Genomic DNA, 269,995 nt, shown 5'->3' with positions numbered 1-269,995 from the left:
TTTGAGCTCAAAAAAGCCGGTTTGCTGCCTACAAAAGTTATGCCAAAAATTTTTAATAAATTAAGAAGCAGCTCAATTAATAAAATGGCACATATTTCGGGCAAAGCTCGAGATAAGGAAAACAATTCCCCAAGGAGCAAATTATTTTTCCAATGTTTGATTGCTAAAAATAAGTAAGTTCTGTAATGATTTATTATTAGGGCACAACAAATATTCTATTTTTGGAATGCAATGGGAAAAACTGATGTCGCTGATGTTACCATTTAAAGCAGGTTTTCCATATGGTTTTGGCGCAAATAAAGCAAATCACTTTTTTGATAAGCCCCCCACAGAACGAGAATCCACATTTGGCTCAAACGCACACAGCCACACACACAGAGCCATAAAACCTTATAGATTTCCTAAAACAGTCTGGCAAGGCCTAAACAGCTGATCCTAAACCGAAATCCGAATACACAACTTAATTTGGTAATACTTTTTGATCATTTTTGACCATGATTCATCGGTAGAGATGAAAAATAAAATAAAATCAAAATGAAACCAAACCGTAGGTAAATGAAAAAACAAACGAAACAAACAAAAGCAGCAAGTTTAGAGATAAAGAGCCAGCAATATGAAATGAAAGTGATATGGCAAGAGGTGTACGCGTGGAGAATAGCAACGAACGAAATGTGCGAGAGAGAGAGAGAGAGGAAGATAGAGAGAGGTTAATATGATTGTGTGGTCAAGATGATGACGTTGACACACACGCCGCGGGGAGTGAAAAAACTCAACGTAAAAGCGGCTTAAAAATGGAAATTGTTCGACTGACGACAGAAAGCCAACTCATTGCCAAAATATCATTTGCTATTGCAAATAATCGAATGCCAACTCATTGTGAAATTTGTGTCATTCCGACATCGATTCACATCTAATGCAATATAATAATCGAGTTTTCATACTCGAAACAAAGCAAAAAGGGAGTGTCCCTAGCCCCACCCGGTATACCCCTTCCTTCCCCAGAAACCAAACCCACAGAACGGGGCGCGCAACAGCCAGAGCAGAGCAGGATAAAAGCACATGGCAATGGGAATGGAGTTGGAGTGGAGTCAGCAGGAAGTTGCACACACACACATACACAGCACATCCACTCCAAAAACGCAAAAAAACGTGGCGCGCATACAAAAAAAAAGAATTCTTAAAACATTTGAAGAGTCGAGGCTGTTGATGACGCGGCATTTGTGGGTACGCTCTGGGGCTGCGCTTTTTGCCCTCAAGAAATTTTTCCTTCTTTTTGATAAAAAATTTTTTTTTTTTTTGCCGGCACAGAGGAAACGAACAAAAAACAGAGATAATAAAACCCACACTCAAATACACACACGCACGGGCATATCAAACTATTGAGTGAAGTTGATAAAAGGGTGCTCTCTCACGGTTGACGCTCTCTCCTCTCACGCTTCTGACAAAAAAAAGGGAGTGTGTGTCGCCGCTTGCATTATCACAAATCACAGTAGTGTTGGTAAATGCTATCCATATTCGTACCGGCTGCTGCTGCAGCTGATATCAGATTACTGAAAACACCTTTCAATGGAATGCATTTTGTATTATTGGATGATGAATCGAACGAATGAGCATCTGCAGCAGCACCACTACTAGTGGCAATGACGAATCATCCAGCTTAATGAATCATCGGAGCAAACACATCAATTTTGATAGTAAGGCGACTGAGAGGAGCAAACAAATTTGTTTGATTAGATGGGACTAATTGGGCTATTGGCGATTAAACATATGACTGACTGGCAGCGCTTATCGCAATTCTGACAAGCAGCAATCGTAAAAACTAACATCTGATTCAAGCCTGTGTGACACTATCTAAGTGCTGTGGCGCGACAGGTACCTTTCCAAGACGAAGCAAGCAGCAGTTCATTTTAAAAATAAAAATACCATTGGCTTCATCTGTTATTAGCAGCAATTGCATGCAAAAACTAGTTTCATCTTCCATTAACAGTTCGCATTACAACTGGTAGGCTGGTAACTCATAGGCTTAAGACCTAGAGAGAGCAGGAAAAGTATAATCCATCCATGTGGTGGTGAGATTTCTCACGATCACTCACAAAAATACACACGGACCCCGCTGCCTTGTGGGAGAGGGCCTGCGCAGAGAGAACAACAACTGCAGGGGGTGGACGACGACAAACACACTCAAACAGAACAGAGGGGGTGGCAGTGCTGCTGCTGCTGCTTCTCCCTGGCTCTTTTATCACACCGAATGAAAGTAATCATGGCGGACATGCATGTGCCTCCTTTGTGTCTGTCTCTCTGTCTGCCCCGACTGCTATGTGTGTGTGTGTGTGTGTGTGTGTGTGTGGGCCTGGTCACACCCTTGAACTTGCGCGAAAAATTCATTGTCAAACGCAATTGTACCGTTAGTTGTACTCACCTCAAAGCCTGCAGACTGCGCCCAGATGTTGCCATCGTGTCCGGCAATGCACGCCTTGGTCACACACTGCGAGGCGAGCAGTTGGTTGTCCACATAATCTTGCCAGCTCATGTTGATGCTTCGGATTTGTTGTTAACTTATTGCGTTGGCAATTAATTAATTTATCGAGTTGCACTTGACACTTTTTGTCGGCTTTCCGGAGGGGGAGTAGGGGGTCACACGCCACCGAATTTATTTGCGCAGTGTAGAAGTTGGGGGAAGAAGACAAAGCAAAAAACCGCAACGTTGACGATTATTTGCTTACAATTTGTTTTTGTTTCGAACTTGTGCAAACTGCAACGAGAGATGGTTGAAAAAAGAGATAGAGACGGTTATTAACAATTATTTCCAGTTAACTATACTTTTGTCGACTGTTCTTTTTTTTCTTTCGGGACTAGCCGGACGCTTTGAGAGCAACAACAACTGTAAATGACTGGAATCGAATAAGTTATGCTATAAGAAGGTGGTGTGGGGATGTAACTGTAAGCCCACCGACTGCTTTAATTTCAACAATTTTTTCGTTTGCAAAAACTCACTTATACACACACTAGAGCGAGCACAGCCACACAACACACGCACAGACACCGAAATAGCAATTTCCACGTAACACGTCCGCCTTGAACGACTTGGGAATTCGAAATGCAGAAAGGCTCCAAACGGCTCCACGAGTGAAAATAACTCAAAACGTGACTCACACTCACTCACCCCCGCTTCTGTTCATGGCTCTCACTCACACAGCTGCAATGCAGCTGGACCGTGCGACAGAGGGAGAAAGGCATAGATTGCGAGCCGTTATTAATCAGCCGGCAACGTATAATGCAAATGAGTGAGTGAGAGCAGACGATGACTCAACACAGTTCGCTCTCTCGCAGAGCTGAGTGTGTTGCCCGTATGCGAGTGTGAGTGTTATGAATCGGTTGGAGGAGCCGCTGCTTTCTTGGCCGGTACTGAGTAACTGTCATAAATTAAAAATAGACTTTAATTTTAATGCATATATGTACGACAGGAGTATATATAAATCTATACATATTGTCCACAAGAATTATATTTACATGGGCAATAATTTCCCAGTGGCTGACAAACTTCAGTGTTTTTTTTCAAAGCAAACGGACCGGCCGCCGCTGAACTTTTCCCACTTAATTTTTTGCACACACACACACATGTAATAGGACGACGCACAGCCAACGCCGTCGGCCAAAAAGCGCGTACATGTGTGTGGTTCTTTTGTCACTACATTTCAAGCGAATTATATGCATTAAAATTACACATTCACCCACACTTTACTCATTAAACTACCTAATCAACTCCCTGGGCAGCCAAGTTGCGTTAAGTATCAAATAAATTGCTGTTAATTTTGGATTTGGAAAAATTCTTCGTAGCCACTCACACTGTTCACGCTGCGCCGACAAAATGTAGGGATGATAAATATATATTGATACATAAAAATATCGATAAATATTTTCTGTTGGTTTGTTGGTGGATGATATATCAGACTGGCTGAAATATTAATATGTATGTTTTGGTGGAATAACAGGTTATCAACGGAACTGATTTCATAAATTCAAAACGCAGTCGGCCATATTTTGCTTTGGTTTCACATACCCGTGACTTTTGATTCTCTTTATCGGTATTTATATGCGATAGGCGGAACAAATTCGGCAGTAACGTACTTTTATTGACGTTCATTTAAAAAAATGATCGTTGATCATCAAATGATCATCAAATAGATTTATCCCACGGCAGAAAGAGTGTTAAGAGCGAAATCCACCATAATTATGAGAAAAAATTGAGTATAAGTAATAACTAAAGAAACTCATTCGGTATGGCAGCCACCTCAACCAAATAAATTCCTGTGAAACCAATTCCATAATAATGGCAGCGCCCACATCAAGACATATTAACAAAAACTTTATATTATAACAAAATAACCAAGTACTGGTATAAATTAATTTGATAACCATTAAACATAATTTCATAATGCTCGTAAGTTGCATTATGAAATTAAGCCGGAAACGACGCAATTCCTCTGACACCACTCGACATATCGCCCTTAACTATCGATATTTTCGACATCACTGAAAACTTTGCCTCCTTTGGGAAGGTAATTTTGGGTATATTTTAAAGGTCAGGCCGTATATTTTGTCGATAACTCCGCGGTCACACTGGAGGAGCCCTCTTTTACAAAAAATCAGTAGCACGTGTAAAAAAAGTGCCAAATAATTTTCTGAAAATGTTAGTATAAACCATAAATTAAGCGCAAAAATTGTGAAAAGCGATCAACCGATCCCGTTTCGCATCGTTTAGCAATGTGTAAAGGACAATTAAAATATTAATTTATATGGAAAAATGGATTTTAAAATGTGTGACGGCTAAAAGTGTGTGAAAAAGTTGTACACGACGGCTGTCGTCCGAATGTCAGCGCTCCCAAAGAGAGGAACAAAGAGCGAGAGAGCCGGAGAGAGCATAGTGGTTGTTCCACGAGTGTGTTGTTCGGCAGATATTTAATACTTTTTTTTAAAGCAAAGCAAATGCAAATAAAAATGCAAGGCAAACGATCAAGGAGAGGCCGATGACGTTGTTTAAATATTTGAGTCATTCTGGAGAGTGATTGAATATCCGCTCGCACACACACACATTGGCAGAGGCTTGCAGGCCTTTGACTCATGGCTGGACAATGACGGCAAACGTTTGTTCTCGGACACTTACATGCCAAAGCGGTTTGGTAACAATTCTATGAGCGAAAGACCCGAATTCAACAATTTGGTGGTGGCACTGCCACCGCTCTCTACGCACAATATGAGATGGAAAATTTAGCTTGTCGGCTTAATTTTCCCTCCCTACTAATATTTTCCCACTACCACTATTTGGCAAACCAAAAAAAATCGTTAGGCAACACTGCACCCACAGTTATGTTCGCTCAAAGCTGCTGCTCGACTGCTCTCACCAATGTCAGCAACCACTGACATTGACACACTCACCCCCTATGGTCATCTCGCTCTCACACATTAATGGGCGGACGCTACGCTCGCAAAAGGCCGCCTAGCTGTCGTCGAAACCTAGCAGTAGCATTTTATACGTGAAAATACCGCAGAGCAGAGAACACCACTCACACACACAACAAAAACAAGAAGAAAAAAGGGGATACGCGTTCGGTTGAAAAAAAGTCACCAAAAAAAAAAACAAATTCCATTTCTTTGTTACTCACTTTTCCAAAGTGAGAGAAAAACAGACGACAAATTGTTTGAGTGAACGGTTTGGCTGCCGTCGAAATTCAGGATAAAAACTTCTCTAGTCAATTCTTTATTGTTGATAATGTAAGTGATTGGCGGCGCCCCGTTGCCAAGCGCGATTCGACCTAACCAACAAATGTGTGCCAGTCAATGAGCGAGAGTGTGTCTGTGTGTGGGTGTTTGTGTATGGGAAAATGGGGAATCGTTTGCCTTGCATTTGTATTTGCATTTTCGTTAAAAAAAAAAAGTATTATATATCCGCTGAACCCCATATGCTTACAGAAAGAAAATGGCATGTTTAATTCTTGGTTTTCCTTTACATTTCCTCTTACAGGGATGATCGGAATAGTGAAGTAGCTCTGGATGGTCCCGCTGGCATGGACCCCGAGGGTGTCATCGAGTCGACCTGGCACGAGGTCTACGACAATTTCGATGACATGAATTTGCGCGAGGAGCTGCTGCGCGGCATCTATGGCTATGGTTTCGAGAAGCCGTCGGCCATCCAACAGCGCGCCATCATTCCGTGCGTCAAGGGTCGCGATGTCATTGCCCAGGCTCAGTCCGGTGAGTAATTGTCTCTATATATGTACATAACATATCCACATTCATCCAACAACAAAGACAAAATTTTGTTCGAGAAAGTGCAAAATTTGCAACAACAAAAAAGTAAAGCAAAAGCAAAGACAAAAGTAAAGTTTGGAGCAACGGCGTCGATGACTCAGCTGCACTGCGTCGGTAGTGCTCTCTCAAGCGAGTTCTGCTCACTCTCCGCTCAGCTGCCTCTCTCTCCCTCTCTCTGTTAGCGTCTTTGCGCTTGCGCGCCACTTTTCTGCTGACTGGCGCGCGTTTTTCTGTTTTCGTGCTGCAGAAGAAAGTTCCTGGAAAGAAGGTCGTGGCCACAAAATGGGAGTAAGACTTTCTACCTGCCAGAAAACGGCCAAAGATCGTCAGCTGTCTTGTACAAGAAAACGATCTAAGTTCAGGGGTTGGGGTTTTCCCTACCTGCAGATCTAGTCCAAAAGAAAATGGCCATAGCCACCCTTGTTTTCCACCCATCTATGCAAATTCCAGCTGGCTTGAGGCTTAGTTACCTTAAAGCAAATCGAATCCATTCTTCACCCTGCCTTTCGATTACCATGTTTCCAACATATTTCCCATCGTAGATTGCAAATAATTACACTCAAGGCCACACATTCAAGGGATTTCCCTTAAATAACCAAAGAAAACACATCTGCGAAGCAATTTTGAACCTTTTAGCAATTCTAACCACCACCACTATTTCCATCTGCAGGTACCGGCAAGACTGCCACCTTTTCGATTGCCATTCTTCAGCAAATCGACACGGCAGTGCGTGAGTGCCAGGCTTTGATCTTGGCCCCCACTCGTGAGTTGGCCACGCAGATCCAGCGCGTGGTGATGGCTCTGGGCGAGTACATGAAGGTGCATTCGCATGCCTGCATCGGTGGCACCAATGTGCGCGAGGATGCCCGCATTCTGGAGTCCGGCTGCCATGTGGTGGTGGGAACACCCGGTCGTGTGTACGACATGATCAACCGCAAGGTGCTGCGCACTCAGAACATCAAGCTGTTCGTGCTCGATGAGGCCGATGAGATGTTGTCTCGCGGTTTCAAGGACCAGATCCAGGACGTTTTCAAGATGCTGCCTCCAGATGTGCAGGTGATCTTGCTGTCTGCCACCATGCCGACAGATGTGCTCGAGGTGAGCCGTTGCTTTATGCGCGAGCCCGTCAGCATTCTGGTCAAGAAGGAGGAGCTGACCCTCGAGGGTATCAAGCAGTTCTACGTGAACGTCAAGCAGGAGAACTGGAAACTGGGCACACTGTGCGATCTGTACGATACGCTGTCCATCACCCAGTCGGTCATCTTCTGCAATACGCGTCGCAAGGTCGATCAGCTTACCCAGGAGATGTCCAACCACAACTTCACCGTGTCGGCCATGCACGGTGACATGGAGCAGCGTGACCGTGAGGTCATCATGAAACAATTCCGTTCGGGCTCGTCCCGTGTCCTGATCACCACTGATTTGTTGGCGCGTGGTATTGATGTGCAGCAGGTGTCGTTGGTCATCAACTATGACCTGCCCTCGAACCGCGAGAACTATATTCATAGGTGAGTTATACTATAGCCAGCCCCTCCATTTCCTCTAAGGAAACGCCTTTAAATCATATTTTGTTTTGTTTGTTTGCAGAATCGGTCGCGGTGGTCGTTTCGGTCGCAAGGGTGTTGCGATCAACTTCATTACGGATGATGATCGACGAATCCTTAAGGATATTGAACAGTTCTATCACACAACAATTGAGGAAATGCCTGCTAATATTGCCGATTTGATTTAAAATAGTTTCTGTTGAGCCACGAAACAACAAAACGCGAGAGATAGATCGAGAGAATCCTAAATAAAATAAAAACAAAAAGTGAGTGAGCAAAAACAGCGAGAATAAAATCGAAGATCCAAGCGCATAAAACTATTCAACTCAATATTCAAAGAGAACTTCAAGCTAAATATTTATCTAAAACATCAATCCGAAAAAAAGGGCAGCAAACAAACAACAGAAAGGGACGACACCGACAAGGGGCAGGAGTTCCAGGCAAGCAACAACAACCGCAGCAGCAGCAAACACCAACCAGGGGTCTACCACGGCAAAAACATCAACACCAACCAGCCGTGGATTGGACCTGGACCCAACGCAGCCGCCGTCTACTCCTACTCCTACTCGACCCATATCCAATTAGTTCTCTCAACCTGTGTAACATCAATTTTAAAACTGCGTCGTCAACAAGCAGCAACAAATATATACAAATACATATATATGAAACAAATCCCCATTTGCATCTATCTGAAGAAAGAGTAATATTTAAAAAAAAAAACCAATCGAAAGCGAACAATTGGCGAACCCAACATCTTTTTGCAAAAACACACACCTTTGTTTTAGCTTTTTCTAGAACTATTGATATAAATATATTAAAAACAATACAAAAAACGACACATACAATTTATGTTTAAATATAACAGCAACACGCCCACGAGCAACAGCAACAGAGTAGCAACAGCTGAGGAGCCATCCATAAAACAACCAGAAGCCACCCACACAGCACACCACCCAGCCCCAGAGCTATGCCAGCCATACTAAGGAGTGGCATATCAGCCAGTCGTGCCGATCGGAACATCTATATAAGCCTGCTGGTGGTGTCGTTTTCCCTTTTTACTCTAATCTTTACTCAATTATTTCAATTACTACGTTTTCCTAATGTACGTCTACTACTAAATTATACCAATTATAAGAAAATGTATAAAAATGGCAAAAAAAAAGCAGAGCATTTGGTGTTATTGTTGCATTTCATTGGTCTGAAATTTGCAAAAGAATTAAAAATAATTCAATTTAAATTTTTGGCCAGAGTTGAGCAGGCTTGCATTTTGGTTCTAGCTATCGATAGCCATGAAAGCGATAATTGAGAATGAACGAACATCGGACTCATTCATGTACGGTACAAAATATTAATTCAGAGCATTAATGCACGAGTATAAATCAAAGCTAATCACTAAATTCTCTGTACTTTCGCCCTCACAATCTCTGATTGAAGTCTAGTGGAGGGACTTGGCGATAGGTAGATTAACATATCGATGGACCTGCTGGGCCGCCCCCCACTTTTTCTTCCAACTCGCACCCATTTTAATATTATTAACGGAAAACACCCTCAGCCCACAGAAAATTGATTCATCAATCGGATAAATTTATTCTTTCAGGGTTGAGCGTCTTATTTTGCTAAGAATCCGAAAATTTTTCTTTCCACCCCACGACCATTTAAGGTATACATATAAATTTTAACTTAGAAAATGAGTTCGATGTATATTTAGGGAATGTCTGTATTTAATTTTTAAAGTATTTTCAAGTGTATAGGGTATCCAAAGTCCCATACGCATGTATGCTATCCTTGGGACAAAGGATATAATCGAATTCAGGAAATGTTGTAAGTCTAAGGCTCCACGCAATACAAATCAAGTCAATCTGTATTGAAGATCCATTTCAACGAAATTTTGCAGATTATACATAGATACAGTGAATGCATCTTGATAGATATACCTACAATATAAACATTTAAAACATATAAAAAGGTTAATAGCACGTCAGTCTAAGTAAAAGTCATTACTAATGTCTTAAGCATCACAAGGAACTTTAATATTTTTTTTTTTTTTTTTATATTTAATCGCTACAGCGAAATTGGTTGGTCGCAGAGATGAGTCCGCATTGACCAGGCACTTCAGTTTTGTGTTGAATATTATAGAAAGTTACTGAAAATTTTGAACTCAAAAAAGAGTTGTTTGCCGAACGAACACTAGAATTAGAATGGATCATCAAATTCGAGGAATCTGATTTAAGACTACGGTATATTTTACGGTATATTTTGAAAATGAATATTATTTTCGAGGCCCCGACGGTATATTTTTATCGATAATTCCGCTGCAGCTCTGCACCCCACCCCGCCCGTATCGTTCCACCAGCGGCTGTATAAAGATTATTAATCATTTGTTTTTCGTTTCAATTCGATCGATAATGTCAATGCAGTAACTTCGATTCCGGATCACAAATTGGAAACAGTAAAAACCCTACGAAAATGGGCCAAAAAGTGTCGCGCACCGACTTTGAATGGGTGTACACGGAGGAGCCGCATGCCTCGCGCCGTAAAATCATACTCGAAAAGTATCCGCAAATCAAGAAGCTATTCGGACACGACCCGAACTTCAAATGGATTGCCGGCGCTATGGTCTTGACACAGATACTGGCCCTGTTCGTTGTCAAGGATCTGTCGTGGTCATGGCTAATTGTGGCGGCCTACTGCTTTGGCGGCATCATTAACCACTCGCTGATGTTGGCCGTCCACGAGATATCGCACAATCTGGCCTTTGGACACAGCCGTCCCTTTCACAATCGCATGCTGGGATTCGTCTGCAATCTGCCCATTGGCCTACCCATGAGCATATCGTTCAAGAAATATCACCTCGAGCATCATCGGTATGTATTGGATGCTATGACGTTATTCTATATATCATATATGTATGTATACTCCTCTATGAGTAGGTCTTCTTCACACCCATACAGTGACATTCAATCGTTTACAGTTACGTGCCGGGTCTGCGGTGGCAGAGGTGCGGCCTGCGACAGTTGAGCTTTAAATTGTTGTTGCTGGGGCGTAGTCATAAAACATGAACAGTAAATGTGGGGGCCCCTACTCCATCCTCCCGGCCCTTTTGTACATTTGTTTGCATTTGCCTATAAAGCCGGTGCGGTGAACGTTATTCAACACTGGTGGCCGCCGGTGTCTGCCGCAATGATAATTCCATTTGAAATATACGCCCCATGATAAGCTACACGACCGTGAGTCAATTTCTTAGCTCCAATTAAATTTCTTGGAAAATGTCAAGTGTCTGAAAAAATGTACAACTCATTTATAGCTTAAGGCATATAGCCAGAAAGCTCTCAGTACTGTATATCTATGCATATCTAAATCCCTGCATTTCCTCAAATTGGTCATTTTCAAGCGCCTATCTGCTGCAAATGTTCCCCAATTGAATTACTAAACTCCTTGTACCAAATATTTATGATTACAGTCTCTCATTCACTAAAAGTGGACTTACCTGATAAAGGGGCATCAACTTTTTATCTAATCTCGTCTCAAGTGCCTTGTTAATAGTCGTACAACTAGCTGAAAAATACCTTGTTGAATCCTGAGACTAATTATAGGTTTTTTTTTCCCTTTCCACAGTTACCAGGGCGACGAGGCAATCGATACGGATATACCCACACTGCTGGAGGCACGACTCTTTGACACCACATTTGGAAAATTCCTTTGGGTCTGCCTGCAGCCGTTCTTCTATATATTCCGTCCGTTGATTATTAACCCGAAGCCACCGACACGCCTGGAGATCATCAATACCATTGTCCAGCTGACGTTCGACGCTTTGATTGTTTACTTTTTGGGTTGGAAGCCCTTGGCCTATCTGCTGATTGGTTCCATTCTGGCGATGGGTCTGCATCCGGTGGCGGGTCACTTTATATCAGAGCACTACATGTTTGCCAAGGGCTTCGAGACGTACTCGTACTATGGCCCTCTGAATTGGATTACTTTCAATGTGGGCTACCACAACGAGCATCATGATTTTCCCGCTGTACCCGGCTCTCGCCTGCCAGAGGTGAAGCGCATTGCCCCGGAATTCTACGACACAATGCCGCAGCACACCAGCTGGAGCCGTGTGCTGTACGACTTCATCATGGATCCCGCTGTGGGTCCCTATGCCCGGGTGAAGCGTCGTCAGCGTGGACTGGCCTCCTAAACTGTCGCTGTTTTGGGTTTACTCAAGGTTTCCTGTCGTTAAATGTAATCTCAGCGTTAGGCCCCAATTGTGGGGTTTTCTATATACTACATATTCCACACGATTGAACCTGAAACAGAAACGGAACGATAGGCGATAACGAAAACCGAAGCAAACTGATTAGATATGGGCCTGGTTTGAGCATATTGTATGTGTCTGTATATATATATAATATCTGGTATTAATGCTGGACTGTGAGCCTAGTGTGTCCCACAAAGGACTAGCTAGGGAGAGCACTTTCGAGCGCTTTAATTAATTGTTACCTCATAAGTTGGAAAGCCTGTTAAATCTAGTGTGTAAAACGTGTCCTATATATGTATATACTAATGTCTTTAGTATTTTCTATACATATTTATATATATTTCGCTTTCCTTAAACAACCAAATCTTTTTTAATATCCTTTACGCTCTGTGTGTCATGTATTTTTGATATCCACTTGAAAAACTGTTACCGAAGAATCAAATAGTCAAAGAACCAGTCCTAATATTTGAACAAAAATAAAAACGAAACGTAAACAAAGCTATTGTAAAAGTACTATACACAAAAAATGGCTGATTCTCTGTGTGGCTGTGTGGGGCACACGTTGCACGTGGAGCAGTTTGTCTACGGCGATTGCATGCCGCACGTCATGTGTGGGGAGTCATTGAGCAGCAAATTGTAGACTCATCAACTGATAATATTAGTAACTCCGATAAGCGGGTCGTCTATCAAAACGTAAACGCAGACATTCTGTTGTTCATATGTACGATTCGCTTGAGGCCTAATATACCTTGAAGGTGTCTGGGGAATTGTGTAATCATTAGATCATTGGTGTTTTTGCTTCTGGATATATAGGGAGATAAAGACAGGCAGACTACCCAAAGATTGATTGTTTTCACAGTTAGATATCAGAAAAATTCTTTCAAAGGTAAATGGCGAGCCAATTCAGATCGATTTGCATTTAGTAATCTTTAAATTGTGTTAAACGTTGATGGTAAAGTCCAACCACAAACCAGACAACTGTGAAATTCTATATAATTTGCAATGACACGAACTTAATACATAACAAATAATGTAGAGCAAGAATATGTCTAATAGAAAGTCAAATAGTTAAAAAGAATCAAATAAACGTCATAACGAGGAGGAACGTTGTGAGACGCGTCTTAAGCCGCGTCACAACTCTTATACCCGGTACTCAGTACTACATCTGCACCTTAGCGGTTATTTGTCAAATTTTACATTTTCTCTTCATCTGTCATCTACATCAACAACACTACTCACGCCAACACGCTCCTTTAGCTCGCCACCCTCCCCTAGAGACACACACTGCAGAGTCAGGGCAGAGGCAGCGGCAGAGTCGTGGCCGAGGATGAGTCAGAGACGTGTCAGGGGAAGAGGCCTCTGCCACTGCGCGAAGCAGAGTGTGAATGAGAGAATGTGTAAAAGCAACAAAAGCTGCTGGACAGGGTGGGTTTAGCCACTGCAACTTAATTTCTTCATTGTGGCCATAATAATGATCCAATCGGATCCCAATTTGGTGATCAGATAGATATGGTCATTCCCTACGGAATGGCGTTTTTAGTTTTCTTTTATCTTTAAAATTGTAGATTTGGGAGGTTTTCGCCCTTTTGCGGGGGCGGAAGAGGGCGTGGCTGATTTTTGAAATACACTTGTAACAGTGTGAGCATACAGAAGTCTGGATGCAAAATTTGGTGGCTCTAGCTTTTATGGTCTCTGAGATCCAGGCGCTCAACAAGACGGACGGACAGACGGACAGACGGACGGACAGACAGACATGGCTCAATCGACTCGGCTATTGATGCTGATCAAGAATATATATACTTTATGGGGTCGGAGACGTTTCCTTCTGTGCGTTACATACAACCGTTATGTGCACAAATACAATATACCCTATTTACTCTTCGAGTACCGGGTATAAAAAAAATGCATATTCAATTGGATCCATCAGTTCTAGATATCTAGATATCTTCAGCTCAGGGAACATTTTTAGTTGTGTGGGAAGACCAAGCAAAACCCCTTCCGGCACCCACCAAATTACGAGTTGGGTAGACAATAGGTCAGGGTATCGTATACACAAAAAACAAGTGTGATTTTTCTTATATCTCAAATTTTAGCAATGGTAAGCCCTAGCAAAAAAACAAATACCGCCGGTCTGTAAACAATATTCCCCCAGGCAATACAATGCCTCGTATGTGTATGGGGGCTTTGAGTTTTAAATCAGTTATCAGTTCGGAATATTTTTATGGCCAGTTGTTTACGCGTTAGACAAGCAGGGAGTACACGCTGACTCTTGTCCAAATGAGTAACCTGGCTGACTCCCAAGTGGTGCACGTGGCCGTTGTAGCGTAGAATTTCCCTGATAGATGTCATTATCGCGTGTATCGCGTGATTCCTAAATTTAAAATACGTAGAGATTTTTCTTTAAATACTATTTATATATAATTTATTTATATGATAGAATTACATACGTGTTCAGGGGGAGCGGTGTCGTGAGGGTAAAAGATATATTTTTTGAGTGTGGCTTTTCGTACATTTTGTTTTGTTTTTTGGGGTGTGGAGGAGGGGGATCTATTTAAACAATAGTTAATGATCGGCTTAACCAAGGAGAATGGTTTATCCCCTTAATGGTTTTAGGGATTTGATTTTTTTGTATATATTTTTGGGCTGCCTGCATGGGTAACCCTATCATTTTGAGTTGTTTTTATTTTATACACATTTAAAAAATGATTTTACAAAGTGTTTTTCTTTTTTTTTTTGTTTTTTTTTTTCTTTTTGCATAAATCCTAAGCATTGTATTTTTTGTTTTTGTTTGTTTTTTATTTGTTGTACGTTAAATGTTATCTAGAGCATTTTGCAATTTTTTTGTTGGGTTTTTGTTTTATTTTTTAATTTTCTGTGGAAAGTTGCTGTTGTTGTTGTTATCGCGAGTCAACCTTACATTTGTTTATTAATTATAAATTAAAAATTATACATTTTTTCATTGTATTTTTAAGTGTAAACTTATCTGCCTACTGCACTAAATATATGTGTATGATCGCTTTATTAACAACGTTTTCTGCTTGTTAGATTTTAAACTTTTTAGGGGGAGAGGGGGAGGTGGTTCTTTATTCTACAGTTTTTTGTTTTGTTTTTTTTTTTAATCAAAAATGTATTTTCTCTTGGGGCGGAAACAAAAACAAATACAAAGAAAGCATTTTTTCGGGCGCCACGCGTTCATATTGGAAGATTGTTGTTAAATATTAAAGTAATAATTAACTATTACTGATGCTTTTGTTTGCAAAACGAAAAATGTACAAAAGTAAAAGGGGTAAACGAGAATAAGCAGAGAAATTTCCAAATTTAAATCTTATGCTTGCGGTGATATTAAAAAATATATAATGAATATTTTTAAATTAAAATAAAACTCAACGGCGCGCGCATTGTACAAAAAACTCAAAGGCGAACACAAAAAAGTGAAATTAAATTAACAAAAACTAAGAATAGCAGGTAATGGTATATCGTACGTAATATTGTAATAATAATCAATAAAAGTAAAAGTAAAAGAACGTTTAACGAACGTGAAGAAAAATGGGTCTCAATTATACATAAACAAAATTGCTATTCTGCCTTTTACAAGAGTGTGTGTGTGTGTGTGTATTTTAGCTTATCGCTTAAATTTAAATTCTTGTAATTATAATTTTTTGTTTTCTTTCTTTTTTCTGGGGGTTTTCTGTGTGGTGTGTTTTACGTTTTCGGATGCGTAATAATAGCAATAATAATTATGTAAATTATGTACTACAAAAACTCTCTCATTTCAAGTGACTTTTACTAAACTTAGTAAATGTGTGTATGTGTGTGTGTGTCGTGTAGTAGTAGTAGTAGTAGTAGTACTAGTTCTTCCTTCTTATTAAATCATGCGTAAAACACAAAACGGCTGTTGCTTGCAAATCCAATATCTATCCTCCTATCCTTTCGTCCTCTACTAGATCATATCTCTCTCTCTCTCTCTCATTGTCTATCGCGCCGATTGCACTGCCCGCTGCTTGCCCGGCGTCGCCATCGTTGTCGTTGCCGTTGCCATGCCATGATTACTACTACTACTACTACTGCTTACCGCCACGGTGACGGTCTTCGTGCAGCGTATACAAATGTAATCGTCATCGGCCTTGATCTGGCTGCGATTGAGACCCACACAGTACATGTGAAACCACTCGTTGCAGCCGCCATCGCACTGCACCCAGTCCACTTCGCGTCCCGTCGGCTTATGGCAGTTCTCCGCCCTGCATTCCTCCTCGTCATCCTCCTGGGCTGCCTGTTGATTGCGCTGGGCGTGCTTCTTCTGACCGCCGCCACCCGTTGGTGGTGCTGCTGCTGCTGTCGGTGTCGCTGCCCCCTGCGTTCCACTAGGAGTGCTCGGACTGTTGTTGTTGTTACTGTTACTATTGGTGTTGTTGTTGGTGTTGGTGTTGCTGCTGTTGCTATTGTTGTTGTTGTTGCTGTTGCTGCTATTATTGTTGGTGGAAGTGCGCTTACGTTTCTTATGCGCCGAACCAGGCGTGGCCGTTGGCGTGGGTGTGTTCGAGGCGCTACCCACTCCCGCCGCCCCCGATGCTGCAGCCGGGGACATATTTGAGTTGGTATTGCCGCCATTCGCCTGCTTATTCTCTGCATCGGCATCTGCTCCAGGTGTCGTTGCTGCTGCTGCTGCCGCCGCAGCTGCTGCTGCCGTCGTTTTGCTCTCACTCTTCCGATTGGCAGCCGCTCCACCACCGCCAGCATTCTTCTTGCTGGGCGTCTGCTTGGGTGTGTTCTGTTTCTTGCGTGGAACAGCCGCATTGCCGCCGCTGGCATCGTTCGAGCGCCGCTTCTTGTTGCGCCCATTGTTGGGTGTATTCGTGGCCGGCGTGCTGCTGCTGTTGTTGCTGTTGCTATTCGGACTGTTCTGTACGAGGAGGCTGTCGTTGGAGTCCTCGGCGCCGGAGTGAATGCTGGAGGATGCGGGCGGCAGAGATGTCGGCTGCTGTCGCTGACGCTGCAAATGCTGGGCCACACGGTTGTTGGCCTCCGCTTGGAGCATTGTCGGCGGCATTGTCTCCAGGATGCGCCACAGCTCGAGCGTCTCGTCAAGTGAGACCTCGAGGAGATCCCCCTCCATCATTAGATCTAGTAGATTCTCAATTTCGCTATCGGACAGCAGCTTGAGGAGATCGGAATTTGATTCGGTGTTCGTTGCGGGGCGGGGCAGCTCATCCTCGTCGTTACTGAAGCCATCCTCGACGATCCGTAGCCGGCACTCGTCATCATCATCATCATCATCGACATCCGACTCTGTGGAGCCGCTGGCCTCCTTGGCCATGCTGCCACGACGCCGGGGTTTGCGGGGACTGTTGATGTTGCCCACAACACCACCGCCACTACCGATGCCACCGCCCTCGGAGCGGCGCTTCTGCTGCTGGGCGAGAATCGCCTCCTGGGCCGCACTCACATCCGGGCTGGTGAGCGCCTTGCGGGCCCTGTCCTGCCAGTTCATGGCACGCTCCGCCAAACAACGCAATGCCTCATCCTCGGGCAGACGGATGGGCAGCTGCTGCAGCTGGACGAGCAGTGGAAGGATCGTCTCCAGGCGCGGCCGCTTCGAGCGCACACAGCTGGGGCACAGCCACTTGGGCCGATTCGCGGGCGGCACCATACCGCCTCCGATTCCTGCTCCTCCCCCATTCAGCAAACCATTCTGACTCGATGCCGACGGTGGTGGTGGCACACAGTCCTCGTGGAACCAATCGCGGCACAACTGACAATTGTACATGAGGCCACGGAACTCGGCCTTGCACAGACAGAACATGTCCCGCAGTGGGTTCTTGGTCATGTTCTGGCGCCTGAGGTCGCGCATGTCGAGCAGCTCCTGCTCCTCGGCGTGCTTAAAACTGTCGACAATCTCCGCCGGATTCTTCTCCTTCAGAAAGTCATCCTGCAACAGGGATTTTTTAAAGCAATCTAAATCAAAGAATACTTTCGACGACTCTACCTGGAAGCGCGGCTTGAGATCCGAATCAATGTTGATGGCATCCGCCCGTGGCATCAGCACCTCGAGCAGCGTATAGAACGTGCCCTTCTTCAGGAAGGCGTTCGCCGTATTATCCTTCCACTGATTGGCGCTATACAAGTGCCCCTGCATGCGGCTGAGCTCCTCCAACTGGATGGGTATATTCAGCCCACGCTCTATCATATTCTCGAGCGTGTGACAGTAGGTGACATGATTGTTCTGCTGCAGCTGCTCCACGGCTCGCAGCCACTCCCGCGCCTTGCGCAGTGCATCCTTGAGCAGACTGTGCGATGGCACCTGTCCGCTTATCTCGCTCGCCGACTTTAAGAACTGCTCAATCTCCGCCAGTTCGTGCTGTTGCGTTAAGCGGCGGAAATACTTGGCCGCCTGCGATTCCCACGACTCTATGTCGGCGCCTATTTGCTGCAGCTTGCGCATCTCCTTGTCCACGTATGGGTCTGTGGGATCCAAGTCTGCCGCTGCCATATGCAGCAGGTTCTTGACATCCTGATACGTCAGCTTCGAGCTGGTCTCCCTCAAGCCCTGCGAGCGTTTGTACCACTTGCACTGCTTCAGACGCTTCTGTAGTTGATCCAGCTGCTGCAGTTCAATCCGCAGCGAGCTGCCCTCACTGATCAGCGTCTCCAGTTCGTTCTCCTCGAGAGCCTCCAACGTTAGCTGCAGCTGCGCCTCCGCACGGTCCACAAATTGTTTGCCCAAAACGAGCAGCTCCCGCACCGAGGTGCCCTCATCGATGATGCAGCAAAGATTATCAATTTCCTGGACAAACAGCTCGAGCTCCTCCATTGTCAGCTTGTATTGGGCCGCCTCCTGATTGTGATCCGAACGAGTGCGTACCTGTGGTATCAGAGGAGCAACACCTAAAGCTTGAGAGGATCCAACTACAGGAAATGGAGCTAGATTCCTTACCTTATTGATGCCCAATTGCTGGATGACTGTGACGCACTTCTCCGCTTCGATGGCCGCTGCATTGAGGCGATCAATCAGCAACGATGAGGGAAACTTCTTGGTCTCCGCCTCTTTGCACAGCTCCTGCAGCTCGGTGAGTGTCACCGAGGTGGGTGTTTGGGCATCCACAATGTCCCGGCAGCGTGAGAGCCAACGCTCAAAGCTGTGCGCCTTGACCTTCAGTTTCTGCAACATCAGGGGCATCTCATCGAGCGTGTAGCGATAGATGAGCGTATGCTTCTCTGGGGCACAGCCACAGAGGACGGTATAATGCCGCAGACAGACAATCAGCTTGTCGTTGCACTCGCAGGCCACTGCCGAAAGGAAACACGTGGTGTTGCACTCCTGACAGTGCCGCTCATCATCGTTTACCAACTCAAAGGCGCGGCGCTCCGCTCGGGTAACACCCCACTCCAGCAGGGACTTGCGCAGCTTCTTTTCAGTGTCCACCATTTCGGCCATGTCGATGTAACAGGCGGTGGCTATGCCGAACGTCAGTTTGGCCGGCTCCAAGGCCATTTTGCACACCAGCTCGTCGTGGGAGAAGACACAAAAGCGACGCAGCATGGAATAATGATTGACGCACTCACGGCCCATCTTCAGCCAATCGGCGGGCGCAAAGTTGACGGCCTCGGCAAAGTTATAGCCCTGATTGAAGCCCGCATGATAGGCGCGCGGAAAGGTGATGACAAACTCGCCGGCATGCTGATCGGTGCGAAACACAGGCACCCGATTGTTCATCAATATATTGGGGTTCATAATTGTCACCAGCTGATGCAGCAGATCGGGCTGCGAGGAGAACAGCTCGGGTGCGGCGCGCTTCATGGTCTCCTCAAATTGTTCGGCACACGAGCCGGGCACGCCGTACCAGGTCTTCGGTTCGCCCCAGTGCAAATAGTTGATGGAATAGCTCCAGTGGTCCTCGTTGTGCCAGCAGAAGGCGGCAAAGCACATGCCCACATACATCCAGGGGGCATTCATGCCGCTAATATCCGCATTGATGTGCCCCAAAATGGAGTCCTCGAGCAGCGGCAGATTGTTCAGATTCCAGCTGGACTCGGCATACTCCTGATCGCCCGGCAGCAGATACAGCGAGCTCTTGGTGGGGAAGCCCGAACCATGATCCATTGTATGCAAATCGGCGCCATACTCGACGGTCACATCCTCATCGATCGATGAGACAATGCGCCAGAACTCACGCTCCACCGACTCGGTAGGCACCAAATGCACCGGCTTGCGGAAATATTCCTGTTTAAATTGATCCGCCATCTGGCCAAACTGCTGCAGGGTGTACTCCCTTTCGGCCTGCTCAAAGCCAAACGCCTCCTGGGGCTTGCTCACCTCCTCAACGACGCAGCGCGGACAAAGCCATTCACCTGATAATGGAATGGAATGGAATTAGTTGTAGCTGCGATAAGTGGGGGCTGCTGGTTGCTCTTACCTTTGGGTATGCTGGTCAAGGGCGGCAGCAGGCAGAACGTGTGGTAACTGTCGTCGCAGCCATCGCACAGCAGCATCGATTCTTCGACATCGCCGCGATTGCAGATGTGGCAAATGTACTTCATCAGTGGATCAATTAGTGGCGGAGCAGCTGGCGTCGGTTCGTTGTTGGTCTTAGCCTTGTTGGGACCGCCGCGGCCAGCAGGTATGCCGCCAGCAGGCATGCCACCGCCTTGCACAGCATTGAAACTGCTCAGAAGATCGCGTTTAAAGTCCTCCTTTGTCTCCGTTTTGATGACCACACCACCCGCAGACCCATCCTTGCCACAGGATGCGCCGCCTGCCAGGCCGCAGCTGGCAGTGGAGTTGCCAAAGCGCTTGGAGCGACGTGTGTTCGTCTCATTGGGTGGTGCGATCTGCTGACGTGTGGCTATCTCGTGGGCCTTGTACTCGGTGCCCACATCTTCGAGCTTCACTGGCGTGGGCGTGCCGCTGGCCGTGGCTGCGGCAGCTGCTGCAGCTGGACCCAGAACCTTGCCCGAGGTGTACACCTCGAAGGGATGGAGAATGCGCTCGTAGTGACTCTTCAGGGTAGCGCCAACACTCTTGCTGGATGGATACTGCATACGATTGGCCACCTTCGCCCACTTGCGGTCCTTGGTGGTCTGCTCCATGCCGCCCTCCTCGTGCACAATGCGATGGAGGGTGTACAGATCGAGGGCCTTGCGCTCCACCATCGGGATCTTGAGGGAGGAGCCTTGCAGCTCCCAAAACTTGGCGATTTGATCCAGGAAATTGAGCTTCACCCTGGTCTTGGCCTCCAGCTCGTTGAGCCGCTGAACACGCGGCACAAAACGCAGCTTGTCCACATCCACGGCAAACGATGGCGACCATGTCGCCGGCGGCTGGATCTTGGCAATGCCATGCTTCTCGGCCACCGATCGAATCTTGCTGATGTAGGCCAGCGGATTCTTGAATTCCTCTATAGTTGGCCGAAACACGGGGCACTCGGGCGGCGTGTCAAAGTGAAACTCCTCATTCTTGCCCTGATCAAACTTATTGCTGCTGTGCGGCTGCGTGTGCACCGTCTTCTTGTGCACTGTGGGCGTGGGATGGGGACAACTGTTGTGGTACTTCCTGCTCGCCGACACACTGCTGCTGGCATGGTTCATGGGAACGCTTGGCATTGGACGCTCCGTTGAGGCAGCCGGCGAGGGGCCATGCCCACTGGCGGCCGAAGCAGCAGCTGGTGTTGAGGGTTCATCGTTTGGATTCGATTTCTTGCCGGATTCACTGCCGCTCGCCGGACCATTTCCCGTCGAGTTGCGTGTGCGAAGACGACGCGCCGGTGTGGCGGTTCCGTTCGAGGAGGATGTGTTTCCCGATCCCCCGCCGCCACTGCTGCTACTGTTGCCACCGCCGGAGCTGGCGGTCGTGGTATTGTCCGCCTCGGTTTTGGCGGACATCGCTTTAATCTGATTTCAGTTGAAAATTATTGCGTTCGGCTCTGAAAAAATCAAGTTCACGAATAAGCAATTGTTGTAGTTAAGGCTTGTTTGCTTTAAATGCTGAAACGATTTATGCTAGAGTCTAGTTTCGGCTGTTTTAGCTTTTTTTCTATATTTTATTCCTGGGGTTGAACATCCACTCTTTCCTCTCCCCGTAACGTTTTATTGATATGGCAACTCTGTGGCTGCGTCTTTTCTACTTTTTTTTTTTTTTTCATTTACAACTATAGTTGCAAATTTGTATATTTACACACACGCTTCTTTTGACAGAGATACACACAAACAGTGGTTTCAATTAGCATTAACTGTCAGTTTTTTTTAATATTAAACATACATTTTCCAATTACACCTTTGTCTTTGGTATTGATCGATTTTACAGTCACTGAAAATCTTCCATTATAACCTGTGACCCACTGTATGTACATAAAACTACTCACACACAGTCACGGTTATATAGACACCTCTATACATATATTTCGTGTACATAATAAATGTACTCAACCCTCGCCCTACAGCGGCAGAGGCAGGTAAACAAATATTTACGGACGACAGGGCAAGTGCATTTTCGTTGTAGCACCGTTATTACTCCCTCTAATGTTGGTCGTAAAATCCGAACCAGTGTTGTCAAATGTTAGCATGATCGAAGAATAGAATAGGTAAATTGAAGGGGTGAGACGCTCTGCTCTGATGTTCGATGACAGTCTTCATTTTGTTGTTAGCTATCTCCATCCCTCGTCCAACTCTGTTCGATTAGCAGGAAGGGGTGGAGAGGGGAGTATGCAACAGCGATTGAGCAGCAAAATACTGAATTTGTTGCATACAAAAGTGGAGCACCAGCACCCCCAACACAAACAAAACACCCCTCCCCTTCCACGACACGGGCACGGGGCGGCATGTGAGTATGTATAACATAGCGACCGATAAGCTTACAAATTCAATATGCCTTTACATGTAAATGTACATGGATGTAGATGAAATGTATTAAGGCAAAACAAGCATACACTCCGCGACAGGACATGCATAAATATATATTACATATGTATGTATGTACATATGCATTTCGCTAGGTGAAAGTAAATTTTTGCGAAATTTGAAATGGCTCTGACGAAATTCTAAATCGGAAATGAGCCATATTGAAAAACGTCAACTTGCTTGTCTTCTGAGTTCCGGTTAAGGTCTTCAGTTTTGTTTTTTATTTTAATAGCTAGACAAAAGGAAGCCGCAGCCAGTCGTCAACGAGCTTTGGCTTTGGCTGTGGTGGTTGTTGTAACACACAACACACAGAGGCACACACACAAATGTGGGGCGCACCGCACCACCCAGCAGCAGAGCATGCGAAAAAAGGGAGTAAAAGTGGGTGGAGGAGTAGAGTCGATCAGGAAGAGCCCGTCTGCCTCTCCCTCTCCTACGCTTGCTCTCCTAGAGAGATGAGCGGCGAGTACCGTTTTTTGTGTATCAAGTGAGCAAAGTACATTGGAAGCGACTGCGACGTAGACAGCGACGCCGCATGCTGCGTTTGATTTCGTTTCTGGGGGATAATGTTCCCCCTATTTGAAAATACTCTTGATTAATATCGAATATTATTAATTAGCGGACCTTTCGGGCCCAAACCTTTAGAATTTCACACAAACAACTGGCTGCGAGCCGAATCTTTTATTTTCTGGTTTATTGATCGTGTGGATTGGTTGGGATAGGCAAAAGTAAAGCCTAAGCCGAAAGCTTCTTTTATATAATTTCCATTTTCAGCCTCACAGCACACACTCACATGCACGCACTCAGCTTACACAGGCATAGACGACACACAGAAGTCCGTATGTGGATATATACAGGTATACAATTATATACACACACCGTTGTGTTTTCTCTATACATAAATATGTATGATTTTTTTATATTTTTTTTGTAGCGAAATTAGCTCTAAAAATCATGTTACTTTTTCCAATGCACACACACACACGCACACACGGGGCGCACTTATACACTCGCTCAATAATTAATTGCAGCTCAAGAGAGCGTGTTGCCAACACCAACACCAAAAACAGTAACAACAATCGTTGACGTTGTGATTTTACGCATTTGCTCTGCCATATTGCACATTAGAGGCAGAAGGAAAGAAGAGAGTTGAGTTGGTTCATTTCGTTTCGATTCGTTCAAAAGTAAATGCAGCACTGTACTTTTTACAAAAGTTTACTTTTCCCATTACATTTGTTACTCGACATATATGTGTATATATTCTCCGTACAATCAGCGGCATTATTTTGAGTTTTCAAGCGTGGGGGATCACAATATTTCATTTCCTTTTTTCGTCTTTTTTTTTTGCTATGATGGCGACCACGGCAGCGACGCAACGCACTTTACAGCGCTGTCGCGCTGCTGCTGCTAGCGTATGTACATATGTGTGTAATTCATGCGCCAGATACGCGATTCACATAATTTTGCTTGCTTGACTTTTACACTGTCCGCCACGCAGCTATTTTTTGTTCTCTGCAACCTGGCAGAATCGTACCATTGTTATTATTAGATGAATTTTCACTTTTTATTACAAATTTTTTCGGCAGTCAACTGCGCTGCCAGCACGGGAGAACACACACATACAAACATTTTTCTTTGATTTAATGCGGGGGGTTGTTCGCCCTAAGGGCCATTACAGGGCTTATAATAAAAACTTTTCTTACATTTTTCGCTGAATTTCCTTCATGTATGTCGGCTATTTCAAGTTAGTGTATTCATTTTCTTCGGTTTTCGTTGCTAATTAAACATTTTCAGCCATCAGTAAATCTTAAAAACTCACTCACGCACACACTCATACACTTGCACTGGCTAAGGAAAAACTCACTGTCGTCATAGGTAGCAAACCCCGCGCACGTTTGGCAAAACGAAACAAACTATATGTTCCACAAAACCACCGAGCACAGCACTTGCAAACTTGATTAAATATGTATTTATTTTGTTAATTCTTCCGTTTTGTCTGCGTTTTTTCCTCCATGTGTCGATTGGGTCTTTCTACATCGCGAAATTATCGGATATACCGCAATATACCAGAAATGTATTAAATATACCATAAATCATGTGTGCCGTGTGAGCGAACTTAACCCACTTAGACTCCCTCTCTTTGAATATGGTGATTATTTCTTCTAGTGGATCCATCCTCTTAACTTATCAAAAAAAACTGATCATGTTCCTTTATTTCACTCCCACTAAATGCTCTTCCTAAAATATTTAGATTGCAAAACTACCTGTCCAACCTGTCCAAGTCACGTTCAGTGGAATACGGCTATAAACAAATATTTTGCAAATCATTTAGACGGTTAATTTCGTGCCGACTACAAAAACATCGATACCTCTCATCGATGTTTTCTTAGCTTTCAGTAAAAAATAAGTGAAAATAGCGTTTTAGTTTATGTTTTAGTCATAGTCATTATAATTAGTGTACAAATCAAGTTTAAATCATTCCGGAGATGCCTGCAGTGCGCAAATATCGACGCGAGACAAGCGAAATCAGTTGCTGTCTGAAATATCTACTCTTCACAAGCAATGTGTTCATATTTGTGGCTGCTCTCATGGTGCTGTCCGTTGGCATCTGGGCTTGGAGCGAGAAAGACATGTTTCGCAACATTGCCAAGCTGAGTTTCATAGCCTTGGATCCGGCCTTTGTGTTGATTATACTGGGCGGCATCACCTTCCTTCTCGGCTTCATGGGCAGCGTGGGCGCACTGAGGGAAAATACTTGTCTCTTGGCTGCGGTGGGTACGCTAATTGTTTCCATCGAAACCCAACTAATAATCTTATTGTCTCTCTGTAGTATGCCATTTTTCTGAGTATATTGCTTATAGCTGAGATTGGCTTCTGTGCTTTGGCATTTGTACTCAAGGACAAGGGTTGGGTAAGTCTCTCCATAATCAAGATAAACTGATTTTAATGGTTTTCCCTACTCCAGATCAAAGACCAAGCTACTGAGGGGCTCAAAGCCTTCATACGGCATTATCGTGAGGATGCTGATCAGCAGAATCTCATCGATTGGATACAGGAGGACTGGCTGCAGTGCTGCGGCATCGACGGACCCAAGGACTGGGACAGCAACAACTATTTCAATTGCTCGTCCATTGCCATTGGCAGTCGTGAGGCCTGCGGGGTGCCCTTCTCCTGTTGCCGTCGCCGGCCGCAAGAACTCATCAAGAACAAGCAATGCGGCTATGATGTGCGCAAAGAGGGATATGTAAGTGGTTTTAGGTTTAGGTTTACACGTAATCATAATCCCATAATTAATCTGTGCAAGCAGCCTGTGGATAGGAATATACATGAGCGTGGCTGTTTGCGCGCTGGCGAGGATTGGCTGGAGGCACATCTAATAAGCGTGGCAGCGGCCTGCGTTGGCCTGCTGATGCTGCAGGTGCTCAAAGGACTGAATCTGCCTTCTTTTAGATTTAATTATTTATGTTCTATTTTATTGCGTATTTAATTTGACTTTCCTTTGATTTTTCGCTAGGCCATGGAGCTGTCCAAAATCATCTATGAAAAGGGCTGCGTTCAGGCTGGCGAAGAATGGATGGAACATAATTTGATTATCATTTCAACGGCTGTCATTGTGGTCATGTTTTTCCAGGTTTTTATTTAATTTTTTTACATTTTGTCTGTGAATTCGTTTTGTGATATAATTTGTTTGAATGTACATTTATTAATATTGTAATTTCCTTTGTAGATTTTGGGCATTTGTTTTGCACAGAATTTGCGTGCCGACATTTATACCCAAAAATCGAAATGGCACTGACAAATGGCCCTCGCTGCACCCACAGCACTCTAGAGACAACTGAAAGGAGGAGAAGTATAACACCTCATACAAGGCAGAAGAGAAACACTACAGATACTCATCTACGCTTCGGTTAGTTAACTATATCTACTATAAATACCTTATACTATCTGCCCATATGTGTCTGTGCTCGTCTACACGAGTATGCCTATAGCTAGCTGTGTATGTGTCTAAAACTCAAATGCAAACGCAAACGCATTCCGTCTTCGTGTGTGGGGACATTGAATAACTAACGAACAAAACATTAACTAGGTTGCCAAATTTTTTGCTGTTTTTACGTCGGCTTTCTCTTTGCCCAAAATCAACCGAAATGGTGAAAACAAAACAAGAAAACTAAAACCCAATGCAAAACATTTTGAATACATTTTCTATACATTTTTACAAATGAAAAGTAAACGAAAGAGGGAAGACATTTTTACTCGAAATGCAGCTGTGATATATTTTTAATGAATGTATAGAGAGAGACATAGAGAAAGAAAGAGAGATAGAGAAGAAAAAACAACAGAAATTATATGCAACAATTTTCCAAACAACAAAAAAGGCAAAACCGAAAAACCGATAGAAAACGAAACTCATTCCTAAACTGAAAACAAAAGCTAAAACCTAGCACAAAACAACAACAAATATCTAACATGAATGCAACGCTATAATAATTATTTTTATATACATAAAAAAAAGATGCACAGATAGAAATATTGTAAAAAAAAAACGCATACCATGTAGCTTGCTTTTCTCATTTCTAAAAAAGAGCTTAAAACTAACAGAAAAAAAAAAAAACAAGTAAGCTATGTGTATATTTTTGCAAGAAAACACGAACTGAAACTTGATGTGAAACTCGAAGAACACTCGTAATTTGTCTTGAGGATCAGTTTGTGGTTTATTTACGATAAAGCGCACACTTAACTTTTGTACTAAAAGTCTCCTATAAAGGAGCACAAAATGCATTCGTTCTTGTACCTTGAATGACGATTTATACTACACGAGTTGTGTTCTTAAATGATATTAATTACTGATCCTGATTCTGAACTATTTATCTACTATATATTTCCATTAATTATAAGCTCATTTATCCTACATAAGTATGCCCTGAACACTGCCCTTGAGGAACAACCGATTAAATATGTATTAATTGCCTACTGAAGATCCATTCCGTATATGTCCAAAACATTCCGAAAAGAAGTATTCAGCTATGGGTTGGTATCTTGCCAAATATTTGATTACAAATGCAAACCCTTCTTCAAATGACTGCCATGGAAACCATGATGTTCAAAAGAATCTCCTAATTTCGGAATGGATCTTCTTCCTTTTAAGAGTCTCCCGATTATCTGAAAAGTTCTCTCACCCAAAACATGAATTGATTTAATGCTCAATTTTTGCAAAGAGAACTAGGAATCTCCCCATTTGCCAATGATAATGCCCGTTACCAATTAGGAATCTATCAAAATTTAAGCACACGTATCAAGCATACATTAACAAACAAAAAATAGGAGAGAATTACAATTACAAATAGGACGATAATGGTAAAGGAAAAAGTCAATTGAAAAACGAGCTGAAACTAAAATGCAAGTCAGTCAAGCAACATTAACGAAAACAACTTATTTAAATATAGAATTTATCAATTATAAATTTATAACAATAAGAAATTAGCAAATATATACATAAAATAAAGCTTAACAAAGGTTATTGATGCAAAAGATCAATCACACAAAATATCTTCCAAATGCAATTAGTTTTGATTTTGTAATACTTTTAAGGGACATTTCACTTTATTATTTTATCTCATAAAAGGATCAATCTTTACAAATATCCAATTGGATTTGAGTGATTGAATATCATATTATATGTATGCACAAATAGAAGAATCTTCCATATAATTCATGCTAAAACAAGGAAAATAAAATGGACAACACATTTTTTAAGGCCCATAAAACCACTTATTTAAATGCTATAACTATATTTATCAGTAACATAATCAATTTAGGATCTCCCCTTATTGATTATGTCACTTAAGCGGCACATCTCCAGACTGTCCGTCCAGTTGTGCAATTGCATCGAACTGCACCGCGGGCAGATCCTCACCACTTGCTGTCTTGTTCGTCCGTTGATACTCCAGTATGACCAAAGTGTTATCCCCCAGCTTGAGGATCTCATTGGGCACATAGAGTGTGACCTGGGGACCGGCCACGGGCCAGTATCGGCCCAGATTGAAACCATTCACATAGGCCACACCCTTGCCCCAGCCAGCCATGTTTAAGTAGGTGTCTCCCACCTCCTCCACCTTGACGTTGCCCGTGTAGAGAACAGGTCCATTGCGCAGAATGCGTTGCCTGCCGAGGAATGCATCCAGTCTTTGCTCCCCGCTCTGTTTTCGCCAGTTCTCCACGACCTCGTCTTCGAGGGGGAATGCAGTGCTCTTCCAGTTCTCCAGCGGCAGGTAGCCGCCGTTGTGCAGTTGGAGACTCACCTCACCAAAGATGCCCTTCGTGTCGTTGGAGATGTAGAAATTGACGCGACCCTGATTCTCCACCAGCAGCTGGAGCGTGCTGCCCCATCCTTTGCTCAGTGGAAGGGAGTATATTTGGGCCTCCCTGGACAGTGTGCCCACCAGCTCCTGATCCACAAAGACATGGGCACGATCGTTGATCTGATTCACCCTGAGGAGAGCCGGATCAAGGTCCATGCTAGGCAGTTGCGTCTCGTACAGCACCAGGCCGGAGTACAAATCGAGTTCCTCGAACGATTTTGGCTTTGTCGACTCCACGGGTTCGCCCTTGGCCAGAGCAGCACGTCCCTCGGCAGAGAGTAGGGCCAGTGCTGGAGTCAGCTCCACTTTGCCATATGCCAGTCGCTTGGCGGGACTCAGCGTAATCTCGGGCAGGGGTAGAACTTCACCAATCACCTGCTTAACCAGAGTATATTTGTTGGTTACGCCGCCAGCCTCGTCCATCACTGCATCGTAGTCATAGCTGGTGATATCCGCCGCATAGCCAATGCCCCCATCCAGATTGTAGTTGGCTCCGGCCGTGAAACCAAAGTTGGTGCCGCCAAAGAACATGTACAGATTCACGCTAGCGTTGTAGCTCAGAATAGTTCTAAAAAGAGATCCCCAATTAGTTGGAATAATTTGGAATAGGTGCAACCAAATCCCACTTTAAGGCATCGGCCACCACTTGACCATCGCGTCGTTGGTTCATCTCCTGCCAGTGGGTCAGCCAGCCAGGGTAGAATTCCGAATTGACCAGCGGACCCGTGGGCTGCAGTTTGCGCAGCATTGCCCAGATGGCGTCAATCTCGTGAACTGTTGGGGAAGACGATTTGAGTGAGGATCAACCTAGGGGTCGAGGGATGACGCAACTCACTTCGATCAATGCCGAAGTCCGTGGTGGCAAACACATTGTCGATCTTGCCGCAGCTCATGCGTTCGTTGGGTATGTCCGTCGTGAAGAGCAGCGCATTCCCCTGCACATAGCTCTCCGTCTCATCGCGCAGCCAATTTAGATAGACTTTGTCGCATTCATAGTCCCCGTACTCATTCTCCACCTGCACCATGATGATCTTGCCACCATTGCCAATCAGCAAGTGCTGCAGGCGGGGCATCAACTCTGCATACCATTTGGCCACTTCGGCCATGTAATTTGCATCGCTCGTTCGCATTTTGATGTTGGGATATTTTCTGAACAGCCAGTGGGGCAGTCCACCCTGAAAGAGGCAGCATTAGGGTATTGATTTGTTTAAAAGTCCCTCCTGTGTAGACCTACATTGTCGCGTTCTGCACAGATATAGGGCCCTGGGCGCAGTATTATATAAAAGTCTTCCTCCTGGGCAATCTCTAGAAATTTCACCACATCCGCCATGCCTTCCCAGTTGTAGACACCATCGTGGGGATTGTGTAGCGACCATTCGACATAGCTAGGGGGGTGGAGCAAATGCAGAGATATAGTAGAAATGTAGCCCTACTTATCCATAACCACGTAGTGCCCAGTACTAACGTATCTAATGCATTAAGGCCCGCTGCTCGCATGGTTCGCATACGACTACGCCATGCGCCCTGAACAGCACGGAAATAATGAAATGATCCAGCGATATAGCGAAAGGGTTCATCATTCAGCAAGAATGTATTTCCCACATGATCTATAGTAAAACTACCACTCTTTTGGCTGATTTTGCGCAGGCTTCTCTGTGACCAAGACAAAGGCAAAACATTTCGAAATAATTTTGTATACATGACGTTAATGACAGATGTTGTGCCGCGTTTCAGCGCGGCTCACAACGTTCTTCCTCGCTAATGCCGAGAGTGTGCTTCAACTTTTGTAGCTACTAAAGCACTTGAGAGTAATGTTTGTGTTTTGTGTAAGTTAACGACTACTCACGTATCCACTGCATTCAGACCCGCTGCTCTCATTGTGCGCAGACGACTCCTCCAGGCCTCGGGCACCGCACGGAAGTAATGGAAAGATCCGGCGACATAGCGAAATGGTTCACCATTCAGCACAAAAGTGTTTGCCGCATGATCGATTGTGAATTTGGGCGGATCCTAAACAAGATATGCAAAGCTGTGTTTCACCCAGTTAATATTTTGTGTGTTTTGCTCACCTCGCGTACTCCCTCGCTCTCACTCTCGCCACCGCCCAGGCCCACACAAAGGCCGACGGTGAGGGCGATCACCAAAATAATCACACAGCCGCTCATGGCCATTGTCAGCTTTCGAGTGCAGCGACAGCTCATGGCACCTCAAAGGTAACTTTAAAGTTTAAATATACAAAAAAGCCTAGATCAGCGCCAAAGCTTAAAGCTCACTCAAAGCAAACTTTGCTCTCTTTTTGTTTTTTGGGCACTGTGAAACGATCGACTGGTCTCCAGCTCTGACCAGGGCACAATGTCAAGCGATGTTCGAGCAGAGCGAATGGGGTTTTGCATCCCCGTATGGCACTTTGTACAGCAGTCCACCCCGCACCGCACATCTATCCATATATATATTTGTTGATAAAGCCGGTTGTTGGTTCCCCACTTGAGGAGCTCTGATAATGCTGCACATTTTCAAGTAATCGTCATTTAAGTTTCCTCGTAATAATAACAACCTCTAACGTCCAAGTGGTTTGCTCTCTCAAGTTTTGTGGGGTCTACAAAAGTATCCTATCGAATCTGCTTAATGCTGAAACTTAATCTACAAATTGTGTTTGTTTTCGTTTGGAATCTGGCTAATGCTACAAGGTAATCTATATTGTTTTTATGGAAAATTTTAGTGATTGTTTGAAGTGGGTAAATTTTTTTGTTTGGTGGGGTATTACCTACTCATCGTTTGGGTAAGTGTTTTAGGGCTCAAGGAAATTATTTCTTGTCTTTGCTTTCTATGAATATTAGAACATATTAGTTTCCTTGTTAACTCATTATTTTTTGTGGTTGGTAGTGATTGCAGGCTCTAAGTAAAATTAAGGAAAGTTCAAACAGTCTAACCAAATTGGTTTTTGAATATTAAAACCACATTTTGGAGGTATACTCTTAAATTTCAACTATGTGGAAGTTGACTGTTTATCCCAGACTGCAACTTATTTTAACTTAAGTACATTCAAAAGTTTCCCATTTATTTCAATGTGTAATTTTCATAGTTGGTCGCTTGAGATTTTAATGTTTTGTTAATGAATAGCATTGGAAATGATTCTTAAACTATTCAAAACAATAGAACAAAAAATTCCATAAAATTATTATAAATTTAAGTTTTAATTCTCTAAGTATTAGAGTTACAAGTAGCATGATTGAATCCTTTTCAAACCAGATCCGAAAATTTAATGTCTTCATTCCATTGTTTCCTCAATCCCACTCTGTAAAGGCTGTAAGGCTCGAGGGATTCCGAAAGTGGATTCTTGAAAATGATCCTAAAACTGTCTAAAATGATTTAAAGTTTAGAGAACCATATTTCCGAATTGTTTTCATAGAGATCGTAGCTCCAAATCCATAAGAATTTGAGTTCAGAAGTCATAAACTATTCTTTTTCAAACTTTCTATAAATAAATTGTCCACATAATCCCACGCTGTATGTGAACATTTAAGTTCAAGGCACTCCGACCAACACCCGATAAGGATTATTATACGCTTGGGAATTTCATAATATTTTCTGTATTTGCATTTGCATTTTATTTACTGCACTATCACTTATCAAAATTGCAAAAGAATTATACATTCTTAGGGGGGGTAGTTAAATATGTGTGCACATACATATGTATATAAGATGTCTTTGATTAATGTATATTGTCCGCTCTATAGTTCAATAAGATTATTATTTGGTAGAATATAATTTAAGTACTAGACTTTGGTAGTGTGGGTGTTGTCAGAGTAGAAGATTTCTTGCCCTCTTGGAGAGAGTTGCTTGATAAATAACTCGTTTATAGTATAGGTTCCTATTTTGATTCCTCTCTTCCTTTTCGTCGTCGTATAGCTAGAGTTTCTTTTTGTTTTCGTTTTGTGGCTTAACTAAGGATTAATTAATAAATATTTGAACTGTAACATAAAGTGCTTCTTGGAGTGTGTTTCTGCTAAAATTATTATAAAATACAGATATACCCAGGCTGAGGTAGAGACAGCACGAAATTCAAATTTGCGGAGGGTCTGTAGACAATTGGAGATACATAGAGAGTAGATTGATTGATTGATTGATAGAGATTGATTGGTAGCTGGAAGTGTGTGGAATGACAATCGTTTTGATTATAGAATAAGTAATTATATTTTAGTTATTATCCACTAGAAACTAGAGTCCATATGATCGTTGCTTTGTTTTCAGTGACATTTCACTTGACTTCGCCGGCCATCATGCAGAACTTGTCGGCCATTAGTGTAAGCACCTTTTCCAGCTTGCCATGACGATCCTCGGGCTTGGCCGTGGCCCCACAACTGCCCCAAAGGAACTTCACGTGGAATTCAGTTCTATAAGAGCGAAAATTATTCGAAGAAACTCAAAGGTAAGAGTTGTGTAGAGCACCCACCGAAAAGCATCCGACAGCAATTCATCCAGTCGAATGCTGGCGTCTTCGAGCATCATTTTGGCATTCTTCCGATACAGATCGAGGCTCTTGAGGAAGCCGCGCGACGCATCCAAATGCTGGAAGTTAATGGACATGCCAAAGTCATCCGCCTTCGATTCCCACGGAGCAATGCACGTGTGATACAGCGCCGGACGATCGTCCATATTCGAATGGTTGATAATATCCATAACTGGACGATCGATGAGCAGCGCATAGAGCAGGACATGGGGCACTGTGGTGTTGGGCGCCTGCGGATTGGATGCCTCGTTCATGCTGCTCAAAGTGGGACGCAACTTGGCCTCGAATGTAAACGCGCTGTCCGTGTACTTTTGCCGCAGAATGTGCCAGGCCTGATCGAGTTTTTGGATCTACACAGGGGAGGGGAAAAAATCTATTAAGCATTTCCTTTAACATTGCCTAATCTTTAGAGTGACGCACCTGTGCCATGCACAGTCCCAACATAATGGCACAGAAGCCGAATAGATTCCCCAATGCCGTCTTTGTCTCGACTGCAATCTGTATCCACTTGCTGAGCAACTGTGCCCGATCCAGATCCGTCTGACAGGTGAGTATGGTGACGGCCACCATCAGCTTGATGCACTGCGTGCGCTCGATGATATCCTCGCGAAAGAGTTTGCCATGCGGCAGCGTCAACAGCTCCAGTCCCGAACAGCTCAGAAAGTAGTCCAACTCATCGTCGGGCTGCTCTAGAAACAGACCAATATCAATGCGTGTTATGTGCTCCGCCAGCAGCTTGGGCCCCGTCTCCAGCAGCATCATCTTGAAGGTGTTCAGCGCATCACCATCCAGCGGCTTGTTCTCCACCGAAGGCAGCAACAAAGTGCTAAAGTTTTCAAAATCAAATTTGCTGCCCTGCGAGGGGAGAAGAGGATTGCATGAGGATTAGTTCTTCCATGGGGACGTACAGCACTCACCACTCGCACCTCCTCAATGGCCAATGTGAAGAGATTCTCCTCCGCTGCCATGGCATCAAACTCGCTGAAACTCTTCAGTGTGCCATTGGACGCGGAGCTGCTCATGAATCTTGGATTCTTGATGATCACTCCACGCTGTATGCACACATCACTGCCATCGCCCAGTGCCGAGTCGCCCGAGCCATTGCCCGAATCGGAGCCACTTGCCTGATATGCCAACACGGCGGCCATTGGCTCCTTGCGCGGCTTCGGCGGCGGGCTGGGTGGCCGACTCGAGTCCGACCCTGTGTCCAGGCTGCAATTTCTGGCTAAACTCGACATCCTGGCTGCTGCCTGCTGGCGCAGCGCCTGCGCTGCTGAAGTACTCGGCCTGGGCAGCGAGTGGCTGGTAAACTTATTCTCCAAATGTTGCTGCTGCACATCGCTGGTGGGATTGCATCTGGCTATGGTCTGGAAGCGGGCCAGTCCATTGCCATTGGAAGTTCCATTGCTGTTGCCATTGGCTGCCTCTTGGAGCTGCAACTGCTGCTCCTGCAGCTTGTTAATGTTGCTCACGACCATGGCCTGTGCGGGAGTCAGGCTCTGGGATCGCTGCTGCTTCTTGCAGGGCAGCCGCGGCGGCGGAGGAACTTCGCGACGTGCTCGTGGCGGCGAGCAATGAGGACTACCAGGAGAGGCTACAGTCTGCTGTGGCACTGCCTGCTGCTGCTGCTGTTGCTGCTGCTGCTGCTGTTGCTCAAAGCGAAAGACTGCACTTCCAGCATTGCCCAATCCTGCGCCATTGCTGCCCAGTGGCGAGCTCAAAGGACTCAGGCCACGTAGCCCAGCCAACATTTGGCTGTGCAGCTGATTACCCACAATCTTGTGACCATAAAAGGACAGTGGATATCGCCTGTTGCACGGATACTGAATGAGAGCACCCGAGGCGGCAGAGATGGGTTTGCCAGAGCCCACGTAGAAGGTGATCAGATCAGGCACCGTGTCAAAGGCATCTTCCTCAAACTGATATTGGACGCGCTCGTACACAGTCTCTGGTTGTAGGACCAACTGGAAGAGAAAGAATATTGTGATTAGATAAACGCTCTCAAGGATCTCAAGGACATCACCCACCTTATTCAGCACAAAGTGCAGCACTGCCAACTTGCTGCGACAACTGAGCACATAGTTGTCCGGCTGTGAGGCGCAATCCCGCACCAGGAAGTCTCCTTCCCGCTGGACAATCTCCTCGGCCCGTTGTCGTGGCAGTGGTCCGTGGTACCAGGCATGGGAACGCAGCTCCCTGGCATCCAAACTCAACTCCCATTCGAGTGCCTTCTTCAGGGCTATGGCCTCCTGTTGCTCATTGGGATTCGGCGAATTCACGGCTATCGGTGTGGAGGCATTGCTGCCGCTAGTCTGCTCCATTTCGCTATCAATGTGGGCACCCCAATGGGGACTGTTGCACCTGGAGCGCGGTCTCAATTCTTCGTAGCTGCAACAGAGAGAAGTGGAGGAGAGGGAGAGAGTGGGTGAGTGGATGGATGAGTAAATTTCCCTTATTTTGGGTAATTTCTGACAAGCTAAAGGGCCATTCCCCCCAAAAGCGGCACTCAATTGCGGGGAAATTTCACTCCGGCAAGGATATTTTGGTCCTTGGTATATGTACCAACTTTTTGTCTGAAGTTCAAGTGCAAAAAAAATACAAATCGAATTGTAGTAAAATGTGTTGTAGCCGGTGGGGACTTTCTTACTCCTTTCTAAAAGAATTGCACACACTTTTTGTTTGGAATTTTCTTGTCCTTCTCCATATATCCTTTCACTTAATTTCTTATCACTCACCTGCTACGCCCATGTTGATTATGCCAAGCTTTCAATCAAATCAAATGTGGGAACGGGAAACGCCCCAAAAAACTATTTCAAACACAGCGAGGCACAGGGCAGACTCTTCTTCGAGTCTTAAACGACTTTTAAGCAGATTTTTGCATGCAAGAATTGCCTTGAATTTGCATCACTTATTTTCAACAGCAACTACAAAATAAAAATCCTATTTCTATATATTCGCGTATCTCTGAATCAAGTCTGAACTCTGCGCCGTTTGCAATTGCTCTGAAAACGTTACGGCCATGTCCCAGGGCCATGTCCTCCCCATTCTCTCGCACACGAGTCGTGCACTCGGGTTGTCCTTGCGAGGGTTGTTTCGGTTTGTTTTGGGTTTTGTTTTAAGACTCCTTTTGCCGCTTCAAGGAAGTTTTTGTGTTGTTTTTTACGTACGGGGAAATTCTTGGAGCATGCGCAGAGTTTTTGTTATTGAAAATATACGAAAGAGATTCGGAAAAGAAGGAGAAATGCGGGCAGGGTGGGATAACGCATAATTTGGTGGAAGATATTTGAAGTATGAAATTCAATGAAGATAAACTCAAATTAAAATGGATAAACCTACCAAATGTATATCTACTTTAAACCCATTGCCCCTCACTCACATGGTGTTTGTATCATCGAAAGTCAGTTGCTTGAGCACTTTGCCACTTTTGGTGATAATCAAGTCGCGACCACCGCTATCGCCACTGCCCGAGATATCGATGGAACTTTCCTCCAGATAAACCAATGGACAGGAATTCTTGCGTCGCGGCACAGCACGCGGCCTGCTGCTGCTAGCTGCAGGATGCAAAAGCAGTGAATACATTAAATGTACATATGTATATCGAATGATTCGGGGAACTTACCCTCTAAAATCATGGATTGCCGACGCTTTGCCCGCACACCCAACAGACTGTTGATCATCAGCTGGCGATGTGCGCTGCGTATGCCACAGCGTTTTAGCTCCTTGTCCGTAATGTCCACCACATCATCCACAGTGCTGTAGGCCTGCAGATTACCTGAAGAGCAGGGAAGAATGTACACGTAAGTGCTCGTTAGGGCAGGTCAGAGAGACAGCCAGCCAAACCTTCGTACTGCTGCAGCTCCAAGAGATCCAACCATTCGGCAATGCTCATCCGGGAGTTGTGCACAATCACAGCCAGATCCTCCCGCCGGCGTGCTGCATTCGAGTAGCGAAAGTTCCACAGGATACCTAAGAAAGAGTTGCAAGAAAGATCTTAAGCTGCAAAGTCTGTTTCTGATTGTGTCACTTACTGCTTCGCCGGTTTGCCACATTGCGCGGCTCCAGTGTACGCGGCTGCACATTGCCCATTTTGTCTCTCTGGCTTGTGTAATGCTCCCCCGTATGATATACAATTTCTATTATTATTATTCTTTAATTAAGCCGTCACATGGCCACCAGTCTCAAGACTCGATCTGAAATTCAACCGTTCGCTGTGCTCTGCGTCAGAGTACTGAACGTGACCGAAAGGCAGAGCCGCGAGCATGGGAGAAAAAAAAGAGCTGAGAGTACGATTTTTGTGTAGCTTAAACCGAGGAGGGAATGCTCTTTTAAAGCTTCTTTTTCATAGATTACTTCGAGCAGGAGTGGCGGACTTCCCCTAGAATGAAGAACAGCTTACAAATTCTTTTAATGCATTTACTTCTCTCAGGAATAAACACTTGGAATCCGCCAGCTGTTTTGCTATTGAGTTCTGGAAAAACTAAGACTTCTCAGGTATATTTTGGGTGTGAATAACTTGGAAAATCAGCTAAGTTTTAGTACTACTATGTCTAGGAATGTGTGGCCTACATTTGGAATAATTTATACCTTTATATATGTATATCCTTCCTTCATCTTCTACTGTATCTGTGTGCCTTATCTTCAGTACCCAACAAGATCTTCAAACACCCTCTCCGCGTCGGATAACTCTCTGGCAGCGTATGATAAAAACCATAAGCTAAGCATGAGTAATATTTCAATGTCGTGCATCCACACACAATTTACTCTCACTGTTTTTCGACAATTTGCTCTCACTGTTTGTCTAATTACTGCTCTCCGAGACACACACTGCTCTCTCCCCCAACTGGCACCCGCGCTTGACCAACCCAACTGCCTGCCGATCTCAAGGGGGGATTTTCATTCAGTTTTCGTATCGGTTTTATCGTTCATTTGATTAGCGGAGAAGGCCTCAGAAAGCCGTTTGTCGCCGCGTCTCATATTTTCTGCTGATCGCAGCGTTATTCCATTAATTAAATTTTCTGTAGCTGTTTCTTTGTTGGCTATTGTCTTGGCAGTTGGCAGTTGGCATTGCTCGTATTTTCATAGGAATTATGAGAGAAATTGTACTCTCCATTTGGTTGCTCTATTCAAACAAGTAAACAGATAGATGATCCCTCTCCTTATTTACCCAAGTAATGCCAGCTGTGACTCTGCACTTTAACATTTATTTTGTAGTTAAAAATTATATAAATATTTTAAATAAAATAAATTAGAGGGAGTATTCTACGTGGCTTAAGCTACTTGACATGGTACTTTACACGAGTAACAAGCATGCGACATGCATGTAGTTATACATGTACGAGCATGTATTAATGTAGAATTCGTTGCTCTACTCCACCACATCAATTTCTATATCATCGTCCGCCTGTTCGCTGAGCTCCACACTGGAGCAGCTATCGGAGCTGTAGTCCAGCTGCTCCTGTGGATGATGGCCAGCACCTGTTAGGGTCGTGACCTTTGTGGCAGCCACACTCGAGGGCTGTGCATGAGGCTGCTTCTCTTGACCACTTTTTAAATTCTCGCGTGTGTGCCGCCATTTCATACGACGATTTTGGAACCATACTTTGACCTGAAGAGCAGGGGAATAGCTATAAATATTTCTACACTCAAGTTTTCTCTTCCTTTAACCCACCTGCGCATCTGTCAGATTCAAGCGTGCCGCCAGCTTGCGTCTATCTGGCTTTGTGATGTATTTCTGTTGCTGGAACTGTATTTCCAGACCCTTTCGCTGCAGATTCGTAAAGACAGCCCGTGACCAGGAGCGTTTCCGTTTCCCGTTGCTGTTGCCACTGCCACTGCCACTGTTGCCGTTGCCGTTGCCGCCCCCATTTTGGCTGCCATTTTGCATTGTGGCGGCCGCCTGCGTTGTGGGAATGTTGTCCAGCAGCGGCTGCTGCGACTTGCCCAGAAACCGCTGCTGCTGCGTCAACTGCAGAGACTTGAGGCCATGAAGAGGCGCCAGCAGCGCTGTAGCTGTCGAAGCTGCATTCGTGGCAGGTTTCTGCTGATGAAAGTGCGACTGATGGTGCGACTGATGGTGCGGCTGATGATGCTGTGGGTGTGGGTGTGGGTGTGGCTGGTGGTGGTGCTGCTGATGGAAGCGTAGAAGAGCGTTGGTTGCCAGAGTGGGATATGAGGTTGCTAAAGGAAAATAGAGGGAACAAAAAGTATTATAAAGGTGCGAAAGGTTGTCGATAGGATCACTTTATCTCGTTTTAAGGATTAGAAGTAAAACATGATTATAGAAAGATATTTAAGGGGACAATGGGTATATCTCTAAGGTTTTTATGATCGTCTAAAGGAAAGACAGCCTCTCATAAATAACAAGAGCACAGCATCCTAGAATGAATCCCTGCAGTATTCCATTTCCCTTCATTTATTTGCCATAATTCTTTTCCGTCCTTTCTATGACGCTGTGGCTTGATCTCTTGGGGTAAACCTTTTAAACACAGTATTCTAGAGTTAACTCTTACTTCAATTCCTTAAAATCCCTTATTCAATGATGTTGATGATCTTCTAATGGTATAACCTCTCATAGATTATACCACCGGAGCATCCTAGCTAACTCTTACTCTACTCCATTTTCCTGCATGTCTTTGCTTCCATCTTTTATATGCCGATGTGGCTAGATATCTATTGACGATCTCTCTCTCCCCATCTAAATTATCTTCTAATAGATTATAGTCCACAGCATTCTAGAATGAATCCTCTCTTCAATCATTCCACTTCCTTTCACTAATTTGCCATAACTTTTCTTCCATCCCTGCCATATTTCACTCACTTTTATTTATTTTTACAAACAAATTACTAAATCGCCATATCCTCCCATATCATTAATTATTGCCCATTTCCGGTGGAAACAATACATATTAGTTGTTATATTTTTTGAGCTTAAAGCCAACCGAAAATTTACGCATTTCCGTAACCAGGAAAAAAACATAAGGAAAATATTATTCCGTTCCGTTCCGTTCCGTTCCACTTGCAAATATGAAATTCAGAAATTGTATGTTGTTCGAGTAAATTATTTTGTTCAATGAAAACGCACGTTGAAAATATTTAAATGAGTTTGTTTATAATAAAATTTTCCACTTAATTGGAAATAATCATTGAGGGAGGCACTGTCGGCGGGGCGGAACCATTTGTATTTGTTTATGCCACAAAAACGAAACGAGATTTCAGTAGAGCAACTATTAGCGTTTCTTTTCGGTGCAGAGCCAAGAATTATTTGGGGTAATCGAACACGACATGGGGCACACGAGAGAGATGTGTGTGTGGGTGTGTTGTATCTGTAGGTCGAGTGCCTTTTCATACGTTTAAATGTTTTTTAAATATCTCAAAGAGCTGCTTATTCTTTCGCTCCTTTGCCTAAACTAGTTTATTCATCTTTTTATTGGGTTTTGCTCATAGAGTTTATGCTTGATTTTTCGCTTTGTTTGTGTGTTCACGCGGCATGCGTCTAATTATTTTCATGGCAAGCCATTTTATTTACTCTAGAAAAAAACACTCGACGATGCGTGATTCTTGGATATTTACATTGCAGCGGAAATGCGCTGCTGCTCCTTGCTGCATTTGCATCTGTGTCTGGCCATCTGCATCTGCGTTAATTAGCCTGTTTGGCATTTGGTTTGTGTCACCCGTCGGCGGTTTGTTATAATGAGTTTCCATCAATTTTCAACACCTTATTCCTCGAGTGCACAGCTCTTGCCTTGGCACAGCGCGAGCTCTTTAATTGCCGACTTTTCAGATACATTTGTAAATATCGGGCGCCCCAATACCAATCCACAATCCCCCTGCACCCCAGGGTAAATATCTTAATGAGTTGTGATAATTCCGAGGCGTGATGCTAAATCACCCCAGAGATTCACCCACTCCCGCGATTCGCTGTTCCCTGCATGGCTGCGGATGCATTCGCAGCCGGAGGATCTGCTCGGCTCTGAGATGTTTGTGTTCTGTCTTGGATTTACGGGGAAATTTCCATTTCTACGGATTTATTTGACCTACCATTCCACGGGGTATGCCATATTTATGGCTTGCCGAATATTTTGTTTGTCAGTGCTCTGCGGTGCTCTCCTTTTTTTCTGGGTAAACTGCGAATGGACTTTTCGACACTGACCGAAACGCCACTGCGCTGGTGAGGCTGGTGGGCCATGTGCACGGGGATTTACAATATTTACGAGTGTTTCCCTGGTCCATCAATTGTGACGAGCAGGTTAAGTGATTAATTTATGAGTTTTTGCCCACGATGTAAATTAGGTTTAGGAATGCACTAAACAAGTGCAAGGTTAAAGGCGAGATAGGAATTAGCTTAAATAGTTGCTAAATACTTGGTAAATAGTTACTCAATTTTATTTAAATTATGGTTCCCTTACACATCAGCGATTCTTTCTCAATAATTTCACTTCAATTTAAATATAATATTTTTTATTCTTTGTGCCTCAGCGGTGAATATTAAATTGGAATTGATTTCTTCAACATTTTGACATTAATATGACAGTATTTTTTACCGTAAATTCTCATTTAAAATAAACATTTTCATATCTAAAATATATTTTTGTACATTTAAAATAATATATTTAAATGTATTAAAAAGAATATAAATATTTCATTTTTAAATTAAGGTTTTTAATATATTTCCTACAAATTGATTACTAAATACTTATTTTAAAGTGTTTTGTACACATTTAGATTAAATATGAGGCGCATAAAAAAACATTTTCACACATTTACATTTAAATCCATGTGAATACCATTTAATTTCTCCATGCTAAGTATTAAGCTATATTTGGCTGAGTGCATAAAGAGGCTTCGATTTAGAAGAGCTTTGAGCAAGAGTTCTGAAGTTTGTACACTATTTCCATGAATATTCTATTTACTCGGTAAAATTTCATAGATAACGAGTTTAAAAAGGTTTGAAAATGATCGTAAAACTGAAGAAATTAGTTATCTTTGATTAAATTCATCAAATCATAGTCATATGATGATCGAAAGACAGTATACATATACTTTGGCATGCAGATCTAAAACATCATGAATATACATTCTGGTGACGATAATAAGGAATTTATCACATTGTGATGACCAAAAAAAAAGTTATGGGAATCATTTAAAAATGGCATTAAAAAATAATTAATAGAGCAGAAGACACAGTCAAAATGCACATTACAAATCCATCACAAAATGCCAGATCACTCCATCATTCAATACCAACTTCAATACGTACACTAAAACAATCGAAATATAGTTAATCCCTCTCATTATATGTAAATAATCCTCCCCTGCTGCTGGGAACTCTTTGCCATAATCTCTTTGATTCCACAACTACGAAATCGACTCTCTCTCTCTCTGTGATGTTCATTGATGAACGCTGCTGTGATCGCTGGCAATTCCATGTAGCTCTAGCTGCAGCCAAACCAGCAAGCAATTGGATTAACATATAAATTGTAAATTAATTAGGCAAACGGCGCCAGATTATCGCTCAGACATCAGCATTCCCATATAGCAGACAAACGTTTTCAGCATTGATGCTGCTGGGGGGAATCGATCGATCGAGCGATGGATGAATCGATCGCCAGCACCCAAGTAAAAGCCCAAGTAAAAACAATCAAACAAACTACTCAACACCAGGCGAGGCAAGCAAACAGCAACAAATAGTCAAAGTATCAGTAGGGATGGGAACGGAAAGGAAGGAGAGAGAGAGAGAGAGAGAGAGAGAGAGAGAGAGAGAGAGAGAGATCTTCTCTCTGGCTTGGCCCCAAAGTTTTTTTATGATGTGCGATGCGATGCGATCAATCCATCAAGAAATGAATCCGCCAGAGAGGCAGAGAGTTGGCTGGAGCAGGTTGGTCGCTGCAGGTAGCCATCCTCTTCCTCCATCGCTCCACAGTGGGTGGCTGTGTAAATAGTTGCCCTCTGGCTTGGCCCCTAAAAATACCACAAACCATAGGCATAGGCATAGGCATAGCCATCGCATTGCATAGCTTCAGTTATTCCATCATTCAGTTAGTCATTTACTCATTCAATCAGTCAATCAGGGTCGGTCATGCGCCTGTCATTAGCCTAAACGGCAGCATCGCGTTGAGTCACAGTAGTTGGGCCCAATGGCGCCCCATCTATCAGGGATCGGGCCAAAGTTCTTCCAAGTTCTCTTACTGCGGCTTCAAGTTCTCTGCCAACCTGTCCTCTAGCCCCTGTTCTCTGTGGCAGCGGAACAATTCATTATCGTTGGCAATTAGATGGATAGCTATCTGTATCTGCCCATGAATGACGGGCCAATTGCTCAAGCAAATAAACAAATTGTTCACCCATTCCCAGCCAATCGCTTTTCACGTAGGTCGAAGTTTATTTTTAAAGTCTGATTCCTAATTTGTTCATAAATTGCTGTTAATTTTCGACCGTGTTCTTTCTGTTCTTTTGAATTTAATTTATTTAATGTTCCCACAAGGATTGATGAAACACTTTCAACGATCGTTTGTTTCGTACAGCCGCTGCTGATTGAGGAAATGTCGAATTTAATTCTCTTTACTAATTGCCCTTCCATTTGCACCTGCCCGCACGGAATGTGTTTGAAAATCGTTTAATATTGATGATAATTTTCATAAATGTTTTGCTCCATGGAAGTGCGCAGATTTCGATTTATTTCAATGTGCCGCTAATTTGTTGCCATTCAAAAGATTTCAAAGATTTCTTTTGAATGAGAAATTATACAAAATAAAATGATATCATGGCTAAATGTTGCTCGAGCTAAGGGTGGGGTAAAATGTAGTACAAGGAACACCGTAAGTAACATTTGATTATATTTGTCTGCACAATTATATTAGCTGAAACATGTGTAGCTGCTCTCTTCACAGCATAGGCCACATTTCAATAAAAATTTGAACACAAACAACTCATGGCATGGGCTGACTGGCTTCCCTTCCTTTCACAATCTTCGACAATATGTTGGCATGCTTCCTGCCCTTGCCCCTCGAACTTCCTTCGCAATCGATTGCAAGTCCTCTGCAGCTCTTTAGCACCCACTTGATAAGTATTGTATATAAAACAAAAGCCAACACCAACGAAATGTGTTAAATGGCTTGCAGCCTGCCTGTCCGTAACAATGAACAATTTCTATTTGAAATGCCTTTCCTATTTTTCATATAAACAAGATCAAAGTGCATGGGCCTGGCAGGCAGTCCATGAGCCATGGGCAAAGTCGTCGTCCCCAGAACAGTTCAGATAGTATTCATCGGTATACAAAAATCCCCAGCAGGAAGTAACGTAAATACACGGAATATATCGAGATATTCTGCGGTTCGGATTGGGTTCTTCTTCTCAACAAATGGATTGTTTTCGTCAAGAGTCTGTTCGAACAGTTGGCCCGGCACAATATTGCACAATGTGGCCGCAGATCAACTAATAATTCCAATAAAAACAAACGATTTATGGCCAAGCGCTGCGCTGCTCTTCCAGGAATTTACATTTTCTACGTTTTTCACTCTTTTGGATTTCCTTTGTAATGTGGATAAAATGGTGCGTAATTGCAGTACATACTCCGTGCTCTCCATGCTCTTTGCCTCGTAATGAGCTGAAGATCTTTTTGATTGGCAAATGGGGAAACTTCCTCAACAGATCTTTTGATCGTTTCTTTTCGTCTGATATCCTGAAGATGGCTGAGCATGGAATGCCGAGTGATTGGCATATCGGAAAATATGATTGGAGGTGTTTGAATGATTTTGCTTTGATCAAACGCGAAAAATCGTATTAATTGAGCTACAAATTTGGAAGTGAAGTGGTTTTCTAGGGATACATTTGATTGTACTTAAGTGGTAAGTATCGTTTTAAGTTTAAAACGGTTTTAAGCCAGCAGATAAAGGACATTGGCAAAGGGTTTGATGTATGGATTCATCAAGGAAATGCAGCAAGGGTTTATCTATCTATCCGATATCTATAGATAAAGCACTAAGCTATAGAAGGAAGAAGCATAAAATGAACTTGTGAACAATTTTGATCTTTATCGGCATATTCTCTGTCTTCAGATCTTTTACAACTGCTCCTGATTGCAGCTCCCTTTCCTTGGCCATGACTCCGACTATAACTTGTTAACAATCTGAGTGTTTTTGCACTTTTGATCCGATCATTCTCATACCATAATCCCCGTTTATACAGATAGATATTTTAGTTTCTAAGCCATGTCTTACCATGTTCATTAGCTCGAATGGGCGTTGGTCTCAGCACAGATTTGTAATCCATATAAAGGTTCGGGTATAGCTTATCCAATCCCGCCGCATAGGCATAATGATGACTTTGTGTCGTTTGTAGAGCAGACACATGGCCTAGCTTGGTAGCCTCTGCCTGCGATTGACTGAAACAGTGAGGAAATGTGCAGCAGGAGAAGACGCTGCCATCGCAGCAGGATCTCGTGGAGGAGGATGAAGAGTTTGTCAGGGATTCGCTGGGCTCAGAGCCCAGCAAACGATCGACACTGAAACTGAGTTTCACTTTGGTGGTGCTGGTGCTTGTGGGAGGCGTTGGACTGGATACACTCGTCTCGGGACTATGGGTGGACTCCTTGGGCGACAGATCGCGATCGCGATCACGATCACGATCAGTATCCATGGGATCGTGGTTGCCCGAGGGCGATGGCAGCTTCACTTCACATTCGCCGCCGTAAACATGAGTGCTGAGATTCTCTGGCATACTCTGTTCCATGCTGGCGGCACTTTCGTGTTGCAGTAACATTGCTTTGACTATGAATACCAACAGTTTGATTCGCAGAGATTGAAACACTTTGTATCGATCCTTTCAGATCACCAATCGATCGATCCAAACACCGTCGCTCGAACCGAACTCGAAAATTGTGGCTAAAAGGAGAGCCACTGCGCAGCAACCAACCGACCGCTTAAACCGTTTTGTACCAGAAGACAACCCACACAGAACTGAGTGGAACCGGCCCGGGAGCATACCCAACCAGCGATCGATTGCCGTTGGCGCACAGCACACCACTCGACATGGCATTGTCTGGCCTGGCCTGGCCTGGCCTGGCGTTTAGGTAAATCTCCATGAGATTGTGTGCTGCGGATGCTCGCAGTGTGTTTACAGTGGTATGATATCTGAGGGAAACACTGAAACAGTTTCGGAATGATTATTGTTATTAGCAGAAGAGGAATGGGTAAGTTTTGTAGAGTTCTGGGGTATGCAGTCTATGATCATGCATGTGGAACATTAATTCCATCAAATAAAGGCTACTAGAGATGTCTAGCAGTCCAATTAGGTGCGTTATCTTCTATTTTCATTTAAGCAAAGAAATATCAACATCTAAGCTGCAAACATTAGCTCTTTAGACACATAAACAATAAGAAATTTCTCCATAACTTACAACCCAGACACTTTGCAGTCAATTCAATACCTCTATCACAACATATTATCCTTTATCTGTGCAGAACTTGCCTAAAAACTTCTCCGCCACACATTTTTTGAACACTTTTGCACCACTGTGGCCGCACATGGCTGAGAGTCGCGGGTGCTGTTTACACACAAACACCGCCGCTGTGTCATTAGCTCAGTCGGAGATTGCTGCCCCGATCGCTGTACAGATTTGTTTACCGATTTATCCATATGTTGCCGTACTCCCCACACACACAGACACACACAGCGCCAGAGCGCACACATGTACATTCGGTTATCGATGTTCGGTTGATTCCGGTTCCCTTTGCGCGCCCACAACTCGTGGGGAGGCTGGGCTGCCATTTCTTGGCAGCAGCGGACCAATACGATCGATCGATCGCTGCCAGTGGGCGGAGCCAGTGCACTGCAGTGGCCAGATGTGCTGCCTGGCTGTGTCTGTGCCTTTGTCTGTGTGTCTCTGTTGCTCACACGCGGAATGCGGCGTGCCTAATTGCCCTGGGATTGAGCGATCTTTGTGAACTCTGCGAGCTCCAGGCTGTCTGGGGCCGCATGTTATGTTCCGTTGTTAATAAAGTGGGTAACGTGCAGGTCATAAATCCAACCGCATTCCCCAAAGGAAACCTCTGAAAAACATAAACAAATCCGCTCAGAATGCACAATGCACGCTCCATAAAAACTTTTGTGTGGTGTGCCATTAAATTATCGCAAGTAAACATTCGATTCGGGAACTCTGCTCACTGCGCGGCATACAAAAATAAAGCGAAAAGAAAATTGCAGAGCGGAAATCGTGTTATTAATGGAGAGTTTCCCGCCCTCTCTCTCTCTCTCTCCCTAGCATACTTTCCAGCGTTGAATCCACCTCCCCCACTGCAGTGGGTGGGAAAATGGTGCCCCATCACACCCTAGTACCAGCTCCTAGACAGCCCACAAATTGACCCCGAAAAAAAAGGATATGCAAATGCAATCCAAAGGTACACAAGAAGGGAGAAATGTAAATGAAAACGGGAGCTAAGCTGGAGGAATGGTGATGGAGACATTGGCAATGCTCTTTGCGGTCGAAACACTTAATAAAGATGACTCAATAGATAAATCCAACAAGGATTAATTGTAGTGTGAAAAGATAAAGGTTGGAAGATAGACACTCTGGAAGTGAAAGAGTGGGTCTCCATCAGAGAGACTGGAGAGAGCCTTTACCAATGCCAATTGGGAGAGGAAAATTGCAAGTAATGTTTCCATAAGTAGATCCTGGTTAAGTCCTCCTGGTGGCAGGAAAGATATCTAAAACATCTTTAAATTAAACTCAAAGTTCATTCCCATATTCAAATTCCTGAGTCAACTCATGCCCCACACCCATCGCTCATTCGGAACACCCTTCATGTGGCAGGGAATATTCACGTATAATAAATGCAGAAAGGAAACATACAAAACGCAACCAAAAAAGAGTAAACAGACACGAACCGAGTGCCACACTCCTCCTGCTCCGCGATGGGTAAACCGCAATCAAAACGATTCGGTCGGAGGCAACTCAATTTGGGTTAGACCAGGAACAGTACGTGCCATCCGCTTGGCTGGAGTCGTTGTCGTTGTCATCATTGTCCTCGATGTCGCTGCCATCGCCAATGGAGTGCCTGAACCTTTGCGACTCACCGCAGCATGAGCATGAGGATGAGGAGCAGGAGTTTAGCTTTCGCTACCCCAGCTACATGTTCCCCGATGTGGAATACAACAAGGACGATATACCACTGCCGTTTAAGGCCACGCCGGACTCGCTCTTTAATCTGTGTGCTGCTGTCGTGGATGCCCAGGGCCGCACGGAGGTGTTCAAGTGGAGTATCCTGGATGTGGCCGATTGGCTGCGCGACTTTGGCTATCCCGAGTACGAAGTGAGTGGATGAACTCCTGAATGCGACAGTGCCTGAAAGGACTTACATTTACTTCCAGCAAACCTTCAAGGAGAACCACATCGATGGGCACAAGTTGCTCAGCCTCGATGCCATCTCCCTGGTGGCCCTGAACATTCGTAACTTTGAGCACATTCGTCATCTGGGACGCGGCATCCGAGCTCTGTACCGCAAGGAGCTGCAAACAGCCACGGAGACCAAGCAGCACAGTGAGGTGTACAAAACCTTCAAGGCCCGCACTGGCCGCAGCTACGAGGGATTGCGCGAAACTGAGCTCCTGGGACGCATGCACATGATACGCTCCGTCTTTCGGGACGTCAACGATTGGGATATGATGGAACTGCACATGGCTCGAGCTCCCATCAGACGATATCGTGAGGTGCTGGCTAATTCCAGGCGCTACAATCTCTACGGACCATCGACGGCACGCAGGGAGCCCATAATCATGGACGATGTAGATGCCGCATCTTGGTTTGATTTTGGCGATTGTTATTAGGTTTTTTGTAGTTGGAAGAAAGCAATCAGAAAGATCGAACTAAGTCTAAAGATTCACTGGAAATGTTGAATTAAAACTTTATAGGAACGAGATAAATAACCTGAATACAATTGCTTTCTCCGGTTTTCGCCAATTTAAGAATGTTCCCACGAATTGAACTTAGATATTGTGAATCAGCTGAACTGTGAAGTAATTTGGATTATAGTCCCTCTGAAGAACACTTTCTTTTTCACTTTCAAAGCGTTTATCTTCCAACTGAGTTTTTACAGTACTTATTCAGATAATCATTGTTGGTATTATCTAGCAAGTCATCTATATATTAAGGCTACCTGAAAAATCTTCTGCACATTTTCGCCATCTTTCATCTTTGCTCTCAGACTTTCACCCTTAAGGCTCATATAATTTTCATAAAAACCTCCGACGACCTTGCATGGCTTGTTGAGAAAACCCACGTTAGCAGCAATCCAAGCACACATACATGTACGTAGTATTAGATCATTACTAAAACTTGTAAAACTGAACAAATCAAATCTTTAATTGCCTCTTTCTGTCCTCAAGTGGCCTGAAACAATGCCTTGCTGATATACGCTCATGTTCCACCCATTAGGAGTCTCTTTTACTGCCATATTTTAATGCTTTGTTTTGTATAATTTTGATTCAGCTCAGACCAAAAATCATTCACTTTCCCTTGCCCCATGCCCCACTAAACAAACGCTGGCCACACTCGAGCGAGGGGCGGGGGGTTTCTGTGATTCTGCCCAATCAGTCGACACGGGGCATTGATCACTTATCGCCCTGCTTTTGCTGTGTGGACTCCGCTTCGTTCTCCTGTTGTGTGCCCGTCCACATTCGCGTCCGCGTCCGCGTCCACGTCCGCTCACGTGTTCAAATTTATTGATTGTTCTGCTCACAAGACACGGCGTTTCTGATATTTTTTTCCTCATTTCTCGTTGGCCTGAGCCTGGAGTCCTGCTGTGCGGCATGGGAGACGTACGTGTGGTCGTTTTATGTTATATTTTTCGACATCTTGTGTGTCCGACGATCGGGTTGAACGCCGAACGCTGAACGCTCAACGCTGAACTCGGCCTATGGCCTGAGATTGCCTCCTAGATGCAACCTTAGACGACTCTGTAGAGCGAGAGCTCTGGGGCTGAGCTGAGGCTGCCCATGCAAATCGTCTTTGCCTTTATTAACTTATGCGCATTCAGATTACCTTAATAACTCGTTCCGTTAACACTTTATTATGTTCAAGGCTCATAAATCGTTCCATCACCCAGACATGGTCCCGAGTGTACGAGTGGCGGGAGGGGGGGTGTTCGTCGATGGGTTCCGTTCCCCAAGTCTCTGGCCAGACACTGACGATTATGATTTATCGCATTTTAATCAATTTAAAATGTTTAAAACGATACAAATCGGAAGAAATTATGAATGTGTTGCTGTCTTTAGGCTCCACAGTAGGCCAGCAATAACAACAGCAACAGCTACAGAGCGACAGAGCCACATAGCCACAGGCAACCGGACGACTCCAACGACGACTACAAGCCAGCGATGATCGTCAGCATGCGTTATCCGACGCGTACCTCGTTTGTATTTCACTCCCCAAGTCTCCACAGACTCACTCTCGGGTTACCTTTCGCTGGCGGCAGAGCCCCTCGAAATTTACGCGCGTCACCACAAGCACAGAGTCCAGGAGCGGACCAAGACCATACACATGTGTGGGAAAACGAGGTTATAGTCTGTATAGTCCGCTCCTGAGCGTGTCCCCAAAATGCATTCTTCGATCGCGTGCTGTGTGTGGGTATGTGTGTGTGGGGATGGGATTTCGGGGGCCTGGTTTCAATGTGCGTCCGCGAGTCGCGACGACGGCACAGCGACGATTATGATTATTAAAATTGATAAGCGAAATATTTTTATCATTTCTCAAATTAACATAAACCATATGCGATTATCACACAATAAGCTCAGCGGCCACAACAGGCATGGCACGGCACCACTCTGCCACAACGCCTCTTTTTTGTTGTTCGCTTTTTATAAGCTTTTATGGCCGCCTCTGACTGCGTTCGCTTATAAGTTATGGCATTGCTGCGAAATTATGGCAGTGGTCGGCAGGATTTTGGTCGCGGCAAAAAGTGTCAATGGCAAAACACGAAATTTATGAGGATTTGCCAGCCCCAGCGGTCATGTCAGTGGTGTTGCAGTTGCAGATGCAGTGTGTATGCCCCATGCTGGAGGCTGTTTTTATTCAACTCTTAACCTATGCGTGCGCGTACGAACTAAAACGGTTTGAAGCGTCGCGACTGCTTTAGCAGTTCAATTTTTCGCTTATCCTCTTCGAACTTTTTTCGCATCTCGACAATGTTTTGCATTTTGCTCTCGCGTATCTGGAAGGTGTAAAAGTTTTTCAGCTCCTTCGTTTTCGTGTCATTCTCCCGCTTCTTTTCGAGGCGTCCGATGACGGACTCCTTTTGCTCGAAGCCAGCGTTGCGACCCTCTTTGCCGACAGTGACCCAGCCATCGGCGTCGGCTTCGCTGTTCTTGGCTGCCAGTGCAGCCGCGCGTTCTCTTCTATCATAGTCGGCCATATATTCCGTGATCTGTGCCTTTGTCTGCTCCGCATCGAGGATGTAATGATTTTCGTACTCTTCGTGCCACAGCTCCATGCCCGTTTTGATGGTGGATGCGCCGCTGATGTCGAACAGGTCAATGCTCGGCACGGCCAGGGCCTTGGCCAGGCTGCTGCTCTTCTGGAACACCACGTAAGCCACTTTGAATATGAACGGCGGGCTCACTGTGGAGAAGGGCTCTTTTGTGCCCTCATACCATTTGATTGTCTCATCTTTTCCAGGCTTTGCTGCAAATTGTACGCTCTCCACGTTTCCAGCGCGCTTGAAGAACCCCTTCAGGCTCTCCTCGGTCACATAGGGTGGGACATTGAGCAGGAATAACGTGCGACCTTTCGGTTTATTTGGATCCATCAAGCGAATGAAGTGTTCCCGCATGTAAACGCTGTGGCAGTGCTGGGCATCGGGACTCATTCGCAGCGAAACAACTACAAATCAGGTATTTATGATTAGTAATAGTTGAGGTAAGGTTTATACATGTGCTTTTACCTGTATATCCCTCGATTTCTTCCATTATTGCTTAGTTTTTATTAGAATTAAAAATAAACACGTTTTGGGCCAATAGAGATGGGAAGCAGTGTGACCGCGAAATTATCGATATAATATACCGACCCTCTGAAATATACCGAAATATACCCTTTCATTTATATATACTGTAAATATACCATAAATCTAAAAATATTTTCCTCGACTTTGATATTCTGTTTAATATTACCAGCTAGTTAGGACTCCTCTCAGCTTTAAAAATGTAATTTTACTTGAATTATCATTTACTTTTCAACAAGATTGTCAGATTTTCATGACTTATCTATATTGGATTGATTGCAAAACAAGATTAAAACTTAAAAGGGTGGGAATGAAATGTATGTCATTTGACAATTTGTTGCTGGCCAACCAATACTATGGGCACTTGTTTACCCTATTTGCTATACCTAATATTCAAAATCCATTTACCAGCTGCTTCTAAATGTTAACAATGACTTTGTCTTAGACTAATATTTTCTTAACCTTTTCATATGTTTTCTATATTATACGTATGTAATATGTACCGATCATGCTACATACGCGCTATCCATAATCTGCAAAATTTCGTTGAGATGGCTCACCAACACAGATTGATTTGTTTTTGGATTAATTGGTATCAGAGATTTCCAAAACTTCCTCAATTCGAGGATACAAATTATGTTGCCAACGGTAAAATACGTAAGTGGAGATGGAATAAAGACTCATTGATGCGATGAAAATTCACATTATGCGAGAGAGAAGATTCCCTACGGAGAAGAGAAAAAACTCCTTAAAAGACCTTGAATGTACCCTAAAAAATGGAATTTAGGATGCGGATTAAATTTATTATATATACCGATATACCGTAAATATACGATGAACTTATTTTCGTAGATAAAATATCCCTTAAAATATTTATTATACCGTAAGGTCACCCTGATGGGAAGTTAAATGTAAATATAGCAATATATCGATATTGTAGATTTGAAAAGTATCGATGTTTTGGGTGAGATAAACATAACTCTTATCGCGTAGGTTGGCAGCTCTGATTATTGGGCATTTAAAATTCGCGCCAATTTAACTATTTGAAAAATGATTTGAATTTAGCTGATTTTTTATTCATTTCAAGAATTTTAACATTTAAAAAATCTAAAAACATATTTTCACCTAGAAGTTATTTTTTTTGTTGCTGCACACAGCAAAACTCTTAGTTAGATCACAAAAAACCATAGAAAATTGTGCAATCCAAGCATTTTCCACTTTCATTTGCGCCAAAATGTACCGCATGCATGTGTGTGCAGTACGAAAAATGGCAAATAATTAAACAACATGCAGTGTGGGCAGAGCAGGAGCTGAATCAGAAGCAGGATGCGGCATTAGTCGAGCCAAAACCAAATGTTTTTGTAAACTTTGCACGTATTTTAGTTTTCGGACGATTTTGTGCTGCTCCTTCTGGCTCCTTCTGGCTGTGCCCTACTGCAATCCGAGGACCAGTGTGTGTTTGTGTGTGCGGGGATGTGCCCGTCAAATGGTCCGAAAACAAAAACTACACCCCAGCCACATGACCGCAGCCTGCGTTTATTTAACGGCCGCCATTGCCTGCCCCGCATGCTGAAAGGAGGAAGTTTTCCTGCCACGTTTGTTGTCCGCTGTCCGCTGTCCACAGTCCTGTGTCCAGGCGCATAGATGCTAATTAATTGAAGGCTTCTGCATTTTTATTGTTTTAAGTTGAATTCACAATGTTTTGCACATTGATTTTGCTGCAAGGAACACAGCCCCAAAGAAGTGTAATTCGTTAATCAAAATATTCTAACAAAGTGGCCTTAATTGCAGCACAGATTGACATTGTTTTTGCAGAATTACGAGTACCACACTTGCAGCAGGACAGGCAGCAGATGGCAGCGAGTGCCACCCAACTGGGGACCCGGCTTCTTGCTGATTGAATAATGCAATTTGAATGCGGTTTGATTTTGTGCAGCAAGTCTCAAGTGTAATTAAATGTGCAAATGTGCAGAGCTAAAAGGCCAGTTAATTCGATCAACAACTCTGCACAAGAGCTTTAAGTGCATAAAGTCCACTTGCTTTGACAATTTGGACTTAAGAATCAGGTTGAGAATTGGTCAACTTGGGGAGGATAAATAATTGATTAGCTTCGAGCTTTTAGCAGGATGTTTTGTAGGAGAGACAGAAGCAACAATGGATCTTTGACCATACTTCAACATTGGCAATACTTGGTCGAATGGTTAAATTTATACAAAAATCCTCCCTTACTTCTGCCACGCTCCCGCATTAACTGAAAACCATAATCACAAATGCAAAGTTCTTTAACTTTTTGTTGTTGTTGTTGTTGCTGTACGTGAACATAATTTAAAAACGTTGTTCATACTTTATTAAGTCCTGCTCATGGAGGAAGATAAAAAAGGAGGAGTAACAAAAAAGTGTGGATGCAACATTTAGAAGCGCGGCACGTGCTCTATATTCTCTGCCATTGAGGGTCGAGAATTTGTTTCCTTCATGCCAAATCCTTGACTAATTAGTGCATGTTGTGGCAACAGCGTTGGGGCGTGGGGCGTGCCACAAACCCCTAAGCTGTACAAAAAGTACGAGTGCGAGTACGCGAGTGTGTTTATGAGGCTTCAGGCGCTAAAAAAGTGCCAGCATTTCTTTTCAGCAAGTGTGTCTGAGTGTTAAGGTGAGGTGTGTGAGAAGGGGGGGTGTAGGGTTCTGTGTTGATTTCTGTAAAAATGTTGCAAGTTGGGGGAAAATTCATTAAAAATGTTCGCTTAGTTGGCTGAGGCGTATTCTTAATGCAAATTATGGATTATATTCACTTTATGTAAAAGTCAACTGTTGCGGGCACGGCACCAGAATTTTCAGAGCTGCACTCTCCATCTTTATTTTCCTTGAATTTTAACTAAAGTGGGAACTCCAGTGCCCGATACCTGTGCTGTGATTTAGAGACTTCACTTGTCCAGCTCGAGCTTGCTGGATTTTGGCCTCCAATTGTGCGTGAAAACTTCCCAAGCGATTTTTGTCGCACGCATGATTTATGTGCGTCCATTTGTGGCACGCAATTTGTTCGGCAGCAGCCGCAGCCACAGCCAGAGCCACAGCAAAAGCCACACTCCGACCCCAAGCGAATCAACAAATGCTTGTGCAATTTTCATTCAGGTTCACAAAACGTAATTTCGTTTATTTTTCACATTATTTCACTTTTTTTTGTGGTCGAGGGAATCCCAGAAAACTCCATTTGGCTGTGCTGTGCGACCATTTAAGGCGTCACGTGCAACTAATTTATTTTGCCACAACAATTGCCATGTCCCTAAAAAGTGTGGAGCAAAAAAATGCAGCACATTGTAACTGATGATGACTGAGGTCCTGAATATCTCATTAGGTAATGCCACTTTCGGGGGGTGGTGGGGAGTCTGCACAGAGTATTTGCACATTCTAATTTGGGGAACGGTGTGGGTCGTGGATATTTTACAATAGCATTTGTACCAATTAAGGAATTATGCGAATTAAGTGAAGGAACTAAATTGATTCCTTCCAATTTAGGGATAAATGCAGTTTGGGTAACCCTGAAAAACCCACATAAAATTCAAAAATATGACAGAAAACCACTACAAATAAAGATAAACTGAAAGTTTAAAGTTGAACAGTTTAAAAAAGAATAGACAACTTCACATTGCTCACTCAATACAAATACATCGAAATAATTTGGTGCTTTTATCTCGGATACGGATTAAAATACAAAAATACGGAGCATCCACGAGAGTTATCATGGCGTGCGTCAGTTGCATGCATAGATTATTGGGTAAAAACGAAGATAAATCACAAACAACAATGACAACAACTGCATGGAAAATGCAGCAATAAAAAAAATCAGTTCAACGTTTCTTTCCACAGCTACAAATACTGTCAGCGTATCCAAACAAGCACCTGTGACCCATTCGAAACCCAAGCCATACGAATCCAACAATAGTCTAATTTGGCTTTCACGCATATCAGTTTTGATGGTGATCCATCAAAGGGTATTTAAAGTGGACCACATTTTTTGGCAAAGCAGTTTGGAAAGGAACCCAACAGTAAGTACATAAATATTCCATTAATTTATATAATTAATGTTTCATTTTGCTTCTACAGGATTGGTGGATCTGCCAGGGTATCCAAATTTGTTGTTCACAAAGTTCCCTTTTTGTTGTTGGTCAACACGAAATGAGACCAAAAATGTTTGCTACTGAAACGTGACCCAAACCAAACCAAACCAAACCAAACCAAAATGCTACGCGTATATGCCATGGTGCCATGGTGCCATGGTAGAGGGGAGCTTGCCCACACAATCACCCATTCACCCAGAGCCACAATGTCCCCATGATTAATCGGGTAAACACTTTCCGTTAACGATATTTCCATTAATTATGTCTTGCAGAGAGCCAAAATACACAATGAAAAAGAAAAGGAATCGAAATATGGTGAGAAAAGTTTCCGTCTGGTCGCGCTTTGCCTCTCATTAGTATCGCTGACATGCCACACCCACAATGATGGCGTTGCGCCGATAAGAAGCCAATCATGTCGACAATGGAACCCTGCTCTCCCGGACTCTGGGCAGGACCTGTAGTCGGGCGCCCGCTTCGGGCAGTTGCAAAACTTGACACAAAAGGTCCGAAAAACTTTCCTCATTAATTATGGAAAGCAACACAAAAAATAGCAAAACAAATTGCGTCAAAAGAAAATGTTTGTCAAGAGCTTCGTCTCGCCGATATTGGGTTCAATTGGTTATATTTTTGTAATTTCTGGTGCATTAATTTGATTTACCGATTTATTAACCCCAACAGAATGCCAGTGAGATCCCATTAGCGATAAATGCGGACATTTCGGAGGGAAAGAAATGTTTGGTCGCCAACTTTGGAACTAGGGAAAGGCGGTGCAACGGGGATGGGATACACTGTGAGCATCCAGCAGGAATAAGCAACATAACCATATCAATCCCACAAGTCTTATTCAAGTATATCTATACATTTGCAGCGTCCTCCAATGAGACAGCTGCCGTAGGTTTAGGGCTGTTGTTCTCTGATGTAAAATGATTAAAATTATATCATTTGGGTGTACGAAATGCATTACGAATGGCAAATACATATAAAACTTGGCATACTTTTGGGGGTACTTTCAGACTCTATTCGTGAGCCAATAGAAAACAGTATTTCAGATATTTAAGCAGCCAAAAATTTGGAACGCTTCATCTCGGCCAAATGGGCTCCGATCTTCGGGATCCAGGCTGTCCTTCGACAACAGACTTCTCCCGATCCCATATAGACGGGCTTAAACGAAAAATAACGAATTAATAACGCCTTTTTAGCCATTTCAAGGCATGCTCCTTAATGTCCTTTAAGCCAACCGATAGAGGACTTCTTTCCGATCACCTGATGGGGCCTGATGGTCCCAACTTTCGCCACAAGTTTCGCTCTTGTTAACATTTTTGATCGAGCCTTATCGAAAGTGATTGAAACAGATTGAAAGTGATTGAACGACTTGAACTAGACATTTTTCATACCGCGTACCTGTCCAACATATGTACATACATAAATCAGCAGAAGGTAGCTGGTTTTATTTTTTCAGCGTGTCAAAAGCTGGCCAATGCGAGACGGCACTAATTAATTCTGTAAATATTTAAATCGCTTTAACTCGGTCATTTCTCTTTCAAAAATTATGTTTGACGTGTTCTCGTGAGCGAAAGAATGTTCCACATTTGACATGAAGGACAATAAGGACCATTACTGGGAATCGCTCTCGCTTCGCTATTCCTCTCCCGATCTGGGTGTGCCAAATCTTTTCGTGCTTGGGGAAGAATCCTAGAATTGGCAGCGTCGTTGTCAAGGATAGAGGACATCAGGGTCAAAATTGTTCAAGGATTTTTACCCAATTTAAGGTATTTAAGGTATCTCCGCTGGTATTTATATTTCGGATTAGATTACATTCAATTCATTATTCTCTAAAAATAATAACATAATTGCAGCTGTGCCATAGCTGATCCAAAAGATACGCTTCATTCATATTTGACTTCGGTCGGACTGGATCTCATAATTGGGATCAAAGGATATCTGCAATTTAAGGTAAAGAGATTATTTTGGTTACTTATTTTCAATACAAAAATTAGGGTTATCCCTTCATTTATTTATTTATCAACTGATTGATGAACTGAAATGCTTGCTCTAAGTTCTAAGTACTTCTTGTGACATTAAACCTTTAAAACTGAACAAATGAACCTCCACGAACCACCACACCCATAGACTCCTCCAGGCAAAGAGCACAAGAACGGCAGAACAGCAGACCGAGACCAACACCCAGCCCAAGTCATTTATCATTGATAATTCGTGTAAGGAAGTGGAAGTGGAAGGCACACCAGTGTCAAAAAAACCAATTTAAAGTAAATTAGCGCAATGCCAAATACTTGTCGAATTGTGCGGGCGGAAGACCACAATGGAGGGGTGGCAGTGGGTGGGTTGGGCTTGCCTTGCCTTGCTGCAGGACACAGGTGCGTGTTCTTTAGGCCAAACAAATGTGGCAACTCGACTTGGCCCAAAGTTTGCACACATGTCGACGTACGTCTAGGACGTCCCTGTGTCTATGTTTGCGGTTGCCGTTCATTCCCTATCAGATCACGTACGGGCGCGTGGCTTAGCAGTGAGAAGAAATCCGTTTGCCAGCTCCTGCCCCTGCTAGATGGCTCCGTTGGAAAAAAGTCTGCAGGCTAGAGGGAAAATAGTGCAGACGTTGCGCCTTAGAAATTTATTGCACGTGGTAAGTTGGTTAGATGGGTTGGACTGCAGATTAGACGCCCTGATAGACACAAAATGCTTTTTCCTCCAGCTCAACTTTAGTTTAGACAGGGACAAAAATTTATTGCACGTTAACTGAGACATCAAGAGGGAGGGAGGTGGGGAAAACGAGAGACGGCGGAGTGAGGCAAAGGATTGTGTGTCCTGCGTTTTGTTTGAATGGAGTTGCCTACTTTGAGGCGTTGTAACTTGATCTAGATGGGAGCCAAGTTTTATCTGTCTGTCTGCCTGTAAGTTGTGGCTGGCAAATGGCTTGAGGCAGTTGAGTGAATTTGCCAAGTTCTGATTGATGAATACTGGGGATAGCAAAAGGGATTCACTGAAAGTTTAAGGGGTTGACAAATCAACGCCAAACTTGGGAGACTTGCAGCGACTCGAATTCCACTTTTGTCGAATTAATGCAGCGCTTTGGTGGATTTTTTAAATGCATATTTTATAATCTTAAACTTTCCCCATATTGATTCCATCGCAACGTGAAGCGAGCGTAGAAATGCAAAATACAAGCATCAAACTAAAACAATTGTCTAAAACCCCACTGGAGAGCCAAAAGTTGCACCCAACCAAAAGGAAACAAACACGAAAAGTCCAACACGAAGCCAGAATCCTAACCCCCCCGAGCCCAGACCCCGACCCAGTCCCCGACCCGACCCCGGACACAAGCTGTTTCGCAAATCTCCCAGGACTTAATGCACGTTGTGTAAAGAAATCTTTTTAAACAATTTCATCTCATGGTTGATTTCTTTCTGTGTGGCTTCGTTCTCTTTCCTTTTTTTCAGCCACTGCTCTGCTCGAGGGCGGTTGCTTAAATTTTCTTATGGTTCAACTTTTGATGTTTCAAGCCAGATTAACAGAGCTTACCCTGGCCTGCCCCCCGGTTGGACCTTCTCTTTTTCAGTGATGTGACATTGTTCAGCATAATCTACTTTCGAGTAGCCACAAGCAACACAACACCCATGTTATGTGTCTGTTTGTGTGTGTATGCGAAAGGACAAACTGTAATTTTATGCAAAAGAAAATGCTGCATGGCAGCTTTTCCCACTCAAGATAATAGAACCATTTTTTCGGCACTTTTTTTCTTGAATTAAAATAACGTATAGAGTACAACATTTATGCAAAAGCTTCAAGAGAAGGGAAAAACGAACTTTTCAATGCTTACACGACTTGTTCAAAGACCGAAAGCTATCATTAAAGACTCATTAAAATGTGATGGTAAAACAACTCTATAAAATTTCCAATTAATAAAAGAGAAAACCAATCAAATTTTATGGAATATAAAGAAAACGAGAAGGGACGTGTGAGACGCGTCTTACGCGTCACAAGTTTTAGTAGTACATCTGTACCTAATTGGTTTTTATACCCGGTACTCGAAGAGTAAATAGGGTATATTGTATTTGTGCACAAAGTGAATGTATGTAACGCACAGAAGGAAACGTCTCCGACCCCATAAAGTATTGATGCTGATCAAGAATAATATACTTTTGTGCACAAATACAAAATACCCTATTTACTCTTCGAGTCCCGGGTATAATAAACGCTCTTTCGACTGTAAGGTACCTCAAAATTGGATTAATTTCTTTTGTCAACTAGTAAGAAACTATGAGAATGGCTTTAATAACGTATCAGATATACGGAATAGACAAAATCTCAAGGAGGTAAAAATTAAGGAGGAATATGTAAAGTTTTCTGAAATCCAAAAACAACGGACAAAAAAATTCCCCTTAAAACATAATTATGAACATTAAAACCCACATAGCTTATAGCTTTATTATTACATTGCAGAGAACACCATGGACCCTGGAGTTTCTACAATTAATGGGGTATAAAAAGGGACAGTTATTGCCCTATAAAACTATCCATAAAATGAAATCTGTTGAAATATTTGGAGTGAAATCTACTTAAAATCCTCCTTCCACTAACCATTTTCAGATATAAAACCCACCGAAGTAGAGAAACTATCAACAGTTGGATTTGTTCAACATGCAGCTGGGTGTAGTTGTAGGATGGCTTGGTAAGTCCCTCCATTCGAGACTTTTTAAAACGTTTCCCTGCTACTCGTAGCTCTTTCGCTCTCAGTTCTCTCGATGACCGCATACCTTTGCCTGGGCTGGAGTGACAGTGATCCAGTGCCCTCCATGCTGTGCCGCATCTACAAGCACCAGAAGCAAAGAAATCTAGCCAAAGTGCAACTTTTACCTCAGAAAGTTGTTAGCTTTGTGGGACCCAGGCAGGCGGGTTCCTCAGAGGAGGAGCAGGAAGCGGAAGAGGAGTACGACGACTACGAGGACTGGTGGCGCTGATATGGGACAGATATCCTTGTATCGTCGTGTGCATGCAGCATTTATTTAACTGCAAGGCTGTTAATTAAATTTTGTTTTAAATTCAACTTGTCGCAGTGTCGCCATGCGGCTGGCGGTGGCTTTGAGCTCGGTTCTGGGTCTGGCCGTGGGTCTGGGTTTGGGTTTTTCGGCATGGGCATGGGCATGGGCATGGCTCTGGTCTGGCTTGGCATTCATTGAAAAATCCACAACTAATTAGGACGCACGGAGTAAGCGATGCAAGGAGGTGCAAGCACGTAGACGTAGATGACACGGCGACAAGAGTAGAGTCCGTGCCATGCCGTGCCGTGCCTGCTTCCAGGCAGCCAGGAGATAAAACCAACTTGCGGCGTTGCCAGGGGGCAACAGAGCAAATAAACAGCCAGGCAGACACATGAACAAATTAACAGAATTGCATTCCATTCAATTTCCTTTACTGAAAGCCTTTCTGGCTGAGTGTCTAGCCTCACTGGCTCTCTGTTCGGCTTTAAAGATAGCCCGGGAGTTATCGAAACAAGATCTGATTTGCTCACAAGCCTGTTCCGGTCAACGGAGCGGGAAGCTCTTAAATGATTAATGATAAGCGGATGAGATCTCCAGTCAACGGACAGGCACAAAATCTCTTTAATCATTTAAATGTCCCTCAATATTCGAGGACTCTTTAAAGATTTAAAGCTACTTGCCGCTAAACACTATTATCTGGGCAAATCGAATTTTTGTTGTTCAGGTTTTGTCTTTCGGTGGCACCTGCCCCTGACGGACAACAACTTTCACTCAGTCGCTGAATAATTCAGGGACCGCAGGACAATTACTTCTGTCAACGGGCTTTGGCTCTCCAACACAAACTGTCACATTGTTTTCACCTATTTAGACGGCTGTGGCACCCCCAAATGGTGTGGGCGTGCCCGAGACTTGCGAAAACTATTGATTAGTGCCTGAATAATAGATGCAAAATGTGCATTACAAAGTGCTTGCCGAGGGTTGCGTGGCAGCTACTCCGGGCCTGTGTCCTGCCCGGCTTGTCTGCCCGGTTAAATGGAGCGGCTTTGTTTGTTTTATCTCAAAGATACTCAGTACTTCAATCGTGGTAGGAAGTGAAGGTGGAAGTGGAAGTGGAAGTGGGCTGGAGCAAGGAATATCCGCCCCAAGGGCTAAGCTAACCATTCGAAAAGTGCACTCGAGCGGAAACTGTTGATGCTCCCGAATGGCGAGAGCCATTCACAGACGACACAGAATCGTTTCGATTCGCTCCTTTGGCTCGCTCAAAATTTACATTTAATGAGGTTTAAGTCCATCGAAGGTGTGACAAATCCCAAGCTAAGCGGAAGCGCAGCCAGAGAGCTTTGGGACTCACAAGTGTCGAGTCAATTGAAATTGAATGCAAATTATGTGCAAGTGAAAGATGGTTGAATTTATATGTGTTTGGAATACGGATATCGAAGGAAAAGGACGTGATTTGTGGGAGTAAACAGGACATCTCTTACTCTTACTCTTACTCTTAATACCATTTATGGCTACATAAAAATGGGTACAAATCTGCCTAATCAGAGGAACAGTCAGCCCTGTCAACTGGCACTCGAGCATCCCAGCAACCCAACCCCAAGCCTTGCCTCAACCGCATTTGAGTACAAATTTTCACTAATTAAACCGACACGAAAACCGCCACACAGACAGCAGTACATGACCATTTCCAAAACGCGACACCTGACAAGTTTCCTATGTTTTTTTTGGTCGGTCTATAGAAAAGGAATATTCGTGTGCTTGGCAGCCGCTTGATGGCTGGCTGTAGATTGGTTTTTGAGGCTGCTGTGCGGGGTGGCAACTTTTGTTCAGCTGTCAGCGACAGCGCACAAGCCCCCCAGTCGGAGTTTGGAGTTGGAATTTGTTTTTTTAGTATAATTAGTTGTACTCACCTCAGCAGACTACAGATCCAAATGCTTCTCTGCCGTGGCCAGGCCAGTGGGTAGTCCTGGCAGCTGCAGTCGTTCTCCAAGCATGGGCACAAGTGTCGCTCGATCCTTGGCAGTCGCTTGAGGCACACTCTGATTGCCAGCGGAGCCGCCCAACCATCTGCGGTACGTGTGCTCCGGCTGTGTGTTCCAGAACTTGTGAAACGAAATGGGCGGCTGCAGGTGCAGCAGCTCCGTCGCGTAGTCCTGAGGCCTGGCCTGGTGCAGCCCGGCGGCTGGCAAGGCCACCACTCCGAGCGCCTGCAGGCAGTAGCCCAGTATCATGTCATCCGGGGCGTTGGCACTGGGACAACTGCAGTGCTCCAGGACGAGTGCCGCCAGAGGCAGGCTGAGCACAATTCCAGCGCCTCCTGTGTGGTAGTTGAAGCCATCCGGGGCATACAAGCGATACCCGTAGCGTTCCCCCAGATATATGTGCTCCGTGTGATTGTAGCCATTCAGCAGGGCGCTCAGTCGGGGCACGCTGTGGGCGATGGCGAAGAGTGCGGTGAGAGTGCAAAGGGAATTGCAGTTGCAAGGATGAGTGCGATTTATCGATACAAAAATATTTTTAATTGAATGCGCCGTCATGCGATTAAGCCGGAAAATAAAAATATCTCAACAGAGACTCAAGCTGGTGGATCGACTGGATGGATGCTCTGCATTTAAAGCGAAGATACAGACAACTCCTCCAAGTAGATCAAGGATCCAATCAACCCCTCTTCGATGTTAATAGATGCTACATAGTCCCCTCCATCCCAACAGCTTGCCTGCAATGACTTACCTTAGCAGCGTATCATCATCGACGAGCACGAGCCAGCGTATGTCCTTGTGTGCGCTGATATCCTTCAGGGATAATTGTAAAATTGCCAATGTTTTGGCACAATGTCCAGTCTGAACATTGGGTATCCCAGTGCTGATTGTCGGTATGCCGACTTCTGTTGCGGTTTAGAGCAGGCAGGCAGGCACGGCACGGCAGGTGGGGTGGCAACCAGGAGACGGCAGACCGGAGGGAACATATAAAGTCAAATCAATGAATATTCAATAAGACGATTGCTCGTTGAAGGGTGATACTGCTGCTGCGATGCATTGGGACGGGGTGTGCATTGGGGATAGTCAGATGGCCAGATGAGGACCCAAAAGCACATGCACAGAACCTGCATGTGGATGATTGTTTTGTTTGCCTGTCACTCCGCCTCATCGTGTTTTTGTTAATGCTCCACGCACACACTTGTATGTATGGGGATGGGTAAATATTCGTGTGTACGTTGTCTGCCATATCCCCCTTCTCATTTGCTTTAATTGCCCTCTCATTGTCATCGGGGGGACACTCAGCGGACGGACTGCCCTGGACTGGCATGGACTGGCCGCTTACCTGCCACATCGCTGTAGTATCTACGGTGCCGAGCGTCGCTTGCCCAGGTGCGTTCGATGATTGGTATACGTTCCTTGTGGAATTTTGCACAGGTCTTGATTGCAAAATAGATGTTTTGCGATCCTGTTGTGTGCACCGGCAGCTGCAGCTGCTCCTGTGACTGTGGAAGGCGGAATCAAGTTGATGTTGATAGAGAATTTATGGTCATAGAGGTTTCAAATGCTAATTGCTTAGGGGGGGAATGTCGTTCTTCGGCACACAGTGGGATGCCTCCGTGTGTGTGTGCTTTAAAATTCAAGAATTTCGAAAACAAAGCCACAAAATGCGCTCCTTGCTGCAGTGAGGTGCGAAAACCAAATAAGGGAATCGAAATACCCAAACACAATCGGGGAGGCTTTATCCAAATCAAAGTCCTCTCTTGGCAATGGTATGTTAAATCCACACTCACAGTCTCCCCTCTGGTGGCAACAGGAAGCATACAGTAAAGGCAGCATAAATTAACTTACCCCTTGAAGCCGCTCCCGCTCCCGCTCCCGATTCCCCAATGTCGATGGCAGGATAGCAAACATCTCGGGCTTTGCATGGAGCATACAAGGAGGCACAGGCTGTGCCCTTGTGCCCGTCTCGGGGGTCTGCCATGGAACTGCAGTGGGACAAATGTAGTCGGCACTTTTCAAAATGATTTTCCGCTCCAAGGTTGCGCCTGCTGCTGCTGGGTCGTCCTTCAGTTCGGGGTCCGTGACAGGCGTTAAGTTGTCGAAAATAAAGCGGGCGAGCTCGTGGGCGGCGTCTATGGCAAACTCACTGTGCCGGTTGCCATTTTGGGCATTAAGAGCAACAAGTTCCGCCAGCCTGTTAATGGATGTTTCATTATGAGTTATGGATGATGTCCCCTCCTCGCTCCTCTCAAGGGAGTTACCTGCGCAGCAAGACACCTGTGAAAACAACGCCGGCACTGAGCAGGGGATATGGAAACCATTTGGGATTCTTGTAGTGTGCAAAATGATGCACAATCGTGGCCTCCGTGTCGTACAAGGCATGTCCGTAGTAGGCCGCCTGCAAGTGAATAATTAAAATAGTTCAAATCCTCGAGGGGAAAGGACAGCCACTCACCTCCGTTGGGTCCTGGCTGTGTAGCTGCTGGAGCAGTCCATGCAGCGAGGCCACATGCGTGTTGTGCTGACACCAAATAATCCATTCCGTGCGCGCGTTTAGCAAACGTGTCTCGCCCGGCAAGGCGTCCAGCAATGTCCAATAATTGAATAGCTCATGCATTATGTGGAACCTGAGCACATAATCCCCGGGGATGACCCCCGCCATTTGTTGTTGCTGCTCCCGCAAACTGTCCGCCAATGCAAAACATTCATCCAGCGAGCGACGGGGCAGCGGCGGACAAGCAATGACCACGAGCACCTCTGCAGTACCTGTCGCAGCCTCCGCTCTGCCGCCATGGCAACAGCTTAAAAGACACCAAAGCCACAGCACCACCGCCGCACGGCACCAACTAGGCATAGTTTTCGACTCGGTAATTATAAAGCCACACTACTTATACGCGAATGTGCATCAACATATTATAATTCACATGTTTTAGCGGCAACTAATCGGAGCAGAGCATCAGCCGATCCGTGGGCCGAGCACGACTGCATTAATGAACGTGCGGGAACGTACTGAGGCAATGTGATTTTAATTTTTGGCGCAAAAGGCCACAGACCACGGACCACGGACCGAACTGGCCTGTGCGTAGTCCAGGGCGCAGGCGCCTGCTGGCAACTGACTTTATGAATGAAAATGGTCTGGCTGCATGCAACAGTTGGCGCGGGGGAGTGGGCCATTTCGAGGTTTTCTTTCAACTTATTTTGATTATATTTGGAATAGTGCGCGTGGGTCACACATACATTTGCATACAAGTAGTAGTTATATGTTTATACGATTAATATTTATGTAAAGGAATAAAGAAAGGAGGAGAATACTATTTAATGCATGGGCGATGCCAGTCGCGTCGTTGTCTGCATGCTGTTGCTGCGATTATTCGACTTGAGGCGCAGCTCATTCACATGCTTGAACAGCAGGTCCTGCTTGGAGAGCAGCTCCCGTGTGCGTTGGCAGCCATGCTGTGGGGCACACAGACCTGGGTTCCAGCGACAGTACAGACCCTTCCACAGCCGCACGGCGCGCACACTGGCAATGGGCCGCAGCACCAGCTCCGCACCGTGCGTGAACGAGGGGAATAGCGGATTCAAATACTGATCCAACGAGGAGTTTATGTGCGTCCAAAGGGAAGTTGTCTTGTGCTTGAGATCTGCAAAAAGTTGGACCTCAATATTGGTTTACAGAAATGAGAAGCTTTAATGGGACTTACCCTCGGCCACACGCTCGGCTTCGGTGTTGCAAAGGAACGTGCCGAAGCGACACGAGTACAGATGATCCACAATGGTAATGAGGAAGTGCTCGTTGAACTCAAAGGCGTTGTTGAACTGCTGCCCCACCTGCCACACACTGTCGATGAACTGCAGGAAAACCGGCGAGCGATCCGCATCGGAGTGCTTGTTGTCGCCATGGCCAACGCGCTGCTGGAACTTGTGGCCAAACGACAGCCACTCCTTCTCGATGAGCACCTCAAAGCCGCGCACAGTGCGGTAGTGGGGGTCCAGCAGCAGCATGGAGAGGGCAGTCAGTTGCGCCGTGCGGTCCCAACCGTCGGAGCAGTGCACCACCACCGAAGTGCTCATGGTCTCCACCTTGTCGACTATCCGGACAGCGCCAGCCAGCACGCATCTGATGTGCTTCAGCCAGAGGGTGTTGTCGATGGCCGATTGCCATTTGGAGTCGTCTGTGGTGGGGAAACAGGCCTCCTTCACCTTGCGCAGACTCTCACGCATCACATGGATGTTGTGAATGTCCAGGAAATTGATCTCCACGTTCTTGTAGGCATCCTCCGACTCGTAGCCGCCCCCCTTGGCCTTGTTGGCAATGGCATTGGCGCTGGGTCGCGCATCCATAATCGTTAGCTTGTCCGACTGAGCGTTGGCCTCCATGATGTAGCTTAGGTAGGTCTCATCGTCCGCATTCCTTTTCCCACTCACGCCCACCAAGGGTTGGGAGCAGCGTGTTATGGTCGCCTGAGTCCGGGGGTTCATCCACGACAGCACTGGCAGACGACAGCGGGAACGGAATTGTGCCACGCGACGCAGAAAGTCGTCGGATGCAGCCTTGGGCACCGCCCAAACAGCCGGATAGCTGTCGCAAACAGCATACGCTTCGTTTATCTTGGTCGCCCTCCACATGTCGTTGGGCACGCCCAGGCGACGCAGCTCTGCCAGGGGCTCGTACACTGCCCAGCCGTCCCAGCCGCCGCTGCCGTTCACAGCATTCGCAGCGGCATGGGCAAAGGCGAAGAGGCGGCCGCTGTACGAGAGCGGAAACGCATTTGCCTGCAGCTTCTCGAACACCGTTCGGCGCGAATGATTCTGCTGCTTGTGGGCGAAACGCAGATTTCTCATATCCTTGCAGAAGATCTCGATGCCGTAGGAGTTTTCGCCCCGCGACGTGGCACCGCCAATCTTCTCCACTCGCGCAATCACGCCTAACGGCACATCGACCACCACGGGCGGCTCTTGATCCCTCAGCGGCAGCGAACGGAAGTACAAGCGATAGTTGGTTATGGTCAGTGCTCCGAAGACTGGTCCGCGGTATGGGCAGACGTAAGTCACATCGTTTTTCTGATCCTGATCCTCTTCGCCGTCCAAGTAGGCAAAGGGTGTGTCCCGCAGACCACCATTTTCGCCGCCACCGTGTTTGGAGCCCAGCGAACTCGACTTGGAACTGCTGTCCAGTGAGTTGCTGCTGGCCGTTTTAGAAGCCAACTTGTCGGCCAGACTTGTGGTAGGATCCATTGCGCGATGGACAAGAGTAGTTGACAATTTATGTTTGTTTTGGTTTGTTAAACAATCTTTTGAGTCTAAATTTATTGCAATTCACTTGAAATAGCGATGGGTCACTGGGGCTGCCAACTATCGTTGACACTATCGATATTTAGTATATGCATTTATAGCTGCAAGACGTCTGAGCTAGAGGTGGTGGCCATTACAACTATTATTTATTATTTACTTGCTGCAATTCGGCGAATTGTTTTAACTTAAGACGCATTTCTGTGTTCACAGAAAACATTGATCCATGTCCTGGCACAATGTGATCGCACAATACCGCCATTTTACTGCGCTCCACGCGCTGACTGCTCTCATCCTCGCTGCCGGCGTTCCGCCAAATACTTTCATCCTCCACATCCTCACGGCGCTCGAAGAGATCTCCGGCAATACCCACCTGGCCGCCAAACTGTGTGTTTTTCACGATGACAGAAACACAACTAAGCGTGTGCCCGGGCGTTCTCTTGACCACAACCTCGCCATTTGTATCCAATGCCAGTTCCTCGTTTTCGTCGTCGCTGGATAAATGGTCCAGGTATAAATCCCGATTGGAGGCACAGGCTCCAACCATATGCATTCGAGCCGATTGAAACAGATAATTGCATCCAATGTGATCAGAGTGTCCGTGGGTACAGACGACAACATGTATGTCCTCGACTTCCAGACCTTGGTGCCGCAGTAGAGAACGCAACAGGTCGCCATCCCAGGCTGTCATGGTGTCGACGATGATATTAAGGCCGTCTCTGCAGCGAACCAGCGTACAGGTGCAGTTTGCCCTCATGGCAGTCGAATCATGTTCATCCTCGCGGGAGTAACCAGGCTGGAGCACAATTACCTGGTTTTTCGTTGGTGCCGACATTTCTCCGTCCCGTAATAAAACTGCAAGGTGTGTGCGCAAAAGAGGGTGTTCCGAATTGCTGCGAACAGCTGATTCTCTTGCTTCGCATGTTTATACGTCGCAATTTCAATATTATTTAACAATTCCTGAATAAAGCAAGTGAAATTTAACATGTACCTGAACTACGCACCTCGTGGACAATGGAAGTACTTGCAATATGTTTTGCAAATGCGTCAACTGCAGCTGCTACGACGGCATGTCAATATTGGGGCAAAGCCGCCCATACGAACAGTGGTGGCACTGCCGGCAGGACGGATCCACCTTCAATATTACTCCCAGCGCATGGAAAGTCTAGCAGAGAGAAGTGGAGTGGAGGATACTGTCATGCTGCGGCTTAGGGAGTCAAAGAACAGCGAAGAGCTGCTGGAGTTGATCCTAGCCGACAACTTGGAGCGACACCATCTGGTGGAAAGTCTTTCCCTGCTGTGGCTGCACTACCTAAACTTGGATACGCCACAGCGAGAGGCTCTTACGGAGCGTGTTCACAAAGAAGTGCTGCAGCGCATAGATCCTTATACAGCCCACATGGACATCAATGAGTTGAGCTGCAGCTACCTGTACCTACGCAAGATGCACATTTCCAATAGTGAATCCACCGTGGAGGCTATTCTATGCCGTGCACTACGAGCTATCGATACGAAGGAGCACTACGACCTTGTGCCCCTGACGGCACTCTCCCGCCTCTCGGTGGGCATCAATTTGGAGCGAGACTTCTTCACGCCGCTCGTCTGCCGCAACTTTTTGCCGCATCTGGAGCGGCACATAGCCCAGTGCGAGAGCGAAGAGCACGTGCGCCTGCTCTCCACTTGCCTGTTCCAGCTGCACCAGCTCATAGACGAGGAGCTGCTCAAGGACTACAAGCAGAGAGTGAGCGAGCTGCTGCAACGCGGCATCCTGAGCTGTGATACACCCAAAGCCCTACTGAAGCTGCTGCACATGCTTAACATTCGCGTGTGGTCACAGCGACACACTCAATTGATAAGGGAAATCCTGCTGACATTGCGGCCATGCCTGCACCACTTGGAGCCCGTCGATATGAAGAGCATTTGTCGTGCGTTCCTTCATCACCAGGAGCCCGCTGAACTGATGCAGCCACTAAAGGAGGCCACAGAGAAACTACTGGCGGATGAGTGCACACCAGACGCACTCGCCTGTGCCGTGCCCTTTGGAGAGCCGCTGCAAAGGGAAAAGTACTTGAAAATGTTTCAACAACTGCTGTACTCGAACGCCGCTTGGCAGCTGCCCCAAGCGAGCAGCCACTTCTTCAGTGTGCTGCGAACACTGAAGATATCCGACATCAGCTATTGCAACACGTACTGGTCGGGGGTCATACGAGAGCTGGACTCTGGCACAGAGGAGCAGACGCACCTCAGATTCCTGGGCCACTGTCAGCGGTACATGAACTTCAACAACAACCTGGGCGGAACGTATCGTCACTTTGGTGTGGAGCGAAAGCTGAGTCGAATGTGCATGAGTGCCATTGAGCAGGACATAGCGGGCAGGCTGCCGAGCAAGGTGAGCCGCTTGGCCGCCTTTGTGATAGCCTATGGCCACACCCAAATGTCCTGGAAGAAGTTCCCCAACATTCTAATGAGCAAAATTCTGACAATGGCTCCGCAGTTCGACATTCTGGACTGCTTGGTGCTCAGTCGCAGCATGCAAATTGCCAGTGAGCTAAGATTTCGTCAGGACACACCGCCACTGGCGGCCATGCAGCTATCCACCATGGACAGCATACTCATTGGCTGTGCGGAGCGTCATTTGGCCAATGCGGAGCAGGAGCCACTAACAGCGAGTGAACTGAGCATCATTATACGCACTCTCAGTCACAGGAAAAGTGAGTGCAACCCGTCTGCAGCAAGAGTTTTATTTTACTTTTATTACTCTACAGCTCTGAAGAACACTTTGGTCTACATGCAGGCTCTATCACTCTATAAGACACTCCATTGCAACGATCTCAGCTCGCGTGTGGTTCGTGATATGGCGTACAACTTCAATGCCTCGCATTTCTTTGTGCCCGAGCTGCTGGAGTCCATGTTTGGCTACATTGCGGAACAGCACGAGCACATCACGGGCGATACCGTGGAGAAGGTGCTGACTTGTTCGTACAATCTGGGATACACGCCAGCCTCACCAGAGACTTTAGAAAGGGCTGGCAGTGTCTTGCTAAGGTATGAAGGAACCACCAACTTGCCTCCAACCAAATTGGTTTCTAACAAAACACTTTCCTTTCAGGGACTTTGAGCAGATGAGTGGCCTCTCGTTGGTGCAGGCCTGTCTGGCGCTGTGCTTCTACAAGACCATACCGGATGAGCTGATTAATCGGGTATTCTGCGTCAAGTTCATTCAACGCATCGAGGATGAGATACAGGTGTGCTACTCAAAGGCAACCTATCCGGAGAGGGTGCTCAATCTGGTGATGCAGCTGAATCGCACCGTCTGCTTGGATCTGCCGGAGGCGAATGTGCCCTGGTTCCAACAGAACTACATCGAGGCGCAGTTAAGCAAGAGTAAGAGTACTTTTAGCCAGCACTAAGGTTATCCTTTGATTGATTGGAGCAACCATTTGCAGAGTCCCAGCAGCCCAGCACCTTTGGCAGAGATGTGAAACATTTGCTGAAGAATTTACTCAAGGAGGACAAGTACTTCCGCTGCAACCACACCACGCCTTATGGCTATCAGATTGACTTTGTGATACATTTCGATCGAGATAAGAAACCCATGCCAGCCCCACCCGTAGAGGCCACCATGCTGGATCGCATAACCAAGTAGGCACACAGTGAAATCATATTTAACACTCTCCTCACACCGAACTCTCTGCAGGGTGGCAATCTTGCTGCTGCGACTAGACTCATTTTGCGAGAACGATCTGACCGCACTGCGTGGTCCGCAGTCGCTGAAGATGAAGCATCTGGAGATGATGGGCTACAAGGTGCTGCACATAAACGAGCACGACTGGAACTCCAAGTACATGATGGCACCCGGTGCCAAGGCAAACTATCTCAAATGTCTGCTGCAAATTTCGCATTAGTCTGTGACTCTTCACTGCTGCTGTTTCTTCTCTGTTTAATTGTTCATATTTGATTTCGTTATAAGTTACGTGTGGATTGGATAAGCTCTGTATATAGCGTGTGCTCGTGGGTTTAGAAATACATGGAATGTATTTTGAAATGTGTTTCGTGATGCGTTTAATGATCGCTCGACTGCTGCTGGAGGCACCAGTTGTAGGCATTGTTGAACATTAGCTGCCATGGACTCTCGTCTTGTGTGGCAGCCACCTCAAAGCTGGGCGGCACATACGGCCACTGGTACATGGTGCTGCAACGCTCGGGATGCGGCATCAAGGCCAGATGGCGACCATCCGGCGAGCAGAGACCAGCAATGCCCTGGGGACTGCCGTTGGGATTCATCGGATACAGTTCTGTGGGTGTACCAACATCGTCCACATACTGCAGTGTCACCAGCTGCTCGGCCTGCAGTTGGTCAATCAGCTTGTCCGAGCGGAAGGCAAAGCGTCCCTCGCCATGGGCCACCCAACAGCCCAGCACGAGGTCCTGCATATTGGACAGCATAATGGAGCGATTGGCTGGTATTCTGACGGTGGACCAGCGGCACTCGAAACGCTGTGAACGATTGTGCAGCAAGGCCACATCGGGATCTGCGCCAGCTGCTGCCGAGCTGCCCACTGGACGGCCAACAAATCCAATTAGTGTCATCAATTGGCAGCCATTGCAAATGCCCAAGGAGAAGACATCCTGGCGCTGCTTAAAGGCCTCGAACTGCGGCTGCAACAGGCGACTGTGCAGTATGTTGGCGGCCCAGCCCTTGGCAGATCCCAGAGTATCAGCATAGCTGAAGCCGCCTGGGAAAATGACACCACGATACTGAGACAAGGTGGCGGAACCTGCAACAAAATAATTAGGAAAGCGTTTCGGGAATGGAATGGATTGCTCACCTCCTAAAAGATCCGACATGGTGACATCGTGCACCTCAAAGTTTGCCTTCAGCAGACAGGCCATCATCTCGCGTTCACTGTTGACGCCCTCCTCGCGGATGACGGCCACGCGTATCTTCTGGGAAGAGCGTGCCAGGGCCAGCTCGGAGCTCAGATTCATGGGACACTTGTACTGCGGCGCCTGACGATAGTCCAGACTGTCGTATTCCGCCTGGGCGCAAATGGGGTTGGCCTGAAGCTTCTCCAGCTCGTGGCTGGTGCATTCCCACTGTCTGTAGAGCTGGCGCAGAGGCTGAGTCAGTATCAGCTGATCGGAGGTGGCTCCCTCTTTGATGACCACCCTGGAGTCGAGGCCAAAGCCCTTGGTTACACCCAGATAATAGTTGGGCACGCCCGCCTCGTCGTAGATGCTCTGAACGCTCTTCAAGTCAGACTCGAGGAGCTCCAGCACCCAGCCACACTCCTCGGCAAAGAACAGCGCCAGCTCAGGGCGTTCGATCTTATTGGCAGCCTCATCGAATTTCAATCCAATCTTCGCCAGCGGTTCGGCCATGTCCACTTCCAGGCCACTGAGGCCGCCAATGGCCATCTCGATGAGGCAAACGAGCAGGCCTCCGTCGCTGATGTCATGACCAGCCAGGACGCGACCTTCTCCCAGCAAGGATTGAGTGACAGCAAAGGCCTGGGCCAGCACATCGCTTCGCACCAGATTGGGTGACTTGTTGCCCTGCTGGGCGTAGGCTTGTGCCAGCGCAGAGCCACCCAGGCGGAAGCTTCCCTCCATGTTGATCCACAGCAGCACTGTGCTCTTGCCCGCGGCGGGGCCCTTGAGGTCGGGCGTGGCTTTGAGCTTGACATCGGGACACGGAGCGTAGGTGGATATGACCAGAGTGCCCGGAGACTTGATTGTCTCGCCGCCCACTTTGGCGGCCATGGACAGGGAGTCCTTGCCGCCATCGATGGCAATGTGCAGCTCCTCGAGCATCCGGCAGACCTCCTTGCAGGCGTCGTACATCTTGGCTCCCTCGCCGGGCAACTTAGCAGCCCACATCCAGTTGCCGGAGCACTTGACGTCCGCTAGTTCGCTGATCTTCACAAAAACCAGATTGCTCAGTGCCTCGGCCACACTCATGCGGGCCATGGCAGCAGGATCGAGCAATCCCTTAATCGGCTGCGCACCAATGGAGGTGGCGATGCCCGAGGTGCTGAAGTGGGACACTGTGGTGAGGCCGTAGTCGGCCAGTGGTGCCTGCAGGGGACCCACACACTGCTGCTGGGCAATCAGACCGCCGACGCAGCGATCCACTTTGTTGGTTAGGAAGCGCTTGCTACCCACAGCCACCAAGCTGAGCACCCGTTCCAGGGCTTCGTCAAGGCGTACATCCTTGGGGAGAATCAGTTCCCGCAGCTGTGTCACCTGACGACTCAGATCATATGTCCGCTTGGGCATGTCGCCCAGAACATGCTTCAGTTCCAGGTCAAATGGTGCCGGCCTGCCGCGCACTGCTGTGAGAGCCTCTTCCATGTCCTTGGGGGCAGCCTCTTCAACCAATGTGACACGCCCATCGCCCGTGACTACGCCCACAAAGCTAATGGGACACCGTTCACGTTTGCAAATCCTCTCCAAGATGCCACGGTGCTCCGCTTTGCAGAGTATGGCATTATTCTCCTGGTACTCGGCGCCCCAAAGCTCCAGCGCCGTAATGGTGGGATCACCCAGCTGGAACTCCTTCGAGAATATTATGGCACCCGCGAAGCCCGGCTCCACCAGCTCCTTGAGCACATTGCCATTGCCGCCGGCTCCCTGATCGTGTATGGCCAGAATCGGATTACGTTCGCCCATCTCCAGGCAGGCGCGCACGACGCGATTCAATTTATTCTCCATTTCGGCATCACCCCGCTGCACGGCATTGAAATCCAGTTCGGCGTCGCCGGAGCCCTGAACCTCCACCGAGCTGGCCGCACCGCCGCCGACACCGATCCTATAGACCGGTCCTCCGATCTTGGCCAACAGTTGGCCGCGCGCCGGCGGCAACTTTTCACGCATGGCTGCGGGCATGGTGCCCAGTCCGCCGCTGAACATGATCGGCTTTACATACTCATCCCGCTGGCTGTCGTCGGCAGCATTCTTGAGACCATAGGACAGAGCAAAGCCAGAAATCACGGGCTCTCCGAACTTGTTGCCATAGTCGGAGGCGCCGTTGCTGGCCTCTATGAGGATCTGCAGCGGTGACGCAAACGTTGGGGGATATTTGAAAGATGTAGGTTCGTAGGGCTGCTTATAACCTGGAAGGAAAACACATTTTGGACTAATTGCAGATGTGGAAATGGTACATTTTGTAATTTACGTTTGCTATTGTAAGCATTTAACGCTTAATTAGTGATGGGCAAACTCTTGAGACTGGATTCAAATTAATTAATTACATATCGATCGCTTCGAGTTGCCTATCGATAGCAAGTAGACGAAACCCGGATGTGATTATTGAGTGCATTGTGAAATTAATTGCAATTGTAAGATTTCGTTTGAACAAAAAATATAAATAAATAAATAAATATAAAGTCAGTTTAATTGGCGCTATTTAATCAAAAAAAAAGTATTAAAAACCTAAGCACCTGATCCTAGATTAAATTCCAAAAATAGCTCGTCGAGCGATTTAAGATCAACAAATCGTAAATATGTAAATATATGTATGCATTTATGTACGTGTCTTATTTTCATTTGAAGATCCAATTACAAATTTCCAAATGGAAGAGGACCTTTATCTGCTTTTGGGAGTAGGCAAAACAGCCACAGAAGATGAGATCGTTAAGGCGTACAAGCGTATGGCTCTGATTTACCATCCGGACAAGAACAATCATCCCAAGTCAGTGGAGCATTTCAAGAAGATAAACGCTGCGTTTAAAGTGCTCTCAGACAGGGTGTCTCGAGTGCGCTATGATCGACAATCTGGATCGTTACAGGCAAGCGCAGGAACTCGGACGCGAAGGCCACAAAGTACCGCTCAAGTGACAACACAATCGAATATATTCCCTACTCTGTGTGTCATTGGTGGAGTGCTTTTAGGTGCGGTTGTAGGTGCATTTGCCTTCTCGGGGTCTGGAAATGGCAATAATGATTCGGACAACGACGAAGACTAATAAATCTGTTGAACTTTTACCAAAACTCAAGTGTAAATGTGACTTAAATAGGGACAAAGATCCGTATGTGATAGTTCCTAATGCATAGTGGACTCACCTGGAATGTGCAGAGCACCCACGCAATAGCCGGCGGTGCCAGCAATGGGAATACCTCCCCGGCCCACGCCTTGAACGTCGCGCAGGCGACCGCCAGTGCCAGTGGTGGCACCACTGAAAGGCGCCACAGCCGTGGGCATGTTGTGTGTCTCGGCTGTGAAGATGAGGTCCGATTGGACGGTCGCCTGGCGAACCGGTCCCGGCGATGACACTGTCGATGGCTGCAGTGTGTCGTGCTTGAAGCCCTGCATGGCGCTGCTGTTGTCGCTGAATTTGATTGTGTTGTTGGGATTGGTGTGCTCCTGGGTGTCCATTATCATGCGTATCAGCGACTTTGGCTGCTCCACGCCGTCAATCACCATGCGTCCGCGAAAGAACCAATGCCTGGAGTGCTCGCTGTTGCTCTGGGCGCAGTCGAACAGCTCCACAGTGGTCGGATTGCGCTTCAGGGTCTTGCCGAACAACTCCTGGTAGTAGTCCAAGTCGTAATCGTTAAAGGCCAGGCCCAACTCCTGGTTAATCTTCTGCAGAGCGGCTCGACCCTGCTCCAGGACGGGGACAAAATGCCAGTCGGTCTGCCCAGACGGCAGCTGCTCATCGAAGCTCTGCTTCGGAATGTTCTCCGCCGTGTACAGACAGTGTGTCATGCGATCGCCCAACATCAGGGCGTACTTGGACAGCTCCCTGGGCCCGTCGTAGCCAAAGGTCAGCAGATAACGGGTCGAGGACTCCATGCGTCGCACCTCGGTGTAGCCGAGATTGTGGAAGATGTTCACACAGTTTGTGGAATATGGCGTGGAAAAGTTGAAGCGGGGACCAATCTCCAGCAGCAGTTGGCGCTCCTTCTTGGCCATCTTCAAGCTGGGCTGCTTGGTCAGACTCTTTCCGCTGTCCATGGGCTGCTTGACCAGCCAGATGAGCAGCTCAACCAGCGGCATGGAGTGGCTCAACTCAGCGGTGTACTCCAGGTGATAGCAGCGTTCCATTTGCACGGCAACCACACTCGGATCCTCCTTCTGCACCCGCCGCAGAACACTCTGCTGCTCGGCTTTGTCGAAGGCCTCCACATCGTAGTAGCGTAGAATGACCATGTTGCAGTCCTGTAAGAGATCCTGATCGATATTAAGCAACAGTCCACAATTGGTTTGGTTTTGATTTATTTGATTTATGCGTGCGTGCGCTTTGCTTTGCGAAACGCAACTGATCTTGGGGCTGCCGAGGCGAAGCCGTTGACAACCAGGCCAGTGCCTACGCTGGGGGTTATCAACGGCAGCCGACACCTCCAACTCCACCGCAGCCCCGCTGCACCGCTACCAGATCAGGTTACAGCAGCACCCGATTCGATTCGATGCAGCAGTCGATACACTGCCGTCACAACTTGTTTTTGCATCTGCCGCTTGGGGGGCTCGCTGATAAGACAGCGTCACAACATATTTTCCATCGCAAACAGGCAAATTTCAACAAAGCAAACCGTCATCGTACTTGTATACATACCAGCAACAATTAAACTAGCTAACTAACCAAAATTAAAGCACAATAACAATAAATTAAGCGTCGCGCGCACGTGCGTAATCTAAGCTGACATTTGGGGTATTCGTGAAAGCGAATTGAGTTAAGTTAATTAAGTTGTGCTTGCAACAGCTATTCGCTGCTCACAAATGCGCACAAAGCTTAGAGTCAAATGAAACGAGTTTCTTGAGAGTAATTTAAATTAATGTTACAATTCTCCATTTTTGATGCAGCTAGCAAGCATGAAAATAGCTGACAGCTTTAAAGCTGGTAAATTGTGTTCGCTTCATAAGAGCCAGCAGCCAGCTTTTATAGCCAACTGCGCAGCACCAGAAAAGCCAGACGGAAAGCACTTGTTCAAATGAAAACCTTTCCACTGCAGCGCTCGCGAGACAGGCGGCTATCAGCACGTGGGGTGGGGGTGTTAGGGCGCCTCGTATGGCAACAGCAACAAATCAATGAATTCAGCGCGCCTATAAGGCTGACGACGTCACAGGTCGGTCGGATACCTTTCAAGCAGATGCGATGCTATAAAAAACAACCAAACATTTACGAAACGAAGCCAAAACGTGTCGTAGGGAGGGGAAGGAAATAATTGCATTCCGCATTCGTCTGTCGAATTTTATTTATATGCCATTCAAAATCGTGGCAGTTGCTACATTTAGCGGTCACTTCAGTGACAATACGCATTACATGAATATAGCAAATTAAATAAAATGAAAAAACCATTTAAACTTGAAACGCATTTTGTATGCAAATTGTAGCTTTTAATGTTTGCTCTTTTCGTTCCGTTCCATGTTTGCTGTGGCATTTTATAAACTTGTTAAACTTAAATTGATTTGAATAAATAGTTTTCGACAGTATCTATAGTTGATTATTGTTACTCATTGCAGCTACTATACTATTCGCATGGCGCGGGGCTCAGGTAACCTATGCCCGCCGCCAATCTTATCAATTTCAGTTCCACGACTGATAACCATTGTGTGGTCATGTTGTATATAAAATATATATCAGGGAATCAGGGAATTTGAAGAAACAATCGAATTTGCGGCTGCTCGTATGTATGTATGTTGTTGTCGTTGATGTGTTGCACTAAATGTTGTACTAAAAAAACAGCGTATCTTGCGCTTAGATTAATATCTGCTGATCTCTCCACTCGGCCAGCCCCTGCGTCGCTAGGGTCTATGTTATGTGCATCGCTTTTGCCGCCTTGGATGCCTGCACACTAATCTCATCCATGCCCTTGCGGGCACTCTCTGTGACCTCATCAATGGAACGTCGCGTTGTGTGTATCAGCTCATCGGTGCCCCGTGCCGCCGATTCGGCAATGCCTTTAACCTCCGTATTGATCAGTCCGATCACCCATTCCAGTCCTTGGCGTCCCTTGCCAGCGTTTGAGCTAATCGTGGATGTAAGCAAGTCTTCCATGTAGTGCGACAGCGGCACTCCATGGACAGTCACTGTGGCCTCCTGTTTTAGCAACGTTTTGCTGGCATCTGCAGGATGTGGTTCGTAGTAGATCACCTCGTCGACGCTTATGTTCCGGCAGAATGTGAGATTGTTTGTCTTCAAGACCATCTGCCTGGTTTTCGGGTCCACCGTCGAGCGTTCGCTGGCAAAGCACGACTTGGCGGTGCCTATCAGCGCGTGCGTCCACTTCGGGAAATACCATTTGGATTGCACCAGGCGATGTGTGTGCAGCACGCCGTCGATGACTTGTCGCTCGACAACGTCAGTGCCAATGATCGAGGGCGTCATGGGATTCGGATATTTTCGCCATGCCGCCTGTGTAACCGTCTCCCATGGATGGTTGAATATGTGCTCCGACGTCCAGATTTTCATTATGCAAGCCTCGTTGTCGTCACTCCGTTTCGTTGTCGGGGGGCGGGGTAATTTGACTCTCTTTTCTTTATTCGCAGCAGAGCACTAGGCTTGTTGTGCAGCCTGCAAGGGCAGTGGGGTAAATCAAAGTATAATCGGACAGTGTTAGGTGTGTTCCACAAACGAAATTTTGACAAAAAATGCTGTAATTATCGAATATTTCAGACGAATTACGGCGAGGAGGGGGACTCTAACCTTTACTCTTGTGTTGTGCGCTGAGTAGTGATGGGAAATGGCCGATGGCTGAAACGTATCGATGGGACAAGAAAGCTTTAGGGATGGTCACATTATTAAAGAATGAAAGCCATTAACATATGTGGTTAAATTTACATGACTATTTATTACATTAGGAACATTCTTAGAACAGAATAAATTTAGAATTCTTCTTTCGCTTTGGGTATTTACGATATTCGATATGGTAATTACTCGGCACCAAATGTCTTGGTGTACTTCTCGTACGGACGCTTGTCGACACGCTGCAGACGATCCTCCAAAAAGGCGCGGAAATTTTGCATCTCAATCGCATCCTCTTGGATCAGTTTCGTCTCCTCCTTTAAGCACTCCTCCAGCATCTTCTCGTTGTTTCCCGCATTAGCCTTGATGATCGACTTGCCCAGTCGCGCACGGATTTGGTTGCATATTTTATCACTTTCGTAGTCCATGATTTTGGCCAAAGCACGGGCCGGCGTGCGGCGCGTATTGAGAGGCAGGGTAGAGGTCTCAGTGGATTGGCCCTTGCTTGTAGACGCAATTGGCTCCTTGTTTTTGCCAGCAGTAGAGTTTCCATTGAAGCGATGGGGCTCATCGGAGTAAATTAACTCCTCCAGCGACGGCTCATTGGGATTGGTCTCTGCCAAGGCCGTATTCGTTTGGAAATTGGTAAGATGAAACGTTCCATTGGTGTCGTAGAACTTGTAGCCCAGCATTTCTAGGGCTATTTCGGTGAGAAGGTACGACATCGTTAAATTTTACTTCTAAATCGTTGGTTTGCAATTTTGTTGAACGTTTGCCGATGAGACGCCGACCGAAAAGGGACCAAACCGATAGTTTACGCGGCGACTTCGATATTTGAATGCGTAAACACCATTCTTTTGCTGTTATAGTTGCGATAGCTTCGTGCCCTCAACAGCTGTTCCACGATATCGTCAATTCTGTCACTTTTTTTGTTACCTGCACATCACAATAATAAAGAAAACGAAAAAGAACCGACAAAAATAATCTGGGTGAACGTTATTTATAATTCGAATGTAGTTTCCAGTCCATCCGCGGGCCAGCATGAAGATAAACGAGAAGAATTTGTCTGTTTTTGCGCGAACGCCGCCGTACGATATCGAAGGTAATGTAATGGAGGTTTTTGTTTGTTCTGTCCATTAATCACCAGAAATCTGTTTCGTAGGCTTCTTGAACAAGCGGGGCGAGGTCAACAAAGCATTTCAACGACGCTACTTTGTGCTGAAGGGCAATTTGCTGTTTTATTTCGACGCTCGGACGGATAAAGAGCCCCTGGGCCTGATTATCGTCGAGGGATGCACCATTGAACTGTCCAATGAGGTGGACAACTATTGCTTTGAGATTGCCTTCAATGGCAATCGCACGTACATCCTCGCAGCCGAAGACCAGGAGAGCATGGAGACATGGATGAAGGCACTGACCTGTGCCGGCTACGAATACAAACGGATAATTGTGGCAGAGCTGCAGCGGCAGCTGCAGGAGATCGAGGACTCCAAGAACAGTAAGCCAAGCAGGAGTCTCTGGAGTTAACGATGATCCATTAATGTATGAACTTTTGCAGAGATGCTCGGGAACGTGGGTGAGACTTCGCAGAATGCCATATCAGGATCCAAGCCAAAACCTCCGCCCAGGCGCACAAATCCATTCAATCGTCCAGCACCGCCACCGCCCGAAAGTGCACTGCGGAGCGGAGTGGTCATGTCGCCCATGCCGTTTGTCAATGGCTACTTTGGCTCCAGCAATGCGCGACTACAGCAGGAGCAGCTCATGATTAAGCAAGGTACGCACGCCCTGAACTGGTGACGTCAGCGCCAGCTGTTTTCCTCTTTACCGTTACTTTGCATAGAGATAAGAGTGAGAGCAAGAGCATAACCAAACAAAAAAATACCAAAGATTCTTCGTCACTGCCCACTCGCCCTCGAACCCTATCAGATTCAGTTCAGTCTGAATCGGTCCAGGTTCAGTTGTGTCTGTGAGAACTCCATCAAAACATGCCGCTGGGCGAAATAATTTCGAAAATTTGCTGCATATTTTCCACGCAAGGCTATAAACATGTACCACTTGCAGATGGCAATGGAAATGGAAGTCCACATGGTACGCCCAAGGCGTCCCGACGTCCGGCGCCACAACCAACGACCAGTGCCTTTTACATCGATCATCAGAGCTCGCAAACGCCTGGCGGCAGACCTCCTACAGTATTACCGCGCAACGCCAACAACAACCACATCGACAGCGCCGAGCTAAAGCGGCGACAGGACAAAGCCAGGGAGGACTTCAACAGAAGCCATGAGCATTTTCGCAGTCAACTGATGCCCAGCATTGTGGCGTATCGGGCCACCCAAAAGCAGCCGCTCATACAATTCTGATATTCCCTGAATGCCAATGTCATGTATTATCCGATTTGTGCTAAATGGAAATTAATTACGTTTCACCATAAAAAATGTTTCATAATTCTAAAATAAACAAAATTTGAAAATGTACAGCAAATTTCTATCGCTTCTTTGCAGACGCTTCTCTGCGCTTAACAGCACACTGTTATGCGCACTTTTAGCTGTTAGCGTTTGTTTATGTTTGTGCAGAATGAACGCCCGGAAAACCTTTTTGTTGAATTTCTTTTTAGAAGATGGACTGGACGCGAATCTGCTGCATCAGGCCGCCCAGTTGGCCTGCCTTGAGGGCAGCCTGACACAGCACATGGCCGTGAAGGAAACAGTCAAGGAGGAGGCCGAAGAAGAAGACTTAAATGAAAAGGATGAAACAGTTCGAAAAATGGACGATCAATTCAAGGAGCGATTTCGCATGCAGCGATCGACTTTTGAGGTTTGGCAGTGGTTCATAGATTTAAAGTGTTAAAAAAACCAACTATTTCCCTTTGCAGAAATTGCTGCAGGTGGTGGGACGAGCTATTGCTGGAGCGGAACACTATCAGCCCATTGGCAGCGTTTCCCTGCCAGAAAAATTGCTCTACACTTTGATGCTGCTCGGCGGCGGCATCTCGTTTCGGGACGCTGGCGAGATTTATTCCATATCTAAGAGCTCTGGACATGAGATATTCAAGTGGGTGACTTCTGCTTTTGCCGCCCTCCTGCCGTGCTACGTTAAATGGCCGAAATATGGCGCAGCAGACGAGGGAAGTGCAGCGATAAGCAAACTCTCTGGCGTGCTGGGCGTCATCGACGAGTGTCGCATACCCCTGAAGCTGCCCATACGCATTGACGAAGACAGTTCAAAGCAGTATCCGGCGTTGGCCCTGCAAGTTGTCTGCGATGCACAAATTCGATTTCTCAACGTCTACATTGATGTGGCCAATGAACAGCAATGCATTCTGCTGGCCAGTCCCCTCTTCGAGGATCTCATTGACATGGAGACGCCGTTGATGGCAAAACACAGACACATAGTGGGGGACAAAACGTACCCGCTACTGCTGAATCTGATGACGCCGTACGTGGGAGAGCCAACCCCTTGCCATGCACAGTACAATCTGGCCATACGTCAGTGGAAAGCTACTGGGGAGAGAGCTTTTGCGACACTCATAGCACGCTTCAAACGCCTGGAATCGCTGGATGTGTCGTCACTGGAGGTGGGCACCACAGTTGTGTCCGCCGCATGCATGCTACACAATTTTATACTGGACTCTGGTGGGGAGGACATCGAAGATGACATTCTGGCCTTCGATATGCTGCCGGAAAACCACCAGAAAATCCACTCTTGGCAGCATGGGCTGCTGGACACGGACAATATGGTGGCGGTGGAAGAAAAGCGCGATCGCCTCATAGCTAGTTTTATAACAAATATTTAAATACACTCGAATTTAGTTGGTCAGTTAGTTATTGGACTATATTTTTGTCAGAAATTCTCTGAGCAGATCGTTCCGCTCGCGTTGTATGGAATTGGACTCGTCGATGCGCCTGCTCAACTCCTTCACGGCTGCAATGCGGCTACGCTCCAGGATAAGCAGCTGTCGCTGTTGTTCCTGTGTCACTGTGAGATCATCGGCAGTGGTGGTGGATGGTATGGACTCTGAGGTGGCTGCCAGTATATCCGCTACTGCAATGTTGAATGTTGTTTCATCGGAATCGGAGTTTTTTTCTGATGACGACTGTGGACGTCCCTCCGTTTGATGCATTTTTTCAAAGAAATCGTAATATGGCCAGGCCACGCTTTTGCGCCCGCTCTTCAGCATTGCCTCTTTGGAGGTGCGGTAGGTCTTGCGCATGTTGCGCCATTTGCGATCACAGATGTCTGCCGAGATGCCTTTGTAGCCGGCTTGCTCCATGTCCTCGACTATCTCTAGCCAAAGGCTGCGCTTACGGACTCTCGGGTCCTGGAAGCGTAAGTACCGCTCCTCGTACAGATCCACCAATAGTTTTGTGTTGTTTGCATTCCATTGCCAGCCGTCGTCGCCATCGTAGCTCTTGCTCATTGAAGTGTAGCTCATTTCGTGTTTTATTCGTTCAGAAATTATCAGGAAAAACACCCACGAATGGATTTTGTTTGGAAAACTCAAGGAAAATTAACTGTTAATGACTGTTCCAGTGACGATGTTAGCCAACAGACTGTTAACTGTGCCGTTTTATCGGTACTACTGCAAACGACTGCTATCGATAGGAGCACTGTACGATATGCGAAATTCAACATTCGACTATGGAGAATATATTTTATATACAGTTTATTTATTTATTTATTTTCACTTAAGAATTTACTGCTAATTATGTACAGAAGAGGAAGGAAAGATACAATTTACAAAATTTGCGAAACTATGGGGATGGTAAATGGTCAATGTTAAATACAATTTTTTCAAGGGAAGGGGTATTTCGGGGGACTATATGGTAAAAGTAATTATAATTATTGGTTCATGTGCTGGGCAATCGGATGGGGTTTAAGTACGGGTTGGGGGTTGGTCTGGAGCAGGCTCAATAGCTTGTTAACAAAAAGGACTCCTAGTCAATCCAGAACATGGTGTCCTAGAGAATAGGCGACATAATGTGGAACACTGCGGTGAAAACTCATAAGTTTGCACTTAGAATGGTTCCAGAAAAGTAGCTTATTCGAATAAACTAATTCATCAAGGTGAAGTTGTAGGCGAGTATGCAAGAACCAGTCGCAAAAGGAAAACAAATTTTAACGTCATCAGCATACCTTTATGTAACTAAGTGCAAAATAACTTAAGGCAGGTCGTTCACAAACAGGTTGAATTCATGCATAAATAGTGTACTCAGGCCATGCAGAAGGTTTCAAAGCTCTGGATACAAGAGAGCCGAGAACAAGAATTTTAAAGATTTCCTGTAATTTTTCCCTATTTTCCTGTAAATTTAAATGTAGTTATAATGAAGTTATCAATGAAGTAGTTTGACATCTTTCGATGTGGCTTTTCGTTTAAAACGAGAGACAAAGATTGCTTTGCGGGGGATCACTGCTATGAGTGGTACTCTAGAAAAGCGAGCTGGTGGAGCTACTCCTAAAAGTGTCAGTTCGGGAGCTAAGGAGCTAGAAGAGGCTGCAGATCCATCCCCATTCAATGTAACAGAAACTGGGCAATCATTTTCAACTGGATGCTGATTGCTGTTGTGGATGGCATCACTGGCAACTAAGTCCGAAGTTAGATTGACAGGGGTATGGATTTTTGAGGCAGCTACCAGGCTAGGTAGGCAAGGAGGAGGCTCCAACGGCGGATGGACATCAATCGGTGAAGGTTGGCCGCTAGGAGTAGAAAATGAGTAGTAAATAAAAGAAAAGAAAGAAAATCAAATAAATCGGTGATTAGTTAGACCATAGTGATGATTTTTTCCCTTTACCTTTCAGGAAAACAATAGAATTTCTTGTTCTCTTTTGTTTCGCGCGCTTTCACTAATTGTCAATGATATCAGTTAACACATGTACATGTGTCTCTGTTAATAATTTACATACATTTACATACTGAAGACAAAGCTCCCGTGCTTACCGAGGGGGTGATTTGAATGATAAATTCAAATAAAAATTTGTAAAATATAAGGTCATAAGGTATACAATCCAATAAAAAGGAATATTTATAAAAAGTCTTTGTAAGCTAGTAATATCAAATAGAACATCAAAGCCGCTGAAAATGATTTAAGATTACGGTATATATTTATATTTTTAAAATGAGAAGGTATATTTTTGAGGGTTGTGCGGTATATTTTATCGATAGTTCCGCGCTACCACTGCTAGCGTTGTTTGTTTGCCATTTTCTGCGAAATCCGAAATTTATTACCATAAATCCGCGATTTAAACTGTAAGTTTGGAACTAATAAATAGTTTAAACTAATTAACTGCCCGCCTAGCGAAATAGTTGTTAGAATCACTTAAATGGGAGTAAAATAATGCTAAATGCTGTGAATTCTGACCCATGTCTTTGTGTGTCTGTGAAGTGACGCTAACATTTTCAAATCAGTTTTTAGCCGCCTTTCATTGCTAATTCTATCAGCAGCTGCCAATAAAGCTGTGCGATTGGCCAACAAAAAACAATGCTTTGTTTTATTCAAGTGAAACGATTCATCTAATAGAGGAAAATGTTTTTTCTTGCTGTCGGCGTCGTTGACAGAGACAGTAGCGGCTTTCATTTTGTTTTTCTTGCAAAAACCACCACATAAACTCACACACACACACACGCAGCCATATAATACGAATAGAGCTGAGCGTGTGAGAGCAAAGCCGGGTCACGCTCTGCTGCTTTGCTGATGGCTGCTTTGCTGCGTACAAACATTTCTGGTTCTCAACGAAGGTTCGGCCTCTGCCTCTTCTTCCGTTACAGCTATTGTGCAGCCAGAGCCGACAAACCCCAAACTCCACACACACGAAACTTTAGTTGAGAAAATGTCCGCTAAGCGCAAGGCAGGTGGTAATGGAGCTGGTCCCAACAAGAGGCGTCCCAAGAAGAAGGAGTCCGACTACGAGGACGAGTTCAGCGATGATTCCGACGATGATGCCGCCCATCGGCAGGCGGCTGCCAATCAAATGGAGGTGCTCATACCGAACGATGATCTTGATCCCCCCAGCAAGCTGCCCGAGGACTTGCTGGCCACGCTGGAGAAGACGCCAGGACAGTTGCTGCTGGCCGGCATGGTAACCTGGGATCTGACCGGCAAGCGTGATCGTAAAAATGTCACAAAAGTGCGCCCCAACTTGTACAGCTTTCATCGGTTTACAGAGGAGAAGGTGAGTCGGCTTATTCAGGGATTATTCATCGATTTGAGAAGCTAATCTTTGAATTATTTCTACTCCGCAGTATCGGTATGTTGCCAGTGGCCCGAGTGCTGCCCACACCATACTCATCAATATGGATCGCAAGGCGCTCGGCTTTGGTCGAAATCCCAGCGGACAATTGGGCTTCAGTCCGGATGTGAAGCTGGTGGAGAAGCCCACAATCATTCCGGCCTTGGAGCAATTGAACATTGTTCAGGCCTCTGTCGGACGCCATCATACACTTTTCCTCACCGACACGGGCACCGTGTACGCCCTCGGCGAGAACAAGTCGGGACAGTGCGGTGTGGGCAATGCCCATGCCAATATATATTCCCCCACTCCGATCAACTATCGGGGTCCACCCATCATTCGCATAGGTTGTGGCGCCGAGTTTTCGGTCATTTTGGACATCAAGGGAAACTTGCACACCTTCGGTCTGCCGGAGTACGGACAGTTGGGTCACAATACGGATGCCAAGTACTTTGTAAATGCCAACAAGCTGTCATTCCACTTTGAGACCTCGCCCAAGAAAGTCGTCTTGTACATTGAGAAGAGCAAGGAGGGCCATGTGACGCCCGTGGATGGTGTGCAGATTGTAGACTTTGCCTGCGGCAACAACCACACGGTAAGAAAGATCTCGTGTCTCTGTTTTCTCTACCTAAACATAATTAATACCCCTTGACAGGTGGCCATTGACTCGAAGAAGCGCGTCTATAGCTGGGGCTTTGGCGGCTTTGGTCGTCTGGGCCATGCCGAGCCCAAGGATGAGATGGTGCCGCGCTTGATGAAGTTCTATGATACTCAGGGTCGTGGCGGGCGCAGCGTATTTTGTGGCTCCACATTCAGCCTGATTGTCAACGAGCTGGGCCTGCTCTATCTCTTTGGCCAGAACAAGAAGACGGGCGAGGCCAATATGTACCCGAAGCCCGTGCAAGACCTGTCCGGTTGGAACATCACCGATCTTGGCTGTGCCAATACATCGATCATGATTTCAGCCGACGACACACTGATTGCCTGGGGTGCATCGCCCACTTTCGGCGAGCTGGGCATTGGTGAGTTCCAGAAGTCCTCGACGGTGCCCAAGGAGGTGCCCAAGATGGATGGCATTAAAATACCTCAGGTGACAATGGGCTACTCGCACACCGCCCTGCTGGTGGACACCACTCACGAGGCCACCAAGCAGAAGTACGAGAAGCTGCCAGAGTACACCATCGACGATTAGAAGAAGCTGCCTGCCTGCGCGGGAGATGGGGATATGGGCAGGGCAGCATACCCAAAAGCAATACACTGCTACCGATAAGTATACCGCTGCCAACTACAAAATACTGCTCCACATAGGTTACCACGAAAATACTACGAGAAACCCTGAGAACTGATCATCGAAACACTGCTGCTACTTACTGAAAAAAAACAGAAAACAAACAAAAACACGAAAATAACCATCAACATTGTATGCTATAAGTCGGAAAAGATCGTAATAGCAAGGCTGCACTCTACGCTACGTACATTTTAAATATAATCTCGGAATATGTAATTTCCTTTTCCACAATTACAAGTTTTTAGTAATTAATTTATTGTGGTATTTTATAAAGAAAAACCTATCCACCCTATCTCTACTCCTCCCTTTAATTTATTGCCGCCCACCTTTAGGCTTACAACATGAAAACCCACAAACACAAACAAAAGAAAAAGCAAAATGTAGTACATCTATTCTACACCCAATTTTGACTTAATTTCAATGTAACAATAACACAAACATACAAGGCATACAACAACAGAACAGAACAGTATTCTGCATTTTGAACAGAGTGAAGTGAACGAATGGCAAAACTACAAACAAAAAACAAATATTAATTAACAATTTAAGCGCGTAGGTTACATATATTACATTTATAAAGTATACCATGGAGCAAAATCCAATACAAGTTGCAACTATTACACAAGTACATCATGCATTTTAATCATATACAAAATGAATATTTAAATAAAGAGAATGTTAGTATTTAAACGATGAGAGCAGAACCATTTCTAAACATTACAACAATGCTACTTATGAAAATCTAAAAAAAGTGTGGAAGGAGTAAGTACCATAATTTTAAAGAGAAGTATGACAAACCATTCAAACACTTTTAAGTGTGTTTATAAAATGTTTTTGGAACATTTCTATTGGGCTATCATTATCTATGTATGTTTCTACGAAAATATGTTTCCAGTCCAGAACTGTTCGGAGCCACATAAAATAGTATGAAATTAGGGCCCAAACTTTGCCCTCTTCTTGGAGTGTTTGATAATTGTTTTGGCATCTTTCTATCTGAGTAAATGATTGGCTTTACAAATTCAGTCATTAGGGGAATCCTCTTTCATGCCGCACTCATTCTCAGAGTGTTGTTTTGTATAATTTTTGAAAGGATACACTTTCCTCTAATGTAACTTGACGGCATAAATGCTTTTCTGACTCACTCTATGGCCCCCAGAAGACTAAACGGGAAATTCCCTTAATAGTTTTAAAGTACAACCAACCACGTCAATCTGTGGCCCGTCACTTATCTGTTGGCCCAGTCCTGGGCCAGTGGAAGGTTTAGGGGTGAGAAGGGGCTGCAAATGTTGAATGAAAGCGAAAGTCAATGTGGAGAGCAAAAGCTTGAGCGCCACTCGAAAAGCTCGCTCTCTCTGCACGACGACGACGACTTTTGACTCCACCGAAGTCTGCTGTGGACGGGACTCTCTCCGGGATGGATGCCATGGAAACTTTTTCAACGCCAGCGCCACAGTCTTCCGTAGTCCTGTCGAGTAATGTGCGCCGTTGAGGAACAGTTTTTGCACGCCAAAATTTGAGTTTCGTTTTTTTTTTGGACTCTTTTTTGTTTGTCCCCCCCGACACACTCACACACACGTACACACGCACACATACCACAATCACACACATACCACACTAACACATACAGTCACAAAAATATCAACAAATATAATTTAAAAAATATACGAAAAAAGAACAAGGCGAAATAAGAGCACAAAAAGGGGGCAACATTTTGAAACAAATTTTACAACCGAAAAACAAACGAGGAAAAATATATATAAAATACAACAAAATCTTGCAAAATAAAAAAAATATTTGCTAAAAGTGTTTTTGATAAATTAACAAACAAAAATTACATAAATAATACAAAAACGAAGGGGAAAGAGTAAAAACCGACGACGCCTGGAAACAGCAATAATAACAGCACAAAAATATATGCAAAATAGTTCTAACTGTAAAATACAGTGCCTTCTATAAAATAAACAACGTCGCTATCACCACCAACACTACCAACAAAACCAACAAAAATCCCTCAACCGCAGCAGCAGGAGCAGCAGCAGGAGCAGCAGCGGGGGAGGAGCAGCGGGGGAGGAGCAGCATCAACCCAGCAATATTCGTTCAGCAAAACACGGTAGGGATATTACGTATAAAGAGTGTTTGGGGAAGCAGCTAGGATATATGGACATGAGTATATATATTTTATGTGTGTGTGTGTGGAGGGGAGTGTTGTGTGCCCGCCTCCATTTGATGCCTCCACTAATTGGTATGCAACATTATTTTTTTGTGCCTTTTGTCATGGCACTCCATCACGCGCATTTTGATGGTTAGTAATTATGGTGTCGCTTTTTTATATGAAACCCACTGTGAAGGAGCAGCTACAGGGATAGGGATTGTTATACTGCGACTGTGTGTGTGTGTGTCTGTTCCAACCCCACGCCCCTGGCCCACGCATTTCTTCATTGTTCGCCGAAAAAGGTTTGCATAGGGTCTTAAAGCTGACAGAAAGAGAGAGTGAGTGAGTGGCAGAGAGGACACACACACAGCTACATGTTAGCGATGTGTGCGTGACGAGGTGGGGGAGTATTCATAATGAATATTCATATTATTTACCTCACTTCCAAATTATATGATAATGCGCGCAAAGTATTATTCAAATTGTTTTTCAATGAATTTTCCAGCATTTATCAAAATTAGTTTACTGAAATAAGTTGTGGTGCAGCCACGGATAGATAATATATTGAAAATGATTCTAAATAATTCCAAATATTATTTAAACAAACAAAAATATACAACCCATAAATTAAGAATGTTTGCGTGTTTCTCATGCATAAAAAACTCTTCAAAATAATTATAATAATAATGATAATAGCTGCACACGCATTAAGGGATGGGTGCCGTGTTCAAAAAAGTGTATGATAATAGCTGGAAAATAATATAATAATTGTTTTTCATCGAATAATGGCTCGGGATGGGCGTAGGGAGTGCGCCCAGATACCAAAAGACTTTGTTTGCCATTGTGGCAGTCACGAAGAAGCCGAAAAGTACGCTTGGACTGTGGCGGACACTCCTACTCGAGCTGCCACCCACTACACCCCTACCATTATAATATAAAAGCTGCCGAAATCAATAAAGACAGACAAAAAGCAGCGGGCAAGCAGAGCAGAGCGAAGGCCCCAGCCAGAAGCCGACACCGCTGCGCCCCCCCAATGTGTATCCCTCTATGTTTTGGGTCCTGGGCCGGGCCCGAGCCGGGTCCCTGGGTCCCTGGGTCTCTTTGTTGAGTGTATATGTGTACGGGGGAGTATCTTCTCTAGTGGCTGGTGTGCGTGTGTCTGTTATATTAACTTACCTGTGGCGGACACTTTTCATATTAGCAGCAACAACAAATCTCATCATCATCGCGTTCTTCGTTCGTCGCTTCACTCGTTGGACGCTCGTTCCGTTTCCTTTTTATCTCATTGGCTTTTCTTATGGCCATTATTTTGGGGCTGCTGCCTCCTCTTCAGCTTCAGCTTCAGCTTCTCTTTCCTTTCTTTTTTTCTTCAGCTTAGCTTTTGTCACCTTTTGTGCTTGTTGCTGACGTTTGAGTGACGTAAATTAATACATACACAAACCCACACACACCCATACATATTTTATTTTCAATATGCGAATCGAGCGAGGCAAGAGGCCAGGCACCCCCGCAGGGTCAAAATTGTCACCAGCCACTAAGTTTAGGCGGTAGGGCAACTTAATGAGCAGAGTTGCCACATAAATGGGAAGTTTACAGTTTTAACTGCGACTCTTAAATGATCTTTCCTGCAAAGAGTTCAAACAATAAATAAGACTGCACACTCAACAGGTTATTGGCATTTAGACAATAGGTGAAAAAAGTACACGAACACACACTCGCGCAGGCATGGGTGCTGCTCACCGATACATTTGCATACTAATACATACATAAGTACATACATATGTATGTACATACATAAAATCCCGCGCAGAGATATTTAGCAGCTGTACACATGTACATACATACATATGTAAATGTTTAACATATGTACATACATATGTACATACATATAGTAAAGGAATATTTTTGGAGCCTAATTGTACATACTTACATACATACATATGTACACATGTATGTACATACATACATACATACATATGTACACATATAGCCTTTTAATTTTCTGCAAGTTTACATTATCTACATCTGTTATCTACATCTACATCAATTCTCACACTACTCCCGTTTAGCTCGCCCCCCTCCACCAGAGCAGCACACTGCACGATGGTGCAGGCGGGGAGAACGAGCAACAAATACACAAAGCTGTTGGCTGTTCGGCTGTTGATACTGATCAAGAATATATGTATGTACAATATACTTTATAGGGTCGGAAACGTTTCCTTCTGTGCGTCATATACATCCACGTTCGACCACAAATACAATATATCCCATTTACTTTTCCGGGTCCGGGTCTATTCAGAAATTATTTCCATAATCCCGATCTCAGATTATAGCAAACTTGTTTTCTATTTAAAGTCCAAACACTTTTGTCATCCCATGTATGTATGTACATTGTATGTATGTACATTGTATGTATGTACATACATATGTATGTATGTGTGTACGTATGTACAATGTACGGCTGCTTTCTGACAATGGGAATGTAATGTAATGTAGCATGTCTTTGATGGCACCTCTCAATGGTTTGCACAAATCAAGGTCTAGGCGTCGAAATGGCAATAGCAACATGTGCTTAACCGACACACACACACACACTCGCACTCACACACACCGTTAGCCACGATTAAATTAACGCAAATTAAGCAGATTAGGCAAACGTCACTCACATCATCCCCACAGCCTCTGTCCCGTTGAACATATCCCACACCCCCGTTAAACATATCCCACCCGTTCAACGGCATAACAAAGAGCAGGGAAAAAACCACAGCAAAAGGCAAAAGCGTTGACATCACACGCACACACACACACACACACACACACAGACACACAGACAGGGACACTGACACACAGACACAAAGAGCGTCCGCACGCACACATTGACAGTGCGCAGGACAATGGCGTTGGTGGCGCAGGAGGAGGCTGCAGCCCCTCTACCTCTACGCCACTGCTCACCCGCACACAACAAAATTGATACACACCAGTCGGAAGGGGCGGAGCAGGCAGGAGGTGACGGGGGCTGCCTGCACAATGACTGACGCAGGCAGCCAAACCCCCCTTGAGTGGACTGGGTTGGGTGGGTGATTTTATTAGGGTGACGCACGATGCAATTTCATGATTATTGAAATTATTGGCTGCACGTTTTATGCAGCATACTTATCCGGCTTTTTATTTGTGGCTTTTTACGCGAAGACACATTTTGGAAATCTCTATAAACTGTTGGCAACGTTAGTTTCTTAATAGAAAATTCAGCCATTATGGATATGCTTTAAGTCGAGCCAACATTGCACCTATCTCTGTAAGTCGAGCCACCATTTAGCACACCATTTTATTTGAGTTGCAGAAAGTTGGACTTTTAAAAGTTAAATTAGGAAATGTATTACAGCTTTCTAAATGAATACCTTCTGCACGAGTATACATATGCAGATAATAGGAGTAGTAATACCCCTAGGAAATGTTTGACTACAGGTGACCTTCTCCAGCTCTAACAACTCTCAAAAAGCAATATTAGTTGTGAAGCAGTTAGAGCAATTGCTAAAGCTTTAGTTAAATACAGACCCAAATAACTATTCATGCCCAACTTCAATGACACTTAACTGCAGCTCAACTTAACTCAAACTTTAACCACAAACTTAACCTACTTTTTCAAGACTTCAGGCATAAATCCTCCTCTGTTTCTGACAGTCTCTCCTGTGGGCTGTCGTGTTCAAATTGAATCTTGATACACCCTTTCCTTCTGGCCCTTTGCCTTCCTTGCCTTTCCTTGCCACTGCGCTTAATGAGTTTTTAACTCGCTTTTGATAACAATTTCAATTAAGATTTTTAATAGCTGAGCTGTGCTGGACGCTGGCTTGCATTTATTGCCACAATGCCAGAGAGATATTGTCCGCACCTGAAAAACTGCAGCCGCCAAACGCTTCAAGCCTTAAGCCGGGTTCGGGTTCGGCTACGGCCACGGGTCTGGGTCCGGGTCTGGCTGCTCTGTGGGCGGTCTTAACGCGCAATTAAGTGCAAACTTTGGCCGACACCCGCACATTTCCTTGATGGGGCTTAAACGTCAACTGGGCGCAGATGTGGCAGTGGCAGTGGCAGTGGCAGTGGATGTATCTGAGCCAGCAGAAGAGACAGCGAGGCGGCAGCAGAGGCAAACCTTGCGGTTGGTTGTCGAGGGCGCAAAGTGCAAGGTTGCCATTCATTTGGCTCGGGGGGCCAGCAGGAGCAGCAGCAGCAGCAGCCGCAGGGAAGGCGGAAGGAAGAGCAGCACTAATCCCTGAGTGTGCTGCCTTGTTATGCGCTTTACTTTGTATGGGGCATGATGGTTGCAGCAAGAGGTTCGTCGGGGAACACAGAAAGGTATTTCTGATCAGCTTTAAAAACGGAATCCGGCGCTTGTTGTTGGGCAAACCTGTGCGCAGATCTGGCTAGGATTTCATAGGGTTTTACTAGGGTATCAACAGCGGCTACTACCCCCCTACTGGTTATCCCCTCTGCTATCTTGTTGGCATTCGTATTCTCTCATTGCATAAGTGTCAGTGTCAGCGTTGGGTAAGTGGGTGGATGGATGGGTCGGACTAAGGGTCGTAACACTCGAAACACTCTGTGTGGCTGTGTCTGTGGAATTTTGGAGTGGGTGTATGTTGGCTGCCATGTCCGTATCTGTTCTCCGTCTGTTTCCTGTATGTGTGTCCTTGCTGCTGCGAAAAGACTGATGATGATGATGGCATTTTGTTACATTTTGCTACCTTCTTTTTCGTTCCCCCGTTTTGGTTTTGTGTCCTGCTCGCGCAGGCACCTTTAGTATGAAATGAGGCGGCCAGACATACGCATCGACAACGAAGATCGTACAAGGACTGGCACACGACGACGGCTACGCGCAGCATGAACAGCAACAATCTGCAGCAATGGTGGGAGCACACGTACCGCCGGCATCAGCTCCAGGCGCACAACAACCTCGACACCACGGAGCTGCACTACGCGCTCCTCGAGCATAACCAACTGGGCGGCAGCATCGGCACCGGCACACTGCCCACCGCCGAGCTGGAAAGTTCCGTCACGGACTTGGACTATGGCAACTTTAGTCTGATTAATCCTTACGATCTTGACGCTGTTGCTGGCGGCGGCGGTGGCGGTGGCGACTCGGAAAATGCCATCTCCTCTCTGACACTCCTACTGCTGGCCGTCAGCTATGGCCTTGTGGTCTTTGGCGGCGTTGTGGGCAACTCCACGCTGGTGCTCACCCTCTGCTCGGCCTCCTCGGTACGCCTGCGGAATCCCTTGCTGCTGGCCGTGTGCATTGCAGACCTGCTAGTCACCGGCATATCGGCGCCTGTTACGCTGCTAAATCTGGCCATGAATCGAAGGACAAGATCGCTGCCGCTGGTGCTGTGCAAGGTCATACACTACATACAGGTGGGTAACCATTTTTGTACATTTTTGTATTTGATGTCTGTGTAGCAGCAATTTGTCTTCCTGGACAGGTCATGCCCGTGGCGGCCAGCACCATTTCCTTTTTCATGCTCTCCCTGGACCGCTATGCCACCGTTAAGCATCCTCGTTTGGCTCAGCTGCGACAGCGTCGTTATCTGCACGTGTCCCTGGCACTCATCTCGTGGCTGGCCTCGGCAGCCATCAGCACTCCCTTCCTGTTTGCCTACAAGATCATAGCCAAGTCGGTGATCATCAAGGGCGTGGGTGCGGGCAGCACAAATGCCAGCACCACACCGAACCCAATCAGCATCAGCTGCACCTCCGACCTGGGGGCCAACGCCATGTTCATGTCGTTCATCATCTTCCACACGATAGCCGTGTTCGTTCTGCCCGGCGTGGGGGTGCTGCTGAATCACTACGGCGTGCGTCGCAAACTGTGCGCCCTGTCGCTGACGGCTCGTGCGGCTCACGGGGAACTGCCACTGCCCATGCCCATACTGCGGCGACAGACGCACATGGTGATTGTGACGGGTTGTGCGAATGCACAGCAGGCGGCCTGCGGCGGACCCACCACCGTGGACGATACCTCGAATGGGAATGGCAATGGCAATGGCGGTGGACCAATGGCCGTGAGTCCAGGCGACATACAAATGCACACGCTACAGCCACGGTCGGGTTCGGCCCTGGAGCCGGGCTCCTTTCGCTCCAGCAATCCCATATCGCCCAGGTGATTAGCCTCGTTAATTGATTGTTTTGTGTGTGTGGAATTGCATTTAATTTGTGTAATCCTATTCCACAGAGCCATGAGGGAGATACGCGCCCATTCGCAGCGCCAGCGCATACATCGTGCTGGTCGGGGTCCGGCCACTCCGGGCATACCGCTGCCACAGACCTCGACCCTGAGGTCGCGACGCCATTTGGCCAACATGCTGATCGCCTCTGCCATCATTTTCATCGTTTGCTGGGCGCCGCATGTCTTTTGCATATTCTATAAGAATTTCGGCTACAAGCAATACTGCAGCAAGTCCTCTGTGTACTTTAGTCTGTTATTGGGTGAGTGAATATCAAAGGAGGAGCCAGCGAATAGCCAGTGCATAATCTGCATGTAACTCTCCACTTTAGGCTACTTCTATTCGGCCATCAGTCCGGTCATCTATTGGGCGCTCAATCACAATTCGCTACGACAATCGCCCTGTGCGCCCATCATACGGCTGCGCTCCATGCAGAATTTTCTGAGATCACGCTTTCGTACGCACACGGTGCCACCTCCGCCATCGTCCACCAATGAGGCGGCCCTCGGCGCATTCAATCCCAAACTGATTAAGCTGACACCGAAACAGTATAGAGCTCAGGCTTCTTCGCATTATCTCTACTAGTGTGATACTAAACTAAACAAACAAAAAACAAAAAGCAAAGCAAAACAAAACTTGATATACATTATATACAATGCATATATAATATATTTTTTACTTACGACCTGATCCTGTCTAGCCCCCTGCCCCCTGAACTATCTAGATGTTTTTCAAAAGCTCTACGCAATTAGTTGGCAAAAACAAAGGAAAATCTACTACAAAATAACAAAAATATATATACATACATAAAAGATATACAACATAATACATAGGTCATGCATACATATAGTATATGTATATACATACATATATATACATACATACATAGCAGTGTTAGTTGACGCTTATTTACACTACGATGTTGTGCGCCTAAAGCTATGCAATAAAAAGGAGTAAACGTAAAAGTAAAAGCAAAAGCAAAACCAAAAACTCTTCTAGTGACTTGTTCGAAATGTTGTTTAGTCTTTTAAGAAAAACACACACAAATATATTGTACTATGTTCCTTCTCATAGATAAGCAATAAGATGAACGCTTTAAGCCAAGTTAAACGAACGAACGAAAGAAAAGATAAGAAAAGAAAAGCAAAATCAAACTAAACGAGATCTAAAACTTTTTAAACAACAATTTAAAAACAAAAACCTAACAAAACTAAATCAAATACGAGTACATATACCTAACGAAACATGCATAAACTTACATAAATACATATATACATAAATATATATACATATACATACATAAATATAAATATAAAAAGAAGAAAATCTAACAAAAAAAAGATTATAAATGTGTGGATAAGATTTAAAAACAAAACAAAAACGAGTATTGTATACATATTTCTATGACTTAATTCTTATATTATTATACACTTTTTCTAAACCATTTTTGAATATCGTACAGTGCAATTGAAGCGACTCAGAACAGACATAAAACAGAACAATCTCAGGTTCGGGTTTCATTTGCAATTTGGATGACTCGCTGAGCTGAGGAGTGTTTCCCCCCCAACTCAATTGCAAAGAAAAAACAAAACAAAAACAAAATCTGCCACTATCCGTTGCCAAGTTTTTCCACATGCAATTTTCTATGCAGTACTTTTTATACCACCATACTGAGGAGGGAAACTACGACTACCACGAGTACTCTTATGTGTGTCTTTCTTTACTTCTATACAAAAGCAATGCTGTCGTCAATCAAACCATTTCATTTCATTTCGAAACTGTACGTATGTAAAACTTACTCCCTTTAAACTTTCTTGGAAGCCATCTGAAGCAGCAGCAGCTGCTGTTAACGCCTTTGAACTAGTGGCTAGAAACCCTAAACTAACTTTAAATAATATCATTTTGTACTTTAACTAAAAACCTTCATCGAAAACAGAACAAAAAACCAAATGAGAAACTCTAAAAACTAAAAACTATAAATATGCTACATACTAAAAGAAAATGCAAATTGTTTTATTTACCTCGGAGCTGTTTTGGTTGTAAAAATACTAAGTGTATGATGAAGGAAGAGAGCTGGCTAGCTCTTGAGGTGGTTTTTTTTTGTTCAGAAAATACACAAATTATCCCGGTATATTTAAGTACCTTACAACTGCATACGCAATGTACATGGTACTGTAACAGTAGATGCTTTAATATAACTGCAATTAATTTCAATTTAATTTCAATTTGCTCGTTGCTTCCTGCTACTGCATCAATTTAGCACGAACTACAAAACTAGAGGTGGACATGGACGTCGTGACGTCTGCGTGTTCGGGTTTACGGCTAACTCCGAAACACACACCCGAAGCTGTAGATGCAATTGGATTGAAAAAAACTAGCTCAACATTTCCATAAGCGATTGGAAAATTATTCCTATTAGACGTCAAACAAGACAGACAGACGAACGGCTATTGATGCTGGTTAAGATTATGTGCACCGTATAGGGTCGGAAATTTTTCATTCTATGCGTCACACTCATCATTTCATTATCTGGAATATTCCAATGTCAGTCAAAGGGCCTCATGAAATATAATTCTGGTAATTCATATGATATGTATCTATTACATATTAGCACCCACTCTTCCATTTTTATATACATACTTAATGTGTCACTCAACTCAATTCAATTCGAATGCTTTCTATTGGGCGTTCGTTTTGAATGGAGCCACGCAGAACTCTAATAAATACTTGTACCAATAAATTTAGCAAAGGGTTTAATTAATTAATTATTAAATATCAATTCATGAGTCACTTGATCTTAAATTGGAATCTTCCTGCAGCCCAACCTGACAGTAACCAAATCTTTTACTATCATAGCAATATTCCTTGTCTTAAAGGTCTTCTTCGTGGAGGCATTAGTTGGAGTAGCTATGGAAAAGTGGAGTCTGAAAGTCCGTCCAGCGGCTGACTGACCATGCCTGACATCTCAACAAAAATAGCATAAGGAAAAATGTGAACTTGATTTATAGAATTTTAAACTTTATAAGCATTTAAAGAGTGCGTAGGGGTTTCAATAAATCAAGGATAAAACAAAGACATTTCGCTATTAAGTTCTTATTTAGTTGGTGGCGCGCTTCGTTTGCTGCGCATGTTGTTGCATACGTTTCTCGATCTCGGGTCTGAAGTGACGAATGAGGCCCTGGACAGGCCAGGCGGCACCATCGCCTAGCGCGCAAATGGTGTGGCCTTCGATCTGCTTTGAAATCTCCCACAGCATATCAATCTCAGCGGGTTGAGCATCGCCCTTGACAAAGCTGTGTGTAAATATCACGGGGAAGGTAAGGAAAATATGCCTCAATCTGGTTCTGGTTTGAAATAATCGCAAAAAGGGGTTTTACTCACCGAGTCATGATCTTGTTCATCCAGCCAATGCCCTCGCGACATGGTGTGCACTGGCCGCAGCTCTCGTGTTTGTAGAACGAGATGAGGCGGGCAATTGCCTTGATCACATCCGTGGACTTGTCCATCACAATGATGGCCGCCGTTCCGAGAGATGTTTGGGCCGCAATCAGGCCATCAAAATCCATAATCACATCGTCGCATACATTTTTGGGTATAATCGGTGTGGACGAACCGCCGGGAATGACGCCCAACAGATTGTCCCAGCCACCAGTGACGCCGCCACAATGACGCTCAATCAGCTCCTTCAGCGGAATGGACATTTCCTCCTCCACCGTGCAGGGATTGTTTACGTGTCCCGAGATGTTGAACAGCTTTGTGCCCGAGTTACGGGTGCGACCAAAGCTGGCGAACCAAGTGCCACCGCGACGGCAGATGGCGGGCGCAACAGCCACCGTCTCCACATTGGTCACCGTTGTGGGGCAACCGAAGACACCCACATCGGCGGGGAATGGCGGCTTCAAGCGTGGCTTGCCCTGCTTGCCCTCGAGCGACTCAATCAGAGCTGTCTCCTCGCCGCAAATGTAAGCGCCAGCGCCACGGTGCATGAAGATATCGAAATCGTAGCCCGTGCCGCAGGCATTCTTGCCAATGAGGCCAGCCTGATAGGCCTCTGCGATGGCCAGCTGCATGTTCGAGGCTTCGTTGTAGAACTCGCCACGAATATAGATGTAGGCCGCCTGGGCGCCCATGGCAGCGCCCGCAATCAGACATCCCTCAACCAGCTTGTGGGGATCGTGACGCATTATGTCGCGATCTTTGCAGGTGCCAGGCTCGCCTGAAGCAAAAACAGAGAAAAACGAATGTAAATCGTTCATTTTAAATTGATTTCACAATGCTCACCTTCATCGGCATTCACCACCAGGTACTTGGGGCGTCCATCGCCGGGCTTTTGCATGAAAGACCACTTCATGCCACTGGGGAAGCCAGCGCCACCGCGTCCGCGCAGACCCGATGTCTTGATCTCATTGATGATCCAATTGGGACCCTTCAGGACAATCTCCTTGGTCTTGTACCAGTCACCGCGCTTCAGGGCACCGCTCAGCCGCCAGTCGTGGCGTCCATACAGATTTGTGAAGATGCGATCCTCGTCGGCCAAGGGACCAAACTTGGTCTTTGTCTGTGGTGGCGGCGTGCCAGCCGGTGGAGCTGTGCTCTGCAGCCGCTGCAGCTGCACGCTGGCCGGAAGTGTCGCAACTGCAATAAGCACAACATATAAATCAATAAACTGCGCAGAACCTTTGCCTTACGTTTTGTTTTGCTTTGCGCAAAAATTACATAATTTGCTTTCAAGTGAATTGATTGTTTTGCTGGCTTGCTGCTACTTATTTAGCAAGTCTCGCAAGTCAGCGGATAGCCAATGCTACTACCAAAACACCAATTAATAGTTGTTGAATGAATGGTTTGCGTTTATTTACCTAATTGCGGCTTGGTTAACAAATTAAATCGCACAATTGCAGCCATTTTCGGTGCGACGACAGCCAGCTGAAATGTGACGTTTGCGTTTGGCGTTGCCACATTAGAAATTGGGGTTGTTTAAAGCAGTGTGGCCAGTTTCGGTACTTTTAAAGCTAGTTTTGTTATTTATAAATTATATATTAAATTCTGGCTATAATGCCGCAAGAGAAGCTACATTAGAGTGGTACAATGTATGCAACAATATACAATATTATATAGAAATGGACATAATAATGCATACATCTAATGCATGCAAATTTCTAGCTATGAATGTAGCTATACAATTTTTGATATAAAGACAGCACTACTGCTACTGCTGGGTTTTTATATAAATTTATATTTTTAACAAGCAGGCCATCAAATGTGTATAATTATTGAATACCTTTTAAAATTCAAATCAAAAACTATTCTACCATAGCTATAATTTGCAGCTACTGCGCTGCCAGTTCGTTGGCTCAACGATAACAACTGTCAATTGATATCGGAACGAACACAATACGTTCACACTACAATCTGTTATTTGTTTTATTAAAAAAATGGCCCAAAGAACAAAAAATGAGTCAAGTAATGGCACGACAACTGAAGAAACAGATGGAAGTCTATCACAAACAGCTCCGACACTGCACTTGCGCCTGGAACAGCCCCGAGACGAACGCCGTGTAATTTTCCACGAAGGTGTCATAGACAATGAGCATTTGAATCGCAAGAAATCCAAATGTATGTAATTCTTATCTGATTAGAAGCTATTGGTAGGCTAACTTAGTGCAATTTGCAGGCTGCTGCATATACAAGAAACCCCTGGCATTTGGTGAAAGTTCCTCGGAGGATGATGAAGATTGTGAGCACTGTTTTGGACATCCCGAGAAGCGCAAACGAAACGCCAAACACACTCATAATCACGATAATGACGAACCATCTACATCGGCACAGGCTTCAGCGCAGCCAGGAGCCAGCTCCCCACCCGCTGAGCCTGCTGCTGCGCCTGCGAAGCCCCCGTCCGATCCAGCCACACCCACTGACCACTGCGAACAGACGGGCGAGTCGTAGGACGAACACCATTTTGATTATGTATAATATAAACGTTAACAAGTTGTAACTAAATACTAACAGCTATAAACAAACAATCTATTCTTCCGGCAGTAAGAACCACTTTTGTCGTTCATGAACATTTGTCATAATGAGGCAGGGCAGGGCAGGCACAAGGATGTTGATGTAGATGTAGCTTAAGGCGTTGCTTCATTTCTTCGGCTTGAGCTCGAAGGATTCGCTCACATTAATGGGTATATTATAGGCCTTTGCTTTGGCCCGGGAACGCCAGACCTGGTCAAGAGATAAACGTTTTGTTAAAACAGCAGAAATATAGATCAAATTCCCGCACAAACCTTTATGGTATAGTCATCGCTGGTGGTCACAAGCATCTCAGAGTCTTTTGGATTGAAGGCCACACTGTTGACCACATCCGAGTGCTTGAATTTCGCCAAACTAATGCCATAGTAGCGATCCCAGAGGTAGGCATGCTGATCCTCAGCCCCACTGGCCACATACTCCGCACAGACATCGAGGAATATGAAGAAACACTCTGTGCTGGGAGTGTAGGCCTTGTGGGCCCGCAGCATATTCCCCACACGCTTCAGCGTCATCAAATCAATCACATGTATATCGATCTCTTGAGCAATTGGCGGCGGCTCCAGGGGATTGGTGATCACATAGTTCTTTGGCCAAGGTCGCGTATTAACATACAAATAACGATGATCCGGACTCAGCGCCATGCCAATGATGTGTCCATGCAGATCGATCACTTTGTCCACCTGGTCAAAGCGATCCTTCACCGAGTCGTAGTTCCACCAATCCGGATCATTGCGTGGCTCCTGCTGCTGCTGCTGTGCAGCGGCCCGCTTGGCGGCTATTCTCTCCTTCAGCGAGGGCCCTGGATCCAGTTTTTTGGGAAAATAAACGTTCCTAATCCGCTTGAAGCCGATCTGGTGCGGGGTAAATGTCTTCGAACCGGTCGAAAAGATGAGATACTTGGGTATGCTATTCTCCATTTCATCGTACTCCTCATGCACATCCATCGAGTCGTACTCTTCCTCGTCCTCTTCGTCGTTGGCTTCGCTTGTGGGCGCCACCGCTTTTCTGTATTCCTCCAGGTAATGTATAGTGGCATCGCCCGGACGTGCTCTGGACCGACGCTCGCTTATGTCGGGCAAGAAGTTCTCCTCGGGCGTGGCACTTCGTGTGCGTCTAAGACTGGCGGCATGCGACAGCGGATTCCCACTGGCCTGAGCACCCTGTGCCTCATCGTTACTCGCAAACGGGAAGCTCGGACTGCGCGCCTCCTCCTCCTCCTTGGCCAAAGGATCGTTGCTCTCGTCCAACCAGGGGCACCTGGCCACCATTATGGCCCGCACAGAGCTGGCATTGCGATTGTAGAACTTGTACAATTGACTCATGATCGGCACGTGCTCAGAGTCAATCTCCTGATTGGCCTTGTTCAGCCACAGCACCGATGTGCTCACCAAATGGGCCAGCCAATGCAGATCGCCTGAGATCAGATACTGATCACTGAACCAAGTTCCAAATATGTCATACGGACGATTGACCACTCGGCAGCGTAAATGAGACTCTGTTGCGCCCAAATAGAACACGGCTATCTCTCCGGAGGTGGACTGCGGCGAACCAAAGTGCACACCCGACACCAGCAGCAAAGTGTCGCTCTGATTGAACTGCGAGTATTGCGAGTACTTCCAGCTGAATTGTTTCATATTGTGCGCATACTTTTCCTTGCATGGGTGCTGCGAGTTCCATATCTATCAACAGGATTAGATCATGGATTAGGAACCCCAAATTCGTATCAGAATCCTCAATGGTACTCACTATCACATAGCCATCCTTGGAGCAGGTGGCAAACATCTCACCATTGTGTGCAAAGCTCACATGCAGCACCTGATGCGTGTGTCCATGATTGTTCTCCACCGTCGGCTCCAGCCGCTGCGCCTGCACGAATGGTATTTTTGTGGACAGACGCTGGTATTCGGAGCGCCAGCTCTCGGCGCCGGGCTTCAACGGTACGCTGGGCGAGGCTCTAAAGTTCTCCTGGAACTTTTGACGCCACAACAGATCATCGTTCGCAATGCTGTGCCATCGCCGGCAGCACAGGCTCGCCTGCAGCAGATCGTGGACATTCAAGCGCTCAAAGATCAGCAGAAGGGCGGGCTCCGGCAGGGCCCACCATCCATCTGTTGGTGTGTACTCTTCTTCTGCGTCTGCTGCAGCATTTGTGTGCTTTACCAGTCGGGCCTTTTTGAAGGTCACTTCCATTTGGATTTCCGAATTAGGGCAGACTCTTGTCGCCACAGCTGTCGCGTCTGCAATAAGATTTACGGCTCTCGTACGGCCTTTGCCTTTGTGCTATTGGGTAATAACTGGTTTTTGTTTCGTTTTGGCCTTTGTTTTGTCTTTGTTTTTAGCGCATCAGGTAAAAAACCGAAAGAAACTTTCTCTCTTATTTTCAATGTTGTTTTTGTCTTTTAACAGCTGTTTGGCTGCCACAGGACTGGTCACACAATCATACGCAAACTGCAGCCATAAACGATATCGAGCTATCGTTATCGCCAACGGATCAGCTGTTGTGTGTAAACTGAATTTCGTTTTAAAATTGTCTTTTCTTTTTCAAATTAGAAGTTTAATTAAATAAAAAAACATGTGTTTGGGCATGCTGTGCAGGCTACGCGTGCAACACTCTGAAAAGTGCGTGTTGCAGCCATGAGTATAGCACTGATAATAGGTTTTTGTTCTTCCCAGCATTTCGAGGCACTTGCGGCACTTTAGCAGGCAGTTGGATGGCAATTCCGTGGTAATTGCAGCTGCTGTGCGTACCCCACGCACACCCTTCAAGGCGGAGGAGCAGCAGCTGGCGGGCATTGTCATAGATGAGCTGGTAAAACGCACACTAGTGCCGCGGGAGGAGTTCAAAAAGCTAATTGTCTGCTCTTCGTCGAATGCATCCGCCGCCGAGTGCCAGAAGCGACTTGCCAATGTAGCCAAAGAGCTGGGCTTCAAGGGCTGCGAGACACATGCCGTGCAGGACGACATTTGCTCAATTACAGGACTGCGTATGACGCTGGAAAGTCTGCGGCAGGGACAATCGCAATGCATTATCACGGGCGACACACGCTGCCAGTTCCTAGAACCCGATGATGGCATGCTGGCCAATGAACTAATGACCGTGCGGCAGACTCCAGTCAGAGGTAAAGCGGGCGTCTCGGAGCCCATACCCACTTTGGGAGCTGCGGCACTGGCCTGGACCACATACGAAACGGCAGAGCGCCTTCAGCTACAGCCGCTGGCTTTGGTGCGTGAATTTGCTGTGAAAAATAACCGAGAAGACGCACTGTACCACCTGCACGGCGGCAGTCCGCTGCTGCCCAGTCAAATTCACACCTGGGATCTGGCTACAAGCCGAGAACCAGCCAAGCCATCGCTACAACTCGACCCAAGCGGCAGTAAAATGTACACCCACGACAATCTGCATATCACGGCCAGTCATCTGCTCACACATCTGGTGCACTCGCTGCCCGCTGGCGAGTTGGGCTGTGCCTACATGGATGGCAAGGATGGCCGTCTGATGATCATATTTCTCGAAAAACTGTGAGTCCCAGCCATTGTCACGTTTTAAGATCCAATCCCAAGTAGCGGCTCTCTTTCAGCGTGCCCAAAATCGAACAGTTGGACGGTCTTCCACTGCTGACACTCTACACCAAGGAGAAGTGTTCTTTGTGCGATCATTTGGTGGCACAATTGGAGCAGAAATATGCTGGTAAATTCAGGCTGGAAAAGGTGTACATCGACCGCAAAGAGAATGTTCGTTTCTTGCGACTGTTTCGGCATGATATACCCGTCGTGTTCTTTAATGGACAATTTCTATGCATGCACAAATTGAACGAAGAGGCGCTGCAGGAGCGACTGGCAGGCTTAGGCACGGACTAAAGCTGTATTTCAGGCCATAAAACAAATTGAAAGTTGACTTTTTAAAACATTTCGCCCATGGGTTTGATGGTTATCTCGTGAATCTGCAAAGATAAATTTGGATTCCTTTTTGTTTGTATCTTGCCCCACAGTCCACACTCCTACCTGCACATGGGGCGGCGTGCGGAGAGCATATAGCACCGCGTCGGCTATATTTGATGGCTCCAGCCTGGCCATATCCTTCACATAAAAGTGTATCTCCTCGGGGAATATGTTTGTGTTGACTGCACCCGGACAAATGCCCGTCACGCGCACCTTGCTCTTGTGCAGCTGAAACTCCTGACGATAGGTTTCCGTGATGGCTGTGATGGCAAACTTGGTGGCCGGATATATGTTGAATGAGGGCAGCACATCGATAAAGTTGAGCACTTGATGGCCGGCAATGCTGTTTATGATCAATACATGACCCTCTGTGTCCCGCTTCTTCATGTTGTTGAACGCCTCCCGGGTGCACCACAGCACACCCATCACATTGGTGTCAATGACCTCGCGCAGTTTTTGAGTATTACCCGGCGTCACCAGCTCCATTTCGCGTGTGATGCCAGCATTGTTTAGCAGCACATCAGGTCCCTCCAGCTCCCTTTCAATCCAGTCGAAGGAGCTCAGGACTTGATCCTCCTTCGATACGTCGCAACGTCTGGGTATGAAATTCGCCTGTAAATGCTTCGGCAGGCTGTCCCTGAGCTCGCGCATCTTCTCCTCACGCCGTGCCAGACCCACGACACGCAATCCTGCTGCAATCATGGCCCGAGCACAGGCTGCTCCAATACCACCGCTGGCACCAGTGACCACAGCGAGTTTGTTCTGCCAGCGTTCCATGCTAACGAGTGAATGGAATATGCTGAAGCAAGCTAGAACCAGGCAGTGACATTTAATTGGCACTTCTAGGGCTTCATTCAATATAGGTTAATCTGTGGCAAATGGCACCCCACGAACACTCCACTAACTCGAAGAATGCAGTAGCTCCTGCTGCCTCCTACCTACCGTTACTTTACCTTATATATATTGCCCGTATCAGTGCTTCATAATATAAGGACTACGATGAAAGGAAAAACATTAGTTCAAATAAAGGCGCGGATTTCTGTGCTCATATTTAAAACGCAGAAATGAGTACGGGAGAACGTCTGACAGGAGAGAATTTCCCTGACCATCAACAGCGCGCGCAGCTAGCCATATTTTGAATTGAAGGCTTGCTAAGCTTTTTTATTACCCAAAGATGTTAAACTATCGGTTGCTTTGAAAATTGTAGAGACAGATGAGAGAGAGGAGCTCATTCAACTCAAAATAGTGTAATTATAAAGAAATGTAATGTTTTATAATATAAGAAAGGAAAGAAATTTTTAGATCGGGACGCGAAAATTAATCCAGGAGAGTAATTGCTGACCTAATCCGAATTCGAAAATTGATTTCAACCAATCAATATCATAATTTTTTCTCAAAATGCATCATCATGACAACGACGTGTGTAATTTACATTGCACACCCGTAATTTTTAGTGACGTTGTTACCTATTGTCGACATTTTTGCTTTTGACACAAATTTCGGCACTTCCTGAGTAGAGTAAGCTTTTGAAGCTAGTAATATCAAATATAACACCTAAATCTAGGAATATGATTTAGGATTACGGTATATTTTTAAAATGAGATGGTATATTTTGGTATATTTTTGAGGGTTGTGCGGTATATTTGATCGATAATCACGTTCACGGCAGATGTTGAGTTTTTAAGCAAATTTACAGTGAAAACATTCAATTTAACTCATAGAAACTTTAAGAGAGCATTTAGCAAACAAAATGGCACAAATGGACATTGAATTGAAGAAGGTGAGGGCACTGGCAATGGCAATGGCCACCAGGGCGAGAACCGGCATGCAGCGCGTGCTTTGAGTCCCCCATTGAAAATGTTACTCATTCCCCGAATCCGTCCACCCGCAGGCCTTCACCGAGATGCAGATCAACAAATTGGAAACAACCAAGAAGATCAATATGATTGACATGAAATGCGACATGGTCAAGACGGGCAAACACAAGTATCTGTTGACAGAAAAGGGCACAAGCAATCTGGACAATGATACGAGGTATGGGATGGTACTTAATGTACGTTTCATTTATGCTTTAACTCGAATATCCACTCTTATAGAGTATACCAATCTGTTGGTCGCATGTTTCTGCTCACGGATGTCCAAAATATGCGCGAGGACCTTAAGAGCAAGCAGGAGAAATGTGAAAAGGCCATCGAACTACTCGAAAAGAAGAAGGAATTCTTGCAGAAATCATTGAAGGATCAGGAGGATGGCCTACGCGAGCTTGTCCAACAGCGCAAGGAGGCTGATGTGGCCGCGAAGTAGACACCACACTCTCTCACACATGAAAACACACATTTTGTTTCGGTTCATCTTTAAATATAATTGTCCAAATTGAAGTTGGCATAACTCACAAATTCGTTGCCCAAATTTCGCTCATGTTCGGGTCGGAAATTGCACTTGTGCACAGGCAATCTGGCTGATAGCCAGGGCTCTACAACTTCTCCAGAGCAAAAGATCAGCTTGGATTTGCTCGCACTGCGCTGCAGCTTGAGGATAATCTCTGATATTTTCCCAATGCACTCCTGTGACAAGAACGGCGGATCCGCTATGATTAAATCGTATCTCTTGTGGTGATTTATCAGATAGTCTGGATTGCCGTCTATGCAATTGATGTCGTAGTGGACAAAATCATTCCCATAAGCGGCAAAACGTTCATCGTACTCGAAGATGCTGACTAAAGAAGGGAAATGTCAACAAGTAGGGAAGTAGAACTCAGGAGATCCTCACCGTGCTCATATATATCTTTAATATCCTTGTAAAGAGATGGACAAGACAGCAAAGCTATGCGGTAGTTGCATGCCTCTTGGTCACCTGTTTGTTCCTTCAGCAGCTTTGCCACAATGTCGCGAACCGCGAGTTTGGTCTTTTTGCTGTACCAAAATTGACTCAATTGCTGCAGATTCGAAATGTGAGACGGTTAGCAGACCCAACACTTATAGTTATTCTAAAAACTTGCCCAATTCTCTTCGAATGTTGCCTCCTTGCCGTCCTGATTCACAATTCGATCCTCCTCCTCGGCTTCACGCTTAGAACGCTCTGCCAGGAATTCGTTGAGGATGGCTAGTGTATCGGCGGGTAGTGCTAGGTCGTCATCCATGACTTATTTACTGATAATTGTAACCAGCAAGTGCAATTTTTAAAAATAAATAAAATGTGCGTTCCACCGCGCTATGGCATTTTTGGTGCTGGTTCGGAAATGAATCACAGATGAACCACACACAATGAACCACACAAAATGCAGTCATAAAGCGATAGTTAGTGTTGTTTGTACACACATGTCCCTGTTTGCTTTTCCCATGCGCTACGAAATACCACAATAAACGGATTCATGTCTATCGAAATGGTTCAACAATTGATGGTACTTTTTGTGTTGGAGCAGAGCTGTACCCGAACTAGTTCAAAGTGAAAGAAGAACAGACGTGCAGGGTGACCACTTAAGGTATTTTATATACTTTTCAGGATATTTTGACTACGAGATTGAATTCATTGTATATTTAAAGAATACCGGTATACAATGGTATATTTAATAAATTACCCCTTTCTTGTGGAGAATTGATTGATAAATCGGATGAAATTATAGTTTTAGCGTGTATACTCCTAACTAGCTAGTAATATCAAACAGAACATCAAAATCGAGGAAAATGATTTAAGATTTACGGTATACTTACAGTATAATTTGAAAATTCAAGAGTATACTTAGGTATATTACCGAGGTTCTGTCGGTATATTTTATGGATAGCTCCGCGGTCACATTGTAGACTATTAATTTGGATGTGAATATAATTTAAAATTGTTGTACCATATCGAGACAAGGAAATACACTACGCTTTTGTTGCTCAAGTGAATGGTAAGTTTGCCCAACTAATTTTAATAAAAAACCTGCTGAATTCTGCGGCATTTCGTGTGAGACAACGCTGTGTGAGAGAGGTATGGAATTCCTGGTGCGAACTTTCTTCACGCGACAAACGTCTCGTCCCCAAATCATATAGAACTGTACGCTAACCCGCACCCCACCCCCCTGTTTGTTCCTTATTAACCCAATTCGACAGTCGAGTGGCATTATAATCACAGTACATGCAGGTCTCTTGTTCCCGTGTGTGTGTGCCTTAATCCGATCTCTCGCTTGTGGCTGTGCAGAGAGAGGAGGAAAAGAGGAAGCAGCCAATTCCGAAACGTTGTGGAGCGAAAGGGCCTCTGCCCTGGCCTGCACTTTGAGCGCGGTGGTACTAGTATATCTGTGTCTCTATCTACATATTCAGCTTTGTCATTTTTGATCTTATTTTATTATTTAAAGTTCAGACATGTCAATCGGAGGCAATTTGTGAGGGAGCTCGTGTACCCCGTGTGCTGTTCTGTTCTACCTCTGACGTGTTCCTTGCTGTTTGCTCGACCACGTGACGTCACATTATTTATACATATTTCATCCAAATTTCATCAGAGTGGATGGGTGACTTTGTGGTTTCGCATGAATAATCGAGAACAAAGTCAATTATCAAAAGTGCTAGCCCGAGTTCGAGTACTTGACCCACTTCGTTTGAAGGACTCGCCTTAAAATCAATAGTAATGATGACATATTTTAGGACACAAGCACCTGCATATTAAATGACACCTAATGACCTGCCTTTAGCCGCTATCATTCATCAAACATCTACATGTGTACATATGTACATACATACATACATACATACACGTAGGAGGTACCACACTGACCGTTACGCCGCCGCACTTCTCTTTCTCCTTCTGTCTGTGTGTCTGGTGTTTACTCAACTCTTGCTTCCGCGGTACCTCTTACTGTATGTGTTTCTGCCTCTCCTTCGCACTCCACTCCACACGCTGTGTGGCAGCCACCTGTTTGGCCATATTTGTGTCTGTCTCTCTGTCTGTGTTAATATTTCGACGTGTGTTTCGTAACCAACATGCGCTGCACATTGTGGCCAGTCAGTCAGTCAGTCAGTTGAATCATCTCACGCTCAACTGTCTTTGGCTGTTATTGCATGTTTGTGTTAAACTTTACGTGGAAATTGGGAAATCTGTGACGTGTTTACTGTGCTTCTTTCATCCTAAATTGCTGCCTGAAGCTAAAGAATTAAATATTATTCATAAACAACATCTGCAGAGCATTTAAGTTTCGCTTTTTTTATAACTAAACTTTAAACCCTTTTGTGATTTCTTTTCTGTATGTTTGTGGCCTATGCAAAACAAGGCTATATGGTCTGTAATTGCAGTCGTATCATCTTGAGTCAACGTGACCATTAAAACGCCTCTTTGACACGCCCATTCTTTGTGTTTTAAGTGGCCTTTGTAAAGTGTGTCTGGCGGTTTGCAACTTTCCATTTGACTGGATTAACAGCCGCAGCCACAAAATTTCAATTGAAAGCCAAGACGCGTGCTGTGCCACAGCGCTAAACAGACTTGAGATCTCGGTTATAGATCGCAGTCGTAAGTTCACATTGAGTGTAGAGAGACTCATAGAGTGTAAACTAAACCAAAGGTGAAGAACACACACAGGCATTAGATATGGTTCGTTGGTTGCCTAGTTAGGGTATGGGTATGGGTATTGGGTGGGTTAGCTTATCAGGGCGCAATACCCGGCCGCGATAAGAATAGAATTCCCGCCTGATAACGCCTGAAAATTAAACTCTACGTTTTCTCTCTCTTTTGCAGACCAAGAAACCCAGTAAGGTGAACAGCAATCAAACGACAAGTTCATCATGAGCACATCCACCGAACAGCCACCGCGCTTCGATAGCGCCGAGACCAATGGCTCTGAGAGCACATCACAGCGGGAGCAGCAGCAACAACAACAGCAGCAGAACCAGAACCAGCCACAGAATGCGACGGCCAAGCTCTTGCAGCATATCCAAACGAATCGAATTGACTGCGCCCTGTGGGCACTGCGTCTGCTATCGATCTTCTTTACCCTGAGCTATGTTTTGCCCATATTCACGTGAGTAATCAAACAGAGACATACATAAAGAATCTAAAATTAATATATCTTCCATCTACAGTTCACAACAGAGCTCCTTCACCAAGGTGCTGCTGGCCAATGCAGCCATCTCTGCCCTTCGCCTGCATCAACGTGTGCCCGCCTTCTCGTTCAGTCGTGAATTTCTGAGCAAATTATTTGGCGAAGACTCGTGTCACTACATGGTGTACTCTCTGATCTTCTTCAACATACGTCCCTCGCTCTTGGTGCTGGTGCCAGTGCTGCTCTACTCTGTGCTGCACGCCTCCAGCTATTCGCTCAAGTTGTTGGATGTAAGCAACGATTGCAATTTGATTGACTGCAACTTAATGATTAATTTATGTTATAGCTGATTGGCCAGAACTCTTGGTGGGGCGCACGTTTCATCATCTCCATTGTGGAGTTCCAGGCGGCCAATATACTGAAGGCCACAGCATTCTGCGAGATCTTCATTATGCCCTATGCGATTGTACTGACTTTTATGTGAGTTGCGCTCAGTTTGTCGCTGGTTTTCTTGCTGTTTTCTAATCCATTTTCTTTTTTCCTCCTGTAGGAGCCACGCTGGCCTGATGACACCCATCATCTACTATCATTATGTGGTGATGCGTTATACCTCACGCCGCAATCCCTATCCCCGCAACGCCTTTGCCGAGCTGCGTATCAGCTTCGAGGCGCTGGCCGCTCGTTCTCCACCTGCCGTTGCCAAAATTATCCGTGGCGGCATTGGCATTGTCAGCCGTTTGGCGCCTCACCCAACGCCGGTGCCAGCGCAGTAAGGGAACAGGAGAACGCTACTAAGGACATTTAAATAAGCTTATTTAACTATTGTACCAACCCATTCACACAGATGCTCCACGGACAGTCGGAGTTTAGGGTTCATTTCGGTTTTATTTGTTGGTTACAAAAGATTGTTTTTGCACCATTTCCGCAGCGGCCCTCACAAATCGGCTTGCAGTCTTTTTTCTAGTTCCATCCGACGCGTTTTGGCATATACATACATTATTTCTATTTTCACAATCAGTTTGCGGATGGATCCTCCCCATACACATGTATGTTAAAGCGTATTATTATTATTAACATTAAATTCAAAGGAAAGTACAATTTTCTATATAATTTATACGTTATTTAAAAATGAACAACCCAACCTGGACAACTGAAGATGACAATGAAGCAGATTTACATCTATTTTTTATGAATGTGTAAAACTATTAAGCGAACAAAACAAAAGAGAGTAAAGTAAACTTAAATAAATCAACAAACAACAAAAATACGTTACAAATGCTTCTTTTTTGTGAGTTAATCAAGTGTCAAGCTTGAAAGCGCGTAAGAATAGGTACAGAGATCTGTTGCAGTCTTTATATATAAGCTATACATAGCTTAAGTTTAGAAATACCTCGAGACAGCCAGAATGTGGTAGTCACAAAAATAAACAGTCAGCGAGTAGTGGTATTTGCTTAATAAGTGCATGCTAGTCCCTTGACATTTATAGGGCTTCTTCACTAACCTGCTCTTTATATGCTTACTAATGACCAAACTGGTCTATATTTAAGCCACTTTAAGCCAAACCACCTCTAGCAAAATAGCTTAAACTATGTACACAGGACTATTCCACATTTTTCTTAAATCAATGACGAGGCTTTATAGGCATTTACATTGGTTCTAGACCAGCAATCAGAAGATTGCTCAAGGCCAAGGCAAGTTCAACTAAGCCATCTCTGAATCAGTTCTGTTTTAGTAAAATAGTTTGTTGCTGATGAGCATCCATAACACTCGAATATCTAACAAAATCTCTGAAAATATATCCTTCTCGGAGTTCCAAATGTAATTATTATGCCCCTCAAGTGCCATTTTAATCAAGAAATTCCATATAGCCATACAAGATCTCTTTCATGCTAAGAGAAACCCCATCGAAAGCTTTCTCTTTCCCAATATGTAAGTACTCTTAGTTTCTCTATAAACGAAGTCGCCTCGAAGTATGCAACAGCATTTTCGCTTTCAGAGACACACAGCCAACCAGCGACATATTCAGTTCCGTTTTCGCTTTCATTTCAATGAAAAGCTGAGAGCGAACCACCATCTGCAACTGCCTGTTGGGGGAGGCAGTTAAAGGGTGTGGCACATGCCCCCATAAGTAAATTAACCAATTTACCTCCAACTAACAACACGTAGATATCTGTGCATGTTTTGCCAGTGTTTCTGGGTTTTCTTTCTTTGCAACCACCAAAACTCCACAGCTACAAAATAATCGAATACTCTCGGGTATGGGTGGTGGAGTTTGGGTGGTGGAGAGTGGAGGAGAATGTGTGTGTTTAGCTTTGAAACTGCTTCCGATTTGGCCCTCAAGTTCAATGAACTTCTTCTGCTGTGCGCCAAAAATGCTCTTCGTTCTCTCTCTCTCTCTCCATGTCAAGAGGGTGAGGGTGAAGATGGGAAAACTCTCGAACTTGGAGGGGAGACTCACTTTCGTTTGTAGTGCGGGGTAAAGTTTTCCCTGTCTCTCGGGAGTGGAGTGGGAGTGCTTTGGAGTATGGGGCACGGGAAATAGTCCATTCAACAGCATAGCCAGTGAGCCAGCGGGCCGGCTGATGGCGTGTCGGTGTCGATGGCAAGTCGTCTCCGTGCTTCGTGCTGATGGTTTCATGGGGTTCTTGAACTTTCCAGCGTCCAAAAGATTTGTTTTTCCTTCTCCCCGAACATCCCAAAAATACAGCAGCCACGTATTTTGTGGCCAAGATTACATTTCGTTTAATTTTTGACCGCTTTTCACAGCTTTTTTATATTTTATTATCCATTGTTTGTGGGTGTGCAGGCGGGGCGGTAAAAATCCACCAAATTGATTTGTAGCTTCCGTTTCTTTACAGAAGGCACTGAACCGGAGATGGTGGATCATCATTTGATGAGAGTTTTTGTGGATCTTTGCTGAGAGTGTTGTTTAAAGATTTAAATAAGCTTTTATTGAAAGGAAAAGTAGAGGCAGAGGAATCACAAGTCTGAACCCCTCTAAAATCTTTAATTAGGGTTTTATTCCTTTTATATAAATTTTCCACAGTCGTTTTACTTCCGCGCAAGCTTATCCCAAGCGCATATCTTATCTGTGCCTTGGTTTTTATATGGAAATACAAAAATTTACCATAATTTACCACAGAAAAAGGAAACTGCCACACGTCAGGTAACGGTGATATCTAATCATAACCGACAAACTAAAGGCACTACAAATCTAAATATATGATTAAATTCATGCTAATTCTATCACTGCTGATGCCATCAAATAATACTTACATTTTGTCGTATGTATGTACATTTGTATGTATGTTTCGCCCCCCCTCAAAAGTCTGCATGCGAGTATATGGGTCAAGCCAAGACACATGGATGGGATGGGGCATAGCAACCACCATCATATTGTAGAGCCCTCTAACCAATCCTAAACTTGGGCAAACGCATAAAACGTAAGCAAAAAATAAAGCAGAATGCTGATTATGCATTTCCACCCTCGCAGGTCTCCAGCTCGACCCCCCAACAAAATAGAAAATAAAACTTCTAAAATGACATCATGACAGAGCGCCCCCATACCATGCGGGATACCATCCATACCTAAAGCCGAAAAACAGTTGCATTTCTGTGTTTTGTGTGTAATAGAAAATAAGAATTGAATGAGCTACAGACAGAAAGCGAAAGGCGAAAAGCGGAAAGCACAGCTGAAAAATAAGCCCTAGGCTTTTTTGGGGTTGTCCGCCAGTACGTTCCCGTGCCCCTGCCCCTGCCCCTGTCTGTCCACCCAGACCCGACCGCCGTCACTCGTCGCTCTTCTCCACAGCACAGCGCAAACACATTGAGCGACGGACGGCCGTCCCGTTGAGGTCTTTGAACTCCATCAAATGTTGTACCGAAAATGGGTCACAACTCAAGTATTTCCCGAAAAACCGAAAAAAATTTCCCTGTTGTCAGTGTTTTTGGTGGTGGTGTTGGTGGTGCTTAAGAGCACCACGCACTGTGTTCTCCCAGAAGCAATTTCAATTGTATTGCGTAGTCGCCTGGAGTTTGCGCAGCTCAAACGAACAGCTGATGGGATGGCAAAAAGGGGAAATTTTTGTGCGTAAGTTTTGAAGCTTGAGCGTGCGGAAGGGTGGGTGGTGTCGGCTCTTTTTTTTGGCTCTTTTTGTCATGTGCAGAAGATTGATAAGGGTCGGGTCTTAACTATGTAGATGGGAGATGGATATGAATATGAATTCTTATTAGCATGCTTGAATTTTAATAAACATACATAAATACATACATATGTAACATATGTACATATGTAGGTACGGGGAGAAATACATAAAATATCCAAGAGCGCTATTCATAAATGTATGCATTGAGAGAGACTGCTACAGTTTCCTTCCCAGTGCTCGCTCTCTTTGTATTTTCTTTGCAGTTTTTATTGATCCATAGAACTACCTTTCCAATGGTACATAATATCATGCCTCAACGAACTCTAACAAATCCAGAATATCCCTCTCCACCACAACACCACTCAAAATAACTCTCAAACTACTGAAGGGGCAACCATTTCCCTTCCCTCAAACCCAAAATATCCCGCCCTTCGAACATAAAACTCAACTTTACTCCACTCTTCACTTCACTGCCGTAAAACCATTAAAACCTGCCCTGCTCTCAAACCTCAAACAAAAATATCCTAGAGTGAGAGCACACATATGTAAAGAAAAATATCCCCGCATGCAACAAACAAATTTTGACTCAAATGCGATGCACTCAAATTGTATGAAATGTCCCAACGGTAAATTTCCCTGCCCATCGAATTGGACGTGACATAACCGGATGGTCTGCGGGAGAGAGGCAGAGGGAGAGAGAGAGAGTAATCCAAGCATGTTTGTGGCTGTTCGTGTGCGCGTTTGTTCTTGTTTGAGTACAAGTGCTGTGGGTTGGCTGTGCCCTGTGGCTCGGGGCTTTCTGGTGGCCAGTGACCCCTCGAGTAACGGTATCCATAGTATTAGATAAGTTCGTGTGCCCCCGTGTTCATGTCTCTCCCTCTCCCTCTCTTTATCTCTCTTTCTCCTTCTAGCTCTGGCTTCCAATTCATTTTCATGAATTCTACATATTTTAGGGGCCATTCGCCGCATACTGATCGGAGCTTTCTTTCCGTGTTTTTTTGGCTGTTTCTATTTTGGTTGCAGTGGGAGGTGCCTCCTCAAGTGTTGTGATTCAACTTAGTATGCCACAAGATCCAATAAATCTTTGTTCAAGTGGCAATTTTATGGTTGATCCGATCGATCCGATGCCAGTGCTCTGCCACTTTTGAGACAGTAGCTTTTGGATTTGTAAATGCACATGTTAAAGTTGAAGGGGAAGTGCTACTCGATTTATAGAGTTTTTCATTGCTTCAATGTGCTTCATTCCACAGAAAAAGGAAGCTTCTAAAGATTTCAACAGGAATTTATAAAGTTTTTTTAATATTTCTGTGATTTCTTAAAATTTTTTTAAAGAGTTCTTTGAGAAAATTCAAACAGAAAACACTTTTTTGGATTCTTAAACGGGGTTTACACAAATGTTTAATACTTCCGATTTTTTTTAAGCAATTATTAAATAATTTTCGACGAAAATATGTCAGGGAATATTAATTTTGGGCTTTCGGTTTGGAGAACTAAGAAAAACCTTTGAAAACAAACATTTCAACCCAATTCTTCATTTACTTTTACCATAATTTATCCATGCTCCTCTTGACATACCCTACCCTGTTCTCTAATCACAACAGATTTGCTCAGTAACTAAACTAATTGTCAAGTGTGATTAAGAATTACGCATACATTTGAACACTGTAAGTGGCCCCCATTTGGGAACTCCCCGCCCTAACGCTAGACTCGTAAAATGATTTTCCCTTTTTTGGCTGTCGTAGGACATTAAATTTTCAGGACCATTACAGCCAAGCAATGCCGGCCGGTGAAAGCTTCAAATTAAAAGCAAACAAACAAAACACACACATACATTTATTTTCCACCATGACAATATCAAAAAACTTCCACCAGTCCTCCGCTCCCCGAAATGTGGGGGAGTCCCGTCCCCCCACAAGCAAACTGAGGCGGAAAGCCGCCCCATGGCAAAGAAAATTATGCGCATGTCAATTGACTTAGGGAAAACCACCCTCGCACCACATCCTTGCCGAAAAGTCAACCCCGAAATGAAAAGGGAAATTTCTTGGTGTCAAGAAAGTGAAAAGAAAATGGCAAGGTCAATGAACCTGGGCGCAGAAACAGAAAAGCTAAGCCGGAAAACCCGAAGCGCAAGACGCAGAAGCCACAGTAAGAACCATCCAAAAATCCGGGAAGCAACCCCCGATAAAATTGGGCAGGAAAATTTGGTCTTGGTGCAGGCTGTTGCGACGGGGGTGGTGGCACCACTCCACACACCTTGAGCAAGGAGCGAGGTGAGCCAGGAGGCGTGCACCCCGAGTGGGTGGCAATTTGACACACATCTGAACAACATCTGAAAAACAGATAAAGACAGGAAACGGGCACATAAAACGCGAACGGAAAAGAAGGGGGGATTCGGAAAAAGAAACGGTTAAGGGCCAACACCGTACAATGTACAATCCGCAGTAAGTGTTCTGTGTTCTATCTGGGAATCGTTAAATTTGAAATTTATGACATTAACAGAGTTGGTAGAGGAAAGTTGCACGAAACTTTTAATTGGGTTTCTTATGGGGTGTAGCACAGATATCGTATCGTATCTATCTCGGGTTAAGCTAAGGGAACTCCAAAGCAGAATTCTATTTAAGGGAATTTTGTGACAAAAGTCGTTAAGGAAAAGCCGTGTAATAGTTGGGAATATTTTTATTCCATAACAAATACATAGAAATACAAAATATTTCCGATATTTTAGCACCCTTTTAGTGCGTTCCCTTAGCGATAGACTCATTCCCGGATCGATCGCCTGTCATTGAACTCTCTCTCCCGCAGTCTCAGGGACCTATAAACACCCTTCAAAGCTAGCACTTATCTCTATCTGTATATAATCCCGACAAATCAACAAGAAAAGTGCAACATTAAATATATTAGGCATTCCAAATGAAACACTTACGGAACACTTAACTCGAATGCATTGCCCTATTACGTATTTGACAGAAGCTGAAGCTGATTATGAGCCGACTATAAGCGGGAAGATTGTGTAATATATTTTGTATATGTATATTTACGTACTATTATTCACCAATTAAAGCCAAGAGAGTCAATAACAAAATAACACACACAAATATGCATTTTTAATGGGTGTTTTCAATTTAATTTTCAACCGAGAGCAGATCTATTTTTGTCACATTTTTCCGTAGACTTGAAGCTTTATAAATGCGGCAGAAATTCTTCCAGGCTTGTACAGACCTTAAATTGTAAATTCCTCATCTCCCAAACAAGACCCCAACACTGCCCCTTGGCCAACTTATTCCTTTTCTTGTCACTTTAAGCTGTTCTGACACTTTCTGCCACTTTCAATGCGGAGTAATGGGAGGAAGAAAAGAAAACTGTGCCATGTGGCCAGCCCAAAGGACCCACCCAGAAACTGTCTGCAGCCCATAACTTAAGCAATTGAAGTGCCAGAATGGCTTTATTTATGGGGTAAATATGTAAGTCTGTCTTAATGTATTTCTGCTAATTCCGTTTGATGTCCTTGGCCAGTCTTAGCGTTTGATAACTCAAAAAAAAACACTCAATGTGGCTGCTGTTGAAGTCTGGAAAACGATTTTTCTCAAATTGGCAAAGAAAGAGTGTTAAAGGAGAGATGGAGAAACTTTGGAGATGGAGAACATTTTTGGGGGTGTTTTAAAGTTGGTAAAGAATGAGAAAGCTGCCGGTCAAGTTAAGCTTAATAAAGTAATTCGATTTCAGCTGTTTGTGGTTTCAAAATGATACAATATTTAATGTTTTAAGCGACTTTTATCTATCAGCATTCATGCATTATGTTAGTCCACGCCCCTTTTTCACACTATCAACAACGCGATTCTTATCAAAAAATGTTACGCGTGATTTCAAGCACTCACGCTAAGTCCATTCATGCAACCCGATCCAGACCGTCTATATTTACTTTGCTCCTATCTATAGTCTATAGGTCGTCTGCGTGGATTTACTGTCTGTGTTTATTGTTGCTCCTGTGGACTTTGTTTCATATGATATGAGAATTCAACATTTGCTTGTAGTTAGCAATATTTATGTCAAATATGTTTAAGCCAGTTGGAAGTATTAATCATCGAATGCTGAAAATAAATCCAAATGGCCCTATTTTTAGAGTCCCACACAAACCATTAATAATTATTTATTTATCATTTTAGCATGCTATTTATAGCTCTGCGACACACAAGACTTTCTTGTAACCTGACATCAGTGGCTAAATTTGAAACCAAACAATAGAAAATCCCTTTAGGGTTTCTTATCATACATCATAAATCAGTTTTTTCACTTTGAGCTCTAATTACATTTTAGAATATTCAATTTTAGCTACAAGGCAACGACTACGGCCCACTTTTTCCATAGCACGTACACCCCAATCGGTGAAAATAAAGCGTACAATAGCACCGGAACTGCAGAGAGTAAAACTAGCAAAAATGCTAGAAAAATGATTGCAATTTGTTGTAAATCCCCGTTTGCGCTAATAGAGCGTGTCATCATAAATAATGCAAAAATATTGTACATTTAGCATTTTGCAGTTTGAATTTTCACATTTTCCATATTGCATTTTGTACTGGCGATTTAGTGACGCCCGCCCCGATCGTTCACGGTGCGCGTGTGCGGTCGTAAAAGCCAAACAAAAACGATACTCAAGTGGGTGCACGGGCAGGGGAGGTGGGAGTGGTAAACTACTTGGGTGCTGGGAGTCAATGCACGACAGAGATTGGCCTTGGGTGCTGCTGGTCAAGGTCGCGTCTATAAAGCTAGTTGTCCAGCCGGGGCATTAGACCTACTTTGTGCTCACATTGTGGTGGAGCGGGTAGGCGATTCATAAATAATCAACGACACGCCGCTCCGCTCCTTACGTAAAGAGCGATTGTCTTTTTGCAAAAAGGGAACTGAATTGCAATGGGCCTGATACCACAGTCCAGCCCAAGCCATGGATTGCGCAGTTTATAGATCTAGCTTGCCGCATCACAGAATTCGAGTTCTGTGCGTCTCTCGATTGTGCTTCCAAACTGGTTATATCAATTAGTTTCTAACATTGTTGTGGCTTGTCTAGAGCATTAATTAGCACCTTGAGCCAGCCCATACGCTAAGGTCTGGCCTGTATCTACGAATGACTAAGAATTCAACTGAATTGTTATTTGAGAAAATGTTCTCCTTTTGAACTTTAGTTGGATGCACATTTTACAATTGCCTTTCCAGGAAAAGTATATAAATTATTACTGAAATAAGTGCCTGAAATTCCAGCATTAAAATTCGAGCGCTGGCATTTTCATTAGTTTTTAATTTTTAGCTATTCTTTGACCATTTCCAGTACCCCCAATTTCTACAGGTTTATAGCACTTTGCAATATCATTATGAACTTGTGGTTTTTAGCTCTTAGTTGGAACTTTTACCGATTAGATTGTTACAGAAGGGGGAAAAAGGTGCTTCACTTGAATACATTCTTATCGCAGGTGTTCCATTCACAAAAATCTAAATTATTTTAGCACAGAAGAGCTCTGCCAGACGTATACTAAGGGCAGCCAATATACTATTAGTTTCCGACAATGTAGAATTTACCGCACTTTAGTGAAGCAGTAAAAAAGTAGAACCCTTTGATGGTTCCCCGTACTAAACGGAAATCGATACTCATGTCATAAATTCTCAAAATATTCTCATTCAAAGAAATACTTAAAGGATTGGCTTCTTGAGCGTGGGATAGGGTCTGAATAACATTCATAAAAAAACACTTTAGATTAAATACCTCAACAATTTCACAAGTTGATGGATTCTCAGGCATTTACTCGTACATATAAGAATTTTAATTTACAATGAACTCTTCAGATGTACAACATTCATACATATGTACATACATATATGTATATATGTACATATATATATATGTATGTAAGTGCGTGAGGATTCCGTCTTTCCCCTATAGAAATCAGCAAAGTTTCATTGAAATATTTACTTATGTATATATGTATGTATGTACATGCATACATACATACATATGTACATGCATACATACATACATATGTACATACATACATATGTACATGCTTATGCGGTCGATGACATAATGATGAATAACATTTAAAGACGGGGCAATTGTAGGGCACCGTAGGGTAGTTTGATTACTTGTAGAATATGTGTACATCCTATGTGCATAAATACATATGTACATACTATATTAAAGGAACAATGATAGCACTCCAGATTATTCCACTAATGCTGTAAATTAAAAATATCTCGTTGTGAGCTCACAACTCGTTCAGATCCATTCATTTTAAATCGAAGTAGAGGGTATTCCATTGCCGTCAGATATTGCCCTTCGCTTGCTTCCTTTAAATAACTGTACAGTCCGAAAAATATCCAAATGCAAGTTTTCTTGAGATAGGAACAACTTTGTACGACCGTGGGATAGCGAAAGAAGGAGAGGGACAAATACACACATGCACACAAGTGCAGGCCACGCGCGAGTGAAAAGCAAATATCGAGAAAAATCAGACGGCAACACCGCGACCGACGGACCGCACAACCGACAACCGTCTAGCTATAATAAGCCATTTTTATAGTGGCCAGAGAGAGATGGAAACAGAGGGAGAGGGCAGCCAAGAGGGAGTGCAGCAAGCATGTGCATGCGATAAATGCAACGTGTAATTTCAGAGAGGCAGTGCAAGAGTTTTTGACGGCTGCTGGCCATACAAAGTGGTAGAGGGCGTGCAATAGTTTACGATGCACGTGTCGCCGGTCAATGAACCGCACCACAAGCAGCAGAGTAGCAAGCACCAAATAAGAAGTGGAGGGAGACGCAGCAAAAGTAGAGGCAAAAGCAGGCAGCGACAACAGCAGAGGCCATAAAGAAAGAACAAGAGATGCACAGCAAAGAGGAAATGCAGTGAGAGCGACACCGCCGCTAGCAGCATGACAAAATGTGAGGGCGAGAGAGAGAAAGAGAGCCGGTACGAGAGAGAGTTTTCGCGCTCGCTTGCTATCGCTTGTAGCCGTTTAATGCAGTTATTATTGACGCAGTCTGCCGCTGCTGCCTACGTGCTCGCAAAATAGCGATCTCTGGCCTGGAACCCCTGTGAACGCTGCCCGCGTCATCGCTCCAATATCACACATACATATTTTGTCCCCAAAAAGAAAGTGAATAATAAGGTGTTTTAAAAGATACTGGGAGATCTACCTAACCTAACTATTCCTAGTACATCTGTAATTATAATTCAATGCATGTATGTATGTACATATGTATTTTCTTTGTGTATGTAAATATGCAAGCATTTATATACATATATTATTTTAAAAAACAACTGCTGATTTCTGCTAATTATATTATTGCTACTGTTTTTGTGTTATGATAACTGAAGCCCCTCATTAGTATAATCAACTGAGAAAACCACACAAAAACATATGTACATATGTACATACATATGTACCAGACCCACAAAGCTGTTTTTGTAATCAACTATTTATCGTGTGCAGCTGGTTTTTAGGGTATTTTTCATTAAATTAAGAAAAATCAGACTTCATACTACTACATAAACGTGCATACATACATACATATGTAGATACATGCATATGTATGTATGTACATGCATATGTACATATGTATGAATGTGGGCACTTTTACTGCAAAGGATCTGGACGAGAACTATCCTAGGCTAAAAACGAGGTGGAACGTGTGTGACGCTTCTTACGCGTCACAAATTGTGTACCCGGTACTCAGTAGTACATCTATTCATTGGTGGTTTTTTTCAAGTTTTACATTGTACATTTGATCCAACGATTAAATCTAATCCAATTCGGCGATCAGATAGATATGGTCATTCCCTACGGAACTGCGTTTTTAGATTTTTCTTATCTTCAAAATATTGGGTACAGCAGATTATCGACCTTTGTAGTGGCGGAAGGGTGCGGGGATAATTTTTTAAATACACTTGTATCAATTTGATATCACAGCAGTCTGAAGGCAAAGTTTGGTGGCTTTAGCTTTAATAGTCTCTTAGAACTAGCCGACAAACAATACAGACAGACGGACAGACAGACAGACAGACAGATATACATATATACTTACACATGTACATATGTATGTACATATGTATATACATACATAGTAAATGGAGTCAGAAACGTTTCCTTCTGAGAACTTTTGTTCATGAATACAATATACCCCATTTACTTTTCGAGTGCCGGGTATAACCAAATTTCTCTGAAAATTTCATCTTGTTACAGCCATTTTCATTTCACGTAAAATTTTACCTACAATTTTGCATTAAAAATAGTCATCAAATTCCACTGAACCAAATTCCTATATTTTAAATAGAAATCGTATTTGAACTTGCTCTAAGGTGCTTTATCTATAGTAAAATTCTATCTGCAGAATTGAAACAAATCAATTTCGTTTAAATTCGTTGTTTTGGAAACCTTGAAACCTTATCTCTGTTTTTGCCTACGCCACATCCTATCTAAGTTTCGGAAGCAAAGCATGACTATTAGATTTTATATAAGATCACATTTTGGAAAGAAAATAGTAGTCAGCCCTTAGCTAATATTCTAGTAAAAGAAAAAACAAAACCAAACCGCAATTTCCCCAAGTAAACATCATCTATACAGTATACGGCTTGTCAGATATCGCAAAGGTGTGCGAATTCATCAAATGACTCTCTAATGCAGCACTTTGTACATTTGTGTCTGACATTGACATTGAAAAGGCACAACGAAATATCATACAGATATACAGATACAGATACAGCCTCAACAGAATGATAAACATGTAAATAAGATGGGAAATAGGGGGAGCATTTTCCATCCAATCATTCTTTCTAGTATTTGTGGATCTCACCCACATGTCTCTTATTCTGTCTACCCAGTACGCAGTCCGTTTTATAAGCGCACTTGTTGTTGTCTGTCCTGCTCTTTGGGATTGCTCGCCCGCTTGGTAAACAAATTTATTGCAATCGCAATAATAGGAATTACATCACAGTGAATAAGGCATTATGTACTATATGCAGTTGTTCTTACGGCTACCTCAAGGTACAGAGAGTACAGGAAGACCTCTGTGGAAGGGACACTTCAAGCTAATGAGTGTTTAGTGGGACATCTTTGCCGTAGAGAATAAATACAAATATTACAAGAAAGTTGATAGAACTGATAAAGTGCTCTCAATAAAAGTAACTGCTAAAAGAAAAAGTATTTGGTTTATTAACAATAAAAACGAGAAGGGACGTGTGAGACGCTTCTTACGCGTCACAACTTTTATACCCGGCACTCAGTACTACATCTGCAACTTAGCGGTTATTTGTCAAATTTTACATTTTTTCTTCATCTGTCATCTACATCAACAACACTGCTCACGCCAACACGCTCCTTTAGCTCGCCACCCTCCCCTATAGACACACACTGCAGAGTCGCGGCAGAGGCATAGACAGAGGCAGAGACAGAAGCAGAGACGTGTCAGGGGCAGAGGCCATAAACAGAGCGAAGCAGATTGTGAATGAGAGAATGTGAAAAAAACAAAAAAATGTAAGCTGCGGGACGGGGTGGGTTTGGGCACTGCAAATTAATTTCTTCATTGTGGCTATAATAATGATCCAATCGTATCCTAATTTGGTGATCTGATAGATATGGTCATTCCCTACGGAATGGCGTTTTTATATTTTTGTTATCTTCAAAATTGTAGATTTGGGAGGTTTTCGCCCTTTTGCGGGGGCGGAAGGGGGCGGGGCTCATTTTTGAGCTGGTTTCAGTATGAGCATACAGCAGTCTGGTGCCAAAATTTGGTGGCTCTAGCTCCTATAGTCTCTGAGAACTAGCCGACAAACAAGACGGACGGACAGACGGACGGACGGACAGACGGACAGACAGACATGGCTCAATCGACTCGGCTATTGATGCTGATCAAGAATATATATACTTTATGGGGTCGGAAACGTTTCCTTCTGTGCGTTACATACAACCGTTATCCGCACAAATACAATATACCCTATTTACTCTTCGAGTACCGGGTATAAAAAGGCATTTGAATAAAGTATGTATGTATGTACATTGTATGTATGCAGATATCCCTTTTTAATGTTCTTAAAATCGTTGGTTGACCCTTCCAAGCGTTCACTGTATATGGTTACAAAGAAATATGTACATACTATGTATACATATGTACATATGTAAATAAATTTGTTGGACATTTGATATATGTACATACATACATATGCCATAAATTGCCGCGTCGAGTGCAAATAGTTGCGAGTTATGCAAGAGAGCCCAGTCGTCTGATAAGACACTGCGAACCTGCCACACGGAAAGCCCTAGATGGGGAATACTTACAAAGTTGCGGTAACTATGGCTGCAGTGGTAATATAAGCTTTCAGGTGTAATACGCTCTTTTGTGGGGTATAATAATATTTGCACTTTGAATGGGTGACTCTCTATCTCCCTCTGTAGCTACAATATCTGATTCGCATACAGAATTGGGGGGCGACGCAGTTTATTTTCGTTCGTTATCGCGGTGTAAACAATGCTAACAAGTTAGCAATCTTACGAAATCGAAATTGTTTATGATTTGGGGTACTCTCTTACGAAAGAATAACAACATACAGTTGAATAATTTCCACTTGAAAAATATTGAAAGAATTATGGTCCAGGAAATTATCAAATTACTATTCGAAAGCTTTTTGCGTAACATAATTGAGATCTGTCATACATATGTAAAGCTCCTATAAATACAATACTCCACCATAATACACCTTAAGTTATTATACGTGCATTTACCCCTCAACACTAGCCTAGACACAACACGAACTTGAAATTAAAATGCAATCGCATTACCCAACAAAAATGTTGTGCAATTCTATTTTGCAGTTTTCTGTGGTTGCTGCTTGGTGAGCGAGCGAGCGAGCGAGAAAGCTTAAAAAGGGAGAAAAATTTGGCGCTGGACACATTGTAAATAATGATATAATGAGCAGATAAGATAAAGAACCCGCGCAACGTACCGAACCACTCAAATGTTATGCGAGGCCCATGGCGGCCTATAAATCCCTCTCTTTGCACTCGGACGCCATCAAAGGTGCAGCTGTTTGGATTCCCCTCTAAGACAACAGTTGTAATCTCAATCGAGATGTGAATCAATGTGACCATTGCATGTGCAACTATTTTCTCGGTCTTTCCGCTGCTCAAAAAAGTTCTCAGAAAGTACTTACCATAAATTTATCTGTGTGTTTCAGTCCAGGTTTTTGTATGGCCAACCCGGAAATGAGTGCACTGCTCGCACACTTATTACCGTTATAACACATTTACCGATTGCAGACACATCTTCACACATTATGAGCCATCAAAATAAAATTGCATTTTATACAGATTAAATACACTTATGTATGTACATATTTCGGGGTCAGGCTTATTATTTTCACTTCGCGGAATCCGATTTTAACGCACTAAACTATTTACTTAGTGGTTTTCGGTGTGGGTGTCAAATCTGTTGTCAATGCGTTGCAAAACTATAGCTCTAAAACAAAAAGCAATAGTCTCCATTTCTGTCTCATCCAATGCAGAGGAGATAAATCCACCGGCCAATGCAATGTGCGCGCAGTCAACGTTCAAGAGTTGACACAAATCATTTTTAAATTTAATTATTGGTTTCCCTCTCAACTCAGCTTTAAATCAAGCACGTATTGTCTTCAAGATCTTAATATTTAAGATTCTTCCTATTTCCCGCCACGCACTTTGAAATTTGATATCGAAAATAAATAATTTTAATACTTTTTTCCGACATTTTACGCGTTTTCAACCAATCAAAATCTGCGATTTGCACTCTGTTTCTTTTTCTCGAGCGTTCTCTTTAATTCGCGCCTTTGATCCTCTCTAAGAGAGTCGAGTCTCTTCGACACAATAGACAGACGGCAAGTTCAACTTCACAAGGAGATAATACATGCAAGGCAACATGGATGTTTGTTACTTTACGAACAAAATCTTGGACTAGAATATTCATTTCAAATATATAAAAATGTTTATTCGAGCTAATTAGAAAAGAATGTGAGACACACCCGTATAATTAAAATAATATTAAGTCTTGGCACTCGAAACGACCAATCCGCCCACTGTGCATACAGACAGACACCCCATCCATGCTGAAACGAACTGTTGCCGGCTCGTTTCGTTTCGTTCATGTTTTGCTGCTTTTTCGTCTTTTCCCTCATATTCTTTCTTGCATGTGCAGCATGGTGTCGGAAACTGTTTCACGTCCTCACAATGCTGTTGAAAACTCTTGCACGACCACCACGCGGAGAATTTTTCGTCTGCTGCTGCAGCCTCTGCCGCTGCGCTGCCAGCGCTGCTCTTGCCCTTTTTGCAATGTATCCAGACATTGGGGGTTTGAGGCTTTTGTTTGCGGCTCGCTGCCGTTTCTGTTGGTGTTGGTCGTTGCCGAAAAAAGGGATGAAGCTTGAATTTATTGCACCGTCTAACCTCTTCGGTCCCCCCAAACCAACATCACAGCAACGGACGAAGCTGACTGCAACGCCGACTGCAACGCTGACTGCAGAGGAAATGCGTTGAGCGTAGTCGCTGCCGCTTTCTTTCTTCTTTCTTTTTCTGCATTTACCGAAATTTTTCGGAAATTTCTTAATTTTTGGTTCCGTCGAAACCCAAAACCGAACCTCAGCAGTCTTCTTCGTGTATTTATGCTCAATAATTTTGATTTTAATTATTTTCGCTGTTGTCGGACAACGTTTTTACGGACTCTTGACTCTGTAAGCTTTCCGCCGTTATCATCGTCACAAAAGAAATCTTAGGTCAATACACTCTTTGAAATAACAAACGTAAATATGTACATAAGAGACGGCACTTCATTGCAGTAAAGGGGGGTGCGGGTGCAGCGGTGGGGGTGGTTGCAGCAGGGCAATGACTGCCGCTCCAAGAATATGATCTCACGTTGGAATGGAACATTCTAGGGAGGTTCAAAAGCAGTGGAGAAGACGAGATGGGATGGAATGGGATATCGCGGCTAGAAGGGTCCTAAGATGGTTTAAGACTAATGAAATCGCTCAAATCTGTCTTAAAAGTCTTCAATGGCCAAGAAATTGTTCCTATGATAGAATACGCATCCAATATGTTGTTTCCCTGTCCATCTATTGTGGAAAACGTTAGTCCACCATTGATTGCAGTTTTCAATCTCCTTTTCCATTGCGAACTTTGAACAGTGTGTGGATATTCTTTGTTAACAAATCTAAAATTGAGCGGGTTCAAAAACGGAGATACGTAAATGTGTGTGTTTGTACGAGTGTATGTACATACGTCATACGGCAAATGGCGAACCAACTAAGCAACAAAACGCGATAAGAAATGGAAGCCCAAAAATTCAGCAACAATTCAAAATCAACGAAAATTTCGTTTTTTTTAACGTGAGTGCGTAGATATCATAATAAAAATTTTATTGAGTAAGTTGAGCATACGAGCGAACAGAACCGTGGTAGCAGTCAGAGAAAAGCAGAAGCAACAAAAAGCAATTGCCAAATACAAACGCACACACATACATATGTACATGTGTAGGTGTGTGCGCGAGAGGCAGCTGCTGCTGCTGCAAATGCCGGTTAGCACTCGCACACACACACAGCTTTCATTCTGCCCAAAGTCAATACCAACGTCAGCGTCGCTGTCGCTGTCACTGCCACTGCCGCTGTCGCTGCCGCAGTCAGCTTTGTTCTCGGCAAAATACATGTCCATGAAGCACTGTATAAGGAGGTCTCGTCGGTGGCAGAGTTACTAGCCGCTTTTTCTTATGTTCAGTGCGGAACTTGTTCAGTCGACGCGGAAGGTTGGTTGCGGACAAAATTTTTTTCAAATTGTTTCAGAATGTTTATTTTTTCAAAACAAAGACTACTATCATGTAGCAAACTAATAAACATTAAATTATGAAACAATTATGTTTTTTCACATTGCCTTCAAATGATTAATCAGCACACTCCATTGTCGTTGTCCTCACACTTACAGCGAGAGCCCTTTCATTCGCACTTTTCACTCGCACGAATTTCTTATTTTTACCGACGAGACCTCCTTATATAGTTTTTCATGGTTCTCGGCAAAATACATGTCGACGTTCGCGGTCGTTCTCTGTCCCTCTTATTTCTCGACGAGCAGCGAACGCGGCAACAGCAGTAACGGGGAACTTGAACTTCGAATAGTATTAGCAAGTTTTTTTTAACCGTTTAACCGTGAAAAAACATACATATGTATGTAAATTACTGAAAACACCAATTGATCTCGTTTGCCTTAATAGAACAAAAATTATAACCACAAAAGGAAGAAGGAAAATCTATAAGTTCAAGGTTAGGCGTGCAAACAACAACAACACAAGTGCAATTTCCCAGAATATATTCATACGTGCGTGTGTGTGTGTAAATAATACCAAAAGACTGATGATAAACATAATTTAACGTTTTAATCTAACGTTAAAGGGCTACAAATCAAAAATTAAAAGCTCTATACGCAGAAACAAAAACAAATTCCAAAAATTTACAAAATGTCTATTTAAAGGTTAAGTGCACAGAATCAAATACTAAAATTTAAAAAAAGTTCAACTAAAAAACGTCTTAAATAAAGCATACAACAAAGTGCTACAAGTCAAAGGAAACGCTAAAAACAAACAAAGAGAAGGGCATCAAAGCTCCCTTGCTAAAAGTATATAGCCAGCCCAACAATACATATGTATGTACACGTACATACATATGTATGTACATATATAACCTAGGTCAATATTGTTTATAGTGGCGTGTGAATGTGCGCAATACGACGGAAACGGCAACCAGAATCATAGTTGCTCAGCAGATAATAAACACCAATCACACAGACACAACACACACACAAACTCATACTCGTGACTAGGACCGAAAGCATATACGGAAATACAAAAAAAAAGCGACAACAACTCGACAATTAATTTCAGAGACGAGCGCAAAAACGAAATACAAATTTGAAGTTGATAATAATTTTATAATAATATCAAAGGCAGCAGCAGCAGGCGAGAGGCAGCTAAGAGCCGAATCGCCAGCGAGTGGCGGCAGCCGAGCAACCCGAAGGCATACAAACGTCACACGAACGCGACCGTTTCTCGCTCTCGCACACTTTTGCCTGCTCTCGGCGATCGCTCGAATCTCGTTCAAAAAGACATGTTCCTGTTCTAACGGTCTCTAACGCAAATTATTGTTGGTCAGCGTCAAGTGCAGACGTGTTCGCGATTCGCGACTACCGAAAAGAGAACATTGGCGCAGCAACGCAGCGGCAGCGATTACGATTACGCTTCTGACTGAAGAACGCGACAAAGTGAATCAAGTTCTTGATGAGAAACACTTGCCGCTGGTCGATTCGCGGGTTTGGACGCGCGACTCCCACAAAACAATCGTAACAATAATACAGAACACACACCCCCCAACACAACCCAACAAGTGTCTGAAAAATCGAAAGAAATCTCTTCAACTGTTAACATCTCTTTGGATTACCAACTTTTGCCTTTGCGGAGGAATATCAAACTGAATTTTGTGGATCTTCCTGTTCAATTTTATGGTGAGTTTTTAAGGTTTTGGAAATGAACGAAAAAATATTTAAAATTAAACAATTTATAATAGGATGACTACTAAAATATTTTTTTTGTGCAAATTGTTGCCCTTTTGGGAGAACAATTACCTTGAGCGTTCTTAAAGGAACATCTTTGTCTTCTAATTTTCACAAAAATAAGTCACTCCCAAAAACAACCCATACAACTTTTCAGATATTCAAGGATATTCATATTCATATATTGGTCAAAAATCTCATTGTTTAGACACAACCATTAGGGTTTTTGTGGGTGACTGTTTCACGTAAATTGTTATTCAACAACGACATTCTTCAACCTGTTTTTGGATTGCCCTGCGTATACGCAATATGTACACAGAAAAACTCCCCTTAAAAAGTATTGCCGTTTTTGCGTCTCGAAACCTACGTCAAACCCAAAATTATTACGTCAATGATGGCCCAGCCACAACAAAAGTATCATACTAGATCTATAAATGAGCAATCAGAGTAAAAAAAATCACACATACGCCACATGATGCATGGCATTATTTTTACTTACCCATCATCATGATAGCTCGATGGTTATTTCACCGATAATCGCAATGCACTACAGTAGGAACACCCCCAGACAGACACACACCCCCTAAAAAGCAGTTATGGGCCTCGCCACCTGTTCTAGACCGATTTCTGGGTGACTCAATACTTAATTAGCCTAAGAATCGGGGACCCTGTTTGAGTCATCATGACAGTAGGCCAATATATTCATTATAAATGTTTTATATCGCTCTAGGAATTCGAAATTTAGATAATGATTGGTCGGATTTTGAAGAGGGGTTTCCTAAGCATTCGTGAGTCATTTCACTTTCGGGTGTGAGTCACTTTCACGGGGTCTTAGCCTAGCCACTTGCCACTTGACAGGATCATGCGACTTGCGCTATAAACGTGTGATAGTGCTGGCCACACGCGTGATACGTCTTGAAGAGCCAACTGATAGAAATGGAGAGCTATAAAGCATTGTCATTATGGATTAGGCACTTGAACGGTGAGAGATTAAATGAATAAATTATATAAATATAACGATATCCATAAAGTGTTTTTGACTCATTAGAATTAATCAGCGCTATCATGTCAAGGCGCAGTCAAAGGATTTATCGTAGTTAATCGACCAAGCGATAAATAACTTTAATAAAAGAGGTAATCCGAGTTTAGGAAATAGTTCATATTTTCATTTGGCAATTATAAAAACAATATTTAGAAACTTTTCTTACATGATATTTCTCGCCAAAAGTGAAGCCTTTATAGAACCGCAACGCACTGTAGCACTGTGTAGCGAAGATATTTTATCTAAAAGATATTTTTGCTAATTTCATGTCTGAAGGTCAGTGCCAGCGTCAGGCCCCGAGGGAATACATAAACAAAAACAACAAATCACGAAATAACATTAACTGGCAACAATTTCGAGCATTCCTATCGTTTCTTTTTTTAATCTCTGGAAACTGATATTGAGGTATTTATGTGCACAGGAAATTGTTGTCGCTGGGAAACAACAGCAGCAGCAAAAACAGCAACAAAAATCACACAAAAAATATACCGATTATCGAACAAAAGAACACAAAAGTTAATGCTGTTATCGCTATCGCGAAAAAAAATAATATTCGCCAGAGCTGATATGTGTATATTTTGTTTCGCCTCTTTATTCGCTTCGGGCCGCGCTGGTCCGGGTTCTTGGGTTGTCGTAGCTGCGTTCATTCACGTTCCACCTGTTGACTGTTATCGAGACAGCAGTCGACACTGGGGTTGGGGGAATTCTTATCACTTGTTCCAACGATATTTAAATTTTACCTAAAATCGTGTGGGAACAGCTCTTCTTTTATGAATGGAATGGAATGTAATCGGAATGCTTCATGTTGGATCTCCATTATATGAGGAAGAAGTACGAATGTACTTGCCGTCGTACAATATATTCTGTATTTTATTTTGGCTAGTCATTATGAATGGGGAAATTTATGAATTGGTGGGCGGAAATGTAGCGAATTGATAAAAAATAAATGCAGTGATAACAAGTAAATGCGGATATATCGGAATGATAAAAGTAGGAAGAGAACATTGATATCTATTTAATGGATGATTTTCCAAATTATTCTGTTGAACTTTGGCCAATACAAGGTTCTATTATTATAAAAGTTTAGTTTTACTCCTTATCGAACAAATTTTGCACCAAAAATAATGCCAAAAATCGTAGCTTGCAGCTAATTTTGTTTACCCAAAAAAAAAACGTTAGCTATCAATGAAAGTGATTTACCCCATAAAAAATGCCATGCGAAAACCTTGACAATTGCCACGATATTATGTCATATAATTTTCTTCACACTGTTTAACATTTATCGTACTTTTTCATCTTTGAACCCGCACTTTATGTCCTAAGTAATCGCTTTCGCGAGTATTTTTGGCACTCTTGAGACTGCTGCGCGTATAGCCATAACCAATATAATTAACACCCTGATATTTATAGAACTCTATGGAGCTGCAAAGTGTTTCAAGTGTTTTTTGTCTCTATCATAAAATATCTTTGAAGGCACACAACACGCACCACACTAAAACAGAAAAGAAAGCCTTATCTCGAACTGTACAGCCAAAAATGTTCATTATTATTTTTTGACAATTTGTGTGCGTTTTTTTGCCAGTTAATTCACAAAAAAAAAAAAAAAAAAACTTCCGCTTATCATGAAGGGTGGGTAGGAGAAATCACATGACAAACTCGTGAGCAGGGGAGAAACCGTAACCAGAGACCAGAGAGACCTTTATTAAACACCAGACCAGACCCTATGCCTACCCCATTAAATTTCGTATTGAAACGCACACAGGCAACAACAACAAGCAAATACATTTTTTTGGATACGAGTATCTCTCGAGGGATACACACAAGCAGATACAGATACATATGTACATATGGATATACGCGGGAGTGTATTCTAACGACAACCAAAAAAAATTGACAAAAAAGCCGGTTCGCAGACATGCGTAATGTGTGCAGCGTCCGAGTATCTGTGGGTCCATTTTTGTGTGTGTGTGTGTGCTGCCAAAAAGTTCTGTATCTGTGCGAGGAGGCACCCGGCACCACCACACGACCCTCATCTCATGGACGGCCTCTGCTCGTTCTACCTACTGAAAAATCCGCCATATTTGTATACCCCTTAAATTTGTGGATGGGCCCATGTTTATCGTTTGATGGTATGCAACTGGAAAGGGAAGGGTTTCCGGGCTAACAAGGGAGAGGTTTGCAAATTTTTGAGGCTATTCCATGACATTTATGTGGGAAGCATCCTTATCTCTAGGGTATTTCCAATAGTCTAGCCTTTATTATATACCTTTTATGGAGCCACATAAAATATGTTAAATTAATGGGTATCATATAGTACGAATAAGCCGACTTCTAGCTCGCTTACTTGTTGGTCAAAATTGGTATTGTTGCTGGGACGTTTTCTTTCAAGTTTTTTTTTCTTTTTCGTTGTTGTTTCTATTGCCTATTTGTTTATCAAGTTCTCATGATATTCGTGAGTGTATGTGCGTGAGTATGTTTCCCTATATTTTTGTTCCACTCCCGCTGTATCTCTGTTTTTTTTTTGGTACTTATATTAATGCTCGAAAAAATACAACAAAAAAAATGTTGACCTTGGTTAACAAAATTGTATAGCAGTTTCTGTTTTCATTCCTATTTCTTTGTTCTAATTGCCAAAATGTTCTTCCACCCGATTCCCCGTCCCTCCACTTGCCATTATTAGATTTTATTTTATTTCGTGCGAAAAAGTTTTCTGTGGTCAGTAATTTTTTTGGTTTTTCAGTTTTTGTCTTGGTTTCTGTTTTATTTGGAATTTCCATTTGGAACAAATATTATTGTCGCTGGGGTTTGATAACCAACGGGAGAGCCGGGCCGGCCCTATGTTCATTCTTAGAAAACCCAGCAGTCAACACGTGTCGGAAATGCCGCTGATAAGGTATTTGCCCGGAAACCAATCCAGGAATAGTTTGTGTTAGCTTTGAAATTTGTTGGCCACGGAGTTGAGTATCTGTAGATGTGGTGTGGAAGTAGACATCTTATTGGTTTTAATTCGCATACAAGATTTTAGAGTAAGTTTATTTAAAGATTTGTTCATTTAGAAATTATTATGTCATTCAACCATTTTCATAGTTACAAAAACTCTTATAAAGATCCAGTGATCTGTTGTACATACATACATACATATGTACATATGTATGTACTAGCTTACAGCTATTTACATATGTTTGTTAAAATATACTTATAGTACTTAGTATTTATTGCTAGTTTAAGATTCCGATTTTTCGTTATTTGAAGGCCTCATTTCACAAATCTTGGCTGCAACCACCCATACAACCATATAGCATTGTAGTTATATAAAATAATATCCATATGGAAGCCGTACAGGAACGTTGCATGCATTTTGGTTGCGTCCTCCTCTGCCACTGCCTCGGTCAGCATTGCAGCTGCTGCAGTTGTCGTTCTGCCTGCGCCTCTGCTGCTGGCATTTGAAGCCGATTTGCACGCGTATGTGTGTGTGTGTCCTTTGGTTATGTACAAAAAAACAAAAAAAAATGTTTGCCAAGTTCAAGGACAAGACTGCAGCAGCGACGCATCGCGCCGCGTCACTTTTTGACGCTGGTCGTTGGCTGTACACACAAAATGGCGAAATACCCCGTCCTGTGCACTGTTGCAAGCTTCGTAAGCGTTGCCTGCCTGCCTCTCATCCTCTCTCCCGCTCTCTCTGGCTTACGCTCGCACACAACTTTCCATTTTGTTATGCGCATTTGATTATACCCAGGGGAGAGCGAGGGTATTTTGGGTGCTAAGAGATGTTTGTGACTCGAAAACGAGGAAGAAGGTCATGAAGAAGAATTTGGTGGTTCATATTTATGATGATCTTATGTAGACCTTATATCATTGATCCCTTCAGCGCTGTACATAATGCATCTTCCCTGGCCATACAGCTTCTGTTAGGGTATCACATCTTCGATTCCCCTGATGCTTTCCTTTCTTCCTCCTTTAATGCGCTCAATTTTGGGCTTGGCCAAGTGTTCACTGTACCGAACTTCATTTGAAGGCCACGGCTGCAGCCGTCATTTGCTGCTGCTGCTGCTGCTGCTACTGCTGCTGCTGCTGCCGTCGCAGTTGATAAAATTCAAGTTCAAGGCGGAATCATTCGGCTCTCTCCCCACTCGGCGCTCTATGGCTGTCCCTCTCTGGCACTCAATTAGCAGCCGCTCACTAAAAATGAGATGTTGCTTGGCTTGATTGCATTATTCTCTTATTAATCAAACAGTGCACAAATATCTAAGGAAACTTTTGAAATAAATTTCAAATAAAACGAGAGTAATGCCTGCGCTGTTGATAACATTTTGCCGCTTAGGTTTGGTCAGTGATAATTGAGCAAGAAGAACCCAAAATTTCTGTTTAACCATTAGGTTTCAAGTTTTGTCTTTGACGAGCAACCTGCCAAACGTGTTTTTGCCAAAAAAAAAAGAAAGAAAAGAAAAAGAGAAGATATTTGGTGGTTCTTTTTGTACATGCTTCTGCAGTATATAGTAATTTTATTTGTTGGGCATCTCTTTTTGGCGAGTGTGACTGTTTTCGGTTTAGTTTAAAATAAATCACAAGAATGCAATCGGTAGATGGCTGGTGATGTGATGTCTCACCCAATTGAATGGCACAAATGACGCACTCGAGAACTGAATACGTGAGTGCTGCCGCCGCTCACCGGTATGTAATTTTTGGTGAAACAGAACGGAAACGAGAACGGAAATTGAATCTCAATTGAAAGAATTGGCTGTTTCAAAGAGAAAGAGCCACAAGAAGTGTTTAAATAAATACAAATTTTAAAGGATATAAAATAAAACACAGTAAGAGATCAGGCGGACCAGCCTCTGACACATTATTCATCACGATTCAAAATTAGATTTCGAATGAAGGAAATGCATTTCCGACACTCCAATTGAACAAAGATTGAACCCGTTTGGAAATACGCCCCCTGGGCTACGCCCTTCAAATAATTTGAATCATTGAAGGTATTTCCATTGCCGGAAGCACTCCAGATCGGACATCCCCATTTCGCCAACTCCAAACCCGTTCCATTCTACCTTCCAGAATGCAATTCCCGAAAATATCCAAAGACCGTCTGGCACTCCCCTCAAAAACAAACAAAAATATATCACCTGGGCCCGTCAACCGTCTGCGTCATTCATTTGCCTGATTATTTTTAAAATGTCATAAACACATGTATATTTCAATTTTATTTTGAGAATAAGAACAGAAACGAGTAGAAAGTAAAAAAAAATAAATGTTAAGTAAAGTTTATGCGCAGCCTCTTTTCAGCCCTCTTCCTTTTTAAACCCTTCGCTGCTGCAGGCGAACAAAGGAAGAAAGAAATTCGGCAAGAAAACACTTGTGCATGCCGCCAGCTTTTCGCAATGTTTCAACTTTTATTCTTTGCGACTGGTTCTTCTGCCTGTTGGAATTTTTGGGGGTTTCTACTCGAATGTAGATTTGTATGTACATACAAGTACAAGAAGTACTTTTATTGTATTTATTTATTGGGTGTTTCACAAAATGTTATGTATTGACTGTGGTTGTTGCTGCTGCCCCCTGCTCCATGCACGATCGCCATCAAGCAGCAGCTGAAATTTCGACAAAATGTTCGTTCTCTCTCTCTCTCCCTCTTACACACACAAACACATGCTCAATTTGTTTTCGGATTTCTTTACTTTACATTTTTCGAACAAAATATCGTTGAGCTTTTTCTTTTTGTTGGTGTTGAACGAGTAGTTCGTTGACCCTTTTGTATGGCAAATGTTGGAATGAGGTTGCTGCTGCTCCGCTGCTGCTTTGTCGACGATTTTCTGTTGAGGAGAGCACTTTTACTTTGGAGAATTTTAGTAGAGAATATTCTAGAATATTGCAACCAAAACATGAGAACACTAGCATTCAAATTTCATAATTATATAAATGAATAAGTATTTAAAAAATGGCTTAAGAAAAGTATGCAATGCAAAAAGCGTTCACTATACACGTAGAATCCTAGTGCTCCCTGCACTCACACAGAAATGCCTTGCTTGTGCTGCATGCACTCACACACACAGAGGCTTGACTGCACTGCTCCTCTGCTTGCGTCAACTGCACAGCTAACGTCAGCGACAGCGTCAAGCTTTTGCTGCACTCTCACACTCTCAATGTCGCCGTTCGCACGCTCATACTACCACACACTCTCGACTCGCGTCGCTTCGTTTCGTTTCGTTCTCGTTGTTGTCTTGAACTTGAACTACACGTGGAGGGCGTGAAAATGTTTTCGACACGCGCATTAAACAGCTCTCAGCATGGCGTTGCCATAAGGAGGCCGTGCATAGGTTTTCAACGTCAGAGACAGCAACGCGCGTGCTGGCAACAGCGGGAGAGCTCCTTCTCTCCCAATCTCATCCATATACATAAGTACATACATACTCATTCTCTCTCTCTGTTTTTCTGGTTTGTGCCATGAGTAAGCATGTTGTTGCAGCAGCACGGCAGCGCAGCCGTGGGTGGGCATCGCCTGTCTGCCTGGGGGAGGGAGGAATGTCAAACGAAAGGGAAGGTTGCCTGATGCGCCATTTTCATGCTAAAAAAAGTGAAAACTTGTCATTGGGGGTTGGTTGGTTGTTGTATGAGGCTTTAATTTTTCCTGCCAAATTTGTTATGTTTGCATGGAAAATATTAAATTTCGCAAGATATCGAAATGTAGGAAGACTTTATTACGCCACAATAGCCAGATCTGTCATTATTCATTCTTGTTATTTGCACGCGCGTCCCCATCCCTCTCCTGCTACTGTGCTGCGTCATTTACAGTTTGATTGTGTTCTCTACCTCGCTCTCACACGCTCAGTCACTCGCTGATTACTCGCCCGAGTCGAGTCGCTGCTGCTGCCTGCTTGCTTGCTTGCTTTTTGACCTAGGCCAACCGCTGTAGCCCCCACGCAAAATGTGCGTGGCCTAACAGCTGCGTCGCTGCCTGAAGGTGGCAGAGGCAGAGGCAGCGGCAGCGCAGTTCAAAGTCAGACTTCGTGTCTAGACCTTCGCAATATAAATAAAAATATGTACATAGTATGAATGTACATTTGTATGTATATACATACATATGTACTTAAATACGTAAGTACGTATACCCAAAATAAAATTGTATTTTTAAGAATAATCCTTTGAGCAAAATAAAATATTCCAATTTCAATATTTTATATTTTTGCAGCTTTGGGAAGGGAATTTGCAATCCAAAAAGGAACATAGAAACATCCTAGGAACCATTCTGAATGGGTGCAAAAAATCTTTTGCCTGCTAAAGATAGTCTTTGTTTATTGTTTTTATAGTTCGCCCTGAAATATTCCTAGGAAACACCATTAGCAGGGGGATTTTCCACAGCATTTCCTTATAAATGTCAACACCATGGGAATTTCCGAGGTACGCCCCTTTAGCCACTATCATTATCTTATCGCTGCCGTTAGTTTCTTCCCCTTTGAAGAGGTTCCTTCAGTAAATAGTAGGTGTGTTCATTGAGTATATTCAGATTGAGATTTCCCCACCAAGAATCGCACTGAAATGGAGTCCCTTTGCTTCTCTAGTTCTATCTTATCGCGTGGGGCACATCGAACTCTGTTTATTAAACTGAAAGCTAGTGAAAAGAGATACAAATAACAGGCTGTAATGTAATGGATATGCAGGGAGCACAGCAAATACACAGAAATAAATACATAAACAAAATCGTGAATGAAGCCGCGGGAGAGAGAAAAAGAGAGAATGAAAAAGCTTACAATTTGCTTATATTTAAATGTTCAATGACCCCATCAAAAGTCCACGAAAGAAGAAACCCAAAAAACGAACACCAAACCCAGTCACAGTCAGAGACCCCAGACTCAAAACCCCAAACCATATCAGACACCTACAAAATGGTAGACCAGAGTAGAGTAGCGTGGAGAGCGCGGGGAGTCTGTAGATTTAGGTGCAACGCCAGGGTGGGGGGTCCGCTGTTTATGGAAGCTTAAGTGGATTTTGGGTGGCTTACAAAAAGTCACCGACGGGGGGACATGATTAGTACTGATTAAGGTTCTAAGGTGCATAATTACTTTGGCGTTATGATTCAATAATCTATAAATAAGCAATGCCTTAATTTCCATTTAGAATTTGTGTTAATTATTTAATTTAAGGTTTCATTGAATTATGGAATATTTTGGAAATTTGTAAGTAAATTTCTTTAGTATTTTATGGTAACTACCCATGCAAAATATAAATTAATCCCAAGTATACAGCGGATTGTTGGAAACTGGTTACAAAATTTATCCCCTATAGATATGGCAAATTTAAACCAAAATACTTATTTTGGAACAAAGTTTTTGAAACTACGAGTGTAACTTAAAGCTACATTATGACCCCATCCAAATTATCAACTATTTCTCCCCGTCAAGCAACTTTACTGATCTATCCAAACATGATCAAAGAAAACCCTACTGCTTGCGCCTAACACCTAAAACTATCCACCTCGAAGAACACCAACCCAAGACCAGTTTCAAGAGCCGCTCCATTTCAGAGCTATCCCAACAAAATAACGGCACTTCGACTTGGTCAATATGGGTAGGGGAGATAGTATGAGATAGAAGAGGGAGAGCTCTCCAGTTCTCTCTTTCTCTAGTATCTCTGCTCGGCAACAACGATCCAACCATCCGATCATTGACCGTGCACAGTGCACGGGGGCTTTGCTTTGCTTTGCTTTCAACCTCTCATAATAGATAAATGAATTTTTCCTCTGAAACATTTTCGGTGTTTTACCTTCAGAAACTATAGAGAGAAACAGAGAGCGGAGTGCGATCGTTTCCCCACACACACAGATACTCGTGTATACCCACACAGAAATAGTTTATTTTTTGTGTCGAATGTTAATGAACTTTTGCGCTAGTTTTACCGTACAGCCCGAATAAACATCAGCATTAACAACAACAGAAAAAAAGCTGACAAAAGTTTTTTGAACTTGTCTGCCAAAAAAAAAAAAAATGTTTTTTCTGAACATTTGCTGCTTGTTCTTCGTTGTCTTTTTCGTGTTTTTTGGGAGGGTTTCTCATATTTTTTAAGTTGTCGAAGGTGGAACTTGGTCGTTGGCTTTCTATAGGTAGATATTTTGGTGTGGAGAGAGATCTATGAGCTGGGGAGAACGAACACACAACTGAGTTATTAGTTGTGGGATCTACAGTGAAAGTAAAGTGAGGCGTAGGATTAGGATAGATAATCCACAGATATGGTAGGTAATCCCTGGCAGAAGGTACAAGTAGAAGATTGTGGAAACTATATTTGAATCAGTGATAAGTTTTGGACCCAATAATTCTCAAATAATACTCAGCTTTTTGTTCTATAAATGCACTTTGAATCGCTGTAAATACCATTCATAAACAACAAAATAATAAAAGTACTCAATGATGCTATCTATATTATCGGAAATTAGCCGCTCCTTTACGATCATCATAGACTTTTATGATCTCAAAAAAATCCCACACTTCAAACGATATTGTGCAAGGCAGACGATGCCAATATATAACCAAATCATAGGATCGAATCTTTATCCATAAAATGAGTGCAACACTTTTATCCGCCTGGCTGTGACTATTTTTGGTTTTATTTATTATTTTAGTTTGGGAATGTTGCTTTTAGATACCGGAATTATATAGATTAGGAGCGTCAGAGTCATCATGACTAAGACAGATTGCGAAATAAGCTGAGATAAGAGTTTGATTTATTTTAGAATGACTCACTCATTCCCCTATACCATCGAATCATAGGGAAATTGTGTTCCAGCCAGAAAATTTCCTTGCAACACACTCAAACGGACACTCAAAAATGTCCCTCGAACATTGAAAGCACTCAAACGAACAATTTTCCAATTTGAAGGGAAATTTCAGATCAAATGGGACCATTTTCTTGTTGGCTTCTTTTTTGGTGGTTGGTTTTTCCCGTTTTCGGGTTTGTGTTTTTGGGGGTTCGAGGCAGATTTTTCGGCCACTCACCCACCAGTCTCCGTTGCACCATCAGACCTAGAACTACATGCGTGTGCGGCAATGTGAAGATTACTCGTAGTTCCCCTTCCCGGTTTTCGACTCCATCTGAGATCCAATTCCCAGTGGCAGTGTTGCGTGTGTGTGTGTATCACAAAAATGACTGATTTCTCAATGAACGACATCTTGAGATCGTTTAGAAAAATGCGCATGAATAAGAGTACGGGTCAGGGCGGACACCACCAGTATCATCATACCCAGCAGCAGCCTCCACATCATCCTCAGAATATTCAGGCCTATCAGCACACCTATCCCGTGCAACAGTCCAAGGATTTGAAGAAAATCATCAAAATCATTAAAAAGAATTTAATCAAAGAAAAAATTACCCGACAAATGAAGATTCTTGTTTAAAAGAAATAATAATAAATAAATAAAAATAAAGTAAAATAAATAAAAATAAATAAATAATAATGCATAATAATCCCCAAAAATAATCCTACATTATAATCAAATAAATGACTTTTCGTAGCTAAATAAACTGATTAAAATTATCCTAAAACTTAGTGTAAACTTAAAAAAACTCAAGGACTGATGGAAACACAAAACTGACCAAAATGCTGCTAAAGTCTGATTTTTATAAACCCAAATTAACACAATTTTATACGGACTTTATCAAAATATAAACGAAAAGATCTCCTAACGAAAAACTAAAATCTGATAAGAACTGAAACTGAAATTGGAAAAGATTTACACTTTTCCTAAGCGAACAATGAATGGACTTTAGAAATAAAAAATCTACACATATAAGACTTCAACTTCAACGATGACTGAAAGCAAGAATGATGCTAAAACTTGGGCCACCAAGCAGATATGGATTAAAGATGCACTCCACAAATCGGGCACTGAACTGGTGGATATATCCAAGTCCAAACCTAAGGCCGGCAACGGTGCTGGCTCCTCTAAGAAAACGAATGCAAAAGGTAAACGGCGACAGAAGGTTCAAGAAAAGTTCCTTGCCGGAAAAAGTTTAGGGCCCCCGCTCACGACGCCATTTTGTTTTGGTATACACTGTTCCATTACTGAGCGGGGGGGTGGTGTGGGTGTGTGTGGGGGTTTATTTTATCATAACAGTAAACAAGAACTGAGAGAGGGAGAGCCGCAACGGCAAGAGAGAGCCATTCATGGCAAAGCCGGTTGAAAAGCTTCAAGGATGTTTTTTTTTAAATCCCTAAATTGGGAAATTTTCCTATAATGCGTAATTCTGAATGAAAATGCCTCCCCATTACGCTCTCCCTCTCTGGGAAACCCCCGGCCGGCAAGAACAAGAAAAAAGTGCGTAGTAGGAAAGTCAGAGGGTTGGTTTTCCCCTCACCCCTTTACCACTCTCACTAGAGGCTTTTCCCAACCACCACCTCATTATAAGTATGCAAGTCTTATCGTATCTTTGGGGGGTTTTTGCGTTGTTACACATTTCTGTTATGTTTTTTTTTCGTGACGCAGGATCTTGGGAACCTGTGTGGCAGAGGGAAGAAAAAAAATGCGACAAATGTGAAGAAAAATGTACCATCTTTCACAGAATTGTTGATGGGGATAGAAAGGAGTTAGCTAAAGATAACGCGTAATAAAAGTTTAAATTTACAACAAATTTTTCTGCCTTAAAAATTTATATTATTTGTTTAATTATTATTAAATTATATAATTATTATATTAACTTATCCCAACCACCAAGTACACCCAATGCTAATCCCCCGCTTTCTTTTTTCTCTCTCTCTTCAGATTCAGAAACAAACAAAATGGTCTATTATCCCGCTAACCAGCTGCTCATAAAAACGGAGCAACCCGCCCAAACGCAATTCTGCCTGCAGGTGCCGCCCCCATTGACGGCGACTGCAGGTGCGGGTGGAGCGCCACCGGGTGGACAGCAGGAGCACTACGAGCTGCTGCAAACGCCGCAGCAGCGACTAATGCAAGTGCAGCAGCAGCAGACGCAGGAACAACAGCAATTTGTTAGCTACAGCTATCAGCTGGCGTTACAGCAGCATCAACAGCAGCAGCAGCAGCATGAAAGTATTACAACAACAACGCCCGCTGTAGCAGCAGCAACAGCAGCACCCGCAGCAACAGCGCAGCGCATCAAGACAGAGCCAACGCCAAATGTTAGCTACAGCGCTGCCACTGCGCAGCCGCGCAAGCAGAATGGCACGAAACCGCAATTCAAGTGCGAACAGTGCGGCATGACGTTCGGCAGCAAATCGGCTCACACCTCGCACACGAAGTCGCATGCGAAGAATGCCGAAATGGCCCTTCACGGTGCGGGGGGAGCTCCGCACGGCGCCACATCGTCACCCATTGAACTGAACGAAGCGGGTCTGCCGGTGGGCATCCCCAAGAGTCCGACCATCAAGCCGCTGGCGAATGTGGCCGCCGGCGCAGATCCCTATCAGTGCAATGTGTGCCAGAAGACATTCGCAGTGCCCGCGAGGCTGGTAAGTTATCAGATTGCACTCCCCCAAGGAATGTTCCCAGCTAAACGCTTCCTTTTTGCCCATCTTTTAGATCCGCCACTATCGCACCCATACGGGCGAAAGGCCTTTTGAGTGCGAGTTCTGCCACAAGCTGTTCAGCGTCAAGGAGAACCTGCAGGTGCATCGTCGCATCCACACCAAGGAGCGGCCGTACAAGTGCGACGTGTGCGGCAGGGCGTTTGAGCATTCAGGCAAACTGCATCGTCACATGCGCATCCATACGGGCGAACGGCCGCACAAGTGCTCCGTGTGCGAGAAGACATTCATCCAATCCGGCCAACTGGTCATCCACATGCGCACGCACACGGGCGAGAAGCCGTACAAGTGCCCGGAGCCGGGCTGCGGCAAGGGATTCACCTGCTCCAAGCAGCTCAAGGTGCACTCACGCACGCACACGGGCGAGAAGCCCTACCATTGTGACATTTGCTTCCGTGACTTTGGCTACAATCACGTGCTGAAGCTGCACCGCGTGCAGCACTACGGATCCAAGTGCTACAAGTGCACCATTTGCGATGAGACGTTCAAGAACAAGAAGGAAATGGAGGCACACATCAAGGGGCATGCCAATGAGATACCCGACGATGAGGCCGAGGCGGCAGCTGGAGCCACGGCAGTGGGTTCCACCTCCTCTGCATCGTCGTCGTCGTCGTCCTCCTTGCAGGGCATCACCAGCAATTCGGAGTGCAGCAATAATTCTCCGCCCAGTTCGCCGCCAGCTGTGAAGAAGCCGCGGCAACCGCGTCAGCCGCGTAGTGTCAAAGCGGCCGCAGCTGCAGCTGCAGCTGGAGCGGCAGTTCTTGCCGCCCCACTCTCGCCCAGTTCGCCCAGTTCCACGTACTCGCCATCGGCCAGCAGCCTGGCTTCACCGCCGCCATCCACACTTCAATATCTGCCCGCTGCACCGTTGGATACGGATGCACTCAGTCGGGACAGCGGCGTCTCCAGTGCCCAGCCCGCGCTCAGCAGCTATGCGGACGAGGAGCTGCCCACGGATCTGAGCATGCAGCAGAGTCAAAGCCAGCCCATGGTCTACCAGCCCTACCAGGCCACGCCCAGCTTACTGGAACAGCAGGCACAGGAACAGGCGCCCCTGACCATCAATCCAGCTCTACTCGAGGCGGCCAGTATTGCGCGACAGGATGAGGACCACCAGGTCAACGACGAGGATGTCCATGCCGCTGCCTGGCAAATGATGCAACTGCGTCGCGGTCATGCCTCCACGCCGCCGCCAACAGAGGCCGTGCCACAGGCATCGCCACAGCCCACGCTGCACGTCAGTGATCTGGCGGCCAACTATGATGACACCCACGAGGCCACCGTGCTCATTGAGCACTTTAAGCGTGGCGATCTCGCACGCCATGGCCTGCACAAAGGCTACGCTCCAGTGCCCAAGTATGAGTAAGTATTGAAGCTATAAAATGCGTCTAGAAAGCGGCATATTAATGATTGCTCCTCCCGTCACAGATCTGCCCTTCCGAATCCCGACATTGTGCGCCGCGTGGAGGCGGCCATTGGTCTGCGTTCTAGCACAGAGTCGCCAGAGCGCAGCTCCTCACCCGAAAGCGATTCCCTGATGATGGCCGATCGGAATGTGATGACGCTGCCGCTGAGGAAGCGCAAGCACTACATGAACAAGGGCGATGCGGCGGCCTGCCAGGTGGAGAGTGGTGGCAACAACAGCAGTCCGTCGGCGGCGACGGCCGGTGCAGGAGATGGCGCCACAGCGGCAGCAACCTCAACGGATGCCAGCAGCAACCACAACAACTCCAAGGTGATGAGGATGAGCTCTGTCATACAGTTTGCCAAGGCCTCGTAGTGGGCCACTCCGCCTCCAAACATCAGCATAAAGACTGTCCAGCAAATTCTAACTGAAATTAGTTTTAATTTTTTCCCCCTCCTGATGAGGTGTGGGGCAGGACGAGGAGATGGCATGAGATCTCTCGTCTGGAATGGAATTGTTTTCTAGCAGCGAAAAAGAAAATGCCAAAAGTATTATAAAAAGAAAGAGAGAAAAAGGAGAAGGAAAAGTTGATGAAAAATTTGTTTTAAAATTAACAGCGTTTACGTTATGGTATCCATTTTTGTTGAATGTTTGTTTTTAAAGAAGGAAAGATTTTTAAATGAAAATTTATTTGGCCGATGGTAGTAGATCGTATATCGTTTATGTTTTTCACGCCCCACCCCCCAAAACCCCCCTGTGTTTTCACTTAGTCAAATCGCAACAATTGGCATTATCGGTATTAAGAGTTGGAGCATTACTACTTTAAAAAGAAACGTATCGTAATTAGGAAACGCTAAAACGAGGATGCAACCATTAATGAAACAAGAAACCATAACATAAAAACCAACACCTAAACAATAATAAGCTCCGTGCATAATTATTATATATACATAAAGATAATGAAGGGAGAAATGTATGCAAAATAAGCGCCATATTGGCACATAATAAACATACATACAATACGTTTATGTAACTATAATTCTAGAGACCTATTTATTACTGAGAAATAAAACATAAAAACTAAACCTCTACTCGCCAAAACTAAGCCACACCGAGAGAGAAAAGAAGAAATAAGAACCGTTTCGATAGAGTTTTTGTGAGTTGAATTTTCGACAATTAACCAAGTGATTGAGGATATTTAAAGCACAAGCTTAAACTTTTAAAATCCCTTTTGAAATTGAGCTTAAAGGTACTCCTCACTCGGCGTCGCTCCCCACCCATCCATCATAAATCATCCTTGTTCATAATCAATTCATGCGCCTCCATTTAAACAAAATTTGATAAGCATTTTATATTTTATATACAACATACATACACACATAATGAAAATATTTAACGAAAACAAAAGTCATTGAATAATTGATAAAAACAAAACAAAAAATGCTAAAAAGAAAAACCAATTCAAAAATTATACAATACGGAGAATATTGAACTGATAAGCAAGGAGCAAGCAAGAATAATTAAGTTAGTGAGCAAAAAACACACAACATAACATAACATTTACCAACAACAACAACAACAACAAAAATCAGAATGATTAACATTTGCAACATATATTCTAAGTGCGTCAGATACATAATTTTTTGTAAACGCTAAGTTAATAATTTAGTCATAAATTGTAGCATCAAATATTGCAAGTAAAAAAAAGAGCAGAATGAAAGCGAAAAAAATCGAAAAAACAAATAAAAAGAATTCAATAAAAACGAAAAGCGTAAAATAAAAATGAAGAGCATGGCGCATCAATTTGGGAAGGGATTGTGCTCGAAAGCTACCAATTGTGGTTCCGAATCCTTTTGAATAAAGAAGATTCGTTTGATTCGAATGTAACAAAGTGCCATGAAAGCATTCGAAGGCAGAGATCTAAGTAGACTTTGCCTTAAAAACTTCAACAAATACTCAACTGAACATAAAAGACATCACCATGAAGGATGTAAAATCCATCATATTATATAGCCCCTACGCAAAATTCCTTTTCATCACGGTTTTCATCACTTTGTATATTCTGTTGGACCTGGAAAGGAACCGCATCAATTATGGTTGCTGCGAGGGCAAGCATTTTACAAGAAACTCGGAGCTTCCCATTGCCACAGGAATCACAGAGATTGCCATTGCCACGAGACATGAAGAACAGACCACAGAGAGTGTTGCAGTAGAGGAAAAAGATTTTGTGAATACTCCTGGCTGCCATATGGAAGAAATGAAACCTTTTCCGGCTGCTGTGCTACCTTTTATCCATCGTTTGAATGCCGTTGTGTGTCCCAGGGTGCAGCTACTGATAACCGAGGTAATTGCAGGCAAGAATTATTTGTTCCTCAATCAAACCGACACCCAGTTACGCTCCTGTTCTGGCGTGAAAACTCTCAGCGATGTCAACTGCACTTATATGCAATTTTTGCGAGTGAATGATTTTCGCAACAAGAAAATAGAGCAGAAATATTTCAATTTAAGCGCGCAATCGAAATACCTAGAGGTAGGCAGTGGCAATCAGTATTTTTGGGTAAAGTGTCGAGCAAATGGCAAAATCTTTTACAATGATACGCTGTTCTTTCTGCCACCACCACCACCACCACCCAAGATTAAACCGCGCTTCCATAGGAAACTCTCTGTCCTGATACTGGGCATTGATTCCATGTCCCACATGCATTATCTGCGTTCCTTTCCACAAGTGGCAGAGTTCATTAAAGAACTGCCGCATACAGAATTCTGGGGCTACAATCGCATTGGTCGCAACACTTATCCGAATCTGCTACGCCTCCTGAGCGGCCTCAGCCCCAAGGAGCTGAATAGCACCTGCTATGCGAGCAACAAAACCTTTGATGGCTGTCACTTGTTGTGGGACGACTTCAAAGCGGCAGGATACACCACTAGCTATGGCGAGGACAGCGATTTGTATGACATCTTCACGTACAATAGAAGAGGATTTAAAAGACAACCCACGGACTACTCTTTGCGACCCGTAATGGAGAACATTCGACGGCACACGAATTATGAGACGAGCACGTTGGGCAAGCCATCGATAACCATGAGCTGCACCGCTGGACGACTCTATCAGGATGTGCTCCATGAATTCATCTACAAGCTAATGCCGCACATGAGACAGAAGCCCACCTTCAACCTCTTTTGGCAAACATCGGGCGTTCATGACTACTTCAACTATGCCAAGACATTGGATGGGCACTACGTGAGGATTTTGAGGGAGCTGCAGGAGCAGGGCATCATGAATCACACCCTAATCCTGCTCATGTCCGATCACGGGCTGAGGTTTCAGGGCACCGACTGCGAGGGCCATGGATTTACGCAAACATTTCAGGGCATGGAGGAGATGTCGCAGCCATTGCTGATAGCACTCTATCCTGCATGGATGAGCCAACGGTTTCCCCTGGCCATGGGGAATCTTCAGCGGAATGCACACAGTCTCGTCACGACTTTCGATCTGCATAAAACACTCAAAGACGTGCTCCATTTGGATCAATTGAGCGATGATCAAGTGGAGAATCGTACGCTCAATTTGGCCAACGAACGCGGCATCAGTTTGTTTCTGCCAGTTCCAGAGGAAAGGAGCTGCACCACTGCCCAGATACCAGGACACTTTTGTCTGTGTTTCAAGCTGCGCAAGATTTCCCGCAAGCAGAGCTCTGTCCAGAGGGCAGCACAGTTCGTGGTGGATAGCATCAATAAGCTGATCAAACCCTATCCACAGTGTCAGCCCTTGGGGTTGGTCAAAGTGTTGGCCGCCTATAATCTAAGCGGCAGAAAGCAGAAGGCTGAGAAGGCTACACGTGCCACAAAGAAGGGGCCTGTAGAGGACTATGATTCAAAGGATAGCGAAGGACGAGCCGTCTATCAGATGAGGGTACGCCTGAAGGCGCGACCCGGTGACGTGGGGGGGCGAAACTACATTTCATGTAGTATAAGCATCTGGGTAATCTGAATAACGTCGAGGTATACCTGCTAATCCTAGAAAATGTTGAGGGAAAAATGTTAAATTTACTCCAATAAATATAATAACAAATTGACTTTTTAATAATTTGTTATTTATTGTTAATCCTGTAAATAAAGGATATCAATGGATAAATCCTCTGGCCGTCTGCCGCTGGCTCTGCCTCTGCCGCTGGCTCTGCCTCTGCCGCTGGCTCTGCCTCTGCCGCAGCACACTGGCCGTCTGCCGCTGGCTCTCTGCCGCTGGCTCTCTGCCGCTGGCTCTGCCTCTGCCTGGCTCTGAGTCTGCCGTGAGTCTGCAGTGTGTGGGTCTAGGGAAGGGGGGCGAGCTAAAGGAGCGTGTTGGCGTGAGTAGTGTTGTTGACGTAGATGACAGATGAAGAAAAAATTTAAAATTTGACAAATAACCGCTAATGTACAGATGTAGTACTGAGTGCCGGGTATAAAAGTTGTGACGCGTAAGAAGCGTCTCACACGTCCCTTCTCGTTATGATAGATATGGGGCTTACGAATTGCAGAGCTTTTTTTTGAAGAGTTTTTAAAATCTGGTAATTATTTTGTAAGCTTTTTTCAGAGGTAGCGGTTTGTTTTTTCATATAACTTAAGTATCTGAAAAGTTGATTTAGCTCTTGATGAGCAATACCTTAAACAATGCCCAATTAATGCCCCTGTACATAGCCCCAAATCTTTCAGAAAAAGTTAGTCTGGATCGAAGCGTCGTGGATCGTGTCGAGTAGTGTAATCACAGCAGTTCTCTGGAATATATATCTAAATATTCATACATACACACACACACAATAAAGCTTATCTTTGTTGAAGCTCTACACTTGCATATGTACATACATATGTACTTTCTTGCTCGCTTGCCCTCCTGCGCTCTCTCTCCGCCTAAGCGCTCACACTCGATGTCGCTCTCTTTATCTATGCAATCGATGGATGCATACTTCTCTTTGGCGTGCAAAGCTGCGCTTAGCATGCGGTTCGGCCATGGAAAGCAGCTAAGTTTCAGTTGCATTTTTGATCTCTCCACAAAGGTATGTACCACTTAAATAGATCTTCATAATATATTCATTCATATCCAGCATGGATGTGTGTAATAATTGCAGTGTAGGCACAATCACAGATAGTACATATGTACATATGTACATACATACATACATATAAGGCAGTGAAAGTTTCCTGCGAAAGCCAATGCGGCACCTCGTATACTGCCTTGACAAAAACGTTTCGATTGATTCTATATACACATCATGTACATTTCTATCTGAGGTATGTATTACATTTAGAATTCAGAGATAATGTCCATATTACTCAAAGTAACCCTGATTTCTGTGGTCGACAATCGCATGAGGTGCACCTTGACAGCACCTTGGTTAATTGATTGTTTACTAAGTTAATAGGCGCCTTATCCAAAAAGATGTTACCCTGCAAACGAAATTGATATAGGAATATGGAATCCCAGAAACCTCACAGGGTTTTTTGCTATATAAATCTGTTAGCATCGTCCCTGGTGAGGGATTGGTCGGTAGATGTCTCGTAAAATCGTAGAGAACCTTCTTCGGCTAGCCATCGCGTAATCGCACCAACTAAAATGTACAAAACTTGTTGTCTTAGTGGTATTCTCAGTTATTATCTTCTAGATATTTCCTTTAAAAAATTGTCTTTTCCAGCCAATAAACCATCAAACAGATTCGAAATCCATTTGCCAAATATTATAAAAATCACAAATAAATGTCTTTCATTCAGTAGAATGTGTGGGAGAGATTGTCCCCTTCCACCTGTATTCGGTTAACAAACATTTCGATTACAAAAAATGAGTTTTACATGAGTTGTTGTAATTTGACTGCTGGAACTGCTGCAGTTGAGGCACCAGTCCAGTCCATTCATTCACCTGTTTGATTCATATAACTAAACACCAATTAATATTAGAATCAAAACAATCATTTACAATTATGGCAGAGCTGCCAAAGGGTGGTGAGGGGGGAGAGACAGAGCGAGAGATAAGGCAAATTATGATATAATTAAGCAAAAAAGATTGCAGTTCGTGTGGGAGATAAGGCAGCGGGGCACAAAAAACTATACACTTAAATTAATTAACGAGAGCGAGAGAGGGGGAGCGGGACGGGATGGGTGTGGGTGTGGGTCTTGTGGCCTATTACAAAAAACTAAACCTTGCTTTACAAACTAATAATGCAAATTGATTTAACGTGTCGCCCAACGATGCGACATCTCCACCTCCCATCAGATGCCAATGTAGGAGCAAAGCACAAACACGGCGAATATCATGACAATCATAAAGGCAATGGCCAACCAGACAGGAATAGTGCCTTAAATGGAGAGAGAGAAATGTGTTAAAATGTGCCACAAATGGGTATAAAGGATTGCCAATGCTTACGCCTTTGGGCCAGACTGTGGATGCAGACTTTATTGTCCACAGAGATGGACAGCACAGCCGCCTCTGTATCGCTCGAGATGGGTGGGCCCTCCTCATTGGTTATGGGCAGAAATTGCAGGCCCGTCACGAACATTGAGTGAGCATGAGGAATGTGCAAAACGCGCTGCAAAAAAAGAAATATTTCAGCTTGTTTTATGGGCTAAGGTCTATGCTCCCTCACTCACCTGCAAACTAAATGCTATGTACATGGATACGCTACCCGAGAACATGGTGCCCACGGCCACAAATCTGCCATCATCGCGCACTGCCAGCGAGGATAAACTCTCATCGATGGCCACCGCTTGGCGCAGCTTGCCGGTGGCACAGTCCCAGTGCTGCAGATATCCACGCTGTTTGCCCACCTTGCCCAGGGGATTGGTGATGGTGAACAGCCGGTAGTTGTCCTTGCGCGCCTCCACGGTGCCATAGCGACAACGCTTGAACAGATACTTGGCGCCCTCGGGCGTTTGCCATTGCAGCTTGTGCTGCAGCTTGCCCGTGCTCAGGTCCCACACCAGTCCCTGCGAGTCCTTGGAAATGCTCGCAATGTATTTGCTGTCGGGACTAAAGTCCAGGTCATCGATTTCCTTGCTATGCGCCGGCAGCTCAGCGCCCAGTGTCATCTGTGGAAACGCCCAAATGCGCAGCTTTCCATCGGTGCCGCCGGTGGCCATTAGCCGGCCATTGCCACTGATGCGCACCACCCGCTGCAGTGGCTCTGAGCTCTTGAGGAAATCCGTTTGCACCACATCCGCCGCCTGGATGTCGAACCGCAGGCGCTGGAACTGCTTAAGTAGATCCTCAGCCGTGGTGGGTGGCTTATGGCCATTGGCTATGAACTCCACACCCGAATGGGCTGCCGCTCCAGCTGCACCTCCTCGCTGCCTTACATTCCCGTTCTCATGGGGCCGCTCCACGGGATTGGGTTTATTGTCGCCATCCTCCTCCGTTTCGATGCGCGGCTGGACATAGTACATCTGACAATGCGCCTCCTGCCCAGCACACAGATAGCCCCTACGTCCATTGTTCCGCACCGCGAAATTCATCACCACATTCGCGCCCGTCTCATGGCGCAGCACTTCCTCCGCACAAAAGTGGCTGCCATTGTGGTACAACTCGTAGATTTCCTGCAAAGTCAATAATAAGTCGAGGATTGCATTGCATTACGTGCTACCACTTACAAAGCCATTTGCAACGCCCGTCTTGCTGGAACCACCACCGCCGGCCACCAGAATGTGGCGGCTGGTCAGCATATCGACGGCATACAACGGGAAATTGACGCGGGCCAGCAAGCCATCGCTGGGTCTGCGTGTCGGTGCCATTATCAATTATTAACAGCGGCAGGGGGGAGGAGGTAAGGGGAATCGTCCGAACTTGGATCGATTCGATGGTTTGTTGTGCACTTTGACGGTTTTATCAGCTCTGAGGGAAAACTGACTCAGGGGCACAATTATTTGGGTCGATCCGCTGCCTGCCTCCTGCTCGGCAATTTGCTATAAAATATATATTTAATTGATCTACCGCAATGGCCGCTCTGCCGCCTCTAGTTGAGGTTTTCCATGGTGTATTATTTTCGGCGTTAATTAGTTTAGTTTAATTTTCTATTTTGTTTGTCGCTTTTTTTTTTGTTGTGCCGTGACATCCACGTACACTGATTAGCAGTGTGACCGCGGAATTATCGATAAAATATACCGTGAGGGCCTCGAAAACGTACCGAAATATACTTTTTCATTTTCAAAATATACCGCGAATTTTGATGTTCAATTTAATATTACCAGCTGGTTACGACTCTCAGCTTTAAAAATGTAATTTTACTCAAATCATCTTTCAATTCTCCGCAGGATTTGCTGATCAAAAGCAACCAAAAAGCATATTTGCTTTACTTAATCATACAAATCCATTTTTTTTTATATGATTCTTTATGCATTTTTGATGTACATTGCTTAGTTGTAAGTTGAAAGTTTAAAAAGAAATGCCGCAAAAACATTGGAAAAACGTTAAATTTTGGGAGGGGCGGACTGTCCTAGTGGCTTTCGCCCTTCTTGCCGGCCACAAGCTTGAAGTCGTTCATCTTTGTTGTCATGATTGGGGAGCCGATGAAGCCAATATAATCGATCTGTGTCACATCGCCGCCCGACTGGTTGTTCTTCACGAAGATTTGTATGTTTTGTACATTCTGGAATTTCACATAGCGCAGATTGACTGGTGCGCCATTCTCCAGCTCCTTCTCGGCCAAGGTTAGATCTTGAACGCTGCTCATGGACTCGGCCATGTCAAAGTCAATGGTGCGCGGCTGATTGATGAACAACTTCACATCCTTGGGACCCAGCTGCGACGGGGCCTTGAACTTTAACGAATGAATCTTGACGGCTTGGTTGAAAGTGATGGATAGGATGAGCTGCTCATCGCAGTCGGACTGCAAGTAGCCGCCGGCTGAGGCCAGCGCGTGCTTGAGGTTGTGTTCGTCGGCCTCATTCAGGCACTCGCACTCCTGCTTCGAAATGAATGTATTGAGCTCCATCAGTCCCTGGCCATAGTCTTCGCCGGCCTCTTCGCCGCTGCTGGTGCCAATATGTTCCTGAATCTTGGCCTCCAGTCCGTTGACATCAGCGCCCTGAATTCGATCGATTTTGGTGCGGTTTCTGTAGAATATGAACGTGGGCATGGCCGAGACGCCCTGGCCGGCGGCCGTGTCCTGGCACTTGTCCACATCCAACAGCTTTTAATCAACTGCTTTTAATAATTAATGCTTTTAACCTTTTCATGTTTTGTATGTACTATATACATTCTCGTTTCTATAATCTGCAGATTTTTAAAGTAATTCATTGAGATTGTGACTGTTTCGAAGGATACCATTCCTCTATCTACCGAATTTCTGTCTCTGAAACAATTATTTGTTTGCAACGCCCTTGATCTCGGAACGTAAGCAATTGCACTTGTTCAAGCAAATTTTGTATTTGTTCTTGTTGAGAAGAACATAATTCGCTTAGATTATTGCAATCAATATTCTGAGATTTATTTTCAAAATCTCTATTAATATTTTGCAACGGATCTGTTTCAATATTAATAATGGGTTCCATAGCGGTTGATCCAATTGAAAAAATTTGATCAACTGTGCAATGTGGATCAACTATTGGTACTCCAACTCCAGTATCAATGGGTCCCATCGCAATATCTGCAATATTTTCAATTGGATCAACTGCATCTACTGTAATTTCGACAATTTTATGTTTGGGAAATGCTACAGAATTTTGTTAATGCAAAGGCATATGACCTACATATACATATTACAAAATGAAAAGGATAATACACTTAGTAAATAAAATTTGAGAATATTTTGGGGTCAAAGACCTTAATCTACTCTACCCGACACGATTTTCCTTCAAGGAAACAAGCCAACTTATTCTGAAAGGGCTTAGAAATGGTCAGATGATATGTTTTTTGTCGCAGCAAAACTGTACACGAATGATAGGAAAAAGGAACAAAAAATCGCGAAGACAGAAAGAGGAAAGAATATACATACATACATATGTATATACGATTTAAATATGTTCATAGATGTGCGTCGATTTGTCCGTAGGAGGCTTCCAGAAATTTCACCAGCCATGAGGACAGTGCAATGGTGCTGGCGCGAGCTAATGGCCTGGCCAAGGCTCTACCGAGGGTCATAAGTTCATCGAGGTACCTATTCTGATGGTGCTATCCAGATGCATGCCAATGAGGGACACGATAGGAGTCAACAGCTTGGATGGCAGGTCATTTCCACATTGAAACTGTCACTTTCAAACTGTTAGCCTTTAACTGTCTTTTGCAGGGCCGCAGTGTAGCCTTCGGCACTCCTTCAAGCTCCTTGAATGCCGGTCTCAATGGCACTGAGGTGCTGCCTCTGAGCTCCGATGAGAAACGAAAGCGATTGCCCCAAAACCTCGGCTCAACTACAAGCCGTGGTGGGTGGTGGAGCAACGTAAAATTCCGGCACTCTCCTCCATCCAAGCAAATGATACTCGGATTTGGAATCTGCCGACAATAGCGAAGAGGATGAGCTACGCTATCCCACCCTAAATGGCCGCGACACCAACGAGCTCCAGCAGCTGCGCGGGCGGACCGTTTTTAAATCTATCTGATGATGATGTCGACGGCCGCATCAGCAGCAGAAATATCCTATAAGGAGATCAGGACGTTTATTTGGCAGCATCGAAGCGTTGTCATTTACTTACTTGTGATGCACATTGTCAGCTTGTGCCTGTGGCCATGCCTTGGTCCTGCATTCTGGACGTGAATAAACAATTTCATCTTACCCGGCGCCAGATGATCGCTGGTTTCACCATGATTACTGCCTCCATTCGATGCCAATCTGCAAGAGGAAAAATTGCTTACTTAAAAAAGGCGGAGAAATCAGCTACCAGCTGACGCGGGCGAACCGTCAGTCTTAGGGTATCCTTTATGGTCTCCTCCACACCGATTTCTTTAAAGAATTAATTTGGTTTTCTTTATTGGAGCAAAGGGCAGCAGTTATCCGAAAATCCATTGATTTCTATTTAGAATTGGGGGCATGGTTCAAACGCTTCCGAGTGACTGTCCAAACTTAACACACTGAGTGCCCGCCTGTTAAATAGGTTAACACTTTGTCCAAACTGGGGAAATAAAAGTGCTTGTAAATGTTTATTGTAGACACCCGTTCCCCCTGCTTACGAATAAATTCGAATGGGCTCCGTTTCATTCAGCTGAACTGCGCTAATAATATTTAAGTTTCATTAATTTCTTAGTTTGCACTTAAACACCCATTGGTCAACAGAAGGTTAATCGGTCTCGGTCAATGACATATTTACTCGTTTTTAATATTCTGTTTAATATTGCCATCCAACTAAGACTCAGTCGTGGAACTACTATTTTCTACGATTGTACAATACATTTGCCTCAAGGTTGTCCTACTCTTTATGACATATTTTATTGAATTGTTTACAAAAATAGCGATATAACTAAAAGGGTTAGAAAAAAACGAATATATACGTTACGTTATTTGACATTTTGTTGCTGGCCACCCAGTAGTATGTTCCTTGTGTACACTGTTTCCATTATTTAATATTAACTTTTCGTTTTCAAAGCTGCTCCTAAACATAATAATGGCTTAATGTTTCTATATTGTGCAAAATTATGTTAGGATATCTTTCCAACGCAGACTTACTTCTTTTTTCATTGAATAGAGCCAAAGATTTCCAGCATTTTCTCTACTCGAGGACATCCTTCCCTCCAAGGGTACTAAATGTTGCTTATTCCAAGAAAAATGTTGGGGAACAGTGCTGCTTAGTATTCGCAGGAAGTGCAACATTGAAGAAACTTTGGTCACACCCTGCACTTTAAAATAAATATCTTAGTATTTTTGTCTATTCTCTATCGATTTATCGATATATACATGTAACTTTCACAGTGGCGCTTATTGTGTGTGTTTTGGGAACTACGCTGTAATGTAGAATGCAAAAACGTAATAATGAGCATTTGTCCATATAATTAGCATTTGCACTGTTGTTGTTGTTGTTGTTGTTGTTGTTAACGCCCACATATAAATAGCCTGTTGCTTCCCGTTTCATTCATGGAGGCGACCTTCGACTCTGCCAAATAAGGCCTTATATCCAGACGATATCGGGGAGTGCGATCTTTTAATGTGTCCCTCCGCACCAGACCCCTCTGAGACTGTCTTGCAGGTACGTCAATTATGGATTTTATTGTCCATTCTTATTCTTTTGTTTCCTTACTGATTCAGCAACGATCTTTGTTTGCGTTTTAAGCACAGCTTCTTGGCTTTGTTGGCGTTTTAAGTGCACCTTTTATGTACCCCTCCACTCGCTCTCCTTTGATTGGAGCAAATTGTTTAGCAATTTTTATTTAAATTCAAAGCTTGTTTTCTGGAGAAAATCTCCTCTGTCTGTTTGTCTACGCATGTGAACTCGTTTTTTCATTATTTCTACGGTGCGTGGACAAGTTTTACCGGCAATTCGATCCAATTTCACTTTTTATGAGAGTATCTCCCAGCAGGTAGCGTAGCCGGCGGATAAATTGATTTGTCACTTAAACCGTGGTAACCCCAACACCCAGCACCCCACCCCACCTGATTGTGTGCCTCTAATAAAAGAAAAAAGAAAGGCCGGCCTCAGTCTCAGCCTCCCCGAGTAGTAATTGGTAATTGCAATGTAGGTGAGAAATCTGGCTGGCATTTTGTTACGGTTGTGGGTGTCATCTCTCCGAGGGTTCAATGTACTCCACTTCCCACTCCACTTTGTTAGCCCCCAACTATCTCTAGACAGATACTCTTTGCTGCTGGGTTTTATGACCTATCCACGACTGACCGTTGCAGGTTGCAAAGTGCTGATAAGAGCACTCTATTCAAGCTCCAACTGCTCCAACCATCATCATTTGTTGATGTTGTGACACAGCTCGCACAGCTGGATCACAAGTGATGATTTCATTCATCCACAAGAGCAAAACAAACAAAAGAAAGAGATTCAATTGGAAAGAACTCAAACGGAAGTGAAATACACCTCCGCGCTCCCCCAGAAACCGGTTTGTGGTCTAACAGAAATCAAATTTTTAAATTTGAATTTGAATTTTAACCGCCAAAGTCAAACAATGCGCAAAAGTTCCTGCAGCGCAGCTTCCCCGCCAACAACAAAAACAGCTGGCGATCAAAGTACATTAATTTAGGGTGAGGCATAGCAAAAGAGCCTCTGTCACTGCGATATGTTATGTTATAGCAGTGGTTTTTGCACTGTAAATGTATATGTATGTAGATACCACATCTACGGTATGTAAATTGTTTTCTGACTAATCCATTTCCAAGCTCAACAATTCGTACGAAATCTCCCATACTTTGAAGAGAGAATAGGTATGAGAGTGACGTTTGCCGCTCTCACTGAGCGTGCAAGCTTCACCCTACTTCATTCTACTCTGGCGGCCGCTGCTTTAGTTTTCCTTTCTGCTTTATCGTTTCTTCCTTGCCCATTCGCTCAATTTTCGTCGCCGCGATCACAACGTACAAAGCATACAAAAAGCTCACCTATTTCCCGTTAAAAAACATTTTATAAGTTGTACATTTTGTGTTTAATTGTGCCAATTGTGCGTGTGTTAACGTAAACCCTTTGCTTGTGGAGTTAGTACAGAGTGCAGCATTTGTCGTTGGTAAGTTAGGTTTTTGTTAGTGCAAGCAGAATGCAGAAAAAACTGCAATCCGGTTTGAGCCGGTGCAAGATCCCTTTTCTCCATTTTGCCCACGGCGCAATTGCAACAACACCTTCACAACCCCCTCTCTCTCTCTGTTTCATTTTGCCTCGACGCCAACGCTTTTGTTGTTTTGTTGCAGCAGCGCTGTTGCGTCGCATTCCCAGTTTTTACCCTTTTCCCTCTTTGTTGTTCTTTTATGCCGTAATGAGCGATGTGCAGTTCTTCTGCGAGTGTTACTGTTTGTGTGTGAGTGTTCGAGTGCAAGTTTTTGTATACCCTTTCTTGAATATTTTTGATCATTGACCCCATACAATTGCTACACATTGATATACAGTTCTTGGCTACCGCAGCTTATACAATCTGATCGGACCGATCAGGGGACTAAATCATACATACATACATATGTACAAAAATAAATACATATGGACATAAATAAGAGCATCTGAAACTGCGGCGCCTGAAGCACTTACTTCTTTTCAGTTTACTGTATTTCTGCCTGTGGCCTGTCACTCATCTTATTGGCATTGCGCTTTGTTTGCTGTTTGCCGCCGCGGCCTGTTCTTTTAAACAAGGGAGTGAAGTGAGCGAGGGAGAGAGAGATACAATAGAGGAATGGTTGGAGGGGTACTTGCCGTTTTGTGGATGATCTTGAAATAGAGGTGGAGAAGAGTATGTGTGCCTTTATTTAAGCAATTGTAATAAAAGCATTTTACTGTGTCATATTTTCTTGCAACTGATTCTCTGAAGTATCAATATCAATTGACTATTTTCTTCAGTTAGGATATATTTACTTCTATGGAGCTCCTTTCAAGGGTATACCCACGTTCGGATACACAAATGTCCTTTTCTCTCTTTCCCTACTACTTTTGTTAAATCCAATAAGACAACCAGTACCAAGCCCATACAAATAACAGGAAAAAGGTAACCGTAAGCAAGAAAGGGTGGAAAAAGAAGAGAGAGCGGAACTGTGGGGAGATTCAGCAGGCAGCAAGAGAAAGGAAGAATGACAGCTAGAGAGAGTAAGACAAAGAAAGAGGAGCCAGAGGTTAACAGCACATTGGTTCACTGCACATTCCCGCGGACTCTCTTTGTAGTTATGGCATCTTGTTATGGGGACTCTGTTTGCAATAAATTTCAATAGCCATAAACAAATCAATGCACGCTGCATAAATCTGTTAACGGTTCATGTATGTCCCGGTCCCGTCGCAAGGCGTGTGTGGGTCTTCGCCCAAAAGGGTAATAAATTAAGTTAAATGAGTGTGGCGTAGTACCATTTGTTGTATGGGGTGCGAGCTAGGGCTATTTCTTCAGGTTTGCCATTTTGTCAGCAATTGACTTTAATTGAACTTTGATTGACATCTGACAGGGTGGCGGTTGTTTCTCCACTTTGGTTTGAAATGTTTTTTTTTTTTACGAATCTGGATATGGATATGCTTCCCACGCTAAATGTGTAATACAATACACGTTCTAGTTGGCGGTTTAGCTGGGTGTTAAGCACTTGACTTGTGTTTGATTAGCACATTGGGTTTGCATAAGATTTATGAACGGCAACTGGGTTTAGATTGACTTTAAATTTATAGACTTTCTAAGAAGAGAAAGAGAATACTTACTTAAATCTTAATTTTTCTGATTTTCCTAATTTCTTTATACGTATTCTTTATTTTACAGTACCTTAATTGGATTATCGTGACAAACCCTACATCTTTATTGTATTATTTCTTTACATTCCATTGAAAAGGCGCGAAAACAACAATCTAAAAATGGTGAACAATACCGTTGATACCATTGAGGGTAAGTCTTTTTTCTATTCTCAATCTTGTTTCGTGTTGCCTTTCCATCATGGGATTCTCATTACATTTGCGCACTTTTTCATTCATGTGTTTTCATGTTGTTCTGTTCTTATTTCCGAAGTTCTGTTTTTTGCTACGCCAAAAGAAATGCAAGAAAAGTTCAGTTAACTTGAGTTTGTTCTTATTCCGTAAGCGTACTCCCGCGGGTGGCAGCAGCAGCATTGTTGGCTGTTGAGAGCTTTGGGAGGAAAATCGCCTCGAAACAAAACAAAAGATTGCCACGCCTCGCTGCCTCGTTTTGTATTGTTTCGGAGAGTTTTCCTAGTTTTCCTTTAGATGTTGTTTGCATATGCATAGCAATCATAAAAATGCCTGGCTGAAAAACTACAACAAAATGCACGCGCTGTGCACTTTTTGGATTTGGATTTGGCCTGGCCCCATGGAAAACGTATCTGAGTATCTGCTGCTACCAGTCGAGTGGCATAGATTACCCGCCATTGTATCCTAAATACGTTTTATGTGCACTTTTAGGATGCGTGAAACCAGCATGCAGATACGTACTCGTACTCGTACTCGTACTCGTACGTATAGAGTCACATGGCAACACTGCAGCATGTCGTTGTCGACTATTTCTATTGGAAAGCCCGTCAAGTGCTTGGGAGAATAGCTATAGCCTGCCTGGAGCACCGAGCTCCGCTCCCATTATCATGTGCATGGCTTTTGTTGTGCGGAAGTTGCCGGCAAAATATGTTTTATGCAGATTTTGTGCAATATTTGATGACAGTGGCGTTGTCAAGGTGGATTGGCAGACAGGTGTGTGTGTAGCGCTGTAAAGGCAAAACCCATGAGATACTTTTTATTGTGCAACAGCTTATATAATATTACTGGTTGAGATATGTATGTATGTATGGCTATTGAAATGGGGAGGACAAATGCAAATTGTAAAAATATATAAAAGTATCTTTCAGCTGCAAGTTTCCATACAGCTAGGAAATTGTTCATATAATGTTGCTGGTTATTATTTCTAAGGAAAATGAAGATATCATTGAAATACAAAAATATCTCTTAGATACAAAAGCATCTTTTATATACCTACGTTTGTAAAATGCAATTTAAACACACTTATTTTAGTAAGTATTAGTATTTTAGTAATATACTAATGCAAACTCATACAGCAGAACAGCTGAAATACACACAAAAAGTATGTCTTTTTCAGCTTTTCCCATTCAAAATGCACAACCAAGAGCAAGACTGGAATTTTGGGCGAACATTTCCTACTACCACATCGTACATCCGTACATCCGTACATCCGTACATCCGTACAACTGCCTATTATATTTAACTGCTGTTGATGGTGATTTACGCCCTATGGCTGTACAAATTACCGCCTCAAACAGTCCACCCCCGCCAATCTCTCTCTCTCTCTCCCTGACTGGCTTTCATGACTTGCCGAATTATGGTACTGGCATTGCATTGCATTTATGTATTGTAAAATGATGAGGGGTTGTTGAACTCCACCTGCAGTTTATGCTCGTTAGTTGCTAGTTTTCTTATATTTTTTGTTGGGCTAATGGCTCACGAGCTGTCTGACAGTTCCGCCTAACGTTTAATGCTACCGTGGATAGACGCCCCTCCGCCACTTTCTAGCCGGCAATTCCTTTGGCAGTCGCATTTAATTAAACTATTTCCCCCATTGATTGTCAAGAGTTTTGTAGAAACTAAACTGTCGTAAAAATTGATTGCTTCGGAGAGCAGAAAAGTTTTCTGTCAGGTTCAAGTTTTCCTTGAACCTTCGTTTCGCCCTGTATGTGTGTGGGGGGAAAATAAATTTATTTCGGAATTTATTGTCGTGTATTTCGGAATTGAAGTTGAATGTGAAGTAGTTTAGCAGCTGCAGTTTGCCAGACTCAGATAAAGTCCGAGGGTTGAGGTTCATTGAGCAACTAAATCGGATTCGGAACTTCTCTAATACAGCGCATCCTTTCTACTACGACTTCAAGTGCGAGTACTGCACAGACACAGGCGGCAGACTCGAGTGGAATTTTAATTTTCTGGCAATTGATTTGACCCCAAAGTCTGGTGCTTCTAGTGCCACCCGTTCCTATTGCAAACAAATCTCTGATGAGGCAGAATTCCTAAATAGGTCATTGCACACACAAAGTGCTGCATACTTGGTGGCGTGGCCAGGACAAATTAAGATGACAGCAGCATTGATAAGCAGCGGTATTTTATGGGCAACGGTTAGAGATGGAAAGAGCGTCACGGCAATGGGGAGGTAGCGAAACGTTGGAGATGAACAGAGGAGCATTCAGAAAGTCACAGTCTCGGGTTTACTTTTCGAATAACTTTTCACTGTCTTTCCATAAAGCAAGCACTCCAGCAACTGTGTCACATCTTTCTTACGCTCTCATCTCTATCTGAGGATTCAGAAGTTACGCCCCAGGACCGACCGGGTGCTCTCGCAGGGAAAAAAATCTCAAATATGCATGGACGCCTGCAAATAGGCAATGCTTTCTGCGTGTGGCACGTACAGCGCGCTTGAATTTATTATTGTCTTCGCTTCGAATTTATATGATAATGTATACAGACGGCTGGTTGGACCGTCGTGCGGCGCTCGAGCGGAATAATGATTGCAGACCCCTCTGGAACGCCTCGCGCCCGGTGCGTTGACAAAGTTGTTCTATTTCTGTGGAACATACCCGCAACGACACAGTCGATAATCACGTGTAAATTACTCAGGGACCTCCACGCAGATATATTTTCTGGCCCCCGGTCTGGCTGTAAATTTTGCATGATTTAATTTACCTTTATGCGGGGGTCTTGTCGGTCTGTCTGTCGTGTCGTGTTTGGTTTTTCAATTTCTTGTGCTGCGTCCTGGGACGAGGAGGAGGAGGAGGTCGAAGACGACGACAGGGCCTATTAAATTGTCATTTTATTCTCTCTCTTCTCTCTTTATCTCTCTTGGAATATTCAAAAGTTTTTGCCTTCATAATTTTATGACTCTGCTGCGAAGTCTTCAAGCAGAACGACTTACCCAGGCATTGTGTTGTGCTACTTTCTGCTTGTTGTGTGCCAAAAAAAAAAAGAAAGATATATCCTAGTGGATGACAGTTGCAGTTGCAGTTTTCAGTTGTTGCTGTGTGCAAAGGCTTAAAATAGTGCATGTTGCAGCACATGAGGCTCCCATGCTTTTGCTCAAGGAGTAACTGGAGCATAAAGTAAACACAGCTCAAGCTGCGAGATTTGTGTGTATTTTGTGTGCTGGCACTGACAGCAGATACGACCTAAATCGATTAAACATTTAACTAAATGAAATTCATTTTGCTTGAGTAAATAAGGGGAAATGCATGCAGTGTAATTTTATGGAAAATATTAATTTTGTAGGAAATCTATAAGCTTAGAAATAATGGCTGGGAGAATTCTAAAAAATCTATGAAAAGGATCTAAGTGCTGAAATCTGTCTTTGAGTTTTAGCTCTTGTTATTTATCTGTGAGACTGTTGAGTATTTTCAAGCTTTAATTCTAGACCTAATCCACTTATTATTTGACCCTAATAAGCGACTACAAGTATTTGATCTGTGAAATAAGCAAAGAACCCAACATGCAGAAAATATTTGTGGCTCATGGAAAAATCTGCTCACGTAACGTTTATCTTGGATTAATAATGGAACATCGTTATAATTTTCGCACATAATGCGACACCCACAAAGAGGAGATACAGATACCGTAGATATGAGACACACATTCGTAGCATTAAAGCACTTGGGGACTTGCTCTTAATGGATGGGGTATCCATAGGGGGATTGCTGCTGCTGCTGATGCTGTTCAAAGGGCACATAATAAGCAAGAAATCTGTTGCTCCATCTATCTGCCAGGATCTATGTGTGTGTTTGGCTCTGTGTGGGTGTGTGTTTGTTTCTGGTGTGTGTCTGTGGCAAGGGACTTGGGATTATAATCAAAGTTCTTTCTTTCTGTCTCTCTGTATCTCTGTCTCTTTTTCTGCTGCCTATCAAAGGGCGAAACAGAGCGAAAGCGGAAAAATTCACAAATGCAACCAGTTGCTGTTGCTCGGAAACCCACACACACATACGCTCACACAACTTTTGCCCGGGAAAACGCTAGAGTGCACTGTGGGGAAATAGACCACATTTTCTGGCCAAACCCATTCTTGAAACGTACCTACCGTACATACATTTTTAGCTGCGATGTATCCGAAAAAACATTGGTCTTTGAAGTTATGTAGTCCAAAATTTAACAGAGCTTACCACTGTTAAGTTTGCAGCTTTTTAACAGATCTGTAAGCAAGCGCGAAACATGTTCTGTTAGTACGAAAATTATTTCTTGCAACCTTAAAATAATATAAAATTTAAAACTCAACAATTTAAGTGAACTTTTTGGCAGCCTCATTAGAGATGTTTTAATTATGTGTTTTTGACTTGGAACAGATTAAATGGTCCTTATATTTTTTGCGTAATCTCAAGTATAAATTTGTAACGAAAAGTTTTATTTGAATAGGCTTACAAAAAGACTGACACCTCGTGGCAGCATAAGACTTAATTCATAACGCAGAGTGTACTTTCTCTGCAATTACAGTTTTTAGGATGAAACCTGAGGTTTGGAAACTTGGAGTTGTTTGAACTGTTGAACTCAGTGAAAAAGAAAATTGCAGAAGATGATGTAAATTTCCACCTCTTTCCAGTGGTAATTCCTCTTAATAGTTCTGAGAACGATAAGGGAAAGTCAGAGATATTCGGAACCGTTTTTCAAAATCAAATCGAAAGAAATGTGTGGATTGGCTTTATTCGTGTACAACCGTACAACTATAATACAGTTGAGACACTTGCAGTGCTATTATGTCCAATGAAAAATTTCGTTTTCTTTGAAAGTTATTAATTCATGCCACAAAAAGTGGTCACATTCCCCATAGTGGAGTGGAAGGAACGATGCATGCATGTATGTAGGTCCTCTACTCTCGAAGGACTTTAAACAACAAATGAAGCTGAAGATGAAATATGTTCTACATCATAGAGAGACAACGGAGGGTTGGCTGGTTGGGGGGATAAAAAACGCAACCTCAAAAAGTCACTTGTGCGACGACGACATAATTAGAAATTGCGAAAACTGCAAACAAAACTTCTAACTACTATCTGCGTCGACGGAGCTGCTGCTGCTACTGCTGCTGTTTCCTTATCTACTTTTACCTATTCTTCTTCCATCCCTTTCTTATATAGTACATACCTCCCTTTAGGTACAGACATGACACAACAGTCGGAGAGACAGATGTAGAGAGTGAGAGAGCGACACACAGCGACACGATGCGTTAGGCATTGCAAATGAGCTTTTGAATAAGTTTATGCGTGGCATAAAAGTGTGATAATTTATGCTGTAATTTAAAGTTCAACAGAAATATTACAAAAATTAAATTAATAAAAAATAAAAAAAATATTACAAGTAAATCAAATTGAAAAAAAAAGAATACAAATAAATAAAATAATAAGTGAATTTAAAATAGATAGCAAATAATAATATATGTATGGACATATATTGCTAGTTTATTAAAATGTATTTTATTTTTAATTTATACAGTTTATCAATTTAAAAGCGCTCTCCAAATCTTAAGAAATGAATGAAAATTTTAAACAAGGAAAATTTTAATAGCCAAAAATCTGCCCAAAATATTAATCTATGTTCACATGTATGGATGTATGTACATACCTATGTAAGTATGTACATATGTATATACATCTTAACCAGAATTTCTGATAATATATTTGAAATTATTCCGAATTTTCACCGTGTAAACTTGAATTATTATCCATTTTCTCTAGAGCTATAGGGCCACAAGTTTGTTGCAGGAGCATCAGGACCAGCAACAGACAAGTGTAGACATGTTTGCAACAAACGGAGGCAGCAGAAGCAGCAGCAAAGGTTTTTCACAAAGACGTTGACATTTGTGCGGACCCTCCGACATGACCGGAATAGATAATTATGTATAGCAGTCGACAGAGCCAGGGCCGTAGCCAGTCCGTGTCTCTGCAGACGAATCTTGACTTGGGGAAATACCTTCCTTCCTTCCCTCTCTACCACGCACGCACGTTATCCTTCGGTTGCATGCCCGCTTCGCTGGGGGTTCAACTTTTGCGTGTGCAAGTTGTCCAAAAAGTAATTCAATTTAAGTTTCATCTGCGTTTTGCCCCCAACAGAAGCGCAGACATTCAGCGTTTAAAGGTTATGTCTGAATTACACTTTCTTTTGATAATTTTCACGTACCTTTTGCACTCTCTTTCGCCATTGATTCTCCCTGCTTATGCATCTTCTTTGCTAGTAATTTTCTTTGCACTGCTGAAATCTTAATCTGGGGATTTACACAGCCAAAGCATAAACATTTTATGGCCTGTAAAGTGTGAACGGAACTACTAGCTATGGAATTGGTTCCTGTAAACCGACAAAAATACAGATTTAAAAATCCTTTTTATGAAAGTGCAAAGGTTTATTGAGATTTTGATTGATTTATTTCGACAACCATCTTCCAGCTAAACCCTTTTCTGCACAAACATTGGATGTATTTTAAGAAAAAGCAATTCCATTATATTTATCAACCCCAACAAACCCAAAAACATATCCCTAAACTATTAGAAAATCCTACAAGTTTGTGGTGGAGACATTTTCCCATCAAATTTAGGTCTTAAACATTTTCCTCACACTCAATTTATGAGTCTAGAAAATAAACTGCAACACAGGACATACAGGACATAGCACTTCATTTGCCAAATGAATTTGCTTATAAAATCTACAGCCCATTTTCCTCCTTTTCAATCCTAAAACAATCAAATGAAAATTGAGTAAGAAATAACCTAAAGGACGCTGAAGGATTAAGCAGCAGATTAATCAAATTTTGTGCCAACACAGACGAAAAAAAAAGAGAGAAGGGGATCCTCTTGATTGTCAATTAAAAACGGAATAGAATGGCAGGACAAGACAGGACACCTAATGAATGGCGAGGGCTATGGGAATCACGGATTGGCCTGTGGCAGGCGGCACATGGCAGCTGCCAGATAGCAAAGGACTTCTACTCAGCCTTTCCACATAGATTTATAGAGTCCTTGGCTACTCGCTCGAGAGAGAGAGAGAGAGACAGCGGTGAACCAATTGTTGCATTTGTCCTGCGAACCGGCAAAAGGGGTTGGAATTGAATTGTTGGCAATTTGTTTGCACCCCCAGGAGATGGGGGCCAAAGGAGGTGTTGTCTCTGCTGCAGATGGGAGGAGGCAGGCAGGCTGTGGGGAACGGTCTCTCGATGGATGCGGTGGCCCAGGTCTTGGGGCAATTTGTTTAGTATCTTTGTTCGCATAATTGCCCGCACAATGCCATGCCACACGGAATGGAAATGGAGAAATGGAGAATCGAGTTTGCGCGAGTGTGAAGAGCCTTAATTAAAAAGCTTTAAAAGCCAGGCGGAAGGCACACGCACACAAACACACAGATTGAAATGACAGCGTTCGGCCTCTGACCCCCAATCAACCCTTTTGGCCTTCCGCACGATTTGTTTTTGGGTGGTGTGGGGTGTGGGTGAATGAATAACATTCAAACGTGATTTTGGAATAAATTTCCATCATTTTGGTAGGCATTTTGATAGTCATTTTGTATCTGTCTGTATCTTGAAATTTGTTAAGCGGGGTTTTCGAATGAATTTTATCCCAGATTTAATGTTCGCAAAATGTGCAACAAACCCAATTGGCAGTTTATAAAAAGTAGACAGCTCTATTAATCAATATTCCGCATCCTTTTAATATGGAAACAACTTTTTGCTCCCACTTCATTTAAGCCGCTTTCGATTGACAGAATACCATTCCTTCAATTTGCTTCTGTTTGTCATTCATTCATCACTTGTTGCCTTTTTAAGCCAAGGTAAGCGGATAAATGTTGATAGCAGCGGCGGTCCCAAGACCCCGGTAATCGACGGCCGTCGACTAATGGCCAATTAATGGCATTTAAATGCGCTCACGTAATGCCCTGCCTGCCAGTCGGGAGGAGAGGAAATGTGTCGGAAAAAGAACTCTTGAATATTTTTGGTACCACAAAAACCATAAACAGAAAACGCCAACGGGAATGTAGGTCCAAGACCAGGCAGCGACAGCGCCGGCCGGCGGCTTGGTCAACAGCAATCAAATGGTCATAAATTTGTTGTCAAATGTCGTAAAGCCTCCCTTCCACTCCATGCCCCAAAAAAAGTTCCCTGAAGCAGGGAAAGATTGCTACAGGTAATTACAAAACCATAACGCGCGCCAAATGTCACCGCAAAATGTGCGGTCAATGTTTCTGGGCCATCAGGCAGGACACCCGACCACACCATACCATTCTCTGCTGCTGCTGCTGCTGTGGCATCATCATCAGGAATCGCTCGAAAACGATTTGCCCGGCTTTTCCGTTGCATAATTTTTGAGTGTGGCAAGCGCAGTGCGTGCCAGTGCGTGTCAGTGCGGAGTTTCGCATTGGAAATCTCGAGTTCAGGTTCAGGTTGAAACATTTGACACGCTTGACATTAACGGCCCGGCCCGGTCATTACCAATGCCATTTCAGGCCAAAATGGCAGGGAAAGTTGGCAATAGAATGGTCAAGAAATCAGTGGGAGGGTTGGGTCTTTATTGAATATTTATTTTATTTGAATAAATATTTCCCCCAAAAATTCTGATGCAAATTTGGGCAAAAAATTGCGGAAATGAACACAAAATTACGTTAAGCTGTGGCCATTGCTGATGGAGGAAATAAATACTGCTGGTGAGGGCAACAGTGTCAAGAAAAGCTGCCAAATGCTGCCCAAAATCAAAGAGTGCAAGGAGGAGAGCTGCCAACTGATGTAGAAAGGGCTACAAGTGTTAAAAAGATCTGCCAAATGCTGCAATAAGGGACAAAAAGCTGCAAAAGCTTCCAACATCAGCCTTTGGTCAACAAAATGTACACGGAAAGGCATTGTCCTTTCCACATTTACATTATTTAAGCACTAGACTTGAGGAAAACCCGCTTTGGCAACTGCAGCATTCTGAATGATTAATAACCTTTTAAGCGGGGTTTTTCCCCGAGGAAATTGCTTTCGAGTTTATGGACAATTTGTTCGATAATTTCGCGCGTAATGTAGGCAACACTTTGGCCACCGCCACACAGTCAACAGGCAATACGGAAAGAAAAGCCATTCGCCAGCATTACGAGGAGAATCGCATTTGTGGTGGGGCACAAGAAACAATTGGAATTGCAACTGCCACACGACACGCGCAGCAAATGCGCTGTGGTTAGCCGCAGAACCAGGCGAGAACGGGAAAACTAAAACTATCATTACAAGTCGCCTAAAACGTTGCAACATACTAGCACAACGTTGCGACACAGAAGCGCAGAAGAAGACAGAGAGAGGCAAAGACCTACATAAAACCAGTTAATAAACGTCAGTGCTGTTGCCGCACTTCAGACAGGATGATAGAGTGGGGTGGGGGAAATGCAGGGCAAAATCGTTATCATTATATACAATTCTATAGGGCAGAGGAGGCAGGAGTTAAAGGGAGAGGGCTACGCGCACTAAAAACAAAAAAAAGGACAGCAAACTACTGCCATATACGCGAACACTTTTGCGCGAAAGTTTATTGAACCGGAAGTTGAAAGCGGCTCGGCGGTTGTGTGAAAAGCGGCAACAATGCAGCGGAAAACCACACACAAAATAAAGGAGCAACTTGAGCCCTGAGGCAGCAGCAGGACTCTGTGTCTGCTACATGTCTGTGCCACGAGGGAGAGCCAGCCCCCAGGAGCGGACAAGCCGAGGCTTTGCTCTTATTTTTTTATTATTATTTTTTTATATTGCGACTGGCAATCATATTTTATCCGACTTTTCAAAATCCAAGTCCAAGTACGAATCGAAATCCAACTTGCCTCGAGATACTTTTTCCCATAACTTATTCATATGCAATGATGTGGTGGGGCAAGGAAGAGACATTGTCTGGGATTCCTAGGGGTTGGACCAGGGGATGAACTCGGGCTGTTGGTTCCCCGCCGCAGCCGCCTGTCACTCGAAGGCATTCGCTTATTGTTTCAGAGCACCCCCCCTCTTGGGGCCATGTAATTGTTGTTTAAGTGATGCAAATGAGCGTTGTATTTGTTGAATGTGTAGGAACAACAACATCATTCATCAGGCTGAAGTGTGATTCGATTGGACTGCAGAAATACTTCTTAATGGCAGTTCGTGTGAAGTATCAAGAAAAAAGGCATGCAATTGGCATTTAGTTATGTTTAAAATTATTGTAATTACATAATAAATCATTTTTCAGTGAAAAAAGGATTATTAACATACAAATTAAATCAAAATGATTAAAAAATGATTAATATAATAACGTTGAGAGTATTATTTACTAGAAAATATGTAAATAGAGAACTACGGGAATTTGATCGTAATTAAGTTTTCGTAAAAATATTTACAAATTGATTACCAATTACGTTTTTAAATCAAAGCTTTCATCGTTTAAAAATTGTTTTGTTGCCAGAATACATTCTCTTGCTTTATTTATAGAGCATTTCTTGTAAAAGCATTAATCTAAAAGTTCAACTAAATTCAGCTTCCACTCACTCATATACCCTTTGCCGATTCCTGAGACCCTCTTAAAAAACAGTAGCAGCAACAAAAATTGCCTGCAGCGCATTTTTCAACGAAAGAAGCGCAAAACTCCACTTCTGTTCGTTCGTTCGCTTCATTTCGTTTGAAGTGAGCAGAAAAAACAAAAATGAAATGCTTTTTGGGCAAAGATTCTCCGCGACTGCTGTTGTCAGTTCTGCATTTTGTGGAATGAGAGGGGGGTGTGGGGGTTTCTGCGCCTAAGGGGGCTTTTCACCCTTCGCTCCGCTTTGTCATTGTAAATGGGGTCAACAATTTTTTAGCGTGATTTATGTCTGTTGTTCAAATTGTGCCTGAAAAATGCCTGTACAGAAAAATGTTTTACAATGCGCGGATCCATTGGATCGTTTTAAAGTTTATTAAAATTGATTGTCAACTGTCGTTTGGTTGCTTGTCGTTGGGTTTTTGGAGTATATTAAAAATTGAAAAAGCATCCCTTAGAGAATGGGGGCAATTTAGTCGCGGAATACTGCAGATTGTTTCTATATAAAACACGAAATTGCAGTCGCTTGAGAGTTCGATATTGCATGGGGAGCAAAAAGAAACCAGAGGGAGAGAGTGATGTGAAACTGGCAAAAACAATCAGAATCCCAGAGATTGATCAAACGGCACGTACGGACGCACCAACATCGAATGACAATGGCAAAAGTTGCTAATGAAATTCATTTGTTGACATGCCGCACAGGACGAGTACTGGTCGAGGATGTATGAATGGTTTTGTGGCACTCTGAATGGAGGGGATATTTTTATTGTAAACGAATCAATGTTTGAATAGTCAATGTGAAAATCATTTGGGAATTGTTTCATTATTTTAAATGCTGAATTTGTTGGTGATTTAGGTATTTTCTTTATGGAATTTTAATATTCTATGCAAGCTATGAAAGAAAGTTTATTAAATGGGTTACTTAAACGTGTTTTCTAGGGGTTAACTATGAATTTCAAGTATTGTCAGCCTGCTTGGTGTGAAGGAAAAAAATATGTCTTATTTATGGTTATTTTATTTGAACTTGAATCATTTCATTGATGGCGAAGGCGAAGTATTATTGTTATTTCGATGCTGCAATTTCGTAGTAAATTATTCTAAAACATAGAATGGGAATCTTTAAAAATTAAGTTGTAAAATGCCATTCCTTGAAAGTAATTTGTATTATTATAGTACCTCCGCCCATTCAATTTTTTATCGTTCCCAGAAAATCATTAAATGTTTGCAAGAGAAAGAGAAAAAGAGTTCAAGGAAAATTTCTATAAATTCCCAACAGGGGAAAGAACACTAATGCATTTACAAATATGGCAATAAATGCAAGTATCTTTATATATAGAGAAAGATACAGATATGTAAATGTGTATATATGTATGTACATATGTACATATGTACATATGTATATGACCACAACAAATGATGTCCCTGGGGGGGGGGGAACGTACTGGAACGTACTGGAACGTACTGGAACTGCACCACCGCAAAACTTCCACTTAAATGGAGAGTAGGAGGAGTGAGGTTTGGCCCTTTGCTTACTTATGCATATGCGACACCCATAATTATCAGAGTTTTCCACATGCAATGGGAACATTTCACATTCTCTACAGACCCCAACGAACCATCCATCGAAGCATATGTTTTGTTTGTGCAAAAATAAAAGAAGGAAAAAGTCTGCACTGCACTGCAATGCGGGGGAGTTTCAGTCTTCCCCTTCTCTATTGCGGGTCTTGGTCTCGGGTCTGGGCTTGTTCCTGGTCCCTTAAAACATAGATTTTTGTTGCATGCTTCGTCCGAAAAAGTCTCTTTCACTCTCGCGGTGTGTGTGTGGGGAAAAACGTAACCCACTAATGACGTTGTGGCTATGGCTTTTTAAGGGTGAGGTGTGAGGTGTGAGGGGAGCAGGCAGGCAGCAATTTATCAATATCTCTCTGCCATGCTGCAGTATGGTGGCTGCCTGCTCGTGCACAGACATACACACATGACTGTGAAACACTGATATGTGCAATATTGTGAGAGTATATAGCAGTGGGGTAGAGTTCTGTTCACAGCTAAAAACACAGGCAGGAGGGCAGGCGGGCAGCGTCAGAACACAGGCATATTTCATACTGGAATGCCCCCAGCACACCAACCAACTCCTTCACCCTACCCACCTCCTTCCCTATTTCTCTACTCTGCAGCTCCAGCCCCCTGCTACTGCTGCTATACCCCTCACTCCAGCAAAAGTAGCCAACTGAGCCCCATGGTTGCGTGCAAACGACCCCTTTGGGGGGAGTCCAACAGGGTCCCCGGGCAGCGCCGCCGACATATGTTTTCTGTCGCCAATGCAGCGTAAAATTTACTCTTTTTTTGCTGTATTTTGCAATTTTGCCTTTATTGCTGGCAGCCATTTGTTCGGCTCCGATTTTTGTGCCTTCACTTGGGAGCTTCAGCTACCCCCTGCCCCTCTCGATTTACTTGTGTGTTTTGCCCGATTTAAATATTTCACAATTGAAACACGAAACAGCGAATGGATTTATGCTGTCAAAATCATGTATTTCTAACGCTCAAAAGTGTTGTTGGCAAATTCCAAAACGAAATCAATTATTCAATTATGCATTCGATTGGATTGTGGAGTGGTATTTGTGTCTGGTGTGTGTTTGAATGGGTTTACTATGTTTAAGTGTGGCTAGTGGAGAGTGTGCATGGAAAAAGATTTAATTGGGAGACGGTAAGCCAACAACATGGTATACAAAATCGTTTCTAAGAGAGCTCTCAGATGCCCTGTATGAAAGGGAATCGCCCTAGCCATGTAATGTTATCTGTAAACCGACTTTGCTGTAGTCCTTTGACATGTGACATGTCGCCGACATCGTCCAGTGGCCTTAATGCAGTCATAAAAATGCGTATAAAATCAAACGACTAAAGAGATCCACCTCGGCCCCAACCCGAACTCCATGGAAAACACCTTTATAGTCCTTTTTTATTACCTGAACAGCAGACACCGTCTAGACGGGGGGTACAACGCAGCACAGGACACTTGATGACACACACAGGATGCTGCTGGTGCTACTGTGGAGGAAACTTAAAAGAAATGTTTGCCTCAAACTACATCTCGTATTCGTCGTAATCTTGGTTCTCATTCCAGCGGCTATCAAATGATATTTTACGACCCGCTCCGTAAACCCTTTATTTAAATTAAAACAAAATGCACATCAAGAGAGGTCCAAGGCAGCAACCTGTAGGGACACTCTTAAGCTTTGGAACTGAACTTTAAGGAAATGCCAAAAAAAATCAACCAAAAAAAAAAAAAAAATTGAAACCCAAACTGAATGACATCAAAAGTTGGTTTTTGGGAGCTATTTTCTTTTGGGGCAGAGAGTTTTCCCATACACTTGAAGAGTTCAAAAGGCCAAGGCTACAAGTGGCTTATGGGAATACTTAGCAGAGGGGTTGTGCAATTCTCATTTGGGGTTGAAGTTGAAATTGAAATCGCCCTTCACTTGTACGTAAATCCAACTCCCCTCTTTTTGCTTACTCCTTCGCCTTTGTGCCGCTGCTTTCTCCATCTCCTCTTTTCCTCTGCTCTTCCCTTTTCCTACTGCTGGCTGCTTCTCCCCTTGCTTTCTCCGTCTCCTTTTACTTTCTCCTCTTCCCTCTCTCCTGCTGCTTACGTGTGCAAATGCATTAATAATGATGTGTGTGCACCACGCACGTTACGCCTGTGGTGCTGGGGGCAGGGGCCGTTGCACGGTAATGCGTCACGTGTGCCCCAAGGAGCAGGTGGCCCGTACTTGTGGGGTTTATCCCATCCATCCATCCATCCTTCCCCTAGTAAAAACCCTGTAAAATAATGCGAATTCTGTTATAAATTATTAAAATATTTCAACTCTATACCCTGCACATTTTTGGGGGTCTTTTTCAAATGGAAATTTATGTGAATGATTGAAGAAATGTTCTTTATTTTTTATTCAATATAAAGCATATGTTTTAAATACAAAATATTGGAAAATTTCCTTAAAAATATTTTATTTTATATTTTGTATAATCAAATAATACAAAAACCAGTGTAAAAATCCACAATATATGTAAATAATCTTCTCTCAAACTACTCCACACATTTCCCTTTTTTATAGGACACCTGGCAGTCGTATTTGACTCCCGTTTTATGCCATGGGTTGATGGTCAAGTCCTTGCCAGAACAGCAGCATCACACACCACGCAAAGGTGTGGCATGCTACCTTTAGTTGCCATAATTCAGGTTGCTTTAAAAAGTAGTTTCCCCCAAAGAGTGCGAGCTCCTCCTCAGCTTCCCTGCCCGCGTGTCTTTGCGTGTCTAGACACGTCTATGCGTCTGTCTCCCCTCTCCCCACTCTACTCATAGCTTTTCCTGCTTCCCTCAGCTTTGGCTTTTCCGTGCTTCAGTGTCTGCTTTTCTTTATTTACAGTTACAGGTGTGTGATCTGGTCCGTCGTCGTCCCGCATATAGTATGTGTTTTAGCTCTTGTGAGGCTTCCTGTTGGTGCCAAACCAAAGCCACGCCCGTACCAGGCGCCCGCCCGCCTGCCTGCTACTACCCCGAAAACACGCAAAATACGCAATAAATTCAATTAATTGTCTAAAGCTTCTTATTTCAGCAAATTTGTTGCATGATGCGTACGAGGTGAAGGGAACTTTTGGGTGCTGGCAAAGGGGAGAGCTGTGAGTTCCCATTCCACCTTTGCGGGTCAATTGAAGAGAGTCGAACCCAAAGAGCCACACAGAGAAGTGTGGCTCTGGTCCGGGGGTCTGGGTCTGGTGTGTCTTTTGTTTTTATGGTGCCGACCAATCTCATTTTATGCTGCTCTGGCAGCATTCCTAAGCAGACGGCTAATTTAATGAAAAGGTGGAAAAGTAGAAAATTTAATTTTGTCTCAGGGTCTCTCCCTGCCCCTAAAGTGGCTTCAAAAATTTTAAAAGTGCGGAGTTTCTGTGTGTGTTTTTCACTTAAGGAAAGTTTCAAACAGAAGAGAAGTTTTTTACGACTGAGATTCTGGGTTTGTTCAGTGTTGCACAGCGATGAACAGTGTTGTAAATGCAAATAGTATAACATGAAAAGGAAATGCGCGTGTTGAGTGTTGAAATTGGTTTCAAAAATGTTTAGAGCAGAATATTTATTCATTTAATATATGTATGTACATAAGTTTAAGTAAAGTCACTTAAAAGTGGTTAAGTGCTATAATTTAAAAGAAAACAATTTCTTTTATAAGTAATTCTCCCGTTCCACCAAATCCCCCTGCCATTTCACCAAATGGTCGCTAGACTCTTGCAGCTTTTAAAGTTTAATTCTTTCACATACACGAACATTCGAGTTTCAGTGTGTGTGTGGGTCATGCCCCTTGTAAGCTCTTTGCACTAGTTCTTAATAAAAATAAAAAAGTTGGCTGCAACCATTCGCTGCAATAAAAGCCACACGCATCATCCACGAACACTGCGCGGGACCCACAGAACGCCCTGCACTTTAAAAATGCTGCTGACGTTGATGGGTAGCACGTAAATTTCCCAAGTGACATAAACGCGCGTTTTTCCAACAGCATCCACAACAGAGAAAGAGCAGGAGTCGGGTTTGACAGAGAAGGAGAGAGAGTGAGAGATACAGATAAGGGAGGGCGAGAGAAAGCCAAGTGTTGTACGCGTTAAAATTGTTGTGTTTTACAGGGTACTCAGTGTATGTTGTATTTGTGGTAATGCATGCAACAGGCAGGAAAAATTCACTAACATAGGGTAAAAATCCCATTGTCAAGGAGGTTAAGATATGGGTTTATTATATGATATTATCTTTAAGGGTGTTGCCTTTGGGATATTTTCACAACCGAAATGAGGAAAATAAATTGTTTAAGACCGCGAAGTTTCTTTTTCAGATAACTAAAAAATATAAAAAAGCCTTTTTAGCCGTGAAAAAAAAACCAATAAAATAAAGGAAATATAAGAGCGCTAGGACTAAGATTTCATTCATGTCAAAACCTTCACTGAAACCCAGAGTAACTTTGGGTCGCCTTATTCTGTTATCTCTTATTTTTTTGTACCTTTTTGTTTTTTTTTCGCTACCTTTTACACATATGCGGAATGACTTTAAACAATTTCCACAGCCTCCTCTACGCCTCCGCTGCCGCCGAGGGCTCCCACTGCCGCTATTACGGGTTTTCCGACTACGGGAAAATAGGCACTAAAAATCTAACGTGGAAAATGGCAGACAAAGTGAAGCAGTGTGGGGAAGTGAACAGGTGGGGCATTTGGGGCACGGTGGCTCATTGCTGCTGCGTCCCGACCTGACATAAAAAATATTTGACGCAGTGCAAAATTTGATTCTCGGAATGTGTGTGTGAGTGTGTGCGTCCTGCGCTCAGCAAAATTGTTGCGCTTCAAAGTGGGCCACAAAAACTTGCGGTACACTTGCGGGGGCATCGTCAACGCTTAAGGGGAAAGCAATCAAAGGGTTAACACTCTCGCAACAATCAACCTTTGACCCTTGCACCGACTCCCTCGCCGCCCACAAACCATTCAAAGGGGAAATGAAGAAAATGAGACTGAGGCTTCCCTCCCTTTATGCGCATTAAAAAAAGCCATAAGACCACAAAGACACAAGAAAACGTTTGAATTTCCAAGTGATGCGTGTGGCTTTGGCTCTGGCAGTCATAAAACGTTTTAAGGATATTAAAAAAGGAAAAGAATGGGCAAACAGAAGATGCTTTTGGGGCGGAAGGCAGGATAAATGGCAGATAACATGGGCTAGAAGTAAGATTTACTGGAAGTTACAGCGCAAACGAAAGGATAACTCAAAGATGCAGCATGACTTGACGGAAAGGACCAAAAACATATTTGATGAATTGACAGAAATGAGGGGCCAAAGGAAATCAGCTTCTTTTTTGCCTTTATTTCATAGATTTGTCCAAGGGGGCATAATTTATTAGAAAATATTAAGAAAGAAAATAAATTGATTTAAAAAGGGAAGAGCAATTTCGGGTGCAGATAATCGCAATGTATACGAGAGGAAAATTGAATAAGAAAAAGCGTTAAGATTGAGAGGATATATCGCGCTATATAGAAATATATATTTGAGAAATCAGCCAGACAATTACAGGATAACATATCCTCGTAGCCACTGGCTTAGCATTTCTCTTCTTCTTGGTAACCCAATTGTCAAAATTCAAATTGATAAATTTCCCGCTGATTTAGGGCCACGTGTCGTGGTCGGCAGCCAATTTCTGGAATCCTTTTCCTTTGGCCAAAAGCCAGCATAAATTGAAAAATCCTTGGCACCATGAGAGCCGCAGCCGCTGCCCCGCTGTGACCCACATTCAAAATAAGCAAAAACTCGTTTACGCTTGACCCCAAAAACTAAGCAAACAACTTGAAACTTCGGCAAAAAAAAAAAAAAAATTGAAGTAACCTGAAGGATCGGTAGCTCTTTGAGGGTTATCTCATCCAAATCGATTGGAATTATGCCAGGAGTGAGGACTGTTGTGGGGTATGATTGAAGGGAACGTGTCTAAATGGAGAAGAAAAATTGAAGCGTTTCACATTTCTGTGGTGTGGCAAACAAGCAGGAAGGAGAGGAGAGGAGCGGAGGAAGAAAAAGCCAAAGAAAAATACCAAACGAGAAGGGACGTGTGAGACGCTTCTTACGCGTCACAACTTTTATACCCGGCACTCAGTACTACATCTGCACTTTAGCGGTTATTTGTCAAATTTTACATTTTTTCTTCATCTGTCATCTACATTAACAACACTGCTCACGCCAACACGCTCCCTTAGCTCGCCACCCTCCCCTATAGAAGCAGAGACGTGTAAGGGGCAGAGGCCATAAACAGCGCGAAGCAGATTCTGAATGAGAGAAATTGCAAAAACAAATATAAGCTGCGGGACGGGGTGGGTTTGGCCACTGCAAATTAATTTCTTCATTGTGACTATTATAATGATCCAATCGGATCCCAATTTGGTGATCTGATAGATATGGTCATTACCTACGGAATTCATTTTTGAAATACACTTGTAACAGTGTGAGAATACAGAAGTCTGGATGCAAAATTTGGGGGCTCTAGCTTTTATGGTCTCTGAGTACTAGGCGCTCATCAGGACGGACGGACGGACAGACGGACAGACAGACATGGCTCTATCGACTCGTCTATTGATGCTGATCAAGAATATATATACTTTATGGGGTCGGAAACGTTTCCTTCTGTGCGTTACATACAACCGTTATCCGCACAAATACAATATACCCTATTTACTCTTCGAGTACCGGGTATAAAAAAACCTTTTCACTTAGAAGTCGAATTCTTTACTTTTTAAATAAGGAAAAGAATCTTGATTATTCGTTGCTGGATTTTTAGAAACCTTTTTCTTTTTGAAAACACGTTAGTCTATTCGTCTGATTGGGAGTGTATGTAAGAAAATAAGGATAGATGAGAAAGAAGCGTTACGAATTGAGAAAAATAAGTGTCATCAATAAGTGTTGAATAAAATATGTTTAAAAGGATATTTTAAGATCATTGAAACTTACACATTCACTTTGAATATTATTGTTAGTGTACAGAGAACAAATGTCGAATCTAGTAAGGGAGTGGGTGCCACTCCATGGATCTTAACGTAATCCGTTGAGAGAGGGAAAACGCAGCTCCTGCATGAGTGCATCTTCTCCATTCCTCAGAATTTCAGAATTTCATCACAGAGACTGAGCTGAAAGACCTCTACACCGACTACACAAAGCACTGACACCCGTGCCTGCGTTTATTCCCAATTTATTATTTTTTTTTATACCCGGTACTCGAAGAGTAAATAGGGTATATTGTATTTGTGCACAAAGTGAATGTATGTAACGCACAGAAGGAAACGTCTCCGACCCCATAAAGTATATATATTCTTGATCAGCATCAATAGCCGAGTCGATTGAGCCATGTCTGTCTGTCCGTCCATCTTGTTTGTCAGCTAGTTCTCAGAGCCACCAAATTTTGGCTCCAGACTGCTGTATGCTCACACTGAAACCATTGTATTTCAAAAATTAGGCCCTCCTCTTCCGTCCCCGCAAAAGGGCGAAAACCTCCCAAACCTAAAATTTTGAAGATAAAAGAAAACTAAAAACGCCATTCCTTAGGAAATCACCATATCTATCAGATCACCAAATCCGATTGGATCATTATTATAGCCACAATGAAGAAATTAATTTCCAGTGGCTGAACCCACCCCGTCCCGCAGCTTATATTTGTTTTTTGCACATTCTCTCATTCACACTCTGCTTCGCGCAGTGGAGCAGATGTAGTACTGAGTGCCGGGTATCAAAGTTGTGACGCGAAAGAAGCGTCTCACACGTCCCTTCTCGTTTGTAATGTTTCCAGCCTATGCACGACCTGACATTACAACTCTTGGCCTACTTCATTCCTTATAAAATATCAAAATATCACTTCATGAATAAAACAGTGATTTATGTTCCCATTCAGTGACAAATGTGGCCATCACTGGTGCTGTGCCGCTTTATTGACTAGAGTTCATCATTTCATGATATTCTTCACCATTCCATTGGAATATCCTCGTCGGAACTCCTCAAGTGGTTTTTCCTTTGGCCATACATTCCCTTTCTGTTCATTTTCCTGCTTCTCCTGCTGCGGCTGCTGATTTTCCTGCTACAGCTACTGCCTCTGCCCTTTGACTTTGAGGAATGGATAGGAGCAAGAAAGGATTGTCAACGATGTCGTGAATATATCAAGGCTCTGTCGATTCGTTTTTAATAACGTCGGAGCTGCCCCTGGATCCTTGTGGAAGTGTGAAGTCGTCGATTGGTGGCCCATTGTTGTGCTTAAAGTGTGTTGCCTAATGACGCGACGCTTCAGCGGCAGCAACTGATATCCTTAGAGAAATGCAAGGATATGCTCTCAGGCGAAGTATGAGAACTTAGCAGAGTGGTAGGGCGTGTGGGCAGCTGTCTAAAGTTTTTCTGAAGAAAAATCAATAGGTCTAGAGTGTGCCTCAAATGCAGACATAAAAGAATCGAATCGCATGGCATCGTGCTGCTGCTGCTTGGCCGTTGCCACACCCAATATTGAATTACTCTATTGCCAATACCAGCCAATACCCTACCCAAATCATACAACTCATACTCATACACAAACACGTTCCTTTAGGCGGCATGCAACCAGCCACTGTGTGTTGCCTCAGCAAGACATTTTATCCCTTTGATCCTTTTATTGTTGCAAAAAACCGCAGCTGGTGTTGTCTTTCATACACGAGAGAGAGAAACAGAGAGAGAGAGAGAAAGAGACAGAGTGTCCTTAGTTACGAGTCCTGTTCTTCGCTAAACCGCAATGACGTCGTACTACTCGTATCCTGCCTTGTCCTGTGTGTGTGTTTGTATCCCTGAGCCTGGCCAAACAGACGTGACGTGGCCGCATGCAGTCCTAAAATCCTGAAACCGGCAATTGGGTTTTCTCTTACAACAACAAAACGGGGCAGGTCCAGGTTCCAGTGCCACTGCCACTGCCACTGCCACTGCACTTGACTCGTCTATTTCCCCTACAATATAAGAAAATCCTTTGCAGACCAGCTAGCTGCTATCCTGCCCCTTGCCCCTAGCTTTTGGTTGTGGGTCTTTCTTTCTATCCTGCCTCGTGCCCTTGGATGTGCGTCTTTCTTTCCGGCTACTTGAACTGTTTCTGGTGCTGGTCCCTGGCCCTCATTCTGGCTGTTTGGGTTCGTTTCTCAACAACCACAATCGTTTTTGACTGTTTCCTTTGCTTTTTCCTTTAAAGTAAGTCCTTTTAAAGTTATGTCTCTCTTCAATCCTCTATCGTTTCCCCGCCTACTTTTCTGGTACCTCCTCTTGATCCTCTTCCATGTACTACAGATTTCCCTCATCGTTTTCCTCTCGTTTGTTCCTCTCTTGATCCTTTTCCCTGCTTTATAGCTTAGCCTCTTAATTTTCCAGCCCCCTCTTGAAAACTGACTAATTGTAAAAGTTGCTCTGTTCAGTTTTTGGAAAGTTTTGTTTCAAGTTTTTAGATGTTTTGGATTACGTTTTGTATATGATGCGGTTTTGAGCATTTAACAATTTGATTCTACATAGTATTCAAATAACTATGATTGAAACTCAGGTAATTAGAGGGTAAGAAAGGGTTTATTGTATTTAGAAGGAAGCTGGAATTTGAAAAATAATAATGCTGAATTCCTTAACGACTTCTGCCCAAGCTCACAGAACCATTTAAATTTTAGGTGTAGTTTATAATATCCATTAAGGAAAATCGCTCCAAAATTCATACGCTCTGAATATTCTGCATTCAAACATATTCAAAGGATTCAAAGAAGTTGCGTGAAGAGAAGAGACAAAATACTCGTAGTAATTGTAAAAATAGTTTCCGAAAGGTTCATTAAACTGCAGGCTGACAATGATGATGATGACGATGGCGCTGATATGGTACGACCCCCGGCGCCTGACTCGAGAGCTCCCAGCCAGCTCGAAACGACGAGACGAGACGGAGACGGAGGCGCTACAGAGTCGAGGCAGAGTCGTTTTCCAAAGCAAGGACTCGAAAGGCAGACAATGCCGATCATAATCTACATATAGATGGCTTCCAAGTAAATGCCATAATGTGTCCTTTCCTCGTACCCTTGCTCCCTACCAGAAAACTCCCGAGCCTGGCCCCTCTCTGTCATGTGGTACGTGCCTGTAACGCAGCCGAAGGACATTATTAATGTTGGCTTTGTGTCGTCTGTGTGTGTGTATGTGTCTGTGTGTGTGTGTGGGTGTGTGTGTGTTTGCCGTACTGCAAATTCGATTTTGAGGTCCTCCCTAAGGGCCCTCTTTCCTACCGATTTGAAGAGTATTTCTGCATTGTTTGTGCATCACTGGAGGGGCTGCCCCACCCAGACTGATTGGATTGATTATGAGACGAGCAGGGGGCGGAGATTGTTGGGAAGGGAAACCTGTGTGTGTGTGAGTGTGAGTGTGACCATTGCGACCATGACACGTTGCTAAGTTCCTTATCCTTTAAGCTCTCTCTCCCCACCCGTACAAAAGCTGCTTCCTTGAGTATTTCCCTACCATTCGCCCCCAAATTAGCAGCCAGCTAAAGTTGTTCCACAAACTTTTCACAGCTTAAAATCTTTCCCAGGCAAAAAAACGAGTAGGAACGTTTGTGAGACGCTTCCTACGCCTCACAACATTTATACCCCGTACTTCTGCATTAATTTATCTTCATTCTGGCTATAACAATGATCCAATATAATCCCCACCCAGTGGTCTCATAGACATGGTCACGAGATACCATGTGGATACAGAAGATTTTCGCCTTTGTGGTGACGAACGGGGGCTGGGTGAAATTTTGAAACACACAGCTCTAGATTTTATTGAGTCTGATATCTAGGCGCTCATCAAGACGGACGGACAGACGGAGGGACAGACAGAAATTACTATATCGACTCGACTATTAATGCTCATCAAGAATATATACATTTTATCGGGTCGGAAACGTTTCCTTCTGTGAGTTACATATATCCACAATTAACCCTAGTACAATATACCCTATTTACTCTTCGAGCACCGGGTATAAAAACAGAAGGAAGCTTGAAATCTTTCGCCATCAGAAAACCGGAAAAAAAATGAAAGAAAAAACAGAGAAACATCAAACATTTTAAGCTAGACGACATTGCCCCGCCGCTGGTGCCAGAATCCATTAAGTGGCATGCGACAAAAAGGAAATAAAACTAAGAAAAACTTGTACAAAACAGAAGTTTTTAATACCCTATAAACACAGTGTATACACGACTGATTTACGTAGTTTAAATAGTTGAAAGTTCTACAAGGTAGAGGTAAAAGACTAAATGCTTTAAATATTTTTGCAGAATTGATTAGAGAAGTTTGTTTTTTATTCAATAAAATTGTTTATACATTAAAGCTGACTGACAATTCTGACATTAATTGATAAGTTTAATCCAAGAGGATTTTTTATTGCGAACTTTTTTCAATAGTTCATGGGAATACAAATTGTTTTCACCCAAATTTAGACCCCCATTCTTAAATTTTTCCCTTTACCCTCACCCTGAAAACTGACCTGAGAAACTGCCCGTAATAGCCTCTATTAATGGGTATTTTTGCGAAACAAAATTGACAACTTTAAATCGACGAAAAATGAAATGGCAAAAGCAAGGAAAAGACTCAAAAAATGAGAAAGACAACAACAAAAATAAAAGAGCAAACAGAAATAAAATGGTAGGAAAAATTCAATTTTGAAATAAACAAAAGGCGACAAACGAACGAACAGAGTTCCGTAGTCCAGAGTCCTGAGTGCGGGTCCTGCCCTGAGGAGAGTTGTACGAATGTTACGGCATGGGAGAGTAAGAGTTCTTCCTGGCTGCCGAAGAAGTCTCTGCGTTGCATAGAAAAGGATCAAGAGGAAGTGGAAGAGTCCCTTGCAGGAGCTTAGCCAAAAGCACACGCAAGCAAAAAATGCAAACAAAACAGAGTAGGTGAAAATATCCCCCAAGAAGAAAAGCACCAAACCATAAAAAAAGAGAGAGAAAACAACATTGAAATTCAATCTATAGAATGGCACAAAAGGCAGCCAGAAATTGAGTTGGATACGGGATATGAGTTGGTTCTGCTGCTGCCACTACTGCTTCTGGCTCTGTTTGGGCCACTTGCAATGTGCCCTAAACATGCAATCGAACTCCGGCTTTTGGCTCAGCTGTTAATTTTGCATGGAAAGGAAAGGGAAAGGGTGGGGGGCTAGCACGGGGGTTGCACTCTCCATTGCCGGGGGTTGTGGTACGAGCACCAAGTACCTCGTATTATTTTGCAAAGCGACAAGCAACGACGACGACGACGTCGAGACGGCGACGACAGTTGTTATTGCCAGCATTTTAGTTGCTCCTTTTTGGCCCAAAAGAGAGAGAGGGAGAGAGCGAGAAAGCGAGTGGGCTTGAAGGGGGAGGCACAGAGTAGGACCGTGGTGGGTGTGCACCAGCGCCTGTGAGTCATGCAAGGCGATGACGAAATCAGACGGCAATGGCAGACAAAAAACTATATAAAAATATACGAAAACAGGCGAGGGTGGATCGAGAAACTAGAGTGGAACTTTAAGCTCAAACTGGGCATATGCTGGGGCAACTCTCTCTCTCTCTCTCTCTGTCGATTTCCACGCATATCTAAAGTTTTCCAACATGCGAAAATGTGTGCATAAATCGTGTGTGTGGCTTGAAGCAGGCGACGGCACGTGGTGCCAATCAAAACGCAAGACAGAGGAGGGGGCACAAAGAGTGTGGCAGAGAGTGTGGCAGGGAGTGGCAGGGAGTGTGAGGGGCATGTTCTAAGCAAAAACCAACAAACAGCAGCAAACAGTTGCGTGCCTTTGCTGCCGCTCGTAGCCAAAGAAAATGTTATGATTTCCCTTCACTTAAGCAGTTAATTCTACCGTCGAGTGGGGAAGTGGGGGCAAGAGCCTCCGCGTCCTCCCTCTTGTGAGGGTCTTTAGTGATGTATGTACATAGCAATTATCATATAACGGATTGACATGGTGGGGATCGGATAATAACCATGAATTTGTGGGGTGGCCCTAATCGGTGGGAGGTGGTCCGTCTGTGGAATCTGTGAATGATTTTGCGGCTTGTCTCCTCCTGCAGCTACATTTGCCAGGGCTTAAAGTGGATGTTTGGAGGCTTCATTGAACGACGAAGAAAGTGTGTTGGAGAAATGCAAATTGCAAGTGCGGAAAATACATTTCAATTAAGTCTTTTTACTGTCGCCTTCTACTATCCGTAAGTCTGTAATTAATTCAGCCAATCGATTGGCAAAGCAGTTAGGCAGAGAGTGTGAAAAGAGGTGAGGTGAGGCGGTGTTAGCTTAGAGCCATAGAAGCGTCAAGAGATGTACTTCGATGAAGTGTCGTTTTCCGCCATTCAACATTCAAGGCACTTGAATCGAATACTCTTCTGTCCTCTTAAGAGGAGGATTTAGGGGAAATGCGATAGCTAAAATAAAGAAAGCGTAGACAACTTCATGGATAGCGATAGAGTGTAAAAGAATTGCTAGAGTGATGGATTCCAGTTTATAGGTATTTATGGGGTGTTTCTGGGGTGAAAACCAGGGAAGTAAATGACTTGAAGTTTGCCAATAACGTTTACAAATATTTGTAAAGTTCTATGCATTTTAAGGCTTACACATAGAATGTATACACTATTTTATTTAATATTTCTAATCAGATCTCTTTTCTCTTTTTCAGGTAAGTTCCATCTACAATAGAAATCTTAATCCTCAACACCATAATTCTACCTGAAGTTTAATCTTTGATTCGCACCCAAGTAAGTAAGCAAAAATCTCAGCCATTTATTTCTACATTTCTCTCTACGTACCGGTGGGACAGACTTTTAGCTCCTTCGTGAACACATAATATTATTAAAATACTTTTGTGTCCACTTAACACACAATTGTGTGCTAAGCTGATGGCCGTTTAACACACAAATGGTTCACACTTTTGACATCGTTATAGGTATACACATACGGAATACTACTCCTTCCATGTGGGGTACCTCCACCCTCTCCTTTCATTCACTTCTGTGGAAAAGTCAACCATTTATGGCATGACACACCGGATGGTGGGTGTGTGGTACTCACGTCCTTGTTTGCCGGCAAATGATTCCACAGCAAACCAATTCAAATGCAAAACCGTTCTCGCACCCAACTCCCCCCAGCCCACATCGGAAGCCCCATGCTCCAACAATCAACAACTAATATTGTTGAACAATTGTGCTTCGATGCCTTCGACAAGCTGCCGTCATGATAGGCAACGTACCTCCCCCCCTGTACCCCTCTCGAAGCAGTATTCCAAAGTCCTCCTCGTCCTCCTTCGCTTCCTTCTCTTCAGAAACAGAAGCGCCAGCAGACATCAGCTTGGACATGCTTCGACAGGGAATATGGTCATGTCCATGGCTGCAGGGGATGTGCACTGTTTAGGAGGAGGGAGTGTGCAAAAAGAGTATGGAACTTATCTATGTAAGCGACGAGTGTACACTGGAAAATAAAACAAGGAAACGACTATGATCGATATTCTGAAGAAGATTTACAACTTTCCTATTGGAAGCTGAACAAATGCATACCTCCGATTTGGTTGAATGGTTGTAAATATGTGAATTGTAGTTATATTTATACCTTTAGCGAATATCATATAGATAATAAATATATTAAAAATATATTACAACTCATTTGAAATAAATGAATATTTCATAAGTGCTCAGACCATATCTGGTTGCTCGCGCTCTCATAGTTCCCGATATCAAATAAGTTTTCTGGGCAATTTGTCCATTAATTATCTTTTATTTTTTCGAGTGTAGTAGTAATACTATAGAAGGCAGCAAGAACCCATCGCCCCCAGGCCTATACGATAGGTCTCATTTACCAAAATTCTCCTCTCTCCATTCTTCCTTGTCTCTCTCAATTCTTCCCCCTCTCTCTAATTCCCCTCCGCCCAACTGCTGCCCAATTGTGATTCATCGACGGCCCTCCATGTGTGCGGTTAGTTTTGCTGGCGCCGTTCTGCTATTTAAATGTCCGCTCTATATCCTTGTCCTGTCCGCCCTTCTGTCGCTCCCCTTCTCCCACTGCTCGAGCGAGCCTGAAGCCAAGTGGAGCCCCGACGCGTCGCCAGCTTCACACTCCGGACAAAAAAAAATATATGTAGGAACCATTCCGCATGCTCTCTCTGTTTTTCGGCTTTTGGCTGCTTTTTTGAGTCATCGCCGTTTTATTTATTGTTCTTTGACAGTTGCTCTGTGCTGTCACTTCCCCATCGCTTTCCCTGCCTCTTCAATGTCGCTCACGCTTTTTGGAGCCCTGCTCGCTCGCTCCCTCCCTACCATCTGCCATCTTTCTCCCAACTTTATTCTCTCTCGCATTTGCCGACTTTTTGTAGCGAGTCTAATTTAATTGCAGTTAATATTATCTTCGATATTCGAAAGCGCTTTTTTCGAATGGTTTCTCGCTCTCTCTAGCTATGAGCCAATTATTACTGTTGCTATTGCTCTCTTTCTCGCGTTTTGGTTCTCTCGAAAATAAGGCATTGCCAGCCCTCAGTTTTTGTGGTTCGAAATCGTTTAAAAATGTTTGAAAAAATGTTGCGGAAATTTCTATTTGTTTATGAATACTTTAATGCTATTAAAGTCAGTCTCTAAAATGTCCTAGTTCCAATTTAGCTTTAGTTCTATAAAACATGTTTTCTTTCCATAAATATTTTAGTTGCAATAATTAAAACTATTTGCAAAAATCCTAGATTTTCCTGCTATGTTTTTCTGCTTTAATCCTGCCAATATGAATATTTAAAAATTTAAAGTTTTGTGGAATTGTACGTATATATTTTTTATTTTGTACTCTCCTCGAATGCAACCTTTTGTTTAATATTATGAAATTAGCCGGCTTTTTCAAATGCACTTGCCCCCGGCTTTCAGTGGCGCTCTCTATATGAAAACCTCTTTGGAATCCCGCTCTCGCAATGCCAATGGGCCTGAGCTCTGCGCAGGCTTCGAATAGCTGTAATTTCGAAAGTTCGAGAGCTAATACTCGTAATGTTTCTTTAAAAACAGATTGAAATATTATTTGAAAAAGAATTCTTTTTAATATAGCACAAAATTGGTTTAATTTTTAAAGAATACTGAGAATATTTTGTGATTTTGTATAATATATTTTAACCTAAAATTAACGTTAGCTCAAGCCGCTCTTATGACTAAAAGCATTCCCAACCCTCAATAAGAGCTACGCACTCTCTCACTCTCTCCAGCATAATGCCGCTCTCTCAACCGCGTTTTCGGCGCCCCAATGTGTTCTCTCTGCTGCTCTCCCCACCGGTCGCTGCGCTCTCTCTAGCGCTGTCTTTGCAGCACTCTTTGGGGGGTGGTGTGGTCGCCTGCTCTCTCCCCCCAACTATTTGGTTTGTCCTTTTGTGCTCTGTGCATTGTCCTTGCTGAACCGAAAACGCAGCGTCGACGCTGGCGTCAGGCATGAAACGTGGGACGTGCGTTGGCGCCGTCGTCTCTCATCGCTCGTTGGCCGTCGCGTCGGTCCTTAAGTCGTCGGTCCCGCAGTCCGACGCAGTCGTCTGTCAGTCGTTCGCCTGCTGTTGAAAAATTAACATCGGCATAATTCAGTTTGTCTCTGTCGCTCGTAGTGCTCGTTACAGTCTCGTCGTTCCGTTGCATGTTTTTGGAAGGGTTTCCCCGAATCTGAGAGAACGACATATTCCAAAGGCGTCCCCCACACGCATGTAGTCCCGTAGGAACAGCCAGTAGCAGCAGCAAAATAATCGTAAAAAATCATTTCAATAATTTAATGCTGCGGAAATCAAATTGAAATCAAAATCAGTAGCATAGTTTAAGGCTGCAATTAAAATAAAATTCCCCCTAAGATTGAATCTAAAACTTAATCCAGAATAAATCAAAAGCTTAAGAAAAGCAGCAAGTGGTTGCCTCTGAAAATTGACAAAAAATAAAAACAAATAATAGTAAAAGTTTTGTGCAACAAGAAAAGGAACAAACTCCAAGGAAACTCGAAGGAAACCCAAATATAATCCAGACATATCCCAGCCAATCTTTCAAGCCAGTAAACAAATATAAAATTCAACATGCTGATTGGATTAGTACGCGATTCGGTGATGCAGTGCTTCTGCCACACCTGCCGGGCACCGGGCATTCTGCCAGCGGGTAAGACGAAATACACGCACACTCTATAAGAAGGGTACCCCCTCTATATTGAGGGGAATACCTGTAAAACCTCGGTAACAGTTTGATTTGAAGCAATTACCTCATACTTTTTTGATGATTTCTAGGAAGTTGCTTGGGAGCTTTTTTGTTTCTTAGAAATGTTCTCGTGGAGTAGGGGTTCAGGTGAATAGTCTGAAAGAGATTTGACACTGTCAGGGATACGTCTTAGTCAGAGTTTCTTGCTAGTCTTTCGAAAGGAATTTCTACTGCACGTAGGGTTCAATCTTTACAGCTTTTATGGTGTTGTGTGGTTTTATGGTTTGAAGTCCTTATATCGCTCTCTAAATTGCCCTTTAAAATCCACAATTTCCACACTTTTCTGGGACATATTTTTGTAATAGTTCTCGCATAACCAGAGGCTCTCTTATTTTTCCCATTGAAGGTTAAACAATATGTTGTTGTTTGTTTGTTGTGGGAAAGTTCAGGGTAATTTTTCTGCTTCAGGCATTACACATCTGCCCCAAAACACTCATAGCCGCCCCTTAACGATAGCTGTTGACTCTTTTTTTTGACTGCTTTCGTATGCCAAAGTTGTTTTGGCCATGTCCTTGTACAAAAGTTAAGTTGTCTTCTCTGTATTTTCTCTAGGGTTTTTTTTGGTGTGTGTGTGTCTCTCTCCTTTATATGTACATATGTATGTGTGGTTGTTCCTCTCTATTTATTGTAGAACACATTTACTTGTTTCTAACATTTATTCCATAAGGAATGTTGTTCATTTTCTATTTACTTTTTGAACCACTTCAGAGTCCGTTTTTTGGGTAGAGTTTTATAAAGCCAATTAGGTTCAGCAAAAGTTTTTGATTGCTAGAAAAATATAAACACCGAGAGCAAAGAGGTAAGACTCTAAGGATTTTCAGAAGGAAGTGACTTGGGTGACAAGTTTAAAGAAACTTTAGAGGTCGAAATAAAAGGCCAAAAAAAGTACACGAAATAAAATCAGAGTAATTGTTTGATCAACTTTCAGCTCATTTGTCATTCGATATTTATTTATATGCCACGTCCCCGGCCATATCACATTTAGCATTTTTGTTTGCCCCACAAATCATTAATCACAGTAACCATTCAGCGCCCAGCGTCCTCTTGCAGATCTATTAAGTCATCAGGTTATATTATGAATGTAAAAATAAGAGTAAACCTCTACCAAAAACTGCTCAATTATACGGGAAAAATCAATTTCCCCATCTACGAAAAATTAAGCATGGAAAACATCTACGAAAAGTAAAAGAAGAAATTAAAAGAAAGAGCAAAAAAATGCCAAAACCAAAAAAAACTAAAACGCCAAAAGGCAGGCAATAACAATTTTGGTCCCCCAATCCTCACCCCGCAAACTTTAATTTTCTTGTGTGTGTTTTCCATGGTAGTGTACCATCGCATGGGGCGCCAGTCAGTCGCCGCCGGCTAACAAAATGAGTCACCCCGCGATGGAGGAGAGGCGGCTCCTACACAGCAAAGCAGCTCCACTTCCATTCCATTCCATTCCATTCCACTCCTCTCTGTTTCTTTATAGGCATGGAATTTAATTTGAGCCGCACACACAAAGACACAGCGACACACTGCGAAGGTCCTTGCGTTCACAGGTCCTTTCTGTAATGCATATGAATGTCTATATTACACACTCGAATGGCATTCATTCATACGACGGACTAGTAGCTGGTCGCTCGTCGGTCGCAGTGTTATGCCTTGATTTTTATATCCTATTTATATATGGGGAGTATATGTGATTGAGGGGGCTATTAAAACACAATAATAATCGCCGCAAACAATCGCAAACACACACACACATGATGTAGAGTGCTGGTGCAGGGGGGCAAAATGATTGCGCAATATGCACACGGACGAGCAAACAGAACCGAGCAGAACAGAGGCAGAGCCAGAACCAGCACCAGCAACCAGGCAGAATGACGACAAAAGGACGGCATTTATTGATTTATTGACAGAGCTGCCGGCTCTTACATAAAAAAATACGTAGGAAAAAAAACAATGAACAAAAAAATACTAGAGTAAAGAGCAATGACGACTGACGACGACAACGACATGCGAAAGGGGAGAGGCGAGAGTGAGAAAATAGCGGGCCTATTCCGCTGGGGCACGACCGTTTAAGGTGCCGGTGGAGGGGGGAACATTGCATATTTACTGGCGGGAATCGCACACGGGACGATTATAAATCAATTGGAAGAGACAACCTGGGCCGCGTACCATCGTTTATTTCGTATTCTGTAATTGGTATATCAATTTTAGCAATTGTTAAGGATAAGTAGATACTTGTAGCAGAAGATAAATGCAAAGAATGGGCACATAACAATCCATTAAGCAGCAAAAAATCCAAGCTATTTGGATCGTTACTCGTGGATTTACTTTGAACAAGACAAGGAAATAAATATATCAGGTTGCAGATACACAAAATCAGCTTTAACAAACAATTTTGTTGCCTTAGGACAGCCATGAGACAATTATAGCTAAAAACCCTCCTTTAAGGCATTGGTAACTGTACTTTAAAGCTGTCTGGGCCTTCCAAAAGCATCAAGAAGCTCTTTAAAATACTAATTTCAATCATCTAATCTGGGAAAGTGTCGAATGGCTTTAGTCAAATGACGCTTGCAGCAGCAGGCGTTAAATAATTCAAAATGCATGTCTTTAAAGGTGTCTTTAATTTGACAGTAAGGTTACTGCCAATGATGCTGCAACTGTCTTTCATCTGCTTCTGTCAACCTCATGCCCTCACTCTTTGCCTCATCAGCCAAGGCTGACGATGGCAGGGCACGATTTTAATTTAGCTTGGGCCTTGCGATGCCTCTAATTGTCAGCGCTTTGGGGGGAACACACTCCACACATCACACCGCACACACCCCAACGACCGTACAAGTATTTTCCCCTCTGCGTGTGTCTGTTTTACCTAGCCCTTTCGGCTTTTTCGCTTCAGCAAATTAGATTTCCTTGCTGCGAAATTGCAATTCAAAATGCTTTTTGGCTGCTGTTTTTGCTGCCAACGAGGAAGGAGGTAGGAGGAAGAAGAAACGGAAAACGTGGAAATTGGGAGCTCAGATGTGAGGGAAACTTCAATTTTATATTTATGCTTTACTTCGATTGGCAATTTGCCAAAAAAGAAAATTATACGTTTGAATGCATTTCCCGCAAAGGCGATGTGGGTGCTGCCTGGAGGAGCAGAAGGTTAGGGTTCCATGGAAGGGAAAGTCAACATTTGGAATGAATATAAACAATTAATGTTTTGTTCCTTTTGTGTAAGTAAACACTATATGTTTAGATCTGAAAGAACATGAGAAATGGAAGCTTTTTTAGTCCTTAAACAACTTGCGATCGCTCTGCATTGGAAATTTTTGATATCTCTGCTTTCGAATCATCTTTTATTCACATAAAAATCCCTTTTATTACCTCCTCAAAACTACAATAATGTCAAATGGCTTACCTCGCTTAAATCTGTTGAGGTTTTTGCTCATTAGATCCCTTTTGCTAATCTAACGAGCAATTAGATAAATTACGAACACTTAGCATGCAAAAGCCGCCAAAAATTACATTAATAACATTTAAGGCGTATATGTCTTCTCTACGACGGAGATTCCTTGTGTCAAGGACTCTATGTGGCTCTCCTGATGGTTTCTGTTGTTCCTGCTGCTGCCTCGAGCATAAATCAATTAAGATAAATTGCAAGACACACAGACAGCAGAGTGAGACAGAGGCAGAGACAGTAAGCAGAGAAGAGACAAATCAACTCTCAAACTGACATCAGTGGCGAATTTAATGTGATGTATCTGGCAGATACACAACGATGCCGAAATGCTCTCGGCAGCTCTTGTGGCTTGTGGATCAGACGACATATTAGTATGATGAATTAGTGGGTGGGTGCGTGGGTGTGGAGGGTGGACTTTAGGACCACATACTAAGCTGTACAACATGTGTAGGTACTAATGGCACAGTAGCGGTGGGAAATCTCAATAAAGTAGGTTACATTTCGACGGATGTATACCCACTATGCGGGGGTTTGCTGTGTTGCAAGTAGAATGCATGTTTAATAATTTTCTGAACAGTTTACATCTATAAGTTTTTTATATTTAATTTTCAAAATTAAAAGATGTGAAAATTGTAGGCAAAACTTAAGGCTTTAAAAACTTGCGACAGTCCAAAATTTCTCTAGGAGAATGCGCTATTTCCTTTGCATTGCTTATACAATGTATCTTTTCGCTTATGGGCAATTTTTGCTGAGAACTAAAGACATTCTCATTGACATCCTTCGACATGCATATGTATGGTGTTGGCACAGAATTTATAAGAAGTGCCCTTCTCCGCTCTTCTCCAAAGAAAACATGCCTTCAAATACCCTGTCTGTAGAAATACTGTGACTTCTCGCATTAAGTATGCGTGTGTCTCATTAAGCAAAATGTTCTTCGAGTCCTTGACGACTGAATGTAGCCGACATTTCGGCGCCAGAGCGGTATTTTTCTGCACGCTAACATTTTTGTGTGTGTTCCTATCTGCTATCCTGTTAGAATGTATACTATATTTAGTCAACGTTTATTTCTAGCCATTAGATCGAATGATTTTTTTCAAAAAGTATACAACATTTGGAAATTAATTAAAGAAATTACTTGTAGTAAAGAAAACGTTAGAAGGCTATATAATTTTGTACTCTGTAACATTTGCGTGACTACATTTCCCGTTGATTTGGCCCTGAAATTTGGAGTGAAAGCAGAGCACGAAAAAGGAATCTTTTTGTGGTTTTTAGAGGGGTTCAAAGAGATATTGCATGTTGAAAGTTGCCTCATTAGTAGCTGCCAGAGGATTTCCTGTCGATGTGATATGAAAGTTAAGTTGACTTCAAGGAAAGTTATGAGTGTGTTTGAGAAAATATTTAGAGCGTCTTTGAATGTTTAAATGTGAGTAAATATTTTGAGACACAAACCTCAGTTTTCCCTACCCTTAATGCACTTTTTCTTCATAGTCCTTCCATAAAAATAGCAATTAAAATGATACAACAGAATTTACATAATTACGATATTCCATACGTTTGCTAAAATGTTTCATTCAATTAAAAGAATAGCTGAAAAAAGTTTGATACATGAGTTAACGCGTGGAATGGAACTTAATCGGTTTCCACACTGACTGTAAAGTCCCTGGAAAAACACCAACCACACCACACAAAACACTCATAAATTATATTTTTATACCCGGTACTCGAAAAGTAAATAGGGTATGTTGTATTTGTGCGAATAACGGTTGTATGTAACGCACAGAAGGAAACGTTTCCGACCCCATAAAGTATATATATTCTTGATCAGCATTAATAGCCGAGTCTATGTCTGTCTGTCTGTCTGTCCGTCTGTCCATCCTGATGAGCGCCTAGTACTCAGAGACTATAAGAGCTAGAGCCACCAAGACTTCTGTATGCTCACACTGTTACAAGTGTATTTCAAAAATGAATTCCGTAGGGAATGACCATATCTATCAGATCACCAAATTGGGATACGATTGGATCATTATTAAAGCCGCAATGAAGAAATTAATTTGCAGTGGTCAAACCCACCCCGTCCCGCAGCATTCACACTCTGCTTCGCGCTGTTTATGGCCTCTGCCCCTGACACGTCTCTGCCTCTGACTCTGCCTCTGCCGCGACTCTGCAGTGTGTGTCTATAGAGGAGGGTGGCGAGCTAAAGGAGCGTGTTGGCTTGAGCAGTGTCGTTGATGTAGATGACAGATGAAGAAAGAATGTAAAATTTGACAAAAAAACCTTTAAAGTGCAGATGTAGTACTGAGTGCCGGGTATAAAAGTTGTGACGCGTAAGAAGCGTCTCACACGTCCCTTCTCGTTTTTTTTAAAGCCGTGTTTCCACTTTATTTAAGATCTGTTTTTATCGCAGACAATTTTTAAATTTCCTCACTTTTTGGGTCCTTTGCCAATCTTATTTTAGTTATCTTTATCGGTTGTTGAGTCCGAAAATCCTAAGCAGGCTGCTGGATATGCTGTCATGTAATTATGATTACTAGTATTTGAACCACTGACGATTATTCGGTTCGGTTGTGGCAGCCAGATGAGAGTTTAACGCTCAGCACCATGGCTTGTGCCACACTCATAAATAAAACTGAAAAGTTTATGAATACAGCTGCCACACATAAACAAACACTTTTTCCTGCCCTTTTTTTGTGTGTATGTGAAGCCCCTGTCAAATTTGACAAACACTCGTCTGGATATGTTTTACGGCTGAACTCCATCCATGTCCTGCGGCTGGAGGACTTTTACGAAACTCTGGTTTCATTTCCTGCCCGTGACCCAACACCTTTTTTCCCGACCTTTTTTAGTTTTTTTTTCCAGCGGGGGGGCTGGTGGCGGTTTCTGGTGTTTCAACAAACGGTCTGTCGATTGTCATTAATAATGCCAGCGACTCTTTCGAGTGTCGTCTCTTGTGTGTAATTTTCACTCGCTTAAAAGCACATGAAACATTGAGAGGTGGCCAATAGAGGGGCAAAGCAAAAAAAACACACTTTGGAGGAACAAATTAAATCTGTGGAAAAGCCAGAGGCGGCCAGTCAGTCGTAAAGCTGTCTGTCAAAGGAAGGAAATTCTCTTTTGCGGAATATCTACCTCGACTTTTTGTGGAAGTCTATCAGTTTTTTCTACATTTTGTTTTGCGATTCTACGCGTTTTTTTCTAACTAAACCAAAGTGAAGGAAGAACTTTGTTAAAAATCAATTGTAAAGGGAAATGACTGACTAAAAGAAGACAAACTTTTTTTGAGGAGCATCCGAAATTCTTAAATATCTTGAGTATGTATAAAAAATATGTTAAGGGTGTCTTTTTGGAATACTTAACGAAGATATGCCTCTCTTGTAGTCTTCTTAGATATCTCCTAACTCAAATTAGTGTAATTTGCACTCATTACAATGATTTCCTTAAGTCTTACGCACAATTTCATGCTTCAGAAACTCCACATAACAGGCACCCCACACACCATCCCTCACGTAACTCATCTAACATTCGTTGTAATCAAATTTTCTTTAGTTTCTTGTAGAAAACTTTTTAACTTCATTTTGTGAAATGTATCTCTGCCACAGCTGCTGTGGCAAGCTCCTCTCCACTTGGTGGCAGTACGTTGAGATATTTGGGGCACTCTGTCACGTAGCGGGCACATTTTTCCATATTATCCTTGCAGTAGGTGCCTATCCTCTGCCTCTCCTCCTTTTGTTTCTTGGGCTTTTTCGCATGTGCCTCACGTAACAGACGCATACATAACATTACTTAATTTTCATTTCTTCTGTTGGTTTTCCTTGACGCCATGCGACGCGACGCTCTCTCTCTCTCTCCCCACAAAAATTAATGAAGTTGCATATTTCGGTGACTTTTCTTTTTTCTCCCTCATTGACATGCCAGCGGGCACATGCCGGCTCTCTTTGGGCCAACAAATTGGCTAGGGATCGGGAACTGCATATCCATTTCAACATTCAGCATTTTAACATTTAAATATGTCGACAGTTTCGCCGATAAAAATGAAGGCAACTGGCAGCTGGGAGGCAGCTCCTCCGAGCGGGAAACTCTGTGGATATACGTCATCATCCGTCAATGCTTCGACGACAATTTTTGCTCTCCTTCTGTGACTGCTCTCCGGTGCGGTCACTCGCCCTCTCTGGAGGAGTTGCTTCTTTCTGGAGTTCCTCCTCCGTGGCGATTCCTTGGTGCAATAAAGAGGCGATATATATTTATCCTGCGAGTCCATAAAATTGTGGAGTCAATATTTGCAGTGGATGTGTCTGCGTTGTTCATCAGTATTCTTGCACGACTTTTGTTCATCCTTCATCTTTTCCTATTGCTCTCAGATACTTTTGAGAAATGTGAGTTTAAGGGACTTGAAGCAGTTGGAAGGTTTATTCTTTAAAGACAACTGAGGCAGCGATGATGTTTATTGAGATATGAAGAACCATCTGCAACTGTTTCTAGGATAAATATAGCATAACCAAAAGAGAGGAATTACTGTCACGAAATGGGTATTTTTCTTCGAAAATCCCCAACTAAATTACATATTTTTTGCATTGTAAATTCGTCGAGTTTTTGCACACTTTTTCCACACGCAAAAGAAATTTCAAAAGAAATTTGATGCTGTTTCAAATTTTTACATGAAAATAAAGTAGAATGGAATATTTTTAGTGGTTTTTTTTTTGTGGGAAAAGCTCTTCAGAAAGTTGTCCAACAAAAAAAGAAGCTTAATGTTGAGGAGCAGCCAAATTTTTGGATAACATAAAACATGTCCGATGCTGCACGCAGAGCAATGTCTGTCTGGAAAAGCGACAGATATGACATATGCACGGGGCATATGCTGAAGCTCTGACTTTTCCACGTTTCCGAGCCCCTCCTGCTCTTCTGTGGCCCTGAGGGGGCCCTTTTCAGGGTCTTCACCCAACACAAAAATCCCTCGTCCGAGCAGATGGAATGGCGGGGATCTGGGATCTGCTCATCTACGTGCCTCTATTTCGCTGTCTGCCTCACTTAATGCAATTTTCTTCAACTTCAGTGAGTGCCCCTCCCCTGATGGGGCAGGGGTAGCAGCAACATTTTCTGCTTTTCACAGGAGGCCGCGTAGTCTCTCTCTTTTTGGTAGAGTTTCCCATTTTTCCCCCCACATTTTGTGTCTGCTTTTTGTGCTCTTTTGTTTGTGGCGTAAATTGCATTTGCACTATTTTCTTTATTTTTCTTTTCGTTATTTTTTCTGATTTTTCGAGAGCCGACTCTGTGGCCATGCCACTTCCACCGCCACTGCCACTGCTCGCCCCGCTCTTCATGTCAAACGTCAACTGTTTTCTCCCCTCGTCCTCCCCGCTGGACCCTTGAGAGAGACCCTCTCTCGCTCTCGCGAGTGTCGGTGCTGCTGTTAAATAATTCATGCATGCATTTCACTCCCATTACACGTCTAAGCCCCATCCTTGCAACCCATCTGGCAACAATCAAACACTTCAACAATGACACTGACATTCGCATATTGCGCCGCCGCTCGGCTGTACCCTTTTCCTCTTACCACCACGGTGGGTGGGGGCAGGCATCTTGAGGGGCTTGAAGGATGCCACTGTCTCTACTGCTTCTCCGATGATAAATGGAAGTCTATAGGATTCCTTAATCCCTAGAAGCAGAAGAAGCTGCAGAAGACACATCGACGACAATTTTCGACAGCTTTCCACCTTTCCCCAACCCCCCACACACACACACAAAAACTTTGATTTCTCGGGGGATAAATAATGATTTAAGATTTTTCACAAGAGAATTTTCTTGATTTTAGTTACTGTGTGAAGTTTCTTTTAGTATTTTGAAGACAGATACAAAAGTACAGGAAATATACCAGAAATATACGAAAAATTGTCTGAGAAAATGCCAAAACATCATAAAAAATACCATTAAAAATATATCAGAAATTAAACGAAAATTCCCTCCATATCGATTCGATTTTTGAATTAAATTCCCAAAATAATCATTTTCTTGTTACCTTCAAGAACGCCTATATCTTGGGGTAGCTTCTGTTGCACGCCCTGCTGCGCATCCAATTATACAATTCTGCTTAATCTAGCAGAAAATATTTTGTGTGTCGTCTTGCTAACTTTGCCGGGGTGCGGGGAGAAAGGTCACAGGTCGTAAGGCAATATATTTCACTTGGTCGCCCGGAAAGTATGCCATAATCACAAATTTCTTCTCCGTTTATCAGTTGCTGCTACTGCTACTTACTCTGCTCTGCCTGGTAATTGTATATTTGTTGGCCATCTTAATGAGCCACAACCACAAACATAGGAAACGGCAACGGATAGCAACAGAAGCGGTTAAGCGGTGGCACATCTCTTGAGGCATAAAAATTAAATTTTAAACTCCTAATTAAATGGCCAAAACTTTTCCTAAACTTCCCAATGAAAGGCTAGGACACTCCTACATTTCTAATGAAAGAATAAAACTTTGATAAAACCCCCAATGAGAGGCAGGGAAAAAGCTTTGATAAGCTGTTATTAAGAGAAGAAACGGGGCACGAAACAGCTCCAAAAAGCGGTCAAAACAGCGTCGCAAAAGATGGGTGTGCCAGGACACATCACACCACTCCTTCAGCCTTCTGTCAACATTTTGGCTTGTCTTCTCCCTTTCCCTAGCAGACTTCTTCTTTTACTTAATTGCCACAAATTGTGGCAGAAACTTTAGCCAACACTCACACAAAAGCCAAGCCAAGCCAAGCCACTTCTGCCATGCATTTAACATAAAAGTTTATTTGCATAAAATACATTTTCCCCCCACATTTTCCCTCTGTGTAACTCCGAAACGTGTTTCAATAAAAATTCAATGTTATTGTCTGAACAATTTTTGGCTCAGCCTTGGTTCAGTTAGTCCTGCTGTACGGCTGTTGGCTGCGTTCCGTTTTCTGTTCCTTGTTGACTCTGTGCCTGTTGGCCGGCAACAAAAGTGTGACAAAAATAAACAGAGGCACAACAAAAAAATAAAGGTTTTGGGGGAAAGGGTATGTGTAAAGGCTGAAAGCAACAATGGCCACGGGAACAGGACAAGGTCCGCGTCAACAGCTGTTGAAATGTTCTGCCATTCAAACAGAAGGGATGGAAGAGCAGGGCTGGGCAGGGAATTTTCATGCATACAATCTGTTGGTAGAAGGACCACTTCTGTAGTCTTCTCAATGAAGGACCTTCCCTTCCCCATCTTCCTATCTTCCATTTTGTAATATGCAAATTTTTGGCAGCATCTTTAAGAACATATTTGCCCTCTCTGATTTGAAATCGATATTCAGCAAATGTTAACTTGTAGAAAATATATTTACTTGACTCTTGCAAAAGTAAACCCAAGGGATACATATTCATTTATATCTCCTGGCTACAGATATATTGACTTCAATTAAGTGCTAAAAAAGAGTCTCAATGTTTTTCTTCAATTAGTCAAATGAAAACTTCAAGCTGCAGAAAGCATTTACTAAGCTGAAAGATTTTCCATTTACCTTGAGGGAGCGGGCTGCTGCTGTCGGCTTCTGGGTAAATGTGTAAAATTGAATGTCAGAAATGTATCTCTAAATGGCAGGCAGTATTGCAAATGTACATATGTGTCTACAAATGCGAGTTTCAATGCAAAGGTAGTTTGTATTGCATTTCATGTTAGCTTTTCTTTTAGTTTTGGTTTCCAAATTGAATTAATTTTTGTTGTATTTTTTGTTGTATTTCGTTTGTGTTTTGTTTGAGTTTATTGAAGCAAAAGAAGGGTAAGGGTTCCACAGAGCGAAATCTCTTAAACATTTAAGCAGCATTTTCACCGTGCAAGTCAAACTGTTACCAAAAGGTTTTATTCGCCAGTTGTATATAACAAATGTTTTTCTAATAAGTGTGAACTTTTCTCCATAATATCTTTAAATGCATGCTTACCCAAATGGCGGATATTTCGATGCATATATAAACCTTTAGTATCGAGAAGATCGGCGCCCATTAAGAAAAATAATAAAGTGCGCTCCAAGCAGCCGCGACTCAACAAGAAAGTTAAATTTATAAGTAAGTAAAGTGCATAAAATATACTTAAAAATATAAATAGATGTCACCAATCTAATAATATAACTCCCACAACACTTAGCTAATCGTATTTATCTGCCACAATGAAAAAACCCAACTCTGGTTTATTTTTGTTCACATTTCACATTTCACACCCAAAGCCCCACACTCCATCTTTAGGAACAAACAAAATTAATGAGATTTTCTGTCCAAAAATAGGAAAAGACTTTACCTGAGGAGCAGTCTGTCAGACCTTCATTCTCGCATCTAATTGTATGATGGACAAAGTTTCAGCGCTCACTCCTCTGATCGTCGGAACTAATGGACATTGAAACTGTCTGATGGATACTACGTGCTTTCGTTACGGGCGTAAACTTTGGCAAACGAGGAAACCCGAAAAAGGGAAATCGTTGCCCAAAATTGTAGTATTAGTTTGACAATTTAGTACGAAGAGCGACCGAAAAAAGGAAAGCTGAGAACGCTACAACTCGGCAGAGCCCCAAGGGATCCCAGGGAACAACTGCGGGAACACAATATAAAGCCCCGTGGCGCGGTTGGTCGGTGTGTTGGTCAGGTGGCAGACTGAGAGCCATGGGGCCTAAGTGAGTCATTCCACCCAGAAGCTCACCTTCTCATGGCTTGTGCTCCTCCACCTGACATTTCCTTGGTTTTCCTGGCTGTTTGTTGGCTTTACCTCGCTTTTGTTGGCTTTTTGTGAGGCAATAAAATGTCAAAATCGTCTGGACGGCGCCATGGAAAATGAAGTAGACTCGTGGCTCACCCCTCCCTTGTACCACACCACAGGATCTCCTCGCCACGCGACGTATACGTGTTATTTTGTACGTTGATTCTCCCGCTACGTGAAAGCGTATTAAATTAATTTGTTATTTGTTATTGTTGCAACATTTTAAATACTTTGCGAATGTGTCTCTGCGCTCTGTGGGTTTTTGGGATAAGCTCTATGTCCTCGCCATTTGGCCGTTGGGGTCACGGGAAGAACCTTGCAGTTAATTTTCATCTGGTTTTTAGGACACCAAAACCCAGTTCATATTTATTATACGCTTGGTTTTGCGGTCGGCTTGTAATTAGGGATTGCAAATGTAGTCGGGATGCTGTGATTCCACGTCTAGGGAGAGGATAATAACGCTGGATTAAGCGAGAGACAGGGACTGGTGCTTCAGGAAAATAGAGTGTAGACATAACAATGAGAGTCTGTATCAGATATCAGTGTGGATGGAGGATAGCTAAGGGGAGAAATAATTGCATTATAGGAATTTCTGTTAAATTTAAATTTTAATTAAAAGTCAGTCTACACTCACTTTACATTGGATTACTATTCTGCGTAGAAAAAACATTTTTCTCCTTATAGAAATGGCCTTCCAGTTGACTATTCAAGTTGCGAGTTTTGAAGCCATTAGTTGGCTTTTCTTCTACTTGAATACCCACTTTTTCAATTAGTGCTAAAAATACGCCAGCGCGCCCGCCCGCCTGCCTTCAATCAGTGCCAAATATCCATCATATCCAGAGAAAACCCTTCAACTGTTGCCAGATTTTCGCATTCACATTCATTATGGCCATCTGCCAATTTTAGCACTTCTCTCTCTTTCTGCTTTTTCTTGCCTGCCTTTGCCACCCCGCCCTCTCTCACTCTCTTTTGTCTCTTACTTCCATATTTTCCGGCAAGTTCATTAATTTCTTGTATGTATCTTCTTTCCCTTTGGCTAATGGCAAGAAAACGGCAAAAACTTCCGCGCGCAAAAGTCATTAAAGTGCAAAAAGTTGGGGAAAGAGAGAGGGCGGAAATATATCTATGTATGTGGCATGGGGCACAAACCACACCACCGCCCACACAAAAATGGAAGTGTGATAAAGGGGAGTGTAAAGAATAGAGTGAAACAGATTTATCTTAACTAGTTTTGTTGGTCAAACTCTTGAGTGAGGAGAGCGGGAAAATAGCTCCACAGATAGAAATGAAGTCTGAGAGTGGATAGTTTTGAAATGAATAAAACATGAATGCATTCATTAGGGGTAGGTGCACGCTGTGTGAAAAGCGTATCAATGATTATAATGGGAGAGAGTAATTAAAGAACAATTTCCCAGGGTAACCATTTTCTGCCCTTTCCAAGTCACCTAAATTATCAATTAATAGAATCGCCAAGCCGGTAATTCCTCCACTAATCCTCCGCCAATTATCCAGAATTATAAACATCAAATATTTAACAACGTTTTTCCAACCCTAATTAACACTCGAAACAGAGGCAGACAGACAGACGGACAGGACAGATGGAGAGACGGACAAACCCTTCATCTACTGCAAACAATTAATTTTTTCTATAATTTAAATGAAAAACCTGTGTAAATAGTAAACAGAATTTGTCTGAAATTAAATATTTACAACGAGCGCAGCACTAATTAAAAGCTAATTAAGTTAGCGACGTAATAATAATAAAGCCGTCCCAAAATATTAGCCCCAGGAAAATGTGGAAAATTCAATATATGTAAATGTAAATGTAAATGTGGAGGGAAAAAAACTGATAATGCAATAAATATACGTGTCGTGTCGCACAAATAATAATTTCCCCCACAAAAAGGATGCATTATTTTTACATGCTTATCGCATTCTGCTGTGAAATCAATAAACAAACGCTCAATTTGCAATTAATAATTAATATTGATGATGGAAATGGAAGTGAAAATGAAAAAAATGTATGCTCTGTGTTTGATGTTTGTGAAGATTGGGGTACTACGAGTTTTGGAAGATGTTTGACAGGGTAGAAATGGAATATGTTTCCGAATAAATGCTCTCAACCATACCTAGCCAATCATCTATCATTCCTCCAAGTAGTGCATGTTATAGATACGACTGGTTCAGTACTAAACTACAGTACTCCAGTGTAGTTATTGTTCAACTCCTGCATACTTTGCAGGGTATCCAGCGACAATTGTCAGGGCCTATTCCTCAAACTTATTTATTTTTACAAAAAAGTTCGGGATCAAATGGGATCAGAGATCGGTATTCAGGAGACACTGTAGTTGCAGGATCTACATACGTATGAATCCAGTTGACAATTCAATTATATGCACAGTTTTTTAATTAACACATTTTATTTGCTTTAATTACATTTTACTCTTTTATCGCACCACACCCCTGCTCGTTTTTTCACGGAGAAAATGCAATTAAAACAGAAAGCAACTCAATTGCAAGCAAAAGGAGTGAGTGAGAAACAGTTTTATTCAGAGAGAAAGAGAGAGAGAGAGCGAGTGACTGAGTGGACAGAAGTTTTCTCTCCTTCTGCGAAAGTGTTATAGCAAATAAACAGAAATGGCCGCCGACTGACGACACTTCCTTCAATGAGTGGCAAAAAAGCGAAAAATATTTCCTTTATTAAGTGGACAAACACGAAAATAGAAAAAAAAAAACCGACACGAAATGAAAGCATTTCTAGCACTTCAAATTAAAACTTTGCTTCAAAAATATTTCCCATAGGGGTAGGAAATTTCGTTGTGTCTTTACACAAGGAAAATTCTTAAGGGAAAAGCCAGCCGTGACGGAAAATGTAGATTGTTCTTATTTATTGCTGAATTTTTTCGGCCTTGGTTCAACTGACTTTTGGAATTTTTTTTTAAATTGAATATTAATAAAATCCCTTTTCTATAGTTTTTTATATAGAAATGCAACGAGTTTTCAGGGAAACTGTTAAAAACTGAAAGCTCTAGAGATCTACAAACTATTACAAATGGTTTTCCGTATTGGTTTATTTTCTACACCATTTTGTACAAGGCGTGTTCCCTGCCTTCATTCCCCGTGCACCATCCCCGTTCTTTGTTTTTTGTTATTTTCTGGCTTTTAACACAAATGGCCAAAAGCTGAAGAGTAAAAATGGCCAAAGAGGCAAAAGCGGATATTGTGAAATATTGTTTATGATGACAAATTGCCGCGGGAACGAGAGAGAGAGAGAGAGAGGCAGAGAGAAAGTTGGAGAAAACATTAATCTTTATTGCAGTCTGGCGCAAGGCCAAAAGCAAAGACTTACAATAATGGCTAATAAACTGGAGACTACAGAGAAATATATCATCCCAAAAAAAAAAGAGAAATTGAGCAAAAGGAGCAGTAAAAAAAACTCCATGAAGTTCTAGTATTTACTACCCGAATAATTGATTAAAAAATGCAACTGACAGCCTCTACCAAGGCATAATTGATGCATCAATGAAACATCTGTTTTATAAAATGCTAAACATCATAGATGTGCAGAGTTAAATGAATAATCCATTAATGAAAGCTGCTGCATCCCTGCTGCATAATCTTCTCAGAGTAAAACCCATTTTAAGACTCATTTGCATGATCCCCTGAAACATTGCCTCTTACCAGTTCCCTCTGCCATTTCGAATCTAGCATTTCCCTCTACAATTTCCCCTCTGCGTACGTATTAGTGCTTCCAAAAACGGCAAACATCTCCATTTGGAAACCTTTAATTGCTGCCCAGAACATACAATATTTCATTCTGTTCTGGCACTCGGCTTTCTCTGGCCAAAACGAATATTTGTATTTCGAATGCGGGATTTGTATTTGTCTGGAAAATGTTTATTCGGGTTTTGTGTGTAGAGGCGCCAAAACTTTGCTGCACAAAACTTCAATTATGCATTAGGCCAAGAGTAGTGCTCCATGTCTCTTTCTCTCTCTATCCAGCCGATAGTTTTCTGGCTAAAACGCTTGCCATGTTAACACACACACACACACACACACACACACATACATAGACACATGGCAATTGCTGCACTTGCGCCAATGTTTGGGCCAGGATAACATTCTACTTCGAACAGAACGAGAAACAATCCCCCCGCCAGGGGCTACAGAGGCTTCCACCGAGCACACGATTACTGGACCACGTTGCGGGTTCTGGCTCGCTGCGTTCTGGCTCTCATCATTTGCATACCAAATATGTTTCTTCTCCGGCAGAAGCTTCCGCCAAAACACACACAAAGCACAACCCAAATATGGCACAAATGTTTGCTTTTCCTTCGCGTTTTCTCTTATTATGTGGGAAATTTGCCAAAATACGCAATTCAATAATAATAATAATCATAGTATTGGTAGGGAAAGAGAGAGGGTGAAGTAGGTAGGCTGTTAGGCAGGCAGTAAATTGATGAAATTATTTATGCTAATGCCTCCTGCTGGACCTCCAAACAGCAGCAGCAGCAGCAGCTGCAGCAACGGCAGCAGGACCCCCAGGGGACGAATAATAATGTTGTGTGTTGCAAGCAAATTGATGTTGATTTACTCTTTTGTCTCTGATTTGCTGCAAATAATGTTATCTATTGTAGCATTCCACAATTAAATGAAAACATTTCTATAATATTTCACAAAGCTGCAGAGAGTAAATGGAAATTTCTGTGCCCAATATGCGTTGTGAGAAATTTCTTAAAAATCAAGTTAAAAGTGCTGCGCATTTGCGTTGCCAATTTCTAAAACCAATATATTAAAAATATATTTCTCAATTTACACTTGGACAAAAAAAAGCAACGATAATCTAGCAATTTTCATTAAGTTAAATATGCAGCAATATAGCATGCAAATTTGTTGATGAATTTAACAACAAATATCTTTGAATTTTCATTTAAATCTTCATTGGAACTCATTCTCACACCACCTCTCCCACTCTCTGTGGGTTTCTGTGAGTGCAACGATGCGTATACGTGATAAAAACTCGCTGCTCCTCCACTCCACACAACACATGAAATTTAATAATATTTAAATGAATATTTAAACGAAATTATGCGCTTGGTAAAACTCGTAAAAAACACACAAAAAGCAAAGTTCATTAAATGAAGGAGGAAATGCATGGACATGAATTCCGATATGACGCTCGGGAAAAGCTGTGAAAATCCCAGGAATAAAAGGGCCCTGAGCGAAAGATGGAGCTGTGAAAAGGTTGCGACATATTCTGACCTCAAAATGGGGTTGGACATGGCAGCAGCAGGAGGGAAAAATCAGAGCAATGCTGCGGTCAACTTTGGTTATCGCATTCGTTGCATGCCACTGCCACTGCACTGCATATGGAAATGGCACACCACGTATACCCTGATACTCTTTTGGATTCCTGCTGCATTCCCTGCTCTCTCCCTCAGTTTGGCTGCTGCCACATGCCTTTATCCGTGCCGTCCTGTTCTCCTCCCCTCTGCCAGCCCTCTTCCTGCTTTGATTGTTCGCCCATTTGTATGCAACATTTTATTTATGAGCCTGACAATTTTATTATTACGCACGCACGAAAGGGACATGGAGGTCCGTGGAGGTCCAACTGATTGCGCATTCAAGTGAGCTGTCCCTTGCCCCCCACCATCGCTCATTCACTCTTCTCTCTATATAAGTGTGCAACCACAAAATTGCATTGTGGTTGTGCCTCTAAGCCCCCCGAGAGAAGGGACCACAAAAAGTCCAGGAGGGCAGCGGCAGGCAGGGGTCGGACGGAACTGTTATTCTGCATTGAGGGGTTTACGAGATAGAAACCTGCTCCCAGTGTGGCAGTATGAGCCATCATACTGCATATGGCTTAGAGACCAGGACACCAGACACACACTGCACCTCGTACTTCTGGCAGGACTCCTTGCTCCTCTTTTTTGTGTGTGTGTGCTTTGGCAAATATTTTCATTGAACGTATAATTTTCACACAGTCGCTGTCCCGCTAGCCCGCTCCTCTGCTGCTCTTTCTGCTTTTCCTGCCCCTGACAGATATCCTGCCACCTCACTTTTCCAAGGGAGAGCCTGCTGCTGCTTCTCCTGCTGCTGCCCATACGAATATCCTTTATTTATGCCTTGGTGTCGGGTGTTTTCCTTGGGCCCTTTTTGTGCGGAATTGCTGACATTTTGCTTTGATGGAAATGCTACAAATTTCTATGAAAGATTTATGCATAATTCTTTAGCTTCGAAGCAAATTCTGCAGATGTATGCTTTAAAAGATTTTCTCATAGGGTGGATGAAAATAATGTGTACCTGCTTTAACTTCAGGTTAGAAATAGAAATAGAAATTTTTCCGTGAAATCCAATTCATTTTTCAGCGCTTTTCCCTGGAATGCAATTTATTTTTTCCAGTAGTTTTCCATGAAACTCAATTCATTTTGGCTGGGTTTCCCTGAAATTCAATCAGAGACTCTTTCTAATTAGTTTCCTGTCACTCAGATCATTAGAAATGGGGTAGGAATTCATCATGATAGTACCCGTTGCTTTCCTTCTGCTTGTCCACTAGGGAATGCTTCTCCGTGCGGCGCCTCATTGACGAACACTTTTGCCGTGTCCGGTTTCATAGTTTCAGTCGTAATTACCAACAATCCACCGCTCCACTTCGCTCTCTGCGCACTACCCACTTGGGGGATATCACCTGCATGTTGTCGGCTAATAAACTAAACCGCCGTTGGCCATAAAACAATCTTGCCACCAGAGTGGACACACAACACGGCAGCGAAGCGGAGAGACCCCCAAGACCTTTATCGACACCGACACGACGCGTCGGGGGTTGAATCGGTGGCAATAACGTCCAACAATGGCAGTGGCCTCCCCAGCCCCAAAACTGGCCACGACAACAACACACAAAAACAGCAAAAACAGCAAAAACAACAAAGGAAACGCACTAATTTAAACGCTCATAAAACTGGACTACAACGAGCTTCAGCTCCAGCTCCCTCTCCATGTCCACATTTCCCACCCATTCAAGGGCGTAGTTGCAGGGGTAGAAAGAAGAAAAAAAAACGGGTTTTAGGGTGGTATTGAATGTCAATGCACTTACCTTACCAATATTTATGTTGACACTTGGCGATACGAAAAGTAATCCTTCTTAGCTGAAATTAAACATAAAATTGCTCTTAGGAAAAGATTTACTTTCCCTAAAAAATTTCCCTAAAATATATAGAGTGTTAAGGTGTTTTCTTCTAGAGGTTTTCGGAAAGGACCTTTGGCATTAAAAATATGTTTAGAGCACATTAGCCTACTAGGAAGTAAATAGTAATACGAACGTTTTTCCTATACTTTCCACTCTTCTGTAAGCCCTTTCACTTCTATCTTTAGGACCCCCTTTCAGATGTATAACTTATCAACTACACCCCTGGGCATCTCACGCAGCAGGCAGCAAAAAAACGTGCAAACAAACAAACATTAGTTCCAATGTTAAATAGATATTTAGGCGCAGACTTTGTGGGTTTTGCTAAGCAATCACTCTGTGTGTGTGCAGTAGGTTTTGAGGGGAGACACTAACTCCGGTAAAGGGCCAACAAAAATCAATAATATATTTAGTATTAATTACAAATCGCATCGAAAGCAACTAAAGCCAAGTTTAGTATGCCTTTTTGGCTAATGATATTTTGCCATTTGGTATGTGTTTTCATGAGGAATGAAAGGAAAATAAGATTTTGGCATGCAATGTTACAAGGTTAAAGCTCATTTCTGATTTCTTTACGGGTGAAGTTTTGTGAAACCATCATTTATGTGCCATCAAAGATAATAATGGCAATAATAGTGAAAGAACAAAAATTCTGTTCTTTTGTGCATACAATTCCATATAAGGTAATTGGAAATAACATTCCCCACTCTCCAATCCAAAAGAAAAGCAATATCATAAGCGATTATTTTCCCATGTTGCTTTGATGGGAGGGTTTCCTTTCCCTCCTCGTATATATTTGTTCATGTCATTATTCTGGTGGTAACAAATGCATTTTATTTAGCGGACATTCCCGTTGTCATAATAATTTCAAAACAGAAATCGTAGCAAAACACAGAACTGAATACAGAATGCAGAATGCAGTGAAATAATCCCTCGACAAACACAAAACTACACCACAGGCAAATGGTTGGTGAAGGAAAATGGGAAAATGGCCAACGACAAGAATGAAATGCAACAAAATTTCATTGTTTCCCCTTACATTTTAGATGACGTTTGTTGGTTGTCATTCTAAAGCGGATGTGGGTGCATTAAGAGATAGAAAAAGACACAGAGAGAGAGAGGCAGCTTGAAAGAGGAAAAAAGATAGAGAGAGAGAGAGACAGAGAGAGAGAGGGGGGTGGAACATAGCGAACAGTTAGTCGACCATTTCGGTTCATGTTTATCGCTGAAAGCAAACAACCAACAAACGACAATATTAAAACGGATGTAAACTGCAGATGCATTCAATGCAACAGCAGACGTAGTAAGAGGCGTGGGGGCGTGGCAAATATCTCTACACTGAGACAAACGTAAAAGCGGAGCGAAAGCAACACTCGATAAAGAGAGCTTCCAGGTAGCTTCTTCGATCTGCTCTTTCTATTACCTTCTCTGGCCGCATTTGCTCTGCACTTCAGACCTGAGCTGATCGCACCACGATTCCGAGATAACGACCCAGCAGCGCAGTTTGCTGAGGTGTCCGCTAATTCCATGCTGCTCTTTCAGCTCGTTGTTGCTGCTCTGCCCATCGCTGCTCCTCTGTCCATTCGTTTCCTCTTCTCCATCTCACACTGCAAAGAGATTGGAAATACATATGTATGTACATATGAATGTATGTATTGTTTAGAGCATGGATGGGGGATTAAAGTGCAGGTAGAATGTAATTGAAAGTAAATTGAAAGGGCAATGTTGCACATAATTCTATTCTTAAAATCACATTAAAACTCAATTAAACATGTTCTCAGCTGAATCCTTAATCTGAATCTACCTTGAGAAGTGGCACAATTTTACAAAGTTTCTGTCAGTGTTGTGATTGAAACTAGACAACAGTTACGACAACTGCAGCAGAGCATCAGCTTCAGCCGCACATCGCAACTCTTGTTTTAGTCACCGCCTTCGTCTGCATCGGACGCTAAAAATGCCACTGACATTTCCACTGACAACATGGCTGGCCAACATCCCTGCCAGAGACGACACACACAAATTGCCAGCCGGCCGGACGGCCATCACAATGTCCTCGTTGTCTGGACGCGCTTCTAGAGATAATTTTAAACTTGCCACCAAACAGAGCTGCAGGGGGTAAGAGGAGTGGGGACACTACTGCTGCATTATGTGGCGTCTGTCTGCTGCAGATCTCGTTGAATTTGTCTGCCTGATTAACTGCAAAGCAACTTAGTTCGTTCGGGTTTAATGGATGAGAGTGAATTATTAATTCTAGGAGTCGTCTTTAATAAAAGGGAGCGGAAGCATCGGGAGCATACAACCGAAAAGAAGAGCTTCTCTCAGGAAAACATACCTTCAATTTCGCTATATTCCCTTGCAAATGGTCTTAAAAGACCTTTAAGACGATTTACTCTCAAGTTTAAAGAAAGTCCAGCTTCTATTCTTAAAGTCATCCCACACACAGAACCCTATTTTAAAGAAATGTCCTCCCATTTTCATGTACATTTACTTTCATTGCTTTCTCTCTTTCACATTTGACGCTAAATTAGGAACATTTTTCCTGGTGTTTTCTTTCCCGTCCCAACAAGCATCCACCCATAGCCAGCCAGCCCGTAATTGTTTCCCCTCTTTTGTGTTTTCCATGCCAAACCCTAAAACCGGCGACACATTCAGCAAAAATTAAGTTTCTATTCTGCAGGCGTCGGCACTGGTAAACTGCCTTCAATTCTCATAATATTTGCTCTTGTTTTTGTTTTTTCTGCCTCTTTTTGTTGTTGTGGCTGCTGTTGTTGCTGCTGTTCTTTGTACTTCCGTTTGTTGCACAAGGCAGCAACATCTACTTAGACGGCGGCTTTTATGCCGTTTCCTTCATTAAGCGCCAGTAAGTGTTTGCTTTCGTCGTTTTATATTTGCCTTTCTTTTGGGTTCGTTCTTTCATGGGGTCCCATATGTGGTGCCCCATTCATCAGGAGAGAAGGGGAGCAGGAGTGTGACATGCCTACTTTTTGTTGAATTGCATTTAAATTAAATGGAAGAGTGAGATCTCTTCTCGATATCTCGACTAGGGGATGCTTTTTCGACATTCAGAACATTTTTTACAATTAAGGGAAGCTTTGAAGGAGTTTTTCCTTTTTTTGATATGATAATGTATGGGAATCACCTGATTTTGTATTTAACTTAAGATAAAAGAGTGCTTTAAAGTGTTCAAAATGTTCCAAGCTATACATATTTTGGATATCACAGGATTTTTGGTCATTTTAAAAGTTCGATGGGAGCGTATTTATCAGAAAATCCTCTAGAAAATACGTGTTCGGTCTCTGAAACTTTGCCTGTATATCTCTTAATTATTCTCTGACTGTAGCAAGCCTCCACACACCGACAGAATAGCCTCTCGAGCTCTCATTATCAGGGCATGCATGGAAAAAATAGGTACACATGTATGTATATCTTGATGAACTCCATCTGCACCACCTTTACAACTCATCCTGTTTTTAGGGCATGTTAGGTAAGCTCCGCCAGTTCCTGCGGGCTTCTTTGTTTCCTTTGCTGCCACTGCTGATGTTGTTGCAGCTTTTGTTTGAAATGTTAACTGTTGCAAATAATAATAAACTTCCTTTTATTTTGCACTTTTCACTTTTGTTGTTTCGCCTTCCGCTTTGGTTATTGTTTTGTGCTTCTGTGAACTATGTTCCCCGCGCTCTCTCTTTCTCTCTATAGAAATTCTCATTTACTTTAGGACAGGTCTCCTCCATCTCTTCTGTCTTTTCCACCTGTTTTTCTGGCTTGAATTGGTGAATTTCCCGTGGTTTTGTTTGTCTTGGCGGCCATCAAACTGGCGGCTTTCTTTGTGCTGCCTGCTCTGGCCTTTGCCCCATGGCCACCTCTGGGCATGGCTAATTAGCTGACGTTGATGTTAGTACTCAGAGGGGAGTGGTAGCTGAATCGTGTGGCATCTCTTTTAGCTGAAAATAAATGAATCTATGCTTTAGTTTTAATTTTAATAGATTAATCTGCTGGATTCTTATTTCACAAACCTCTAAAAATTATATGGAATGGAAAATGTACTGCGATACCCACTTTAAAGCTTTAAAATGAAGCAATTTTCATGCTTGCTTTTTGCTTTTCATTAAATGTGAGAGAGGGAAGCCATCGTGCGCAAAACTCTGGTGGGGGCGGTGGTGCTGCTGCCTGTTCGCCTGGAAAATGCTTACCTCTTCAAATAACCTCCACTTTTCCAGCGTCCACGCCGCCCCCTCGACACTCTTTGAGCTGCGTATTAGGAGCAGGGCACCAGCGCCTCAATTGCTGTCAATAGCTGACTGTATTAAGTGAGTGGTATGCTGCAGGGCCCTGAATGACGGAGCCCCTCCTCCTGTGCGCGCACTCTTCCATTAATAATTCCACAGCACTTGAGGCTGGCCTTTCTTTCTTCCTTTTACGCTCGCTCCGCTTTAAAAAGCAAACTTTTTCACTGAATAAATGCTTTGGCCATAAATGGGTTAAGCCTTAAAAATTATAATGAATTTTCAAACCAAATGAGTTTTATTCTCTTCGTCTTTTGTGTTTACTTGGAAGTTTTACTCGAAAATCTATTATTTTTGTGTGGAATAAAGATATTTCAAATTTCTAAAGTCCACAAATTAAGTTTTTGGGATTTCGGTTGAAACTAAAACTCTGGCGAGAGCAGAATAATGTAATATTAAATGGGAAAACTCTAGCGAAAATAGCAGAAAGGAGATGTTCATGTATAATTAAAACAGATTTATTCATTTTCATTCTTTTATTCAATATATTCATTAATTAAAAATTAAGTTTTTTTGCAGTTTCTCTAGCTATATTTCTTTCTAGTCAAAATATGATTGAAACACTTAGGAAACCTGATTAAATCCTTGTAACCTTTGGTATCGACTAGTGATTAATTCTGCATTTTATCTAAAACAAGAAAATAATGCAGAAAATTTATCAAAAATGGATTATACTTATTTTCATACGTTTTTTTATATTCCTTTTAGGAATACTTTCAAATTTAATTTAATTGTATAGTGCAAAGAATGTATGTACATATGTATGTACATGCATACATATTTAAATAGCATTAAAATTTCTTAATAATTACCTGGTTTTATCCTGCTTCTAATAGTTTTTACATAGCCCATAAATTCCTCATAGCCTCTGATTTTCTACTTGACTTCTGCTAATATCAAGTGACCCCATCTGCCACCACTTGAAACTCCAAAAAACGGAGAGCTAAACAACATGAAACCAAACAAAAAAGTCGACAAAAAAGGCAGTAAAAAACCAAACAAAGACAAAATAAATATAGCAAACATCAAACCAAGAAAAAATAAAAAAAATAAAGCAAACATCAATCCAACGCAGGAAAAAAAGCGATGTACATATATCTATCAAAAAATCAATAGTGCAGTAGCCTTTTCCACATAGAGCACAGCATATACATATGTACATACATATGTACTCGTATATATGTATACAGGTGTGTATATATGTAGATAGGAACGTTTCGTTGGTTTAGTGTGTTTTTGCAGTCATTTAGCCGCATTTCCAAGGTGATAAACTGCATTGGCCAACAGAGGAAACATGGGTGAAAACTTTTTGGGGTGTAAGTTTTTTGCTTCTCGGACTTTTCTTCTGCATTTTCCACCATGCCTTTTTTTTGCATAAAGTAAACACGTCACGTCATTGCAGACGAATGGATATACATACAAACATATACATATATGCATCGCATATATACATATTTGAGCAGAATATAAGGTATATAATGCAAAAACTCAAGTGGGAAGGGACGCCCGGTCTGGGCCAAGGCTTTCTTTTTTTGCTTCATTGAGTCACAGACACAAACACAGACCGGTGCAGGCGGTATAGTCGGGCACGTGCTACCGGCATTTACTTATGTAGTTGCAGAGAAAAAGAGAGACCACCCGGAGCCACAGGAAAGAAAAGCATAGTAAGGCCAGATAGAGCAGGACTTAGTGGCGCCCTAGTCTGGGCTTCAAGGATAACAGAAAGCAGGTGAAAAGCAGTCGCTAAGCGTCTTAGACTCAAGAGGAGAAACTACAAGCAAAGCAGATAAATAGATGTCATGAAGGAAAGGCGCAACAGAGGAGATAGACAGATTTACACATTTAAGGAATTATCTTTGAGTTGGATAAAGAATAGATACACCTATCCATGGCAAATAAATGCATGTTTAAAAGTACCCCTAAAAACCCGACAGAATCCGTCCTTAAACACGTAAGGTCAACGACCTGGGGCACCCAAATAGAAGTACTTTTAGCAAAACTTGTGAAAGATCTACTCCAGAGCAAAAAAAAAGAAAACTGCCACATTCTTTGCGCCCAAGTGTCTGCTGCAACAACTGAAAAAGCGCCTAGAAAAGTCTGTGTCCATCATAAGAACCACTCCACATTCAGACCAACCAAAAAAAGAAGGAATTACAACAGAGGAGACTTCTAGGGAGGAACTTTCCTTTTTTGTTGCTAGGGGGCCGCGAGTCGTCTGCATTTCTCACTTATCTACTTGCAACAACTGTTGGCCATAGTGGTCTCAAACTTTTCATTATTATCAGTGGCAAGAAATGCCAAGGGGGAGTGCTGGGCTACTTGCCACAGGCGCCACCAGCGACAGCTGCGCAAAACTAAATGCAAACAGAATTACACAAGCAGCTGTCGCTAATTTTATTTTTTACTCTCTGTACTCTCTTATGTACATAAATGGTATTCTATGCAGTGTGGCTGGACTCTTACTATCTTTTGTACAAAGATTAATCCATAAATTGCGACTCAAGCAAGATACAAAATCTACCATAAAGGAAATTATCATCTAAGTCCCTATCTTCTGTAGACATTTCGAACACAATTTCTCTCCACTAATTGCAGTTTTATTTTTCTTTTCTCTTTGCAGGTAAGTTTCCGCACCTTAAGCCCTCAAGTTGGCCAATTTGTTCCAGGGTGGGGGAGGGAACAAGCGAAAAGCGCTCAAAGGCTGAGCCTCGATGAATCATCATCGTTTGTTTCTGCCTCGACTCGTGCTCGACTCGGAGGAGGCTCGCTGCAGGGAAAACCATTAAAACTACAACAGCAGCAGTCGGAGAAGCAGCAGCTGTAGCAGGCTGCAATGCCGCATGGCTTTTACTTTAGCCATGTTTGTTGGTTTTTGTTGGCTTTTGAGCAGCTTTCAGTGGCAGCGACAGTAGTTTCTGTTGGCTTTGGTTTATTCCAGCCTGCAGAATTTTGTCGCCGTCGTCGCTGGCGACATTTGGCCCGGCCATGGCGCTGGCGATGGCATTTGGGGGGGCCAATCAATGCCAAAGTGCCTGCCTGTAGTGCGAGTCACGTTCGAGTGGCTCGATTTTTCAGTATTTTTCTGAGGAAAATGGCAACAGAGGTAGTCCACGATCCAGTTCTACATGCTGGGCGTGGCATTTCAAAATGAAATGTGGTTTATGTTTGGGTTTTTCCATCGTTTGGTTGCCATCGCCTCGCCTCCTGGTCTGTTGTTTAGCCGAAGCTTAATAGAGATTTTATTGAGCAAGCAGTTTCTTGCTCTCAATAGTACACTGTACAAAGTACAAAGTACAAAGATTTGGCTTTGATTGCTTTGGAAATAAATTCTCAATTGGGACCAACCTGAACTGGAATGCAAATGCATTTCTTTTGAAAACCAAAAATAAATCAACGCTCCATGCATTCATTTCCATCTATAAGTAGAACATATTTTAAGCATTAACATAATTAAGGAGTTTAAAAATGAGTCTAGCTGTCACCAAGACTATATTTTCAGTGGTACTTATTGTATATTTCATTTTGTTTTACTTTATTTATTTGTAAGCATCCGGAATCGATATAGTGATCGTTAATTTCTCTAAGGTTGCGTGGCGACGATCGAATGTTGTCTACGCTGGGGTGTCCAGATCAAGTGGCGGCTTCCGGGTGGGGTGATGATTTGAGTGTTGGCTTTGGATTTGATGCTTAAAAGAAATGTTTGCTTTGCTTAATCCGAAGGTGCATGTCGTGCTGCTGTGGGGATCAGTTTAAGTGTAAAGATATAGATATCAAACCTTCTGGACTTACCTTTGTGGTGAATATTCAATGCCAGCTGTTTCTTATGTGTCTGCTTTCATTGGGAAATTATTGAACTGTGTTTTGGGGCATAATCCTGGCCAATATGTTGCTGGAGCCTGTATAGGAGTTAAAGAGTGAAGCTAAAAAGGTGATAAAATAATTTCATATGTACCTTAGGAGGGGCTCAGATGGGCTTTTGTTTCTATTTTCTGGATTTCAGTGTGCGGGAAACCGTAAGTGTAGCTTCAACCAGAAGATCTAAGGAGAACAATGCTAGTTAAGTATGCATAACTTTCGTTTTCGGTTGATTTATTCCACATTCACTTCTTCTTACCTTATTGTTTAATTTTTACATTTCCCAATATTGGGTGTTCCGAAACCTTGGTTTTCACCTCAACATTGGGGAGTGTTGACAAGACGGCTGCCTTGGTTGTTTTATTGACACAGTAAAACTGTGGAGAAAATTTCTTGCGATATGCACCCATATATGCATATTCAAAGTCGAAGATAGAGACCGGAACTGCCAACCGAAGCAACAGCTGTGTTGCTTAATCTATAGAATCTGGCTCTTCAGATATAATCTTATTCCGAACATTTTCCATTCTATTTCCATTTTGTCGCGAAGATAATCTTCCAAACAAAGTACAGTTTTCGGAAAGTGTCTAATTTTTTGAGTTTCTTGCTTTGTTACGAACAGCACTCTTTGATCAAACACTTTTAAAGGAACGCGACGATTTCGACGTTTATTGCCAAATAACAATTTTGGAAAACTTTCCTTTTATTTTATGTAATTATATTAGTTTGTTGTGCACACTCGTTGAGATTTAAACTTCGACTGTGAAATCCAAATGGAAATTCAGGTTTTTGATCAAATGATCAAATTTTTTAAATATTTTCACCGATGATAATCACAATTTCCAAAACGTGCTGTTTTTTCTGTAATTTTTTTCTTCCGTAATCATTTTTGATGCACACACTTCGAAGAACAAAGTTCGACTGCGAAAATGCTTATGATATTTGGGTTTTTGATTTGACTTAATCCACAAGCCTGCCATGATTTAAAGAATCCATTTCATGTTTTCCCTAGAATGGTACATAGGAATTCCTATAAATGATCCAGGAAACTGCTTACATGAACCTAAAACCGTTTATTACTTACCGTTCCTTACCGTAACACTAGCAACAATTAGATTAGTATGCAAAATACCGTTAAATGTTAGAAGAGGTCGTTTACCTTGTTCTAAATTTTCCATGCACAACGATCAAACACAACAGCTGACTGAGTCAAAGAGACTGTTATTTATAATTCGCACTCAAATAACAGCGGCAGCTCAATTTTCTCTCTCTCTCTCGCTTTGAGTGGTGATGTGCCTGAATCATCAGCTGTTTTGGGGCCTTGCCCTGCCCCAACCGGCAAAACGAAAGCAATTAAGCCGCACAACAAATCGACAAAGGGAGAGCGCGGTCTGCCAGACGACTGTCGCCGACGACTAACGTTGGCTGAGAGCGCCTTTTTGTTAGTGTTTCCACTGGAATTTTTTCTGCAGCACATGCCAAAAACTATGCTACACGACAAAAATTAAAACTACATTTCGCTCAAAACTAACGGAAGGAAGGACAGGACTCTTGGGTGTGTGAGTGGCTGTGTGTGTGCCGGAGTGTGTTTGATTGTGCCCGCTCAACATTTTTGTGTCGCTTGTAGCTTGGGTCCAACCATCATCGGAGTCTCACTCAGTCAGCAGACTGTTCATTCAGTTGGTTAGCGAAATCCTGCGAGTCAACAACTTGCCCAAACAAAAAAAGAAAACGAAAAAGAAGAACTGAGGATTATTTCAGCAATTTGTCAAGTTCAATTCGATTCGATTCGGTTTGTGTGTTTTGTGTCTAGAGTCTGTAATTCACAATGGTGGCCATCCATTTGCATTTGAATTGTAAGTAAACTTTAGACTTCTTTATCAAGGAAAACTTTGATGTTAGAAGAACTACAGAATAAGAGTGCAGGGAATATAAGGATTTCTACCACCCGTATACACATTTACGTGGCACAAATGTATCAAATAAAATCAAGAAGAACTCCACACACCGAAATAGTGCATGTAGCCATGCATGTACCATGTTTAAGAAAAATAATTGCAGTCAGACTGTAATATTCTGGACCAAAAGAACACTTTAAGTGTTGTTCACGGTGTTACTTCGGGTTTGCTTCTTTCCCAGAGTCACAACTTTTACCTGTAATTGTTCCATTCCCACACACACACCCCCCCCACCACCCTCCCAACCCAGCATTCTTTCCCCCAATTTTCTAATGCAAATATAGATGAAAATTGTTTTAATTGAAGTCTTGACAGCGCGCAAAAAATTTTTAAATGAACATACATACATACTTGCATCAAGAAATATAAAAAACACAACAGAGAGAGAGGATATAGACTTTACCCTGCCACGCCCCGAGGCGCACCCGAGCAGCCCCCCACAATAGAATCAACTGCTGACTCATACAAATAATTTCATTAAATGGAAATTAAAATGCTTTTATGAATATTAAGTAAAAGGCAACAGACATGGCTCTTATGGCACTTCATTCCATTACTTTTTCCTGTTCTTTTGGTGAGCATATTTTCATGTCTTTGCCATTCTTGGCGACTGGGTGTGATAATTATTGAAAATGTTTCCTATCCTCTCCTCTGATGTGTGTTCCGTTGTTGGCGGACAAAAGTTTTTATGCTCGAAATGGAACATTTTAAGCAAAAGTTTTTGGAGTGCTTCCAGCGGGTAATGTGTACCCATAGAAGAGTGTAAAACTCTTCAACAAGAATGTAAAGCCAACTTACGAGCACGAATTATATATGTAATATTATTTAGCCAACTTTTGCTGTTGCTGCATGCAAAAAAGCATGGCAAAAAGTGAATTGGATATAATTGGATTTTGGCTATTTCACTTCATTTGGGTAAGCGAATGGGAACATACAAAAAGCTCGAAATGGAAAACATAATTGGAAATGCCACTAAAATATCCAGGAAAAACGAAATTCAAAACTTTGAGCATTAACAAATAGGCAACATAAATGGCGGAATAGTACATTTTTCCAGTCATTTACATGATTTTTTTGAAGTATTTTCGCCTCTACAAATTTACGAAATTGGCAAAAATTTGCGCTTCTTTTTTATACCCGGTACTCGAAGAGTAAATAGGGTATATTGTATTTGTGCACAAAGTAAATGTATGTAACGCACAGAAGGAAACGTTTCCGACCCCATATAGTATATATATTCTTGATCAGCATTAATAGCCGAGTCGATTGAGCCATGTCTGTCTGTCCGTCCGTCTGTCCGTCCGTCTTGTTGAGCGCCTGGATCTCAGAGACTATAAAAGCTAAAGCCACCAAATTTTGCATCCAGACTTCTGTGTGCTCACACTGTTACAAGTGTGTTTCAATAATACACGCCCCCTTCCGCCCCCGCAAAAGGGCGAAAACCTCCCAAATCTACAATATTGAAGATACAAGAAAACGCCATTCCGTAGGGAATGACCATATCTATCAGATCACCAAATTGGGTTACGATTGGATTATTATTATAGCCACAATGAACAAATTAATTTGCAGTGGCCAAACCCACCCCGTCCCGCAGCTTATATTTGTTTTTTACAGATTCTCTCATTCACACACTCGCGCAGTTTGTGGCCTCTGCCCCTGACACGTCTCTGCAGTACATACATAGATGGCAGATGAAGAAAAATTGTAAAGTTTGACAAATAACCGCTAAGTTGCAGATGTAGTACTGAGTGCCGGGTATAAAAGTTGTGACGCGTAAGAAGCGTCTCACACGTCCCTTCTCGTTTTTGCTGATTTTCTGTATGCTTACCGACTTAACCTATTTATTCCATCGCAATGTGGTAAAAATTTTTTTACAAAAATTACACAAATAAAGAGAATTCCTTTACTCTATTTGAGTTTGTGTTGCACACATTGTAATTATATGTACACACATACATACATATATCTTGCTTGAATCCTAACCTATCTGACGCATCCTATCTCTTTCAAAAAATATAAAATATAAAGCACTCTTCTTAGCTATTAATTTGGAACCTTTTCACACATTTTGCTTAACAGAAATCACCGAAAATGTGTTGCGCACCAATTAATTAATGAAGACAAACACTTTAGTCATTCAATTAACTTCCACAAAATCAACATCAACACAGGCCGCAATCCCCGACGACACAGTAATTAAGTTCCCTTTTGGGTTAAGCTGTACTTCTTCTGCTTTAGTCCCTGCTGTCCTGTGTCCTGTGTGATGTGTGATTGACTATCTCTGACGACATGGGTATGTGTGGGTTACTCCCCTTCGGTCTTCCTCTTTTGACATTTGTTTTGCAATGTCATCAGATGTGCTGTATGGTGCCTTGTGCCTCCTGCCGCCTTCCTGCCTTTTTGGAGCTCTGATAAATCGCTTCCTTCTGCTGTCAACTGTCATAAGCAGGATTTTCGAGAGAATTTCCTCCACTACCTACTGCGCCCTTTAAAATGCGGGTCATTGGGGGAGTATATTAATACGAGTATAAGACCAGGCCATCAACACTTTATCATGTCGTTTCAATTAAAATCATGTCGGATTTATAGCAAATTTAGAGGGCGCCCGCCCCCACAAAGAACCCATAGAAAAACCTTTAGCAGCCTAGGTCCGTCCTTCTTTATTTCATTTAGCACAAATTGCTGGCCAGGATTTTTAATTAAAAGCGTGAAATGTCAACGGCTCTTTTTATTGCTGCAGTGGGTCCTTCTTCTTAGTAAGGTGGCAGGGGGGTCGGGGACGTACTACATTAAGTAAGAGCCCATAAAATGCAAGTTGGCAAAACTCTCTCTGTCTGCTCGCAAAATATTTTAATTGAGGTCAAACGCTGTGAGCTGTGTGTGTTCTGTGGTGTGGTGTGTAAGGCGGGTATGTGGATGCATTTTACGCTGCTTTAGATTTGTATAATGATGCTTATTATGTTAATGAGAGTTTTTAGTTTGGTCCTGCGGCCAAGAACGGCTTGAATGTGGTGTTAACAAGCCCTGAGGTCCAAAAAAATAAGCGCAAAAAACGATCATTCGCTCCGCAAAAATTCACGCGCTAAAAAATAATTGAAGTTCAGCCATATTTGAGCAAAGTTTTCACTTGGGCTTGTTCACGCACAAGTAAGCAAAAAAACATAATGGAAGGGCTGCCCATAAGTTTTGAAAACACTTTGGTGCCCTAGTATATTTTTCCTGATTTGCTTTTAGCTTACAAAAAAATCAAAGTTTATAAAAATGGGGAAAACATCGTAATTTCTCTAAAATATTGACTGTTGTGACGCGTAATATGAATAAACTCTATTTTACAGAACTCCCCACCTTAATTTCAACTAATTGATGTATTAAACTATTTAATACAAGTTCCTACCGCCTTTAACCACCAACCTTAGTGCTCTTAATATCATATTTTTAGTCAAGAATCAGTTATTTTTATTTATTTTTATTCTTTGCGTCATTGCATTTGGCCAGCCACGCATTGGTTTTCTTTTTTCAGGTAGGAATTTGTATAGCTGTCTAGTGGTGGCAAAAAACCTAGCAACTATTCGATAAATTTTGCGCTTTACAGCCCATTTGTGCACTTTTCTGCCTATCAGCGCGTCTGTGTGTCATCTCTCTCTCTTTCCTGTTTCGTTTGTCAAAGAAGTCGGTTCATTAAAAACGGACTGAAGTTAAGAGCACAAAAGTGCGGCTCAAGTATTACAAAATCAAGTGAAAATCAAAGAAATTAGGTATTTTGCATTTTTTGTACTCAACGTTTTATTTTTTTGGCAAAATGCGGCACAAGAGTTTTTTCTACTTTTTGTGCGTCTCTGGCACGCACACACACACACGCAAACAAACAGTACGCTCTTTTTTCCCCCCTCTCCTTCTTTTTGTGGCTTTTTTACATGTGCCGTTGGTTTTTGCGCTGCGTTGAGTGTTTGTTTAAAGAAGATCGAGTTACAGTAAATATCAACTGTGAAGATATTTATGTGCGCCAAAGCGGACTACGCAGATGTACATACATACATACATACACATGAGTTTTTTCTACAGTTTTTGGAGGGCTCATGTGTGTTTGTATGTGGTTTGAAGTCATTTTTGTGTAGGTTCTAGGTTATGTACAATACATATATTTATGTGTATACATATACACACACACTTTTCCACTGATACGTTTTTCGTTTGTGCATCCACATATGTACATACATATGTATATACAATAACAAATGTACTCTGGTAAAGTGCGTTCTTTCATATGAAACATTGCGCAGCATATCTATTTATGTATGTACATACATACATACATATTTTTATACCCGGTACTCGAAGAGTAAATAGGGTATATTGTATTTGTGCGAATACCGGTTGTATGTAACGCACAGAAGGAAACGTTTCCGACCCCATACAGTATATATATTCTTGGTCAGCATCAATAGCCGAGTCGATTGAGCCATGTCTGTCTGTCCGTCCGTCCGTCCGTCCGTCCGCCTTGTTTGTCGGCTAGTTCTCAGAGACTATAAGAGCTAGAGCCACCAAATTTTGCATCCATACTTCTGTATGCCACACTGTTACAAGTGTATTTCAAAAATGAGCTACGCCCCCTTCCGCCTCCGCAAAAGGGCGAAAACCTCCCAAATCTACAATCTAAAATCGCCATTCCGTAGGGAATGACCATATCTATTAGATCACCAAATTGGGATCCGATTGGATCAGTATTATAGCCACAATAAAGAAATTAATTTGCAGTGGCCAAACCCACTCCGTTCCGCAGCTTATATTTGTTTTTTACACATTCTCTCATTCATACTCTGCTTCGCGCAGTTTGTGGCCTCTGCCGCCACTCTGCCGCGTTTCTGCCCTGACTCTGCAGTGCGTTGTTCTAGGGGAGGGTGGCGAGCAAAAGGAGCGTGTTGGCGTGAGTAGTGTTGTTGATGTAGATCAGGGCTCGGCACGGCCCTATCCCATGGGTGCGGGACAAGGTGCTGCTGCAGCGCTGCAGCGCCCTCACGTACACGCGTATTACAGTGATTCGCACCAATACCAATATAGTGAAATGTTCCGTTTTGCGTGCGTCTTCACACACAAACGCAAAAACGGCTCGTTAGTTGTATGGCTGCCGAGCCCTGATGTAGATGACAGATGAAGATAAAACGTAAAATTTAACAAATAACCGCTAAGTTGCAGATGTAGTACTGAGTGCCGGGTATAACAGTTGTGACGCGTAAGAAGCGTCTCACACGTCCCTTCTCGTTTTTTCTTTGCCTCTTTCAAAACAGATTCCTACTCCTATAGGCGATGAAATAGCTGTAAAATAAACGACCAAACAAAACCAAAAACCTTTTCAAAGTAATTCAAGATTATTTGTATACATACATATGAACATATGTATGTGCATAGTTAATTCCTGAACGATTTGATGCCGTGTTGTACTGCTGCCTTTTGCCAAAGTTTAAACATTGCTGAGTACGCTAAAAATAAAAGAAAAACCTTTTTCGTCATCCTAGTCATACGCTTTCCCAACAGAATGCATCGGCCTGGGACACATACTTCGGTTAGCTTTGTCTTAAACAATGCACTGCCGGAGCGTCACGTTGGCTTTCCGTGCCGCCAGTGCCAGATGGTCGAATATCCGGGACAGCGCTACACGTGCTTCTCCTGCCAGGACTATCATCTGTGCGAGACTTGCTTCACTTGCAATAACAGGCCTGCATCGCCGAATCACAAATATTATCACATTTGGAAGATTTTCTACACCCGCACCTCGATCATTCCGTTCCTTTCGCCATCCTTCAAGTGCGCCCTTTGCCAGATGCAGTGCGTCAGCGTACAGGCACTGTACATGCATCTGCTGGAGAAGCACCGAGACCATGCCGACTACAGGGACTACGAGCGGGAGGCCTATTCGTTCTACGTTGTCGACTACGCGTCGAAGAATCCGGGTCTTCCTCCTCCGATCGACACTGTGGACATTGAAGGTTCAATCGTTTTACCAGCGCCTGCACCATTCAGGAGCACACAGCCCGCCCCAAGAGCTGGGGGAATCCCAACCGAAAACCGAGTACCAATTATTCAGCTTGAGATATCTCAAGCCAGTGGGTCACCAGAAGCAGCTCCTATAAGCGTTTTTAACCGTCAAACAGCCAGTGACACTGCCACCAACAACAGGATTGACATTGCTACCATGGAGCATGTGATACGTGCGCTGCAACGTGTGATGAATCGGATGCAAGATCTCGACTTAAACAGCGTGTCATTCGAGGAGCGTTGCGCAGATCTATTGACGCGGGCACGCGCCCTACGCAATCAATTTGACACCCTAAAGCGCAACAACTCAGCCCAGAGTAGCGTCACATCCAGTGTCCGACAAATGTGCCGCATGATCGAGCATCAGGCGGTCGGCCTCCAACGATTGCATCAGCAGCGTCATGGAGCAAGTACCGCTCCATCGCTCTCAAATAGCAACCCAAGCCTAGGAAATGTGTTTGATGAGGTGATCGCAGCTAGGCGGCAACAGGCTGTACCACCAAGGCGTGCTCCCACCCGTCGAGCCGCCACAATGCCGCCGGCTCCGCTAGAGCAGGCGATACCACCACCGCAGGAATCAAATGGAAACTCCTCGTACACTTATTATAATCGTAGTCGAAATTTGGCACGACGCCACAATGGCCTCCAAATGGCACGCTCCCAGACACTCAACCGATTGTCCGGCTCACGCCTCGATTTTCCAGAACCTCAATATCGTCAGGCTGTTGTGCCACCAGTCATGGTGGGGGCATTAAAAACAAGCAACACCATTACAGAGCTGGTTACCGATCAGCATCCTGCCAAGCCGAAGGTAATCAAGACTCCCAAGGATAAGCTGGAGCTCACCGATGCCCGCTTTTGCTGCTCAAAGCTTAAGGACGCTTTCGAAAAGATGCCCGAAGCTATTGAACGCGAAAGAAAGGTGTCCAAGGCACGTTTCGTCGATGCTATAATGTGCTCTATGCTCTCGGAGAAGAATCTCGAACCACTGCCACAGGACTTGATGTCGGATATGGGCTCCAATCAGACACCACACAAAGGCACAACCACAGCCGAGGAGCGGCTCATCCCAGTGTCCCAGAATGTCACTCAAGCACGTGAGACGGGCACGGATGCCATGACAAAGTTTTACAAAGGTCTCTGTGATTATAGCAACTGGTGTGGCCGTTTAACCCAGAAAATGGAAGCACAGAAAGCATCCAAAGAGAATGAACCAAAGAAAGTGTCCCAGGATGCAGAAGCACAGGCAGCATCCACAAATAGACATCTGGAGAACATATTGCAGATGAATTCATCGGGCCATTATGGTCAGGATGGAGACATCCTCGGTGCTGGGATAAACAACCAGAATCCAATAGCTTTTATTGATAGCAACGATGGCGATGACGACGAAAGCAATGACGAGGATAGCAACGATAGCAAGGCTGGCACTGATTTTGCAAACGACGACACTAATACTGGTGCCGCCAATAACAACAATATTGATGCGAATAACAGTGAACACATGGCTCCATCATATCACATTGATATTTTCAACACTCTGAATGACAATGCTGCACCAGAGGAAATTAATCAGCAGCCGGCTGTAGCAGCTGTGGCAGTATCAGCTGCAGATGTGGCAGAAAGAATGGCAGCCCTCATGGAGCATGCTGAGCCATACAATGTCCAAGTATCTGATAGCGAAGCATCTGATGATGAACCCGATGAATTCGACGACTATGATGATGATGACTTCGATGATGATTATGATTATTGAATGTTGCGGTAACGGATTGCAGGGAAAATAAGAATTAACAAAAACAAAAATGAAAGAAATAGAAGCAGAATGAAAGGAAGAAAAGAAGAAAGAAAGCCAGAAAGAAAAGGAGAAACAAAAGAAGCAAATAAAAGATAAACAAAACAAGAAATAACGGAGAAAGAAGACAAAGCAAGGAATGGGGAAAGAAAAGCATAAAGAAAATGAGAATGATAATAAGAAAGAAAAGGAGAACGAAAAGATGAATGAAAAAGATGAACAAAACGATCAAGAAAAGGAAAAAAAGCGAAACTAAGACAAGAAAATATTCAACAAACCGGAAACTACATGTGAAACAAATGAAATACTAATCCTAATTCTGGAACTGAAAAAAAAACATTTCAACATAATATTGTACCTTTTCAAAGAAAAATGCACCTTACAGAACATCTGTAACAGATTTAACTGTTCTTAACAACAATAAAAATGAGTTCCTATGACTGTGGCTTTATAAATATTTCTGTGGATCTAATCTGTCTGTAATTGTAATCATTGCTAACACTATTGGCTATAGCCGCTAGAAAATATATTTATTTCATAGATGTACTTACAGTATGTTGAGACGCTCCAGATTTCGGACACAATTTTTGCATTTCTAGTTCAAAACGAGTAGGAACGTTTGTGAGACGCTTCGTACGCGGCACAACTTTTATACCCGGTACTCAGTCAGTATATCTGTGCCTTTGTGGTTCTTTTTATACCCGGTATTCGAAGAGTAAATAGGGTATATTGTATTTGTGCGAATAACGGTTGTATGTAACACACAGAAGGAAACGTTTCCGACCCCATAAAGTATATATATTCTTGATCAGCATCAATAGCCGAGTCTATGTCTGTCTGTCTGTCTGTCTGTCTGTCCGTCTTGTTTGTCGGCTAGTTCTCAGAGACTATAAGAGCTAGAGCCACCAAATGTTGGTACCAGACTGCTGTATGCTCACACTGAAACCAGTGTATTTCAAAAATGAGCCCCGCCCCCTTCCGCCTCCGCAAAAGGGCGAAAGCCTCCCAAATCTACAATTTTGAAGATAGCAGAAAACGCCATTCCGTAGGGAATGACCAAACCTATCAGATCACCAAATTGGGATCCGATTGGATCAGTATTATAGCCACAGTGAAGAAATTAATTTGCAGTGGCCAAACCCACCCCGTCCCGCAGCTTATATTTTTTTGTTTTTTTCACATTTTCTCATTCACAATCTGCTTCGCTCTGTTTATGGCCTCTGCCCCTGAAACGTCTCTGCTTCTGCCGACACTCTGCCGCTGCCTCAGCCGCGACTCTGTAGTGTGTGTCTATAGGGGAGGGTGGCGAGCTAAAGGAGCGTGTTGGCGTGAGCAATGTTGTTGATGTAGATGACAGATGAAGAAAGAATGTAAAATTTGACAAATAACCGCTAAAGTGCAGATGTAGTACTGAGTGCCGGGTATAAAAGTTGATACTGATCAAGAATAAGTTCGGAAAAGTTTCCTTCTGTGCGCGCACAAATACAAAATACCCTTTTTACTATTCGAGTACTCTTTGAGTAATCCACACCTTAGCTTGATCTGCCTTGCAGATGTTAACAGAAGTGCGATAGCTACAGCCCCTCCTAAATGACTGCTCAGATTGATCATATTCCTTTGCCCTCGTTAGAAATAAACAAAAATATCCAATCTAGCAGTCAGTGACTTTCAAGTCGTTCCCGGAGCTTGTAGAGCTTCAAATCGGAATACCTCACAGTTATCGTAAATCACCCGTCCACGTCACATCGCAGTTTAATAAATACGAGAAAAAAAATTCATTTTTTAAAGCAAAATATTCCAGGAAAAATTCCATATAGAAAATAATCGCTTTTTGATATATTTTTGATTGTGAAGTTTTGCCATGTCTTCGGATTGTCCGGTGGTGCATCGGAAGTGCTTGGGCTGCCCTGCCCAGGGTGATCTTGGACGCTGGTACGAGTGTTTTGTGTGCGGCTCCCAGATCACATTCTGTGGCGCCTGTTTCGATCTGGGCAAAAATCGAGTTAGCCCCAAGCACAAATACTATCACCCCATGCGTGCCGCTTACAATAAGAAAATGCTGGACATCTACTTTGGCGGCGAGGTGTTGGTGAATGGCGAGGCTCCGCAGAGCTTCAAGTGTCCCTTTTGCGATGAGTTGGGCTTCACCGCCGAGGAGTTGATGGTCCATGTGGAGGGGAAACATTCCTCCCATCCGGATGCCTCTGCATTGATAGAAATATTGAAGAACATGTGGATTGCTCGCAATGGTGCTTGTGGTTATGTTCGTAGTCGTGCCAAGGAGCAGCAGCTATCGGGTGGCATACAGGATGCCATGGAGGAGGACTATAAGATATGTGAGTAGAGCGTAGAGTAGAGTAATGGACCACCAGGAGAAGACTCCCTCCCATCGAGTCTCGACCACAAAAGCCACTTTGGGAAATTGCTTTGGCAGCTTTGCGAGCCAAATGGTCAGCTCAGAGCGACGAATATAATGGTTTTAAAAGGGTTACGGAATCCTGAATCTGAAAGTTAAATGAAGATGACTTTGCCCTGCGCCAGCCCCAGCGCCAATCCCCTTTTGTGGTTTGTGTGGGCGGTGGGGAGGCCCATCAAATCTGTCAGCCTAATAGACTTCAACACTTGACCTGGTCCAAGACATCATTACTCAAAGCCAGAGGACACGCCACACCAGAGTCAGGGAAAGTGAAGCTGAAAGCGACCCCAAAAGCGAGTGTCATGATTGACAGTCGGACAAATGGTAGGACTAACCAACGAACGGACGGACACCTACTCGAATAATGGCAAATTATGTGTCAACAGCAATCATCAAGACACCTACGCAGCAGTTCTGTGCCTTTGTTGAAGGTAGATTATACATTTCGGTGTAGATATAGTGGGGGAGGAGCACTTTCTTCTCTTCTCCACTCTTCTGTATATATTTTTGTTTTGACAAATAATTTTCCACTTCATTTGATAGTCTTGCCATCGAACTCCCCCTCTGATTAAACAAAAGCCCCATCCCCTCCGGATGCCAGTAAGGGTCCGTTGGGTTTTCTTGGCTAGACATTTGCTGATGCGAATTGTTTGTGATTTGTTCTCGGGTTCGCCGTCTAGGGATGGCGATGTTTATACATGGGTCGGGCCTGTGCTCCAATTGCTGTTTGCTTACCGTTTTTGTTGCGTAGATATGCAATCCATGGGGTGTTTATATTTATGAGGGAGCTACGGAATGCTCGCATATTAAATATCCAACTTTAAAGGTGTTGGAATCCGTTGCTCGTACCCAAGAGTAGCTTAGAAATGAAGCTTTGAACTCTAGGAAATGTTTATGGCACTTGTGGCTTTTTCTGGGAACTCTTTATTCCATGGCTATAAGGTTGCAATAATTAATTATGTTAATGTGAGAACACACAACTATTTATTCTTGGAATTTGATAATAATCTGAAACTGTTTAAAGAACTCCCAATTTTCACACTTTTGCTGCAGTCGAATATGCATTTTCCAGTGCATTTAATTTTAATAATTATTTCGTGTGAAAACTCGCATTTTATTCCGTTTTCCTTACCATTTTCCTGAACTGCTCTCTGCTCCCTGTGTTTGTGTATGTGTGTATGTGTGTGCGTGTGGCACCATTCTGCCCATCATTGTCAGCGAACAACTTTGCCGGAATTCTCGTTTTGTGTGGCTGTGCGGCGCTTGCATGAATTATGGTTTTGCTCTCGGAAAAAGTTTGAATATGTCCTGGAGCCACTGTATATAACGGTGGTACGTGGCGGTGTGTGCATTGGAGAGTGCAGCGAGGCGTGGCCATTAATCAAAATGCGCTTAAAAAAGTGCGAAACCCAACTGTAAATGCAAAAAACAAAAGTTAATGGATATTTTTGGGGCGCAGAGCATCGACTTTTGCCAGAATGCAATTAATTTGAGCGAGTGCTTTACCACTTAAATTTCTTTTTACTTTTATTAATCTATCTGAATCTATGAAGAGTGCAAGGGGGTATCATAATCGTGTGTAGATTTGGTAGTTAATTTGGGGACTTAGTTAATCGATTTGGCTGGACATTTACATATAGCGCCCATGCAGATCAATGGACTGTTGTGTGGTACAGCTTTATTTCTAAGAAATCCCCACACGAGCCACAAGCTAAGGGCTCATTCAACTTTGGGCCACCCTCTCTTCATTTGTTATCATATATTTATATTCCTGCACTTTGTTGGGTTTTGGTCACGGCTTTTCGGCCTTAAATGCGAAAAGTACACAAGAGACATCGAGTTAGTGGGGCGGGAAGAAGTGCAAAAATGATGTCATACGAGCAGCAGAGGGTGGCTTAAGGATGAAACTGGCCTTCACCCTCGACCACAACTTTATATGTATTTATAGCAGGCCGACACCCCCCGCCAATGCACAAATATTGAATTTCTTTAACGGCTGCCCATCTCCTGCTTCTCTTTGTCGTTTACAGCCACTGAGATTCGCTGCCAGGAGAAGTCCCGCGGCGGACTGAGCTATGAGGTCATCCTGGCCGAACCGGCACCCAATGTGGCCGTGCCCAAGCGTCCGGTCACCCCCGGCAAGAACGTCAGCGTGGAGGAGATTGAGCAGAAGCTCAAGGCAGCCGAAGAGCGTCGCATTGTGAGTAGTATTCGGTCGCCCCTTCTCGGTCATCGTCGGCTTAACAAAACGAATTTGTTTGCTTTTCGTCGCAGTCTCTGGAGGCCAAGAAGATGGCTGATATCTCGAACAAGTTGGCCAAGGTGGATGAGGCCACCCGCAAGAAGGATGAGATCACCAATGAGTTCATCACTCAGACCAAGGAGCAATTGGAGACCAAGATGGAATTGCATGTGGAGAAACGCGAGGCAATCATCAGTGACATGAAGGAGAAGCTAAAGGTTTGACATTTCGTTACATAGTTTCCATAGAACTCGAGAACTTACGTTTAAACTCTTTTCACAGATTCATGCTCAGGAGATTGAAAAGACGCGCGAGACTTTGGAGCAGCAGAAGGCCAATGAGCAGAAGGCCATTGAGGAGAAGCTCAAGATAGCTCAGGCTTTGCGAGATGAAAACATTAAGAAGATGCTCAATCGCCTCAAGGAGCATGTGAGTGTGTGCAATACACCAAGACAGCATGGCTTGAATTTTGGATGACTTAATCTCAATAACTAGTTCCGTTGATCTGTTTGTAGTTGCTTTACTTAGAAGATAGAAACAGTAGTACATATTTAGAGGCAACATTTGCCGAATATTCAAATCAATTTAATTTGTAAAATCCCAATCAGGTTCTACATTAGCTTTTAGCTTTTCTCCACATAAGCATCTTGTTATCTTCAGTGTTAACTCTTGCTTCAAACACAAAAACATACCTTATGTTTGGGAGAAGCTTTTATGGTTTCATATATCCTCCATTTGTAGAAAATAACCTCTAGTATTTTGTTCCTATTCAACTCTTATTCCATAAGGCAAATGGAAGCTTATCTTCTCTGCAATTTAAACCATTAAGAAAGAACAACTACTTTCAAACTACAATTTTCAGTGAAATATTTCCCGAAACCACCTCAAATCTTTTGTAACTACATTTCATATCATCAATCATTGCTGTTTGGGCAAAATATCCCACAACGTAACAATACTGATTCCGAATTAGCTTTTCTCATTCCTAAACTATCCAAAAACATTCCCAGACTTCCTTCCATAAATATTTCTTTTCATCTGACCATCTGTGTACTATGCACTGTGTATATGTGTGTGTTTGTTTTTCGGATCATGTGTATATATAATTTTTGTGTTCATTTCTCTTATATCCTCTCATTTAGAACACTGTCAAAATTGCCGAGGTTAAATCACACCAAGATCAATTGGAATCACAAAAGATCGAGGAGAAGGCGCGCATATATGAAAACAAATTGTTTGCCGCCGAGCAGAACCGCGAAAAGGAGATACAAAAGAAAATCGAAAAAGTGCAAAAACTTGTACGTTTGTTCCCCCACTTTACCCATCAACATACCTACATAAACAGCCTCTCATATGCCGTATCATTTGAGTAGCAGTAGTTCTCCACATGAGAAAACCTTTAAGGTCTCAAGCTAATTGTTTCTTTTGTTTATGTGATTTTTCAGGAGCGTCGTGCCGAGCTCGTGCGCCAGAACAAGGCCCAGACCCAGGATATGGATGGACAGCAGAATGCCATCGCCTCGTCGGGTTAGAGGAGCTGTGCAGGACGTAGACCGTCATTACTTACTGCAACAACAAAACAACAAAATAGAGAAACTACAACGGCAACACTACATACACCAACCACACATATTTAAGCAAAATCTAAAGCAAAAGGCAGCATCAAATTTGCTTCAAGAATATTTCAAGTATTATAAACGACATAGAAGACGGGGCAGGGGCATATCGAATGCATCTCAAGATTCCGCTGAGCGAGATGAGGCCCTAGAAAGATATAGCAACAACCAGCAACATTTATTCACAAATCTTTTCAACGATACAAAACAAAACAAAAAGCAAGGTGAAATCCGAGCGATATAGCAAACGGCAAAATTAATTTAAACATCAAATCTATAAACAAAAGCCTTTCAAAATACGTTTTCTCAAGTTCGAATTTCTCGTTTTACACTTGTTCAATTTGACGATTTTAAACACCTTTAAAGCTCCTCCTCCTCCTACAGATTGTCATCAAACTGAACGAGAAATTCGAAACAAACGTATTTTAAAATAAAAGCCATACAAGAAAAATAATTATTTTGCCTCGAAACATTTGTTATACTTGCTATTTGCCAGAAACTCAATATTCACGAGATCTATCATTTAAACAAATATATTTTAGAAATACGTGTATAATTTAACCATATTTTTTATTTATTAATACGTAAAAAAAAGCAAAAAAATCGTTTAAAAAAAAGGAAAACTAAGGTTGGAGACAGTTCGACACTAACAATTACAATTTTAAGTTTCGCATTTTCTATCTATAAAATAAATGTCAAACAGATAAAAATACATAAGAAATGCTTATAAAAATAAATAAAAAAAGAAATCGAATACAAAGTAAAACAAGACACTGCATTTTCGTTTTATTTACAGACAACATAACAACAATATAAACACAATTTAGGCATTAACATAAGTAACAAAAAAATTAAAGTAAAATATAAAAATATAAATTAATTATATATGGAATGATATGGAAAAGCATATTTTGTCTAACGTCGAGTTATATTTAGAGAAGAAATGGCGCAAATTTTTTGCCGGAATTTATGGGGGGATTCCAATACAAAAGGGAAATGGAAAATTTAGGCAAATTTGTTTGCAGCTGCTGCGAATATTTTCCCCAAACTTTTGGTTTTACACGAGAAGGGCGCTGAACTTAGCTTAAATTTGAATATCTCTCTCATACCGTTATAAATGTGTAATACTATGGCTACTATAACTGAGTATATATTATATGCAAGACAACTATACGCACAGAGCCCCAACAGCAACCCAGACAGGAGAAAACTTTGCAGACATATTCAAAAGGAAAATAAAAGCTAAAGAAACTTGATACACGGAACCCACATTGCAAGTGCATCAATACAATTGATAAAATGCTTCGATATTTACTCAATTTATGATATATTACTAATATAAATGTGTAATCAACTCCAGTAATCAACCGAATGCAAATCAATGTTCTCTATATAGTTCATATACAAAAAACGGAAACACGATAGCTTGCGAAAATGGTTTTTCTAGGTTCACGCATAACTTAACATTAAGTTTACATAAGCAACAAAATAAATGACGATAAGCAAGCAAAATACTTATAAATGAATGTATAATAAAAGTGCATAATACAAATAAATGAAATATTTATAATTGGTACAAAATGCGTGTTCTTAAAGTTAAAGGTTACATTTTTTGCTATTTCGATTTCAACTTTTGTGGGCCATAATGGAAACCACATTTTTCTAATTCACTAACAGCCCTAACTAAACAATATATAGACGTGCCAGTTCATACAAGCGAAACGTCACCATTGAGTCGCGGGATTAATTAATTAAATTTTTATTTTTGCTTCTGGCACATCAATGTGGTTAGTGCCAACAGCCTTATATTTTGATGTTTGACTCGCGTTGTTCCCCGGTGCTTGAGTGGGTTAAAATCGTTAGGTATATCGGTAAATAATTTATTGGTATTTAAGGTATCTTGCTGAGGGTTGCACGGTATATTTGATCGATAGTTCCACGGTCACACTGTTTTGTGAATCATAATAAAATTAAGTAAAAAAGATTATTTTAAACAACAAATCGAACGATTAGCAGCAAACGTTAGCAACAACAAGCCCACGTAATGGCCGCCACACTGAAACCCTATTTGAGTGCCGTGCGGCACTCGCTCACCGCCGCCATGTGCTTGCAGGATTTCCCGTCCCAAGTGGTCGAACGCCACAACAAGCCGGAGGTGGAGATATGCTCCAGCAAAGAACTGGTGCTAACGCCCATTGTGGTGTCGCGCAACGAGCGGGAGAAGGTGCTGATAGAGCCATCGATCAACTCGGTGCGTGTGAGCATTTCCGTGAAGCAGGCGGACGAAATCGAGAAAATACTCTGCCACAAGTTCACGAGGTTCATGATGCGCCGCGCCGAATCCTTCATCATATTGCGCCGGAAGCCCATCGAGGGCTACGACATTAGCTTCCTCATCACCAACTTCCACACGGAGCAGATGTACAAGCACAAGCTGGTGGACTTCGTGATTAGTTTCATGGAGGAGATCGACAAGGAAATAAGCGAAATGAAGCTGGCCGTGAATGCCAGGGCTCGAACATGCGCCGAGGAGTTCCTTAAGCGGTTCTAAGGTGAGATTGACAGCCCCCCCCCACCAGTTCATAATATTAGAGGATTATAATTAGAGGATTTACCTAGTAGGTGGACACTCGGCGGTATGCACACACAGGCATTTAGTATTTCAAAGTGGAGGCAAGAATAAAGACACAGCTTTTATATAAATAAGCTCAATTTATTAAAAACACATTCACTGGTCACGGGTCACTGGAGGCAGCAGCGAGTCACCGATTTTAGCCGCACCACCACATCACCACGGCATTCTCGTAGATCACTTCCAGTGGCTGCTCCCTCGACAGCTCCGGCTCCGCGGCGCCTGTGCAATCTAGAACGCTGTCATTTTTACGGCCATCGTTGCCGATGAAATGAAATTGCCCCGAGCTGGAGGCGAGGATTGGCAGCGTCGGATGGAAACTCACGCCATTGCAGCAGTCATTGTGGAGTGGCAGAGCAGACACTTCTCCGTCGCCGTTCATATCCCAGACGTTCAGAGCACCCTGCGTGTCGCCGCTGGCCAGCCAGCCCAGCTCCGGCGTCAGATCGAATTGTATGCGCTGATTGGTGTCCACATGGCGCTGGTACTCTGCCAAGGGCTTCTTGTAGTTCCTCATGTCCCACTGCAGCAGCTTTGGGCACTTTCGAGCGCCGCTAAACAGCTGCCAGCCCGCAGCACCATCGGCGTACTTCAGTTGGGTTATGCCTGCCTTGTGGCCACCCAGCGTGAAGAGCGGTCCCTGCTTGGGGCTGCAACGGAGATCGAAGTGCTGAATGTAGCCGTGCCAGTTGCCGCAAGTCAAGGTGTTGGGCTGCTCCGTAGTCTGCGCAATGCACGAGATGGCAAACTTCACCGGATAGTCGTCACAGAGGCGACCGGGTCGGCTTGTGTCGAAGATTTTGATGCATCGCTTGTAGCCCGCATAGACCTTCTGGCCGTCGTGCGAGAAGGCCAAGGATATGGCGGCCATAACTTCGTCCACGGCATCGTAGCCGCTGTAACTGCAGCGCAGCTTCCCGTCAAAGGCGTCCCACATGTGAATGGGTTCGTGTTGCCGTGTGGCCAGCCAGCTAAGCGACGAAATTACGCATCAGATTGGGCTACAGACAGCAGTAATTGAAATACTCACAAGCAGGTATCTGGTTGCTGGCTGTTCATATGCGGATACCACACGCAGTCATAGACTGTGCCACCCTCGGGCACATGGACCGCAGGCACAAGACTGGTTAGGCTGCGCTCCTGCGCTACTGCTGTGGCGGTATACAGGTCCGGCGGCAGTTCCATGACGTGCATTCCATCCAAGTGGATGGGCACCAGCAGGCAGGTGCCATCCGGCGACCAATAGCAGCCTTTGGTGTAGTGCTGAGCATCGGCTGAAGATTTCCAGCAACGTCGTCCCACCTCGATTAGTTTACCTTTAAAGTACTCTGGCGGAGCAACCTCTACAGCTGCTGGTTCTTCCACAATCTCCATGGCTTCCTCTGCCAAAACCGACTCATCCTCGTCGGCTCCCACCGGCTGGTTGACAACCAATTGAGGGATTTGCGGCACAGTCGCGTGCGGTGCGACATCGTCTATGGTGTCTTCGAGGTTTATGACGGACTCGCTCTCCTCTAGGGTTGATGCTTCATCCAGAGTGGTCTCCTCATCCAGTGTGGCCTGCTCCTCCAGCGTGGTTTTCTCCTGCACACTGCTGTTCTTCTCTGGAATGCTGAGTTCCATGTCCTCACTTGGCCTGCAGTTGGCATCAATATTTTGCTTCAGTTTGCATATCTCCGCCTCGCTTAAGCTGAAAGACAGATCCGCGCTTGATGTCACCATTGTGCTGCTGAAGCTCACGTTCTTATTCAACAGCGCTGAGGATAAGTCCTGCTCCTCCACGTCGCACATGCTGGTGCTTAGATTGGCTGCAGCTGTACACATTAGTATAGGTTTTAAAGTAAGTAAATTTTTAGTTGCAATTCAAAACAAAATTCCACTTACAATCGTCCATTTCATCAGTGTGACCGCGAATTTATCGATAAAATATACCGCCAGTGTGACCGCGGACTTATCGATAAGATATACCGACAGACCCTCCAAAAAATAGTTCATTTTCAGAATATACTCTAAATATACCGCAAAATACAAAAATACCAAAGAAAAAACAGTGCTGGGTAAGTATGCATTTAATAAACGTTCCATAAATGGCCGCTGGCCATCTGAGGCGCCACACAGGTGTACATAAGTGACACATATGCATGATTTGCCTTTGTTTTTCATTACTTCAATTTTTCGTTTCGCTTTAGCCTCAACAAACAGTAATCAAGAATTCAGTTGGAGCAGCAGCAGCCACTTCATAAAATAATCAACCTATTGGCAGGCATATGAGCCTGATTTGATGTAAGCAACAGCCGCCTCAACCAGGATAACGGCCGATCAGGCTAACGATTATGGGTATTACAGGAACGGAACATCCGCCACCACCAGGATGATATCCAGCTGCCTTGATGGTCCACAACTGTCCGACAACCGAGCTACATACATACAATGTAAATATTTGAATTAAGACATTTTATAAACAAATTATTCAGATCTTTATGCTCACGAGGATGATCCTTGATGTGATCAAAATGGCGATGGGACCGGACCCTTGGCGCGAAAATGATTGAAAAGGATCGGAGAAGTCCGTTCGCCGCTTTCTGTTGCACGCTACAAGAGAAAGAAGCTTATTGTCATTATAGAAAATACTTGGCATAATCAGAACACTTTTGTGGTAAATGCCATTTGCACACTTTCAATAAATAAAACTAATTTATTTTTGTATATTAGAAAAATCGACAGCCAAGGATTCGACTTAAATCATGGATGGTAGCTCGGAGCAAGGCTCCCCCGGGAATACTGGTGGAGCACTAAGCCTAAAGGGCGTTGATAACTTCAGGGAAATGACCATAGGCAAGCCGATCTGCATTATGCCGCCGCGGCCAGGGACTGCGGTGATGAACTACCAGGAGCTGTACATACCACGCGATCAGCTGACCTCCGTCTTTTATCCCATCGAGGAGGCGCAGCGCTGGCTGACATTGGTTGACAAAATGGGCAAATCGCACCGCTTCCCCCTGCCGACCATACTGCCGAAGGTGATTCAGACACGCTATGTGCCCAAGCGTCAGCTGCCCAAGGACGTAGAGGTGGACCGCCGCAGGCGGCTGTACCAGAAGATCAATCTCACCGAGGAACTGCAGCGCGCGGGACTCACCGACGAGGTTCTGCAGCCCACCGAGGAGCAGTACAACGTGATGTCGGAGTTTGCCTTCCCGCACAAGTTCCCTCTGAGCTACTTTGACGACAGCAACTACGACATCAACTCGCCAGCGGCCTGGTTTGCTCTGGGCGTGGTGGGGGAGGCGCACTATCCACTGCCCGCGAAGGCGTATCTGCCATTCAACCGGAGCCTGCTCAGGTGCCAGTGGGTGTTGGCGTCCGTCACGGCGTACAACGAAGATACGGACCTGTGGAAGCTGATCTCGCTGGAGGATGGCTGCACCTATGAGGTGCCCAAGCTGCAGTTCATGTTCCTGGCCGAGGATCCGCACAAGTACATCGGCCGCCTGAAGGCAGCCATTCATGAGCGCTACAAGGGCGAGCAGCTGATGCTGATGGAGCTGATCGTCGACTGTGTGCTCCACGAGGACATCGAGTCGACGGTCTTCTACAGCTTCAAACCCATCGAGGCCGTGCTGCAAGCGGCCAAGGTCTCCGAGCAGTGCAAGCGACGCCTGCGATCTGAGGTTAACTTGGTCTTTGAGCGCCTGATGGCGCTCTACGAGCTGGAGCAGTTCATCCTCAAGATGCCCAAGGAGTTTCCACAGTTCCGCAACATTGACCTCAAGGAGTTCCTGCCCCGCGACTTCCGCAACGAGATCTCTGAGCGGGAGCGAGCGGCGGTCCAGGCCCTGGGCATCACCATGACTTCGAAGCGCTACGACTACCTGAAGGCCAGTCTCTTCTACTGTGCCGGCGGCATCGAGGCCATGGCCGGTGTCGCCATCGAGTGCCAGCACATCGAGACCATGTCCATCTTTGTCTGCAACTTCAGCAAGCCGCTGGCGCTGGTGGACTTTCTGAACTCGCAGGAGGCGCACAGCGACAATGTGGCCACGTACCTGAAGGTCAACTGGCCCCAGCAGCTCACCTCCGTCATCACGTTGGTGCTGAGGGCGCTGGGCAAGGGCTATCTGGACATATCGCTGCTCGACTGGACCGTGTATCTGATGTGCAAGACCTCCCGGTTCATACTGCAGGTGAAGTTTCGCATGCAGGAGTCGATGGAGGTGCTGCTGGAGACGTCGCTGATGAACTTCTCGCACTTTGTCTGCGATCCCTGTCTGCAGTTCCTCAAGCTCAGGTCCAGCTACAAGTGGACCAGCAACTACATTGACACGGAGTTCCCCTTCCACAGGCCCGTATTCGCCATGACCCTGGGCATCAATGAGGATCGAAAGGTGTTCTACTCCACCCATCCCGACGAGTTCCAGCCAGCCCTGATGGACATCTACAAGCGGGGCCTGGAGAAGACCTCGGGCGTGCGCATGATCGACGCCTCGCTGATGACCTTCCTCAAGTTCGCTCCCAATATGTACATTCTGACGGTGGAGCTGATCGAGGACAAGTTCCTCGTCGAGAACGAGCTGATGAGGCAGTGCTACGCCAAGGCCGTGCTGCCCCTCAAGGCGTACGCGCGGATGTACGAGAAATTCATAGACTTTTATCTGCTGGACATCAACGAGTACATGGTGAGCTATGCGGCGGCGAAGAAGCCCTCCTCGGAGGTCAAGCGGGACATACTCGAGCACAAGCGGTTGAAGGAGGAGCTGCGAGTGATCCTGCCGGCCTTCATTACCATCGGACCGTTCTACATCAACGTGGACACGCTGAAGCAGTTCCTCATCAAGAAGCGCATCGACATTGTGCGCCGGATCTTCGAGTACTACGTGGATCGCATGTTCGAGACGAACGAGCTGCTGCTGGAGCGCTGCACGGAGGTGTACAAGAGCATCGCCGAGCGGCCCATCAGCATCGAGCACCTTTACCGCATTCGGGACTTTGCCGCCACGGTGCCCGATGTGGTGGAGCTGTTGCGGGCGGACATACAGATCATGTGGCTGGAGTACGATCTGCTGGACAGCTTCTTCTACAACCTGAGCGATCACCAGTTCGCCATGAAGTGGAACGTGTACGCCTGGCCGCACCAGATCCTGGTGCGTCTCTCCACCTTGAAGGAGGAGCAGAAGATCGACATTGAGGAGTTCCTGCGCCAGCACGCCAGCGAGTGCCAGGCGTTTGAGGAGCGCCTCGAGTCCCTCAACGATGAGATCCAGGCCTACTCCCTGGTCTTCAACCCGACTCGCGCCCAGGAGACATCGGTGGACATCAAAAAGACCTGGACACTGATCAAGGAACTGCAGAAGGTCAGCCAGATGCTGCAGTTTCGCCAGACGCTCTTCGAGCTGGAGCCTCTCTCTGAGGAGTTCCTGCAGAGCATCATCGAGAGCTTTGAGCCCTACAAGCAGCTGTGGTACGCCTGCTCCAACTTCCTCAAGCTCGAGGACGCCACGCTGGGCAATCCGATAGTCCAGGTGGAGCTCGAGGAGGTGTGGAACTATCTGGAGGAGCTGCGCAGCGAGCTGCAGCAGTCGTTGGTCATCTTCAACGAGAAGCCCGAGATCATGGAGGTGGCACGCGTATTTATGGGCAAAATCGACGACTTTGTGCCCCTCTACAATAGCATCAGGGATCTGCGCAACGACAACTGGATGCACGTCCACTGGGCGGAGCTTAGCCAGGCGGTTGGCGTCGAGATCAAGTACACCGTCTCCATGAACTACCAGTATCTGATGCGCAAGGGCATCCTCGACTTTCTGCCACAGGTGCACGACATCTCCGTGAAGGCCAACAACGAGGCCGAGAGTCTGCGCGCCGCTCTCGAGGAGGCGGAGCGCCAGAGGCAGGCCGAAGAGGATGCCATCCTGCTGCGCAAAAAGCTGCGCAAGTGCCGCCGGGATATACTCTAAGCTTTACTTTTGTTTTCTCTTCTACAAATGTTAATTCAAATTACAAATTTGTTCAGCTCTGCAGACGTGCGTTAGAGGGACAGCCAGAGCAGCAGCATCATGGTGGCCATGATGATGCGATGGGCGAGCACAGTTGGGCCTTGGTTTGGTCGACTCTTCTCGAGATTGTAGAACATCGCCGAGACGCCCAGTGGCAGCTCCACAAGCTGTTCGCTGCCATCAAACTCCAGATCGTGTCTCTGGCCGAGCACGACCCTGGCATGCTGCAGAACACGCTGATGCGGCACTCGTCCCGCGAACAGGGCCAGGTCAGCCACATGGAACTCGTAGCTGACGCTTAGGAACATGTTGCGGCAGCTCAGACTCTGCTGCACTTCATCGTAGAAGCCCTGCACGGGTGGCGGCATGTCGTGTGCGCGCTCCTCGAAGTGCAGCTGAATGGGTATCCAGCGATCGGGCTGCGGTCTGCCCAGCTGCGACACAAACACTTGGTTCATCTCCTCCAGGCTGCTGCAGTTGTGGGGCAGCAGCTTCTTCCAGATCTCCGCCTGCAGGCTCTGACAGAACTCGGTGTGGTTGGCATTTTCCTGGAGCGCAGATGAAAGCGCTGCCTGCTGCAGCAGACACTGCCTGGCCAGATCCACACCGAAGCGTAGGACCTGTTCTTCATCCAGTTTCCGTTGACAGTTGCTGCTGCGCGGCTTCCTCGAGAACAGCGGCAGCCAATGGTAGTCCTGCCTATCGTTCCCCGCATGAAAGTAGCTCAGCAACTGCCGGTCCTCGCTGGTGTTTTGTGGCAGCAGTCGAGAGAGGATTACTGGCGCACCAGCTAGGTAGCCCAGTGGCCCAGAGCTGGGCTTGGCCAGCGATTCATTTGCGGTGGAAAATGTCACCGCGAAGTGCAGCCAAAGGGGTTCCATGTCATCGTATTCGGCAGCCGCTTCTTTGATCAACAGTTTCGCCTCCAGAATGTTTGTGAAATTGTGCAGCAGCTGCAGCTCCAGACTCTCCACGGGCAGGTCCCATTGGGTGTCGTTTCCTGGCTCGGGGCAAAGCATTCCTCCGCTGTCCAATTTCTGACAGATTTGTATGCTCAGTGCCTCCACGACCTGCTCCTCCAAGTCTCTCGGCTTCGGCAGCAATTGATGGCTGGCAGTCAGATTGAGTAGCGCCCAAACACTCTCCTGCAAGTGAGTTTGATCCCTCATCAGGCAGTGGCTGACCATCGGCTGCAGGTGTCGCATGGGCTGCTTCAGCTGGCACTGGGCGCTTTCGTAGGCCATGGGAAGGTCGAAGGTGGTCCACTGTTTGCTGTCTGGGTGCCACAGCTGCAAGGGTTCGCCCAATTTGTACAGCGATGACGAGGCTTGAGCCACAGTGTCCTCCGTTTCATAGGCTGCCAGGGGATCGGGCCACTTCTGGTACTGCGAGGCATCAAAGTTCTCGATTAGCGGCTTCATTTTAGCCGGCTTTGTGTTGCTGCGAAAGACACAGAGCCAGCCGTCGTTGATCTGGCAGGTGGGCAGGCCATGGTTGTACTGAAAGTCCTCCAGTCTGGACAGCAGCTGCGGCGGAGCCAGTACCTTCAGGCAGCTAAAGACCTGCCTGGTCTCCGTGGGACAGTCGCGATCGCAGCAGCAGTTCAGATCGCACATCTCCGAGCGCAGATCGCAGGAGCAAAAGTAGAAAGAATCATCCGGAAAGTTCGTGGCAATCTTGGGGGTCTCAGTGGCATTCAAGGGCTGTGCATCGGCAGTGTCAGTGGCAGCCACTGTCTCGGCAGGTGTTGTGCTGCTTTTTGGTGCATCCGTGGCACTGGGCTTCGGCTGTGGTCGTGGCGGAAAAGTGTTGCTGGGCGTGCTAGTGGCCAGCTCTGGCAAAGGGCTCATGGAGCTGCCCGGTTCAGTTGCTGCAGTTGTTCCTGGAATCTCCATTGTGGTTGGGGTTGTCTGTGTCGTTGAGGCTGTGGTGTTGTAGCTGTGCGAGATTCCAATCTTAATCGTGTGGCTGTGGGGGACTGTGATGAAACACAGCACCCAAAGCAGGAGGCACTTCTGCTCCATTTCTAATTAAATTCCACGCCGTATTCCTCGAATTTGCGAAAGATCAAGTTGAGGTCAGCAATGATTTTGCCGGAGCTGCGAGTTTGCAGTTTGTAACTGAAAGAGGAACACAAAACATTAGAACAACTCGCACACAAATGATTGATGTATGTGGCTGGCGGACGTACCGCTCGACGCCGGAGAAGAGCAAATCGGTTTTACTCAGCGACGCTCCACCGCCGCCGAAGCGTTCGCGCAGGCTCTGCCACCAGCCGTTGGGTGCAACCTTCCAGGTGTTTATCTCCAGCCGATGGGCACCGGGCGTGGCGGGTATGTGGGCAAAGCCGTAGCCAACGGGCCACGACTGCTGCAGCACATTCACCGCGTGCACCTCCACCAGCAGCGTGGGCCAACCCTGGATGGCGGCGCAACTCAAGTGAATGTCCAAGGGCGCAGCAAAGTCAGAGCAGCTCTCCAAGCGGTTCGCGGAGACGTGCGTTTGTCCGTGCAACTCGCCCTGAATCAAGCGCCAGGCGCTACCTATAGTTGGATGTGAAATAAATGTATCGATCGTCGTGGTTGGACTGTTGCTGGGTGCCTACCGCTTTGCAGTGTCCACGTGCAGTACAGATGTGGCTCGTCGAAATCAACTGCTTTCAATATTTGTCCAATTATGTGCACCTCCGCCATCAATTGATCTGTTTAACGCTTTCACTTGATGTTGCTGCTGCTGCTGCTGCTGCTGCTGCTCATTAATACAATTTATTTCACTCAATTTCTCTCTGACAGCCTGTGCCTCGGCCTGCACTTTTTCCTTTTTATTTCTACTTGTTTTGGCAGTTGCTCGTTGCCCTGGCAACGCTTTAACCCTCTCGAAAAACTGAGCTGCCAACCCGTGCGGAACGTCCAGGCAACTGGTTCGTGGTGGGTTCATGGAACCTGTCGACGTTCGTGGTTCGTAGTTCCTGGAACCTGTAGGTGTTCGTGGTTCATGGAACCTGTCGACGTTCGTGGTTCGTAGTTCCTGGAACCTGTAGAAGTTCTGCAGCGACCGTTGGAACTTGTATGAAACATTTATTAATTTATTTACTGATAATTTGAATTGGTTGGTTCTTGTTCCACGGCAGCATCTGGATGGATGGGGCTGTCTACTTGCTTGTGAACCAGGGATCCTCTTTGACCTGTGGCACATTATATCGGATCTTGACGGGTGCCAGCACGTGCATTATCATGTGCTTGCACTCACTGGTGGCTGGTGGGGATTTGGGGAACACCAGCGACTGGTTGATGCGCTTCAGGAGTATGTGCACATTGGAGCCATCGTAGGGCAGGCGGCCAAAGACCATTGCATAGCAGACAACGCCACAGGCCCAGATGTCGGACATGAAGGGATCGTAGGCAACGCCTGAGTACGGGGTGGGTTATGTTAATGGATAAATAGGGGTGCTGGTGGTGGGTAGAACTGACCCTTGAGTATCTCGGGACTGGCGTAGGCGTAGCTGCCGCAAAATGTTTTCGACAGCACCACCTGATTGTCGGAGGAGCGCGTGTCCTTGCGTGCGAATCCAAAATCGATTAGCTTCAGATTCCAGTCCTCGTCCAGCAGCAGATTCTCGCACTTGATGTCCCGATGAACCACGCCCTTGCTGTGTATATACTCCACGGCGCTAATCAGTTGCCGGAACAGCTTCCGCGACTGCGGCTCATCCAGGAACTTCTTCTCACGCACATAATCCAGCAGTGTGCCATTCTCCGCCAGCTGCATAATCAGATAAACTCTGTGGAGAGGGGGAGGGATGAGCGTTTCCGAGGGTATCCTTACATCCTACCTATGACTGGTCTCTATGCTCTGATAGAAGGTTATTAGATTGTCATGATGCAGTCCCTTCACAGCCTCGATTTCGCGTGGCAGAAACTTTTGCGTGTACTCCGGCGGCGCCTTCACCTTGGATATGATCTTGACGGCCACTCGCTTGCCGTACTCCTCGGAGAACCCAATCTTAACCTTGGCATAGTTCCCTGTCCCTATTACCTTGCCCAATATGATGCCATGCTCCTCGAGTATGGTCTTTTGCGGCTTGGCCTTCTCATCGATTTTCGCCTGTGCTGCCCCACCGGAGGGACTCGCCTTGTCCTGCTTATCGCTGTTGAAGGTGTAAACCTTCTGGTCCTGCCGACGGCCCGAGTTCGTATCATTGACCAGATCCTGCGAAGAGCTTGCACCAATCACTGTAGATTGTTGGATTATTATCAATGCATTTTCTTTGCTTGTTTTTTTGTTGATTTTTGGTTTTTACCCGCGCCTGGTTCGCCTTTCCGTTTTGGGGCTGTCGCCATTTAAAATGGTACCACAAATTCCACCAGGCCAACTAGCCCCAGGGTGTTGCCGTTATTGTATATAGAGAGAAAGAATCATTGAAAATAGTACATGTTCGTCCAGCTATGAACAATAATTTTGATAGTGATTTTTAATGACACATAATTCAACGTTAGAAAGAGACTTTAAAGTCCAAGAAAATATATTTCTCAAAGCTTAAATTTGCTCCCCTGAGATAATCCATTCAAGTAAAGTTATGCCCCGCTGCCTGTTGTTGGTTGCTGGCGAATGAGTTTTCCGCTGGAAGGACGAGGGGTACACAATGTTTATTTAATTGAATTAATATGCCACAGGCACTGCCACTGCTGCTCTGGCGGTGTCGTGTTTTTTCAGTTGTTTTTTCAGTTTGTGTAATAACTCAAGCAAAAATCAAAAAAGGTCCCCAACCCAGCGGGCCTTTCAAATGGGGCCTCCTCTTGCCCCCCTGAATGTTGTGTGTTCGGTTCCAACTTTTCCATTGCGTTCACTTTTTTTTGCTGTCCAGCTCTCCCTCTCTCCCTTCCTGGCCTCAGGCATTGGTTACCTACATTTTTTACTTAACTTTCATCGCTCTGCCGTGTTTGAGTTTTGGTTTATGAAATTTTAACATTTTTCGCATTACTTTGCCCCAAGTCGGAGACCCCACCCTATCCAGCACATTTTTTAAAGTAGCTTAAGGTCATTCGAGCGAGTGGTTTGTCAATTTCAGTCGAAATGCGAACAACGACAACTGCAAATACACTTTCCTTCTCCCTTCTCCCTCTGCGTCTTTGAGGCTCCCTCAATCTCTCTCTCTCTCTGTGAAATTTTTGTGTTTCATTTAAAATTGAAATGTAGCCGAAGGCGGCACAAAGTCGCCTGCAATTGGCAGAGTGGAATTTAATACGGCAAACCCACCAGCCACCAGCTACCAGTCAGTTGCCACAAGCCCCTGTCCCTGTCCCTCTTCTCTCTTCTGGTGGTGGCTGTGGCACTGGCACACTGTTCACGCTTCTGTATTACATCAAATATTTATAATTTCATAATGAAAAAGAGCAGCCTGCCAAAGATAATGCGAGCAAGGGGCAGGCATATACCCTTTCGGGATCACCCTTCTGGGCGTTCACTGTAGCTGCAGGTTCCCCTTTCTGGGCGTGCACTGTAGCTGACTCCCTAGACTCTGCCTAGAGTGGAGCCCACATCTAAGCACTTATTAAGGCAGCAGCACTGTAGAGCATATCCCCCTCGACTTGATGTTGCCAATTTTAAATGTTCCTTTTGCTTTTTTTGTTGTTTTTGCGTGTTTCCTTTCCTGTGCAGGTCAGGTCACCTGACTGCCTGGATGCCTGGATGCCTGCACCTGCCGGCATCTGGCCACCTTCCTGGACGGAGCGGTGTGGAGTGAAGCTCTTTCGGAGCATGCATGTTAATGTCCCGCCATTACGTTGATTTCACAATATCCTTGCACATCCTGTCCGGAACACTGGAGGCAGAAGCAGCAGCACAGCTCAGCGCAGCACAGCACAGCTCAGAGCTCAGCTCGGCTCGGCTCAGAGTTTTGCCCTCCGCAACTCTGCAGCACGGCAATGTCAAAATTGTTTGTGGCAGTTGCCACCGCAGTTGCGTTGCCTGCCAGCGGAAATGCCGTTGCAATGGACAGAGAGGCAGAGAGGGAGAGAGTGTGGGGAGGCTGCAGGGCAGAGCGTCGCCTTCTGTGGCACACGCAAAACTGACAAAACAGCAAAAATGACAACTGAAATATGCGACGCTGTGCGAAATTTGCGAGCGAGCGACAGAGAGAGAGAGAGAGGCAGCTCCAGGCTTCAGGATCTACGTTAGCCGGAGAGGCTCTGAGCCCTGGGCTCTGGGATCTGTGCCCTGGCGTTGTGGTTTGTGTCGGAACGGTTCACCATCAGGATGGGGATGCAATCGCCATTAGAGGTACCTGGCAGGAGCAGTCCCATTCCTCCTCATGGCATCTGCAATTGCTGTGTGATAATCACATAAATTTATAATTATCTGCCATGCTCTCTCTCCCTCACTGCTCCTCAAGTCTTGCTGTCACATTTCATCATCTGGGGAAACTTTCGACGGGGCAAGCCTGCCGCTCGGATGATAAACAATTTCGGTGCAGCAATGTTCTTGGTTTATCCTGATGCTTCGTGTTCTGCTCTCTCCTTACATTTATTGCCGTGTTTGTGCATAATGAAGCAAAGTCCGTTGATGCGGTCAGTTCTGGTTTTTCTCTCTCTCTCTCTCTCTCTGCTTTGCCCTCTCCTTTCGTCCTGCATGCAACTGAAATGGTTATTCATTTGCGGTAATGCGTGGTCACCACATGCCACGCCCTTCCGCCCTGGCATGCCATTCTGCCTTTGCCATTTTTCACTTATTCTCCCACACTCTCTCTTTCTCTCTGCCTCTGCCTCCTTCTTTGTGCACTTCCCTTTAGCTGTTATCTGGTGCTCCCCGCTTCGTTTGTCCTGTCATTAACATGAACCTCCTCTGGATGTTGCTTGCATATTTTCCATGTTTATACACTTACCATAAAGGGCGACACAATTATGAATGGCCATTTATGTTGATAATTTTAGAGAATTTTTGGTACGATCAGCAGCTGAATTTCTCTGGCAAAAATGGTCATGCTGATTCCTTTCCCATTTCTGAGCCATCAAAGTGTAACTACCGCTGCGACTTGCCTTAAATATTACCTTGGCTCCTTTGTTTGCACTGCTGTTTATTAAAAAATTATTAAAAAGAGAAAGACAAGAGAGACGGAGACACGATTGGGAGGAATGTAAGAAGAAACTTTAATGCTGTCCAGGCGTAATCGCAATGCAAATCTTTGTGCCACTCGGAGCGAGCCGAACGTAACGGAAATGAAAATGAAATAAAATGAAAAGCAACGACTTGCAGAAATGTTGCAGCAAAAAATAAACACAAGACAGCAGCCATTTGTGAGATGAAATGGAAGGACACTCGTAGCTGATGATTACTTAATGAGAACTCGGCAAAGGAGTTGTGTCTTGCATAACTTTAATCTAGAAGAGCTCTTGCTCTTAATCTCTCTCTCTGTGGAACAACATGCAAATCTGGCAGACGACACACATATTTATGCAGAAATAATTTCATGTCCAATAACAGTTCAATTTCCGACTCAAATATTATGCCTGGAGCGCTCTCTCCCTCTCCCTCTCCCACTCTGCACTAAATAGAAAAGAAATTCTAAAAATACAGACGAAAAATTGTGGCTACTTTTGAGGGCACGACACTCCCCACAAAGTTGAGCAAATGCAGTGAGGAATATTGTAATCCCAGTGCTGAAAGGCCAACAACAAGGACATAGCCAGAGACGGAGAGACGGAGAGACAGAGAGAGTCAAAGACGGAGACAACATAACTTCTTCTGGCATAATAAAATAATATTTTGGCTCAAGTCCAAGGCAAAAACAAAGCCAAACAAGCTAAGAAACAAGAGCAACAGCAACGACTAAGCTGGGAGCAGGACAGGGGGACAGGGAGCAGCTGGATGTACAGGGTAGTGGAAAAAGTCCAGAGACCAAATGAAGTGGTTGCCTGGTAGGAGGTTTTGGGGTTTCCAATCCAGAGTCTTGTGGCCATGACAGCGACCAAAGTAGCAGAAGTCAAGTGCCTGAATGTGTCCTGCGTGTCTGCCTGTGGGGCTTGCCTCTGGAGGCCGGGGGTCCAGCCTGTCAAGTTCAAGGATTTAAAAATGTTGAACAGACAGAACTCGACCAGGAACCAGGGAACAGGGAACTGGTAGCTGAGTATTCCCGAAAATAATGATATTGTATTGGGATAGACGTTCGCCCGCGCCCCCGTGCCCACCAGTTTCCTGTCTCCGTTCCTGCCCCAGTCCCTGCCATTTGTGGACGCTTCTTCCTGTCTGGCTGCAGTCGGTTCTGTCATGATTTTATTTTGCATGCAGATGCAGGCGCGTGTCAATGCACGTCCTTCCCCTCCTCTACCTCTACCACAGCCTCTGCCTTTCCCTCCCTCTCCCCCTCGACCGTGCTTTGGCGTGCAGTGGAGCGTTGTGTTGTTACATTTTTGGCAGCCCGCCTAAAAGTATGCAACGTCTGTGTCTGCTGCGGAATTGTGCATGTCTGTGCCATGCCCTTTATTACCCTTAACCCCCTTTCAGAGTGCGGGTTGCCTTGCCTCTCCACAATTTTAAGCTATTTCAATTTGGGCTAGATTTGTTTAAGGCATTTTCCAGAGTCGAAATTCTTGCTACAGTCTACGCCATATTACGAGTCTGTTCCTTGGCACTGGCACTCGTCGTAGGCTGGCAATTTAAATGCTGGCTGTCTAGTTGGCATTCACCTCGGTTTGGCCTTCCCATATGCATTTAAATGCATTGCATGTGAGCGCAAAATAAAAAATCAAATTGAAAATCGGGCCACAAAACAAAAAGAAAAGAAGGGGAAACACGGGCGGCAAAACCTGCAATCGGCAACTCGCGCGTGCACTGCCACTGCAATATGCATTTGTATATGTGTCAACAGCTGCTGTTGCAACCGAATAAAACAAATGACAAAAGACGAAGCGAGAGAGAGAGAGAGAGAGAGAGAGTGTGAAGTCGCGGCGGGGTTACTCTATTTACTCTAGAAAAAGTATACAAAGATTTATATGAGTAATGACCATGAGAATAATACTTATGGGGAGGCTGCAAGTGAGGGAAAAGCTGTGCAGTTATATAGTCAAACTTTAAGCATATACATTGTATATCTCAGTACAAAATAGTACATGATCACACTCTGAAACACTTAATAATTACAATAATTTCTGCATCATTTTTTCACCATTTCTAGTAGTTATCATGGGCACAAACCTAGGGGCTATACATTAGCAGCCCAAAACTAACTTTCGCAGGACTACAGTCCACTTTCAGTGCTGAATCACTTGGCGAGCTTACGTAACTTGTAACCACAAAATACCCTTTAGGCTGGCTGCAAAACAACCCAATAAAAAAGAAGAGAGAAATACATTTATCAAGAAAAAAGAATAAACAAAATAATTCCCATTTTTGGCAGTTGTGGGGCCACAGCAGAGTGAAATAAAGCTCGTAAAAAGTAAAGTAAAAATATAAAAAAAAGTATGCCGAACAGCTGAAAATAACATAAATTAATATTCAGTTAAAAATGTGCAAATATTTTACGCACGCATGTGGCTGCGGGTACTCCCCTGTTCCCTCCCTCTTTACGGTCACTGGATTTTGGTCGAGGCACTCACTCGCTCCCTATCCCTCTCTGTTGCCTCCTTTTGTTGCAGCAGCTTTTATTGTATTGTTTCTCATTTTTTGTATATTTTTGGGGGTAAATTTATGAATTATTTGCGCGCTTGCCGTTGAATTTATTAAATGTAAATGCACCCTACCCTCCCTATCCCACTTTCTCTCTCTCTCGTTTTCTGTCGTTTCTCTTCTCTTTCGCGGCGCTGCGACTTATCTACAGGGTTGCATTTCATGCGGGCCAGGGCTGCAGGGAGACGGGGTATCGCCGCGAGGTAATTTACATGCATTTTTGCTATAAATTAATGCGCCTGCAGGTCATTGAGGTACCAAGAATATGACACACACACACATGCATACTTGCATACATACATACACAGGTACATATCATATCTGCTCGCTGTGTTGTTTTGTGATTTATGCAAATGTTCAGTAAATTACAAAGAGCTACACTCACATACACACGTGCAACTATCTATCCCCCCCTACCAATTAAAAATTCATAGAATTTTACATAAACCAGGCAACTAATATTCATAGTTTCAAAGTTTTGCATCCATCAACCACTCGGGAGCAAGGGACCCACTTAATAAGCCCCCAAAACGACCGCAAGGGTTGTAGCTTACCAGAGCCCTCCCTCTCTCTCTCTCTCTCTCTCTCTCTCTCTCTCTCTCTCTCTCTCTCTCTTTCTCTAATGCTTAAAAGATAACCAAACCACAAAGCTCTTCCCTTTCTTCCCTGCCACTGTGTCGCCGCTGTCTGTCGTGTCTGCATTATGAGCTCATTAATTATTCATAAATATTGCTTTACGCAATTAGTTAATTCCAGGATTGATTGATTTACTTTTGTCTGAATATGTATTAGTTTTCCCCTTACTACTCCTCCTCCTGTCTGCCTCTCTGTCTCTCTTTCCATGACTCCATCTCCATCTCTGTCTCTGTTGCATTTGTCTTCTCTCTATTGTCCTGCTGCCGTTTGTGGCTGTCGTGCCAAGGCAAATAGTTTCCACACATCTAACGACAAAATGCCATAAATGCTTTTCTATTTGCATTTCACTCAACTGCAAATGGAGGGTGGGGCCTGGGATGTTTCAAGTTGTGTTTGCTTTGTGGCAGGGGCTGGAGTTTGGGTTGCAGAAATGTGCAAATGTAGGGAAGATGTGGAGAGTTCGAGTGGCATGTCCTCTTGCAAGTATCGATTGAGTTAACTTCAGTGTCTTGTTGCCTGATTATTTTCAAATATTCCACATCAACGAACAATATCCAGAGAGCCCCGCTCCTGTCTTAATCGATCAAAGCACACCTGCAGCTGCAAACCCCCATCGAAACTCCCCCCTGTATGTCCCTGCTTTTGTGGGCAACAGCTGAAATTTGCAGTCAACATAAATCGCTGTCCAAGTTTGAGGTTTTGGCCATGCCAGCCAAATGCCGCAGCTATTCCGTCTTAGAGGCTCAAATACAGATGGACGTGGTCGTGGAATGGGGCAAAGGATTTGCAAATGTAAATTAATTGCCACCAAACACACAGACACACACACAATAATGCGGGGATGGGTGGGGTGTGGAGTGGAAGCATTTAAAATTCGAATGGCATATGGAATAGATTTTTAAGCAGCCATTGGCCAGTCGTACAGTTCCAATCGTAATCGTATTTGTGTTTGTATATTCATATTCATATTCATATTCCTAACCCCATTCCTATTCCGTGGCAGTGGCTAGTTATCAAGAATCAATCGAGCGGATGGTAAAGGGATCAAGTGCATGGCAGCGAATGGTTGCTAGGGGTACAAGGGGTGCACAGGGGTACATGCAGTGCAGGTTTCTGTGCACAGGTTGCCTATGGTTTGATGGGTTATTATGGTCGGACAATGCGTAAGCCTCAATTAAGCTGCAACAATTAGTGTAGAGGCTTATTACGAGCAGCTTTGTTCCCACCCCTCCACCCCCCCTTCAGTGTGTGTGTGTGTGTGTGTGTGTGTGTGTGTGTGTTGTTGGGGGTGTGCATTATGTTTGTTTCGATGATTGAGGGGCCGCCATTGAAGCAGCAGACATTGTTGGGCCTGGGCTCTACACTCATTCTGAGGTGAGGTGTGCGGGGTGCACGGCTGTTTGTATATTCTATTAAGCGGCAATATGTTTGGTTACCGACAGTTTAAAACCATCATTGATGAACTCGACTTAGAGCTAAGACCTGCCAGCTTCGGACTTTGCTCGAGACTTGCCCAGTAATTAGTAGCGCCATTAGGTGGGGAGCTGGGGGCTTACGAAATTCCCCAATTGCAGTGCTTTTAAGCCCTAACTGCAGCTGCTTCTCCCCCTGAAATGTTGCTTGATCCTGCTTCGAATCCTTGTGTATTTGTTTTACATTTGGGGCTACTTTTTTGTGTTTTTTTTGTGCTCTCAATTGACCAGAAATTACGTAAAATTTTCCCATCTGTTACCTGCTGTACAGAGCATCGAAACTTTAAGTCCCGTTCATCCTCTTGCTCTGGGAGGGAGTAAAGTCTCCCGTCTCCAGTCTCCAGTCTCCGGCTTTGGACTGTGTCCAGTGAGCTCTCTGCCACTTGTAAGCTAATACCTTTTGGCCAACGTCAACTTTGGCCGTGCAAGTTCAGTTGCCACTTCCACATCAGGGCGACCGAGCAAAGGCAACAGGCAAACAAACAGATCTCTTCTCCAGCTCTGGCTCCTTCTCCCTCTCCTTCTCCTGCTGCTGCTCCTTCAGCAACACACAGGAGGACTTTGTGTCATTTCACCTCCCATCCTGTACTCCTTTGGACTCGTCTCTCTCGCTCTACTTGGGATACTCTTTTTTCCTGGCTGCTGTTTCTGTTCCTTTCTGCTGTTCATCCTGCTGCTGCTCCTGCTCCTGTACTGTTAGCATATTTTATGCAATGACAATGGCTTTGGCCTCGCCACTGTTGGTAGTTTATAAATCATTTGAGATAAGCTGCTGCACAACGTGCAACACCTGATGCCTTTTTGAAAGGATGCCGCCGACTCTCATGGCACGCCCCATTCCCCCCCGCCACCACCGCCACCACCGCCTGGCCTCTGCCATTGTGGGAAAAAGACTCTTCCTTGTACGTTAAAAATTTGCAGACAACGACTAAATGGGCACAAAAAACACGAGGCACTGCCAGCCATCGAGTGGAGCGTGGAGGTGGAACAGAACATAACAAAATTGAAAATAAAAACGAATAGCAAAAAATTGGCAAAATGGCAAAAGGGAATAACAAGGAGAAGGAACAAAGAGCCAAAAGGAACATAGCGAAGCGAGAATACTCTTTGCGGGAGTATTTTCAATGGGAGTTTTTGGAGGAAAAAGCCACAAAAGAATGCACCTACATAAGTCGAGTAACCGAGTATCAATAATAATTAAATAAAATAATAAAAAAATTAATCAATTATAGATAATAAAATAATGAATTCATGTTTATGTTATTGTAGATTATTTACATACCTTTAATTGTTGCTCCAATGCATTACCTACAATAAGAGAAAGGAACAAATATAAATAAGAAATTTAAATGTAAGTAAAACAAAAGACTATTAATTAATATATCAAAGAATTCCTAGAAGATTTCCCTCGCTTCTACCATGCTACAAATCTATTGTCAAAACCATGCATACCTCGACTCCTACATCCCTCTCTTTCCCTCTGCTACCTCTCTCTCTCTCTCCCTCTACTACCACCCATTCGATAGGACATCAGGCAGCAGGCGGCAACAAAATTGTTTGCGGTGCGGCGTGGAGTAAAAATATGAAAATGTAAATAGTATAAAATGAAAACCTGCAATGGCAGCACTTTTGCAACACTTTGAGACAGCTACCCCCACACCGTCCACCAAGTATAGCATCAACAGGGAAGCATGAGGGGGCATGTGGGATGTCGATGTCGATGTCGGTTTGGTGCCATCGCAAGCGACTCCTTCGCTGTGACTGACGCTGAGTGCAAGCTGTTTAGCTTTCATGTGACAAAGTAAATTTCAATATATTGAAATTGTTATTTAAGTAGAGTGCACGTGGATGCTCCCCACCCCACCCGCTCACCCACAGACTGATGGAGTGGAGGAAAAGTGGAGGAGTTGAGGAGTGGGGTCTGCCCCTCGATTTTGTTGTCTCTGCATTTATGGGCGGCAACTGCCAGCTGTTGTCAGAGGACCCCCTTCCCCCTTCCTTCGTTTCTTGTAAATAGTGTCATAAATAAATTGCCGTGATTTGTGTGCCAGTCACCAGAGAGAGCGAGGTGAGGGGAGGTAGAAACCCATAGAGATAAAAATGGAGAGAAAAACAAAACAAAAAACTATAACAACAATATCATCCATGCTAACAAATTGCATTTTAAAATGCAACCCAAGCGATTTGCTAACAAAAGTACAAAGTACAGTTGCGCCGCAGCGTTGCAAACACAAAACCAATATGGCTGCCCACAGCCTGACGTATAGAAAGAGATGGAGCTAGCAAGAGAGAGAGACGGAGAGCAGTGCGGAGCAGCTGTTGGGGTTCCCGAGTTTGGCATACGATTTAATTACAAATAAAGTAATTTTTAATTGAATAACCGCCAAAGTTGATGGAAAAACGTTTCGTGCCAACACACACAGATTCCCGTTTGGGTGGCAACGGCTTAAAAACTGATCGATTTTCAGTTTCGGTTTGTTGGGGAAAAACAGCGTGAAAAATGCTGCATCCCAGCCTTGGCTCGTCTCGTTTCTGGTCCCCCCTCCGTTCACCATTAACTTCATTCTCACCATGCAACATGTGCAACATTTGTTCTGTGTGTGTGTGGCATTTCCAACTGTGTGCCTTTGGTGTGGACATTAATTTTGCCACTTTTCTGCCCTTTGCATACGCAGTGCAGTGGTTTGCTGTGCTTCCAGTCCATCTTGAGCCACACATAGAGGGCAGATGGATGCCCTACCTATGGGAAATACCTGTGTGTAAGGCAACAAGGAGCTCCTTTGCTGTAATGAAATCTCTACTGCAGAGTCACTTAGGTAGAATCTGCTATATGGTTATCACTGTAGATCGATGATCAGTTCTCCAATTTGTGGCAGAGCTTTGCAGTATGCAAGTCTTTCTTTTGAATCTATACTTCCATCCATAGCTTCCCTCTAGTTATCCTGGCTGTTACACTCCTGTTACACTCCATCCATTCAGCTCTCTCAACTTCAAGAGCATTCAATTATTCACTTGATCCCATTCACTATCTCTCTGCCGCCGTTGCTGCTCCTGCCACTGCCATGCCCACAACTCATTGAGTTACTTCCCCTTCCTGCCGCTTTCATGTTTTACTTTTTTTTACAATTTACAGTAGCTTCTTTTTCGCTGCGCTTATTTGCAATTGCATCATCGATTTAATTGCAAATTAATTGCTTCATCATTGGCGAGCGCATGGGTCGTCATTCCGACCAGACACTCCGCTGGCATGGCCTCAATATGCTACGCCACAAGGCCCCCAACCCATCCCAAACCAACCCAGACCTAGTCCATGCCCATGCCAGTCCCAGTCCTTGCCACAACCAACCAACCAACCAACCGACAAACCCCATTTGACTGGAATCCTGGTCCCTGGACCCCACCAAGTCATCAAGCGAATTGCGGGGCAGCTGGCGTTTATTTTTACATTTCGCGCGCCGAGCGCAGCATTACTTTGTAATTATTGTGGCAAATGGTTTGTTTGCATATTGATTACAGCTGCAAAAAGCCAATCGTTGGTCAGTACAGGTCCTGCTGCTGCGGCTGCTGCTTCTGCTGCCTCGTCCTGCCACTCAGATGCCAATGAGCACGACAAAGGCCTGCAGCAGACATGCCCCTGCCACAAAGGGACTGAGACGCTCGCCAATCCTGGCCATCTTATAGAAGACTCCCTGCCATCTAAATAGTCAGTAAAGGAAGTCAACTTATTGGCGTGCATTGCAGTGTCCCCAAGGCTTACCCTGTGCGATGATTATCGAGTAGCTGCGGCACCATCGAACGCACATAGGCGCAGGTGCAGATGAGCAAAAGTAGCACAGACAACATGCTAGAAAAGTTAAAAATTGCCGACTTGCAGAGAGGGAAAATTCATTTTATTTCCAAGGTAGATTGTAGGCAGTTTCTACTCACCATTTTAAAGTATATTTCCTAATAACAAAGTCACAAATTATTGACAAATAAATCCAATATATTAAATGAAGGAATTAGTGTTGTAAAGGATTATGTGCTGATGCTTCGGTGCTTTATCAAACGCTTTAGCCATCCCAAGAAGTCCCCTTCAAATATTCAAAATTCAATATTCAGTTAGGCCTCGATAACCGCTGGAACATGCCACCAAGTTGTGGGTAACTTTTTGCAACATTTATCACTGCATACTCGTCACAATGCGTGACTGGCAGCAGCAACATTGCCATTGCCCCTTCCCAAACTATGCGCTGGCTGCTGCAGGGATCTCCTCGTCTTCTCCTCAAATGAAATTAGACGAAATTGCCTGGTGAACACAGTAGCAAATGTAGAGACGTGTAATGGAATTTGCTGCGCCAATTGCATTGAGAAAGCCAGCAGCCAAGTAGCCAGTCGACAGCCGACAGGCAGCAGCCGCCGACTGCCACAACAAAGGGACCCAAGCCACGTCGAGCCCGTGTCCTGCGCCTGCAGGACATAGACAGGGACTGCGACCAGGATGCAGTGCAGAAAAAAATTGCGGTTGATGCATTTTTATGAAATGAAGCGCAAAGTGGACGTGGCTGAGACGTCGCCAGGCTACACCCCTACCTTGCGCCACCCCAATCTCTTCATGGGTCCAGTTTGTGGTTGTATTTCTCTGGCTCTTGCCAGTAGCTGCATGCGGGTGCAAGAAAATAAAATAATATATACTGGAAAAAATGACAAAAGACATGTTAAAAGCACACAAAAAAGAGAGCGCACAGAAAGTGGCCTCCGCCTCCGGCCGACGACTGTCAGCCAAACCTAAAGTAGACAACGGCACTTTTTGATAGGCCGAGTGGGTGGTGGGGTGACGAGATTTACTTTACAACACACACCAGGAAAAAAGGAGCAAAATAAAACGAATAAACGAGTAGGGACGTGTGAGAAGCTTCTTACGCGTCACAACTTTTATACCCGTTACTCAGTAGTACAGCTAGCTGTACCTTTGTGATTTTTATACCCGGTACTCGAAGAGTAAATAGGGTATAATGTATTTGTGCGAATAACGGTTGTATGTAACGCATAGAAGGAAACGTTTCCGACCCCATAAAGTATATATTTTCTTGATCAGCATCAATAGACGAGTCGATAGACTCTGTCCTTCTGTCCGTTTTGTTTGTCGGCTAGTTTTTAGAGACTATAAGAGATAGAGCCACCAAATTTTGGCACCAGACTGCTGTATGCTCACACTGAAACTAGTGTATTTCAAAAATGAGCCCCGCCCACTTCCGCCCCCGCAAAAGGTCGAAAACCATGAAAATCTACAATTTTGAAGATAACAGAAAACTAAAAACGCCATTCCGTAGGGAATGACCATATCTATCAGATCACCAAATTGGGATACGATTGGATCATTATTATAGCCACAATGAAGAAATTAATTTGCAGTGGCCAAACCCACCCCGTCCCGCAGCATTCACACTCTGCTTCGCGCTGTTTATGGCCTCTGCCCCTGACACGGCTCTGCCTCTGCCTCTGCCGCGACTCTGCAGTGCGTGTCTATAGGGGAGGGTGGTGAGCTTAAGGAGCGTGTTGGCGTGAGCAGTGTTGTTGATGTAGATGACAGATGTAGTACTGAGTGCCGGGTATAAAAGTTGTGACGCGTAAGAAGCGTCTCACACGTCCCTTCTCGTTTTTTATATTTTACATTTTACATTTTTTCTACATATGTCATCTACATCTAAATCTACATAACTTCTCACGCCAACATGCTCTTTTAGCTCTCCCCCTCCCCTAGATCCACACAATGTACGAAGCAGAGTGTGGAATGAGAGAATGTGCAAGCAATACAAAAAGCTGCTGGATGGGGTGGGGGTAGCCACTCCAAATGAATTGCTTCATTATGGCTTTAATAATGATCCAATCTAACCTCAATTCGGTGATCTGATATATATGGTTATTAAGGGTAAGGGGGCAGGGCTAAATTTTGAAATACACTTGTATCAGTGTGTTATAGCTTTTATAGTCTCTGAGATCTAGGCGCTCAATGGACGGACAGACGGACGGACGAACAATATACCCTATTTACTCTTCGAGTACTGGGTATAAAAAAAGGAGCGCTGGAAAGGCGTGCAAAGTGCCGACGAACTAAAAAATATTTGCACAACAATGGCAAAGGGAAGGAAAAGAAAAATAAGAAATACCTTAGCAAAAAATGGTAAGAGGATCTCGACTAGAAGGTGATTATTAAAAAAGTATATCTAAGAATATATGATTAAAAATATATGAAACTAACGAGTTTGCGTCTAAATATAGGACCATTCCATACATTTATCTTAAACAATTTTCAAAGCTGAAAACCCATTAGAAATTAGAGATAAAAAACTTCAACTTTGAGGCGGTATATCTTCAGGTACATATGTACATACATATATCCATTCTAACACATCGATGAAAAAATCATGTGAAGGGTGATACAAAAATGTTCCAAAACTTAAACATAGTGTGAACCAAATAAAGAAGAAATGCCACTTTCAACAGTTTGTTACTACCCCATATATACCCTGTAAATACACACATAAATTGCAAGCAGCGGAATAACTCCAGCAATTCTGTTGGGGGGAAGCGAGGGGCCAAAATGGGTTTAGCTTCTTTCCAGTTTCGCTTCGGTCTTCTGTGTTGGGTCTTGAGTGTTGGGTCTGGGTTGTACACCAAAGGCTGTAAAATGTAAGTAGCTATAAAATATGAATATAATAGAGCACATCACATCATTGGGCGAGGTGCCCGCAGCGAACTGCTGCTCGGAAGTGTCTGGGGATGGGGATGGGTATGGGAATGGGCTATGGGTTGTCTTGGCTTTCTGGATGGATGGATAGTTGATTAAATCTGCTCAGTGATCGAAGTGACATGCACATGAAGCACTCGAGGCAGGGAGCGCCCTGCATAATGTTGCACGCTTTTGGGGGTTAGGGTTTTGCCTTCCCACACCGTTCGTACTCTTTTGTGACAATGAAGTTCAAGTTGCTGGCTGGAGTTCTCTCTCTCTATTTCTGTCTTTTTATGGTGGAGCGTGTGAAAAACTTCCGCTAGTGAATGAATAATCTGAATGGGGACTTATGAGTGGGTGTTAAGGTTGATAAAAAGCTTGTTAAACTTGCTTGTCTATGGCGGCAGTTTCAACGATGAGTAGCAGAATGTAAATGATGATGATGATGTTGCATGTTGCAGCTAGATGGGGGTGTTGGGAGTTTATGTAGTGTGGCCCAGCCTTAGGAGGTGTGGCAGCTCTCTCCCCCACTGATGTGTCTTGCAAAGGAGTTGAAGGACAGCGGGAACACTTGACTTTCTGGTCAGCTAACGGCGCTCAGCTTGGTCTTCTTCTGCTTTCCAGCTGAGCGGTCTATCAATAATCAAACAAATAACAGGAACAGGAGCAGGGGGAGCCACAGCCAACGCCTATATCAACACCTTGCCAACAAAGGAACCGAACCCATGCCGGATGGGACTGGGGGCCAGGGATCTGGGATCCAGGGACCGCAGACCAGGGGCTCTGATGAGCGACAACGTCTGGTAGTGGTAAATGTTATGCATTATATATAGTAACTATATAGACGATGTGTGCGGAGGGAGGGGGCAGGAGGCAGGCAAACATTAACGCCATCGAGCAGGGGAGCATCGAGCATGGCCACCAGGAAGAGGCGGTCGGGGGAGTCATGGGGCATCGTCTGCATCCATGTCTACGGCCACATGCATTCAAGGCAGAACCCAACTCCAGGCTCCCTTTATCTTCCCTTGGTATTTCCCTTCCCTTCGAGTTGAAAGTCAGTCAGCGGAGTGCTCGCGTCAATAAGTTGGACACAAAAGGCGGACGCCTTTTGGTGTATGCAACATAACTTCCAGGAAGTGGCAGTGGAAGTGGAAGCAGACTTCCTCCCACCTACATCATGGACGCTGCTGCCGACACACACAAAGGACCTGCCTGGCTGGACGCAGGACAAGCAACCGCAGGGGTAATGGAGGGTGGAGAGCGTGTGTAAAGGTTGCAGGGTGGTGGCCAGGGGTGCCAGGGGTTCGCTGAAGAGTGCCAATGACGCGTTGCGGTTTATTACCAATGCCATTGTATACTTTATGGCGTTACCAAAGTAAATGGGCGTGGCGTGGCGTGGTGTGGCCAAGGGGAGTGTGGGGCACGGGTCCAAGTATGACATTAAGTGTGCAAATGTGCACCCCAGGGGGGGCAGCAATTGGTGCAGGAACGTGTGTGTGTTTGTGTGTGTTGACTTTTTACTTAAATAAATTTACTTTACCGAAGAGCTGCCTGCCTGCCTGCCTGCCGGCACTTAGGCGGTCTAAAGTGGGTCCTACATGAGGGCCACACGGTGTTGTATGGGAGGGATGGAGTATGTGCCACAGAAAGTTGATTTAATATGCATCAAAATGTTATGGAAAAATGCATTAGGCGCGTTCTCGAGAATGGTGAGGCAAAGGAATGCTAAAAAGGGATTGTAGCCGATGATTTTCTCATATTCAATTAGTGAAAATTTCATCGAGTTTCCAGGGGGAGAAAGAGCATGAGTTTAAAGTATAACAAAGGATACTTGGAACAACATAAACCCTTCGGAAGATCTCGCATTTTTCAGTTCACTCTCAGTTACTTCTTTGATCTCGTTGTTCCTCTGCAACTTTCCTTGAGAAACTCCTCGATTCATTCTCAGCAGTGCCGCTTGTCTTCCCACTCTCAGTTTCTTATTTACTTTCTTTGATTTCTCGGCAACTTTCCTTCAGCAAACCTCTCGAAGAACCCTCGCCACAGTCGCACCATAAACTACATTCACAGCTAGACCCAGCTCTGACTTTCGCACATTTTCATGTGCGTGTTAATTTTATTTGCAGTTTTATTTTCATTTTCATTTACGTTTTACGTTTAAGTTTGCCTCAATGACCTTTTCTTTTGCTGTTGGCTGTGGCCTGTCCGGTTGCTTGCCCCATGCTTGCCTCATGGCCTGTTGATGTTTTGTTGGCTCTTTGCAACATTTGTGGCATTTTAGTTGAGTGCATTTTAAGTGCTGGCAGGGAGGCCTGCTGCCCATCTCCACCCACCAGCTGTCCATGAATTCCACTTCTTTATCGTTTTTTGCGTCTTCTCAAGGTTAGTGGCCGCTCCACTGCCCACCATGCCCCACTTTGTGCAGCGCCACTTACCGGCTTCAAATGGGGTTTCCATTTCTTCCACACTTGGCTTGCAGCTATTTTTCGCTGTTGTTTTTTGATTTAAGTAAAGTCTAGACGTTGTTGAACGGCCACAAATATATGTTTAAATATACCATAAATATTTTAATATGGAAACCAGAATGCCAAATCACGCATACGCACCGGTGTACGCCCATAAGGTAGAAGGAGCCACACGCACACAAAAATACACACAAAAAGAGCAGCCAAACAGAAGCCAGCAAAAGGCAGAGGCAAAGGTGGAGGCAAGAGTCAGTGGCAGAGCCCGGAGAGCCCTTGTTTGTCTTTGGCTCCTGTCGAGAGAGAGCGAACAGCAAAAATATTAAAATATAATTTAAATATTAAGTCAAAATACCTTGAAGCTACGAGGCACGCTGCTCAGTCGGCTGCACTTAATACACAGAGAAACAGAGTGAGGAAAGGTGGAGGCGGAGGAAAGACAGAGAGAAGAAACACAGAGAGTACGGAAAGGTAGAGGCAAAACATAAATGAAAATCGGAGAAGGTAGGATGAATGTGGCTTAGGAGGAGGCAGGCACTTAGCAGCTGAGGCTGAGCCAAGGGCAGTTCCAAGAAGAGAAACCTACAGCAAGGAGAGGGCTATTAAAGATCAACTTAACCGCAAAAGGTACGATGTGTAGATGAGAATCTTTAAGATAATTCTTGGTCATAGGTACGACTACAGGGATCCCCGATTTCTGCACCAATTCCTTCCCAGATAACACACACGTATTGTGTGGGTTGCAGGGTGTAACAGTAGCCTCTCTATTCCCTGGCTAGTGTATTACAATGTGGATATTTCTTCTGGTATGTGCGCCTCTCATAATGCTGGTATTACGTTGCCAGCGGAATGCTGAAAGCCGGGAAGGGTTTTGGGTAGCTGCTGCACGTCGGCAGACAAATCCCTTTGGGTAATTGTGACACACAAGCCGTCGTGTACATTACTCATGCCCATGCTAGGGACAGGCGGGAGGAGGGTCAGGAGACAGGAGACAGCAGACCAGGACAGAACAGGCATAATAAAAGCCAAACAAGCGACGCGGTTGCGTCTTCAGGTGGCGACTTCCTGCCATCCCCTCTGTAATTGTGAACGAATTTTAATAAAAATCATTTTCATGACGATAGCTTCTGGCTGGCAGCGTCAGCGTCAGCCTGTGGAAACTTAATGCTCTTGCAAATGTGTCTCCAAAGACGAGCGAGAGACGACATCCTCCGGGAATGGGTCGGCCACAGATCCTGTTCCAAAGTCCTCCTGTTCTCCCTCTCCATCTGCTCCCACTCTCTCCTCCTGCTCCCCTCTCTCTCTTCTCCCCTCTCTCACAGTTGCAGCTTGTCGGTGCAGGTTTTGAATTACTCAAAGGAAATGAACAGAAAATGTAACAACAAATGTGAATTTTTCACATGGAAATTGAAAAAAAATGAAAAAAAGGAAGAAAGGAAACCCAAAACAAGTCCACAAGATTTTCTGATCTTCCCCTTCGAATCTCATTCCGCACTGAAATGAAAGACAGTTAATTTGATTTGAAAATTTTCGAATGCTCATCTGACAAAGTAGGCCTTGGAGTCGGCAAACAGGTGGAGCAGTGGGTGGGGGGCATTGCGTGGTTGGGGCAGCTGGGAAGCTAATAAACGTGTTGCCTTTGTCGCTTAGGTGACAACTCTTGTAGAGTGCGAACGGAGAGGGGAATGTACACAGGTGGGTGTGAGGGGCGGGAAGTGCTGCCTGAAGGGAGACGCGTGTGTCGCGTAGTCATGTGAAAAGCACGGAAATTGAATATAAGGTGATATAATGCATATAGATATTTTCGGGGGGAAATTGCCCGCAGGAACAGTGGTAGCATAAAAGTCACAAAGTGACGGGAATACTTTAAACGGCAATGGTAGAAATTAATTAAGTTTTGGGGTGCAATTGGAGAGAGAGAAAGCTGTCGGCGAGATGAGATTTTATACCAATACTTAGTAGATTTGTATGGGATTTCGTGTGCCCTTTTCCTATAAGAGAAAAGAGCATCTTTCAGTTATTGTTTATTCCAGCAAGAGCTTATTTTTATAGGATTTATTTGTCTAAATATTGCTCTGTTCCTGCCAAGTTTCATTCGAAGTTCTCTTCAAAATTTGTCCAACTAATTTTTGTGGCATGCCTTTGCCTTCTGTTCCCACTGTAAGCCCATCTGGAATACTTGCTGTACGCCTGAAAGTCAGACAACACCAAAACACAACGCAACTTTCGGCACACACACACACACAACACTTTCACTTTAATACGCCAAAAGTCTGCGTCATAGAGAGACAAAGAGGGGGCCAATATATGGCAAAGATTAGGCAAAGATGAGGCAAAGATGTGCCAAAGCTGGGACAAAGATGGAGCGAAGATGAGTGTAGGTGGTAATATGGGTGTTGAGGGCATGGAAATGGGAGGGTATCTGATGCTGACGACGGCTGCCTTGTGGCACCTGTCAAGCGAGACACCAGCCTCAGGCGCGAAGCGAGTGCCTCAATACAAATAACTGTCTGTATGCCAGAGAAGTGAGAGAAGTGTGCTTCTGCCTGTACTCGTGCCTTAAAAACCAGCCAGTAGCCGCCTCCAGTGCTGTCACAGACCTCAGAGATGCTCAGTACCCCCCAGGTACCTCAGTGGCTGAGTCGCCTGACAACCTGAACAGAAAAGTACATCAAATGTACATTAGTGCGGTAGTTAACTTATTCATGTACACAATTTGCTACGCCCACAAGACGACCGAACGACCACGCCCACTCGACAACTCTCACTCAGGGCAAACTCATTTTCGTGTTTTTCCCTGCCTTTACTTTCCCTTCGTTTGGTTTTTTCCTTTCCTTTCATTTCATTTCTCGTTGTGTCTTTCACAAACACGAGAAACGCAATTGTCAAATGAAATATAATAAGGGAAGTACAGCAGGGGGTGGGTGGAGGGTTGGGGTTGGGGTGTTGGCTGACTTCATTTAACTCCTACGCACTCAAAGGAAGGACCGCCTCGTGTCGACTCCTTCGTACCTCCGTCCTTCGTACCAAACCTGCTTGGTTTTTGGCAAATGTCTCTGCTGTCAGATTTCACGCGATTCACGCAGCAAAATTTGTGATACTCTTGCGGAAAGTTGCATTGGAAATATGTCACTGTTTCTTTATATTTTCTGAAGATGTTTTAAGCAGCAAACAATGCAAATTTTACCAGTTCTTAAAGGGCGTCTAAGCCCTCGGTTTCTTTTAGTTTCTATCTTATTTTGAGTTTGAGTTTTTCTTGCATAGTTCCCGCCGCCAGTTCCTTTTAGGCAGGGGTAGTCGGTTTCAACAAGAGGCAAAGGACTTTCCCAAGTATGAAATAAAGTCAAATTCCAAGACGTAGGTAGCTTCCCCATCACCCCGGCGCTGCCCTGCCCTGCCGCGACAGCAGCTGCAGGTGAAAGTTTCATCTAATTAAAAAAAAATATACTTCTGCTGGCATTCAGGCAGGAAGGAGTGTGGTGTGGCTTCCATTCTTATAAGCAGAGATGATGTCAGCTTCCCATTGGCACTCCTCCTCCCTTCTCTCAGCTTTGGCTATG

The 269,995-nt window shown here is 43.8% G+C and overlaps 43 protein-coding genes and 1 long non-coding RNA gene across 67 annotated transcripts in view; 20 read left to right on the top strand and 24 right to left on the bottom strand.

Annotated features, from left to right (window-relative positions):
- The window catches only part of LOC117902639 (profilin), a 9,509-nt gene extending 5,646 nt beyond the window's left edge, over window positions 1-3,863 (bottom strand). Inside the window, exons 1-2 of one of the 2 annotated variants that reach the window (XM_034814163.1) lie at window positions 3,846-3,863; window positions 2,420-2,752 (exon numbers count right to left, since the gene is read on the bottom strand). In XM_034814163.1, coding sequence (XP_034670054.1) covers window positions 2,420-2,530 — 111 coding nt within the window. In that variant the 5' untranslated portion in view covers window positions 2,531-2,752; window positions 3,846-3,863. Of the gene's footprint in view, window positions 1-2,419; window positions 2,753-2,994; window positions 3,140-3,845 lie in introns of those variants that run through there. The other variant, XM_034814162.1, reaches the window with a different exon arrangement.
- A 686-nt stretch (window positions 3,864-4,549) lies between these two features.
- On the top strand, window positions 4,550-8,244 carry LOC117902638 (eukaryotic initiation factor 4A). 2 transcript variants are annotated; one of them, XM_034814160.1, is made up of 4 exons: window positions 4,550-4,690; window positions 6,023-6,252; window positions 6,980-7,817; window positions 7,897-8,244. In XM_034814160.1, coding segments are annotated over exons 1-4 (1,215 nt in total). In that variant the 5' UTR covers window positions 4,550-4,688; the 3' UTR covers window positions 8,042-8,244. The 2 variants fall into 2 exon arrangements, with proteins under 2 accessions (XP_034670051.1, XP_034670052.1); XM_034814161.1 differs by lacking the exon at window positions 4,550-4,690 and adding an exon at window positions 5,608-5,772.
- A 1,955-nt stretch (window positions 8,245-10,199) lies between these two features.
- On the top strand, window positions 10,200-12,221 carry LOC117901448 (sphingolipid delta(4)-desaturase DES1). The gene is made up of 2 exons (XM_034812193.1): window positions 10,200-10,717; window positions 11,469-12,221. Exons 1-2 carry the CDS (start codon window positions 10,320-10,322, stop codon window positions 12,034-12,036), a joined length of 966 nt encoding a protein of 321 aa, XP_034668084.1. The 5' UTR covers window positions 10,200-10,319; the 3' UTR covers window positions 12,037-12,221.
- A 3,538-nt stretch (window positions 12,222-15,759) lies between these two features.
- LOC117902113 (lysine-specific demethylase lid) lies at window positions 15,760-25,022 on the bottom strand. Of its 2 annotated transcripts, none has more exons than XM_034813226.1 (5): window positions 24,690-25,022; window positions 20,508-22,013; window positions 19,028-20,442; window positions 18,080-18,955; window positions 15,760-18,022 (listed from the first exon to the last, which is right to left on the bottom strand). In XM_034813226.1, exons 2-5 carry the CDS (start codon window positions 21,970-21,972, stop codon window positions 16,070-16,072), a joined length of 5,709 nt encoding a protein of 1,902 aa, XP_034669117.1. In that variant the 5' UTR covers window positions 21,973-22,013; window positions 24,690-25,022; the 3' UTR covers window positions 15,760-16,069. The 2 variants fall into 2 exon arrangements, with proteins under 2 accessions (XP_034669117.1, XP_034669118.1); XM_034813227.1 differs by having other exon boundaries at window positions 24,851-25,022.
- Window positions 25,023-25,366: 344 nt separating this feature from the next.
- Window positions 25,367-46,876, top strand: LOC117902117 (tetraspanin-17). Of its 5 annotated transcripts, XM_034813235.1 has the most exons (6): window positions 25,368-25,757; window positions 25,817-25,897; window positions 25,952-26,230; window positions 26,294-26,404; window positions 26,501-26,617; window positions 26,714-28,298. In XM_034813235.1, exons 1-6 carry the CDS (start codon window positions 25,473-25,475, stop codon window positions 26,780-26,782), a joined length of 942 nt encoding a protein of 313 aa, XP_034669126.1. In that variant the 5' UTR covers window positions 25,368-25,472; the 3' UTR covers window positions 26,783-28,298. The 5 variants fall into 5 exon arrangements, 4 of the variants coding, with proteins under 4 accessions (XP_034669123.1, XP_034669126.1, XP_034669125.1 ...); XR_004649358.1 differs by lacking the exon at window positions 26,501-26,617 and adding an exon at window positions 46,676-46,876 and having other exon boundaries at window positions 25,367-25,757; window positions 25,952-26,404; window positions 26,714-26,893; XM_034813234.1 differs by lacking the exon at window positions 26,501-26,617.
- LOC117902115 (beta-galactosidase) lies at window positions 28,739-31,686 on the bottom strand. Its single transcript, XM_034813230.1, has 6 exons — window positions 31,415-31,686; window positions 31,192-31,355; window positions 30,580-30,730; window positions 30,181-30,520; window positions 29,972-30,119; window positions 28,739-29,913 (listed from the first exon to the last, which is right to left on the bottom strand). The coding sequence occupies exons 1-6, from the start codon at window positions 31,544-31,546 to the stop codon at window positions 28,824-28,826; spliced, it is 2,025 nt and encodes a 674-aa protein (XP_034669121.1). The 5' UTR covers window positions 31,547-31,686; the 3' UTR covers window positions 28,739-28,823.
- On the bottom strand, window positions 33,265-38,060 carry LOC117902114 (breast cancer anti-estrogen resistance protein 3 homolog). 2 transcript variants are annotated; one of them, XM_034813228.1, is made up of 9 exons: window positions 37,884-38,060; window positions 37,696-37,821; window positions 37,475-37,627; window positions 37,232-37,406; window positions 35,883-36,243; window positions 34,773-35,819; window positions 34,276-34,710; window positions 33,799-34,205; window positions 33,265-33,739 (listed from the first exon to the last, which is right to left on the bottom strand). In XM_034813228.1, the coding sequence occupies exons 1-9, from the start codon at window positions 37,939-37,941 to the stop codon at window positions 33,604-33,606; spliced, it is 2,898 nt and encodes a 965-aa protein (XP_034669119.1). In that variant the 5' UTR covers window positions 37,942-38,060; the 3' UTR covers window positions 33,265-33,603. The 2 variants fall into 2 exon arrangements, with proteins under 2 accessions (XP_034669119.1, XP_034669120.1); XM_034813229.1 differs by lacking the exons at window positions 37,232-37,406; window positions 37,475-37,627; window positions 37,696-37,821; window positions 37,884-38,060 and adding an exon at window positions 36,591-36,774.
- Window positions 39,097-46,684, bottom strand: LOC117902116 (homeobox protein H2.0). Its single transcript, XM_034813231.1, has 3 exons — window positions 46,068-46,684; window positions 39,524-40,032; window positions 39,097-39,460 (listed from the first exon to the last, which is right to left on the bottom strand). Exons 1-3 carry the CDS (start codon window positions 46,606-46,608, stop codon window positions 39,221-39,223), a joined length of 1,290 nt encoding a protein of 429 aa, XP_034669122.1. The 5' UTR covers window positions 46,609-46,684; the 3' UTR covers window positions 39,097-39,220.
- A 1,754-nt stretch (window positions 46,877-48,630) lies between the features above and the next one.
- On the top strand, window positions 48,631-49,754 carry LOC117900744. The gene is made up of 2 exons (XM_034811222.1): window positions 48,631-49,157; window positions 49,216-49,754. The coding sequence occupies exons 1-2, from the start codon at window positions 48,876-48,878 to the stop codon at window positions 49,669-49,671; spliced, it is 738 nt and encodes a 245-aa protein (XP_034667113.1). The 5' UTR covers window positions 48,631-48,875; the 3' UTR covers window positions 49,672-49,754.
- A 2,068-nt stretch (window positions 49,755-51,822) lies between these two features.
- On the bottom strand, window positions 51,823-52,893 carry LOC117901770 (ribosomal RNA-processing protein 7 homolog A). The gene is made up of 2 exons (XM_034812667.1): window positions 52,782-52,893; window positions 51,823-52,720 (listed from the first exon to the last, which is right to left on the bottom strand). The coding sequence occupies exons 1-2, from the start codon at window positions 52,804-52,806 to the stop codon at window positions 51,945-51,947; spliced, it is 801 nt and encodes a 266-aa protein (XP_034668558.1). The 5' UTR covers window positions 52,807-52,893; the 3' UTR covers window positions 51,823-51,944.
- Window positions 52,894-63,860: 10,967 nt separating this feature from the next.
- LOC117901743 (beta-1,3-glucosyltransferase) lies at window positions 63,861-67,054 on the bottom strand. Its single transcript, XM_034812631.1, has 6 exons — window positions 66,385-67,054; window positions 66,191-66,327; window positions 65,778-66,123; window positions 65,272-65,413; window positions 64,681-64,834; window positions 63,861-64,380 (listed from the first exon to the last, which is right to left on the bottom strand). Exons 1-6 carry the CDS (start codon window positions 66,781-66,783, stop codon window positions 63,870-63,872), a joined length of 1,689 nt encoding a protein of 562 aa, XP_034668522.1. The 5' UTR covers window positions 66,784-67,054; the 3' UTR covers window positions 63,861-63,869.
- Window positions 67,055-67,176: 122 nt separating this feature from the next.
- On the bottom strand, window positions 67,177-69,271 carry LOC117901718 (myotubularin-related protein 2). The gene is made up of 2 exons (XM_034812594.1): window positions 67,631-69,271; window positions 67,177-67,570 (listed from the first exon to the last, which is right to left on the bottom strand). Exons 1-2 carry the CDS (start codon window positions 69,162-69,164, stop codon window positions 67,245-67,247), a joined length of 1,860 nt encoding a protein of 619 aa, XP_034668485.1. The 5' UTR covers window positions 69,165-69,271; the 3' UTR covers window positions 67,177-67,244.
- A 74-nt stretch (window positions 69,272-69,345) lies between these two features.
- On the bottom strand, window positions 69,346-70,076 carry LOC117901732 (metallo-beta-lactamase domain-containing protein 1). Its single transcript, XM_034812614.1, has one exon. The coding sequence runs from the start codon at window positions 70,051-70,053 to the stop codon at window positions 69,364-69,366; it is 690 nt and encodes a 229-aa protein (XP_034668505.1). The 5' UTR covers window positions 70,054-70,076; the 3' UTR covers window positions 69,346-69,363.
- Window positions 70,077-70,203: 127 nt separating this feature from the next.
- LOC117901713 lies at window positions 70,204-88,092 on the top strand. Of its 2 annotated transcripts, XM_034812588.1 has the most exons (6): window positions 70,204-71,929; window positions 71,984-72,263; window positions 72,328-72,602; window positions 72,665-72,860; window positions 72,916-73,126; window positions 88,081-88,092. In XM_034812588.1, the coding sequence occupies exons 1-5, from the start codon at window positions 70,204-70,206 to the stop codon at window positions 73,121-73,123; spliced, it is 2,685 nt and encodes an 894-aa protein (XP_034668479.1). In that variant the 3' UTR covers window positions 73,124-73,126; window positions 88,081-88,092. The 2 variants fall into 2 exon arrangements, with proteins under 2 accessions (XP_034668479.1, XP_034668478.1); XM_034812587.1 differs by lacking the exon at window positions 88,081-88,092 and having other exon boundaries at window positions 72,916-73,263.
- On the bottom strand, window positions 73,154-78,863 carry LOC117901711 (phosphoribosylformylglycinamidine synthase). Of its 2 annotated transcripts, XM_034812585.1 has the most exons (4): window positions 78,776-78,863; window positions 77,283-78,381; window positions 74,048-76,333; window positions 73,154-73,996 (listed from the first exon to the last, which is right to left on the bottom strand). In XM_034812585.1, exons 2-4 carry the CDS (start codon window positions 78,370-78,372, stop codon window positions 73,281-73,283), a joined length of 4,092 nt encoding a protein of 1,363 aa, XP_034668476.1. In that variant the 5' UTR covers window positions 78,373-78,381; window positions 78,776-78,863; the 3' UTR covers window positions 73,154-73,280. The 2 variants fall into 2 exon arrangements, with proteins under 2 accessions (XP_034668476.1, XP_034668475.1); XM_034812584.1 differs by lacking the exon at window positions 78,776-78,863 and having other exon boundaries at window positions 77,283-78,496.
- Window positions 76,500-77,215, top strand: LOC117901740 (chaperone protein DnaJ-like). 2 transcript variants are annotated; one of them, XM_034812626.1, is made up of 2 exons: window positions 76,500-76,558; window positions 76,773-77,215. In XM_034812626.1, the coding sequence occupies exon 2, from the start codon at window positions 76,793-76,795 to the stop codon at window positions 77,183-77,185; it is 393 nt and encodes a 130-aa protein (XP_034668517.1). In that variant the 5' UTR covers window positions 76,500-76,558; window positions 76,773-76,792; the 3' UTR covers window positions 77,186-77,215. The 2 variants fall into 2 exon arrangements, with proteins under 2 accessions (XP_034668517.1, XP_034668518.1); XM_034812627.1 differs by lacking the exon at window positions 76,500-76,558 and adding an exon at window positions 76,589-76,606.
- On the bottom strand, window positions 79,639-80,925 carry LOC117901734 (protein slowmo). Its single transcript, XM_034812617.1, has 2 exons — window positions 80,867-80,925; window positions 79,639-80,734 (listed from the first exon to the last, which is right to left on the bottom strand). The coding sequence occupies exon 2, from the start codon at window positions 80,630-80,632 to the stop codon at window positions 79,973-79,975; it is 660 nt and encodes a 219-aa protein (XP_034668508.1). The 5' UTR covers window positions 80,633-80,734; window positions 80,867-80,925; the 3' UTR covers window positions 79,639-79,972.
- Window positions 81,013-81,714, bottom strand: LOC117901735. The gene has a single exon (XM_034812618.1). It carries the CDS (start codon window positions 81,628-81,630, stop codon window positions 81,094-81,096), a length of 537 nt encoding a protein of 178 aa, XP_034668509.1. The 5' UTR covers window positions 81,631-81,714; the 3' UTR covers window positions 81,013-81,093.
- On the top strand, window positions 81,809-83,343 carry LOC117901729 (sesquipedalian-1). Its single transcript, XM_034812611.1, has 4 exons — window positions 81,809-82,007; window positions 82,068-82,403; window positions 82,464-82,682; window positions 82,970-83,343. Exons 1-4 carry the CDS (start codon window positions 81,947-81,949, stop codon window positions 83,266-83,268), a joined length of 915 nt encoding a protein of 304 aa, XP_034668502.1. The 5' UTR covers window positions 81,809-81,946; the 3' UTR covers window positions 83,269-83,343.
- Window positions 83,460-84,728, top strand: LOC117901724 (protein ALP1-like). Its single transcript, XM_034812602.1, has 2 exons — window positions 83,460-83,722; window positions 83,781-84,728. Exons 1-2 carry the CDS (start codon window positions 83,483-83,485, stop codon window positions 84,699-84,701), a joined length of 1,161 nt encoding a protein of 386 aa, XP_034668493.1. The 5' UTR covers window positions 83,460-83,482; the 3' UTR covers window positions 84,702-84,728.
- LOC117901721 (protein RCC2 homolog) lies at window positions 87,049-90,048 on the top strand. The gene is made up of 4 exons (XM_034812599.1): window positions 87,049-87,152; window positions 87,672-88,075; window positions 88,146-88,727; window positions 88,788-90,048. The coding sequence occupies exons 2-4, from the start codon at window positions 87,734-87,736 to the stop codon at window positions 89,322-89,324; spliced, it is 1,461 nt and encodes a 486-aa protein (XP_034668490.1). The 5' UTR covers window positions 87,049-87,152; window positions 87,672-87,733; the 3' UTR covers window positions 89,325-90,048.
- Window positions 90,049-91,305: 1,257 nt separating this feature from the next.
- On the top strand, window positions 91,306-98,418 carry LOC117901719 (alpha-2A adrenergic receptor). Its single transcript, XM_034812595.1, has 5 exons — window positions 91,306-91,530; window positions 96,358-96,978; window positions 97,047-97,723; window positions 97,796-98,049; window positions 98,119-98,418. The coding sequence occupies exons 2-5, from the start codon at window positions 96,448-96,450 to the stop codon at window positions 98,370-98,372; spliced, it is 1,716 nt and encodes a 571-aa protein (XP_034668486.1). The 5' UTR covers window positions 91,306-91,530; window positions 96,358-96,447; the 3' UTR covers window positions 98,373-98,418.
- Window positions 98,419-100,864: 2,446 nt separating this feature from the next.
- On the bottom strand, window positions 100,865-102,754 carry LOC117901722 (NADH dehydrogenase [ubiquinone] flavoprotein 1, mitochondrial). The gene is made up of 4 exons (XM_034812600.1): window positions 102,644-102,754; window positions 102,069-102,422; window positions 101,169-102,003; window positions 100,865-101,080 (listed from the first exon to the last, which is right to left on the bottom strand). The coding sequence occupies exons 1-4, from the start codon at window positions 102,687-102,689 to the stop codon at window positions 100,885-100,887; spliced, it is 1,431 nt and encodes a 476-aa protein (XP_034668491.1). The 5' UTR covers window positions 102,690-102,754; the 3' UTR covers window positions 100,865-100,884.
- A 354-nt stretch (window positions 102,755-103,108) lies between these two features.
- On the top strand, window positions 103,109-103,829 carry LOC117901739 (E3 ubiquitin-protein ligase PPP1R11). Its single transcript, XM_034812625.1, has 2 exons — window positions 103,109-103,400; window positions 103,459-103,829. The coding sequence occupies exons 1-2, from the start codon at window positions 103,220-103,222 to the stop codon at window positions 103,728-103,730; spliced, it is 453 nt and encodes a 150-aa protein (XP_034668516.1). The 5' UTR covers window positions 103,109-103,219; the 3' UTR covers window positions 103,731-103,829.
- On the bottom strand, window positions 103,788-106,242 carry LOC117901717 (F-box/WD repeat-containing protein 5). Its single transcript, XM_034812593.1, has 3 exons — window positions 105,558-106,242; window positions 104,066-105,490; window positions 103,788-104,003 (listed from the first exon to the last, which is right to left on the bottom strand). The coding sequence occupies exons 1-3, from the start codon at window positions 105,999-106,001 to the stop codon at window positions 103,920-103,922; spliced, it is 1,953 nt and encodes a 650-aa protein (XP_034668484.1). The 5' UTR covers window positions 106,002-106,242; the 3' UTR covers window positions 103,788-103,919.
- A 50-nt stretch (window positions 106,243-106,292) lies between these two features.
- LOC117901727 lies at window positions 106,293-107,716 on the top strand. Its single transcript, XM_034812609.1, has 3 exons — window positions 106,293-106,430; window positions 106,485-107,330; window positions 107,390-107,716. Exons 1-3 carry the CDS (start codon window positions 106,384-106,386, stop codon window positions 107,667-107,669), a joined length of 1,173 nt encoding a protein of 390 aa, XP_034668500.1. The 5' UTR covers window positions 106,293-106,383; the 3' UTR covers window positions 107,670-107,716.
- LOC117901731 (farnesol dehydrogenase) lies at window positions 107,575-108,555 on the bottom strand. Its single transcript, XM_034812613.1, has 2 exons — window positions 107,814-108,555; window positions 107,575-107,752 (listed from the first exon to the last, which is right to left on the bottom strand). Exons 1-2 carry the CDS (start codon window positions 108,525-108,527, stop codon window positions 107,711-107,713), a joined length of 756 nt encoding a protein of 251 aa, XP_034668504.1. The 5' UTR covers window positions 108,528-108,555; the 3' UTR covers window positions 107,575-107,710.
- An 814-nt stretch (window positions 108,556-109,369) lies between these two features.
- Window positions 109,370-110,146, top strand: LOC117901741 (prefoldin subunit 1). The gene is made up of 3 exons (XM_034812628.1): window positions 109,370-109,530; window positions 109,642-109,784; window positions 109,847-110,146. Exons 1-3 carry the CDS (start codon window positions 109,501-109,503, stop codon window positions 110,052-110,054), a joined length of 381 nt encoding a protein of 126 aa, XP_034668519.1. The 5' UTR covers window positions 109,370-109,500; the 3' UTR covers window positions 110,055-110,146.
- On the bottom strand, window positions 110,092-110,986 carry LOC117901733 (protein-lysine N-methyltransferase CG9154). The gene is made up of 3 exons (XM_034812615.1): window positions 110,749-110,986; window positions 110,520-110,685; window positions 110,092-110,466 (listed from the first exon to the last, which is right to left on the bottom strand). Exons 1-3 carry the CDS (start codon window positions 110,887-110,889, stop codon window positions 110,105-110,107), a joined length of 669 nt encoding a protein of 222 aa, XP_034668506.1. The 5' UTR covers window positions 110,890-110,986; the 3' UTR covers window positions 110,092-110,104.
- A 502-nt stretch (window positions 110,987-111,488) lies between these two features.
- LOC117901730 (Krueppel homolog 2) lies at window positions 111,489-115,027 on the top strand. Its single transcript, XM_034812612.1, has 5 exons — window positions 111,489-111,639; window positions 113,457-113,739; window positions 113,801-114,050; window positions 114,107-114,240; window positions 114,311-115,027. The coding sequence occupies exons 2-5, from the start codon at window positions 113,504-113,506 to the stop codon at window positions 114,531-114,533; spliced, it is 843 nt and encodes a 280-aa protein (XP_034668503.1). The 5' UTR covers window positions 111,489-111,639; window positions 113,457-113,503; the 3' UTR covers window positions 114,534-115,027.
- A 17,397-nt stretch (window positions 115,028-132,424) lies between these two features.
- Window positions 132,425-150,223, top strand: LOC117901714 (Krueppel homolog 1-like). Of its 3 annotated transcripts, none has more exons than XM_034812590.1 (4): window positions 132,425-133,451; window positions 146,286-146,995; window positions 147,066-148,432; window positions 148,499-150,223. In XM_034812590.1, the coding sequence occupies exons 2-4, from the start codon at window positions 146,303-146,305 to the stop codon at window positions 148,848-148,850; spliced, it is 2,412 nt and encodes an 803-aa protein (XP_034668481.1). In that variant the 5' UTR covers window positions 132,425-133,451; window positions 146,286-146,302; the 3' UTR covers window positions 148,851-150,223. The 3 variants fall into 3 exon arrangements, with proteins under 3 accessions (XP_034668481.1, XP_034668482.1, XP_034668480.1); XM_034812591.1 differs by lacking the exon at window positions 132,425-133,451 and adding an exon at window positions 144,482-144,897; XM_034812589.1 differs by lacking the exon at window positions 132,425-133,451 and adding an exon at window positions 145,029-145,489.
- Window positions 150,224-150,450: 227 nt separating this feature from the next.
- On the top strand, window positions 150,451-152,466 carry LOC117901082. Its single transcript, XM_034811703.1, has one exon. It carries the CDS (start codon window positions 150,457-150,459, stop codon window positions 152,464-152,466), a length of 2,010 nt encoding a protein of 669 aa, XP_034667594.1. The 5' UTR covers window positions 150,451-150,456.
- A 1,749-nt stretch (window positions 152,467-154,215) lies between these two features.
- LOC117901723 (prolactin regulatory element-binding protein) lies at window positions 154,216-156,560 on the bottom strand. Its single transcript, XM_034812601.1, has 4 exons — window positions 156,090-156,560; window positions 155,094-156,035; window positions 154,870-155,032; window positions 154,216-154,801 (listed from the first exon to the last, which is right to left on the bottom strand). The coding sequence occupies exons 1-4, from the start codon at window positions 156,228-156,230 to the stop codon at window positions 154,716-154,718; spliced, it is 1,332 nt and encodes a 443-aa protein (XP_034668492.1). The 5' UTR covers window positions 156,231-156,560; the 3' UTR covers window positions 154,216-154,715.
- Window positions 156,561-156,916: 356 nt separating this feature from the next.
- LOC117901081 (thioredoxin-like protein 1) lies at window positions 156,917-158,075 on the bottom strand. Its single transcript, XM_034811702.1, has 2 exons — window positions 158,055-158,075; window positions 156,917-157,627 (listed from the first exon to the last, which is right to left on the bottom strand). Exons 1-2 carry the CDS (start codon window positions 158,073-158,075, stop codon window positions 156,932-156,934), a joined length of 717 nt encoding a protein of 238 aa, XP_034667593.1. The 3' UTR covers window positions 156,917-156,931.
- Window positions 158,076-161,925: 3,850 nt separating this feature from the next.
- On the top strand, window positions 161,926-237,313 carry LOC117901725 (stathmin). 5 transcript variants are annotated; one of them, XM_034812606.1, is made up of 7 exons: window positions 161,926-162,081; window positions 163,792-163,914; window positions 235,041-235,210; window positions 235,285-235,470; window positions 235,535-235,681; window positions 236,395-236,550; window positions 236,698-237,313. In XM_034812606.1, exons 2-7 carry the CDS (start codon window positions 163,884-163,886, stop codon window positions 236,782-236,784), a joined length of 777 nt encoding a protein of 258 aa, XP_034668497.1. In that variant the 5' UTR covers window positions 161,926-162,081; window positions 163,792-163,883; the 3' UTR covers window positions 236,785-237,313. The 5 variants fall into 5 exon arrangements, with proteins under 5 accessions (XP_034668497.1, XP_034668498.1, XP_034668496.1 ...); XM_034812605.1 differs by lacking the exons at window positions 161,926-162,081; window positions 163,792-163,914 and adding exons at window positions 192,944-193,231; window positions 204,719-204,802; XM_034812607.1 differs by lacking the exons at window positions 161,926-162,081; window positions 163,792-163,914; window positions 236,395-236,550 and adding exons at window positions 192,943-193,231; window positions 204,719-204,802.
- Window positions 220,481-221,976, bottom strand: LOC117901744. Of its 2 annotated transcripts, none has more exons than XR_004649340.1 (4): window positions 221,065-221,976; window positions 220,903-220,988; window positions 220,740-220,846; window positions 220,481-220,682 (listed from the first exon to the last, which is right to left on the bottom strand). It is a non-coding gene; the product is annotated as an uncharacterized LOC117901744 (long non-coding RNA). The 2 variants fall into 2 exon arrangements; XR_004649339.1 differs by having other exon boundaries at window positions 220,482-220,685; window positions 221,065-221,968.
- LOC117902574 lies at window positions 228,102-230,555 on the top strand. Its single transcript, XM_034814034.1, has 2 exons — window positions 228,102-228,238; window positions 228,299-230,555. The coding sequence occupies exons 1-2, from the start codon at window positions 228,192-228,194 to the stop codon at window positions 230,553-230,555; spliced, it is 2,304 nt and encodes a 767-aa protein (XP_034669925.1). The 5' UTR covers window positions 228,102-228,191.
- LOC117901736 (B9 domain-containing protein 2) lies at window positions 230,373-248,256 on the bottom strand. 3 transcript variants are annotated; one of them, XM_034812620.1, is made up of 4 exons: window positions 248,099-248,256; window positions 247,685-248,036; window positions 247,507-247,613; window positions 230,373-230,382 (listed from the first exon to the last, which is right to left on the bottom strand). In XM_034812620.1, the coding sequence occupies exons 1-3, from the start codon at window positions 248,184-248,186 to the stop codon at window positions 247,520-247,522; spliced, it is 534 nt and encodes a 177-aa protein (XP_034668511.1). In that variant the 5' UTR covers window positions 248,187-248,256; the 3' UTR covers window positions 230,373-230,382; window positions 247,507-247,519. The 3 variants fall into 3 exon arrangements, with proteins under 3 accessions (XP_034668511.1, XP_034668512.1, XP_034668510.1); XM_034812621.1 differs by lacking the exon at window positions 230,373-230,382 and adding an exon at window positions 241,724-241,735; XM_034812619.1 differs by lacking the exon at window positions 230,373-230,382 and having other exon boundaries at window positions 247,484-247,613.
- On the top strand, window positions 238,803-239,587 carry LOC117901737 (actin-related protein 2/3 complex subunit 4). 3 transcript variants are annotated; one of them, XM_034812624.1, is made up of 2 exons: window positions 238,803-239,420; window positions 239,491-239,587. In XM_034812624.1, the coding sequence occupies exon 1, from the start codon at window positions 238,913-238,915 to the stop codon at window positions 239,417-239,419; it is 507 nt and encodes a 168-aa protein (XP_034668515.1). In that variant the 5' UTR covers window positions 238,803-238,912; the 3' UTR covers window position 239,420; window positions 239,491-239,587. The 3 variants fall into 3 exon arrangements, with proteins under 3 accessions (XP_034668515.1, XP_034668513.1, XP_034668514.1); XM_034812622.1 differs by having other exon boundaries at window positions 239,488-239,587; XM_034812623.1 differs by having other exon boundaries at window positions 239,475-239,587.
- Window positions 239,604-257,133, bottom strand: LOC117901720 (telomerase Cajal body protein 1 homolog). Of its 2 annotated transcripts, none has more exons than XM_034812597.1 (3): window positions 241,385-241,438; window positions 240,531-241,314; window positions 239,604-240,471 (listed from the first exon to the last, which is right to left on the bottom strand). In XM_034812597.1, exons 1-3 carry the CDS (start codon window positions 241,392-241,394, stop codon window positions 239,640-239,642), a joined length of 1,626 nt encoding a protein of 541 aa, XP_034668488.1. In that variant the 5' UTR covers window positions 241,395-241,438; the 3' UTR covers window positions 239,604-239,639. The 2 variants fall into 2 exon arrangements, with proteins under 2 accessions (XP_034668488.1, XP_034668489.1); XM_034812598.1 differs by lacking the exon at window positions 241,385-241,438 and adding an exon at window positions 257,124-257,133 and having other exon boundaries at window positions 239,605-240,471; window positions 240,531-241,309.
- On the top strand, window positions 242,226-245,481 carry LOC117901712 (dynein heavy chain 1, axonemal). Its single transcript, XM_034812586.1, has one exon. The coding sequence runs from the start codon at window positions 242,245-242,247 to the stop codon at window positions 245,452-245,454; it is 3,210 nt and encodes a 1,069-aa protein (XP_034668477.1). The 5' UTR covers window positions 242,226-242,244; the 3' UTR covers window positions 245,455-245,481.
- LOC117901715 (tectonic) lies at window positions 245,498-247,551 on the bottom strand. Its single transcript, XM_034812592.1, has one exon. It carries the CDS (start codon window positions 247,515-247,517, stop codon window positions 245,526-245,528), a length of 1,992 nt encoding a protein of 663 aa, XP_034668483.1. The 5' UTR covers window positions 247,518-247,551; the 3' UTR covers window positions 245,498-245,525.
- On the bottom strand, window positions 248,564-249,952 carry LOC117901728 (testis-specific serine/threonine-protein kinase 1). Its single transcript, XM_034812610.1, has 4 exons — window positions 249,794-249,952; window positions 249,326-249,725; window positions 248,964-249,274; window positions 248,564-248,901 (listed from the first exon to the last, which is right to left on the bottom strand). Exons 1-4 carry the CDS (start codon window positions 249,831-249,833, stop codon window positions 248,645-248,647), a joined length of 1,008 nt encoding a protein of 335 aa, XP_034668501.1. The 5' UTR covers window positions 249,834-249,952; the 3' UTR covers window positions 248,564-248,644.
- A 3,529-nt stretch (window positions 257,134-260,662) lies between the features above and the next one.
- LOC117901742 (protein kish-like) lies at window positions 260,663-261,163 on the bottom strand. Its single transcript, XM_034812630.1, has 2 exons — window positions 261,019-261,163; window positions 260,663-260,957 (listed from the first exon to the last, which is right to left on the bottom strand). Exons 1-2 carry the CDS (start codon window positions 261,102-261,104, stop codon window positions 260,852-260,854), a joined length of 192 nt encoding a protein of 63 aa, XP_034668521.1. The 5' UTR covers window positions 261,105-261,163; the 3' UTR covers window positions 260,663-260,851.
- Between the last annotated feature and the right edge of the window lie 8,832 nt (window positions 261,164-269,995).

This window comes from Drosophila subobscura, chromosome U (assembly GCF_008121235.1).
Source record: "Drosophila subobscura isolate 14011-0131.10 chromosome U, UCBerk_Dsub_1.0, whole genome shotgun sequence".
Lineage (NCBI taxonomy): Eukaryota > Metazoa > Arthropoda > Insecta > Diptera > Drosophilidae > Drosophila > Drosophila subobscura.
Note: the sequence above shows the minus strand (reverse complement) of the source record. Positions and strands in the feature narration are given on the sequence as shown.

What these genes read in the sequence shown, in the direction of transcription:
- LOC117901714 (XM_034812591.1), top strand. Translation starts at nt 144,669, where the DNA reads ATGACTGATTTCTCAATGAACGACATCTTGAGATCGTTTAGAAAAATG. An exon ending in TCGCAGTGCCCGCGAGGCTG is followed by an intron (nt 146,996 to 147,065) that starts GTAAGTTATCAG and finishes CCCATCTTTTAG; the next exon opens with ATCCGCCACTATCGCACCCA. An exon ending in GCTCCAGTGCCCAAGTATGA is followed by an intron (nt 148,433 to 148,498) that starts GTAAGTATTGAA and finishes CTCCCGTCACAG; the next exon opens with ATCTGCCCTTCCGAATCCCG.
- LOC117901741 (XM_034812628.1), top strand. Translation starts at nt 109,501, where the DNA reads ATGGCACAAATGGACATTGAATTGAAGAAG. An exon ending in TGGACATTGAATTGAAGAAG is followed by an intron (nt 109,531 to 109,641) that starts GTGAGGGCACTG and finishes GTCCACCCGCAG; the next exon opens with GCCTTCACCGAGATGCAGAT. An exon ending in AATCTGGACAATGATACGAG is followed by an intron (nt 109,785 to 109,846) that starts GTATGGGATGGT and finishes CCACTCTTATAG; the next exon opens with AGTATACCAATCTGTTGGTC.
- LOC117901734 (XM_034812617.1), bottom strand. Translation starts at nt 80,632, where the DNA reads ATGAAAATCTGGACGTCGGAGCACATATTCAACCATCCATGGGAGACG.
- LOC117901733 (XM_034812615.1), bottom strand. Translation starts at nt 110,889, where the DNA reads ATGGATGACGACCTAGCACTACCCGCCGATACACTAGCCATCCTCAAC. An exon ending in CAACATTCGAAGAGAATTGG is followed by an intron (nt 110,686 to 110,748) that starts GCAAGTTTTTAG and finishes TCGAATCTGCAG; the next exon opens with CAATTGAGTCAATTTTGGTA. An exon ending in TAAAGATATATATGAGCACG is followed by an intron (nt 110,467 to 110,519) that starts GTGAGGATCTCC and finishes TCCCTTCTTTAG; the next exon opens with TCAGCATCTTCGAGTACGAT.
- LOC117902113 (XM_034813226.1), bottom strand. Translation starts at nt 21,972, where the DNA reads ATGTCCGCCAAAACCGAGGCGGACAATACCACGACCGCCAGCTCCGGC. An exon ending in CTTGACCAGCATACCCAAAG is followed by an intron (nt 20,443 to 20,507) that starts GTAAGAGCAACC and finishes TTCCATTATCAG; the next exon opens with GTGAATGGCTTTGTCCGCGC. An exon ending in ATCTCAAGCCGCGCTTCCAG is followed by an intron (nt 18,023 to 18,079) that starts GTAGAGTCGTCG and finishes TCCCTGTTGCAG; the next exon opens with GATGACTTTCTGAAGGAGAA.
- LOC117901723 (XM_034812601.1), bottom strand. Translation starts at nt 156,230, where the DNA reads ATGGCACCGACACGCAGACCCAGCGATGGCTTGCTGGCCCGCGTCAAT. An exon ending in ACATAGCATTTAGTTTGCAG is followed by an intron (nt 155,033 to 155,093) that starts GTGAGTGAGGGA and finishes CTTTTTTTGCAG; the next exon opens with CGCGTTTTGCACATTCCTCA. An exon ending in CCACAGTCTGGCCCAAAGGC is followed by an intron (nt 154,802 to 154,869) that starts GTAAGCATTGGC and finishes TCTCCATTTAAG; the next exon opens with GCACTATTCCTGTCTGGTTG.
- LOC117902116 (XM_034813231.1), bottom strand. Translation starts at nt 46,608, where the DNA reads ATGTTACTGCAACACGAAAGTGCCGCCAGCATGGAACAGAGTATGCCA. An exon ending in CATTCGAGCTAATGAACATG is followed by an intron (nt 40,033 to 46,067) that starts GTAAGACATGGC and finishes ATTTTCCTTTAG; the next exon opens with CAACCTCATATCCCACTCTG. An exon ending in TGAATCTGACAGATGCGCAG is followed by an intron (nt 39,461 to 39,523) that starts GTGGGTTAAAGG and finishes CCTGCTCTTCAG; the next exon opens with GTCAAAGTATGGTTCCAAAA.
- LOC117901712 (XM_034812586.1), top strand. Translation starts at nt 242,245, where the DNA reads ATGGATGGTAGCTCGGAGCAAGGCTCCCCCGGGAATACTGGTGGAGCA.
- LOC117901721 (XM_034812599.1), top strand. Translation starts at nt 87,734, where the DNA reads ATGTCCGCTAAGCGCAAGGCAGGTGGTAATGGAGCTGGTCCCAACAAG. An exon ending in ATCGGTTTACAGAGGAGAAG is followed by an intron (nt 88,076 to 88,145) that starts GTGAGTCGGCTT and finishes TCTACTCCGCAG; the next exon opens with TATCGGTATGTTGCCAGTGG. An exon ending in CCTGCGGCAACAACCACACG is followed by an intron (nt 88,728 to 88,787) that starts GTAAGAAAGATC and finishes ACCCCTTGACAG; the next exon opens with GTGGCCATTGACTCGAAGAA.
- LOC117901735 (XM_034812618.1), bottom strand. Translation starts at nt 81,630, where the DNA reads ATGTCGTACCTTCTCACCGAAATAGCCCTAGAAATGCTGGGCTACAAG.
- LOC117901713 (XM_034812588.1), top strand. Translation starts at nt 70,204, where the DNA reads ATGTACCTGAACTACGCACCTCGTGGACAATGGAAGTACTTGCAATAT. An exon ending in CACTCTCAGTCACAGGAAAA is followed by an intron (nt 71,930 to 71,983) that starts GTGAGTGCAACC and finishes ATTACTCTACAG; the next exon opens with CTCTGAAGAACACTTTGGTC. An exon ending in CGAGGCGCAGTTAAGCAAGA is followed by an intron (nt 72,603 to 72,664) that starts GTAAGAGTACTT and finishes AACCATTTGCAG; the next exon opens with AGTCCCAGCAGCCCAGCACC.
- LOC117901742 (XM_034812630.1), bottom strand. Translation starts at nt 261,104, where the DNA reads ATGTTGTCTGTGCTACTTTTGCTCATCTGCACCTGCGCCTATGTGCGT. An exon ending in CTCGATAATCATCGCACAGG is followed by an intron (nt 260,958 to 261,018) that starts GTAAGCCTTGGG and finishes CTGACTATTTAG; the next exon opens with ATGGCAGGGAGTCTTCTATA.
- LOC117901729 (XM_034812611.1), top strand. Translation starts at nt 81,947, where the DNA reads ATGAAGATAAACGAGAAGAATTTGTCTGTTTTTGCGCGAACGCCGCCG. An exon ending in GCCGCCGTACGATATCGAAG is followed by an intron (nt 82,008 to 82,067) that starts GTAATGTAATGG and finishes TCTGTTTCGTAG; the next exon opens with GCTTCTTGAACAAGCGGGGC. An exon ending in GATCGAGGACTCCAAGAACA is followed by an intron (nt 82,404 to 82,463) that starts GTAAGCCAAGCA and finishes GAACTTTTGCAG; the next exon opens with AGATGCTCGGGAACGTGGGT.
- LOC117901743 (XM_034812631.1), bottom strand. Translation starts at nt 66,783, where the DNA reads ATGCCTAGTTGGTGCCGTGCGGCGGTGGTGCTGTGGCTTTGGTGTCTT. An exon ending in ACAGCCAGGACCCAACGGAG is followed by an intron (nt 66,328 to 66,384) that starts GTGAGTGGCTGT and finishes ATTCACTTGCAG; the next exon opens with GCGGCCTACTACGGACATGC. An exon ending in AGCGGGAGCGGCTTCAAGGG is followed by an intron (nt 65,414 to 65,777) that starts GTAAGTTAATTT and finishes GAGCAGCTGCAG; the next exon opens with CTGCCGGTGCACACAACAGG.
- LOC117900744 (XM_034811222.1), top strand. Translation starts at nt 48,876, where the DNA reads ATGTCGCTGCCATCGCCAATGGAGTGCCTGAACCTTTGCGACTCACCG. An exon ending in TTGGCTATCCCGAGTACGAA is followed by an intron (nt 49,158 to 49,215) that starts GTGAGTGGATGA and finishes ATTTACTTCCAG; the next exon opens with CAAACCTTCAAGGAGAACCA.
- LOC117902117 (XM_034813235.1), top strand. Translation starts at nt 25,473, where the DNA reads ATGCCTGCAGTGCGCAAATATCGACGCGAGACAAGCGAAATCAGTTGC. An exon ending in ATACTTGTCTCTTGGCTGCG is followed by an intron (nt 25,758 to 25,816) that starts GTGGGTACGCTA and finishes GTCTCTCTGTAG; the next exon opens with TATGCCATTTTTCTGAGTAT. An exon ending in TTGTGGTCATGTTTTTCCAG is followed by an intron (nt 26,618 to 26,713) that starts GTTTTTATTTAA and finishes TTTCCTTTGTAG; the next exon opens with ATTTTGGGCATTTGTTTTGC.
- LOC117901722 (XM_034812600.1), bottom strand. Translation starts at nt 102,689, where the DNA reads ATGGCTGCAATTGTGCGATTTAATTTGTTAACCAAGCCGCAATTAG. An exon ending in GGTGGTGAATGCCGATGAAG is followed by an intron (nt 102,004 to 102,068) that starts GTGAGCATTGTG and finishes TTTTTGCTTCAG; the next exon opens with GCGAGCCTGGCACCTGCAAA. An exon ending in ATGAACAAGATCATGACTCG is followed by an intron (nt 101,081 to 101,168) that starts GTGAGTAAAACC and finishes ATTTACACACAG; the next exon opens with CTTTGTCAAGGGCGATGCTC.
- LOC117902638 (XM_034814160.1), top strand. An exon ending in CATTGCCCAGGCTCAGTCCG is followed by an intron (nt 6,253 to 6,979) that starts GTGAGTAATTGT and finishes TTCCATCTGCAG; the next exon opens with GTACCGGCAAGACTGCCACC. An exon ending in CGCGAGAACTATATTCATAG is followed by an intron (nt 7,818 to 7,896) that starts GTGAGTTATACT and finishes GTTTGTTTGCAG; the next exon opens with AATCGGTCGCGGTGGTCGTT.
- LOC117901739 (XM_034812625.1), top strand. Translation starts at nt 103,220, where the DNA reads ATGGCCCAAAGAACAAAAAATGAGTCAAGTAATGGCACGACAACTGAA. An exon ending in GAATCGCAAGAAATCCAAAT is followed by an intron (nt 103,401 to 103,458) that starts GTATGTAATTCT and finishes TGCAATTTGCAG; the next exon opens with GCTGCTGCATATACAAGAAA.
- LOC117901727 (XM_034812609.1), top strand. Translation starts at nt 106,384, where the DNA reads ATGTGTTTGGGCATGCTGTGCAGGCTACGCGTGCAACACTCTGAAAA. An exon ending in CGCGTGCAACACTCTGAAAA is followed by an intron (nt 106,431 to 106,484) that starts GTGCGTGTTGCA and finishes TGTTCTTCCCAG; the next exon opens with CATTTCGAGGCACTTGCGGC. An exon ending in ATCATATTTCTCGAAAAACT is followed by an intron (nt 107,331 to 107,389) that starts GTGAGTCCCAGC and finishes GCTCTCTTTCAG; the next exon opens with CGTGCCCAAAATCGAACAGT.
- LOC117901725 (XM_034812603.1), top strand. Translation starts at nt 232,456, where the DNA reads ATGTCTTCGGATTGTCCGGTGGTGCATCGGAAGTGCTTGGGCTGCCCT. An exon ending in GGAGGAGGACTATAAGATAT is followed by an intron (nt 232,931 to 235,040) that starts GTGAGTAGAGCG and finishes TGTCGTTTACAG; the next exon opens with CCACTGAGATTCGCTGCCAG. An exon ending in CAGCCGAAGAGCGTCGCATT is followed by an intron (nt 235,211 to 235,284) that starts GTGAGTAGTATT and finishes TTTTCGTCGCAG; the next exon opens with TCTCTGGAGGCCAAGAAGAT.
- LOC117902574 (XM_034814034.1), top strand. Translation starts at nt 228,192, where the DNA reads ATGCCGTGTTGTACTGCTGCCTTTTGCCAAAGTTTAAACATTGCTGA. An exon ending in CAAAGTTTAAACATTGCTGA is followed by an intron (nt 228,239 to 228,298) that starts GTACGCTAAAAA and finishes CTTTCCCAACAG; the next exon opens with AATGCATCGGCCTGGGACAC.
- LOC117901736 (XM_034812620.1), bottom strand. Translation starts at nt 248,186, where the DNA reads ATGGCGGAGGTGCACATAATTGGACAAATATTGAAAGCAGTTGATTTC. An exon ending in CACGTGGACACTGCAAAGCG is followed by an intron (nt 248,037 to 248,098) that starts GTAGGCACCCAG and finishes ATCCAACTATAG; the next exon opens with GTAGCGCCTGGCGCTTGATT. An exon ending in CTCTTCTCCGGCGTCGAGCG is followed by an intron (nt 247,614 to 247,684) that starts GTACGTCCGCCA and finishes TTCCTCTTTCAG; the next exon opens with TTACAAACTGCAAACTCGCA.
- LOC117901448 (XM_034812193.1), top strand. Translation starts at nt 10,320, where the DNA reads ATGGGCCAAAAAGTGTCGCGCACCGACTTTGAATGGGTGTACACGGAG. An exon ending in TATCACCTCGAGCATCATCG is followed by an intron (nt 10,718 to 11,468) that starts GTATGTATTGGA and finishes CCCTTTCCACAG; the next exon opens with TTACCAGGGCGACGAGGCAA.
- LOC117901731 (XM_034812613.1), bottom strand. Translation starts at nt 108,527, where the DNA reads ATGGAACGCTGGCAGAACAAACTCGCTGTGGTCACTGGTGCCAGCGGT. An exon ending in GCACGCCGCCCCATGTGCAG is followed by an intron (nt 107,753 to 107,813) that starts GTAGGAGTGTGG and finishes TTATCTTTGCAG; the next exon opens with ATTCACGAGATAACCATCAA.
- LOC117901711 (XM_034812585.1), bottom strand. Translation starts at nt 78,372, where the DNA reads ATGGTCATTCTACGCTACTACGATGTGGAGGCCTTCGACAAAGCCGAG. An exon ending in GGGTGCTCTGCACATTCCAG is followed by an intron (nt 76,334 to 77,282) that starts GTGAGTCCACTA and finishes TTTTCCTTCCAG; the next exon opens with GTTATAAGCAGCCCTACGAA. An exon ending in CATGTCGGATCTTTTAGGAG is followed by an intron (nt 73,997 to 74,047) that starts GTGAGCAATCCA and finishes ATTTTGTTGCAG; the next exon opens with GTTCCGCCACCTTGTCTCAG.
- LOC117901737 (XM_034812624.1), top strand. Translation starts at nt 238,913, where the DNA reads ATGGCCGCCACACTGAAACCCTATTTGAGTGCCGTGCGGCACTCGCTC.
- LOC117901082 (XM_034811703.1), top strand. Translation starts at nt 150,457, where the DNA reads ATGAAGGATGTAAAATCCATCATATTATATAGCCCCTACGCAAAATTC.
- LOC117902115 (XM_034813230.1), bottom strand. Translation starts at nt 31,546, where the DNA reads ATGAGCTGTCGCTGCACTCGAAAGCTGACAATGGCCATGAGCGGCTGT. An exon ending in GGTCTGAATGCAGTGGATAC is followed by an intron (nt 30,731 to 31,191) that starts GTGAGTAGTCGT and finishes CCACCCCCCTAG; the next exon opens with CTATGTCGAATGGTCGCTAC. An exon ending in GGACTTCGGCATTGATCGAA is followed by an intron (nt 30,120 to 30,180) that starts GTGAGTTGCGTC and finishes CTTCCCCAACAG; the next exon opens with TTCACGAGATTGACGCCATC.
- LOC117901717 (XM_034812593.1), bottom strand. Translation starts at nt 106,001, where the DNA reads ATGGAAGTGACCTTCAAAAAGGCCCGACTGGTAAAGCACACAAATGCT. An exon ending in CCAAGGATGGCTATGTGATA is followed by an intron (nt 105,491 to 105,557) that starts GTGAGTACCATT and finishes TCCTGTTGATAG; the next exon opens with ATATGGAACTCGCAGCACCC. An exon ending in GCGATGACTATACCATAAAG is followed by an intron (nt 104,004 to 104,065) that starts GTTTGTGCGGGA and finishes TCTCTTGACCAG; the next exon opens with GTCTGGCGTTCCCGGGCCAA.
- LOC117901715 (XM_034812592.1), bottom strand. Translation starts at nt 247,517, where the DNA reads ATGGAGCAGAAGTGCCTCCTGCTTTGGGTGCTGTGTTTCATCACAGTC.
- LOC117901720 (XM_034812597.1), bottom strand. An exon ending in CAGCAACCAGATACCTGCTT is followed by an intron (nt 240,472 to 240,530) that starts GTGAGTATTTCA and finishes TTCGTCGCTTAG; the next exon opens with CTGGCTGGCCACACGGCAAC.
- LOC117902114 (XM_034813228.1), bottom strand. Translation starts at nt 37,941, where the DNA reads ATGGGCAATGTGCAGCCGCGTACACTGGAGCCGCGCAATGTGGCAAAC. An exon ending in TGTGGCAAACCGGCGAAGCA is followed by an intron (nt 37,822 to 37,883) that starts GTAAGTGACACA and finishes ACTCTTTCTTAG; the next exon opens with GTATCCTGTGGAACTTTCGC. An exon ending in GCAATCCATGATTTTAGAGG is followed by an intron (nt 37,407 to 37,474) that starts GTAAGTTCCCCG and finishes TGCATCCTGCAG; the next exon opens with CTAGCAGCAGCAGGCCGCGT.
- LOC117901730 (XM_034812612.1), top strand. Translation starts at nt 113,504, where the DNA reads ATGAGCACATCCACCGAACAGCCACCGCGCTTCGATAGCGCCGAGACC. An exon ending in TATGTTTTGCCCATATTCAC is followed by an intron (nt 113,740 to 113,800) that starts GTGAGTAATCAA and finishes TTCCATCTACAG; the next exon opens with TTCACAACAGAGCTCCTTCA. An exon ending in GCGATTGTACTGACTTTTAT is followed by an intron (nt 114,241 to 114,310) that starts GTGAGTTGCGCT and finishes TTCCTCCTGTAG; the next exon opens with GAGCCACGCTGGCCTGATGA.
- LOC117901770 (XM_034812667.1), bottom strand. Translation starts at nt 52,806, where the DNA reads ATGGAAGAAATCGAGGGATATACAG. An exon ending in AGAAATCGAGGGATATACAG is followed by an intron (nt 52,721 to 52,781) that starts GTAAAAGCACAT and finishes CCTGATTTGTAG; the next exon opens with TTGTTTCGCTGCGAATGAGT.
- LOC117901081 (XM_034811702.1), bottom strand. Translation starts at nt 158,075, where the DNA reads ATGGGACCCATTGATACTGGA. An exon ending in TGGGACCCATTGATACTGGA is followed by an intron (nt 157,628 to 158,054) that starts GTTGGAGTACCA and finishes GTTGATTAAAAG; the next exon opens with CTGTTGGATGTGGACAAGTG.
- LOC117901724 (XM_034812602.1), top strand. Translation starts at nt 83,483, where the DNA reads ATGAACGCCCGGAAAACCTTTTTGTTGAATTTCTTTTTAGAAGATGGA. An exon ending in TGCAGCGATCGACTTTTGAG is followed by an intron (nt 83,723 to 83,780) that starts GTTTGGCAGTGG and finishes TTCCCTTTGCAG; the next exon opens with AAATTGCTGCAGGTGGTGGG.
- LOC117901732 (XM_034812614.1), bottom strand. Translation starts at nt 70,053, where the DNA reads ATGTCGGCACCAACGAAAAACCAGGTAATTGTGCTCCAGCCTGGTTAC.
- LOC117901740 (XM_034812626.1), top strand. Translation starts at nt 76,793, where the DNA reads ATGGAAGAGGACCTTTATCTGCTTTTGGGAGTAGGCAAAACAGCCACA.
- LOC117901718 (XM_034812594.1), bottom strand. Translation starts at nt 69,164, where the DNA reads ATGGATCCTACCACAAGTCTGGCCGACAAGTTGGCTTCTAAAACGGCC. An exon ending in AGCCGAGCGTGTGGCCGAGG is followed by an intron (nt 67,571 to 67,630) that starts GTAAGTCCCATT and finishes AACTTTTTGCAG; the next exon opens with ATCTCAAGCACAAGACAACT.
- LOC117901719 (XM_034812595.1), top strand. Translation starts at nt 96,448, where the DNA reads ATGAACAGCAACAATCTGCAGCAATGGTGGGAGCACACGTACCGCCGG. An exon ending in AGGTCATACACTACATACAG is followed by an intron (nt 96,979 to 97,046) that starts GTGGGTAACCAT and finishes CTTCCTGGACAG; the next exon opens with GTCATGCCCGTGGCGGCCAG. An exon ending in GTACTTTAGTCTGTTATTGG is followed by an intron (nt 98,050 to 98,118) that starts GTGAGTGAATAT and finishes TCTCCACTTTAG; the next exon opens with GCTACTTCTATTCGGCCATC.
- LOC117901728 (XM_034812610.1), bottom strand. Translation starts at nt 249,833, where the DNA reads ATGGCGACAGCCCCAAAACGGAAAGGCGAACCAGGCGCGG. An exon ending in AGCATAGAGACCAGTCATAG is followed by an intron (nt 249,275 to 249,325) that starts GTAGGATGTAAG and finishes CCCTCTCCACAG; the next exon opens with AGTTTATCTGATTATGCAGC. An exon ending in CAGTCCCGAGATACTCAAGG is followed by an intron (nt 248,902 to 248,963) that starts GTCAGTTCTACC and finishes CCCCGTACTCAG; the next exon opens with GCGTTGCCTACGATCCCTTC.